The sequence below is a fragment of the Pinus tabuliformis genome, chromosome 5_2 (assembly GCF_031772625.1).
Source record: "Pinus tabuliformis cultivar Carrire ecotype Pingquan chromosome 5_2, CPIR1, whole genome shotgun sequence".
NCBI lineage: Eukaryota > Viridiplantae > Streptophyta > Pinopsida > Pinales > Pinaceae > Pinus > Pinus tabuliformis.
In genome coordinates, this window is record NC_142306.1 from 718,535,469 (window position 1) to 718,823,826 (window position 288,358).

The following is a 288,358-nucleotide window of genomic DNA, read 5'->3' on the forward strand; positions in this document are numbered from 1 at the left end:
GACTATTTAAAGGGGAAATTCTATCATCTTAGATCCATCTTAATTCTGGGTCTACCAAGTGCTCAGAGGGATAAATAGATTTCATCCCCCTAAGAGTGGTAGATGTGGAGTTAAGATGGATATAGGTTGGTTTTTATGAAAATGAAGATATTAAATAGACTTAGGAAATTATATTGTAAAAACATCATAAGGTGAATGGTTAAAGCATAGACATTTGACAAGTATATTTGTATACTTATGTTTTAAACTGAAACAAATCCAGGGCTAAAAGGAATGGATTGATTGCACTAGTCATCCTTCTATAACTTTCCAACATATGCTGGAGTAAACAGATAGCAATTTGGGTAATTTTCAAATCCAGGGCTAAAAGGAATGGATTGATTGCACTAGTCATCCTTCTATAACTTTCCAACATATGCTGGAGTAAACAGATAGTAATTTGGGTAATTTTTCTAATTGCAAATAGGAACATACTTGTGTATTGGCAGGGTGGTTACGAGGTCCCTAGAAGTGATGAATATGAATTTTTCTTGGTTTTATATATAGTATTAGGTTTTTTCTCATGCTTTCTGTGAATGGCACGGGTGAACTTTATCCTACACCCACTAGGTTATCGATATGTAATTTCGGTAATTTTGATTTCAAAAGATATTTTAAAGAAATGCAATGATTTCATTTGTGTATTCAATAAACACAAGATATTATAATTGAGTAAAATATTCGCCATGCCTGCTGAGAGATTCGCCAAAAAATTATATATACATATCATATTATTGGTAAAATCGGCTTCCATTTTTCCTATATACCATGGAGATTCACCCATTTATTATACATGTAAATTTAGAGGGGTTCTTAAAATTTTCCCTGCCTCAGACTCTGCCTCAAACTGCTACTACAACTTCTATTCAACCTACCACACCTGTTTCTGGAGTATCTATAGCTCCAATTTCTACTATCCCTACATTAGTACAAACTCCTCAAGTCTCTGTGCCACAGTCAGGACCTACAGTTTAGACTTCGATCCAGATGCTTGCAGGACAAGCTGGTCCAAGTACGATTGTCACAAATCAACCGCAATTCACTTATCAACCGTACCAGGGACAGTATCAATTCGGTCCTATTGTACAAAACCTAATTTATCAATATCAACCATATCCTGGCTATACTTATCAACAACCTCAACAACCCCAGTTTTGTCGTGTTAATCCTAGTTTCCCGGGAGGTTATAACATTCCTAATGAAAATCCAATTCCAGGTTATCTTGGATATCCTCCTCCTAGAGCAAATCGTGTTACTCAAGGTTTTCGCAACCCTAACTGTCAGTTACCATTTATTGAAACTTTCTATTTACTTGATTTGTCACGCGTTATGAACGATCCAATTTACTATCTTCTGTATTGGCCACCAATGCCTAGTAAGTTGCCCAGTGATATCCTAAAATTCAAGGGTAAGTTAGGAGAGGATCCGTCAAATCATGTTATGACTTATCACCTCTGGTGTGCAATTAATTCAATCATTGATGATTCAATTCGATTGTGTATTTTTCAATGAACTCTTATTGGTCTTGCCACCAAATGGTACATTGAATTACCACAAGCCTCTTTTTATAATTTCAATCAATTAGCCACTTCTTTCTTAACTCATTTTCAGTTGCTTGTAAGATACAACAATGGCATGGAACTGTTAACTTCACTAAAACAATCCACATCCACATATATTTCTGATCATATTCATGAATGGTGACGTAGAATGCGTTTAGTGAAAGTTTTCATTCTGGATCAAATTTTAGCGGAATGGTTCATTAAATCATTGTTACCCAAAATCACTGAAGATGTAGCTAAGGGAGGAGTTGTCACTGAAGAGCAAGTCATTGCTCAGGCTCAGTACCTTGACCTCATCTATACGCAGTCAGGTACTTTACATGAAAAAATCCCTGATCTTCTAAAACACGGTCAAATAACTGTAGCTCCTTCAGGGTCTCATGCCACTGATGGTATGATTGGTTCAGTTAGTACTAAAAGTAAGAATAAATCTTCAAAGAATTATTCTCCTATAATAACTTTACCTGATTCCCCGACAGGAGATTCTTCCCCTGAAATTTCTGCTGACATTCATGTCATAGACTCATCTACGATCAAATCAAAATCCGGTAGTAAAAAGAAGGGGAAGAAGAAAAACAAACAAAATTCAAAAGATAAAATAGATAAAAATGAATCTACTGATGAAAACGTAAACCTCTCTATCCTTGTTTCATTTGCGACGAGTTTCATTTTACCAAAGACTGCCCTCATCGAGTAGAGGTTTCGAAAATCATTAAAGGTTCTCAAATGCCTGTTATCTTGAAGGATCCTTTTCCTACTCAAGACAGTAAGATGATTGGTTCTTCCTCGAATGCCTCATAAGAACCCATTATGATGATGTCTCATGTCAGGATTGTGATGCGATCATAAGATTATGGTAGTAAAAATCCTATTGGTGGTAAAGAGGCAGAATATTCTAATTCAAACACATCAACTTCACCTCCTCCTGGTTCCGATCCACTACAGATTGAGAAACCCAACCTTGACTTAGTAATCAAACCGCCTGCTAAAGGTATACTTCAAAAATTAGCATTCAATCCACGTGAGAGAGCTTCTCAGAATTATAACATTGTTAAAGACTTAGCTATTTCCCCTTTAGCAATGTCGGCTTGGGAAGTGCTGCAATCGTACCCAGCATAGTGTAAATTACTATTGTCTGCTATAGGAGCTGTCGATATACAGGATTCAAACCTAATAATCTTCGATTTAGAGAATAGTACACCCCACCTTCCTCATCAAATGGCTTTCCAGATTCCAGTGTTAGTAAAAAACAGACCTTGCTTTCGGACTGTGATTGATGAAGGGGCTTCTACATGTATTATGTTGATCCAGTGTTCGAGATCGCTGGGTTCTCCCACACTCAATCAGTCTCCAACAATTCTAAAGGCTTTTGATGGTGGAGGGTTCCATCCTTTTGGTATTTTGCAAGATTTACCTATAGGGGTTGAAGGCAAAACCATAGATATAGATGTGGAAGTGACTGATGCCCCTCTAGATTACAACCTTCTCCTGGGTCACAGTTGGTCTTATGCTATGACTGCTATTGTTTCATTGGTTTTTCGACTTATCAAGTTTCCTCATAATGGAAATATCATTACAATAGACCAGCTGACTTATTTCTCATCCAACCCAGCCTCTACAGATAGTATTCACTGATTCAGCACATCGGTAAAACAACTATCCCTTACAAGGATGTTGGAGTAGGTTTGATTAAAGATTCTGGTTTACTAGGAACTTTTTCCTTCCCTCATCCTAACGTATTTCCTTCTATTGTAACTATTCATATGATTTCATCGAACACTATTGCTTTTGATGATCCTTGGATCGTGTCTTCCAGTTCTGAGCTAGATTGATTTAGTGGCGCGATGCCTTTGAGTCCCTTCGAAATTGCATATTAGGCTGTACAGTCATTTTCTGATTCTTGTTCAACCGAAACTAATCCAATGAATGTGGTCCATGGGGAATCACTTTCACTATCAACCTCATCTACAACAACACTTTATGATCTTATTCATACTGATGAGCAAGTTCGTGAACTTTCGTCTGTTGATGATTGACAATAGGAAGATCTTCATCACCGATCTTCGTTTTTACCTGAGCTTGATCATTTTGAAAATGTAAGGTGGACACTGAAACTGTAAAAACCATCGTCGAGAAATAGTGTCTTTTTTCTTCTTTTTATTAATATGCAATAATTTTATTTACATTTTATCAGTGGTCACCACCAGTGTGCAAGCCAAAACTTTCCAATCACGTGAACCACTACTCGCTTTAGCCAGAACTTGTATGAACTTTACAGGCTACCACTTATAGGAAACCACCACTCATTCAAATTTGTTGTGCAGCACCTACTAGAATCCACCCATCCCTATAAGTCTTGCCCAACCCCCATTGGACTATCCAACCACCACTGGATGGAACCAATCACTTCCAAGTTCTCATACAACTACCTAAAGGATGTCACTACACCCTGAATACACAAGCCACCACTCATCCACTGAAGGCCCCAACCTTCAAGCTCATCTCATGGACTTCATTTCAACTATTTTCAGATTATGGCCCATTCATACAATAAAATCATGAATAACTGAATTAAACACCTACAACACAACCAATATTTGCAATATGGATCTCTATTGTACAATCTCAACCAATACATCAGCCCAACACAATCAACAACATATATAAATTTGATAACAAATAAATATCCATGTCACAAAACGTAAACACAATGTTATATCCATAAATTCTCCAATGCAACTCCTACAACAAAAACGTATAAAAAATGTAAACTCTAATCCAAAGTTTCTTCATCAACAATTATAACAATGTGTCTAATCTCCATGAAAATAGCAACATAACACTAGAATATGTGCATAAGATCTGATCATCTAACCTTCACAGGCACTCTCCACGTGTTTGAAATATTTCTCCAATTTTGATCTCTAATTTGCACTCTGTCTACAATATTATAGCTCACACTCTTTCTCCATCTAACCCAATTTTCGTCACACAATGGAATTTTATGAATGATCAAGGAAGCAAAGTATGGACTAAAGTTAGGATAATATATATTGAAAGACCACATAAGATACCTTATGACTGCAAAAGAATGTATATTTTTCACAAATCATTCACATGGTAAGTTTGATGATTTCTATAACCTTGTACAATAAATATTGATACAATTTATCTCTATATTTGTGTATGGACTATTGACACCTAATCATCAGGATTGGGTGAATAAGTGAAATTGATGTAAATAAATAATAGAGAATATGCATAGTCACCGAGAGATGAAATGAACAACCTCTCCCTCATGTATATAATAAAGACCAACCTGAATGAAGATCAATGAATTTTTTTTGAGGAGTTACTACCTGGTCTAACATGGTATCAGAGCCATCCCCCAAAATTAGGTTTTCTGTAAATCTTGGTGTTAGATTCTTGCCTATTTTGTAGAACTCACACCTTTTCCATGCTCCTAAGGCTTGCACCCACATTCCTGAACCACTGTCATATGCGCTTTTATGTTCTAGTGACCGATGTTGTATATTGTAACTGTACTAAGCATTGTCCATACCTATTCGGTCTTGATCTTACTCTCAATTTTTATTGTGATGACTCCGCCCCATATTACACTTCATTTTACTGTGAGAACTCCACCCCATATTATGTTGCCTCTGTTGTTCATTTCACCCTCGAACAGTCACGGTTAATAGTTAATACTGTAGGTAATACTCTCTGGTATTCACAGTTAATACCTCTCCATTACTTCACCCCATTACTTGTGTGTTGTTCTTGAATATCTGGCTGCTTCCAAACAATACCCATTGGTAATACATCCATTACCTCTCATTCAGAACGAATTGACCCCATTGGGAATGCGAACTATTTCCCAACGCGGATATCCACACTTGAGTTTGTATATCCCTGCGTCTGGTTATAGGCGTGGGAAGCCATGCTAGTCCTGATTCAAATTTACTTAGTCATAGCTTCAAATGCATTGGATTAGCATATGTGCTTTCGGTTTGCAAGAGAAGGGTTTCTTCAATTGTTAGCACCATTTTTCGAAATTTCCAGCCTCTAATTTGTACAGCACCGTTGGTTTCAACCCCATATCCGACTACGTGGTCAAGCCACAATGCCATCTCTTCATCAAATTTTCTGTGCAAAACCTCTGAATGGTTATCTCCCAGTAGTTTTTATGCTAGACTTCGCAACACTTGTGGAGGAGTTGCTAAACAGAATCTCTGAGGAGGATTTGTGAGAGTTGCAGCAGTTGCGAGACATAGCAGCAGGTACGGAGCCTTTGCGCGGTAGAGCCTCACCTGTGGAGATGTTGGGACAGTGAGAAATTGTGCATTAAACATTTTTGAAGACTGTGTATGCATGTTCTGAATGCTTTTTATTTGGTGCATTGGATTTTTTTTGCATTGGCTCATAAATATGTATGGTATCCATGGTGCATGTATTGAGAAAAGACATCATTAAAAAAAAAAAATCAGTTGAAATATTTTATATGTTGAGCCATATGTGATCGATATATAATGGGCATATAATATATGAAGTGCACAACAGAAGTATTTTTTCTATCAGCAGAAGTATTTTTTTAGCAGCAAATTTTTTTTTCTCCACAAAAGCACATTTTTGCCAGTAGAAGTATTTTTACAGCACTTAGATTTACAATGCACTCAATCATATCCATTGTGGGAATAGTTCTCACTGGCAAGGAGAACTATCCTGAGTGGTCCAGGATGATAAAACACACCCTCATTTTCAATGAGTTGTGAAAAGGAGTATGTGTTGGAGATGGAGACAAAGAGCCAGAATAGCCTACCTCAGACAAAGAGCTTGCCATTTGGGAAAATAAGAACAAAAAATGCTATGCATTAATTTCAACATCTATAAGTGAAGAGGTGAGTCGCCATATTTCGCCATTTTCAACTGCTTTCAAAGCCTTACAAAAGCTGAAGAGAAACTTGCTGTCCTTAGTCCACATCTGCCAGCAAGGTCACTCCATTCATATGTTTGATGGCAAGCTTGAGGTGAGAAAAACATCTGACCACTCACTTGTCATGAGGGGAATAGAAGAAGAAAGGCTTCTCACGCTGCAAGGTACCTCTGCTCGTGCACAACATTTCTCATACAATTCTCATTATGAAGAAGGCACACTTCCATCAAGTTTATTATGGCATGATAGATTTGGACATTTGAACTATGACAGCCTCTGCCTGTTGAAGAAAAATGGTGTTGCTAGTTTTCCTACAATTCCTAGGAAACTTAAGCAATGTGATGCTTGCATTCTAGGAAAGCATAGCAAACAGTCTTTCCATGATTCACATTCAAGAGCACATAGAAAACTTGAACTCATTCATTCAGATTTATGTGGTCCAATGCCTATTCCTTCTGCAAATGGAAATAAATATATGATGACATTTATTGATGACTACACCAGAATGTGTTGGGTTTATTTATTGAAGAACAAATCTTTTCAAACATTCAAAAACTTTCATAAATGGATTGAAAATGATGCACAATCTCATATTGGCTCTATTCGCACTGATAATGGAAAAGAATACACTTCAAATGAATTTCAAAACTATCTTCGCTAACATGGGATCAAACATCAAACAATTGTGCCTTATAATCCCCAACAGAATGTTGTAGCTGAAAGAATGAATAGGACAATCTCAAATATGGTACGCTCCATGATGTTTTTCAAAAATGTAAAATTGATGATTTGGACTGATGCGGTTCTATGTTCTGTTTATATAAAGAATAGATTTCCATCTAATGCTATTAGAAACAAGACTCCGTATAAAATGTGGTATGGGCACGTTCCTTTGGTAAAGCATCTCAGGGTCTTTGGTTCCACCTGTTATGCCTTGATACCAAAGGTACATAGAAGCAAACATGGTGCAAGAAGTCGTAAGTGTATCTTCCTGGGGTATTCAAACACCTCCAAAGCATACCGTCTCTATGATGAAGTCAATAAAAAGTTTGTTGTATCTAGAGATGTAATATTTCTTGAATCATCCAAAACTAGCAATGTTGTTGAGCAGAAACTTGATCGCTTGGATAGATTCGCAAATGCAAAATCATTTCAAGAATTTGATAATTAGATTCCACATCTTGAAGGGGGGATTCCTATACTAGATCAATATGTGGAATCTTCTTCTGAAGAACTCTCTCCCCTATATGAAACTCCAACAATGGATGATGCTTTAAGTGATGTGATTGATAGAATTGGGAGACTCAATCTTGATTCAGTCCCAGCTCAATCAATAGAGCAGCCTAAACCATCTGAGAAAGGTCCCCAAAGTGGTTGATAAAGAAATTTGAAAGTGTTCATCCTGATGAGGTTGGAAAGACAGGAACTAGAAATTCAAAGCGGAAAAATGGAGGTGATGTAGATGACTTTGATTCACTTGTTGATTGGATGTTTCTTATGATTGTGAATTGAATTTGTCTACAGATTTCGAACCAACTTCCTTCAAAGAAGCTGCTTCTCATGATGAATGGATAGAAGTGATGCAAAAGGAGTATGATGCCCTGATAAAGAATGGCACTTGGAAGCTAGTTGATCCTCCATTAGGAGCCAAACCAATTGGCTGCAAGTGGGTCTACAAGGACAAGTATAAAGCAGATGGCTCACTTGACAAGCACAAAGCCATGCTTGTGGCAAAAGGTTTTGCACAGAAGGAAGGGATCGATTATGAGGAGACATTTTCCCCCATAGAAAAATGGGCTACCATCCGGACACTCTTTGCCCTAGCAGCTCAGAACGGTTGGAAAGTCCATCAAATGGATGTAAAAACTGCTTTCTCGAATGGAGATCTAAAAGAGAATGTTTTTGTGTCCCAACCGGAAGGATTTGTTGTGAAAGGACATGAATATAAAGTATGCAAACTTGTGAAATCCTTGTATGGCCTAAAACAAGCAGCGAAAGCCTGGTATGAAAAACTAACTGAGCATCTTCTGAAACTCAATTTCAAACATTATGATCCTGATGATGCAACTTTATTTGTCAAGAAAGTTGGCAAAACAATTGTATATCATGTGGTATATGCAGATGATCTTTTGATGACAAGGAAAAATGAAAGCTACATTGCATCCATAAAGAAGGAATTGAGGAAAAGTTTTGAAATGACTGATTTTGGCTATGTTCATTACTATCTTGGTATTGAAGAAACTCAACATCCGAAGTCCATATTTCTTTCTCAAAAGAAGTACATTGGAGATCTGTTGAACAGGTTTGGCATGACAGAATGCAATCCTCTTACTACTCCAATGGAACAAAACTTAAAGCTCACTTCCATTGAAGGAAAAGAATTTGAGGATGCAACAAAGTATAGACAGCTTGTAGGAAGTCTCAACTACCTAACTACTACCAGACTAGACATTTCATTCGTTGTTGGAATCCTCTCCAGGTTTATGCAAAAACCTTGTGAGGGACATTGGTTTGCTACAAAAAGAGTTCTAAGTTACTTGAAGGGAACTCAAGACTTTGATATCAAATATACACAGGTGGACGACTTCAGCTTGATTAGATACTATGATTCAGACTTCAATGGAGACAAAGAAACTGGGGTATCTACTTCAAGTTATGCTATGAGTCTTGGATTAGGAGCTGTCTCCTAGATATCACGCAAACAATTAGTTCCAGAAGATTCCACAACAGAAGTAGAATATGTGGCAACAACTGAGGCAACAAAAGAAATTGTGTGGCTCAGAAAAATTCTTGAAGATTTGCAGGTAAAACAAGTACAATCAACTCCACTCATGATCAACAATACCTCAACAATAAAATTGGCCAAGAATCGAATGTTCCATGATCGAACGAAGCACATCAATACTAAATATCATATGATTCGACATCATGTTAAGGCCAAAACAATCCATCTCCGCCATTTTTCCACTAATGAGCAAATTGAAGACATCTTCACCAAAGCACTTGGAAGAGAAAAGATTGAAATATTCAGAACGATGCTTGGACTTACCAGCATCCCTTCAGATTAAAGGGGGGAATGTTGATACCTAATCATCAGGATTGGGTGAATAAGTGAAATTGATGTAAATAAATAATAGAGAATATGAATAGTCACCGAGAGATGAAATGAATAGTCTCTCCCTCATGTATATAATAAAGACCAACCTGAATGAAGATCAACGAATTGTTTTTGAGGAGTTACTGGGTGGTCTGACATGGATAATGGGTAGGTCGAATAAAATCAAGCTAATCAACTAGTAATTATAGGTGACCTAAGTCCAATACCCTAGTTGGTGATGAAGAATACGCGTTCAAGCAACTCGATCATTGACAATGTCTCAAGAAATGAATGATGATCAATATGATTGAATGTGAGAAGTTTCATATTTTTGGAATTTTATTTGTAAAGATAGCGATTTGAATAATATGGATGAATTGTTTCATGTATATTGATAATGAGTTATCGATATTTATGACATTATTTTTGACATTTTGTTTATCATTTAAACCCATTCCATTAGACTATATCTTATTGTAAAATGCCATGTTTCTAATGAAAAATGTGGGTGATTTACATTATTACAATGAACATAATGGTAATCAATTGATATACTTGTTTAGATGATATAATATATATGTGCCACAATGATGTCCAAACTCATTAATTAAAATATACAATCAATATTATTATAAAAATTAATTCAAAATTTTATTAAACAAATAAGAAATAGAAAGATACATTATCATACATGCAAAAAGGATCAAATAAAAAAAGATGCAAATTATAGTGCTCAAACATGTTGGTGCATTTTCATCATTTGTATAAAGTAGTGCATTAATTTTTGTTACATATTGATGCATTTTAATTATTGATATATGTTCAATTTACGTGAGAGAGATCAAAATTCTCAAAATGCAAAACTCTTTTGAAGGCAAAACTCTGTAATTATATTAATAAAAAAAATTGTAATATATCAAATTGAATTTAACCTAACTTATTATTAGTATTTTTACTTTTTACTGAACATTTATTCTTTACATTTTGTTAAATTTTAGATTTAACACTTTATGATCTAATAAATACTATAATATCTCCTTCATATTGTATGTAATGTTAATTAAGCCAACATTTTTTTAAAATTTAATTTTATATTTAATGCTTCATTTATCTAACTCTCCATTACAACATGCCGATAATGGATTTTAGAACACCTCCTTAAATACAACCAACATTATTTTTTCATGTTATTTTATCATTCACTAATGTACCTTACATGTTTGCACATACTAATCTATGCTTAATTATGAATCATAAATTATCATGCCTATACTAAGAACATTGAACCCTTATTAAACTCTCAATACTTTTATCTTTAAAATACTATTATCATTACCATTACCATTATATTACCATTACCATTGTTGTCACTACTAAGAACATTGAACCCTTATTAAACCATCAATACTTCTATCTTTAAAAATACTATTATTTACCATGGTTGTCACTAAGATTTTAATGCATAGATATATACACACTAATGTTTAACAAAATATAATACACTATGCCTTATTATATAATATGTATTGATGCAATTTAAATATGTATACATTAATGCTTCATTATGGATGTCAAATATTGAATAAAAATATTTTTCTTGGTTATCCAAATATTTTAATTATAATAAATCTTTGCTAAAACATATGCAAAGACCTCAACTCTTTTGGAAGACCTTTTTTATAACTTTTTTTTACCCCATATTTAACATTGTAAACTTTTGCAAAATCATATTTACCTCGTAATGGATCCAAAAGATGTAGATAAAACCATATCAAGAAAGGAAGGGAAAGATGCCTAGGTTTAGGATAAATTAAAGATATAAAATCCAAACTCAAAGCACTTTAGGAAAAACGAATTTGTAAATTTTTTTATTCTAATAGGATATGAAATTAGAAATTGTTTATCTTCGAGTTCTCTAGTTACATAGATAATAGATCTCATTTCTTAAATTATTTTAATAGCATTGCTATTGAATGACTTAAATCATAAAAAAAAAATAAGCATGACGTTCTTATTTCCAAAATACTTTTGAGTTTAAGAACCAAATAATTAAATAAAATAATTAATTTATCTTGATTATTAATTTACTTTTTATCTCAATATGAAGTAATTTCATCATTATCATATAGTAAAGATGAGGAGGTTTTTACCACCTTAAAATAAAGTAATGACATTTATGATGGAACCACAAAACCTTTTACTATCAATTAAAACTTCTATATGATATTACATACTCATAACACGTCTAAATTTATGATGGAACCACAAAACCTCTTACTACCAATTATAATTTCTATATGATATTACATACTCATAACACGTCATAACACATCTAAATAATGAGAACAAGCTAAAAAATAAACCTAGAAGAAAAAAGAGGAAAGTAAGACAACTCAAAGAAACATGTTGCATTTCAAGATAAATAGGTAGAGACCTCTAAGTGTTGTATGTATTAAATCTAAAAATTTTCGATTTAAAGCTTTAATCATAATAAACTAATAGTCATGAGGCTACTAATTCTACCTAAATGACTTAAGGAATCTCTTGTGCCTATGTTCAATGCCATTTGAATGGTTTGAACTTATTAGTTTCTAATATTTAGACAATATTTCTCTTAGTCTTTAGCACTTAAACTATATAGAGATTGTCTTAATTACTTATGTAGATAGATCTTGTCACATTCCTATAAAGTTGATTCATCAAACGAGTCTTGTGATTTCCATATTTTTTAAGGTATCAATAATTGGACCACCTTGCATCAAACATTAGTGATACTTTTTCACTTTCAAGATTTTCAAACTTATATATATTTTTAAAAATCATACTTAATTCATCCATACATAAAATTCAAACATAAAATTATTAACCTAATTATTTGAAAAGAAATTTCTAAAAATGTGAATTTAAATGTTTTTATATATTTATCTCAAAATTTAATCTTAACTAATAAAGTAATCAATAATCGTTTTATCAGTATCAAATAAATTAAATAACTTATAGGAAAAATGATTCTTCGTCGTCGTTTTCTCCAATTTCAAAGATAAATCAATGGTTTTTGAAAGAGGGCAACATTTTTCAACAATGTAGGGCTCTTCATGCTATTTTGGAAAGAAAATTATAATGTGAAGAATGAATATTTCTTTACTGCCTCGGGTGTGGCTTAGTCCTTTTTCTCTTCCCAAGGAATATTGGGAGGATGACACCCTTGAATGCATCAACAACTTTGTCAAAGTATCTAAGGCTACTAAGAGAGGAAGGTACACATCATACGCTCAACTCTGTTCTGACATTAATATCTCCTAGTATTTTCCATCCTCCATAGATATTTATTATCAATATAGTGTTTAGAAGGAGTCCTGAGATTATGAACATGTCCCGTTTTGCCGCAGATACTATCATGAATACAAGAATCGTATTAGGGACTTTCTAATGAATACTAAGGAATCATCTCAAGAACACCCTTTCCACAAAGAGAAAGATTATTTGGGAAAAGTCCCCAAAAAAGAAGAAATTCGACTCTGAAAGGTACCTCAAATCTGACCAAATCCCCAAATTTGGTGATTTTGAATCTCTCTCCACTCTAAAAGAGTCTTTAGAGCAAGAAACCATTTAATCAAGCATGTAATAAGCATAAGGAAAATCTTTAAATCTAGAGACATTTCTACTCTTGAAATCTTTAATATTCAAGGAGTTTTCTATATAATCATGATTGTTGTCCCCAATTTTCAATTATCTATTATTTACAAAAACACTTGCTAGTCCAAAAATATCTTAAATTTATCCAACCTACATGTAACTTTTTCTCATTAATGTAATTTCTATTTACCAAAAAACAAAAAACTTATAAAGATACTTTGATAATATAACCATTCTCATTAATGTAATTTCTATTTACCAGGAAAACAAAAAACTTATAAAGATACTTTGATAATATAACCATTCTATTATTTATCAAATAAAGTCAATAACTTTTAAAGGTAGTTAATCCATATCCCTAAATTTAATTTAATAACTTATAAAAGTACTTTGATAATATAACCATTGTATCATTATTAAATGAATTTAATAATTTTTAAAGATACGCACATATCCCTACCTTCCTTTTTAGTTTTGTTTTGTTTCCTTTATCTTAAATTGATAAAACAATATTCCACGAACTGAATTTCATATCTTATAAAGATGCTTATGCTTAACCTATGAACGAATTTGCATATTATGATTTTGAGTTTTGTAAAGCATTTCATTATTTACAAAAATCAAAATTTCCCACTTTATGCCCTACTGAAATCAAAATTTCCCACTTTATGCCCTACTTAAAAGAAGATATCGACTAGTTGTGAGATATTGATTCTATCTGCCACTCTCTGCCACTATTGAAATGATATGATTCGCAGTGGTGAAATCGAAAAATCGCCCTCTTTTTGTTTGTGATTGATAAAAACATTAAAAGTCCACCGTGAAGGACGAAAAATAAAAAGTATGGTCTCTGCACATAACAAAAAGGAAGAAATTGTGAGAGTGAGTGTTTTGTGTGACAATTCAAAAACACCTTTTTGAATTCTCGTATTATGAAATAATTTTTCAGAAGAAAAGCGTCAATAGATTTATATTAAGATAATATAAAAACCTTGATAAGATACAAAATGGAGCAGTCCAAGAGGCTACAATAAAAAGATTATCCCAACAGCCATAAATATACAGGTGTGCAAAGAGAAACACCCAGCACATAAAACATATAGCAGAAAAAAGAGATAAAGACTGAGAGGAACAGTCACAGATTCAAAGCAATGTACACATGATAGCAGATGCCGAAAGAAACCTATGTAGCCTATATATGAGCCAAAAAAAGCAAAAACGATAGATATGCTGAGAACAAAAAAGACACAACGGCCATAAGATTAACCCATAACTTATTTGGGCGGCTCTCTTGGGACTGAACCATAGATTGCATAAATATTATGCAATATAGACTTGTAAGGGATCTTTGAGTCTTTGAAAATCTTGTAATTTCTCCATTTCCACGCACTCCATAACATAATGACTACCAGAATATGCATAGGCTCCTTTTGCCTGCACCACCACTCGAACGCTGCATGGATGGAAACAAAAACAATATGAGGAAAACCAAAAGAGGTGGCTAATTCATACCAGATTTGTTGGGAAGCCTTGCAGTAGAAGAACATATGAAGATTTGTCTCCTCGTCAGCTTCACACATCAAGCACCTACTTGGGCCATGCCAGCTCCTCTTCCTCAAGTTATCCCATGTCAGGTTGTTATTGTTATACACCAACCATGAGAAGAGAATCATCTTAAGAGGGCAGCCAAATTTCCGGAAAGCCATCGGGAATTTTGATCTTGAAGACGAGGCCTTTGCAGCAACAATATCAGAATAAATGTCTTTTACTTGCGCTGTCATATGAGTATTTGATAGTGACCATGTTAAGTGGTCTTTTAACCCTGCACGTAGAATCCCACTTGATACTAAAGCGGCTTTGACATTGTTCCAGGATGACCACAAATCGGCTGGCAAACTGATATCAGAGGCGTCCTTCCATAAGGGCGAAAGGCCGCTCCAATCAGAAATGAGCTTGTCCCATGTAAAATGACCAATCCTATGAAAGGTAAAGATGATATTTTCGGGAATGGATATGCTTCCCTGAGAGCATGCAATAGGATCCAAACCAATTAAGATATTTTTCCGAGAGAACATCCTCCATTCTAGATTCTTCAAAAAATATTTCTCGACCTTCCTGAAGCTGAGCCATATGGCAGATCCTTGTTTAGTTCCAATTGCACCTGTTCTGAACCAATATTCTATTCCTTTGCCTTTCATATATTTTTGCTTTACCGTAATACTCCATGGACCATCCCCAAATATTCCTCTCCAAAGCGATTTGCAAACGAGGGCTTTCCCAAAAAGCCTCAGATCCATTAGTCCCCAGCCCCCAAGATGCTTAGGCAATGAAATGCTGTCCATTTTGGAGAGATGGAATTTTCTCTGTTCAGATTTGGCTCCCCAAATAAAGTTAGCTGTGATCTTGGTCATGTTTTGAATAATGCTAGCTGGAAGGATAAATGAATGTGCTCAGAAAACCGCCAACTATAACAAAACAGATTGAGAAAGGATGGCTCTGCCTGCCAAGGATAGACATCTATGTTCCCATGCCAATATCTTCTTAAAAAATCTATCAATCAGCCATTTCCAGTCGTTCCTTGAGTAAGCTTTAGCTTTGAGATGAAAACCTAAATATATGAGGCCTTCCTTAAGCAATTTTGACTCTATACCAAAAAGCTGAGAAATCCAATTTACCATTTCAATATTGGTATCATTGTGGTATAGAAAAGATTTCGCTTTGTTTATAAAAAGCCCCGACGCTCTTTGGAATCTTTCGAGAATATCTTTTAAGCATATCCATGATGTTCTGCATAACATTGCAAATAAGAGGACATCATCAACAAAGAGGTTGTGCGAAATGAAGTTGTGCCTGCAGATCTTAATAGGTTTGCACTTGTTTTCAGCAACCGCTTTGTTGATGTGGGTGCTCAGGGAATTCATGGCCAGAATGAACAAAAGAGGCGAGAGGGGGCATCCCTGACGCAAGCCTCTCTCTGCTTGAAAAAAATGAGAGGGAATACCGTTGATGATAACCGCATAGTTTACATTAACTACACAAGCCATGATCCATCGAATGGAGTTGGATTTCAGGCCAATCTTTGCCAAAAGACTTTCAATAAACCCCCAATCTAAGCAATCGTAAGCTTTTTGCAAATCAATTTTCATAATGGCAGCTTCTATATTTTGAGAGGACATGGAGTGCAGGCACTCCTGAGTATTGGCCACGACATCCAAAATATTGCGTCCCTTCAGAAAAGCATGTTGATTCGATGATAAGCAGGAAGCCAGCGTTTCTTTGATTCTCTCAGCAATAACCTTTGTGATGATTTTGAAAGAGATATTGCATAGAGAAATTGGTCTAAAGTCATGAAAGGAGTCTGGCACACCCTTTTTTGGGATAAGGGCAATCAGAGTAGAAGTAGTAATATGGTGAATGCTACCAGACATCCTGGACGCTTCCACCATCCTCAGAAGATCCTGTTTGATGAGGTCAAAAAAGTGGATGAAGAACTCAATTGTCCAGCCATCTGGGTCGGGGCTCTTGTCTTTCTTGAAAGACTTCATAATTCCGAGAAGCTCATCTTCAGTGATTGGCTGGAACAGGGCCTCATTCTTCTCATCATCAAACATTTGAGGAATCAACTCAATACCCCATAGAGTGTCCCGGAAGGCAATGTCTTTCCCTCTGCTGTATTGTTTCTTGAAATAACTGACAGCCTGCTTTGTAATATCTTCTTGAGAAACAACAAAACCTCCATTTTCATCCCTTATCTTCCATATGGAGTTTTTAACCCGTCTGGCGTTTGCATAGTTATGAAAAAACTTAGTGTTTTTGTCGCCTTCCTGAAGCCATAAAGCCCTGCTTTTAAGCCTCCAAAAAGATTCCTCTTGCTTCAGCAATTTAAATTTTTCCTTTCCAGTTCTCTTATGCTACATTTCAGACTGAAAGAGCATGAGTTAGAATCTGATAATTTCAAAAGAGTGTCCAGCTCCTGTTGGACTGACTGAAGATCCCGCTTATCTTTCTGCCTTTTTTGAATTTGCCATTTCTTCACTAGTTTTCTCATCTCTGTCATCTTGTCTCTGAATGTTAAAAAAGGGGGAAGCTTATCCTTTGCTGTTAGCTCTTTCCATGCACTGGAAATATATTCATTAAATGCTGGATCCTGTAAGAGAGTTCTGTTGAACTTGAAGGGATATCCCTTTCTGAAATCCTTTTCCGGCCAAGATAAAAGGATAGGTCTGTGATCCGATACCAATACATTTTCCACTGCTGTAAAGGGCATGCCCATCTTATCTAGAATACTGATATGTACAAGGAAACGATCAATTCTTTTAGCAATATAGGCCTTATCAGTTCTGCCATTTGTCCATGTCGGCTTCATCTCCGGAGGGGCGATATCCACCATATTTTTGTTTAGCAGCTCAAGCTTTATGTAATCAGCAAGCGGGTCCTTTTTCTTCCCATAACCCCAGCACTCTTCCGAGCTCAGTGTTACATTTAAATCACCTGCAATTAGGAGATGTTCAATATCAAACATATCTGATGAGAAAATATTTTCCCAATAAGGAGCTCTATTTTTGTATGGCGCATAAATGTTTAAGATATTAATAGGAATATCTTTGCCCCTGATGGATGCCGATATGATGATCCGCACAAAACATTATATGCTTTAGCTCTTATTGGCGAAGGATCCCATAGAGTTTCTAGACCCCCTGATAAACCTCGAGCCTCTGTAGCTACCATATACCAAGATGGAAGCATTTTCCTGAAGTAAGAAATGGTGGCTTCTCGACTGTGCATAGTTTCCTGGATAAGAATTATTCCGGGCCTGGAAGAGAAGAAAAAATTCTTCAGCGTTATAAATTTGGGATCAACGCCAAGACCCCTGATATTCATAGAAATAATAGAAGTCATTTGGATGATTCACCAGCCATGCTTGCTCTAAGAGGCTGTGGATCTGGCATATCATAAATAGGAACCTCAACCAAAGAAAGATTTCTAACCCCTCTGTCTGTGACAGTAGTTCTTCCTCTAAAATGTCTGCTGCCACCTCGACTCTTTTTTCTTACAATTATATTTTTTGCAGATTCCGGGCTGATGAGAGGCGACGCCTGGTTCCTAGGTTTATGGATCGTTAAAGGCTCCAATTCAAGAGACCTTCAGTTGAGTAAAAAATCCAAATCACTATCATAAGGATTGATAGGGAATGATGCAGGGGAGTTTACAGGGGTAACCGACACACAAGGTTCTTTTCCTTTTATATGGGATAAGAGACTATGATCAGGGGGAGGTGATGAAGACGAAATAGGAATGGGGATAGAACCAACTGAGAAATCCTTTACCCGCATGGGACTCGGGGAAGGAATAGCTTGATCGTCTCTTGGTTCCGGGATAGGAGAGCATTGAAACTCTATAGGACTGTTGTTCAGGGGGCTATTGAAATTATCAGGGTAGCCAGGTCTAGTTCTAGGGGACAGAGGGGGATCTTGTGTTAATACGTGCGGGGATACTGTAGATTTAAGAAGGTGGCCTTCCAGCAACTCTCTGGAGGAAGGACTAGTCGGTAAAACCTATCTCCACGCCTTTTGTCTGAGAAGCCTTTTTTTATGAAACTTGTGATTGGGAGAATTTTTTATTAAATGGCTAGTTTTATGACAAGCTGCGCATCTGAACGGTGTGCCCCAGAAATCCAAACTTTACTTGATTATCTAATCTCTCCAAGCGATCTCAATATGATCTAGATATCCCCCCCTGTATGATTTTTCTATGAGGATCCAAGCTATTCTTTTATCCTTTTCTCCTAAACACCATGGATCAACATAGATAAATCTACCTATAGAATTACCAATCTCCTCGAGGGTTTCCTTTGACCATAGCTCTAAGGGAAGATTTGGACATTTCACCCATATGAGATTGTTTGAGGGTGTATTTTTCAGCGGGTCGAAGCCAATATACCACCTATACAGAGCAAGGAAACTCCTTTTGAAGACCCACGGACATTTTTGAATTGCATCAGCATCAGCAACATTTAGAAAGTGGAAGCAATACCACTCCTTCATAAGGCTTGATATAATAGGAATATATCCTATCACTGGTTTCCAATGGGTTGCTAGCCATTTCCTCATATCAGCATCAGTCATTTCGGGGAAGTGCCATCTACCTATAAGGGCAAGGTTCTATAAACTCTCGATCCTTTGAGTCAGATGCACACTATCAATCTTTATTGTCGAAGGTGGAGCAGTAATTTTAACAGGTTTTCGGGTCTTGTTATAGCAATTTTGGTGCTCATGAGGTCCTTGCCTCTTTTGTTCCACAGTCTCTTCCCTATGGGACTTTTGCATATCGGTACCTTGGATAGATGGTTTTACAACCACGTCATCCAAAGTCGTTTGCCAGTCTCCCAACAACGTGGCATTCTCCCATGCCCTCTTAGCTTCCATGGTGGCCCGGATCAGGTCCTCCGTGGCAGGGGCATCGGGCTCCCCGTCCATACGCCTCCAAAAGATCTTGCCTTGGATTTTGGTGATTTTTTGGTCAGTTACCAAATCCAGAAGAGTACTAAAACTTTAAAGGCCTCTGGCTTCCGTCAGCAGGAACACCTAGATGGAAAAAATACCTGGATAGACAAAGGTGATGGAAAATGTCGTCCTAACACCAAGGTAGGAATGTAGAATAATCGGGAAGTCAAAAAGGGCATATACACGACATTCCAGGATTAATGCCTGTACCATCTCAGGATCAATCTTCAGAACGGTTCAACATCTAAAACTTTATGAATGATGTCATCTGGCCGTCGATTTGACCACAAAAAGGATGTTCCTAGGATTTTGTAGATATACTCGGTAAATGACTGGATATTGAAGGACAGAGGATTCCAATCCCGATGCCAATTTGAAATTTTAGGTAAAAGTCAGGGAAAAAACCGATCATCGGAAAGAATTTCCGACATGGGGGGAGCTGTTGTGCCGCGCCAGGAGAATTGGGAGGATTCGATTGCGAGACTTCTGAGAGCTAAACTAAGATGAAGGAGACTCATTACATGCATAACAGCAGCAATAAACCTCAAAAATACACCACCAATCACCAATTCTGAACCTTATGTCTGTACACGGCTTTTATAAGACTATGAGCTTTCTAAATTTATGTAAAAGATCCTTTAACATCTTGAGGGTGGGTTCTAAAGACGAAGAAGGCTAGAAAAAACTCATGAAGATTACTGTATCGAACTCAGACATATAAAAGGATATTCCAATTCCAGCTGATAAATACTTATGGAACTTGAATCATGAAATTATGGTTTGAAGTCCTTTTACAAAGCATAACAACGTGATATGAACCAGCTTTATATATATTTTTTAAAAGAGAAATCCAAAAGGCACAGAATGGAACCCGGGTACTAACCTCAAACGCGAGTGACCACCACGAGCGTGAGGCCAGAGAACACATGCACCGAGCATCCATCCAACATTATGCGAGAGATACTTACTGAGGCGTAAAAAATTGCGAAAGGACATCGATTCAGACTAAGGCATGGGATAACAGACGTAAGGCTCCCCAGACCAGACGAACGGAGAAGAAGGGGCCAGGAGGGCAGAAAGCCGTGCGCGTCAAAGAATAAAAGGATATAAAACTTACGGACCCTTATGAAGTGAACACCTTAAACAAGTGCTTGTCCACCCTACAACGTGCATGCATGTATGAAGCATCTGCGGATGACATGTAGCAATGATCTTAGCGATGGAAAGCATAGGCTAGTATACCTTCACGCATGAAAAAAGGTGAGGCGTGGCGCAATATCTGAGTGGCAGGATCCAGAAGCTGAAAGATCATTGGTCCAGGATGTGTGCTATTAGTTGCTGGTTCTTCGTCCGTCAAATCACTCCATGCGCTGCTGGTTGGTTGCTCTGATAGGCTATCATCTCTAGCTGGAAGATGCTGGTAGGTCTCTGAAGGCGCTCCCCATTGGAACTCTTTCATATTATGAAATAATGAACATGTGCTAGCACAATAATGGAAATAGATGTAAGTTCTGGGAACTTTAATATGAAAAATTAAGTTAAGACATGTTAAGCTTTTTAAAATTGCTATTTAATATTAAAGTCATTGTTATATAACATTGTAGAAGAATTTATTAGTGTACCCATGTCATTGTTATATAATATTGTAGAAGAATTTATTAGTGTACCTATGGTGTAGTGATTAAGACTCTAATAGTGATTTTCAGCTTGAAAGTGATCATTTTGCATAAATATTATCACACTATCTTCACCCTTCCCCTAAAAATTATTGATGGAGAAACTTGTTATCACTATAGGAACATAATGAGCGTATAATAATTTTATAATTCTACAAAATCATTATTATTGTTATCACTATGATTTAATATTAAAGTAATTGTTATATAACATTGTAGAAGAATTTAATAGTGTACCATATAGTGATTAGAAATCTAATACTGATTTTCAGCTCAAAAACAATCATTATGCATAATATTTTCAGCCTTTCCCTAAAACTTACATAATGAGCGTATAATAATTTTATAATTCTACAAAATCATTATTATTGTTATCACTATTATTTTATAATGTAAAGATATTTACTACACATTAATGCTTAATGTACTCCATGATTTTTGTAAAACAAATCTTTACCATAATGAAATTATTGATGGAGAAACGTGTTAACACTATAGGAACATAATGAGTGTATAATAATTTTATAATTCTACAAAACCATTATCATGGTTATCGTTATGGTTTTATAATGTAAATATATCTGCCACACATTAATGCTTAATGTACTCCATGATTTTTGTAAAACAAAGGTCTACTATAATGTCACATCATCTAAATTTTTTGATTATCATTGTTTTCGCTATGGTTTTATAATGTAAAGATATCTACCCCACATTAATGCTTAATGTACTCCGTGATTTTTTAAAAACAAATGTCTACTATAATGTCAGATCATCTAAATTTTTTGTTGTGTTATAATAGTAAATTTTATATAAAAAAATTATTCTTTCTTAAAAGATATGTTTCCATAGTTTTTTCCAATTTATTAACATTAATAATTTATATAGAATTTTATCTTTCGGTGAATACATCTACCAAAGATGTAGATGAAACCAAATCAACAAAGGAAGGTAAAGACATCAAGTTTTGGAATTAATTAAAGACATGAAGCCCAAAACACCTTAAGAATTTTTTTTTGAAAATCTTTCAATTTTAATAAAATATAAAATTGAAAACATTTTCTTTCCAAATCCATAAGTTAGCCTTTCAATTTTAACTAGGTAGAAGATTGAAAACAATTTCTCAGTTTCTCCATATTAAAGATATCCACAACCAACTATTTGATGGATGTGGCACCACCATCATTAACAGATGGGGGTATGTAAATAGGATGGTTCATTATAGAGATTGACCCGTGGTGCTCCGGATGGAGAAGCATCAATTCTGCAAAGAATGTGAAAGATGGTCTGAAGTTGTTATGTAATGAGTTGAAGTCATGATTTATAGGTGTTGAAATTAGTATGCTAACTACTATATATTGTAACTGTTGAGATCAATAATAAAATAATGTGTGTGAAATTTGATTTGGATAATAAGCTATATTTAAATTTCTATCAAAATTCATAAATATGAAAATCATATCTCAAATTTTCAAACTAATTTTAATATCATTCATATTTATTATTAAAAACAATATAATAAAACAAAAAAATCAAATCAATAAAACACTATTAATCACAATATTTTTGTACCATTAAAAAATTATATATATAAAAAATCAAAATTAACTTATTAGGAATAATAAAACCACAAAACCTTTTATCGTTAACTATAATCGTCTCAAACACTTCACAACATTTCCCACTCATCAAAACAAAGAAACATAAAATAATGAAAGAAAATAAGACCCAAATAAACAGATTTCCTTCCTACATAAACAAGGGAAACTGCATAGCGGTAGTCCCTGTCGTATTGCCAATAAACACTAAACAATTATAAAATGAGTATTTAGGAGTTTGGACCAATTTTGTGCTTAGTTTCGCACAATGTCAATTAAGTTTTTATGAAATTGCAGTCACCGGAATTGCTTGACAAAACTTCAAGACAACCAACAACACTACCCAAGCCATACATAGTGCAAAAGCATGCAAAAGATGGAGGAAATGCCTCAAGCATAGAGTAAAAATGCTAAAAACATATGCAGAACACTTTACCGTTGAGAAAATAAAAAATATCCAAAAAATTCACAATAACAGTAGTTCCAAGCCTTCTAGGGGTTGCGTGCCCAACAGCTACAACCTAGTACAGAGAGGCTGCATGTTGTAAGGACAACAGAACTTTAGGACAACCAGCAACAAGCTAGGGCCATACATAATGCAAAAGCGTGGAAAAGCCGAAGGAAATGCCTCTGGTGTAGTGTAAAAATGTTGAGGTAAATAGCATGTTTTAGTATTTTCATAATAAATTTTAATAATAAAACTTCAATGATGATATAATAGAAATATTAAATAAATAAAAAGATATACACAACAAAAAAATTAAGAAATATAATTTAAAAAACAACCAATTCATGGAATAAAATAGAACACCCATAACCGCCATTGGGAGATCTAACTACCGTGGACCACCTGCATACATTACACGTGCTATTGCATAACCGTTTGGATAGTCTCCAAGAGAGCCACGAGCCATCCATACTCATCTTACTTGTAACAACTGCGTGGCCTGTAAGAAATGTTGTCACATGTAACAAATGCATCGCCCATAAGAAATGTTGTCACAGGTATGTTAAAAAAAAAATAAAAAATGGTTATTTAAAATAATCTTATTATTTTGGAGAATGATGAGAAAGAGAATTGTTTACTGCAAGCCGTTCAAAGTAAATATTTGGAGATTCAAGTCTTCTGTTCTTTCCGTGTTGTAAGTCGTGCACCCATTTTGCTTCGCAACTTCAAACCATCTCTTGAAATCCAAGTCTTTCATTATTTATGCGTTGTAATTTTTATGCCCATTTTTCTACGCAACTTCAAACCATGGGCTTTGGATATTCAGGGGTTTCATTATTCCCATGTTCTAAGTTGTGTGCCCATTTTTCCACGCAACTTCAAACCATATTTTTAGTATGTACACTTAAAAATTATCTAAATTTTTGGCATATGTATATGTAAAGATTCTATTCGTGGTGTATATGACAAATTTCTTCATGGATCTAAGGGAATGTTTGAAGTGGAAGGCCTTCGTATGGACTATACTCTGGTCAAAATGTAATCGCAGAGTTCATTAAAAAAAAATTGACACAAATCAAGTACGTGACATGGTTCATTCATATCCCATTATTGGTGTTATTGATGAAATCGTATCCGAAACACTGTCCAAGAAACCAGGTTGCAGGGCTCACATTGATTTGTTTTCATCATCAATGCCAATTTAAACCATCATCAATGCCAATTTAAACCATTTAGCCCTCTTAAGGAAGTAATTTAAGCACATACCCAAGCCATACATAGTGAAAAAACATGCAAAATATGGAGGAGTAAAAATGCTAAAAACATATGCAGAACACTTTACCATTGAGAAAATTTAAAATATCCAAAAAAATCACAATAACAGTAGTTCCAAGCCTTCTAGGGGTTGCATGCCCAACAGCTACAACCTAGTACAAAGAGGTTGCATGTTGTAAGAACAACAGAACTTTTGGAAAACTAGCAACAAGCTAGGGCCATACATAATGCAAAAGCATGGAAAAGCCGAAAGAAATGCCTATGGTGTAGTGTAAAAATGTTGAGGCAAATAGCATGTTTTAGTATTTTCATAATAAATTTTAATAATAAAACTTCAATGATGATATAATAGAAATATTAAATAAATGAAAAGATATACACAACAAAAAAATTAAGAAATATAATTTAAAAAACAACCAATTCATGGAATAGAATAGAACACCCGTGGCAGCCATTGGGAGATCCAACTACCGTGGACCACCTGCATGCATTACACGTGCTATTGCATAACCGTTTGGATAGTCTCCAAGAGAGCCACGAGCCATCCATACTCATCTTGCTTGTAACAACTGCGTGGCCTGTAAGAAATGTGTCCAAAGAAATGTTGTCACATGTAACAAATGCATCGCCTGTAACAAAGGACGAGATATAGCATCATCGCCTAACAAATGCATGCAAATTCATAAGAATAAATGACGAGATATAGCTTCATATGCCACCCTGTGAAGTAAAAGGGCTTTAATGTTGGGCTATTCACAGCATGGGTATGCCATTTGAATGGTCAGACTAAGGCTTTAATGCTGGGCAACAACTTTAATGTTGGGTAACAGATTTAATGCTAGGCTATTTGCAGCATGGGTATGCTATTTGAATGGTGGGACAAACGAGATAGGAAATCATAACTCACGACTCATATTGGAGGCAAAGGAGGTTGATCATGGTATGGATACCAGTAGCAGGTGTGTATGGATTTCAACATGTGAAAGATAGAATGGGTATGGGAATGTGAGAATGTGAAAATATAAGAATGCGGCACTGTGGAATCTAGGTAATGCCTCCGCGGCTCCTCAGTTTATAGATCAGAGAGGGTATTTTTAAGTAAGAGTAAAATCCATTTAAGAGGAGGATTCTTGGCCTCACAAGAGAAGCAAATTTATTGAACAAAAATAGAAAATGAGGACTCGTTCGGTGCTTACCCTTCGTACCTCAATTGAGGATGTTTTCTATAAATGGTATCCACCGCCATTAGATTCACCTGGAATTGTTTATTACGTTATTATTGCCCTTGGTCTTTTGCCAGTGAATTAGAATTGGAAAGAAATAACTATGAGTAATCTCAAGATCCGGGTTATCTTGCATTTTCACGAGTGCCAGCTCTATTGATCTCATAGTTGAGGTCCCTTAATCCATAGAAGACATTATGCAGTGTCGTTCTTTGCGGTTCTAATACGATTCATAGCAGGGTGATGAACCAACACATTTCCTGCTCCAACGTCCTTGGAAGAAAAAAGGCAAAGTGGCAAAAAATACCTGTGTAGCAATGGAGCGGAAGACACAAGTTGCAAACCAACCAAGGCAGGGGGAAGGTAAGTACTGAGGCTCAACCCTTTCTGATTCCTTCGCCCATCTCAGTTATACAAAATAAAATAAAAAAAGAGAAGCATCGCTTGCAAAATATTACACTCTTTCTTCTGAACAATGAAAAATGTTCCATTTTTAAATAAGCTACTGGTCTTATCTTCGATTCAGGTAGCACACCTGGGTCTTACGTCCTGCTCTTACTTGCTTGAGGAGAATAATCTTTCTCCCATTGGGAATTATATTGATTATTTAGCGGCTCGTTGACATCCTTTCACGCTCATATATAAAGATCTCATTCTTTCCTTACATCATTCCTTTGCAGGTAGTCTCCTGGGGCATCATGTCTGATTGAGGGAATAAAGAAAGGCTAGCCTGTATGAAGGCCTGCCTAGCTTGCCCAACCTGGTGGACGAAGGCCCTCCAACCAACTGCTGAGAAGAATCAACATACACCACTGGAGGAAACCATCCCACTGCCTCAAGAACCGATTGAAACTGTGGAACACTGTACAGAAGAGGCAGATTCTTCGTATGCTTCTGTCACAGTAGGGTAAGACTACTGTTCAGCTACGCCTCTTCTTCAGAGCTCGGGAGCCCGTCGTCTTCTCCAAAAGCATTTGAGGTTGTCCAACACTGTAAAGAAGCTCAAGACACTTACCACATTTGTAAGTGACACTTGTGGTCCATGCAAATGTGTTGGCATGTCACAATATCGGCCAGAAATAAAACGTGTTGACGTCTTGCAATATCGGGGAAAACATTGGTTAAATGGATCAGTACGGCGTATTAATATGAAATCAATCGATATCCCAGCAATAAGACCTCCAAAACAAAACTTTCGATAAAACAAAAAAACCACGAAATGTTTTTTTAAAACATTGGTTAAATGGGATGGTACACCTGAATTAATATGAAATGAATCGACGATCGATCGCTATAGTCCCTACTATGCTGAAGGCAGGGACTAATAAGTAGAGCTATTACTTTTATTAGCATCAATTATATCCATTTTCAAAGTTCTTTCAGTGATTTCTATTTTTTGGAAATATTTTTCCAGTCCTTCGCATTAAAATTAAGAAGGCTGGCTTGAATTTTCCATGTTGTAATTTTTTTATATTACATTTAAAAAATCAATATATTTATGTAAATATAAAATTGTTAGTTTAATAAATTATTAAAAAAAAAAATTATATAATAAGTTTAAAAAAATTATAGCAATATGTTTATTTATTTAAAAATGATGTTTTCAAATTTTTTATTTTATGAATTATTAGATATAAATTCTAAATATTTAAATTTTATAGAATATTTATTTTTAATAATAGAATATCTTAAAATTAAGTTATGTTATTTTCAATTTAATTAAAAAAATGTTATAAAATTAAATTAAAATAAGATCTATATAAAATATTTTGATTTTGAAATGAGTTATGGTTTTTTAGGCATATAGTATTGATAAGTCATTATTGGCACGTAATATTATAATAAATCTTATTATAAAGTGAGCATGAATCTCTATAATAAAGTGAGCATGAATATCTATGTAAAAATCTTCTCATATGTTTTTTAAATGCATATATTTATTATTTTTATAATAATGATAATAATAATTTGAAACAAAATTACAATTTATTTAACTTCTATAATTTTTTAATTTTAACAATATGAGATGTATCATGCACCAAATATTTTAATGTCCATTATAAATTAATGTATATCAGCACTTATTAACTATTTAATTTATACAATTATACTAATTATATATTAATCCTATCCTATTAATATTAGGACTCATTTTTTATTAATAACTAATAGAAAATTAATATAATAACGCTAACATCTTTATTAAATGAATTCAACAAAAAATGCTTTGATAAGATAATCATGATATCATTATCAAATGAGTTGTGCATGTGCTTTGATAAGATATTCATCCTATCATCATCAAATGAATTCAATAACTTATAAAGATACTTAATCTATAAAGGAATATGCGTATCTTATTTTGAGGTTTGTAAAAGCATTTCGTTATTCTCAACAAAAGCAGCTTTGCCACCTTTTATATGTATATATATTTTGAGAAAAGCATCTTTCCCACTTATATATATATAACCTTACAGATAAAGTTTATCCCATTTTATGCGCAGAAAAGAAGATTTCACAAGTTGAGAAATATTGATGGTACCTACCACCGTTGATATTTTATGTAATCAGGACCTGTGAGATCGACAAAAGCTTTAAAAGTCAAATGTATAGGCCAAAAATAGGACTTTGCACAAAACAAAGAAAGTAGGAAATTGTCTCTTGTCACGATACAAATAGTCTTTAATTAGGTATTGCATGATGAAATAATGAATATGTGCGACCACACTGTCCGAAAGTGACGGGAGCTCTCGAAACTTTAACATGAATATTTCAGCGACATAGAGATTGAAATACATGTAAGTATTAATTTTAAAATCTTCAAGTATTATAAATATAAGGGAATAATATTAAACTTAAGGAAATAATTAATTAATACTAAAAATTTAACACATTATAAAAGTAAGAGAATAATTAATCTAAATAATTAATAATAAAAATTCAAGACAGTATAAATGTAAAAGAATAATATTAAATTTAATAGATAAATATTATAAATCTAAAATATATAAATTTTAAGAAAAATATTTTAAATCCTAAAATAAACATGGTTAACCATAATTGACTATTAACCGTGAAAATATAAATTGCAAATAAAAGCTAATATTTATATTTTCCATAGTTGTTCGAATCAATTTGAACAGTAACCTTATGGAATTCACTATATATTTTGTTGGAGTGAGTGCTTTATAAAGGTTGACCTTGTGGAATCCACCCTAACTTTTGTGTAGTGTGTGCCTCATAAGAGAGCTGGCTTAGAGAAGGGTGATTCTTTTTTATAGCAGGGCAGAATCAATCTTTTTTCTACGCAAGGTTGTAGGTTCGAGTGTTGTGTCAGGTAGCTTTGATCAACCTGCACAATGTAAAAAAAATTGTATATAGATTTAAATGTTAAATACAATTATTTTTCATGTTTCTGTATAATATAAGTGAATGAAAAAATTATGTTAAATAAAATAATGAGAAGTAGTCCAGAGATCCGTCAGGGAGTATTGCATTATGACTCTATATGATTTGTAATAAAATAATATAATCGACATTGACATTATGCGACGACAAATTTATATAAGATAATATGATGTCGGCATTTATAAACATAATGCCCACGACAGATTTATAAACTTAATACGATGCTTGAGAAGTTATTTTAATGATATTTTCAAATATTAAATTTTAAATGATGTCATTTTAAAATAATATTATATGTTCAAATATTTTCCACAGTGAACTCTTGTGAAATAATAATGATAGGGAAATCGTGGATGAATAAGGAAAGAAAGGATGTTATTTTAAAATAATATTATATGTTCAAATATTTTCAAACACTGAGTTCTTATGAAATAATAATGATAGGGAAATCGTGGATGAATAAGGAAAGAAAGGCTAATTAATATTAGGTTTTTATAATAATAAGGGTTTTCATAGTTATAGGGAAAAAAACATAACCAAAAGGGTGACTATGGAAAATCTTTAATGACTTATAAATTTTCGAGTGAAAATTATTTTATAGTTTGAAATTGGTTTTTTGTTAAGGGTTGTTGACACGCAATTTAACATGAAGCAAATTATTGTGTGTCTGGTTAAAAAAGAAAAAAAATTAAATAGAAATAAAATGGCAAACACAAAATTAAATAGTAGGAGGGTTTTTTCTCTATGGGTGATGTAAGATGATTCTTGTGTTTTACGGTTGTGTAGATAATGCATCTACCTAGTTTTGTGTGACATGAAAATACATCAAGTCTCTAAATATTTTTGGTCAATGGTTGATTATAGTATTATTATGATGATGATTTATGGCTCTTTATAGTTTCGAAATCAGATTCATGGATATGAAGGATAAGTAAGCCTCTTTTATAAAGTTTAGGTTTGAATGAATTACTCATGGTTCATTTATTTTCTTAAGAACTTTTAAAGACACAAGAAACTATATAATATATAAAAAAAAATTGGGGGTAATAACATATCCAAGGCTCAAAAGCTATCAATTGGACCCAAGATCCTACCTTTTGATTACGAACTCAAGGTTATGTCATGGCCTATTTATTTGCATGGCTCAAAGTTGTTATAATAAATAAACACATCAGAAAGGAAATAACAGAGTAACATTGGTGCATTAGTCCATGGCTATCCATATATATTTCAACGGTTTGTTGTAGACGTTTATGTATATAACTTACACCAAACTTATATTCTCCATGTGGTATAAAGTTCGACCTCAATATAAATACAGTATGCTACCTAAGTTTTAAGCGACATTAATGGAAGCATATGTTGATGTCATCTGGCAAATTTGGAGGATATGAAAAATATTCCATGGATGATAGGAAACAAATGCATTTAAAAACAAATGCCTAGAAATTGATAGCACATTCCTTACGTAGGAAAGTGTGCGCCAATATGGCATAATGTTATGCCTTCTTTGATGTGTCGATACAACACATAAGCTACTACATGGTCAATGTTTCAGACTTCGGTGTATTATTAACACATTGTAGATGAGTATCACATACATTGACTTGGCACCTACTAGGATAAATGGTATTCCATTTTAATACTCAATCATTTTACGTAGTACATCAATGATGTGACACTGAAAGATAAGTCAACTTACTAGCTACCACATCCAGGAACTAACTCAGGAAAGTTCATTCAATTTGGTGGTGAAAGAGTGTAGTTGTGAGAAATACGAGATACCTGTAGAAACATAGGATAAGGCTTGCCAAGAAGGTTATCTCAATCATACAACCTCCTGAAACTGCACCATATCCAACATTTATGCGCATGCATTAGAATTTTTGACAGAGTTGGTCACAATCGAAACAAAAATAATAGAGGAAGAGGGTAAAACCCATGTAAAAGAGGGAATAAAAGTCTTAGGTATTCAACACACTAATTTGAGGTAGATTCTGAAGAGTTTAATCAATTGTTACACACAAGTTTCCTCAACTTTCATCGCTATCAAGCATACTACCTACCTCCTCCACCTTCTAATCTACCACCTAGTATTGCATTCTAGTTTCTCCACGTGCATTAAGTCACATTGTCATCCCAACCAATAATAGTTTCAAATATATTATTCATCCTCCTTAGCACCAAGCCCAAGGATGGCCAACCATCTCTTTATCACTTCCACCACCACCTCCATTTATACAACCAACTCGTCATTCTCTTTCTATGGCTTCACATGCCCATTATGCACTACGTGGAAAAGCAAAAACCCTTGAACCCAAGATAAGAAAAGGAACACAAGAGGTAATGGCCACTAATTATGGCTCATCTTAGGGATCTTCCCATTCTATCATCTCACATACTCATCATCATTAACAAAAATATGCTAAAGTAGACTCACATAATCGAAAGAAAGGACAACAGAAAGTAGTGGGAAAATAAAGGTTGCATCTAACACCAAATATGGATTTTGATTATTTTTAGGATGTTTGATAATTGTTGGTATTTACATGTTGATTTTTTTTTACAACTTTGAGTTTAGTTTCAAGACTTTTATTTTGGGATTTTTCCACACCTTTTCACAATATCTCTCAACATAATATTTTTTGGATTACAGTACTATGTTTTGATACCTTCTATGATGAATTACACATTATTTTGTGGGAATATATATTGACATATTAAGGTTGGTTTTTATTTATGTGTTGTTTTTTATGGGAATTTACATGCATTTTTTGATGGGAGACAAAAGGGTTTTTCTTGTGGTATAATGTTGTATAGTGGTGTTTTTTGAGACTATATAATATGGATGTTTTAATATCATGTGTATACTTTTTTATTGATGGCACGCATGATGGAATGAACAAGGATGATACTTTTCAAAACACATTTTTCAAATTATTTTTATATTATAGTGAACACATGAGATGTTGTGAGTCACGAGAAGGTCATTAGTATACAAGAGGAGGCACACCTAGGAAACTTTAAAAAAAAATGATTAAGTTTAAATAATTTCCACTAGAACTCTCCTTTCGTGAATGTTAACAAAAGTTATTAAAGTAAAAGAAAAATAATTTCTTAAATAATTAGAATCTATAATTGTTTTAAATTCATACAAAAATGAAAGGAACCTATGAAGGAAGGAGAAAATACTATGTGAAAAGAGGTATGTACAAATCATAAAGTTGTCATTTTCTCCCTTTGATTTTTGACTTTCTAAGTTAAAGGAAACTAACCTATTTGGTCATAACATACTTGTTAGAAAATTTGAGCAATACTAAGAGGGTGGGGGGGAGGAGGTTGAATCAATATTTTTCCGTATGATCAAGTTTTACCAATTTTTTCATTTTCTTACAAATCCTAATTCGTTCACTTATCAGAAGCATATCAAAAAGTAATCCATCAAAAACACATATAGAAACCAGATGTAAGGTGGAAACTGAAATGGTAAAAACCATCGTCAAAAAATAGTCTCTGGTTTCTTCTTCTTATTAATATGCAATAATTTTCTTTGTATATTATCATTGGTCACCTCCAGTATGCAAGCCAAAACTTTCCAATCACATAAACCACTACTTTCTCTAGCCACAACCTGTATGAACTTTGCTGGCCACCACTTGTAAGAAGTCACCACTCCTTCGAATTTGTTGGCCACCACCTACTGGACTCCATCCATCCCAATAAGTCTTTCCCAACCTCCATTGGACTATCCAACCACCACTGGATGGAACCCATCACTTCCAAGTTCTCATACCACTACCTGAAGAATGTCACTACACCTTGAATACACAAGCCACTCATCCGCTAAAGGCCTCAACCTTCAAGCTCATCTCATGGACCTCATTTCCTCTATTTTCAAATTATGGCCAGTAAAATCATCAATAACCGAATCAAACGCCTACAACACAACCAGTCTTTGCAATATGGATCTCTATAGTACAATCTCAACCAATACATCATCCCAACAAATCAACAACATAAATAAATTTGATAACAAAAAAATATCCATGTCAAAGAACATAAACACAATGTTATAGCCATAAATTCTCTTACGAAGCCCCTACAACAAAAACATATCAACAATGTAAACTCTAATCCAAAGTTTCTTCATCAACAATTATAACAGTGAGTCTAATCTCCATGAAAATAACAACATAACACTAGAATATGCATACAATATCTGATCATCTAGCCTCCACAGGCACTCTCCACATGTCTGCAATATTTCTCCAAATTTGATCTTTGATTTACACTCTATCTGCAATATTGTAGCTCACACTCTTTCTCCATCTAACCCATTTTTCATCACACTATGGAATTTTATCAATGATCAATGATGAAATCAATACAGAGCACTAATCCTCATTATATTTGAGTTTATCACCTTCTAGAATGTGGAGAAACTTGGGAAAATTCCATGGAACATTCTCATGGTAAATTATATGTGCGCATAAATCAAAATTTCCTCTGTAAAGCTATCGTTACTAGGACAGTATAGGCCACCCAAATATGATCATCACTTCGATAACATAAGCATCCCAGAGACTATGCTTCTATCTTTTCTTTGTGCACAATTGCTTCCCACGGAAGATACTCTAACTCAATGAAAATCAACTCCTCTTTACTTATAACTTTTTCATTGGTCTTCAATGATTCTATAACGCCTATAGATCCTCTGCAAACATCAAAAACACATCAATAACATGACATCAAGCCTTTGATCATCATTGTGGGGCCTCCAATTTGTCATAATTTTGTTGATGAAACCATCCATTTTCACATCATTCCATTCACCCATTGTCATCATTTTCAACCATATTTATTCATAACCATACCAAATTCCCGCATACATGTTTACATGGTTTATTATTATTATTTCCAATATTTTTAATGTATTAAGAAGAATTTTTCATGGTTTTACTAGTGACAGTTTAGCAAGTTCAAGTTGCTACAGTTTTGTCAAGTTTTCATAGCTATCTCCATGTTTGAGGTAGTAGCACCACTCTAGAAGGAAATCTAACACTTGGACTTGGTTTCTAGAGGCTCCAATATGGATTTGTATTGGTAAAATTCCACCCAGCTCGCACGTGTGGACCTCCAACATCAAATGAAGGGAAAAGTGCAATAGTTTTTACGAGTTAACTTCAAACGTGTTTTGTGAGCAAATGAAAGTGAATTTCAGAAGAAAGAAAAACATGGGTTTTGCTCAGCACGAGCCCAATTAGGATTCTAGTGAGCATTTTTCTCAAATTCGTTACCATTTGATAGATTTTTGAATATATTTAGAGCCTTATTTTTCATATTACATGGATATACAATTTTTCAATTTTTCATTTAATGCATAGTCAACAAAAAGGCCTGAACGATCTATTCTTTAGCAAATTCGTGGCCTAGAGATAAGTTTTATCAGATCTGGGTTGATGTATGATCCAAAAATCCATGAAATTTTATTTGATTTGATCTCATGACCAAAACCCAAGCAAGAAAATTCTTAGTTTGTTAATTATCTCAAAATTCTATAAATTGCAGTCTCTTTGATGAGAGGGGGGATGATTAGAGATGTCAAGGATGATCTTAATTTGTAATTGTTGCTTATTATTGAAGGAGAATAACTCTATTTTTTTCATTGAATATAAGTTTTTTAATATGGCACAGCTCTAAATGAAAATGGTGATTTAAATCTCTTCTCTTGATATGAGTTTTCAACATCTTACAGTACTCAAGAGGCCCCCCTAGAGATTTGTGAGAATAGTATATATGCTTTCCACGTATTTCATATTCTCATGAATGTTTTTCTTTACATAGATTAATTGTTTATTCTTATCATAGATTAAAAATTCAATATTTCTATAGATTAAATGTTTATGCTCTCTTAGATTAAAATGGCCATGATTCCATAGATTAAAATTTGTAAGTTTTATAGCAAAATCTCGATGCTTTTATAGGATAAAATATCATGTTTTCTTAGATCAATAATCTTTATGTTTTTTTTTCCAGTTTAACATTAATTTCCTTTCCAAAAACTTACTACTTTCATAGTTTATATTAAAGAATCTAATTTCCTTTTGAAGTTTCCAACTCATTTAAGTTATGCATAAATATTGAAAGCTAATATTCTAGCACATATGGTGTAGTGTACTTTGCAAGCTCACGTACTTGGATTGACATATAAATCCAAGTAATTTAACAATCAATTAAATTACCCAACATTTTTGTGTCGTTGTCAGGGAAGTATACATAGGTGTTAGCTTTCAATTGCATCTCATGCTTAGTTGCATCCATTCAGTTGCATAAGACTAATTTTCATTTTAGTACATCCTAGAAGTAGATTCATTAAAAAGAAAAAAAGAAAAAAAATTCATTACTTACCACCCCCACTATATCATGTGGTGCAGTAAGAGCCACATCATCTTTCAAATCATGAATTCTTATTTTTGCAGGTAGAAAAAGAGGTGAAAAAAAAGAGGTTGAAGAAATGGATAGAGCTGATGACAATGAGGAAGATCCTTTTGGATTTCCCATTCAAGAAACTAATTTCAATGTTCATATGAATAACATCCCTCCATTCGTACTTCCTAACTTCAAATGTATGATAATAGAAGAAACAGAAACCTTTCTTTTGGAATTCTAAGTAATTTGTAGATCTTATGGATACTCATTACACATTAAAAAATTGAATTTGTTTCCAGAAACATTGAAAGATAGAGATCTTAAATGGTTCATGAAAATAGGAACAAATTCTATAAGGACATGGGATGATACGAAATGAGTACTTTTGGAAAAATATAAAGATTATTTCATATATCATGACCTTAGAAATCAAGTAATTAAGATGAACCATAAAGAGGATGAAAACCTACAAGATTTAGTGGAGAGATTTACTTATAATGTCAAAAGATCTGAATTTCATAATTTAGGATCATACACATTAAAAACTCTCCTCCTAAATGCTATAAAGGATGAATGGATTGATCGTCTTAACCTAGTGGGAAAAGGAGATGTCTCTCAATTTTCATTTCAAGAGATTTGTGAACTATGCAAGAAAATATCAAGAGAAAAAGAAAAGTATGTAAGATCCCATCAAGATCCATTTAAGGCAAGAGTAAGTAAGTTGACATCAGGATTGGTAAGTCAAATTGAAGTTAAAAATTTTCTAGACATTCTTGATAATTTAAATGAACAAATTGATATGATAAAAGTGCAAAACAAGCAAAATGTTGAGAATGTTTCTTCATTTATATTTTTCACTAAATGTAGAAAGAAACATGCTTTGCATGAATGTCTACTTGATAACATTAAAATTTTTGAAATATATACACGATCACATACTACTAAAGATTTTCCATCATTAAAAGGGTTAAAGGCAGTCTACCAAGGAGCAAATCAAACACTAGAACAATCTTATTACGTAGCTCCAAGAAGACCATGAAAAACTCATCAATCTGGTATGATGCATTCACATTATGCACAAAAATCACAAAGTAATTGGAAAAACCCCCTAGCCTTGGCAACCTTGGCCATCTCAATCCCAACCTCAAAACCAATCTTGGAAACAAGGTTGGCAAACGCTTACAGAGGAAATCCACCATATCCTCAATCTTTTCCTCACTATCCTCAATACCAATATCAATGTTATCCATACCATTCACCTCCACCACAACACCAGTTTCACCATCAGTTGACCTCAATCTAACCTTTCTCATTACCAACCACACAAACACCCCAAAGATCCATTCCCACTTGACTACCTGCATAACCATGTCGAATCCCCAAAAATAAAACACCTCAATCCACTTACAATTTTGAGATATTTCAAAATGATTCTCCAAATATCATTGAAGAACAACAACAAAAAGAAGAATATTCAGATAAGGTCCAAGAATCATGGATGTCTGTTGATAAAGAGGAGTTGTTGGAACCTTAGATTGAAAAGTTTCTTGCATGCTTATCACCAGATTTTGTGAATGGAGATCACATCTCTGAAGACTTTCATGGCATGATAGCAGGAAGCCAAGGAAGACAAGATTACATTGAATATTGGTTCAAGATAGTCATTGGATCCCAGTACTCCATTCTTTAGTATCTTCTGACATCATCTCAATCAAGGTAGTTGGTCTCTCATATACTAGTACATATCAAAGAGTATATTTCAAACCTGCATATGGGTTTATTTGTCATCTTATTACACACATGGTTCCATTGGAAGTATTCATATTCTTGAAAAAGATTTATCTTTCAAGTAGAGTAGGACATACAAAAAATAAAAATTAAAAAATAGAAGAGAAAAATAAGTCCTATTGTGGAAATCAGCTTGCTAGCGCAATTGAACATGAGCTTTGCTTGAAAACCAGGCAACTAGCGAGAAAAGTTCACAATAATTTTTGCAATTTAATGATGATTTCAATCTTTTATTATGGTTCTTCAAATCATTTTTGGTTCTATTCTTGAGTTGGCTGATGTGGGATGTTGTAAGGCCCACCTTCCAACATATCTTGTCCCATCGACCTCAACACCTTATATGGGATGAATATCAGAGATTATTTGGAGTGCTTTGGAACTTGCATACATCAATGGCAAGCCTCTTTGTTGACAACAACGTCTCTTGATTGTCAGATCTTTTAGGTGACTCAACTTCAACACATTCATTCGTCTTTGTCAAGATGCACTAAGTTACCTTGACACTCATTTACATTATTAATGAGTTGTCTCACATTGGTTAACAATTTTAATCATAGATCAATAATCCAATAATTTATTTCCATGCTCGACTTCGGAACATTCATTCACATGGTAAGAATTGCAACATGAATTTTGGTTTTGATGAAGGCTATATGGTTTTATGGAATCAAAAACAACTTGCAACAATATATTTTATTGGTTTCTTGTAGTAGCATGTTCCTATTTTTGTCATTCAACATTGACATGATGGCACGATTATAATGTTTTTTCATTCATTTCATTTTCAAGCAAAACAATAAAATTGGGTCTATTTTAGTCAATGTGCATTATGTTTTGTAGTTTCAACTTCAGCATGCAGTACACAATCCAAATCAGCAGTTCAAACTTGGAGAAAACAACTTTCTACAAAAAATGACATTTTTGGCAATAGCTATGGAAAGTTGCAATTTCTGTAGCTATTGTTATAACAACCCTTTTTTTGTTGTAGCAGCTTGTTCCAAAGGTATTTTTTGCACAAATATTACGATCGATTGGAGAATAAATAAGAAATTTCGATCTTCTAGGTTTTCTCAGAATATGGTAAATTGAGTAAGATGCGGGAAAAATAAAAAAAAAAGTGCAATTATCCAAGACTTTTCAACAGGTTTTTAAGGCAAATTCTCAATTTTTATCAATGTGCAGAAATTAGGAGAGAATTTGGTACTTTTTCATATAATCTCCTTTTCATCATCAAAAGTGGATTCTGAAGGCACGAAGCAGTAAAAAAGGTAAAAATACATTGTTTCCCTTTTGAATAACTAAATTTGGCCTTAAAATGAATTTGTGGCATACATTTGTTTTGCAACGCTGGGCAACGTGAAGGGTGAAACAGAGCATAAATTGATTTGACCATATTCTGCAAATCGTGAATCAGTTGGTCCTAAAATTTTTATGGTAAACTCATTAAGTTAGGTTAAATAAATACAAAAAATTTCAAGAAATTCTAGTCTATATGTTTCAAGAAATTGACTGCTTAACTATAACCATTTCTCCATTTTCTCGAGATCCATGCACCCATTGTTCGAGATATTTTGTGGGAAGATGCATAATAGTAATGGTAACAATATTAAGAAATTTCAGGAGAATGTGATTTGGAATTTGAGAGAAATTGGAAAAACGAGTATGCGACATGAAAAAGATACATTTTGTGGAGCAAGGCCAAAGTGGTGGTCAACGCATCATGGAGCAGAGTACCTGAGCCAAGTCAACACCAAATCAGCCATCAGATAGTGTTCTCTTATCTAATTCCAAAAGGTAAACTTGAGGTAAAATTAGCCTTAAATTTTTTAATTTATTAAAAATTCTTGAAATTTTGATGAAAATCTATTGTAAACATGTAGTTCCAATCTATCTCCCATTATGTTTTGGCATACCCTTTGGTAACCAATCCCATAAGATATGATTGATTCTTTATAAAAAAATTCATTCCACCCATGCAATCATCTCATTATTTTCCATGGTCATAATGATGTTCTTCTATGCTTTCACCACTCTCTTGTTTAAATTTTCTCTTATTTTTAATCCATGCTTTCCTTAATGGTCCATCAACATGATGTTCTTAATAAAAAGAATTATTTTACAAATAGAAAAACTTGACTTCATGGTACATATTTGTAGCACATGATGAAAAGGTACATAGGGCACTTAAATTATGTGTCATATTGTTCATTTTCAAAGTTTTAATGGAAGCCAAGAAATGATGAGTACAAAGCCATAAGAAGAAGAAGGTTGCAACAAGGCTTTGTTCACACACTCTTGAAATCACTTGGAATAATGTTTTAGGCTTTGATAAGTTGTATAACCCTCACCAACAACTCTTATTTTGTGTTATGTGCAACTCATCTTCTCAAAGCTTCACGTTGGGAAGTCGTCTTCATTCATTAGTTTGTGAGCTTTTGAAGAAACTATTTGGTAACATTGTTGAAATAAGATTGGTTGCTATTCATGAATAATAAGAAGGCAATCATTATGGGCTAGAATCTATGATCATTTCCAACCATACTAATGGGATAAATTTCACAAGGATAGAAAGCACATTCTATGGATGTAGTAAGAGTCTTGATTTGTTCTTCACAATATGGCATTCTACCAAGGATTGAACAAATTGTGCATAATTAAATTGTGACAAGAACCTCATAAATAGTTTCCAAGTTATTGAAAGAGCTATATTTAAAAAAAAAAAAAAAAACATGGATTTGCAAAGGCTTTGACAACAATGAAAAATTACTTGGATTTTCTACTTTGTGGGAACCCTTTCCCTTCACACAGGTTGTATATGATAATGTGCAAGGGTCTAATAAGTAATGCAGGGATGTTTTTTTATTAGAGAAGAACAAATCATTAGGTATCACTTCTACCTTTATAGCATCCATGAGCAGCCTAGTATGTGAATACTTCAAGTTGTTTGACTGTCAAAGGAGGATGGGTAACTCTTATTTATTACTCTAATGACACAACAATCAAGTGTAGAAACAAAAAGTTATGCTACCAGATTAGTAATCATGAAAAAAAAGAGATAAAAGTGCATCTTATTGAGATAGAGGGTCAATATTGCTCTCTTAGAGCTTTGGTCAAGGATTTAGTTCAAATGGCTGAATAAAGGAACACAAGGAACTCGTTGGATTATGAAACTTTGCAATGCTTTATTTGACTGAGGACATGCAAAATAATTGGTGTGGGGGAATGTTGGGCCTCCAATTTGTCATAATTTTGTTGATGAAACCATCTATTTTTGCATCATTCCATTCACACATTGTCATCATTTTTAACCATATTTCTTCATAAACACACAAAATTTTGGCATACATGTTTACATGATTTATTATTATTATATACATTATTTTTAATTAATTAAGAATAATTTTTCATGGTTTTACTAATGACAGTTTAGCAAGTTCAAGTTGTTTCAATTTTGTCAAGTTTCCATAGCTATCTCCATGGTTGAGGTAGTAGCACCACTCTAGAATAAAATCTGACACTTGGACATGGTTTCTAGAAGCTTCAATATGGATATGTATTGGTATAATTCCACCCATCTTGCATGTGTGGACCTCCAGCATCAAATCAAAGGAAAATCACAAGAATTTTCACCATTCAACTTCAAACGCATTTTCTGAGCAAATGAAAGAGAATTTCGGAAGACAAAAACATGGGTTTTTTTTTAGCACAAGTCCAATTAGGTTTTCATTGAGAATTTTTCCCAAATTCGTTACCATTTGATAGCTTTTCCATGTTCTCTGGAGCCTTATTTTTCATATTAAGTGGTTATAGATTTTTTCAATTTTCATTTAATGCACAATCTACAAAAAGGCCTAAACGAGCTTTTCTTTAGCAAATTCGCGGCCTAGAGATAAGTTTGATAAGATCTAGGCTCATCTTTGATCCAAAAATCCATGAAATTTGATTTTATTTGATCTCATGACCAATACTGAAGCAAGAAAAATATGAGTTTATTAATTGTCTCAAAATTCTATAAATTGCAGTCTCTTTAATGAGAGTGGGGATGATCATAGATGTCAAGGATGATCTTAATTTGTAATTTTTGCTTCTTATTGAAGGAGAACTCTATCTTTTCATTGAATGTATTTTTTTTAATATGGCACAACTTTGAATGAAATTGGTGATTTAAATCTCTTCTCTTGATCTGGGTTTTCAACACTGTGTAGTCCTCAGGAGGCCCCCCTAGAGATCTCTGAGAATAATATAGATGCTTTCCATTTATTTCATATTCTCATGAATGGTTTGTTTTACATAGATTAATTGTTTATTCTTATCATAGATTAAAAACGCACGCTTTCTATAGATTAGATGTTTATGATTTCTTAGATTAAGATGTTCATGATTCCATAGATTAAAGTTTGTAGGTTTTAGAACAAAATATCCATGCTTTCATAGGATAAAATCTCATTTTTTCTTAGATCGATAATCTTTATGCCTTTTTTTTTAGTTTAGCATTAATTTGTTTTTCCAAAAACTTAGTAATTTCATAGTTTATATTAAAGAAGCTAATTTCCTTTTGAAGTTTCCAATTCATTCTAGTTATGCATAAATATTGAAAGCTAATCTCCTAGCACATACAGTGTAGTGTACTTTGCAAGCTCACCTACCCGGATTAGCATATAAATGAAATTAATTTAACAATCAATTAAATTACCCAACAATCATAAAAAAATATCCAAAATAGTTGACATCAATGGCAATACAATCAACTCCATGGTTGATGCCATGGGTAGAAATCCTAGCTTGACATCCTATGTTGACATACTAAGTTAACAACAATGGAAACACCATGAGATGGCATGCCCAACATGCTCCCCATTTAGCATTGATGTCAACCTACATCCACAACAACAAATTGATCTCATTCTCCTCTTGTGGTCGTCACTCTCCCCCTTTGACATCAATGGCAAACAGTGGATAAGTATGGTTGAACAATGTTGATAAAACTTATATGAGGATGAACTCTGATTAGCTCCTCATGCCAATACCATTCCAACGATGATAAAACACTATGCCTCTAATCCAACACCATATTCTTCCTTCTGCTACTAGGTTGAACATGCTCCCCTAATCATGTAATGGGGTGGTAAACAACTCTCAATGCTACTTTACACTCTATCCACTACCTCCAATTCCTATTTTTTCACATACAAGAGGCTACTCCACATGAAAAAAAATATATAAAATGAAGGTAAAGGGCTTTATAGGCCTAATACATGGAAATATGAATGGTTTATCATGGTTTTACAGTGCCTCCAAACGACAAAAACATGGATGGAACATGACTCCTGTTGGGTTGTGTTGTATTATTTCCACGACTAGCACACGTAGTTAACCGGGGGGTTAGGAGGGGAGTGGAGCCCCCCCTTTGTTATGCCGATTGTGTAGCGGGGGGAGTCACATGGAATTTGAGGGGTGCAGGTAACCCCATTCTATGGGTTCTGGGGCAGCACCCTGGAAAATTTTGGTTTTGGGCCCTATCTTAGGTTGGGTGGACCTACCTATGGTTTTGTGCATGTTTTTCCCACATGGTTTTGGACGCGATGGTTTTTGGTCCATGGTTTTGGACGTGATGGTTTTCGGTCCATGGTATTGGATGCTTCAGCATGTATAAATATGTATTGTAACATTGAAAGGAACATAATGAAAAATCAAGTTGGTAATCCCGGTTTTGGGATCCAGGGGAAAATCTTTGTATATGTGTTTTATGTGTTATGCTCTTGCATTGTTTATTTTCTGTGTTTTAGAATTCATATGCAGGTAATTTCTGTATGGGGTTAAAACCTATATTTTGTATCATAGCTGTTTTCGCTTCAAGGGATTCCTTTGTTGCTGAGGTTTTTCGCTCGGGCCTATAGTAGACCCTGTTCAGTGAGAGATCTGCGAGATCGATTCTGGTGGTGAAAGAAGATCGCGAGTAGTGGGAAGATAGAGATTGAGAAATTTAATGGTCACAGTTTTGAGTTGTGGAAACTCAAGATGGAGGATCTGTTGGTGGATAAAGATTAGTGGATCGCGATAGATCCGGGTACTAAACCAACAGGAATGTCCAATGAAGAATGGAAGAAGTTGGATTGGAAGGCAAAGAGCACAATATGATTGTGTGTCTCAGATTTAGTATTTCTGAATGTATCAAGGGAAGCTACGGTGAAGGATTTGTGGGACAAGTTAGGGACTTTGTATCGATCTAAGTCTCTTGTGAATAAATTGTTCCTGCGGAAAAAGCTATATAACCTGAGGATGAAAGATGGAGACTCGGTGACAGAGAATCTGAATGCATTTAATACTGTGGTAAGTCAGTTAGCATTTGTTGACATTAAAATTTCAGATGAAGATAATTGCATCAGTTTTTTATGTTCTCTACCAGATTCATGGGATAGTCTGGTTATTGTAATAGGTAGCAATGCAACTTCCTTGCAGTTTGATGAAATAGTCTCATCCTTGCTGACGGAGGAGATGAGATGGAAAAAGATGGAGAGCCAAAATGGTGATGCCTTTTCTATACGAGGACGGTCCCAGAACAGAAACAAAAATAAGTCATCGAGTGGGAGACCTAAATCTAGAGGGAGATCTAAATCTCCAGGAAAACCTGTAAATGTGGTGTGCTGGAAATGCGGAAAGGAAGGGCACTACAAAAGGGACTGTAAATCTAAAGCTCCTAGTAAAGGAAAGGGATATGATGATGCTCCTTCTATAGAGGTGAAAACCACCTCAGATGAAGGTGGGGATGTGTACTTGGATTCTTCAAGTACACATGTAGATCATGAGGCATGGTTGATTGACTCAGGTGCATTCTTTCACTTCACTCCCCATATAGACTGGTTCTGCAAGTATGAGAAATAAAATGGTGGTGATGTCTTCTTAGGGGATGATAGGAAGGCAAGAATCATTGGTCACAGAAAAGTAAAGTTGAAGTTGCAAGGTGAAAGGGTTAGAACACTTTCGAGTGTTCTGCATATTCCTGCATTGGCCAAAAATCTGATTTATGAAAGCAAGTTGGATGATGCAGGTGTAAAAATAGTGTTCAAGAAGGATACCTACAAATTGGTTCAGGGGGCACTGGTATTGATGCGGGGAGTTCGAATTGGAACTCTGTACAAGCTGCAAGGTAGCACTATTGTTTATGGGTGCAACAATTTTGTGGTTCCTAAAAGTGGAGCAGAAAATTTTGTGGTCTCTCGAGAGAAGACCATGTTGTTGTATCAAAGGCTTGGACATATTGGAGAGAAGGGCCTCCGAGTACTTCATGGTAAAGGTATGGTACAAGGTATGAGTAATAGCTCTCTGGATTTTGATTTCTATGAAAATTGTGTATATGGGAAGCAGAATTGGGTGAGTTTCTTAGCTGGTGGTAAGAGGGTGAAACATATATTAGAGCTTGTGCATAGTGATATGTTTGGACCTGGGAAGGTTCCATCACTGGGTAAGTCTGTGTACTATGTATCATTTATAGATGACTTCTCAAGAATACATGGATATATTTCCCTAAGAAGAAATTTGAAGTCTTTGACTGGTTTAAAGAATTCAAGGCTCTGGTGGAAAACCAGATAGAGAAGAAGATAAATGTGTTGAGGACAGATAATGGTGGAGAGTTTTGTAGTAAGGAATTTGAAGAATTCTGTAAGAAGTGTGGTATAGCACGGCAGAAGACTACTCCATATACACCTTAACAAAATGGAGTTGCAAAAAAAATGAACAAGGCGTTGATGGAAAGGGAAAGAAGCATGCTTAGTGGTGTCAGGTTAGGATAGGAATTCTGGGCAGAGGCGGTGGAGACAACATGTTACCTGGTCAATAGATCACCTTCATTAGCATTGGAGGATAAAACTCCACAAGAGATATGGACCGGTAAGAAACCCTCTCTTTCACATCTAAGGGTATTTGGATGTGATGAATATGTACATGTTCCAAAGGAGAAATGAACCATGTTGGATAGTAAATCTGAAAAGTGCATCTTTATTGGGTATAAGGATGGTTTAAATGGTTATAAGCTTTGGAACCCAGTAATAAGGAAGGTTCTGTATAATTGAGATGTGGTGTTCAGAGAGGTAAAATATGTTATTAAACATGAAATCCAACCAAAGGAACCTGAGAAGATAGAGTTTGAGCTAAAGGAGGAAGAATCAGACTCTACAATAGAGGAGGAATCAGAAGATGAAGAACCACAAACTTCGAGTGTGAGAAGATCAGTTCGAGAAAGAAGGTAGCCAGAAAGGTATAGTGCATCTTCTTTCTGTAAAAGTTTGTTTTATCTATTACTGATGATGATCCCTGAACTGTGAAGGAAGCAGTAGATTCAGAGGATGGAAAACTCTGGAAAGAGGCCATAGTTGATGAAATGGCATCTTTGTAAAAAAATGAGGTTTGGGATCTGGTGGAGTTGCCGGCTGGAAGGAAACCCATTGGCAGTAAATGGGTGTTCAAGATGAAGACAAATGCAGAAGGAAAGGTGGAGAAATACAAAGCTCGATTGGTAGCAAAAGGTTATTCCTAGGTGTCAGGAATTGATTTTGGTGATATTTTTTTCTCCTGTAGCAAAGTTAACTTCTATTAGATTACTTTTATCTATTGTTGTTGCTTTTGATTTTGAGGTAGAACAGATGGATGCGAAGACAACGTTTCTTTTGTTATTAAACGAACTCACAAAAAGATATAAAAGGTAGATCAACGCCTTAGAATTCAGCCTCTTTGAGGGGGAAACCTCATTTACATTACACAAATGAACAATTCTTGGATGATACAAATGAAAATACCTCCTTTCTATATATAGGAGTCTAAGGGGTTATAATCAGAGCTGACATAAAAATAATAATGTAATGGCACAATAATAACAATAGTGGCCTTCTATGGGGCACAAGTAATAATATGGGGACTACATGGGTACGAAAATATAATAAGGGGGTTCTACTAATAACAATAAGGGGTTACACTAGTAGTATAGGGGCCTAACATGCCCCTCTCCTTCAAAAATTGTTGTCCTCAATGCTTGAGTAGTTCTTGATGCTTCTGTATAAAATTCTTGTCCTCCCATGTGGAATCTTCAGCAGGTAAGTTCTTCCACTTGATGAGATACTCTGAAATTGATCGATTTCGTAGCTATCGAGTTCTTGTTTCTGTGACTGCTCCAGGTTCCAATATGATTTTTCCTTCCTCTTCAAGTTCTGGCAATATTGTTTGAATTGGGATCTTTTGCAACTTTTGAATGAGTGGCCATACTTCTCATCATTCTTCCATTCCTCCCTTGCTTCATTTATCCAATCTGGTTGGATAATAGAAATAGCACAAAAAAATGCTTCCACATCATTCATCTTAGATTTTACAAATTTCTTTAAACCATCCATCTTAGATTCTATTACTTTTTGTGTGAGGGACATTTGTTGCACTTGGTCTCGTAATTTTGATATATCATGTTGCATTTCTTCCTCTTATTTATAAGTCATGCTAGAGCTTTCAGGTTGCTTACTAGGTATTTTCCTTTTCTTTCCTCGGGGCATTAGTTACCAATAGTAATGCTCTACTATGCCCTTTGAATACCTTCAAAATAATTTTTCAAAACAAGCTTAAGCAAAAATTTAAAAAAATTTACACACCTTTTTTCACTTTGTAGGAGCTTGATATTGCCTCTGATGTATCTCTGTAATTTCGGATCATCCAGTTCTGAAATTTCGACCTGTAGTAGCCCTATGTGTCCTCTTTCCAATGCCACTAGTCTGATAAAATTTAGATTATCCGAGAAATATTTATGCACAATCTCCCAAGATGACCTGATTATATACCTTTTCAGAAGAGCGAACTTGTATGAAGTGCCACATGTCACTATTTGGAGCAGCGAAACCCTAGAATCCAAAGCTCTGATACCAAATTCTATGAAACCAGCTCACAAAAAGATAGAAAAGATAGATCAATGCCTTAGAATTCAGCCTCTTTGAGGGGGCAACCTCCTTTACATTACACAAATGAACAATTCTTGGATGATACAAATGAAAAGACCTCCTTTCTATATATAGGAGTCTAAGGGGTCATAACATAATTAGAGCCAACATAACAATAATAATGTAAGGGCACAATAATAACAATAGTGGGCTTCTATGTGGCACAATAGTAACAATATGGGCACTACATACCAATAATACCTCACAATATGTCACAAAGCCCTTTTACTCTTTCCAATCATTGTGGTGTTGCTCTAAAGAAGGTGTTGCTCTTTGTATCCTCATAATGTGCTATCATTTCCTCCGTGAGAATTGACCATGTACCAAGTTTTTTACGAGAACAAAGCCCTTTATACCATAAAAATTGATCTGGTTCTGAATATGAAGATGCAATACATACCTTTTGTAACAGTGGTACACCATGTAGATCAAAATATTGCTCCATCTGAAGTATCCAATTTACCGGATCCTTGCCATCAAACTTCCTCATCTTGCTTTTTCTTGATTTTAGGACCTCTAACTTGAAACGACTGTAACTCTGTACTTGCGGATATTTAAGTTCTGAAATTGCTACCTGTAGTAGCCCCCTGTGTCCTCTTTCCAATTCCATGAGTCTGATCCAAATTGGATTCCCCAAAAAAGAGTTATGCACAATCTCCCAAGATGACGTGATTATAGACCTTTCCAGAAGAGCGAACTTGTATGAAGTGCCACGTGTCAATTTTTGACCTATGGATCTGAAAAATGCATATAAGAAACTACATTCCGTCCTCTTTCTATACCTTTTTACGAAATTTCAATCCAATTCTCAGAGAGAAAGTTATGACTATTTTCCCCAGGTCACCTGTTTTGAATGTAATTCAGGAGTCTGCAAAAAGACCAACTTCCTCAGATCATATCTCCGTAAATATCGTGCAAAAATATTTGAAATTCGGACCCAAGGTTCAACACGATTTCTTCTCAAATGGGTTTTTTTTTGCGACTTTTGAAACGTCACAAAAAAAACGTTATAGCAAAAATGCCACGATGACTTGTTTGGAGCAGCAAAAGCCTAGAATCCAAAGCTCTGATACCAAATGTTATGAAACTAGCTCAAGAAAAGATAGAAAAGATAGATCAACGCCTTAGAATTCAGCCTCTTCAAGGGGGAAACCTCCTTTACATTAAATAAATGAACAATTCTTTGATGATACAAATGAAAATACCTCCTTTCTATATATAGGAGTCTAAGGGGTCATAACATAACCAGAGCCGACATAACAATAATAATGTAAGGGCACAATAATAACAATAGTGGGCTTCTATGGGGAACATTAGTAACAATATGGGCACTCCATGGGTACATCAATATAATAAGTGGGTTGTACTAATAACAATAAGGGGTTACACTAGTAGTATAGGGGCCTAACATTTTGTGCATGTTTTTTGCACATGGTTTTGGATGCGATGGTTTTTGATCCATGGTATTGGATGCTTCGGCATGTATAAATATGTATTGTAACGTTGAAAGGAACATAATGAAAAATCAAGCTGGTAATCCTAGTTTTGGGATCCAGGGGAAAATCTCTGTATATGTGTTTTATGTGTTATGCTCTCGTATTGTTTATTTTCTATGTTTTAGAATTCGTATGTAGGTAATTTCTGTACGGGGTTAAAACCTACAACTCCTCTCTCATACATGATCATCACTCACATGACTCAAATAATGACCCATAAGAAGAACATGATAGTACATCGCTATAATGACACCAAAGGCTTATACATGGATGAAACACATGACATACCTAAGCCCAAACATGTTTGTAATAACTCTCATCTCTCAAAAAAAACTCACATCAGCACAAGCTTGACATGACCAATGATTGTCTCTCTTCGCTCTAGCACCAATCCGCCAATAATCAAATGATAAACAACATATTACATGGCCCTATATGAGACTACAAAGTTTTCTTTCTCCCTTTATTCCCTCAAACAAAGATTTTCTTCCCCAATATCATTTGCAAGGTATTTGTTTACTCAAAGAGAGTGAGAGTGTTTTTCCGTTTTGACCTTGTCCACATAGTATGCTTACACAATGAACGTGTTAATGATTGATGATGCTTTTAGTAATCTAGATTTTAATTTCTTGAAGGATTTTGTTACACAGAGGTGAACTAGACAGAGTTAGTACAAATTAAAGTCTTGCTTTCCATAGAGAATGTTGTGAATTGATCTTGAATTTCTTTCAGCATTTACAGTCTTCCTTTTTAATGTTGTTCATGAATTGATTGGTTTCCAATTAAACAGTAGTTAGGATTTACCTTCCGTCTCCCAATAATTAGGATTTACTTTCACAATTGCTAATAGCACAGGTTTGTCTTTCATTTTCCAAATTTTATATTTAAGTTTTCTTGCAACTGTCGAAATTGGTGTTTATGCTTTCTGAAGTTTCATTTGAAGTGTAGGATTGAATTTAATTTGTTGAGATTGATGCGTAAGTTAGACTAGAATTTGATTTTTAGGTTGTTGGGGGATCTCTCTATCATTTCCAGTGTTGCACCTCAAAGTTCACCAACTCCTAGATTGAAAATTAAATGTTGGTCAATTAATATGCCTTATACTACACCCAACATTTTGGCGTCACTACCAGGGAGGCATTTAGGGAATAGGCCTTGGTAAACTGCTACAGTTTGGTTTTATTTTCACCTAGTTTCTCTTGCAAGTTTTGTTTTTTGAATTTATTTCTTTCCTACATAACTTGGTTATTTGAAGGCTTTTCATTTCTCAGGTGCTATAAGAACCCAACCTATATATACATTACCATTTTGCTGACAGAATACACCAGTTGTCTTGTTAAGAACAAGAAAATGGTATTTTGAGGAATCATTCAATGAGGAGTTTTGATGGTGCTACAAAGTCATACAAACCATCCAATGAATAACTAACAAGTACGCAATTTAATATTTTTCTTGAACATAGAAATAATATATTAAACCTTTGATTTCAACACTGGATTATTTGCAGGAAGAGTAGGAAAAGGATGACGAACCACTGTTGATCTTTTGCGCCAACTGTAGAAAGAAACACTTCCTTGGAAAGTCTCTACTTAGTAGCCTGAAAATTTGCATAATTTGTGAAGTTGCTCATGCAAGAAACATTTCCCATCATTGCAAGGATTACTAAAGGTACTTAGGAAATCAAGTAAGGAATCAAATGAACTTCCAGGTATAATTCAAAAGTCATCACCATTTAATACTTGCATTAATTCTTATTCTTCTGAGTAGGTTCCTCTACATGTTTATAATCTTGCAGTGTTGGGACAGGGTACCCTAGGGTTAATTTTGGGGCTAAAAGTCCATGTTTTGGGGAAGAAATCCCAAGTTTTTCTATGTAAAGTGTAAAGTCTCTGTAAATTATGGTCATAGAGAGTGTAGACGTAAAGTGTCATAAAGGGTTTCTACCCTTCTTGTATGTCGACTTTAGAAGATCTACCCATGGTCCGCAGACCATGGGATTGTATAAAAAGGAGAGCCTTAGAAGAAGTCTAAGGTAGAAGAAGTAGTCGTAATGATGATAAATGTAATGGGTCATTAGCAAAAAGAGTGAAGAGTTTTAGAGTAGAAGAGAGCCTCTGTAGCTGTGTGCACAGAGGCCTAAGGTAGAAGTCTGCAACTGAGTGTGCAGACCCCTGCAGTTGAGTGAGCAGGGTAGTTAGAGTTTGTAAGAAGATCCAAAGTACTAATAAAGAAGATTACTTTGGAGATATTTGTGTTTAGTCCATTTACTTCTGTTATGAAGAAATGAGGTTACGTTATGTTGAATACTGGGTTCATGATTTAATGCTATATTGATGTGCGAATATATATGTTTTACATTGTTATCTGAACGCAAGTAATAATGTCTGTTTATGCGAAGAAAATATTTATGCATATTGAAGTTATCAGATACTTAAGCCGATATGGGTAAATACGGAAGTAAGAGTAATTACAAAAGCACATAAGTGGTTGATTTGCTTGGTTAGGGTCCACAAACGATAGTCATACACATTCATAAAGTTCTAGAGGCTGATTAAGAGAAGTATATTGACAAGCCCTAAAAGGCTTAGCGATCTGCGTGAGGGCAGAATTAAGACATAAAAAACACTACTAGCATCTTTGGTTGTGGAAACTTGGTTCCAGTATCCCCCATACTGCTTCGGGTGAGACTTCAGTCCTTTCTCCGTGGATTGATGCCGAAAGGGCCAGTAGTGTAGGGATTTGTTTGGCTAAATTAACGTTGAACTTGGGTCAGGCCCCCCTAAGCCAACACATTTTGATGAGCGATCGCGGTACACATTTCCTTAATGAAATTATCAGTGCACCGATAGAGGAATTCCAAGTTTATCATCACAAGAGTACACCATATCACCCGTAGGCTAATGTGACAGTTGAAGCATTTAATAAGATATTGGAGAATGCGCTGACGGAGGTTTAAAATGCACAAAGGAATGATTGGGATGTGCACGTACGCGCGGTGCTGTGGGCCTATAGAACTACTTGTAAGGAACTGAATCAACAGACACCTTTCAGGTTGGTCTATGGCATAGAAGCTATGATGCCAATGGAGTATATTGTACCTAGTCTACGCATAGTGGCGTTCACAGGAATGGCGGATCGCGAAGCCCTGGAAGAGAGTCTCGCACAAATGACAGAGCTTGAAGAAGATATATTTTTGGTTGGATTCCATCAACAAGTTTGGAAGGAGCGCAAAAAGGCATGACATGATTGACACATCAAACTGCTCACCTTCAAGGTAAATGATTTGGTTTTATTACACGACAGCAAGTTTGATAAATTTCTAGGAAAATTTCAGATGCACTGGCTTGGGCCATATGTCATCAAAGAGATTACCAATGGTGGAGCAGTTCAAATGGTGAAAATGAATGGAGATCCATTTCCCGGAAAGGTAAATCGTAGCCAATTGAAGCCATACACCGGGGATCCGACCAGATGACTATATGATGGAAGCATGGTCTTAGCACTCTAGGAAGTTGAAAGGAGGCGCAGGACTATAAACTACATTGCTTGGCTTGTAGAGATGCGCGATTGGGGGACTGCGTGGGATGGAAGAATGTCACAGCATCAGTAGAAGTGTTATGAGAGCTGTGCTATAGAAGGAGAGACTACACAGGGCAGCCAGAAAGTGGTTGTTACTATCACTGTTCATGATTTAACAATGATAAAATGGATAAGAGGAGCGGGGTTTAGCATTTAAGGCTGAAATTAAGAGTGAGATATTTGAAAATTTTCCACCAATTTAGCATTTGTGAGCGGATTTTTGGGGGAACGGCCGGATTTGAATTCAAATTTGCCTATAAATTACAGATGACTGCCCAATGAAAAACACTTTGCATTTGGAAAGTTTATGTGTCATGTTATCGGTTGTGCATGAATCTTGCGTTTTTAAGGATCTTGTGGCCAATTTAGTGTTTGACAAGTTACCTAAGGAAACCCAGGAGCTCCTTAATAGGCTCATGTCGGAACTCATGGAAACTACAAGTGTTGGAGGATCTATGGCCTCTGAGGGAGCTTCCCCTGAGGTTGTAAGTGTGGAGGTGCCCGTAGCGGTGCCAAAATCACCGAGGTCGCCTAGGCCGAAGTGCATGCCAGAAGGAGAGGCTTCCAAGACGAAGAAGGATAAACAAAAGGCTATACAACCGACATGTGAGTCACCAATGAAGCATCATAAAAAAGAGAAGCTCACCACGCAGGAGAAAGTCAAGGTGGTAAACCTAGCGGCCAATGAGGGCATAGAGGAAACTTATATGGGTGTAGAGGACATTGAAATTGAGGGAGTAGACCCTATCTCAAAGCTGTCAGAATACATCCCTCTGTGCCAAGGCAAGTTAAAGGTCCCGAAGGACCCTGATGAAGCAAAGTTTCTCCTTAACACACCCTTGCTGCCAGAAAACATAACATTGAAGGTTTGTGCTTTGTGCACGTCCCACATATGAAATTAGAGGATTGGGACTTGGGGGATACTTGGCGGTTACCCCACCTGGCTACTCATAATTTGATGCAGAGAGTATTCTACAAGGACTCGGGTGTCACCACACTCAAGCCGGTGAAGTGGATTCGTGGGGTGGAAAAGATAGGATTGTTGAATTTGCTATGGGTGATACATTACCACCATGCCCCCATAAATTTGATAGTTATTAAACAGTTGCTACGCCTGGTGCACAACGGGTGCCTGTGGTTGGGAGATTTGATCCCTATAACTAACATGTTGATCTATAGGATCACCCTACTACCCCATTCAGAGTTGAATCTGAACAAGCCATTTGGCAGAAAGACGGGTGAGCGCGACCTCGCCAAAAGAATGAAGGAAAAGTTTAAGCTTGTCAAGAAGTCATGAGGATATTCAATTTCTTGTATTACAGACCCTGTGGTAAAGGTGGCCACCTAGATCTTGGCTGGAAAGGTGATGAGGAAGTGTCATGCAGATGAGGTACCGACACCAGTTGTTTCTTTAGCGACCCAATGCGCGAAGGGAGTACAATTAAACTGGGTGCAATAGTTGTGTAGTGAGTTCCTCGTGAACTGCAAGGAGGCACAGGACCACAACAAAGAATTCCACTACTCATAGTTGTTTTTGTCCATTGTGTTGGTTGTGTGGGAATTGACGGAGGATATCCAGTTTCCTCCGATCACGAAATATCTGCCAGAAGCAACGAAGTTTGTTTTTCTATGGGCCACGAAGGACATTGGGTGTGTCTGGGAGAATAAAATATTTTGGGTTCTTATGGAGTCAATCATCTGCGCAACCATTAGTCACAAGCCACGGATGTCACTAACTATCTTTGAGAAGTTGTCGGGATACATGGAGTTCAAAGTGGACTTCTACTGTATCTCCATCCGGGCGCACAAGGACCCAAAACAGACATGGTATGATCTACCATACCTCACGATGGATGATACCATAGCAGTGGTCCTTGATCATTGGCTAGCCAAGTGTCGGATAACATCATATTTATCTGTCAGGTCTAGTAAGTCTCCGGGAAAGCAGAAGAAGGAAGACGCCTGGTTGAAGATTCAAGAGTTGGCTGAAAAGTGGAAGAAGGAGGTTGATGAAATAGCTAGAGAAAAAGCAGAGTGCGCTGCGAAGGAACAGGCGGAAGAGCATGATTCTAACAGAAGTCATAAATCCCCTTCACCACAGATAGAAGAGAGAGAGCGATCTGAGCAGGGTGGTGCACATCTAGAAATAACTCCCTTCCGGGTGAAGTGGAATCGGGAGCAGGAGAAGCAAGGGCAAGACCAAGGCCACCAAGTCATCCCTAGACCCGATCACCTTGACAGAGGGTGACTTAGATGACATTGGGGATAAGCTAAGGGATGCAATAGCAGAACTGATGCAATAGTTTGAGTAGCAAGAGAAGCAAGCTTTGGTTTCCATTTAGATAGGTCTACACGAGTTTCAAATCCAAACTACTCAACTACATGTAGGGGTAGTGCAGAACATCACGATGTTGACTAGTTTAGCGTTGGGAATGACTGAAATCATGGAGATGGTTCGCTCTTTGGATCCTCGAGTCGCCACATTACCTGATGGAGCCCTAAGCACGAAGACAGATGCTAACAAGGCTACTTTAAGGAACATTGGTCTCAACATGGCCTCACTCCCAAGTGAATTCCTTCACACGCTGCAAGTAGGTGTGATCGCAGAACTTAGGGCTCGAGAGCAGCATGCGCTCAGCATGATCACCGAGAAGAAGGTTAACAATGAAAAGATGTTTGTTGAGAAAACAACAATGATATACACATAGAAGAAGGTCCAGGAGAAGAACGAGCGAACCGCAACAGTGGTAGTAGAAGCCTGCAGAACCATTTCGGAACTACACATCCCAGAAGAGGTGCCATTGGAGGCCAAGATTCATAAGTTTGTTGTGGGTGTGCGTGATTCTTGGACCGATATGGCCAAGGTTTAGTTTGAGCTAAACCTCAATATTATAGAGCTCAAGTTGAGGGAATAGCCTTCAACTCCGTAAGAGGTTATAGAATAGCATGAGGCAGCAGTGAAGAATGCAGTAGCTGCAGTAGATGTTTCGGTGCTAGAATGAACTGCGCTCTTCGAGCAATCGATGGAGGTCCTCACAATTATGTAGGAATATCCCAACCTACAGTGGTTGAATATTGAGGGAATGGAATTACAGCAGAAGTATGCTGAAGCTAGAGCAACGACTCGCACCGTTGCCATCACACAGATATTGGCCAAGCTACAGAACGCAAAGGAACTAAAAGAACAAGGAGAAGTAGCACAACGAAAAGAGGTAGTCTTCATGGCTAGATTGGGGCCTTGGTTGGATGAGGCCTATGTGCTTTTGCCACCATTGGGGAGAATTTTGCTAGCCTAGAAGAAGCACAGCAGAAGATCTAGTCAGATAGCGCAGGACCAGCAATGGAGCAACTGGTGGAGAAGGCCAAGCAGGTAGCTACATAGTGTACAACTGAAGTTGCAGTGGTGCAAGTGGAGATGGGAGGTCTTCGTAGTAATATCTCTGTGCCAGCAGAGTGACTCGTGGGCAAGTCACCATATTTGTGTTGGGGGCCTATTAGGAAAAGGTCCCCTCGGGTTAATTTTGGGGCTAAAAGCCCAAGTTTTGGGGCAGAAAGCCCAAGTTTTTGTATGTAAAGTGTAAAGTGTCCGCAATTTATGGTCATAAAGGGCGTAGATGTAAAGCATCATAAATGGTTTTTGCACTTCTTGTATGTTGGCTTTAGAAGATCTACCCATGGTCTGTGGACCATGGGATTGTATAGAAAGGAGAGTCTTAAAAGAAGTCTAAGGCAAAAGAAGTAGTTGTAATGATGATAAATGTAATGGGTAATTAGTGAAAAGAGTGAAGATTTTTAGAGTAGAAGAGAGGCTCTGCAGCTGTGTATGGAGAGGCCTAAGTTAGAAGTCCATATCTGAGTGCGCGGACCCCTACAACTGAGTACGAAGGGTAGTTAGAGTCTATAAGAAGATCTGAAGTACTAATAAATAAGATTACTCTATAAATATCTGTGTTTGATCTATTTACTTCTGTTATGAATAAATGTGGTTATGTTATGCTGAATAATGGGTTCATGATTTAATGTTATATTGATGCGCGAATCTATATGTTTTACATTGTTTTCTGAACGTAAGTAATAATATTTGTTTATGCGAAGAACATATTAATGCATATTGAAGATATTAGATACTTAAGCCAATTTGGGTAAATACAGAAGTAAGAGTAATTACAGAAGCACGTAAGTGGTTGATTCACCTGGTTAGGGTCTACGAATGACATCGTACACCTTCACGAAGGTCTAGAGGCCGATTAAGAGAAGTATATTGACAAACCCTAAAAGCTTATCAATCTGCACGAGGGAAGAATCAAGGTATAAAACAACACCACTAGCATCTATAGGTGCAGCAACTTGGTTCTAGCATCCCACCATTCTGCTTCAGGTGAGACTTCAGTTCACGCTCCATGGATTCATGCTGAAAGGGCCAATAGTGTAGGGATTTGTTTGGCTAAATTAATGTTGAACCTGGGTCAGGGCCCCCTAAGCCAACATGCAGTTTCATGGAAAAATTTTATTCCTCCTCCTATCGAATACCCTACTTCATGGTCACACTAGCCCACTCCCTGGACCTCTTCTTCAATTAATATATCCCCATGACCTCAAGAATGGTTTGAAGCCTCTTCCCTAGGGAATTATTAAATGAAAATTTAACAACATCAACCACATTTTCCACTTAATGAACCATCAAGTTATCCTCCTCCATGGTCACAACTACCTGTGAAACCTTACCCTAATCCTTACCCCAACCCATACTCTGACCCAAACCCTAGACCTAACCCTAGTCCATACCTAAATCCAAACCTTAGACCTAGCCCTAATCCAAACCCTAGACCTAACTGTAGTCCAAATCCAAACCCAAATGCTAGTCCTATTCCAAAGCATAGTCCAAGCCTTAAACCAAACCTTCGCCCAAACCATAACACTTCTAATCTAAACCAACATGTTGCACAACAATTTGAAACACCTATTCTACCCATTGACTCCCCTACTAAGTGTAATGATATATCTTCAATGTTGGGGGAAGGGGTGAGTTTGGAAGCATCTCCTATCACTATAGAGCATTCACCCCGAGAAGATCTAATTCAAATACTATTGGAGGAGCAATGTTCAATTGGAACATGTTTTCAAACTTTTGTTGAAACTCAAAACCCTAAAATCTCCCTCAACCATTCTTGTCAATATGAAAAGTAGATATTTGAGCCCGAATTTGAGGGACTTTTCTTTTGTCTTTCACTTGATTCATTATTCCTCGAAGAGATCTATCCTAAACTTGTGGAAGATTTGTATAAGTTGGAGAATTATAAATATGTGGATCCAATTGAATCTTTGTTTCAAGTAGTCGTCAACACACCTTATTGCCTCATCATTCGACAACTCTTGGTACCATATCAATCAAAGAATATGGTTTCTCATACTCTGGTATGTGTTGAAGTTTATTCTTTAAAACTGAGTGTGAGTATATTTAGCATTATTTTATGCACATGGATACATTTGAAGTACTCCTACACTTGCATGAGATCTTCCTCTCTCTAAATTAGGGTAGGGTATTATAAGAGTAATGAATAAAAATTTCATTTGAAATAAAATTGTTACAATGGAACTCTTGAAACCGCAATTCTTAAGGCATAACTATTGAAATTTTTGTCATTAAGCACTCTTGTGGTACGACTTGTCAATAGAAATTCACTCTTAATGCCTCATATGTTATAAAGTGACTTTAATTATTGGCTAATATTATTCATTGGGTTAGCTAAGGGTATTGTTATAGTCATGTTTAATACTTCCATTCATAATATTAAAAACCTACTTCTGTCATATTAATTCTAAAAAACTATCATTCAAGAAAGCTTTTCAAGTTTCTCTTCAAAGGCATTCATGGAAATCTTCCTATGGTGGACCACTCCTATAAAACCCTAACGAGCTCCCATGAAAACCCTGGCATGATCAACTTGAGGAATGTTTGTCATTATCTGAGATATTTTCTTTAAAATGAGTCTTTAGGGTAGTAGGACCAACCAGTAAATATTAGTAATTAAAAACTTTTCATGCCATCCTGTGCTCTTAAGAAGCAGATTTTCCTCCTCGCATATTAAGTAACCTATCTAAGGTTAATCATAGTCAAAGCTTTTTCATAAACAAAATAATTGAGGGATAAGAGGTCTCGTTACGAGCCGACCTACCATGATCATGGGTCCTAACGGGAATGACATTACCTCTACTGGTCACTACGCTAGGGTAATGGATTTCAGTTGAAAAGCGAGAAGAAAAGAGGTCTCATCACGAGCCGACTTTCTCATTCTTGTTAGTTATTGTGAATGGCACTACTGTTAGCTAGGTACCAAGCCTGGACAATGGACTTCAATTAATTTCTAAAAAAATGTAAATGATTTCAATTGAATCTGAATCAATATCTAATAAATGGGACACAATAATTTTGTGGGTTTAAAAGGAATCCATGTCGAGGACATAGATGCCTACTAGCATCAGGGCCATGCCTATGGTATTAAAGTTGATTTTACATTATGATTTACTTGGTCATTTTTTTCTTTCCCTAAAATCATTATCATATCTCTCTGAGAATGGCTTTAAGATGCTTCCAACATTTTTCTTTGGAGTTATCTTTTGGAATAACTTGTTTTTATGGGAGTGGGATCCTTAGTGAAAGTGATTCACTTTTCCCGGACAAGAGGAGCTTCAACTATATGTTGGAGAATGGTAAGATGGTCACTGTGGGAAGGTATTATTCTATTTATTATTAACACCATGGATTTCAAATAACATCACTTATATTTACAATGAGGATGTTAAAGTAAAAATTATGATCAAGGCTACCCAAGAGATACTTGTGGAAATTTTAGTAGCTGGATATTTTATTCAATAATAATAGCATCCTTGCAATTTAGTATTCCTATGGTAGCCCTTATGTTAGAATATCTTGAAATCAGCCTTGATAAATAAAGAGCCCAACACACACTTTGTTTGTGAGAACAATCTCTATCTAGAAAGGAAATTTTGATTACAGAGAGTTGAGGGAACACTATTATGAGTGTAAAGGTCATCCATATATGTTTTAATCTTGTTTTTTTGCAAGCGAACGACAATACAACAATTTATTTTCTTGCATGAGGACATGCAAGATGATCAAAATGGGGGAATGTGAGGCCTCTATTTTGTATTTCTTTATATCACCTTTCACTCAGAAATCGCTCTTCCTTTTGTTTAGTTGGAATGGTTATTGTCGTGGTTTTGCGCATTCTTGGAGACAATAAAGTAATTAGTTACTATCTGCTATGATTCCCTTGCTTTAACGATATTTAAACATTAAAAGCATCATTAATAATAATTTGTGTGTTTGCAGGTGTACACTTAGTTGATTACATTTTTACGCATTTTCCAATAGGCTTTGATCCTGTAGTCACCTCCTTATACTTTGCATCAAATTCGTGTACCAATCGGGATTCCTACACTCATGAGGATTCCTACACTAGTTTTCCTGGCTTCTGCACCACACATCATATTCTTGCACTAATGAGGATTCCTGCACCAATTTATGATAATATTGTCTGGTTCCTGCACCATGTATCAAGATCCTACACCAGAGTCAAAGAATGTGTATACTACTTCAATTAGTCGAATTTGGAAGACATTAGTTACCTGGCAGTTTGAATATCAGTTCGAGGATATTTTGGGTAATTCTTCTTTGTAAACATCACACTTATTTTACACCACTAGTCGTAGACCAAGAAAAGAGGAGCCATTTACCAAAACAATCCCTCATACACTGGATTCAACTCCTCTATTCAACATTCAATTGCACCAGAACTAGATCTGACTTGTATCCATGGAAAACTGTTACAATTTGTAATTTATTCCTTCTGTATTCTATTGGCTTGTTAATAGCCCGATTTGTAATGTAAATATATATTTAAACTAGAAGATGGGTTGGAGACAAAGGGGAGGAGAGAGGAGTATTACATGATTATAGTCAACCTGTGGACCACTCCCTCCGTTTGTTGGAGTCTGATCTTTTCCTGCACCATGTAAAGACTGAGATTTCAAATATTAATCAAAGCACTTCACGCTAGGTTCTGTTTTATACATTTTATGATTATAATATATGTGTGAACTAAATCATTGAGAGAGGGTGTGAGCTCGCTGGGTTGGCTTCCAGACCAACTCGACACCACTTTGATTTGATGAAATTAGGATATGTTATGATTTATTGACTGATTATACGAATTTTTTCATTTACTGTGTGAACGGTGTGCGTACAACTAGATCGGTAGATTTTCTTTTCAAAACTTTTTTCTTATTAGTCTTTCTTGATCGATGTCATGCTTTAAATGTAGCACTGAGAAGATTTATTTTGTGCACTTGATGAGATTTTATAGCAAATTTTTATTGATTACATGTCATTTCTTTCAAGTTGGTGCACCTTTCCTTCTATGGATTGTGTTGATTATGTTGGTCGACATTTTCAAATTTTGTTACTCGATCTTAATTTCACGACTTGATGTCATGAACCTTTTGCTAAATATCGATCTGTATATTTCCTAATTGCATGTTAGTTCACATGGTATGTGATTTTTATCGAAGTTGCTAGAATTCCAAATGCCTTGTTATATGAGATTTTTCTTCTACTAGTTTTGATTGCATAATATTAATCTCTTGGCATAACCTGAGACCTCGTATTCGAGAAATACAAGAATTGTTCCTATCTTTTGATTTTTATTTAATTGGAATGGTTGTGATCTAGAGTAAATATATATGGATTGAGAATCGATGCATTGAATTCTAAATAACTCTGAAGTTTCATATATATTTGCTCAACGCATTGGGGACAAAGGTCTCATATTTTTGTCACTGATCATTTATAATCATGGTTGAGAGAATTTATGAATGGATAAAATTTATATCATACTTAAGGTTATAATTTCATGGTTCTAACAATCATTTTCTTTCTCCCTTTATTCCCACAAGCAAAGATTTTCTTCCCCAATATCATTTTCTAGGCAGTTGTTTGTTCAAAGAGAGCGAGAGTGTTTTTCTGTTTTGACCTTGTCCACACTATATGATTACACAGTGAACGTCTTAACGATTGATGATGCTTTTAGTAAACCATATCTTAATTTCTTGAAGGATTTTGTTACACAGAGGTAAACAATACAAAATGAGTACAAATTAAAATCTTTCTTTCCATAGAGAATGGTGTGAATTGATCTTGAATTTCTTTCATCACTTACAATATTCCTTTTTAATGTTGTTCAGGCATTTCTTGGTTTCCAGTTAAATAGTAGTTAGGATTTAACTTTTTTCTGCCAATAATTAGGATTTACTTTTGCAATTGGTAATAGTACAGGTTTGTCTTTTATTTCCAAATGTTAGATTGAGGTTTGTTTCCAACTATTCGAATTCATGTTTATGCTTTCTAAAGTTTCCATTGAAGTGCAAGATTGATTTTAACTTTTTGATACTGATGTGAAAATTAGACTAGAATTTGATTTGCATGTTGTTGTGGTCTCTCTCTAGAATTTCTTGTGTTGTGCCTCGAATTTCACAAACTCCCAGATTGACAATTAAATTTTGATCCATTAATATGCCCTATAATACACCCAATAGTCCTGAAGGTCAAAATTTAGCAAAGATTTCATATGGTGAGTCCCTAACTCTTTCCTTTTCTCCATGGAAAACCAAGACAAATTCCATAAAATTTTCTTTCAATGAAACAACCTTTGAAGCCTAGTACAATAAAATGATCAACGCTAAAATGACCATTAGGATTCCTCGATCAATTTTAGATAATAATTTGTATCATATTTGGTTTTGAATATGTTAGCACTTCATAATTTTCCCTAGGTTGAGGAGAGAAAACTCATAGGTAACCACAAACCTCTTTTAGGATAGGATCCAACCCTACTAGCCTTGGAGAGGGCTCTCTCACTGTGTTTTCTTTCAGTCAACCTAGTGACTGAAAAATCTTGATCTTAGGCTGGATATAAGGATAAAAAAGGTGAATTTATGTTGTGTTTTGAAGGTAAGTGGAAGAAAGTATACCTACCTCAAATCATAACACAATTTTTAGGTTCAAGTGAATAAGGGATATGATGGGATTTTGAGCAGGGGTAAGAGAGGCATGCCTATTGATATCTAACCAATTATCATTGTACTGAGTGGATGAGAGTGTTAGGATCCTATAATTTATAGGATCAATCGATTATTATCTGTTTGTTTTTTCTACCATGATATGTTTTAAATGATTGTTTCATTCTGCAAATTATTTTCAAAACTTCAAAAAGAAAAAATAAAAAATAAAATAAAATAGGGGATATTAAAACAATTATATATATGTGACAAAAACAAAAAAATGAATAAAAAATAGAAAAATAAAGAAAAGGTGGACTCTTATAGCGAGCTACTTAAAATTGTTCTTTATATTTCAAAACTGATAATTTTATAAGGTTTTAAACCTTAGTTATTATTCTTTATTTGATGTAATGCAATACGAAAAAGGTTATTTTGTCATTTTCTAAATAAATCGTGCACTGGAATCAATGATCGTGATCAAACTAGCCCAAATCTACAGTGGAGGAGTGTTTTCAGCCCCCTCGCACTCTCGACAGTTAACACGAGGGGGATGATCCCAAAAGTAGTTTCTGTCGAAACCTTCTGGGCCAATGTGGTAGCACCTGGGATATTTCCCGGGTCCCCTCCCGATACCTCTTACTTCCTGCACCCCCCTCCCCGAAATACCGCCTCCATCTTCCACAAACGGCTCATCCTTTCACCACTTCTCCCCCACCATGTGTCTCCCCTTTCACAACTCATATCCTTCCACATAACCATTACCCCTGCCACTCCGCTTATGCCATTTTCCCTACCACATTACTCCGCTCCATGTCATATGTCTATTGAACATTCAAATCTATCGTGAAATCCCAAATGAACATTATTTCATTTAATTCTCACGGTCTATCCATTTTATGAATAAATTCCCCCCACTCCATAAACGGTAATTGTGTTGTTATACAACCAATTCCACAGTTACAAAAAATCCTTTGATGCCATTAGTTCATTTATTTTAGCTCACCATTAATCCTGCAGGATGAAGAAAAAAAATGTTATTAACTACAAGGCTTCGATAATAACTTCCCTTCGCAGAGTCGACAATTTCCTTTGGTAACTTTGTTGTTCAGATTTTTCCTATCAAGCTTTTCTCTACTATTGTTCTTCTGCTAGCATTATTTATTTTCATGATGTCAAACTAAAAATGGAAGCGAAAGATTACAAAGACAAATCCCCTCATCCCCCCAATCCTATATTTTGACAAATCTCCCCTGATAGACACCCACTATAATATTGTTGAGACCCAATCTGAATTTGGCTTGTACGAGCTCCACAACTTGGCAAGGAAAAAGCTCATGGAAAAAGGTGATGACTTGAGTGTTTGGGAATCCTTTCTCCCTTATTTTGTTTTCTCCCAAACCCAATTTTTCCCTAAATTCTCTTTCTGGTGCCATCTTAAATATTTTCCAAGTCCAAGGGTTGTCATTTCTCATAACAATGAAGTCATTTTATCCATTTCTTCTGAAAGCATCTTCCAAGCCATGAAAATTGAATATAAGGCCTCCCATCATCCCTTTTCTATCGATGTCTTAATGGAATTATATAAAAAACTAACATTCCCTCAGAGAACCCAAATTTTTTAGTGTTTCCTTTGAGAAAATTTTGAGTTACCCTAGAAAATCCCCCCATATCCAGTCTCAATTTTCCCTGAAATGTTCAAACAAGTAATTTATATGGTAACCAGACTACTTGGGTACCATAATGATCAATGGGTAGATGAGATAGTATTAGGGTTTTTATCTATTTTTTTATATGGAAAGCAACCATCAATTCTTTTCAATTACAGCCAATTTCTTTTCAGCTCAATCCATGACCAGTTTGTAAATTTCAAAGTAGAAGGTGTCTTTAAGTATCAGTCAGTGTTATTTTACCTCATGCTACTTTATCAATTAGATAAATTCAAGTTCCTTTTACAGAAGACAAATAATGAAGGAAACCCTTGGTTGATGATTCACTAGACTTCTCTAGTTAGAAATAAATCAAAGGAGTATTCTTATACTGATTTTGTTGACAAATGTTTACATACCTCACTATGTTTGCTTAATAGTGATCTGATCCCAAGGATTTCACCAAAAATAAAGAAATTTTTACACTTGTCAGAGCAATCCAAAGTTGGAGACTGGTATTTATACCAGAACTATACTGAGATTAGAGTTTATGGATGAGAATTACCTCCTTACAGGTTGCAAGTGTTTTTACCAGTTAGGATATCTACGTTAGAATACACTAGGAAAATGCTAAACATGGATGAATTGAATTTTGTCTCCTACAAGGAGAAACCATAGTTCAAGCTGAAGGCTCATATAGGGCCTTATATTATCAACACTAGAGCTGCAACAAAGGAAGTGTATGTTATTTTGAATCAAATTCAATTAAAGCTTAGTTTCTCATGGTCCTATGATCCCCTAGGCATCATTTCTAAGCTCATATTGGAATATAAGATTACCTCCTATGCACACTCACCAAGGCCTGAAATTGAACAATATGCTAACGAAGAGGAATGGATAGAGGGTGATTTAAAGAAGATGAAGAACAACTAGTTAGTCAATCATCCATGCAGGCACCTCTTCCCAAGGAAAAGGATGGAAAAAGGGAAAGGGAATCCATGTCCGCTACTAATTTTGACAATCAAGATGCAGAGTTTATTTTTTTTAAAAGGAAAAAGAAGGACCCAAACACTACTCAAAAATCTGATCTGTGATTCAATCCTCAATTTAAGCCTCAGGTAATTACTATCCAAGATGAACCTCCAGGGGAAAGGGACACACAACAAACAACCATAGTGATTTTGTCAAGAACTCCTATTATTCCTTATACTCAAATAGAAGAAAAAATACAGTCACCTACTATAGAAATAACAATCCAGTCTCTAGTATCATCTAGTTCTGAAATTTCAACTCATCATAGTATATTTTCAAGATAGTGGGAGATAAAACTGAATAATGAAGCTTTGAAGGCTTCCACTTACTCTGAATTCTAGAAACAAACAACTAAAAAATGGCATAGATTACTCTCTGCATTCTATTTAGAGAAATGACCATTCCAAATGGCCTTTATGGAACCCTTAGTAGCAGCTCCCAGCAGTGTTGAAGACTACAACGCCTCCATTTTCACAATTGATACCAAGAAGATACATGAAATCGATCAAATTTATTTACACAATCAAATAAGGGACCTGATTTTCTCAACACTTACTAGTTCAGCCATGACTGCTTCATAATTACATTCATCTTTGAATAACATGAATTCTCAATTAAAGATTGAGAAGATGTCATCATTTGATAAGGAAAATAGGATCAAATATCTAGAATATTTTGTGATAAAGCTATGACATGACCCTAAGGATATAAAAGCAGCAGAGGAGCTCATAAAGAGAAAGGAGACAAACATTCAAGCATTGAGGAAGAAACTGAAGCTACCCTCCACAGAACATCCTCAAGCTAAAGAGTTTTCTAATATAGAAATGGAGAAAGAAAAATTATTTACTATAGTGGTTGACCAGAATGCACAAATACAAAAGATGGAGCAAGGCATGGAAGCACTATTGAAAGAAAAATAACAGTGGGAAGCAACAGGAGCATCTACATCAAGCACATGTATAGTAGCAGAAACTTTAGAAAAGACCACAGCGTCAGAGTCTATAGGAAAGGTTACCAGAGATCTAGATGAATTGTCATCAGTTTAGGCCAATAAAGATAAAGTGTCAACAACATTAACTCGGATGGAGGAGAATAAGATTAAAATTGATAATGCATATTTGTCAGAAATGCAGAAAAAATACAATCTCATCCAATAGATACAAAAATATGAGGACCAATCCTTTGTCATTCAAATGTTGGCAGAGGCTAAGAACAATATTTAGCAGAATATAAATGCCAACATAACATATATGTGGCCTTCAATTCATATTACTTTTGAGTAGGAAGAACTTGTGCAATGAGTCAAAACAACAATACATGACGCAAAAGAATATTTGTAGCATAGACCAGAAGAGGCACAGAAGATTATCAAGATGTTCAATTCCAAGACCAAGGAGGAACTAGGTTACCTGAACATTCTCGACACGACAACAACTGTCATGGATGTTAAGAGGGTCTTAAGAAAAATGAATTTGATGATAAATCTGGAGAATAAATATAAAGGCCTTGAGTTGCGGGTTAGGAGGTTCAACAGAAAATTCTCATTGTTGCAGGAAAAAGGTGTACCTACTCTCAGGAATTATAATGGAAAATTGACTCCATTAGAAAACTACCAAGAACATATGTGTAACATAGGTTCTGATGCATCCAAGTTTGTAAAGAACAAAAGAGTTATTAGTGGAGAGAATTCATATAGGGAATAAAATTTGTTTTGAATATTCAGCATGAAATCCACCACCTTTTTGTCAATAATCCAACATTTGAAACTTACACCGAAGTGGATGAAAGATTCATAAATATGTTTAACTTTTATATCTCAAGTGAAGAAAGGTGGGACATGTTGCTAGAGTTTATCAAGTGAAGTGTAACTAAAGCACACAATTTTCAGCATCAGAGGAACAACATTTGCAGTGAAATAGCTACAACTATCACTAGATTCCTACCTAGCCTGAAGATCACAACAAATTTCAACATATTTTCCCTATTTTTATTCTTCTATATCTAAAATATTTGTCTTTAACAAATATTATTTTGTAAATATATTTCATTTTGAAATCCTTTCTGAGATGTAATAGTTTTACATAAATATTCAGAAATAAGACTTAGGAAAGGTTGGAACCTATATGAAGAAAGCATAAAATTTGATGTAAGTTGTGCATGTACTGAAGTGATCAATTTCACTAATACAGAAAGTTTGTGCCGGGATTTATGTGACACGAAATTGGTGATGTCTCCTCTCATGTGAAATTTTTATTTTCTTAGTTTTCCATATGTTTTTCTACCTCTATTGTTTAAATAAGATTAAGGGATAAATTTGTTTAAATACACTTTGAATTGTCTTATAAACAATATCTATGTTTTCACTCTGATATTAAGTATAGAACTCATCCTAGCATGCTCTATATTTAATTGAATCTAAATCTTTTCATCCCATTCACTCCACAAATTCTCTAAAGATCCAAAATCTTGCCTACCTTACCTTGTTACATTTGTTCTGTCATTTTTGTATTTGATCACCCCAAGACTCATGAATCCACATGCAATGGACTTTCCCTGCAGTTTTCAACCAAATCTTTCAAAAAACCAAACATAGAACTCAATAACTAGCATAATATCTCAAAACATAAATCTAAAATCAAATAGACAAATCCCTCTTTGAAGTTGGAAGGGCTATATCCCATATTTTCAAGTGGTTTTGTTCTTACCTCTGGGTTTCTCTCCACAACCAAGGGAAATTATGGAGCAATAACGTTATGGTGACCATACTGGTGACCAGTCAAACCAATCTGATATAAATTGTGTTTTTCCCTGATATTTTTTTTTTCAAAGCTCAAATCTATTTTTAGTGTGTGGCTGTGAAATAGATGTTATTAAGGTTATTTTTCCACCCAAATTGTGTATATATTTCTATCTGTAAATAATCTATTGAAGATATGGCTCCTAGAAATATCTACACTAGAGCCCATCCAGATCCTAAACCACCTGAAATTGTAGATAATCCTAAGAAACTTATCAGGAAAAAGAGTTTTACTGAGAGTCAAGCAAGCAATAATCCACTACCTAGAGTTAATTCTCTCCCTGAAAGTTTCATTACTGTAGAGGATATTGAATTTGACTTACCTTTTGAGCATAGCCTTTTTTGTACCAAATCAGAAAGCTTTGTTCCTGAGACAGTTTTTGATGAAAATATTTTGAAACCTTATATCCCAAAACATCAACCTGTCAATCCAGATTCTGATGAAGATGTTATAAAACAGTTTAACAAGCTTGAAGTTTTGGTACCAAAATTAAATTTGGATGTGCAGAAAACATTTACTGATCAATCAACTAAATCTTCTTCTTCTTTTGCCTCATCACCAACCCCTCCAGTGGTTTCTTCCATTATTACAACCCCTCCAGTAGTTTCTCTCAATACCACTACCCCTATTTCATCTATCATCCCTACTACTACTACACCAACTCAACAAAATATAGTCCCACCTTCTTTGATACCATCAATATCAACACCTATTGTAGTATCATCTTCTTCCCATTCCCATTTACCAATCATGGCAGCTCGTTATTCCCACTTCATCTTACTTGGACAACTTCATTCCATTCCACAAGATTATTAGGGCTGAATACCTCTATTTGATGGCACAGGTCCAGTCAAAGCACAAGAACATATATAAATATTGAATGAATATTTCAATTTGCAAGAAGACGATGAAGATTATGTGAAGGTGAGACTCTTTGCCCAAAGTCTAACAGGGGAAGTTAGGAAATGGTTTAAAACATTACAAGCAACCTCTATCCCAGATCTCACAGAATTGATCCAAACTTTCCTCACACGATGGGAAGTAAAGAAGAATCATCTCCAAATCTTGGCTGAATATGAGAGTATAAAGAGAGCCCCTAGTGAAACTATCCAATACTACTCCACTAGATTCAATAAAATTTATAATTGTATTTCAGCTACAATATAACCCCCACCAGGACTAGCTCTAATAAAATTTCCAGATGGTTTTGATGCAGATATGTCTTACCAACTGAGGGAAAGAAATCCTACTACCCTAGAGAAAATGCAAAGGAATGCAGTCAGTGTGGAAGCCAATTTGTTGGAAAAGAGATCTAGGTTAAAAGCTGAGAGAAGAGTCACTATTCAAGAATAACCTTCTTCTTCTTCATCAGATGCTAAGTTGGATACCTTAGTTAAAAGCATGGAAAGAATGATGGATAGGATAAGTTTAGCTAACGAGGCTCCTCTAAGGAAAAATCAATGGGGTCCTCAAATTAGAAATTCTGATTTTAGGAGAAACCTACCCCAAATCAAACAAAGAGAACCAGTTGATCAACAAAAAATTAGACCTCCATTCCAAGATAATTATGTAGATGAAAAAGCTGAGTTACAAGAGGATCTCGAAGAAAATCAAATAAAATTATCTGGGGAAGGAAAAATTGACAATATTTTCTTAACTAAGGAAGAGAAAGATCTATTTTTGTTATCACAGCTAGTAGTCATCCCTACAGAGACAAATGATTATAGAAAGGGATACCAAAATGTTTTCATGGAGGTGCACAAGCAGTACAATTTGAGAAGTAAAAAGACTGTAGGAAATCCTCCCAAGAAGATTCAGAGTGACACCCCTTCTACCAACCAGGCAAAGGATGATTCTCAAAATGAAACTTCTCCAAAACATGATGTAAATGTCAAAGAAATAGACAAACCTCAAATATATTTTAATATTGGAAATGAATTTGCCAAGGTAAAAATTTATATTCCTCTCACAAAATCGATTAGCAATAATTCATATAGATCTCAAGTCATGAAGGCTTTGAAGATAGGAGAATGAACAAACACAGTCAACCTAATTGATGACCAACCTAAATTATTGTTTGGGCCTGATGTTGAAGGGAAGCCTCAGAATGGTAGTGTGCCACCCTTCTATACCAGTTTAAACATTCGTGACAATATTCTTCACAATGTTATGCTTGATTATGGTGCTTCGCACAATCTTATGCCTAGAGCCATCATGGAAAAGCTAGGATTAGACATAACAAGACCCTATAAGCATTTATATTATTTTGATTCTACCAAAGTAAGATGTTTAGGTCTCATCAAAGATTTATATGTTACTTTGGCCCAAATCCTAGCAAAGAGTATGGTAATGGATATTGTAGTGGCAGACATAAATCCCAAGTATGGAATGTTTCTATCAAGATCATGGGGAGAAAAGTCACAAGTTACTTTGCAGATGGACATGACATATGATACCATTCCTATTTTTGGTCAGCAGAGAAGGTTATATAGGGAAAAATTAATGAAATATATGATTAGTCACCAGAGAAAACCAAATAATTATCCCCTGTATTCTATTCATTCAAATATGGACTCCTTTATTTTGTATAATGACCAATGTGTAGAGGAGGATGTGTCAGACCTAGAAATTGAATTGAGAAAGACAAAGGAGATGAAATTAGATGTTGGGAAACAAGATGAAGAGGGTGAAGCCCTTTGAAACATGAATTTTGATGGGGAAATGAGAAAGGAAGGAGTAGGGGAAGGTGTTTGGATATCAAACCCACAAATAGGTATAGAAAAGGGACATTCTTACAAGCTAAATTTCCAATGTACAAACAATGTAGCTTAATATGAAGCACTGATTTTAGGACTGAACATTTTGAAAAGGTTGGGAGATAAAATGAATTTTGTACATGGTGATTATGAACTCATCGTTAACCAAATTAAAGGTGAGTACTCAACTAAACACCCTAGACTGAGGGCCTACATAAATGTAGTCTTATATTTTTTGTAGTGTTTCCTAGAATACCAATTGTATTTGATTCCTAGAGGTAAAAACATCTTAGCTGATGCATTGCCTACTTTAGCCAGTGCCTGTAAGATGAATTTTCATCCCAATAGAAAATATGAGTTTGAAGTGAAACACTGGTCAGTTGTCCTAGATAATGTTAGATATTGGCAGGTTTTTGGTAGTGATGAGTAGATAGAAAGCTTTTTGCAGTTAAAAGAAGAGTTTGAGATTGTACATATTGATGCAGATAAAAATGTAGATGATGATATAAATGAAATAGTGTTAAACAAGACTGGTGACATCCCAGAAGAACTTGAGGTTTTACAATTGAAAGACAATGTGTTACTAAGAGGGTTGGTGCCATTAGAAGAGTTGCTTGATTTTGATGATGTCACCAAAAATATAAATATAGAACATGTAGGAGCTCAGTTTGAACACTGTAATATAGGTACTGAGGAAAATCCTAAGATTGTAAAGTTCTCCAAGTCCTTTCCTCCCAAAGAAAAATATAAGTACATTGATCTATTAAAATAAATTTTTGATGTGTTTTCTTGGAGTTATGAAGATCTAAAAGCATATGATACAAGAATAATACAACATACCATCCCCATCAAAGAGGACCAGAAACCCTTCAATCAGAATTGAGGGTAAATCCAGTTTTGCCGCCTTCGATATAAAAGGAAGTTAAAAAAAAAAAAAATGATGCCAAAATCATTGTGACTTTAAGATTTTCAAAATGGGTGTCAAATCTAGTGCCAACCAAAAAGAAGATATGATAAATAAGTCTGTGTAGATTTAAGGAATCTGAGAAAAGTTTCTCTCAAGGATAACTACCCTCTACCTAAAACGGATCATATCTTACAGAAAGTAGTTGGGTCTAGTAGAATTTATTTGTTGGATGCTTTCTCGGGATATAACCAAATTCTGGTACATCCTAATGATCAACATAAAACATCTTTCACAACACCTTGGGGGCCCTTTATGTATGTCGAGATGCCCTTTGGCCTTATGAACGTGGAGGCCACTTTCTAGAGAGAAATGGATATTTCTTTCACTGATGAGAAGGATAGATTTATTGTAATTTATTTGGATGGCATTACTTTATTTTCCAAAACAACTAAATATCACCTACTACACTTAAGGAAGGCTTTTGAAAAATGCAGGAAATATGGTATTTCCTTGAAGCCCAAAAAATGTCTTTTTGTTTTAGAAGAAGTAAAGTTGTTGGTCACATTATTTAAAAATATGGTCTCAGAATAAACCCTAACAGATTTGAAGCCATAATGAAGATTGATCCTCCCAAGAACAAAAAATAAATTTAGTCTTTCATTGGCAGGATCAATTTCCTGAGAAGATTCATTCCAAACCTGGCCAAGATCTTGAGAGAAATCACAAACATGTTGAAGAAAGATACTGAGATAAAATGGAATAGTGAGGCTAAAAAATCTTTTAGTGAAGTAAAGGTAGCTTTGACATGTGCTCCTATTTTAATTAGCCCTGATTTTACTAAAGATTTCATGATTTTCTCTTTTGCATCAGAACACACTATTGCAATAGTTTTGTTGCAGAAAAACAAGGAGGGACATGAACAACCTATAGCATTCTTTAGCAGAGCTTTAAGAGATGCCTCCTTAAAGTACAATATCATGGAAAAGCAAGCCTTTTCTTTAGTAAAGGCACTAAAAGACTTCAGAGTGTACATTCTACATTCCCACATAATTGCATTTGTTCTAAGTGCCATAGTGAAATATATCCTCACTCAGATTCATCCAGATGGGAAAAGAGGCAAATGGATTGCAATAATTTTATAATATGACATTGAAACAAGGCCTAATAAACTCATCAAAGGTCAAGGATTGGCTAGGCTAATGGCTGAGTCAAATTTACATGCATTGGACATAAATTTTATAGCTGCACTTGATGAACAGGAAGAGATGGCGACTCCAAAAGTATGAGAAGCATTTGCTACCTCTCCTTGGTATGTAGAGATTTTCTATATTTTACAAAATTTTCAAGCTCCTCCTAGTTTGAAAAATACCAAAGCTAGATTCCTCAAGTTAAAGGTTAAATTATGCATTTTAGATCAAGCTGTGTATTGGAAGGATACTGGAGGTAGTTTGATAAATTGTTTATTAAAGGATGAAGCTGATAAAGTCATGAAAGACTTTCATGAAGGGGACAATGGAGGACATTTATACTGGAAAAGCACATCCAACATAATCCTCAGGGCTTGTTTTTACTAGCCTACCTTGCTTGCAAATGTTCATAAGAGAGTGTGAACATGCCATCAGTGCCAAATTTTTGAAGGAAAGAGAAAAATTTCGCCATTACCTTTAAAGCCCATTATAGTGAAGGTTCATTTTCAACAATGGGGTTTAAATTTTATTGGAGAAATACATCCAAGATCTTCAGCTCAACATAAATGGATCCTTGTTAGGCTTCCAATTTGTCATAATTTTGTTGATGAAACCATCCATTTTCACATCATTACATTCACCCATTGTCATCATTTAAACCATATTCTTCATAATGCACCAAATTCCTGCATACATGCTTACATGGTTTATTATTATTATTTCCATTATTTTTAATTAATTAAGAAGAATTTTGCATGGTTTTACTAATGACAGATTAACAGGTTTAAGTTGATGCAATTTTGTTAAGTTTCCATAGCTATCTCCATGGTTGAGGTAGTAGCACCACTGTAGAAGGAATTATGACACTTGGACTTGGTCTCTAGAAGGTCCAATATGGATTTGTAAATTGGTCAAATTCCACCCAAGTCACACATGTGGACCTTCATAAAAAATCAAAGGAAAAATGCAGCAGTTTTGACTAGTCAAATTCAAATGCGTTTTCTAATTTGGAAAACAAAAACATGGGTTTTGTTTAAAACGGTCCCAATCACGTTCACTATGTGAAGTTTTCTCAAATTCATTACCATTTGAGATATTTTCAAAGTTTTTTGGAGCCTTGTTTTGTAGATTACGTGGATATATGGTTTTTCAATTTTTCATTTAATGCACGGTCAACAAAAAGGCCTAAATGAGCTGTTCTTTAGAAAATTTGTGGCATATAGATAAGTTTGGCTAGATCTAGTTTGATATCTAATCCAAAAATCCATGAAAATTTATTTGATTTGAACTCATGACCAAAACTCAAGCAAGAAAATTATGAGTTTGTTAATTGTCTCAAAATTCTATGAATTGCAGTCTCTTTAATGAGATGGATGATCAGAGATGTCAAGGATGATCATAATTTGTAATTGTTGCTACTGATTGAAGGAGAAAAACTCTATTTTTTTTTCCATTGAATGTAATTTGTTAATATGGTGTATCTCTGAATGAAATTGGTGATTTAAGTCTCTTCTCTTGATTTGAATTTTCAACACCTTGCAGTCCTCAAGTGGTCCCCTTGGAGATCTACGAGAATAGTATAGATGTTTTCCATTTCTTTCATATTCTCATGAATTGTTTATTTTACATAGATTAATTGTTGATTCTTATCATAGATTAAAAACTCATGCTTTCCATAGATTAAATGTTTATGCTTTCTTAGGTTAAAAATGTTTATGATTCCATAGACTAAAGTTTCTAAGTTTTAGAACAAAATCACCATGCTTTCATAGGATAAAATCTCATGTTTTATTAGATCAATAATCTTTATGTTTTTTTTCTAGTTCAACATTAATTTCCTTTCCAAAAAATTATTAGTTTCATAGTTTATATTAAAGAATATAATGAATCTAATTTCCTTTTGAAGTTTCCAATTCATTTCATTTTTTCATAAATATTGAAAGTTAATCTCCTAGAACATACGATGTAGTGTACTTTGCAAGCTCACATACCCGAATTGGCATATAAATGCAAGTAATTTAACAATCAATTAAATTACCCAACAATCCTCATAGCTACTGACTACTTCACCAAATGGATTGAAGCCATTCCAACTAGATAAGCTACAAATTCTATAATCATTCAGTTATTAGAAGGTAATATTCTTTCCAGATTTGGATGTCCAGATAAAACCATTAGTAACAGTACTTTTTGTTTCAAATCAAATAAAATGATTGATTTCTACCACAAGTATCACATAAAGTTAGGAAACTCTACTGCTTACTATCTTCAAGGGAATGGGTCAGACGAATCTTCTAATAAGAGTTTAGTCAACATTATAAAGAAACAATTATAGGAAAATAAGAAATATTGGCATAATAAGTTGATTAATTCTCTATGGGTTGACAAAATTGGCACTAAGAAATCTATTGGAATGTCTCCTTTCCAATTAGTATATGGAGTGGATGAAATTTTTCCCACTTCCTTGGGAATTTGAGTGCTAAAATTATTCCAAGAATCACAAGTGGAGCCAAATGATGTGCAAAGAAGGATAAATAAAATGATTCAGTTGGAGCAAACCAGGGAGGATGTCTACAACAAAACTCAGATAATTCAAGACAAAATCAAGAAGATTCATGACAGAAGGACCAAAGCAAATGACATCAAATTAGATCTTGTTCTAAGATTGGACTCTAGAAATGAAGAGAAAGGTAAGCATGGGAAATTTGAAAATCTATGGAAAGGACCCTATAAAATTGAAGCTTTTCGAGGTAACAATGCATTCTTGCTGAAATATTTGACTGGAGAAGGACTGTCAGGAGGACTTGTCAATGGCAGACTACTCAAGCACTATTTCACTCAAGGATAGATAAGTTTTTAATACATTTCATTGTAAATATCATTTTATCATTCTACTCCAAGTGAGGGTGGTTGACATAAGGAATTGAAGCCCGTAGAGAAGGCCCTAAGCTTCTAATGAGTTGCTTCCAATATTTATAATAACAACAACTAGTTAATGAGAAAAAGTTTTTCAGCGTAAATCACATGATATTTCATTTGTCAACGCGTTTTGAACCAACTAGTGTGGATCACTGTTAGGACAAGATGAATAAACAGATCATGGATGCAAATTAAATAGGGAGAGAATATTATTAAACCGCTAGGTTTGACTAAAAAAATGGTTATACTGAAAAATAGCTATATTAGATCGTACTGGAAAAACAGCTAAGATTGATCTAATATAGTCGTTTTTCAGTATAACCATTTTTCAGCCAAACCTAGCCATTTGATGATCTGCTCTCCCTATTTAATTTGCAGCCATGATCTAATTCTTCAACTTTCCCTGCTGGTAATCCACACTAGTTGGTTCGAAACACATCGACAAATGAAATATCATGTGATTTACGCCGAAAAACGTTTTCTCATAAACTTGATATGGATCGCAGAAGCCTCAATTCAACAAAAACTAGTTAACTCAGTTACAGAATAAGAACACGGTACCCAATGGACAAAGGCTACTGATCTACAATGTTCTTGACACCTCACATGGAAGATGTCATCCCCATTGGAGCCATTGTTAGGTTCCTATAATTTATAGGATCAATTAATGATTATCTATTGATTTTTTATATCATGATATGTCGTAAATGATTGTTTCATTCTACAAATTATTTTCAAAACTTCAAAAGAAAAAAGAGAAAAGAAAAGAAAAAAAAAGAGACAAAAGAAAAGAAAAAAATTAAATAAGGGATTTTAAAAAAAATGATATATATGTGAAAAAAACAAAAGAAATGAATAAAAAATTAGAAAAATAAAGAAAAAGTGGGCCCCTATAGTGAGCTAGTTAAAATGTCGCTTTATATTCCAAAAATGTCAATTTTATAAGGTTTTAAACCTTAGTCATTATGCTTTATTTGATGTATTTGATGTCATCCAATACGACAAAGGTTATTTTGTCATTTTTCAAATAAATCGTGCACTGGAATTAATTATTGTTGGCTTATTGGGGCTCGACCTAGGTTCAAAGTTAAGTTAGTGTTATGGGCAAATTTAGTGTTTCTTCAAATGACTAACCCCCTAGACCTAGTAGCAAGTCTAGAACAATAACTAAATTAATTCCATTGCTTTTCCTATAGCTAACAGATAAAAGAAAGAGGAACAAAAGAACCAACCTCTCTCTCTCGCTCGATCCCTCTTCCCTTTGACCGCTTTCGCCACTTCCTTCCATACTTAACTCGCTTGGAAAGTACCTGCACACAAGCCGAGACAGAAAACCATCAAAGAATACATATCGATATGTTTACTAAACATATTATAGAATCAAAAGTACAATATACATCATATAAACACATGAATGGGAAAAAGCATAGAACTCTTTATTAATAGAAGGAAAGATTACAACCCATGTAGATGCATGTCCAATTCATTGTCATCCTTCCAACTTCAAATCCTTCACTCCTCATGAAACAACAATTAGACATGATAACATTACTCTCTCTACTAATCTCATCGAAATAGCATTTCCTTAGCTCAAGAAGTTCCAACCTAGACTAGCCTTTGAATGCTTGGTCAATTTATAGCTAAATGGAGGAGGTTAAGCCATTAATGGCCCTCATGAATGCTTTGCCAAAATTAGAAAGTGGTTCCATGGAGGAAGGGATAATGGATTAAGGTTCATTCATCTCCTTCCTCATCCAAAAGCGAGCTCTATCCTTCTAGAAACCTCCAGAAGCATCCATTGGATGAGGAATCCAATGGATTCATTTCAAAAATTTGATGGATCTCGCTCAGTGCAGGTAGAACAAAGGCTAGGTGTGATGCATAGCACCTAGACAGTGCAGTTACTGCAATGCATTGCAGCTAGATAGAAGGCCACCTGCGTTGATCTCCTTAGGGGCATTTTTTGGATGAATGGTGTCATGAAACTCTTGGGAGGAAAGCATGATGTAGGTTAACTTCATTAGGGAATGAAAACAACTGAATTAGGGGTTGATGGACCCTAATAATACATATCTGGAAGCCGGGGTTGATGTGCCAAAATTTTCCTATACCAGTTGCCCCCTAAAGCATGAATTTGAAAATAAACATGTCAAGTGAGATGCTTTACCACTTGGAGAGAAGGTTTCGAAATGGAAGGTGACATGCATCAGTTACAATACAAATATCATGATACTTTGATTTTTTCTCATAATTAGCTGAGGGAAGGCATACCCATGCTCAGCTTTATAAACTTTCATTACATGTACAAATATAGTCATCTACAGATGTAGACCCATGAATGGATGACCATGAATGTAAGACCATTGTACATTTGATATAGTACTCCTAAAAAATATATCGCAGCTCAGATGGATGAAACTAGATCTGGGGTCTTCAATATCGTCCCGGATGGATGAAACTAGATCTGGGGTCTTCAATATCCTCCAATCTTTCACTCAATGTACAAGTCTAACCATGTGAATAGATGATCTGAGGTCGAACATGGAGAGACATCATTTGATTACCAGCCAATGATGTAAGCCATTAACAGACGCGAGAGGAATCACCAATAATGATAATGACCGTCGAGGTACTGCAGTACATTCTGCATGGTGTGAATAAATAATTTGATGTCAAACACCATACGAAGTCTTTCGGTCAAAGACCAGTGATGTCAACCTATTTCCAGAAGAGAGAAACCTGCCATTGAGGTATGCAAGCTTCAAGGTACTGGAGGAGTGTTTCGAAGTCAACTTCTTAGATGATGTGTTGATGTCGACAAGAAGTGACTTATCATAGGAGGTCGATGTATCCCACATCAACGACATGAAACGAGGTAAATGATTTTGGAGATGAAACATAGACTGATGACACAAGGTTCAGGAATGGTGGGCATAAAAATGAAGGTTTACTATATTATAAAGGATGAAGTTTTGAACTAAATGACTTCTCTTGAACATATTGGCGACACTGAAGTGAATTGGTAGCATTGACCCAAAACAAAGTGATGGATGGTATGATAGACCAATGGTGTGATAACCATCAAACTGAATGACCCAACCCACATAGTCATAGTGATGAGGTGAAAGTGTCATGTTCAAGACCGACCTGCTACCATAAAGTGTTCCTAGCTTTTTCCCATTTTCCCCAGTCATTTCTGACCAGTAGCTCTTTATTTTTAATCAAGCTTGAGGAGGATAACATATGCTTGTTGTATAATTCCACCCTTTGGGTGAATCCATTGCTATTTGATGTTTTAATGAGTCTAGCGAAGGTGAAACTCAGTCTTGTCTAGATGGACAAGTTTGTCACTATTTAATGTTTTAACGAGTTTAACGACAAAGATAACTCGATCCTTTTCATATTTAGAGAGTCTGAAAATGAACTAAAAGGAGACTTCACATCTTCTTTTTCGTACATTTGTCTCTCAAGTCCGAAAAAGTATAAAACAATACAAGAGAAAACCTATTGATCATGTTTGATCAACGAGTACCTTTTCCATAGTTAATCTAACTCATCCCGAAGAAGAGGTAAAACTATACTGAGTAGATATCGATTCTAATCCGTTAACGAGCTAGAAACGACAAGCGCTCGACAATCTTTTCATATTTAGAGAGTTTGAAAAGAGCTTAAAGAGGACTCCATTTTGAGGAATGAGTGGTGTCTAGGGTAGCAACTGGTTCCGGTGATGTTGGAACTTCTCAAAACATGTTGATTTATGTGAAGAGGCTGGCTAATAAGACCACTCATTGCAATTGTTCCTCAAAAAAGGGTAAAACAACCAAGTGAAAGTGTATGATCGGCCAAAGAGATGGTGGCGATGGGATGAAAACAACCAAGGCTCATCTGATGAAAAGGTTGATAGAATGGCAATCACAAGGGTTAAACTAGAAATGGGTTCATTTTTAGACAAGCTTGAACCATAGGGAACTGTGCTTGGATTCAGTTTCATGTTTACACAAGCTTGAAACGACAAACTATACTTGGATTCAGTTTCATTTTTACACAAGCTTAAAACAAAAAACTATGCTTGAATTGGTTTACATGCCCCCAGCATGATGAAAAGGAGAGTCTCCTATAACCAGATGGAAGTCGCTGCGGTGAAGTAGGACAGTTATCCAACACCTTTTTGGCTTCATCCAGATAGACAAAGGTGAATGGGGTGATTCCCTTCACATAACCTACAGGGAAACTTAACTTTACCATTAGGTGCATGCCCCTAAAGCTTCATTACATTCACTGAAGTAGACTACTCACGGCTATCAGGTGGATGGAATAAAGGTTCTTTTACGAGATCAAGTGAAAGACTCGACTGGGATTTTACGAGATCTATTCAAAGACTCGACTTGGAAATTTGTTTCACGGGTCCTTGTTTAATTTCTTAATGAGCTTGACACAAGAAAAGGAATCCTGCTCAGATTCCTTGTTTCATTTTTTAACGAGGTTGACACAAGACCAGGAACTATCCTCATGGACCTGTTTTATTTTTTAACAAGGTTAACATAGTAAAAGAATTACCCTCGTATTCCTTGGTTTCATTTTTTAACGAGGTTTACGCAAGGCCAAGAACTATCCTTGTTGATCCTTGTTTCATTTTTTAACGAGGTTGACACAAGACAAGGAACTCCTCAAACCCCTTGCTTCATTTTCTAACGAGGTTGACACAAGACAATGAACTTTCCCCGGAGACCTGTTTCATTTTTTAACGAGGTTGACACAGTAAAAGAACTATCCTCATAGACCCTTGTTTCATTTTTTTAACAAGGTTGACACAAGACAACAAACTATTCTTGGACCCTTGTTTAATTTTTTAACAAGGTCGACACAAGACAACGAACTATCCTCGGAGACCCTTGTTTCACTTTTTTAACGAGGTTGACACAATACAATGAACTATCCTCGAAGACCTTCAATCAAAACTCATAAGTGGCCATGAAAGAGAGATCTAGTTCCAATGCCCCCAGTACATGATGTACAACATCACTGAATTGATCGTCAGTTGATGTAGGTATTGAACAGGTTGCCACATAATTAACCTATGGCGGGGCTTATACCATTGGTACAAAAGGACCACTTAGGGAAGATGGTTGACTGGAAGACATATTTGGACCGGGAAATGAGATCTGGTCAACGGTGACAATTCTTCCTTCATGCGGGAAACAAATCACTCGAAAGAGTGTTGAAACAATAGCTCCCATGCCATAAACATAGTTGCGCCCAAGTAGTAAGTTATAATCTAAAGGGCTTGGGACTACCATCACATTTATATAAATGGTTTTTCCTCCCAAAGTAATGGGTAACCGAGGGAGGATCCCTAATGATCGACTAGTTCTTTTGTTAAAAGCCAACACATTCTGGGTAACTAGCACAAGTGGCGGTGAACCGAGCGCTTGCCAAGCAGTTGACGAAAGGATACTCACTGATGCACCTTCATCTATAATAGTGCCTGATACAATCATATTACAAACTTGTACTATGATCTGGAAGGGCACATAAGAAGGAAGGCAGAATCCTGCTAGTCGATTCCATTCAAAGGAAGTGACTAGACTAATTGGAAGGGGCACCATAGAAATGGGAGAATTAACCCCTTGAGTTACGAGAATGGGAGGATTTTCCTCCTATCTTGAAGGAACAGGCGGATTGCCCCCAAGCTCCCCAGTGGAGTCACCATTTTGTTATGGGAAAATTTAGTGTTTCGTCAAAAAAGTAACCCCTAGACCTAGTAGCAAGTCTAGAACAATAGCTAAAGTAATTCCATTGCTTTTCCTATAGTTAACAGAGAAAAGAAAGAGGAACAAAAGAACCAACCTGTATCTCTCACTCGATCCCTCTTCCCTTTGACCACTTTCGCCACTCCCTTCCGTACTTAACTCGATTGGAAGGTACCTTCACACAAGTCGAGACAGAAAACCATCAAAGAATACATTTCGATATGTTAACTAAACATATTATAGAATCAAAAGTACAATATACATAATATAAACACAAGAATGGGAAAAAGCATAGAACTCTTTATTAATATAAGGAAATATTACAACTCATGTAGATGCATGTCCAATTCAGTGTCATCCTTCCATCTTCAAACCCTTCTCTCCTCATGAAACAACAATTTTACATGATAACATTACTCTCTCTATTAATCTCATCCAAATAGCGTTTCCTTAGCTCAAGAAGTTCCAACCTATACTAGCCTTTGAATGCTTGGTCAATTTATAGCTGAATGGAGGAGTTTAAGCCATTAATGGCCCTCATGTATGCTTTTCGAAAATTGGAAAGTGGTTCCATGGAGGAAGGGATAATGGATTAAGGTTCATTCATCTCCTTCCTCATCCAAAAGCGAGCTCTATCCTTCTAGAAATCTCCAGAAGCATCCATTGGATGAGGAATCCAATAGATTAATTTCAAAAATTCGATGGATCTCGCTCAGTGCAGGTAGAACAAAGGCTATGTGCGATGGATAGCACCCAAACAGTGCAGTTACTGCAATGCATTGCAGCCAGATATAAGGCCACCTGCGCTGATCTCCTTAGGGGAATTTTTTGGAATGGTGTCAAGAAACTCTTGGGAGGAAAGCATGATGTATTTTAACTTCATTAGGGAATGAAAACAACTGAATTAGGGGTTGATGGACCCTAATAATACAAATCTGGAAGTCGGGGTTGATGTGTCCAAATTTTCCTGTAACAATTAGCCAAACAAATCGTGGTACTACTGGCCCTTTTTGCAACAATCTACAGAGTCAGACTAAGGTCTCCCCTGGAGTAGTGTGGGAGGGTGCTAGAACCAAGTTTCCAGACCTTGGAGATGTCTGATGAGTTCAAGTGGTTCGCAGGTTGACCCTACGTGCAAGTTGCTTTGAACACTTTCCCGTACCTTGCAACCTGATATATTGCCTTCGTGAAGCCCTACTAGGTGGCTGAATGTTGCACTTCTGCGTTATTACCCAAGTCCTTACTAGTATTCCAATTTTATTTGATTATTTTATCCTACTTTCATTCTTTAAGTTACACTTAACAACATAAACCATTCATACAGGTGCGCGTAGTAAATAAACAACATATTTGCAAATTATATCGAACATGCATTAACCCAAGAACATATACACAAAATTATAACAAACTTCTCTTTATTAATTCCTTCTCTGGTTACAGTCCGGACTCTTCCCTACACACTCCACTGCAGGGGTCCACACACTCAACTGCGAACTACTAGGCCTCTGCACACTCAGCTGCAGAGCCTTCCTACTCTATGACCCTAAGACACACTTCACTTCGTTACTTAGACTCCCCCTTCTATCTCTCTACGTCTTCTTATTTTACACCTAGAGCTTTACTCTATTTATACAACCCCATGTTTCGCAGACCATGGGTAGGTCTATCAAGCTGACATTACACTACAAAACTAGGGCAGAAAACCCTGTGACTCTATCATACTTTTCGCGCTCCGCGCCCGCAATTCGCGGAGCTTTACAACAAGATTGGGAAAAAACTTGGGCCTTGAGCCCCAAAACATTCCTTGGGGGAGATTCCATGCCCAACAGGCCCCCAACACAAACATCGTGACTCACCCTCGAGTCACTCTATCAGTGCGATGATCTTTGTGTGGAGTCCCTCCAACTGTTATCGAACTACATGGAGGTCAGTAGTGCACTAAGCTACTGCTTGTTGGATCTGCTACATGTTCTATTCTGAGACCTCTATGTCTAGGGTGCTTCTCTGCATCAATTTGTGCATCCCTTGAATGTGCGCAAGCTTGCCTTCGATGTCTGCCATGATTGTGAAGGCCTCATCGATCCAAGGCTGGACACGCGTTTTTAGAACTTCCTCCTTATGTCGTGCCACATCCACCTACTCCTTTAGTGCTTTAGCCTGCTGCATCCTCACAAGCCACGGGGTGAGGATCAATGTCTACACAGTTCCTTGGACACTGTCATACTGTTGTTGGAGTTCTCATGCCTCTGTCTCTAAGTGTTGGAAGTTGGGGTCCTCCTGTAGAGTGGTGAGGACCTCAAGTGATTCTTCGAACATGCTAGTGCATTCTCACACTGCACCTGTGATTTCCTCCAATCTTGCTGTGATAGCGTTAGCGCACTATTATCTGACTTCCGGGGGAGTGGATGGCTGCACCTTTAACCGCAGTTTTGTGATCTGAAGATTTAGCTCCAGCTGAACCTTTATCGTTTCTTCCCTAGCCTCGCGGACTCCTGCTACTAACCTGAGGATCCACACCTCCACTGGTAGATCTGCTGTTATAGCTAGCTCCGGGACGCTTCGGAAAGCATCGTCTATCACCTGCACCAGTTGTTGATTTCGCGACACCAATTCGTCATGCTACAAGCTGAGTTGTTCCATATTTATGTTCTTCTCACTGAGGACTTGGAGCGTGCGGCTCTCCCTAGCACGTAGCTCTGCCGTTATCCCATCCTGCAATAGATATAGTGTCTCGCGCAGAAGGGCAGCTAGATTAACACCGAGACCTTTCATCGTGCTAACTGAAAACCTGTCGTCCTCCCTTGATGTCGTTAGAGCCCCTTCCAGCAACATTATTGTGTTTTTCATCTGCACGAGCAACATCTGATTTGCTATCATGGATTCGACCGTGAGGTTGGTTGAAAGGGTACCAACCTGAGGGCCGCACACCTATAATTCCCGCAATTACGCTCTAAGGGCCCCAAACACAATCTGGTTCTCCTGCATGAAATCTTGGAGAGCATCATTTGTGACATCGTGCACCATCTTTCCGATGTCATGCAGATCACCCTCGGTTAGGGTGTTTAGGTCAATGAACAATTTTGAGGCCTTGACCTTCTTCCTCAATCCTACTCGCTCTATCGGGTGTTGGCAGTTCAAGTGTGTGGACGGGGTTCATGGGTTCGTGCCTCCTTCTTCTGTTTCTACTTCCTCTGCTACCTACCCTTGCGAAGGCATTTTTTGGCCCTCGTCTGTCTCCACGGATGCTTCCTGTGCTGTTGTTGCCTTTTCCTGCTCGGCTGCTTTCTGAGCCACTTCCTACACTACCCACACTTCTACTACTTCTGTTTCCTTCCATCATTTTTTAGCTATCTATGCAATGCGCAACTTGGCATCATCTTTCTTCTTTTGCACTGCCTATCTTTCGAGTTCTGCAATGTATGGGGCATGCAATTCCAGAGGGCATGCCTCCAAGACATTGAAAATGGCATCGCCAGTGGCTACAAAGGGTAGCTTTGTCCACTTTGTTAGATCCTTGCGCGCCCTGATATATGTGTTGTGCATGGCTGCCTTAAATTCTACAAAACTTTGTAGACTGTTGTAAACCATGGGTGACAATCGCAGCTTACGGTTGATCCACATTCGGATGTTCATCTCCATGAGCACCCAAAATATCTTTCTGTCGTGTATTCTTGTAACATCCTTTGTGGCACAGAGCGAAGCATACTTCGCGGCCTCCGATAAATCTCTGTCAATGATGGGGAATTGACTGACCTCCGTCAATTCCCCTGCTACGAGCACCATGGACAGTAACAGCCATGCATAGTGGAAGGTTTTACCCTACTCCTGGGCTTCGCTACAATTTTCTAAGAATTCTGTGCAAAGGAATTTGGACTAGTTAAATTGGACCCCCTCCACAGATTGCTCAGCCAGTGCAACCACCGACGCAGGTACCTCATCAGTGCAACACTTGCGTATAACTTTGCTTTGAGAGGATTTGGGTTGCTACGCATACTGCTTTGTCCTTGATGTTGGAGATGATGTAACTCCCCTTCTTCTTTTCCAGCTTGTACTTCATCTTCATGGCCTCCACGAGGGCCAAATGCCCTTCCCTTCTGATATGGTCGTGGGGTCCCTTCCTTTGTGTGGAAGCCAGGAAACGTGGTGAATCAGGTCTGTCGTGATGGGGATGGGCTCCTCCAGCCATAAATACCCATCATGCACCAGACAGAGCAGCTACGTGATGATGAAAATGGTTATTGTGGTGCAATGGAAATGCGGCACCCATAGTAGGTTCAGTAGCCTGACCTTTTCCACACCGCGCAACCACTTCCACGGCTCTAATGTTGTCACCATCCCCACAATGTTCTGCTTCATGAGGTTTCCAGTCTCAAGGTGAGGGAACTTGTTGCGGTCAGCGAGGTCCCAATCTTCAAATTTCATGGTCGGTACGTGGCCCAGGTGCATGCCTTTAAACATAATGCCATCTGGGAGGAGTGGGGTTTGGAGCGAACTTTTGGTCTCGTCCAGGTCCTTGGGCACTTTGGCCTTCCCTTTCCATGGGGGGACATAGGCGGGTAGCTTTGTCGCTGAGTGCATGGGCTGAGTATCTACATCCATGGATTCATCTTCTTCTTCTGTGATGAGAAGCTCTTGCAAATCTTCTTCTTCTTCGTCTGTTTCTATAGTGACAACTTTCCCCTCCTCTTCCATCGATAGTTTGTTGTGCAGCGAGTTCCGCGGGGACATGCGTACAGGAGCCATTGCTTGTTTATCCTCCTTAGGTCTCGGCGTGTGCAGTGATTTTAGGATCTCTACCACAATTGAAGTGACTTCTGGAACATCCTCCATAGTTAGGGCCTGCGGAGCCTCGCCTATGGTCACCTCTTCTATCCCCACGCCATCCTTAGTTCATGTCATTGTAGTTGTGCAACAATCTATCGCTCACAAATTCAGGGGCTCAATCAACGCTTGGTTCACAACACTTAGGGTTCTACTCAATTGTTCAATTCGCAATTGACCAAGTGTTTTTGTTGGGCAGCCCTTTGTATTTTATATTTCTTTCTAAATTCGAATTTAACCATTCCCCCTAATTCCGATTCATTAATGCTTTCTTGGTGATAGATTTTCCCAAATCTTGCCCATAAATCATGTCTTAAATGCCTGCCGCCCACTCCATTTGGCCTCAAGTCGAGCATCCCATCACAAACAGTGACTTCAATGGTCACTTTCTGGCCAACCTGCATGGTAGCACAACCTCCCGTGCATGTTCGTGGACCTTGTGACTCTCTACTTCTGCGTGCATCTCCAATATCATGCAGCTCTTGCGCAGAATAGTTTATAGTCCCACACTCCCTTCCAACTACCTGGAGTTCTAAGACTGTCCTTCCCTTGGCTAGTCAGGTGGTTGCACCACTCATGTAGAGTTCCATCCTATCCTCCATCATGGTTCCTGGGGAATCCGCACCTTGTATTGTTATAGTCGGCATCGCGCACTTCACCATTTGCAATGCACTACCTTGTTCACTATTCTTAGCAATATGCAATCCAAGCCAAGGCATTAGACTGATCAATTCACAGCAATAGGCCTTAACCCTATCATCGTGATCGCATGCCTCCTGTCTTACCATTCTGGTCTTTTTGCTGAGAAAATATTTCTTTATTTCATCCTCCATGTTACAGATCCATTTGGGCACATCAACCCCAACTTACAGATCAGTACTATTAGAGCCCATCAAACCTTAATTCAGTTGTTACATGCCCTAATGAAGTCAACCATGAGAATGCCTCCTTCCCAAGAGATTCCATGATTGAAATCATCCAAAAATTGCCTCTAAGAATATTAGCGCAGGCAAGCCTTTATCATGGTGCACTGTAGTGCAACCCAATACACTGCTAGGGTGCATTGCAGCATACTTGAGCCCTCTTTGGCCTACGCTAGGCAAATTTGAGTGAAATATGCATTGGGGTTTGGAATATTCTTATCCATAGGATGCTTTTAGAAGTTTCCCAAGGCTATCCACTCCTTTGGGCTTGAAATTGGATGAGGAAGGAAGTTAAGGAACATCAATCCCTTTATCCCTTCCTCCATGGAACTAAATCCTATGTTTGGGAGGGCATTCATTGTCACCATTTATGGCATAACTTGCTTCATTCACCCATAAAAATACAACTCATGTAAGTGATCAGATGCTGGAAATATTTGAATTATAGGGAGATGTTAGTATGAGACTTGAGTTGGTTTCAAGTATTGTAATGATGTCAAAATTTCTTGCTTGTTATGAGGAGAGGATGGGATTGAACTGGAGGAGTGGCACTGAATTAAGAAAATTGGGTTGTAACTCTTCCTTTTACTAATAAAGTTTTCAAAGATTTTTCCATATGTTTGTATTGTCTATTGATGCTTTCATATGTGTATTATGCACTTGATTTCATTTTATGTTTAATCAATAGATCATTATCATATGCTTTGATTGGTTTTTGTCTTTTGTCATTGTGCAGGTACTTTTCAAGCAGATTAAGTATGGAAAGGAGTGAGAAAATTGGTCAATGGAGATAAGGAGTACGCAAAAGCTTCAGGTAGGCTTATTTACTTCCTTATTTAATCTGTTGGTTATACAAAAAGTAGAGAATGCTTTGCACTGTTGCTCTAGACTTAGCTACTAGTCTAGGGTTTTAGGCATTTATCCATAGACCCTAAAACTTCCCAAAAAAATTTGGCGACTCCACTGGGGATCGATTATCCATATTAGTATCTTATCAGCCTCTTAAGACATTTTTACATACTGTATTTGTGGTCTTTGATTGAATTTCAGTCTTATTTCACTCAAATTTGAGTCAAAACTGTGTCAAAATTGCCTTCAAAATGGCTTACCGTCTCCAGCGTAGCCCAGTGAAGGACATAGTCCGCTGAAATGCGCTTCCCACATAGAGCCAGTGCACTGAAGTGCATTGTCTCTCACTGTAGCCTACGTTGATCCCTTGAGGGTCAGTTTCCCATATAGGAGCTGAAGGTTTTTTCCAATTTTCTCCTGTTTGAATGATTTGTTGAATGTCAATGAAGTCTTGTCTCTAAAAATAGTTTTTCATCTCCTTCGCTGGCCTTACTTAGACTAGGATTGATAAATGTTTCTTATGTATTTACTTTGTCATTTTCAATCTATAGTCGAAATTTAGCTTTTTGGTCGATTGATCTTTGTCAAAAGAAAGTGTCATAAAATCGTCTTTTCCTTCAAAACTTGAATTGTTGTAAAGTCTTCATTCATGAAAGATCGATTGATGGATGTGTGCATACGATTAGTCTTTTCGTTGAAAGTGTCATAGTTCCTCATTTCCTTGAAAACGAAAGCGCTGATCTTCTTGACTTCTGCATCCCTCAAAGTGCTTTTCTTCCTTAACTGTACCCTTTCTTTTTCAAGTTCGTGGAGTCTAAGGTTTCCTTATTGGATTTCTTCCTCAAGTCCCATGGATTCTATTCCTTGTGGTTATGTGATCCCTCCTTTCTGGGCTTCACGAACCATCGTATCTATGGGTGCTACTGTGCATGGACTAGGCTTTACATGCTCCATAGGGATTATAGCATCTACTTCATATTTCAGCTTCGGAGGTGCTTGCACGGTCAAGGTTTTTCACATCGTCCTATAAGCCCATAGAACATCGGGTACATGCTTGTCCCAGTTAGTGCATTTCACATGGTGGACCGCGTTTAGTACTTCACATACTTTGTCAAAGGCTTCCACGTAGATAATATTTAGCGTGCTTAGTCTTATCATACTTCCTGGTCATCATTCGTGCCATTGTCTTGCTTGCTTCTACTTGTTGGTCATGTTTCCTATCACGAGGATGGTGTGTGTTCGTGAAGGTTGCGCACCATACGCTTGTACCCATCTGAAAAGGTGGGCGCGTGGGTTGTTTCGTCTGCCATACCTGGCTTTCATCGACATCAGAGGCTTTCTAAACTGCATGAGCATCATCCTTCTGCATTCACGCCAGTCCTCAAAACTTCTTTGATGCGTACCCCACCATCTTGCAGGCCTAGCACGCAGTACCCATTTCAGAGCATCAAACTGTTGTTGTTCCTGTACTTCTCTTTCAAATTGGTTTAGGAAATCATCTAACTCGGTCAGTTTATCATACATAGGCAGATCTCTTGTCTCTGTTGTCACCCAACGCAACGACCTTGTCATCATGTTGCATTTGAGCGTGGTTACCTCGTGTAACTGGTTCTGGCACCGTTCTATCTCCTCATCTGAATCTGAGGTGTAGGAGCTTTTGCACTCCAATGAAATTCTGCCATCCGCTGTTAGATTCACCCAGTCCTACTCCCGCGTGTTTATCTTGTAGATACAGTCGAGATCGTCATCACTCTTGTAGTCGTGCACTGGCTCTGTATAGCGCGATCCTTCTGCAGGGTCTAAAGGTACCACTATGCGTAGTGAATTTTTCTCAAAAATAATCTTATGCTTCATTAGATTTATCACTCCATTCATGTTAGTGGCCCAATCTATTCCTATTAGCATAGGATAGGGATTGTTTTCATCAACAATCTCTATCACTTCAAAATCTGCAAGCGTGCTCACACCTTCAATATCCAGCGTTATTCCCTGCAATCTTCCCATGGGTAGGATCTTTTTCTGGTTCACCATTCTCAATTGAATAGGAGATCATTATAACGCGGGCTTGCCCATACGATCCCATGTATGCTTTGGCAGGACATTCGCGTCCGATCCTAAATCCAAAATCACTTTATCCATTTCATATTCCCCTATCTGCGCACTCAATATCATCTCCCTTCCTGCTCGTGTTGTGTGCTTCCCAAGCTTCCAGACTACGCACGGTTCTCTTGGTGCGGTCCCATCACATCTAATGATGAGTTCTTGTAGTCCCATTCACCGCTTTGTTGTCGCATAGCAGCTTCATGCATGTCTCCAAAAATGTAGTGATCATTGACGGGTCCATTTCTAGTTCCAATTTGTCTTTACTTCCTAAACTAGAGGCATCTGCGAATCTCTTCTTAGCCTCCATGAATGTCTCCTTAGCGCGCTCTAAATAAAATTGTGGTTCCTTTGTTGGAGCCTTGCGAACCTAGGCACTTTCTTTGGGCTGCTTGCCTTTGTCATCTCCTGTTGTGATACCACTTCGAAGCACGATATTTACATTGGGGTCTTCCTCGCACATCTCAGACCTCATCATTTGTAGGTTCTGAGTCGGGGGAGGTTGGAGTGCTCGTTTATCGCACAACCTCGCTATCAGCATGGCACAATCCTCCGTCTCATATCAAATTGGGTACAATATAAGCATGATGGTCTCATTGGATTTGTACAATCGTGGGCATAATTCCCTGGCCCTCCGCAATTGTAACAGATCAGCTATCTGCGACCTCTTCTTGGTCCCATTCCACCTCGACCTCGTCCGCGTCCACGAAATATAGTGTGTGCCATCCCTGCATTTTGATCGAGGGCCCGTGTTTCAGTCTGAACTCTTTAGGTAGGAGTCTGATCCATCATCAATTCATAACTTCTACAGGTACGCTCATCGTGGCCTACTGACCTGTAGAAATTACAGAGCAACTACTAAGAACTCTGCATATACTTTTGTAATAGATGGTAGTTATCTGTAGCATGCTTCCCTTCTATTTGACAAATCACACACCATAATGAAGGCACTGTGCTCGGTCCTACTTGTGCCTATGGTCTCAATGGCATTAGTCCTCCTACTTCCAGGTAGCTCGCGAATATTGGACAATGGTCGTTTTCATGTCCCTGGCCTTTGCACTTTACGCACCATACCTCCTCGCGTGCTTCTGGGCGAGCCATTGTGTCTTGTTTCAAAATTTTCATATCAAGGCACAAGTTTTTCAATTGCGCATGGATCTATTGGACTCCCTGGTTAGGATCTTGTATCGGGGTCTCATGGAGTCTCATTGCAATCTCCAAGGCCTCCGCCTGAGTGGATAGCTTTTGTTGTGACAGTGCATTCCTTAGATGTGGTGTTAGCGATGCTAAAAACCATGTGCGGTGTTGCCCATCCATAAAGGTCATGTTGGCTTCACGAATCATACACTTCAGTCTCTGATCTAGCTCCTAGGGGGTCTCGCCTGGAAGAATCGAGATTTCCTTAAATCCAATAATCGACTGTGTCTCTGATTTTGGCATGCTAAATTCCCTATTTAGTGCAGCTTGGATATTTGCGATCCCTGCATTTGGATTGTCATTGAATTCTTAATGTACCACGTCAGTGCGCGATCCTGCAGGGCGCTGACCAGCATTGCTTTCTTTATATTGTCATCCATGACTCCCTGTGCTTCCCATACAGCCTTTACCATGAACCAAAACAGGTCCAGATCTTCGTTCCCTACTCCTTTGAACACCGATAACTTTATCGTGCTCGCCATATTGAACTGTGGTGGTGGAGGAGGTGGTGTGGGTGAAGACGAGGGTGAAGATGGTGAAACTGGTGGTGGTGTAGGTGGAGGTTGTATGTGCGGAATTCACTGCTTTATTAGACTGATGGCACTTCTTAGTGAAACTTTTGCGAGCTCTTCCTCGCTTTCCCGTAGAGGTGAAATAAAGGGGCTAGACTCTAATTCTGTGCTACCTTCGTTTCTGTAGATCCTCCCACTCTGCATAGCCCCAAACATCAATTTATTCAAATAACCCGCTTTTCAAAAAGTAGCATTTTAATCCAAGTGTTCAAATATTTAACGTATTTACCTCATGGTCATTTGAGGAAGCGTCATTCCACCTTGCTATAGCTGATTGAAGTATCTACCATGAACTTGGTGATAAACCCTCCTATAATTCGATCGAGCCAATGGTCCACAACACACGCAATCTTATCTTCTAATGCTTCCAGTCTGCGCACCAACTTTGGATTCCACATAATGGGTTTGTCAAGCCTACACCTTCCTTGGTTTTCTGCTAGCTTCGTGATCCACTCCTACAACTCAGAGGGGAAGGATTCAAAGAAAATTTTATGGATTTCCATATATAAGTAGCAATATAACCACTCTTCCTTCGATAACCACGGATTCCTGTTTTCCTGCGCTGCAAACTTGTGAATCTCTATGTCCAACCACTCTTAATTTCCTTTCTTTGTCGGATTCCAGTGATATGACATCTGACATCTCTTATGCAGATCTCGGTCCTTCCAACGGAACCATTTTTTGGATTATTAGGGCCTAACCCAGGTTCCGAGTTAATTTAGCCAAACAAATCCTTGTACTATTGGCCCTTTCAGCAATAGTCCATGGAGCGTGGACTGAGTTCTCACCTGAAGTAGTATGGGAGGGTGCTAGAACTAGGTTTTCACACCCTGGAGATGTATAATGAGTTCAAGTGGTTCGTGGTTCGACCCTGTGTGCAAGTTGATTTTCGCACTTTCCCGTACCTTGCAGCCTGATATATTGCCTTCACACAACCCTACTCAGGGGCCGAACGCTATGCTTCTGCATTATTACCCAAGTCCTTACTAGTATTCCAATGTTAGTTGATTATTTTAGCCTACTTGTGTGCTTTAAGTTACACTTAACAACATAAACCATTCATACAGGTGTGCGTAGTAAATAAATAGTATATTTGCAAATTATATCAAACATGCATTAACCCAAGAACAGATACACAAAATGATAACAAACTTCTCTTTATTAATTCCTTCTCTGGTTACAGACTCGACTCCGCCCTGTGCACTCAGCTGCAGGGGTCTGCACACTCAGCTGTAGACTACTAGGCCTCTACACACTCAACTGCAGAGCCTTCTCCTACCCTACGACCCTAAGACACACTTCACTTCATTACTTAGACTCTCCCAACAATTATTGCTCTCAAATCCCACCTGGATCTATGACATAAGAGTTTTTTCGCCCCCCCCACCTTGCACTCGCTCTTAACAGTTAATACAAGGGAGGGGAGGGGGAGCAGTTTCTGTCAAAACCCCTGAGGCCAACGTGGCAGCACCTGGGGCATTTCGGGGGGTCCCCTCTCAATACCGCTTACTACCTACCCCCCAAGAAATATCACTTTTGTCTCCTGCCAATGGCTCATCCTTCCACCACTTCTCCCCTACCATGTGTATCCCCCTTCAACAATCATATCCCGCCACATAACCATTACCCCCGCCACTTCTCTTCTACCATCTGTCCGACCACGTTACTCTCCTCCACATGATATGTCTGTTCAACATTCAAATCTATCGTGAAATCCCAAATGAACTTTCTTTCATTTAATTCCCACAGTCTATCCATTTTATGAATAAATTCCTCTCGCTCCATAAATGATAATTGGGTTGTTATACAACTAATTCAACTGTTATAAAAAATCCTTTGATACCAATAGTTCATTTCTTTTAGCTCGTCATTTATCCCAAAGGAAAGAGAACAAACTATTACCAACTACCAGCCTTTGATAACAACTTCCCTACACATAATCAATAATTTACTCGGGTAACCTTATTCTTCAGACCTTTCCTATCAAGCTTTTATCTATTATTGTTCTTTTGCTAGCCTTCTTTATTTTCATGATGTCAAACCAAAAAAGGAAGGGAAACTTATAGAGTCAAATCCCCTCATTCCCCCAGTCCCATATTTTGACAAATCTTCCCTGATAGACACCCACTATAAGATTTCTGAGACCCAGTCATAACTTGACCTGTACGAGCTCCACAACTGGGCAAAGTAAAAGTTCACGAAAAAAAGTGATGACTTCAGTGTTTGGGAATCCTTTCTCCCTCAGTTTTTTTGCCCCAAGACTCACCTTTTCCCTAAATTCTCTGTTTGGTGCCATCTTCGATATTTTTCAAGTCAAAGGGTTGTCATTCTCATAACAATGAAGTCATTTTCTCCATTTCCCATAAAGGTATTTGACAGGCCCTGCAAATTGAATATTAGGCCTCTCATCATCCCTTTTTTGCCGATGTCATAATGGAATTATATAGAAAACTGACATTCCCTCAAAGCGCCCAAATTTTTTAATGTTTCCTTCCAGCAAATGTTGAATTGCCCCAAACAAATCCCCCATATCCAGTCACAATTTTCCCTGAAATTTCATAACAGGTAATTTCTATGGTAACCCGACGGGTACCATAATGATTAGTGGGTAGATGAGATAGTGTTAGGATTTTTTTTTATATATTTTTGTAGCTGGAAAGAAACCATCAATTCTTTTAAATTATAGCCAGTTTCTTGCCAACTTAATCCATGACTATTTTGTAAATTTCAAAGTAGAAGGTGTCTTTAAGTATCAGTGAGTGCTAGTTTATCTCATGTTATTTTATCAATCAGACAGGTTCAAGTTCCCTTTACAGAAGACAAATAGTGAAGAAAACCCTTGGTCAGTGATTCACTGGACTTCTCTGGTTAGAAATAACTTAGAGGAGTATTCTTATACTGATTTTGTTGACAAATTTTTACATACCTCACTATACTTTCTTAGCAGTAATCTTATCGCAAGGATTTCACCGGAAATAAAGAAGTTTTTACACTTGTCAGTGAAATTCAAAGTTGGACGCTGGTATTTATACTAGAACTACACTGAGATTATAGTCTATGGATCAAAATTACCTCCTTACAAGTTCCAAGTGTTTGTACCAGTCAGGATATTTGCATTAGAATACACCAGGAAAATGGTAAACATGGATGAGATGCATTTTTTCTCCTACAAGAAGAAAGAACAGTTCAAGTTAACGGCTCATATAGGGCCCTATATTATCAACACTAGAGAAATAGCAAAGGAAGTGGATGTTGTTTTGAATCAAATGAAATTCAAGCTTAGTTTCTCTTTGTCCTATGATCCCCTAGACATCATTTCTAAGCTCAGATTGAAACAAAGAAGTACCTCCTATACACACACACCAAGGCCTAAAATTGAACAATATGCTAACTAGGAGGAATGGACAGAGGGTACTTTACAGGAAGCTGAAGAATAATTAGTTAGTCAATTTGTTGGAAATAATACTGAGAGGGGGGTGAATCAATATTATCAGATCAATAATTTAATTTCCCAAATAGATTTATATACACTACTTTAGCTAAGTGAACTAGCGTGTACACACGAATGTACTTAAAGAAACCAATGTATATGCATAGAACTTTTGATTTAGACAGTTTATCATGTATTGAACTTTAACCAGTATATCAGAGATTTATTAGATAGTGCAGTAAAAGTAGAATAAAGCATCACACATAAGCAACACACATGAACACCAAGATATAAGGTGGAAACCCAATGTGGGTAAAAGCCACATATTGCTATTGTCTATGTCTTCTTTTAATAATAAGAAAATATGTTTACAATCTTATACTGGTGCAGACTCATACCAGTACGCAGGCACCCACCTGTAGAAGGCTACAACCTTCTCTCATTCTCTAGCTACTACTGGAAGGGAGCTACAACCCCCTAGCTCTTGTACTAGCCAATATGTTTACTAGTACATAGGTGCCAGCCTACAAAAAACTCCACTCTTCTACCAGGGACCACATTTCATGAATTTTCAGACTGGATACTCCTGGAACACAACACCACAATCTGAAGGCCACGTTTCATTCAATTTTCATACTGGACCCATCAACAACATCATATCAAGTACATCTGCATCAACCAATCACTAAAACTCAATCATCATAACCTGAATCTGATCATTCAGAACATAGTCACCAGAACCCAAAGCAGAACCCAGAACTCTGCAACAGCAAACAGAAACAACTGAAACATACTTCATAAGGTATACGCTACTTCCATGTGTCGAACCAGTGTGTATATGTGTTTTTATCAAAGCCAACCAGCGTACACATCTGTAAATATTAATTCATAATTTTGCAGCTATTCCAGACTTCAGTTATACCCAGATCATAACATTTACAGAATAACACATGCGTCAGTATTCAGATCTAGATTATACATGATCAAACCATATAATGATAATTCATTTCAAGCCTTAAGATCATGATCCATCATTAGATCTTATCCCTCATCAACCGATAAGGTTCATCCTTGGTTCAAATCAAGCAAAGCACCATAAGCCAATAACCTGCATACTATATATCACACTTCATCAGATATTCGACACTGGCATGCCTTGGCCTAATGATCTTCTCCTCCTTATTTAGTTTTAGGCCTTTCTCAATACCATGGATCAAAACCACTTAGGACCAATACCTTGTACCAAATACCTAGTGTCAATACCTTGGACCAAATACCTTGGACCAATACCATGGATCAAAATGCCTTGGACCAAATACCTCAGACCAAAAACTTAGTTTTCGACATATATGCGCTTTTCCTTCTGTGAAAGTGTGTGTGTACATATATGCTACTTGTGTTCAGTGAACCTGCGTGTATACACAACTTGGTCAAGGTGAATCTGTGTATACCTCTCTTTCTTCATTCTTTGTAGTATGATCTGTAATTATTTGTTGTTGACATGTTGCACGATGATATTTCATCTGAGCGAGTTTCCATCCAGGACAAAACCTGTATCATAATGCCAACAATATTCCCCTTTGGACTTGATGGCAACAACAACACCAAGTTACTCTCCCCCTTTTACATCAAGGGCAAAGGGTGGACCAAGATAATTTCTCCCTTTGACATACATTATGCTGGTCATGCTCCCCTTGAGTACATGTTGAATTCTCTGATTGAACTTCCCTTTTTTTACATGCTGAGATGCACTGAAACCTTCCATGCTCTTCCTGAGCAGAGTCTGCAAAAAAAAAATAAAAAATTCTAAAAGAATAACATGACTCTATAACTCAACTATGTGAGAATGACCTTCCTATCACCAATGACTCATACATACATCCATCTCCCAACGAAGTGGGGATATACCAAATTTGACTCATCCACCCAACCAAGTGGGGATATACCAATTGTTTATACATGACAGAAACAAGAAATATTACATCATCCATCCCATGTAAAGTGGGGATACAAATTACATAATTTTTCCAAGAGGACTCATTCAAATGTATGAGAAGACATATCAATTCCTAGATTTTTACATGACTTGAGTAACAAATGATATAAATATCTAAAGCCATAGCTGGACTCAACAACCATAATGCCAAAAATTTTGAGTGTACGTGAAGGTTAATGCTCCCCCTGAACCTATGCTACCTGTGCATTGTTAATAGGTCAATGATCAAGGCATCTTTGTCAGTCAAAGAAAATTAATGAACATAGCATATAGACATTAATCATCAATATCAGTTAGAGCACCCATATCAGATCCTGCCCCACTTTTTTTCTTGTCTGAAACACATAAACACACCTTTACCCATAGAAACCCCCGTGTGTACGCGAGTATACTTTATGAAACACGCGTATAATAGCCTTTCTCTTAAAAAGTTGTATTTAACAGTAGGATGATGTAGCAACTACTCCCAACTTTTGTCTGAGATATTCAAATGTCTCTTTGGGTAGTGGTTTAGTGAATATATCAGCAACCTATTCTTTGAAGGGAACATACTCCAATTTGACCTTTTGTTCAAGCACTTATTCACGTAGAAAATGGTATTTGATGGGTATGTGCATGGTCTTGGAGTGCATGACTGGATTCTTTGAAATACTGATGGAAATTGTATTATCACATAGAATGGAGATGGGTGGAGTACATGTGATTTGAATTTCTTGCAAGGTTTGCATCATCCAAAGTAGTTGTGTGCAGCAAGATGCAGCAGCAACATATTCTACTTCAGCTGTAGATAGCACAATTGAACTTTGTTTCTTGTTGAACCAAGACACTAAATTGGAACCCATATAGAATGCACCACCACTAGTGCTTTTCCTGTCATCAACACTTCCTGCCCAATCTGCATCTGTATATGCATGAAGAGTGAGATTTGTATCTCTAGGATACCATAAACCAAAGTTCTGTATTCCTTGAAGATATTTTAAAATTATTTTCACTGCCTTAAGGTGTGATTCCTTTGGATTTGCTTGGAATCTTCCAACTATTCCTACTGCATGCATGATGTTAGGTCGGGTACCTGTTAGATAAAGCAGACTGCCAATCATGGATCTGTAAGTTGGTTGATGTACTACTGCTGATTCATCATTTGAGCTGAGACTGCATCCTGTTACCATTGGGGTACATACAAGTTTAGAATCTTCCATGTCGTACCTTTTCAAGATCTGTTTGAGATATTTGGTTTGTGACAGAAAAATACCATATTTATTTTGTTGAACTTGTAGACCAAGAAAATAGGTAAGTTCACCAAGCAAGGACATTTCAAATTCTTGCTGCATTACTGAAGCAAAATTCTGACTCGTGGATTCTTCATTGCTACCAAAAATTATATCATGAACATAAACAATAATAATTAGCAATTTATCAGTGTCAATATTTATATATAGATTGCTATCAGCTGAACCTTTAGAAAAACCTTGTTGGTGTAGATATTTGTCAAGACGGTAATACCAGGCCCTTGGATACTGTTTCAAACCATAGAGAGCCTTTTTGAGTCTGCATATAAGTTTTGCATCATTTCCAAGAATGAATCCTTTTGGCTGTTGAATATAAACTTCTTCTTCTAAATCTCCATTAAGGAAAGCAGATTTTACATCCATTTTGTATACTTTGAATTTCTGAAAGCTAGAAAGAGCAAGAAACATCCTTATGGCTTCAAGTCTAGCAACAGGTGCAAAAGTTTCTTCAAAATCTATACCTTCTTGTTGAGCATACCCTTTACAAACAAGTCTAGCATTGTTTCTAATGACTTCTCCATTTTCATTCAGCTTGTTCTTGAATATCCATTTAGTTCCTATAATATTTTTATCGTGAGGTCTAGGAACTAATTCCCAAGTATTATTCTTTTCAATTTGCTCAATTTCTTCATTCATGGCCTTCACCCAACATTCATCTTCGCATGATTCATTTACATTTTGAGTTTTGGTGGAGGATATTAATGCTAGATAGCTTGAGGTTTCTATAATAGTTCTTCTTATCTATACACCTGCCTCTTTTTCTCGTAAAATTTGAGTTTATGGATGATTTTTCTGAACATACCTGGACGGAGTCTTTTCTTCTACCGTTATCTATTCTTCTGGTGCTTCATTGGTTTCTTCTTCAATATCATCGTGATTTGATGTGGGAAAATACTCCCCATCTTCTTCATTGTCATAATCTTTTGTTTTTGTTTGTTTCGGATTTTTGCATGCTTCATCAACTACGACATCAGTACTTTAAAAAAATTTCCCAAGTCTTTTATTATAACATTTATATCCTTTACTTCGGGAAGAGTAACCAAGAATAATACCTTCATCTGCTTTAGGCTCAAACTTACCAAGTTTTTCATCAGTCCTTTTGATATAACATTTGCTTCCAAAAAATATAAAGTATTTTATAATAGGAGTCTTTCCATACCAAAGTTCATGTGGAGTTTGAGTTCTATTTACCTGAACATTTGCTTGGTTGATAATAGTTACGGTGGCGAATGCAGCTTCACCCCAGAAGGTTGCAAGAGTTCCAGATTCATCTAGAATATTTCGAGCCATTTGTTGAACAGTTCTATTCATTCTTTCTACCACTCCATTTTTTTGAGGAGTCCTTGCAGTGGAGAATTGCCTTTTTATTCCATGTTGTTCACAAAAGTCAAAGAATTCATCCGAGGTAAATTCCCCTCCTCGATCTGATCTGAGGCATTTGATTTTTCGATCTGATTCATTTTCAGCCAAAGCTTTGAAGGCTTGGAACTTTTCAAATGCTTCATCTTTATGCTTTAGCAAACCTATCCAACATATTCTGGAAAAATCATCAATGAACAAAATAAAGTATTATTCTACATGAGGTGATGTTTTCCTTGATGGTCCACATAAATCAGTATGAACAAGTTCAAGAGGCTTACTAGTTGACCCTTCATTTTCAATGAAGTGAGCTCTATTTTGCATATTGTATTTTCAGGGATGCTGATATCTGGAAGATCATGAACAACCTTCAATTTGTATGATTTTCTTATTTGATAAAAGCTTAGATGTCCCAATCTTTTATGCCACAACCAGTTTTCATCATTTTTGCTTAGATAACATTGTTTTTGTCCTCCCTTGAGTATGTATAAGTTGTTTGGAGTTCTTGTACCTTTGATCATTGTCTCCCCTATATCAAGTTCACGAACACATCCATTTGATTGAAACACCATTTCATTTCCTTGATCACACATTTGACTGACACTCAATAGTTTATGCTTTAAACTGTCTACATACATAACACTTCCATCTTTAACTTTTTCTTTCAAGAAAACGGATCCTTTACCTTTTATGATAGTAGGAGTGTCATTTCCAAATGAAACATTCTTTTCCTTTTCTAAGTTATTATATGAGTGAAGTTTTTCTTTGTCACATGTCGTGTTTTGAGCATCCGCTATTGATGTACCATTGATTTTCTTGTCCTTCTGCATACAAGGCTATACCACATCTTTTTGCTTGAGATTCTTTCCTTCTCCATATCTTTGGATTTAATGGAGTTTTCTCCTTTTGAGATGATTGCCAAAATTTGCTCCTGCATTCAGATTCTTCATGACCAAAGTTGTTACAGATTGAGCATTATATTTAATTTTCAAGAAGAGAAAAGTTATTATAGGAACTTTTCTTGACCCCTGTTACATTCCTTTGATTTCATGCTTTTCTAGTCATGATGGTTTTGTAAGCAACACATGGAGCAACTTTGTGTCCAAAATTATGACATGAAAAACATTTCCCATTAAATAAGTTCCTGTGACTATCAAATCTATTGTCTTGGTGATTGTATTTTTTGTTGATATTCATCTTTGGAGCAAATTGAGTATGATTTTCCTAAGATTGGTTGTGGCTTCTATTCATCCTTGGAATAAATTGAGTCTGATTTACTTAGTGATCTGATTTATGCCTTCACTGACAATTGTCATACTATTCACTGGTGTTTGCTACATCAAGATAGATTTTAGTGGAGGTTGACGGCTTCTGTGATTGGGATGCTTCTTCAGTATATCCAAGACCTGTATTTATCAGAGGAGAACACTACACTTTGATAATATCATCTAAGGTTTCTGATCCTTTAGCGAATCTAATATTGAGAGATTTCGTTTTCTCAACATCCTTTCTTATACCGATAAATTCACATTCTAGTTTTTCATTGTGTTTTTATTTTTTAGTAAGTTGGTATGTCAAGGTATCTATAATCATATTCTTTTCTTCTAAATAGATTTTGAGTTTAGGAATTTCTTCATGAAGGTCGTCTTCTTCTAAAGCATCCCAAAAATTATCATCGTCATAAGCCATTAGAAGTCTATAGTCATTACTATTTTCATCTTCATCACTATTTGATAAACCATTGCTATCTTCATGAGTATAGTAACTTCTTTTATTTACAACTTGTTTTCTATTCCATTTTTCATATTCCTTCCCTTTTTCATGTTTATCTTTATGAGGACATTTGGTAGCATAATGACCGACTCTGCCACAGGCAAAGCATTTGAAGGGTAGCTTACCTCTAAATCTTCCAAAACCCCATTGAAGCTTCTTGACAAAGTTTACCTCATCTTCTTCTTCTGAAATATGTCCTAATTCATTGTGTTCTTCCTTTCCTTTTGCTGAAGCTTTAAATGTGGCTTCTATCATATCTGATCGACCTCCTTTTCTCATCTCAAAGGCAGTTAAGATTCCGTGAAGCTGTGTCATAGTGATAGTCTGCAGATCCTGTTTTTCCTCTATGGCAGACACTTTTGATTCAAATTTAGCAGACAAGGATCTCAAAACCTTCTCAACTAAGGTAACTTCCTTTATATCTTCACCCAGATTCTTCATACAATTAACAACCTCATCTATATGTAAGAAGTAACTAGTTATACTTTCATCACTGTGCATCTTAATAGTTTCGTATATCAGAGATTTATTAGACAGTGCAGTAAAATCAGAATAAAGCATCACACATAAGCAACACACATGAACACCAAGATATAAGGTGGAAACCCAGTGTGGGTAAAAACCACCTACTGCTATTGCCTATGTCTTCTTTTCATAATAAGAAAATATGTTTACAATCTTGTACTGGTGCAGATTCATACCAGTCCACAGGCACCCACCTACAGAAGGCTACAACCTTCTCTCATTCTCCAGCTACTACTGGAAGGGAGCTACAACCCCCTAGCTCTTGTGCTAGCCAATATGTTTACTAGTACGTAGGTGCCAACCTATAGAAAACTCCACTCTTATACCAGGGACCACGTTTCCTGAATTTTTAGACTGGATACTCCTAGAACACAACACCACAATCTGAAGGCCACGTTTCATTCAATTTTCATACTGGACCCATCAACAACATTATATCAAGTACATCTGCATCAACCAATTCTTGAAACTCAATCATCATATCCTAAATCTGATCATTCAGAACACTGTCACTAGAATACAGTCACCAAAACCCAAAGTAGAACCCAGAACTCTGCAACAGGAAACATAAACAACTGAAACATACTTCATAAGGTATACTCTATTTCCATGTGTTGAAGAAGTGTGTATACATGCTTTTATCAAAGCCAACCATCATACACATCTGTAAATATTAATTCATAATTTTGCAGCTATTCCAGACTTCAGTTATACCCAAATCATAACATTTACAGAATAACACATGCGTCAATATTCAGATCTAGATTATACATGATCATCCCATATAATTATAATTCATTTCAAGCCTTAAGATCCTGATCCATCATTAGATCTTATCTCTCATCAACTGCTAAGGTTCATCCTTGGTTGAGATCAAGCAAAGCACCATAAGCCAATAACCTGCATACTACATCTCACACTTCATCAGATATTCAATACTTGCACACCTAGGCCTTTCTCAATACCATGGATCAAAACCACTTAGGACCAATACCTTGGACCAAATACCTAGGGTCAATACCTCGGACCAAATGCCTTAGACCAATACCATGGATCAAAATACCTTGGACCAAATACCTCATACCAAAAACTTATTTTTCCAACATATATGCGCTTTTACTTCTGTGAAAGTGCATGTGTACGTATACGCTACTTGTGTTCAGTGAACCTGCGTGCATACGCAACTTGGTCTAGGTGAACCTGCGTATACTTCTTTTTCTTCATTCTTTGTAGTCTAATTTGTAATTCTTTGTTGTTGATATGTTGCATCGTGATCTTTCATCTGAGTGAGTTGCCATCAAGGACAACACCTGTATCATAATGCCAACACAATCATCCATGAAAACACGTCTTCCTAAGGAAAAGGAGGGAAAATCGAAATGGAAGCCATGTCCCATACTAATTCTAACAATCAAGATGCAAAGTTTGTTGTTTTTAAAAGGAAAAAAAAGGACCCAAACACTGATAAAAAATCAGATCCTCAACTCAATCCTCAGTTTAAGCCTCAGTTAATTACTATCGAAGATGAAACTCCAAGGGAAAGGGACACACAACAAACAACCATAGTGATTTTTTCAAGAACTCCTATTATTCCTTATACTCAAATAGAATAAAAATACCATCACCTACTATAGAAACAACAGTCTAGTCTCTAGCATCATCTAGTTCCTAAATTTCAACTCAACATAGTATATTTTCAAGATACTGGGAGATAAAATTGAAGAATGAAGCTTTGAAGGCTTCCACTTACTTTGAATTTTGGAAACAGACAACTAAAACACAACACATATTACTCTGCATTCGATTTAGAGAAAGGACAATTTCAAATGGCCTTTATGGAACCTTTAGTACCACTCCTAGGAGTTCTGAAGACTACAAAGCCTCCATTTTGTCAATTGATACCAAGAATATGCATGAAATCGATCAAATCTATTTACACAAGAAAATAGGGGAGATGATTTTCTCAACACTTACCAGTTCATCCATGACTGCTTCAAAATTCCAGTCATATTTGAATAACATGAATTCTTAGTTAAAAATTGAGAATATGTCATTATTTGCTAAGGAAAACAGGATAAAATCTATAGAAGGTTTGATCATAAAGCTAGGATATGACCCTAAATATAGCAAAGCAGCAAAAGATCTCATAAAGAGAAAGGAGGCAGACATTCAAGAATTAAGGAAGCAACTGAAGCTAACCTCCATAGAACATCCTCAAGCTAAAGAGGTTGTAATATAGAAGTGGAGAAATAAAAACTATTTGCTATAGTGGTTGACCAGAATGCAAAGATACAGAAGATGGAGCAGGGCATGGAAGCACAGTTGAAAGAAAAAGAATAGTGAGAAGCAACATGAGCATCTACATTAGGCTTAGGTACAATAGCAAAAAATTTAGCAAAGACCACAACTTCAAAGTCTACAGAAGAACTTACCAGAGCTTTGGATGAATTTTCATCAATTCAGGCCAAGAAAGAGAAATTGTCAGCAACATTAACTCAGATGGAGGAGAATAACATTAGAAATGACAATGCATATTTGTCAGAAATGCAGAAAAACTACAATCTCATCTAGCAGATATAAAAATATGAGGAGCAATCCTTTGTCATTCAAATGTTGGCAGAGGTTAAGAACAGTATTTGGAAGAATAAAAATTCCAACATAACAGATATGTTGCCTTCAATTCATATTACTTTTGAATAGGAAGAACTTGTTCAAAGAGTCAAAACAACAATATAGAACACAAAGGCAGATTTGGAGCATAGACCGGAAGAGGCACAAAATATTATCAAGCTGTTGAATTCCAAGACCAAGGAGGAACTATAAGACCTGAACATTCCAGATAGGAAAACAACAATCATGGAGGTTAAGAGGGTCTTAACAAAAAATAATTTTATGATACAACTCGAGAATAAATGTAGAGACCTTGAGTTTCATGTCAGGAGGTTCAAAATAAAATTCACATTGCTGCAAGAAAAGGGTTTACTTACTCTCAGGAATTATAATGGAAAATTGACTCCATTAGAAAACTACCAAGAACATTTGTGTAACATAGGTGCTTATGCTTCCAAGTTTGTAAAGACCAAAGGAGTTATTAGTGGAGAAGAATTCATTCAGGGAATACAATTTGATTTGAATATTCATGATGAAAACCATCACCTTTTTGTCAATAAGACAACTTTTGACACTTACATCGAAGTGGATGAAAGATTCATAAATATGGTTTACTTTCCTATCCCAATTGAAGAAAGGTGGGACTAGTTTCTAGAGTTGATAGAGTGAAGTGTAACTGAAGGACAAAATTTTTAGCATCATAGGAACAACATTTGTATTGAAATAACTATAGTCATCACCAGATTCCTACATAGCCTCAACAATGCAGCAAAGTTCAACATATTTTCCCTATTTTCTTCTTCTATATCTAAAATGTTTGTCTTTAACAAATATTGTTTTGTAAATATATTTCATTTTCAAATCCGATCTGAGATGTAATAATTTTCTATAAATATTTAGAAATAAGACTTAGAAAAGGTTGGAACTTTTATGAAGAAAGAATACCTTTTAATGTAAGTTGTGCATGTACTGAAGTGATCAATTTCATTAATATAGAAAGTTTGCTCCAGGATTACTGTGTCAGGCAATTGGTGATGTCTCCTATCATGTGAAATTGTTATTTTCCTAGTTTTCCATATGTTTTTCTATCTGTATTGTTTAAAGAAGATTAAGGGATAAATTTGTTTAAATACATTCTGCTCTGCCTTATAAACAAAATTTATGTTTTCACTCTAATATTAAGTATACAATTCATCCTAGCATGCTCTATATTTAATTGAATCTAAATCTTTTCATCCCATTCACTCCACAAATGTTCTAAAGATCCAAAATCTTGCCCACCTTTCGTTGTTACATTTGTTCTATCATTTTTGTATTTGATCACCCCAATACTCGTGACTGCATTCCCAATGGACTTTCCATGCAGTTTTCAACCAAATATTTGAAAAAATAAAACTTAGAACTAAATAACTAGCATAATATCTCAAAACAAAAATCTAAAATCAAATAGATAGATCCCTCTCAAAATGTGGAAGGGCTAGCTCGCAGCATTGCAAGTGGTTTTTTGGTGACCTCTGGGTTTATCTCCACAACCTAGGGAAATTATGGAGTTATAACAGAGTGCAACATCAGAAAGGATGACACTTAAAGTATCAAAATACTGATGAATTCATATTTCGATATAACAAAAGAAAACACATATGAGCAACTCATCTAAAACAAAGAACTAAGTGAATTATGAGATATTATTTCAAGATGAGAATGAAGAATTATTACATCATGGAAATATATATTCTAAATAGAACATAAAGGAACACATATACCAATAAGCACTGACACAAGAATCTCTGCAATAACTACATTTGCCTTCTTCTTTTCACTTGCGAGAATGATACAAAATTGCAAAAAATGTAGACTAGCTTACTTCCAATACCTAACCAGAGACATTATCTGTGTTTATATACAAATAGGAATTCTAATTACCACTCTAGGTGTTCAAATTCACTTCATAAAATTCAAATGGTCTAGATGCAATGCGTCTTCACTTGTTATGCAGAAAAATAGGAAAAGACTAATACAATTTAGAAACCTCAACTTAAACAATGCATCTTTATTTAACAACTCAAACTACATGATTATAACTTATCAACACTGATCCAACAACTAAAATGACTTCTAGAAGCTCCAAATTTTGAAATTTTTGAAAATAGAGTTGACTGATATGTTTCTGCAGCAGTTGCGCAACAAAGGGCACCAAGTTTATGGAGATAGAGGGTTCATAGGAGAGCTGATATATCCTAAATCCGGACAGATATTGAAAAACAGAGGGAGGTTTTTGTATTTGAGAGTGTCCTTTAGAGAAACCTCTATCCGTTTCCAAAAATTCTTCTCCAGATTCTCACAATCTGCACCCAAGAATCATAACTAAAATAGGAAATGCCAAAACCTCAACAATAGATTGTAATGATTCATTTTACTCTTCCAATATATGAGACATGTGCATAAAATTAAGGAGGTTTCTGTTCTTTGGCTCATTCTTAGAAACATCCATTTTCAGTTTTCCAAAACCCAGATCCATTTGGTCAGAAACATACTTTGAAAATGATGACAAAAACAATCAATTTCGCAGCCAATTCATAACAAAGTGTGGCAAGCCTCCATGGTTGATATGGTTGCCGAAATTTCCAAGGAAAATGGAGCAAATGGGTGCGTTTGGAATGGAAGTGTAATGGTGTAGAACTCCTGAGGTAGGCTTTTCAATATCCACAAACCTTCAAGATAGCTGACTCCAAGTTGCACAGTAGATGCACGTCACCCTCTTTCACCCGAGCTTCAAACACCTCCTTTTGACCTCTGCAACCTCTTTGAAACCTTAAAATTTGGATGAAAGAGAAAAGAGGGATGACTTGAAGAATTTGAGTTTATGGCTTTTACATGTCCCTTTCATGCATTTACGGTGAATTTGGAGTGGAGGAAGTGAGGTGACATGGGTAAAATCTTTTAATTATGAGAGGCATAACAAACTTTAACTAACTAAACCTAACTGACATGACCCCCACATGTGAATTATGATAAAACCTCATGAAATGACCCCCTTTTCCCTCTATGAGTGAAACTTTGAAAAACTGACCCAATCATGAAATTTAGACTTTTACAAACTCGAATTTTTCCTCAAAGACCCCTTCGTGACCCATATATTTACAAGCATTTGACTATTTTGGCCTATTTACACAAGGGAATCTTTAGACTATGACACATAGCAAATCATAGGCTAAAATTGACAAACATACCCCCAAGATGAATAGTAAGAGGTAAACACATTTTTATTCCTAGACTATAGGACCGTAATAGAATCAACCAAAAAAAATCATATGTTTTTACAAAGGTTTTCAACAAGGAAACATTCAATATGAGGCCATTGCATTATTATATGAGTGAAGAAGCATTTCATAGAGATATAATGTCCTGGCCTGGTATATGGTGCATGGAGACCCCTGCACATACCTATTATTCTATAGAAGGTCTAATGCCACACATTTTTTCTTTTGATGTTTCATCATCATCTCACAAGCATTCAATTGCACCTAAGCCCAAATTTTAGCCTCTAGTTAAGCGGTTTCATGCATGTTTTTCATTTTCCCACACCAATTTATCCAACGTTGAATCCCTAGTAAGTACTCTTGTTGCCACCACTTCTATTCCAGATGTTATTCCTTACTTGGGTAGAAACTTCAAGCCCATAGCTCTCTCGTTGGATTTTGTGGCACCACCATCCTCTACTCAAACCACTACTTCTACTATTGATCTTGTCCTCCCTTCATCTGATGATGTCTCAACTGGTGATCTTGCATGTGTCCTTGCATTAGAGGTGTTAGCCATTTTAATGTCTAATCATCTTAGTATTCTTGTAGTGTTGGAAATAATACTGAGAGGGGGGTGAATCAGTATCAAATTCTTTTCAATATACCTTCCAGATTTATACTTTAATTTATTCTTCAGATATTGATCATTAATTTGTATGTCAGTACCATATAATAATGAACAAGAACAAGAAAAATAGATAGGCACACCAAGGAACACCAGATATAAGGTGGAAACCCAGTGTGGGTGAAAACCACCTGCTGCAATATGTCTCTATCTTCTTTCAATTAGAAACTTATTTTACAAGGATTTTGTACTGGTGTAGTCCTTTACCAGTACGCAGGCTACAACCTGCAGAGAGATACAACTCTCACTCGTTTTCCAGTCTCTCCTGGAAGGGAGCTACAACCCCCTTTGCTCTTTTACTTCTTGAAGGACCACATTTCATTAATTTTTAGACTGGACCCAAGAAGATCAAATAATCATCAAGTACATGCAAATCACCCAATCTCCTTATACAATCAACCAATGAATCACCCAAATTCTCAGAATGCTGTAAACAGAAAAGTAATACCAGAAATCTAAACCCAGAACTCTGCAGCAATAGACAAAAGACATCCAACAAATGTTTCAAGATAGGTCCGCAACTTCACCAATAGAGCCCTACAAATACCCGCAGTTCTTTTGTGTCTAAACTGTGCAGATCCGCACCTGGTCGGTCTTCTGCTCTGTGTATCTCCGCACCACTCGTTCTATTGTCCTGCATACCTCTGCTCATATCCACACCTGCGATGTCCGTCTGACAGTGTACCTCTGCAACTGGTTCTTCTGTTTCGATGCATACCTCCGCACTGTGCCTTCTTCTATGCTGCGTACCTCGCACTATGACTTCTGTTGTGCTTCGTACCCCCGCACTACGCCTTCTTCTACGCTGCGTACCCCTGCACTCACACCGTGGATCGCCTGCGAACCTCTGATTAGGGCTAAATTAACAGTCCTCCAATGTGCCACAGACAGTCAGATCCACAGATCTGATCATGCGCCCGAGAGATCACGACTTATCTATAGATTCGCATTAAGTTTTCTCCTTGATATAGATCTAGCTTTTAAAACCAATCACCCAAAAATTCAGATCTTAAGATATTCAAATTTCACAAGTGTCTAGCCAAGTGATCTCTTTTCCTTTTTATAGGCAAGCCCTTATTCAAGCCATGGGAAAAAACCATCGAAAACCAATACAAGGGATCCAAACAAGGGTTCAAATAATTTGGATCCTAAACCACAGGCCAAAACCATAGGATCATGAACGACGGGCTAAATACCAAGGGCCAAACATAAGAAACCCCACGTGAGTGCGCTTCTCTGCATTGGAGTGAGTGAACTGGGGGACCACACCTTATGAACGGATAACCTGCGGGTATGTCCACACTTCCTGGACGGTGAACCTGCGGGTCCGCACCTTCTGAACGATGCACCTACGAACCTCTTATTTTCCATCATTTTGAGAGCCTGAACAGAATTTTTCCACTTGAGTGAGTTGCCATCAAGTACAACACCTGTACCATAGAGCTAAACCAAAATCATAATGCCAACAATCTCCCCCTTTGGACTTGATGGCAACCTCAAGATCCTCAACGTCATTCTCCCTCTTTGACATCAAGGGCAAAGGGTTATGCTCCCCCTAAGAACATGCTCCCCCTGACTATAAACCAGATCTGCAAAAGGAAAGAAATTTCTTCAAGAAGAACCATAATCCACCAAACACCATAATTGACCATGAAAGAGATAGAGACATATTGCAGCACTATTCAAATCAACATCCATGATCTCCTTCTGTACTTCCTCCAAGATCTTGTACCATAATGCCAACAATGCATTATATGCTCCCCTTGAACCTGTGCCATTCGATCTTCGACCAATCCGCAACCCAGCAAATGTACATGTATACCCCATATGAAACTTGCGTACAACCAACAATCTATGAAACAGATGAGATTCAACAACAGGATGATGCATCAACAACCCCCAGCTTTTGCCTGAGGTATTCAAAATTCTCCCTGGGCAATGGTTTGGTGAGTATATCAGCAACTTGTTCCTTAGAAGGAACATATTCCAACTTGACCTTTTGTTCAAGCACTTGTTCCCTGAGAACGTGATACTTGATCGGTATGTGCTTGGTCTTTGAATGCATGACTGGGTTCTTTGAAATGTTGATTGCACTTGTATTATCACATAAGATGGAGATAGGTGGTGTACAAGTGATTTGAAAATCCTGCAAGTTCTGCATCATCCAAAGGAGTTGAGTGCAACAAGATGCAGCAGCCACATATTCCGCTTCAGCTGTAGATAAAGAAATCGAACTATGTTTCTTGCTGAACCAAGATACTAATCTGGAACCCATAAAGAATGCACCACCACTTGTGCTCTTCCTGTCATCCACGCTTCCGGTCCAATCTGCATCTTTATAAGCATGAAGTGTGAGATCTGTATCTCTAGGATACCATAAGCCATAGTTTTGAGTTCCTTGAAGGTACTTGAAAATTCTCTTCACTGCTTGAAGATGAGTTTCCTTTGGATTTGCCTGAAATCTTCCAACTATTCCCACTGCATGCATGATGTCTGGTTGGGTACCTGTCAAATAAAGTAGACTTGCAATCATAGATCTGTAGGTTGGTTGATGCACTGTTGGTGATTCATCATTTGCACTGAGACTACATCCTGTGACCATGGGGGTACATATTGGTTTTGCATCTTCCATGCCACATTTCTTCAAAATATGCCTGAGATACTTGGTTTGAGACAAGAAGATCCCGCCTTCATTTTGTTGGATTTGCAATCCAAGAAAATATGTCAGTTCTCCAAGCAAAGACATTTCGAATTCCTTCTGCATCACAAAGGCAAAGCTTTGACTCATATCTTCTTCATTGCTGCCAAATATAATATCATCTACATACACAAAAAGTATTAGCAATTTGTCATTTTCAATTTTTATATAAAGATTGCTATCTACTGATCCCTTTGAAAAACCTTGTTGATGAAGATATTTGTCCAAACGGTAGTACCAAGCCCTTGGAGCCTGTTTAAGACCATAGAGAGCCTTTTTTAATCTGCATACTATATTTGGATCATTCCCAAGGATGAACCCATCTGGTTGCTCAATGTACACTTCTTCTTCTAAGTCTCCATTCAGAAAGGCTGATTTTACGTCCATTTGAAATACTTTGAACTTATGAAAGCTTGAGAGAGCAAGGAACATTCAGATGGCCTCAAGTCTAGCAACGGGAGCAAAAGTTTCTTCAAAGTCTATTCCTTCTTGTTGAGAATACCCTTTACAAACAAGTCTGGCCTTGTTTCTAATTACTTCCCCATTTTCATTCAACTTATTTTTGAAGATCCATTTTGTCCCTATGACATTCTTGTCTTTTGGTCTAGGAACCAACTCCCAAGTGTTGTTCTTTTCGATCTGCTCAAGTTATTCATCCATTGCCTTGACCCAGCATTCATCTTTGCATGCCTCTCTTACATTTTGTGGTTCAGTGGAGGAGAGCAATGCCAAATAGCTTGAGGCTTCTGCAATTGTTCTTCTTGTTTGTACACCTGCTTCTTTCTGCCCCAAAATTTGAGATTCTGGATGATTCTTCTGAACGTACCTGAATGGAGTCTTCTCTTCTATCCTTATCTGTTCCTCTGGTGCCTCTTGAGGTTCTTCTTCATCATCTGTCTAATTTGGAGAGTAGTCTACATTCTCTTCGATATTTTCATGATTTACTTGCCTAGGGATGTATCCGTTTTCATCAACCACTACATCAATGCTGTCAACAATTCTTCCAAGCCTTTTATTGTAACATTTATATGCTTTGCTGTGGGGAGAATAGCCAAGGAGAATGCCTTCATCTACTCTAGGTTCAAGTTTTCCAAGCTGTTCATCAGTATTCCTAATATAGCATTTGCTCCCAAAATTTTTGAAATGCTTTACCGAAGGAGTCTCACCATACCAGAGCTCATGCAGAGTTTGAGTGCTGTTCACTTCGACATTTGTTTTCTTGAGAATAACAACCGCAGCAAATGCAGCTTCACCCCAGAAGGTTGTGGGAGTTCCAGACTCATCAAGCATAGCACGAGCCATTTGTTGAACTGTTCTGTTCATCCTTTCCACCACTCCATTTTGCTGAGGAGTCCTAGTTGTAGAGAATTCCCTTCTTATTCCATGTTCTTCACAGAAATCGAAAAATTCATTTGAGGTAAACTACCCTCCTCTGTCGGACCTGAGGCATTTAATTTTCTGATCTGATTCGTTTTCGGGCAAGGCTTTGAAGGATTTGAAGTTTTTGAATGCTTCGTCGTTGTGCTTCATAAGTCCTAACCAAGCCATCCTGGAGAAGTCATCAATGAATAATATAAAGTATTCTTCTCCTCGAGGTGAACTTGTCCTAAATGGACCACATACATCTGTATGGACTAGCTCAAGAGGCCTGCTAGCTGATCCTTCCTTATCAAGGAAGTTAGTTCTGGTTTGCTTACCAAACTGACATGATTTGCATATTGTGTTGTCTGTAATTTTGATATTTGGAAGACCACGAACTGCCTGGTATTTGCAAGCTTTCCTTATTTATGAAAAGCTTAGATGCCCTAACCTCCGGTGCCATAACCAGTGTTCATCATCCTTGCTCAAATAGCATTGTTGCTCCTTCTTCAAATATGTATAAATTATTTGGAGTTCTTCTACCTTTGATCATTGTTTTTCCTGTATCAAGATCACGAACACTACATCCATTTGATTGAAATATTACCTCGGTTCCTTGATCGCACATCTGACTGACACTCAGTAGATTATGCTTCAAGCCATCAACATACAAAACATTTCCAGCTTTGACCTTTTCTTTCAACTGAGCAGTGCCTTTTCCTTTTATGGCTGCAGGGGTATCATTTCCAAAAGAAACTTTCTTTCCCTTTTCTAAAGCAGTATATAATTCAAGTTTTTCTTTATCACCTGTCATATGCTTCAAACATCCACTGTCGATGAACCATAGATTTTCCTGTCCTTCTACATAAAAGGCTATCCCACATCTTTCTGGTTGTGGTTCCTTTATTCTCCATGTTCTGGTGCTTGAGGCTTGTTCCTTTGTCTGCCGAAACCTGCTCCTATATTCAGAATCTTCATGACCGAAGTTATTACAAATAGAACATTCAATTTCATTTTCAAGTGCCGAGAAGTTGTTATAGGTCCTTTTCGTAATCCCAGTCATACTTCTTTGTCTTTGAGCTTCTCTAGTCATGATTGTCTTATAGGCAACACATTGGGCTGCTTTGTGACCAAAGTTATAGCAAGAGAAACATTGGCCATTGAAGAAACTTCTGTGATTATCAAATCTACCAGCCAAGTGATTGTAATTTCTATTGTAATCCATTCTTGAAGCAAATTGAGAAGTTTTTACCTGTGGCTGGTTGTAGCTTTTGTTCACCCTTAAGATGGATTGCCCCTGGTTTACCTGGTAGTCTTTGTTTTTTCTTGATGTAATTCATCCCTGCTTTACCTGGTGATCTCCATTGGGCTTTTTCTCATTCCTCCTTGCTGCATCAAGATAACTCTTTGAGGTGGATGCTTGAGATGTTTCTCCATTATAACCCAGACCTGTCTTGATTAGTGGAGAACGTTGTACATTGATAATCTCATCCAGAGTTTCAGATCCTTTAACAAATTTAAGATTAAGAGCCTTTGTTTTCTCAATTTCTTTTCTAAGGCCAACAATCTCACATTCTAACTTCTCAAGAAATTTTTCTTTTTCATCAAGTTGAAATTGCAGAGTATCAATGATCACATTATTTTCTTCTAAACATGTCTTGAGTCTAGAAATCTCTTCATAAAAGCTATCCACATCTATAGCATCCATGTAATCATCATATTCAAAAGCCATTAAAATTTTATAGTCATTACCTCGTTCATCTTCATCACTATTTGATAGTCCATCACTGTCTTCATGAGTGTAATAGCTTTTCTTATTTGCATTCTATTTCTAGTTCCATCTAACAGGTTCCTTTCCCTTGTTGATCTTATCCTTATGAGGACATTTGGTAGCACAGTGACCTACTCTTCCACAAGAAAAGAATTTGAAAGGTAACTTACCTCTAAATCTTCCAGTACCCCATTGAAGATTTCTGACAAAATTTGATTCTTCTTCTTCTTCAGACACGTGTCCTGATTCATAGTACTCTCCTTTTCCTGAAGCCTTGAAGGCAGCTTCTCTCCTGTCTGATGGACCTCCTTTCCTCATTTCATAAGCAGTTAGGATTCCGTGCAGCTGTGACATTTTAAGATTTTGTAGATTCTCCTTTTCTTCTATAGCAGAAACTTTAGATTCAAACCTAGGTGACAAAGATCTTAGAACTTTTTCAACCACAACAGCCTCTTTTATTTCTTCACCCAAATTTTTCATACAATTAACAATCTCATCTACATGAAGAAAATAGTTAGCCACACTTTCATCATTATACATCTTGAGATTTTCATACTGAATCCTGAGGGTTTGAAGTTTTGCTCATTTTACCTGATCATCTCCTTCATAGCTCAGAAAAATCTCGTCCCATATTTCGTTTGCGGATTTATACTGCATAAATTTACGAATTCTGATTGAGATAGACATCCTAGAAGAGTATTGACCACCTTTGAATTTGTTTCATATTTCTTCTTCTCAGCTGGATCTGTAGGAGTAGCTGATGGAAAAGTATACCCTATTTCTATGATGTCCCAGACTTCTTTACCCAGAGATTGAAGATAGGTAGTAACTCTTACCTTCCAATATACAAAGTTTGTCCCATCAAAAATCGGTGGCCTGATTGATGCTTCCCTCTCGTAGTTTCTCATGATGATAGATCTTCCTTCAAGCGATCAAGCTTCTTCAGAAGGACTTGCTCTGATTCCAATTGTTGGAAGTAATACTGAGAGGGGGGGTGAATCAGTATTATCAAATTCTTTTCAATATACCTTCCAGATTTATAATTTAATTTATTCTTCAGATATTGATCATTAATTTGTATGTCAGTACCATATAATAATGAATAAGAACTAGAAAAATAGATAGGCACACCAAAGAACACCAGATATAAGGTGGAAACCCAGTGTGGGTGAAAACCACCTGCTGCAATATGTCTCTATCTTCTTTCAATTAGAAACTTCTTTTACAAGGATCTTGTGCTGGTGCAGTCCTTTACCAATACGCAGGCTACAACCTACAGAGAGATACAACTCTCTCTCATTTTCCAGTCTCTCCTATAAGGGAGCTACAACCCCCTTTGCTCTTTTACTTCTTGAAGGACCACATTTCATTAATTTTCGGACTGGATCCAAGAAGATCAAATAATCATCAACTACATGCAAATCACCCAATCTCCTTATACAATCAACCAATGAATCACCCAAATTCTCAGAATGCTGTAAACAGAAAAGTAATACCAGAAATCTAAACCCAGAACTCTGCAGCAATAGACAAAAGACATCCAACAAATGTTTCAAGATAGGTCTGCAACTTCACCAATAGAGCCCTGCGAATACCCGCAGTTCTTCTGTGTCTAAACTGCACAGATCCGCACCTAGTCGGTCTTCTGCTCTGCGTATCTCCGCACCACTCGTTCTGCTACCCTGCGTACCTCTGCTCAGATCCACACTTGTGCTATCTATCTAACAGTGTACCTCTGTAACTGGTTCTTCTGTTTCCCTGTGTACCTCCGCACTGTGCCTTCTTCTGCGCTGCGTACCTCGCACTGTGACTTCTGCTACACTGCGTACCCCTGCACTGCGCCTTCTTCTACACTGCGTACCCCCACACTCACACCGTGGATCACCTACGAACCTCTAATTAGGGCCAAATTAACAGTCCTCCAATGTGCCACAGACAGTCAGATCCACAGATTTTATCATGCACCCGAGAGATCATGACTTATCTATAGATTCACCTTAAGTTTTCTCCTTGATATAGATCTAGCTTTTAAAACCAATCACCCAAAATTTCATATCTTAAGATATTCAAATTTCACAAGTGCCTAGCCAAGTGATCTGTTTTCCTTTTTATAGGCAAGCCCTTACTCAAACCATGGGACAAAACCATCGAAAACCAATACAAGGGATCCAAACAGGAGTTCAAATAATTTAGATCCTAAACCACGGGCCAAAACCATAGGATCATGAACGACGGGCTAAATACCAAGGGCCAAACATAAGAAACCCCACGTGAGTGCGCTTCTCTGCATTGGAGTGAGTGAACTGGGGGACTGCACCTTATGAACGGATAACCTGCGGGTATGTCTGCACTTCCTGGACGGTGAACCTGCGGGCCCGCACCTTTTGAACGATGCACCTGCAAACCTCTTATTTTCCATCATTTTGAGAGCTTGAACAGAATTTTTCCACTTGAGTGAGTTGCCATCAAGTACAACACCTGTACCATAGAGCCAAACCAGAATCATAATGCCAACATGTAGACTATCTACCATAGTGGACATACCTAACGATGGACCTGTAGATCATATTCGACCTACCACTATTATTGAAGAACACCCTACTTCCCCACCTTCTACATCTACTCCACATAGTCTTATTTCATTACAATAATATCCTCCAGCCTACAACATATTGAATGTTCCTTCACAACATTTTGGTGTGGAAGACACCACTAAGATTGTGGTTGATATGGATATAACCTCTATGCTTGAGAATAAGAGATAAACTGAGAAAATTCCATAAATATTATCCTTACCACCTGTGCAACCTCTTTTCATGTTGCAACCAAAAATAGGTAGAACTATTAAGTCTGTGAACATTTTCATCAAGAACAAGAAGATGTATAAAACACCTCTCTGCAAAATCATTTTGAGAAATCTATTGCTAGTGGGAACAAATTGTAGTCTATACTTCCACCTGTTGATAGTCTCCTTACCACAAATCTCAAACATTGGTCCTCATAGCAACTTTTCTATTTCATTAGGGCATTGTCCGAGCAACTTGAGGATCATTTGGCCATTATTGATTACAAGTATATCAACTTGTTGACTATGTTAGATGCTGCCAGAATATAGGGAAGCGCCATGATATAAGGTCCCAATGAGACCTCACATTGTTTGGTGTAGGAGTCCCATTCGGAATACGGACCAGTTTCCATTTACTTAAAGATATTCCTTGGCTTTAGCTGTTAGCACGAGAATATATTCCTTGGCTATTAGCTGTTATTCCTTTTGAATTTGCAAGCTAGTATGCCTTGTTAATGTTAAATTACTGATGTATCAAGTTTCTCTTACAGTGGAGGGGAAAATAAAGTGAGCCTCTAAGAGATAAGTAATAGCACTACCCTAATGGAGACACACATCAATGTGAGAGGCTCATCTAACATCAAGTGAAATAGTTCACAAGTATGTGACGATCATTATAGAATAACAACAGATTTCCAACAAGGAGCACCACAGTAATTGAAATAATCAATTAATCTAGCACTTTATGAAATAAAACGTGAACCATAAACATTCAAAGAATAGTTTTAGAAACATTCACAATCCATGTGCGAAAACGTACATGCCTGGAAGGCTTCAATATCAAGAAAAAGTACCAAGGTACATAAATACAATGAACACCACTACCTCCAATAGTGGAGCATTAAAGTTACTACTTGCTCCCCAAAAGTACTAACTTTGTCTCTTTAATGCCTTGTGGGAGAAGCCAAGGTTAAAAGTACTTTACATGAGAAATGAGGATCTATTGATAACTTGAGGAATGACCTTTCACATCCTCGTGACTCTTGACTTTCCAATTTATAGTGACCTTTGGACTTCTAGAACCTTTGTAATTCCAAATGACTTTTGGAATTACATATGAATATTGGTATTACATATCTTTTGGAATTCCACGACTCTTTAGTTCATACATGACTCTTGTTCTTCCACTTGTTAGTCTTTAGAAAATTTACAATAATTCATCATGACTTCGACGTCATCATGTGATGAGACTTCACATGTCACTATCTTTGATGACTGGGACTAATAGTGACTGATGACATGGACTTCTCTAGTGGTGACATGTATTCCAACTATATCTTCATTCTTCATGCAACTTTAATCGTTGACGTTCTCCGCCCTCCAAATGGTCTTTGATTATATGGATTATTTAGGGTACTTTGATCGTCAATATTCAAGTGTGTTATTTGTTCTTTCTTTGCTTCCTTTTTTTTTTCTCCTCACTCGATCTTCCTCATGTGTGCTTGCCATGATGTTTCTGAAATACATGTGTCTGCAATCCCGCATGCTGAGAAAACATCAGCCTAAACATCTCCTATTCTACTATGTTTCATGCTTATTTTTTGTTCATGTCTTTTTAACATGCTCAAAGGGAAAAAGGATATTTTGGGCACATGGGAGAACTTTGAAAGGTTGAAGGGCTAAAAAGGGAAGGCTTCGGGGCTCCGACATGTGTTCATGTCCTCAAAAGAAGGGGGCAGTTAAGGTAGGTTGCATGGTACAAGTTCGAAGGATGAACGCGAAATTTTCGGGCTTCCCAAGTGTGTTGTGTGCTCAAGGGAGAGATAGAGGGCATAGGGCACATTTATGAAGGGTGAAGGCTTCAGGCCTTGGTAGTGTGCTCATGTGCTTAAGAGGCTCAGTAAGGAACATGGCACAAGTATGAAGGTTAAAGGGTAGGGCTTTGTTCCTTTGAAGTGCATTCATGCACTCAAAGATTCAAGAGGGTGCATGGAAAATTGGGTAAGGCTGAAGGGTGAAGCTTAAGTACTTTAGGGTGTGCTTATGTGCTCAAGGAGGGCACACTCCTTCAAGTCGAAGGAGTGCACTTAAGGAAGACTTGGTTTTTTGAAAGGCACAATTCATAATAAGGAGGGGGAAAGAGGGTTGAGGAGTGTGCCTAGAGATCATAGAGGTTGCATGGTGCAGTTCCGAACAACAAAGGATTCCCCATCAAGGCTTCATAGTGCTCTCATGTGCTCTTAGCCTTAATGAGTTCACATTGAATCGAAAATTTGTCTAAGTCTGAAATATGGATCGAGAGGTGAACATGATGAGTTTAGACATAGAACTAAGTGTGACACACACCAAATCATCAAGAAAATTAGACAAAATTTAACAATTGTAAATATATGTTGAAACGCCACTTTATACAACATCCCCAAGTGCAACGAGTGTAGTGTGTGCGATTGTGACCACAAGTGTTGTTTTATGACAACAAATATGTTACAACCATGAAATACACCAAGAGATGTTCTAATAAATGCGAAGAAAATTCATACCATTCAAATCCACTTGAAACACATAGCATAGCATGAACCAACATTTGATGATCAAAGTGACTCAACATGTAACAATAATAATAGGCTCCAAAATTCAAATGTAGCAAAATTTTAGAGGGTGTTGTAGCAACGAAAACACTTAGCGACACAATAGGTGGAATTTAAATTCTTTGTCTGGGAATAGCTTTTAGCTGAGGATTAGACCTTCAAGAAGTATTGATTACCTCAATTTCCCCCTTTTTGATCCGGTTTTATACATAGCATTTTCACTTTTTTCTACTTGGTTGAACACATACAAAAGATACACGATATCACAATTGTTTCAATATAGGAAAGTTAATGTGCACAATGATTTTAATGATATACAAAGTATGAGTTTTCATCTTTGGTGTTGCTCTACTACCACTAGGCCTAGACAGTACCCCGGTGGAGTCACTTCAGTAGCACAGACATTTCTTTGTTGCTGGTGAGCCTGGACAGTACCCAAACGAAGTCGCTTGCTTCACCTCCCTGCATAGGAAGACTTTCTCCTCTTTCACCCTTTATTTATTTATTTTAATAGAAATGTGCATTGGCACTTATTATTTTCAACAGGCGGAAGAGGGATCCTGACATATTGAGAGCAGAAGAGTTCACCCCTTCAAATAAGTTTTTTTAGACATCTGATATTGTTTTTCTCGCTTTAGATTTTCCCCTTATCCCTTCTCTACTAGATTGGACAAGCGTTAACACGCCAATATATTTAAACCAAGTTTAGTAGTTTAAATACCATCATAAGTACAAATCTAATAGGTTCTCTCAAAGTTCTCTTATTGGATGAATCATATTTCCATCTGGCCTTAGATCAACCTATGGAAATTTCTCAAACAAAGAAGGAGAACAACAAAAATCCAAGTGTTGTGGTTCCCTTACTTCTCTTTGATTGCACCACAAAGTCTTTTGGGCCATGCACTTTAGACAAGGGTCTTATTTATGTACAATGACCAACAACAAGACACGACAAGCCATGACTACATAACAGACAAACAACTAATGCAAACAAAAATAAATAAACAAAGCAAATGTATAGGAAGTGTAGATTATAGTTGCTATCGAAAATAATGCTTTAAATCTCAATCGTTTATGGGAAGTGGGTAAATCCTCCCATCTAATAACTTCATCATGGAATTATTGTGGCCAAGTTTTTCATCAATGGAAAATGGTCCAATCTAGAAAGTCTAGAACTTTATGTAGTTCCTCTTTTCTTTGTGGGGTTTATCCCACTTTAGTACTAGGTCACCCACAACAAATCTCTTTGCCCCTGTAGACTTCTTGTCAAACCAATTCTTTGCATGGTTCTAATGTACAACAAATCAATATTTTTACTTGAGCCTTTCTTCCTCGAGTTTATGTAATGTATCTATCCTGCTTTAAACCAGAAGGGAGGGTATACCTTATGACTCTTTAGAGAGTTGCAAGGCCAAAAGATACATGTTTAGAGGCAAGATAACTTCTATAATGTAAACTAGGAAGTATGGTGAGGTTCTTAGGGAAGGATTTGGAGTTAAACGGTCAGCCCAAAGTGTATTGGTTAAATATTTATGCCAGATCCTCTGTTAAGAGAAGATTTTTTTCTTGATGATACATCTAAGGTTCATATTTCTTGATTCAGACAAACCATTTCCCCGCGAATAGTAATTTTATGCGTGTTTAAATACAATTCCATTTTACAATGTGAATTCATATATATATATATATATATATATATATATATATATATATATATATATATTAGGATCAGCGGCCATAACCTCCGCTGAACCCTCCACAACTATCACACCCATATATATGACAGAACTCTGTATTAAGGGCGGGCGCGGGCCATCGGCGGTGGACCAGGCCCACACCTCGAAGCCATATATCATATATCGTCGAAATCCCTAGAATCGCGCCAATAAATGCGATTAATGATGAAAAATAAGTTATCAAAGATAAGTGATGTAGGAATGCCAAACCTAGTTATGATATTCTGTTGTAAAATTTGAATGACTTCCTCATCATTTACTTGTCTGAGAGGACATGCTTCTAACTGCTAAGTGAAGTAATTGGCTTTTGCGAGAATAAAATGGTGTTGTTTTAATGAATGAGGAAAAATATCTCCAATAACATAAGGGCCCCACTATTGAAATGGTTCTTCGGATCGACTGCTACTAGCTATAGTGGAGCGGTTGGCCTCTGATCACTAGCAAAGCATCTTTCAAAAGCTCGGCACTTGAAGACATAAGAATGAGAACCTTAAATAGAGTGGTCCATTAATAACCAGCCTACATAACCTTATGTGTTGTAGTGTCGCCTGCATAGTTTCCACCTACCAGTCCATCGTGTAAATATTTTAAAACCTGTTTTGTATCTTGAGCTCCAAGTATCTTAGAAGGACACCATTCTGGTGCTTCCGAAAAAAAATCCATGCACTAATTGGTAATATAAACATTTTAAAAAAAATTCCCTCTTTTTTTATTTGATAACTATGAGGGAAAGGTGTTGTGCTCTAAAAATTATCATAAATTTGCATACTAGGGCGTTATAGACATGGACTTAGGAACATGTTCAATATTAGACATTTCGATCTCCTATGCCCATCCTGACGGATCTTGTTCAGGAACATACCTTGCTTTGGAATATAACTTATATAAGCCATGACACTTTATGGTATGAACTGGCTTGAAATCTAGATCATACTCTTGAAGACAGGGCATACAATTATCCCTCTTCTCACCCAACTCTTGCTAGATGAAAAATGTTCTTACTATTGGATGAGGTACAAATATAATGGTGTGAGATTTTATCAAATAAGGCATAAAATACTTAACTTCCATGTATACAACATATTCTTTCTTATCAATGGCGGGATAATTTAATTTTGGCCCTTTTATACTAGCACTCATAAAAGAGATTGGCCACCCATTTCCTTCCATATCCTTTTGAGTTAACAAGGCCACAATCGACGAATCTGAAGTAAATGTATAAAGCAGGAAATATTTCCCTAGACTAAAAAGTGTGGTTTCATTGGTAATCTCTCTTTTGTCCCATTTGTATATTGTGTCTTTCTTGATCATCTATTGTATGGCTTTGACTATCTGACCATAATCAGAGATGAATTCTCTTAGGAAGTTGATTTTTCCTAAGAAAAACTCCATGACTTTCTTATTCACTAGGAATGGGATCTATGTGATAGCTTTGACCCTCTCAGGATCAATCTAATTCCATTCTTCTCAATGATGTTCCCTAGTAGAATCCCTTTGGACACACCGAAGACACTCTTCTTGGGATTCAGATAGATCCCATACTTTTGACATTGCTTGAAACTCTATTTTAGATGACGTACATGATCTGATGTTTTATTTCATAGCATAGTAACATCATCGAATTAAACAAAAATGCTCTGACCTATAAGGCCACAAAAGGAAATGTCCATTTCTCTTTGGAAAGTTGTAGCTGCATTTATGAGCCCAAATGGATTTCTCTTGAAGGAAAATGTTCCCCATTTATTCCAAAAGGTAGTTTTCAACCTCTCTGGTTCCACTAATACAACCTTATTATAACCTAAGAAACCATCTAGTAGTGAAATCATTTCAGATCCAGATATTTTATGAAGGATCAACTCCATGGATGACACTAGGTAATTGTCTTTGTCAGAAGCCTGGTTGAGATTTTTGAAATCAATGCATAGACGTGTTTCACCAGACTTCTTTCTGACTGGGACCATATTGGAGATACAAGTGGAATGTCTAACTTTGAAGATGATATATGTAGTTTTTAACCCTGTACAGAAATTACGTGCATAAAAATTCTATAAAACAGAAAATAAACAATGGCAAGAGCATAACACATAAAGAAAATATACACAGAGATTTTCCTCTGGATCCCAAAACTGGGACTACCAGATTTATTTTTCATTATGTTCCTTTCAATGTTACAATACATATATATACATGCCAAAGCATCCATAAACCCCATTAGCTTAACCCTGGATTAGAACACAACCGTAGTTCCCTTGACCGGATCTACAAAATACCATGGAACGAAAACCATCGCACCCAAAACCATGTCCCGAAACCATGCACAAAACCATAGGTAGGTTTGCCCACCTAATATAGGGTCCAATTTTTTTTTCTCGAGGCACTTCCCTAGACCCCGTAGATGCGGGTTACTGCTACGCATCGGTGCAACAAAGGGGGGGCTCTACCCCCTTTCTAATCCCCCAGTTTAACTACTGGGGCTAGTCATAGAAAGAATATAACACAACCCAACAATATGATCATCCAAAAAATTTCTCAATTTGTTTTGAATGAGGGGTTCCAGTGTTGGATGAACTTTTCATAACTTTTGCTGGAAAGGAATTACCTCCCTTTTTATAGGAATCATGTGCTGAATCGCAGGGAAAATTTTAAGGATGGAAGTTTATCTTAAAGTTTAGAAACCTTGGCGAATCCCACTAGTCCATAATATGAAATCTATAAAATGTTTGGAGATAATTTTGTAAAAATATTCAAATTTATAATATTTGTATATATCCTATATATAATTATTTGGCGATTTTTAGGGTAAAATAATTACATTCTATAAATTTCGGTGAATCATTTTTACAAAAAAATGGAAATTAGCGGATATTTATTTTGGGAAAAAGTATAGAAAATTAGCCATGGGCGAATATTAGCCCCTAAAATTTTCCCTTGCTAAATGATATGAGTTTCATATGTCTTTAAATATTTGAATGTAAATGTGAATACATCACAGTATTGTTTAAATAAATGGATAAATATATGTCACTCCAATGGATAACAACACGTACCAAGGTTCACATACTTCGGATCTTCTTGGGTCCCAAGATTGACTTGCTCAAATGACAACTTTGAGCTCTAAGTCTTTGTATTAGTTGGTTCTCTAAATTGGTCCTGCACATCATATAACTTCTCTAGGGACATCACACCCTTAGGCATAGTGTTTCCTTTCTTTGCATTAAATACATCCGGCAAAGCCCGATCGTGCTTATCCTCATCTATGGTAGTGTCTTTGAATACATATGTATTAGCCATAAAGTGGAATATCTATTGGTCATAATTGAAAATGCATAATTTGGTGACATTTTTTGGTATAGATGGTTTATATCTAATTTCAATAGAAATATCATTTTTCAATGGGAAATTCCTAGCATCTACATTTGATAATGCATATGTTCCGACATTTCTAAGTCTAGGAACAAAAATAATATTAAAATATTTAAAATGACTAATTAAGCACCACACCTCCTGCTAGTATTTTTTAAGATGTGGTGAGACACAAAATATAGTATGATATTCCCATCATGTAACTACCTATGAATCACGAATTACCTTGAGAACTTGTACCTTCAAGTCGATGGAATTTTTTAACCCAAGAATGAGTTCTTCGTATTCGGTAGTATTATTAGTACAATCAAACTCTAGATTCCATGAAAGTATATGCTTCTTATTGCGTGGGTATGTAAGAACACAATATGCTCCAGAGTCATCATGCGTCTTTGAACCATCAAAATATAAAGTCCAAATATCATGAGCTACTAATATAATTCCTATAATTTTATTACTATTAATACTACTAATATGTATATCTATATTACATGTTTCATTTTCTCCAACTAGAGAAAATGGAAGGAGTTCCAGTTGTTTATCTGGTGGAAAGGGTGATGGCTATGCCTGATAGTACCCGCGATCAATTTCAAGAGAGAAATACCCAAAAATTATATTAGAAAAAGCAAGAGGTTGGTTGTGGCCTTCAAGTGGTGTCATGGTGTGTTTCATGTATGACTCACTATTCACTTGAATATGATTATTCCTACCCTTTATGGAAGCCAAAAATGTTACTAATCTGTTGCAAAATATACCTGTAATTTGCTAGACCCGTGTCTACTAGGTAGTACACCATAGACTTCTGGTATGTCCACAATTACAATATTTATACATTAGTGAACTCAATCATCTTTTGATAATATTATAAGCACATTCCTAACCTCACCAATAGCCTCGACCAGAGACCTATCCAATGAATAATTTGTGCATTAGTTTTCTCCCATTTTTCATTTATTTTCTTTGTTACAGATAACGGAATTACATTTACATATGCACCAGAGTCGACTAAACAATTATGGACAGTATAATTCAAAAATTCAAATGTTGATAAAAAAGGGGGGTAGAGAGTCTTAGCTTCTAATGTTAAAGCATTCACTACAGATTCAAGGGGACCAGAAGAGTTCCCTGACACCTTTTGAGAGGTGGAATATTTATCAACTGTAGAAGGTTGCAAAAGGTCTGGAGAATAAGTTCATGCTAGCCCATAATATTTTCGAGATCATAGATAGCAACGTTGGCTCACATCTCCTTCATATATTCCACAACATTATAATCAATTGTTTCACCTATAGCGGGCAATGTTGGAGTGTCTATAATTCTTATTGGACTTAGTTGCATCCCCAAACTTACTCTATCTATTTTAAGCAAGATTTAAACGTGGTGAGATTCTCCTTAGCAACTTCTCTTTTAATTTATGTCTTTCCAATTCATGTTCAAATATGGGCCCTTTACTTCTTAAATTGTATCAACAAATTTTCTTGTAAGGAGGGGTCTCATTCTATGGTGGTTCTTCAGAATTATTCTTATCATTGTTGTAGATACACTTATATGCATTCCCTACATGTCCAATACTTTTTCTTTCTTCAATCGCTGAAGGTTATCCTGTTTCCTCATTTGTTCTTCCTCCTCACCTACTAAAAGAGAGTCCACAATGTGCATAGCTAGAGCGTTCATGTTGTGGTTCCACCGGGGGAATGTATTTTCTGAGTGATATTCCTGGTCGAACAAACATTAATTATCCATGTCAATGTTTTCTATATTCATCACAACATTCGAGATTTGCGCAGGATTGGTAGTTAGTTGTTGTTATTACTATTTTTCCTTCAAAAGGGAAGGACTTGGGAGGCTTCCTATTAGTAGAAGTCTCAATTTACCTTTTTTCAGTTCTAAAATTTCATTGGTGAGTCTCTTCACCATCGTATTCAAGATTTCAATATTTGATGATTCCTTTTCTTTAGCCTTATTAGAAGAATGTTGTGACTTCCTACTAGTTTCTTTGGTGTCCTTAGATTCATCATCGTCCATGATGATTCCAATCACATGCAAGTCCTTCTCAATGGAAATCATTTCTGGAAGGTTTAATGCCAGTGTGGCCTTTGTAGATCTCTTTACGATTTGGGAAATACTAGTAGGCAATGCAGTTGTGTAATAATAAATAGTGATCGAATCATGTGGTTGCATATCTTGAAGAAATTTATTCAATATATGATTTAATTTCTGACTATCGAATCATGTGGTTGCATATCTTGAAGAATGATTTAATTTCTGACTAAAATCTTTAACATTCTCTTTTTCCTCCATATTCATGCTTCTAAGCTCCTTAAGTAACATGGCAGGAGTCTTCTCATATGCAAAGTTATCGAGAAATAACTTTTTAACTCCCTCCAGGCACGGATTGAATTGATGGGTAGACTATGGTACCATGTTGTTGCTTTACCTTCTAATGCATAAGGAAATAGTCTGCAAGCAACATCAGCATACCTTACCTCCAACATTCATAGATGCATGTAAAATTCATTGAGGTGGTCTTCTCCCTTTGTCTTCTTATCTAGATCATACTTTAAAAGTAACTTTTCTAGATGTCTTGGCATCTTATGTAACTTTTCCAAAAGAGTAAGAGGTCCTTAGGCCATCCAATCTGTTGTAACTTGTATCTTTTTTGTTTCATTCAAAAAATCACTTGAAAAATATTTTGAAAAAATATAAGGAAAGAGGGAGATGTAATAAATTGTATATCGAAATCAGAAACATAAAGGAAACAAAGTAATATATCGCAATCGCAAATATGCAGCAGTCAATTATAAAGTTACCACGGGAATCATCGATTGCGATAAAGGCGTATCTTGAAAACTGTGCAAAGACTTTGGAAAATGTGGAAAAAGCTTTATATGTATTTGTTATGAAACCAGCTCAAGAAAAGATAGAAAAGATAGATCAACGCCTTAGAATTTAGCCTCTTCGAGGGGGCAACCTCCTTTACATTACATAAATGAACAATTCTTGAATGATACAAATGAAAATACCTCCTTTCTATATATAGGAGTCTAAGTGGTCCCAATACAATCAAAGCCTACATAACAATAATATTGTAGGGCACAACAGTAACAATAGTGGGCTTCTATGTGGCACAATAGTAACAATATGGGCACTACATGGGTACATCAACATAATAAGTGGGTTGTACTAATAACAATAAGGGGTTACACTAGTAGTATAGGGGCCTAACATGCCCCTCTCCTTCAAAAAGTGTTGTCCTCAACGCTTGAGTAGTTCTTGATGCTTTTGTATAAGATTCTTGTCCTTCCATGTGGAATCTTCAGTGGTTAAGTTCTTCCACTTGATGAGATACTTTGAAATTGATCGATTTCGTAGCTGTTGGGTTCTTGTTTCTATGACTGCTCCAAGTTCCAATATGATTTTTCCTTCTTCTTCAATTTCTGGCAATATTGTTTGAATTGGGATCTTTTGCAACTTTTGAATAAATGGCCATACTTCTTCGTCCTTCTTCCATTCATCCCTTGCTTTGTTTATCCAATCTAGATGGATAATAGAAATAGCACAAAACAATGCTTCCACATCCTTATCCTTGAAGAGTCTTCCCATTCGGTAAGGTCGCCATTTTTTAAGTGCATGTAGTATTGCCAACATTTCCTTCTCATAAATAGCTTGCTTTAGATGTAGCCATAAAAATACCCAATCGCCTACATCAAAACATTTTCCACTATGATGTTGATCTACCTGTTGTTTCATTTGATTTTGCGCCGAAGTGGCTTTATCCTTTAAAAGTTGGAGAACTTGTTGTTGATGCTCGATGTGATCTTTCACTGCTTGAACCTTTTTCTTCTTGATATGTCCTTCTATCTTTAGAGTTTGAGGAGTGGTAATTTCTTCCAATCCTTTGCAAGATATGGTCGGATTCATTTCTTGACGCTCGATATGATCTTTCACTTCTTGAACATTTTTCTTCTTGATATGTCCTTCTATCTTGAGAGTTTGAGGAGTGGTCATTCTTGAAAATGCTTTACAAGATATGGTCTGATTCATTTCTTCTTTCTCTGGGGTGGGTTCCTGGCGTATATCTTCTTCTTTTGATGTTTCTTGATCCTTTTCTTCCTCCTCTTCATATTCTATGTAAAATAATTTCTTCTCAGCACACTTATGACCTTTAGTGCATTTGCTATCACAATTGTAACAAAGCCCTTTTTCTCTTTTTTCTTCCAATTGTTGTGGTGTAACCCTTGTAGGTTGTGGAAGGCTAGGAGAAACAACACTTCCATCTTTATAGTTATGAGGGGTACGCTTCCTGGTTTCCATAATTTTGCTTTCCACTATGTCACAAATCCCTTTTACTCTTTCCAATTGTTGTGGTGTTGCTCTAAAGAAGGTGTTGGTCTTTGTATCCTCATAATGTGCTATCATTTCCTCCGTGAAAATTGACCACGTAACAAGTTGTTTACGAGAACAAAGCCCTTTGTACCATAAAAATTGATCTGGTTCTAAATATGAGGATGCAATACATACCTTTTGTAACAGTTGTACACCATGTAGATCAAAATATTGCTCCATCTGAAGTATCCAATTTACCGGATCCTTGCCATCAAACTTCCTCATCTTGCTTTTTCTTGATTTTAGGAGCTCGACCTTGAAATGGCTGTAACTCTGTTCTTTCGGATCTTTAAGTTCTGAAATTGCTACCTGTAGTAGCCTTCTGCGTCCTCTTTCCAATGCCACAAGTCTGACCCAAATTGGATTCTCCAAGGAAGAGTTATGCGAAATCTCCCACAGTGACTTGATTATAGACTAGTTCAGTAGAGCGAACTTGTACGGCGTGCCACGAGTCACTGTTTCGACCTTTGGATCTGAAAAACACCCACAAGAAACTACAGTCTGTCCTCTTCCTGTACCTTCTTATGAAACTTCAATCCGATCCCCAGAGAGAACGTTATGACGATTTTCCCCAGGTCACCTGTTTTGAATGTAATTCAGGAGTCTGCAAAAAGACCAACTTCCTCAGATCATATCTCTGCAAATATCGCGCAAAAAGCTCTGAAATTTGGACCCAAGGTTCAGCGCGATTGCTTCTCAAATGGGTTTTTTTTTACGACTTCTGAAACGTTACAGAAAAAACGTTATAGCGAAAATGCCACGATGACCTGTTTGGAGCAGCGAAACCCTAGAATCCAAAGCTCTGATACCAAATGTTATGAAACCAGCTCAAGAAAAGATAGAAAAGATAGATCAATGCCTTAGAATTCAGCCTCTTCGAGGGGGCAACCTCCTTTACATTACATAAATGAACAATTCTTGAATGATACAAATGAAAATACCTCCTTTCTATATATAGGAGTCTAAGTGGTCCCAATACAATCAAAGCCTACATAACAATAATATTGTAGGGCACAACAGTAACAATAGTAGGCTTCTATGTGGCACAATAGTAACAATATGGGCACTACATGGGTACATCAACATAATAAGTGGGTTGTACTAATAACAATAAGGGGTTACACTAGTAGTATAGGGGCCTAACATAAAGGAAACAAAGTAATATATCGCAATCGCAAATATGCAGCAGTCAATTATAAAGTTACCACGGGAATCATCGATTGCGATAAAGGCGTATCTTGAAAACTGTGCAAAGACTTTGGAAAATGTGGAAAAAGCTTTATATGTATTTCTATTATAAAGGATTATAATAGAAAGGCCAGAATTGAAGCACATCATATTATGATTTAGAAGCCCGGCGGGTCCACAAGGCATACAAAGAAGCATATTTCAAGTTATAAGGCAGGCTTTCGGGAGAAGCAAAAACGGTAAATGGTTTTATTGGAGCTCACCAGATCCCACTCAACATTCAACACGTAGTAGTCGGGTGGAGAGAGGAAACCACCCATTTCGGGTGGGTATTCTCCGAGCTTATGTCCCACCCAAAACCTTTATAGACCGGCTGAATTGAAAAACATAGATCTACGGTGGGGATGAATTGGTGGGAAAGCATACCTAGAAAATTGTGTGGAGCCCATATTGAAAGTAGAAAAAACATGTTTTATAATATATTTTCATTATAAAAGGTTTACAATAGAAAAACATAGGTATAAAGGATTTATGCATAAGTCCAACACTTCCATAGTTATGCGACCTAAGGGTGCATAAGTTAAGTTTTACAGTGATTATCAGGTCGATTGAGATTTGTGATGGAAGTCAATGGAGCGTTGAACGAGCTTTACAGGTTTATAAAGAAGAATTAACACTTTTGAGTTCCGTATTAATCAGATGTTCGTGTTAATTTCACTGTGTAAAGTGGAAAATCAGGGTTAGAGCCGAAATTGAAGAGGAAGAAAATCTGGTATGTTTCTTTGCATTTTGGCCAATCAGAATGCCCATGTAAGCCCAGGATTATACAAAATAAATGCATTTCATTATGGCTAAAATGAATTAAGCATCATTATGGTATTTACAGAGGAATTCGACAGCAGATCAACATAGCAAGCCAACAATTATCATCCCCTTTTGAATCCAATTATGTTCTTGTTATTTCATGTTCTTTGAGGTGTGTTTTACCCTCTATAAAATTCTGTAATAGTTTTTACTTCATATAGTTAGAAAAGCAGTTAGATAGTTTGGGCAGTTTCAGAAATCAACAACTATTCCACAATGTATAAAAAGAGGAAAATTTACTAAGAAAGGGTTGGAATTTTGGAGAACCCGGAGACTAGTTCATTGTATTCCTAATATCATCGTTGATTAATGAAAGAATTAGAAGTTTTCATGAGTTGTTGCATATAATTTTGTAAGCTTCCATGTCATGTGTCATGCTATGTTTTCTTTCAAGTATAGTAATGAAGATGCAGGTCTTTATTTGCTTATGTAGATAAAGTTAAAATTCCTTAAAAGAGCATTCCTATACTTGAAGTCCTCGCTTCCTTTATAAGTTATAGATAATAGTTTCTGTGAAAGACCAACATATTGTCTATGATTCAGTTCTCATTATCATAGTTCCTCTAAGTTACAGATAGTAGTTTCTGTGAAAGATCAACATATTATCTTTAACTCCTCCTTCAAATTTTCTTTATTCATCATTTATATCTAGCAACAAATGGCATTTTGAGATGTTTTGGTCATACATGTATTAAGAGTTAAAGATCAAGTTTTCTAGGTTTGTCATTTGATAACACAAAAAACAATAAGTGACAGTAAATAATATTTATTAATGTCTTAAGCACAATTTCCCCACAGCCAGGAAATTGGTTTCTTAAGGAATAACATTAATTGGAGCCATTGCCGGGGAGAGAAGATAAGAAGATTTTTCCCTGGGTTTCAATATTTTCCTCTGGTTGTTTAGTGAGGAGGAAATATTTGGCTGTTTTGAATCAAAGCAATAAATTTGGCTTCAAGAAGGCCCCATACAAGATCAGACACTTCACAAAAGAAATTTCAAGCTCTTTCAGATCCTGAAAGGCTCATCTCAAGGAGGGTTAGGAAGTCTAAGATCTCAACTAGACCAATTCCTACATTGTTTGCATCAAGTAGTAACTTATCTGAACATTCATCTGATAGAGAATCATCCTTTTCATTATCTTCATTTTAGAAACCTAGTTGTCAAGACCAATCTTTTGAGTCTGTTACTTTTCATTTACCTGCTATAATTATTCAACCTCAACCAATAACTGCATTACCTCCTGTGCACATTCTATTTACCTCTCAATCAAGTTCCACATCTGCTGGTAATCAAAGTTCAGTAAACATGGTGGCACCTGCATTCTTAGTGAATAGGTATGCACCTCTTCAACTACCAAAACCTTTCAATCAAATGCCACAGGATTACCTTAAAACTCTTCCACATTTTTCAGGAGAAGATGAATAGACAATGGAGAATCATGTAGTAGTATTTTGTAATTTTGCAGAAAGCCTAAATTTTGAACATTTAGATGTTGTTCTAAGACTTTTTGCTCAACCCCTGGATGGAGAACCAAGGAAATGGTTCAAAGGACTTCCCAATAATACCATTCCTTCTTGGGAAGAGATGGAACGTGTGTTTATTCAGAGATGGGGAGAAAAAGAGACCATGGATATTCATTAACAGAGTTTAATGCCATAAAGAAGAAGTCTGATGAAACTGTGGCCAAATTTGTCAGAAGATTTAACAAATTGTACAATAGTCTCCCAGCAGAGATTAAGCCTCCTCCTGCTGGTGCAAAAATAACTTTTATAGGGTATTTTGAATCAAATTTTTGATTCACATTAAGGGAAAGAAGAGCTCCAACCCTTGATCAAATCCAAACAGATGCTTTAGAGATAGAAGTGAATCTGGTGGCTGCAGGAAAAGCACCAAAAACATAGCCTACCCAAAACAAGGGAAAGGCAAAGATAGAATCCTCTCAAAGTCAATCATTGGAGGATGTGTGTAATGTAATTAAAACTATGTTAGATAAGTTAAATAGGTTAGAGTTAGAAAATAAGAACTCTCAGAGGCAAACACAGTTTAATAAGAACTTTAATCCCTAATACAGAAGAAAACCTTTGCAAATCTTGCAAAAGGAAAGGAAAGATAAAAATTAAATTCAAGCACCACTATATATAGAAGCAGATCCTAGTGAAGAACAACCTGAAGATCAAATTTATACATTATATGCAGTAGATGAAGATGAACTTGGCATTGAAGGGGAAGAGTATGTGTATGATGAAGCAGATGCTATTTATGATGAAAATGTAATTGATGAATATTGGAAACAATTCTCTATTTTTATGCAGGCTAAACTACATAAAAAATATGACCTGAGATCTAGGAGGAGATCAAGAAATCAAGAAAATGAAAGTGAGCAGCAAGTTTCAACTTCCTCACCAAAGGTGACTCCACAAGAATCTCAGCATGTAAAACAAGTAAATAAAGGAAAGCAGCAACAAATGCAAATGGCAAGACACAGGTACTTCGAAGTGAGTCTTCTCGAAATCAAATTAGAAAAACTCCTTTGGAGAAACTTGTCTCAATTCCTCAAGTAATTCTAGTCATGAAGAAAGGTGAAGATGAGAATGAAAAGACTGCTAAACAGGGTCACTTGTTTAGTCTTACCAAGGAGTTGGAAAAGGTAAGAATACAAGTTTCCCTTACAGAATTGGCAAAAACATGTTAGAAAATTATATATTATGGAGCAATGGAACACATAAAATATTGCAAAAATATAAACACAGAAAATGCACAAAACAAGAGAGACACAGATATACGTGGTTCACCCAGTTTGGGCTACGTCTAGGGAAAATTTTAAGAACTCCCCCTAAATTTATAAATATAATAAATGGGCGAATCTCCATGGTATATAGGAAAAATGGAAGGCGATTTAATCAATAATATAATATGTATATATAATTTTTTGGCGAATCTCTCACCAGGCATGGCAAATATTTTACTTAATTATAAAATCTTGTAAGATCTTGGCGAGTCTTTCACTAAATAATAAAACTTTGTAAAGTCCTAGTGAATCTTAGCATAGGCTACATGCTGGTTTAATTCCCCCATTTAAATAGGCTACATTCCGGGTGAATACCATGGGTCAATACCATGTGCCATTTTTATTTTTATTAATTCTAATATTAGGGTTAATAATGGTTTTTTGCATGGTATTAATAACAATCTAGTCCATGGTATTTGTCCCATAGTATTTTGGCCATAGGTTTCACCTAAATATAACCCATTTTTTGAGTGTTCGTAAATATAAGGTGACTTATGGAGTAAATATAAAAAAATGTTTTATTTGTTTACCATACCTCTCGTTTATTTATATTTTTATTAATTTACCATACCTCTTTTACAAATATGGTATTTGGCCCATAGGATTCATTTAAATAAAACCTCTTTCTTGAGCCTTCATAAATAGAACGAGGGTTATGGACTAAATATAAAAAGAGGTTTTATTTATTTACGATACGTATAGTTTATTTATATTTTTATTTATTTACCATACCTTTTGAGTAAGTATAAAAAGACGTTTTATTTATTTACCATACCTCCACTTTACTTATATTTTTATTTGTTTACACCCTTACATGTATATAAGGTGACTTATGGAGTAAATATAAAAAATGTTTTATTTATTTACCATACCTCTCATTTATTTATATTTTTATTAATTTACCATACCTCTTTTATAAATATGGTATTTGGCCCATAGGATTCACTTAAATAAAACCTATTCTTGAAAATGGGCGAATGGATTCACTTAAATAAAACCTATTCTTGAAAATGGGTGAATGGAAGGTTGTAAGTCCTAATTTCAAGGGCTAAATTTACCTTTTTTACCCTCTCCCTTAAAATAAGGTGGGCTATTTGAGGTGATTTCTAAAAATGTACTATGATACAAATATTCGCCCACTAAAAATTTAAAACCCCTTAATTTCGCCAAAGGACGAACATTTGCCCCTAAAATTATCCTTGGCTACGTCCACCCCGAACAGCCAGTCCTTCCTTTCTATTATCCAGCAAAATGAAGAGACACGACCTACAGAAAATCCGCTGTAATATTCTCTTTTTTCTCTCACAGTCTCACCTCTCTTTTTCTTGCTCACACCGAATACACATCTATCATACAGCCTCAAATACAATACCCTCATACAAAGAGAGGGGTTGCCTTCTAGGGCAAAAAACCCTAAACTAAACATAAGTTCTACCGTCAGATCATCCGCCTAATGAACGGCCCAGATTGACTAGAAATTACTATACTTTTACAAGGCAATTTTACAGTTAACCCTCCGCCAGGGGGGGGCTCCCAAAGGTCGCAGCCGCCCCCCCCCTAGACCCCCCCTGCAACAAATATTTTACGGGCATCGTTGCCGCCCCCATTTCGAACTGGGGTCCTATGTGGTGATACCTTTGAATATAGAAGATAATCAGGCTCCACACCCAACAAAACACCTACTTATCAAAAGGAGATTGCTAAATTTATTAATTTAAAAGAAAATGAGAGTGACACTGTAAATCTGCAGGAAGATAAACCAATAGTGGTTTTTGGTCCACATGTAGAGGAAGTAGATTCTTCAATACCTCCTTTTTATATTTCCCTATTGGTTCATGATTTCCTCCTACATAATTGTATGTTTGATTCGGGAGCTTCACATAATCTTATGCCTCTATCAGTGATGAAGAAAATAAATCTACAAGTGACCAAACCTTACAGGGATTTGTATTCTTTTGATTCAAACAAGGTAAAGTTTCTGGGGGTTATTAAGGATCTGGTAGTGTCACTAGCCCAAATTCCATCTAGAAGCTTGGTCATGGATGTTGTAGTAGTAGATATTCCTACTAGATTTAGAATGCTTCTATCTAGGTCCTGTGGGGCTAAATTGGGAAGTGTTTTGAAACTAGATTTACATATGCTGTTATACCAGTTTTTGGTCAGGAGGAGAGGAGATTGTACAGAGAAACTAGGTTTGTAAAGACAATTACAAAAAACAGAGCAATAAATTCACCTCTATATAGTCAGGAAAAGGATGACTTTGCTTGTTTCACACTGCATGATAATGCAGAGCTAGCTGAAGATAATCAGAAGCAGCTTGCTCCAGCCAATGTAATTACAGAGCTGAAAACAGAAGAAGTGTGGAAATGTTTCTTTGACAGAGCTTATTCCAAGGAAGGAACAAGTGTTGGTTTTCTTCTAATTTCACCTGGAGGTAATATGTTCCCTTTTTCTTTCAAATTAGAGTTCGAGGCAACTAACAATGTGGGAGAATATGAGTCCTTGATTATTGCTCTACAAATAGCCAAATCGATGGGAGTCAAGTCAATTTTTGCTTTTGGAGGTTCAGAGCTAATTATTAAGCAGATAAAAGATCATTGCAAAACAAAGCATCCTAGGCTCCAGGCATACAGAAATGAGGTATGGGATTTGATTGAAAACTTATTTGAAGCTTTTAACATTCAATTCATTCCAAGAGACGAGAATAGATTAGCAGATTCATTTGTTGTGGCTGCTAGCACTTTCAAGCCTCTTATTAATCCAAGACTAAGATATGAGGTAGAAATGAGACATAGACCTTCTGTTCCTGATAATGTTAAGAACTGGCAAGTTTTTGAAGATGACCAACAGATTAAGGAGTTTTTGACTATGGTTGAAGAGTTCCAGGGCACAGAAATTGATCAGGATGAAGAAGAGACAATAGAAATTGCAGTAGCCAATGGTTTAAAAGATTCAATAACAAATCAGAAGATCTTTGAATTGAAAGATAATGTTCTACCAAAGGGACTTGTTCCTCTTGAAAGGCTTTTTAATTCCAATGATGTGGCTATGGACTCAGGGAAAATCTCACAGGATGAACATATTCAAGATCACAACATTAGAACTTAAGAGAATCCCAAGTTAGTCAAATTATATGTTGGAGTTTCACCTAATTTTCAAGAAAGATATATTAAACTTTTCAAGAATTATGTTGATGTCTTTGCATGGTCCTATGAAGATCTCAAAACCTATGATGTAAATATTATTCAGCATAAGATTCCTTTGAAGGAGGGGGTTAAACCCTACAAACAGAAGCTTAGACAGATAAATTCTCTACTTCTACCATCAATTGAAAAGGAGGTCAAGAAGCTGCTTGATGCCAAAATCATAGTCCCAATCAGGTATTCTGATTGGGTGGCTAATCTAGTACTTGTGAGAAATAAAAATGGAGAAATAAGACTGTGTGTGGACTTTAGAAATCTCAACAGGTCTTCTTTGAAAGATAACTATCCATTGCCTAAGATGGATCATGTGCTACAAAAGGTAACGGGATCTTTTAGAATGTCAATGCTAGATGGATTTTCTGGTTATAACCAGGTGGCTGTGGATAAGGAGGATCAAAAGAAAATAGTGTTCACAACCCCCTGGGGAACATATATGTATGCCAGAATTCCTTTCGGATTGATGAATGTAGGTGCTACATTTCAAAGGGCTATGGACATTTCTTTTGTTGGAGATAAGTTTTTAGTAATATATTGGATGATATTACTGTTTTCTCAAAGTTTGATGAAGAACATTTGGATCATTTGAAGAGGACTTTTGATAAATGTAGAAGATTTGGACTTTCCTTAAATCCCAAGAAATCCATTTTTGCTCTGGAAGAAGGAAAACTATTGGGACAGATTGTTTCTAGAGAAGGAGTGAAGATAGATCCAGCCAGAGTACAAGCTGTGTAGAAAATTGCCCAGGAGTAAAAAGGATATTCAAAAGTTTCTGGGAAAGATAAACTTCTTGAGAATATTTGTATCCAACTATGCAGAAATTTTAAAAGAAATTACTAATATGCTAAAAAAAGAGAATGAAGTGGGTTCGACCAAAGAAGCTAGAGAATCATTTTCTAGGATTAAAGAGGCATTGCAAGTAGCTCTAGTCTTAATCAATTATGATTACCAAAAGCCTTTCCAAATCTTTTCATTTACATAATCAGGTTCAATAGCTGTTGTCTTACTACAGAAGAATGATGAAGAGAGAGAGCAGCCAGTTGCATTCTTTAGTAAGGTTCTTAGAGATCCTGTGCTGAAATATAATATTCTTGAGAAACAGGTGCACGCTTGGGTAAAAGCCCTGAATGCTTTTAGAACTTATGTGTTGCAGTCCCAAATCATCGCTTATGTGCTAAATGCTGCAGTGAATGATATATTACTATAGGGAGATGTAGAAGGCAGAAGAGGAAAGTGGATTGCCAAGATCCAAGAATATGATTTAGACATAAAACCCACAAAGTTGGTGAAAGGACAAGGATTGGCAAAAATGTTGATAGAATCAAACTTTCAGGCATTGCGAATTAACTTGTTGGCACCTGTGGATGAAAACTTCGCTGAAGAAATTGTAGGAGAGCAAGATCTAGGTATGAAGATCAGGTATAAATTTTTGTGTTCAGAATGGTATAAGCATACAATTCATTCTTTGTGCTTTATTTCTTGTCCCCAATCCTTAGATAGAACAAAGTATAGGGCACTAAAGATCAAGGCACAACCATATGTGATTGTGGAAGGCAAATTGTACTGGAAGGATCCTGCTGGAGTTCTATTGCTATGTTTAACAGAGGATGAATTTATGGAAACAGTCAAAGATTATCATGAGGGGTTTTGTGGAGGACATTACAGTTGGAAATTAACTGCACATAAGATCCTTCAGGCAGGATTTTATTGGCCTACTTTATTTGGTGATACATATAAGTTTGTTATAAGTTTCCAGAAGTGTCAGCTTTTTGTTGAGAAAAAAATATTAGCTCCTTTACCTTTGATTCCAGTTTTCATAGAGGAGCCATTTAGGCAATGGGGATTGAACTTTGTTGGAGAAATCAATCCACCTTCAAGCAGAAAAAATAGGTGGGTTCTCACAGCAACTGATTACTTCACCAAATGGGTAGAGGCAATTCCTACTAAGAGAGAAAATGATCAGATAGTATTGAAGCTCCTGGAAGAAAATATTTTCAGCAGATTTGGATGCCCCATCAAAATTATAACAGACAATGCTCAAGTCTTCAACTCAAGTAAGTTCATTGCTTTTTGTCACAAGTATAATGTTATTTTGTCCCATTCAACAACTTACCATCCTCATGGAAATGGATTAGCTGAATATACTAACAAAACTTTGATGAAGATCCTTAAGAAAACCATTGTAGAGAATCAAAGAGATTGAGATTCTAAGTTAAAGTTTGATCTGTGGGCTATTAGAGTAACTACAAGAAGATATATAGGGAAATAACCTTTTGAATTAGTATATGGAACTCAGGCTCTATTTCCAAGTCAACTTGTAAAGCCAGTGATTGCAATGATTCAAGAGGCGAAAGAAGAACCAAATGCTTTGATAAGAAGAATGAACAAAGTGGTGGAGCTAAGAAAGAATAGGGACAAGGTAAGAGACAACTTGATTATGTATCAATCTAAGATGAAAAATATTTTTGACTGGAGAGCCAAGGAAATTGATTTCAAAGTTGCAGATTTAGTATTGAGATGGGATACCAGAAGAGAGGATAGGGTAAACATGGGAAGTTTGATACTCTCTGGTATGGTCCTTCTAGAATTTCTGAAGTGATATCCAATAATACCTTCATCCTTGAGAATATTGATGGTGAAAATCTAAAGCTACATGTTAATGGGAAATACTTAAAACACTACTTCCAGTTCTAAAGAATAAGCATCATGTCATTGTGAATACTAAAGTGAAATCATTGTACAAATGCCATAGTATTTTAGTTTATGCAAAGCAGTATATGACTCCATACCCGAATTGAAGGCACTAATCTGCGGTTCTTAGTGCTTCTGTGGCAAAAGCATTATCCCTAGGTGGAGCGAGATGTTGTAACTTGTATATCTTTTGTTTCATTCAAAAAATCACTTGAAAAATATTTTGAAAAAAGATAAGGCAAGAGGGAGACGTAATAAATTATATATCAGAACCAGGAAAAAAAAAGGAAACAAAGTAATATATTGCAATCGCAAAGAGAATTATAAAGTTACCGCGAGAATCATCGATTGTCGATTGCGATAAAGGCATATCTTGAAAACTATGCAAAGACTTTGGAAAAGGCAGAAAAATATTTATATGTATTTCTATTAAAAAGAATTATAATAGAAAGGCCGGACCTGAAGCGCATACATATTATGATTTATAAGCCTAGCGGGTCCACAAGGCATACGAAGAAGAAAATTTCAAGTTATAAGGCAGGTTTTTGGGCGGAGCAAAAACAGTAAATGGTTTTATTGGAGCTCACCCGATCCCACTCAGCGTTCAACACGTAGCAGTCAGGTGGAGAGAGGAAACCACCCATTTTGGGCGGGTATTCTCTGGGCTTATGTCCCACCCGAAACCTTTATAGACCGCCTGATCTGAAAATCATAGATCTACAGTGGGGATGAATCGGCAGGAAATCATACTTTGAAAATTGTGCAGATCCCGTATTGAAAATAGAAAAATAATGTTTTATAATATATTTTCATTATAAAAGGTTGACAATAGAAAAGCGCAGGTATAAAGGATTTACGCATAAGTCCAACACTTCCATAGTTATGCGACCTAAGGGTGCATACGTTAAGTTTTATAGTGATTATTGGGCCAATTGCGATTTGCGATGGAATTCAATGAAGCGTTGAATGGGCTTGACAGGTTTATAAAGCAGAATTAACTCTTTTGAGTTCCCTATCAATCAAAGGTTCACGTTAATTTCGTTTTGTAAAGTGGAAAATCAAGGTTAGAGCTGAAGTTGAAGAGGAAGACAATTCGGTATGTTTCTTTGCATTTTGGCCAATCAGAATGCCCATGTAAGCCCAAGATTATACAAAATAAACATTTTTCATTACGGCTAAAATGAATTAAGCATCATTAGGGCATTTATAGAGGAATTCAATAGCGTGATCAACAAAGCAAGCCAACAGTTATCATCCCCTTATGAATATAGTTACGTTCTTGTTATTTCATGTTCTTTGAGGTTTCTTTTACCCTCTGTAAAATTCTATAATAGTTTTTACTTCATATAGTTAGAAAAGCAGTTAGATAGTTTAGGCAGTTTCAGAAATCAACAACTATTCCACAATGTACAAAAAGAGGAAAATTTACTAAGAAAGGGTTGGAATTTTGGAGAACCCGGAGACTAGGCCACTGTATTCCTGATATCATCGTTGATTAATGAAAGAATCATAAGTTTCCATGAGTTGTTGCATACAATTTTGTAAGCTTCTCTGTCATGTGTCGTGCTATGTTTTCTTCTTTTCAAGTATAGTAATGAAGCTGAATGTCTTTATTTGCTTATGTAGATAAAGTTAAAATTCCTTAAAAGAGCACTCCTATACTTGAAGTCTTCATTTCCTTTATAAGTTATAGATAATAGTTTCTGTGAAAGACCAGCATATTTTCTATGATTCAGTTCTCATTATCATAGTTCCTCTAAGTTACAGATAATAGTTTCTGTGAAAGATCAACATATTATGTTTAGCTTCTCCTTCAAATTTTATTCATTCATCATTTATATCTAGCAACAAATGGCATTCTAAGATGCTCTGTTCATACATGTATTAAGAGTTAAAGACCAGGTTTTCCAGGTTCTTCATTTGAGAACACAAAAAACAATAAGTTACAGTAAATAATATTTATTAATGTCTTAAGCACAATTTTCCCATAGCTACGAAATTGTTTTCTTAAGGAATAACACAATCTAAATCATGATTGTCCATGTTATCATCTCTATGTTATTCCTCTTTATCAGAGTCTGAGGAATCTTCACTGTCTAACCCATCAAATAGGTCATTAGAAAAAAAAAGTGTGTCATCCTCGTACCCTTTGTTAAGAGGTGGAAGATGCTCTTGATGTACTGTATCGTTTTCGTATTCTACCAACTCTTCAAGGGTGGAAAAGACCAAATATTCCACTGTAGAAATTAATATACCGATACTTGTTGTTTCTTTCTGCTTCGCAAAATATGGAAGATTCTGCACTCCAGGATTTAATCCAATAGCCTTTGTGTACTGACAAGTTATAGGTTGAATTGCCCATATATGTTTATAAGTAACTTCGCAAGTAGATTTCGGCCAAGGTAGAGAAGATCCTCCTAATTTGGGAATCGTGGTCAGAATAATGCTCAAAATGTTGCCACCTTGTCCAAAAGAAGAATGATTTTGGTGTGCGGAGTTATCAGCCATAAAAAATTGGTTTCCCTCCTTATAGCATCAAAATGTGGATGATGTTGGATACTACCAACATACATGGGAGCTCCTCGATATAAGTTCGCAAATAGACCTCACACTATTCGGTGTAGGAGTCCCATCTAGAATACGACCCTGCTATTGTTTACCTAAACATATGCCTTGGCTTCGACTATCAACATGAGAGAGAATTGCAATGTTCCTTTTGAATGAGCAAGCTAGTATGATTTTGGAATGTTCAATTTTTAATGTATCAAGGTTCTCTTACTATGGAGGGGAAAATAAATTGATCCTTGGTGAGAACCATTATTGCAGCAATAATGTTGCAACTCCTGGGCTGCCTACTTTACTCTTATCAACCCGGTAGTTCGTAACAAACTTCGAAGCGTCGGTGTTGTATGCACAAGTACTAGTTCTTACTACAGGTTGTCACTTGTTCAGTCGGCGTAAGATCAATAGGAGCTCAATCCAACTTCTATGGATTCCAGAAGAAGCTCTATATGTGATGAAAGGAGAGAAAGATTACTCTACAGATGCTACTCTAACTGCAAAAAGGAGAAAGACTGAAATGTAAAACAAACCTAGTAAACCCTAATTAACCAAATAATCATATTTTTGTAGAAAGCACTATGAAACCATGAAATGAATGCCATTACCTACTCAAGGAAATAAACAACATCTACCTAAGCTATTTCTGGAAGTAAATAATCAAAAAACATATTTTTGGATTTTTATGTGAAATTGACATGCACGTAATTTATTGTGTGTGAATGTGGCAGCGAATAGGTGGCGTTGGAGGGTGACTTTGGGACTTGAGAGGATGTAGGATGGTGTGGATGGTTCCTAGGAGGTCTCAGGTGGCCTTCTGGAGGATTTTCCCACACTTGGCCTTTAAAAAAAATCCTACAGGGAAATCTACGGGAGGACACAGGAAATCTACAGGAGGAAAATAAGGCCACTATGGGAGGCCTACAGGAGGAGGCTGAGAGCAATTTTCACTATTTTTAGGGTGTGAGAGTGGGTGAAAAAGGTGGATGAACATTGGAATGAGGTGTCAGGGAACCTAAGGTCTATCATGAATCACCAGGAGAGAGGAAGATGATTGGGTTTTCTTAAGGAGAGAGGAAGAAGTTCTATGGAAAATGCAGGAAACTAAGGTAGAATTGAGGTGAGGTTTGGGCGACTTGTAGGGCATGGATCAGATGGAGGATGTGATGTCTGATAAGCTAGCCTACTGCAAGAAGAGATCTACTACAAAGGAACTGACAGTCAACCAATAAGATCAAGCAAGCAATGAAATGGGTGCATCTAGAAAAATAGAGTTTTGCATCAAACTAGTCTAAGCTATGATCTATAAAAGGAAATGATGAGAAATGCTGCAAGAAAGGAAAGCATGAAAGAATACTATTAAAAATAAAGATGTGAGCATGATAAAGAAGATCTAAAGCAAAGAAAATCTGGACTATTCAGCTACTGAAAAGTTGCAACCACTAGAAGTCCTATGAATGAGGAAAATCTATGTTTTTGGGGCAGCAGGAGGGTCTTTTCCAGAAATCATGGTCCCAAAGGGAGGAAGAGAGGCCAAGGCACTATTTATAGCCTTTTGAATCTTCTTTTTATCACTGCTTAACCTACTATAGAAAGCACAAATGGAAGCAAACTATTGAATCATCAAAAGCAACCTATTCTTAACCATAAAAGAAATACATCTAACAGCAACCTAATCTACAAACTGAAATAAACATACAAATACAAGTAAAGAGGAGCTTGGCTGCTTGGATTGGACCCTAACCCAAGAGCTTCAGCCCTCTGAGGTAACTCAGTGCTAACTCAAAAAGGATTCCATCTTTATTTCCAAAACAATAGCAAGATTACATGAAATTGTCACAAAATAATAAGCTTGAAGTTGAGCAAAGTTTACATAAGAAAAAATCCAACAAAAATCCGACCCTAGTGAGGCCCTAGGCCTGTCTACTTATACCAATGAAGCTACCAATAGCTTCCTTAAAATTAGGGAGGCTTGGCTCCCAAAACTCGAGATAATCATCAGTCATCCTGCACTTGCTCGGCTGCCTTCTAGTGCATGATTCGATTGCTTGTACTCCGAGCTGAATGAAGGGGAATTCGAAGTGAGGAGTAATAAATGAGGGGGATTCCATCCTATAAGTCCTCTCCTTTTTCCACTTCAAGTTATTGCTTCCATTTTTCCACTGGATCCTTGACTTTGACCTCGAAATTCATCAATAATCTGCATTAAACACATGTTAGACCACATGGCATCATAACTAACTCAACTCACTCCATAAGCATAAATATATTCAGAAAATCATACAATAGGCTAAGAGAATGGTTGGTTTGAGTAGGTTAGGAGGTAAAATTAGCCCACATAATTATGAATTTATGAGGCTCATCATCACCCCCCTATTGAAGGTGTTGCTCATCCTCTGAGCAACTTAGTCCATCTCCTCATATTTTATGGCTCAGGTGGCCTCCCTAGCATCCGAGGCTTATGATGTGGTTTGCTCTTCTTTGTCATAGAATCCTACCTTCCTTTCTATCTCTTCCCACTGCTCCTCCTCTTCATCTTCTCTTCTGCCTTCCAACATGCCTAACAGCAGTGGGGGACTCAGTTTGAGGTCAATCCAGTTGACGTTTAGCCTCTACATGGAGCGCTTGTACATTGGAAATATTCTTAATGCCTCCTCCACCCTCATGGGGGAATGATATTCCCTGATCTACAGACTATATGTTAAGGTGTTCCATCTCCTCATGCATGCATGCACACAGTCATCCCCAAGTAGCCTTTGCATATCCTAAAAGTGTGCAATGGCTTGTGCCTGATCACTTACATATCCAGGGGAAATCTGAGGATTGTTGGCAAGCAGGTTGTGTGTGCTGATGAGTGCCATGGGATCTGATGGCTTAGGTCTTATCATTAATGGCTCATTCTGCTCTTTTACCATCAATCTTCTTATTTATGTTGCCCTCAACTCTTCATGGTTCATCCATGAGGCCATGGCCATTAGTTGTAGGTCCCCTAGCCTGGCATTGGGGTCCCACACATTCATGTCTGTGAGGGCCATGTTATGTAGGTAGAATTCTGCCATCTTTGCCTTATCCTCTGATGTGCTTTGGTCACACAGATCCATAAACTTCCTGTAATCTTGGAAAGGCATTGTGCCTCTTTGTGCCAAAGTCTTTATCTGAAATTGTAACCATTGGTCCTTGAGATATAGGCCATAGGATTTTGTTGGTGTTCTACATTGCAATGCCTCCATGGATAAGCTGGCCATGCATGCCAGCTGGGTCTCTTTCTCTTGCAGCTACCTCCTTAGCAATTCATTTTTAGTTTCAAGGTGGCTTCTTGTAATTGCTTCCTTGTGTCTGATAGCACTCAACTCTCTGCCCATTTCTCTGAGTTTGTTTTCCATATGGCCAATATCCTCAACTCCTTTGGATTTGGCTATTTGCATCCACCTATGTGTTCTTATTCTTTCTTTCTCTAATTCAAAGAATAGTGGAATTGCAATCTTTTGTGGAACTATCCTTCCTCCCTCAAGTAGATTATAGTAGGAGGCAAGACTAGGCTGGGGATCAGGTTCTTGTAGCTCTGTTTCTTCCTCCTTTACTTGTGGCTGTCCTTCCATTCTTTCCTCAAGCTTTTGAGTCTCTTGTAGTTTTGACAGTGTCTCCTTTAGTGTTGTTTGAGCCTCTTGTAGGACTGTTTTTGGGTCCTTTAGTTCTACCTTTTCTTTCCATGTGGGAGATCTAGGAGTCCCCCTTTCATATGTGATAGGTGCCTTGGAAGGGTTTTCTTTTCCTTGGGCAGAGGGTGAATCTTCAATTGTAATTGGCACTTTTGAAGAGCATTGAGGTTTGCCTGTTTTGATTCGTGTGCTCTTCCTAGCCCTGAAATACATGGAGTCCTGCCTTTTCCTCTTTTGCGTTGGCTTGATTGGTGTACTAAGGGTAGTAAGGGTAGCTGCTGCCTCCCTTTCTAGAGTCTCAAGGGACCCTTCTCCTTGTTCTGCCTTTTCTGCCTCTTTTTCTCCTCCTTCTGTCTCTTTTTTTATCTCTGTTTGCTTTCTTTCTTCAGCTTTCTCCTCCTCTATCTTAGTTTCTTCCTCCTTCCTTCCTTGTTCTGCTATGTCACCAGTTGCTTCAACTTCTCCCCCTTGCTACTCTTCCTCCTCATTGCCAGGAGGACTGATATCATAGGTTTGGGCCTTTATGTCATCCTCAGTTGTCATGTTTTGGAAGACTTCCCATGCTATAGGGAGTGTAAATGTATGGGGGGCTTCTTCCACTAGGATTTTGATTAACCCATGGTGATCTAGCTGCTCTGAATTCCCTGCTTGAACTTTAGTGCTGGAGTCAATGAGGGATTGCAGGAGGAAGTAGGGGATGCTGAGCTTCTGAGGGGCTGGAGTGTCCATGCCATACCTTAATTCATGAAGGATTCTAAAGTGATAACCATAGACAATGTTGTACCTCCCCTCATAGGAAATGTATTTGATTATTTGGTAGCTAACCTCATCCCAAGGATATGGTATGCTAGCCCTTCTAATGGCATTTTTATCCTCTACAGGGGTTTCATTGTTTTGGAAAAAGTTTTTCTTCGCAACCTGGCAAATTGGTTTCTCATCCTTACTCCAAGGTAGCCCAAGAGGAAGGGTAGTGACCCTACTGATAAATTCAGGGATTATCTCCATAGAAAGACCTCTAAAGGTGATAGTGGCATGAGTTCTTGTGTGGGGTACCAAAAACAGAGCAAACTCTTGGGCAATCTCCTCATCAAACCCTCAAAATTTCTCAAAGAAATTCATCCAATTTGCCCTTGTGAAGATGTCCACCACTTGTGGATGTGCATGGAGTCTGGTGGAGTTGGTGGGCTCGTTTCTCATAAATCCTCCTGTCATTTTTTTTATACTCTTTTGGGAAACCAAATGTGGAGATGGAGACAACAATTTTTTAGAAAAACAGAGAAATAGAGGAGACTTTGTTTTAAAAAATAATAATAATAAGCAGAATTTTTTTATGTATTTCCTCCTCCTAAAGGATTTATTTCCTCCTCAAATTGAAGCCACTGCTTGCATATATTGATATTCAATGGGAGCATGCATGGAACCTACCTCTTCAAACCGAAAATCGTGCTAAAACCCATGTTTTCTCCCTTCAAAACAACTCACTACCCCTCCTGTAGAAGCCTTTTGTCCCTCCTGTAGAATTCCTGTAGGTGCTCCTGTAGAAAACACTGAGAGCAAGAATATGGGAGAGATCGATGGAGGATTGTAGGTTTTAACCCTGTACATAAATTACCTACATACGAATTCTTAAACAAAGAAAATAAACAATGCGAGAGCATAACCCATAAAACACATGCACAGATATTTTTCCCTGGATCCCAAAACCGGGACTACCAGCTTGATTTTTCATTATGTTCCTTTCAATGTTACAATACATATTTATACATGCCGAAACATCCAATACCATGGACCGAAAACCATCGCGTCCAATACCATGGACCGAAAACCATCGCGTCCAAAAAACATGTGCAAAAATCATGCACAAAACCATAGGTGGGTCCGCCCAACCTAACATATGGTCGAAAACCAAAATTTTCTGGGGCGCTGCCCCGGACCCCATAAAGTGGGGTTACGGGTGCCCTTCAGACCCCCCTATTTACTATGTGGAAAGAATATAACACAACCAAACAATCTCCCACTTGTTGTTTTCTTTCCACAGGGGGCCACAGGAGAGCTTAGTCATTTTTTCAGCCCTGAGATTCCCATTGCTTCTCTACACCAAGAGAACTTCTCAGAGCTCACAGATTTTGTCAATGCATCTGCAGTATTCTTCAAAGTGTCCACCTTTACCAGCAACACCTTTCTGTCTTCTATCATATCCCTCACAAAGTGATACTAAACATCAATGTGCTTTGTCTTTGAATGATAAGCAAGGTTCTTTGCCAAGAAAATTGCACTTTGGCTGTCACAGTCTATTCTTATAGCTCCCTGTACTAACCCCATACTTGAACACAATCTCTGCAACCAAACTGCTTCCTTGCTTGCATGAGTGGCTGCCATGTATTCTGCCTCTGTAGTTGATAGTGCCACTACAGATTGTTTCTTACTCATCCAACTGACTGCACCTCCAAATAGGTTAAACACATACCCACTTGTAGATCTTCTCTGATCCAGATCTTCAGCCCAGTCTGCATCAACAAAGCCATGAATATCCAACACTTTGTCCAATCCTGGTCTTCCTTGGTAGCACAAACCATAATCACTAGTGCCACGCAAATACCTGAAAACCCACTTCACTGCTGTCCAGTGCTCCTTCCCAGGTTTTGACATAAACCTGCTCAATACTCCCACTGCATGTGCAATGTCTGGTCTAGTACAGACCATTGCATACATCAGGCTACCCACTGCACTTGCATATGGAACACGGGACATGTCCTCTTCCTCTTCTTGTGTCTTGGGACACTGTTCAACAGATAACCTCACACCTACAGGAATAGGAACCTTCACCGGTTTACTATCCTGCATATTAAACCTCTGGAGTATTGTCTCAACATACTTCCTCTGGTTTAACCAGAGCTTCCTCTTCGACCGATCTCTTTTAATTTCCATGCCCAAAATATAGTTTGCAGCACCAAGATCTTTCATGTCGAATTTGGACGACAATTGGGTCTTCAAATCCTGGATAATTTCTTTGTCATTTCCAACCAGCAACATATCATCCACATACAAGACCAGATAAATAATACGGTCACCAATTAATTTAAAATACACACAATGATCTTCTTTGCTTCTGGTGAAGCCAAGTCCTCGTATAAATGTATCAAATTTCTGATACCACATCCTTGGTGACTGTTTTAACCCATACAGAGACTTCTTTAACTTGCATACCAGTTCTTTCTTACCCTTCACCGCGAAGCCTTCAGGTTGCTTCATGTAGATTTCCTCTTCCAAATCCCCGTGAAGAAATGTTGTCTTCACATCCATCTGTTCTACCTCAAAATCAAAAGCAGCAACAACAGATAAAAGTAATCTAATAGAAGTTACCTTGGCAACAGGAGAAAAAATATCACCAAAATCAATTCTCGGCACCTGGGAATAACCTTTTGCTACCAACCGAGCTTTGTATTTCTCCACCTTTCCTTCTACATTTGTCTTCTTCTTGAACACCCATTTGCTGCCAATGAGTTTCCTTCCAGCCGGAAAATCCACCAGATCCCAAGCCTCATTTTTGTGCAAAGATGCCATTTCATCGACCATGGCCTCTTTCCAGAGCTTTCCATCCTCTGAATCCACTGCTTCCTTCACAGTTCTTGGATCATTATCAGTAACAGACAAAGAAAAATTTGAACTGAAAGCAGATGGACTCTACCTTTCTGTCTGCCTTCTTTCTCGAACTGATCTTCTCACAGCCAGAGTTTGTGGCTCTTCATCTTCTGATTCCTCCTCTACTGCAGAGTCTGATTCTTCCTCCTTTGGCTCAAACTCTATCTTCTCAAGTTCCTTTGGTTGGACTTCATGTTGAATAACATCTTTTACCTCTCCGAACAACACATCTCGGCTGTAAACAACCTTCCGTGTGATTGGGTTCCAAAGCTTATAACCTTTTAAACCATCCTTATACCCAATAAAGATGCACTTTTCAGATTTACTATCCAACTTGGTTCATTTCTCCTTTGGAACATGTACATATGCATCACATCCAAATACCCTTAGATGTGAAAGAGAGGGTTTCTTACCAGTCCATACTTCTTGTGGAGTCTTATCCTCCAACGCTGATGAAGGTGATCTGTTGATCAGGTAACATGCAGTATCCACCGCCTCTACCCAGAATTCTTGTCCTAACCGGCACCACTGAGTATGCTTCTTGCCATTTCCATCAACGTCTTGTTCATTCTTTCTGCGGCTCCTTTTGCTGAGGTGTATATGGAGTAGTCTTCTATCATGCTATACCACACTTCTTACAAAATTCTTCAAATTCCTTGCTACAAAATTCTCCACCATTATCTGTCCTCAGCACCTTTATCTTCTTCTCTGTCTGATTTTCCACCAGAGCCTTAAATTCTTTAAACCTGTCAAAGACTTCAGATTTCTTCTTAAGAAAATATATCCATGTATTCCTTGAGAAGTCATCTATGAATGATACATAGTACACAGACTTACCCAGTGATGGAACCTTCACACGTCCAAACACATCACTGTGCACAAGCTCTAATATCTGTTTCGTCCTCTTACCACCAGAGGGGAAACTCACCCGATTCTGCTTCCCATATACACAATTTTCACAGAAATCAAAATCCAGAGAGCTATTATTCATACCTTCTACCATACCTTTACCATGAAGTATTCAAAGGACCTTCTCTCCAATATGTCGAAGCCTTTGATGCCACAACATGGTCTTCTCTCCAGAGACCACTAGATTCTCTACTCCATTTTCAGGAACCATAGAACTATTGCACCCATCAACAACAGTGCTACCTTGTAGCTTGTACAGAGTTCCAATCCGAACTCCCCGCATTAATATCAGTGCTCCTTGAACCATCTTGCAGGTATCTTTTTCGAACACCGTCTTTACACCTGCATCATCCAACTTGCTTACAGAAATCAGATTTCTGGCCAATGCAGGAATATGTAGAACACCTGGAAGTGTTTTAACCCTTCCACCTTGCAACTTCAACTTTACTTTTCCCCGACCAATGATTCTAGCCTTCCTATCATCTCCTAAGAAGACATCACCACCATCGTATTTCTCATACTCGCAGAACCACTCTCTATGGGGAGTGAAGTGAAAGGATGCACCTAAGTCAATCAACCATGCCTCATGATCTACATGTGTACTTGAAGAAGCCAAGTACACATCCCCACCTTCATCTGAGGTGGTTTTCGCCTCTGCAGAAGGAGCATCATCAGATCCCTTTCCTTTATCAGGAGCTTTAGATTTACAATCCCTTCTGAAGTGCCCTTCCTTTCCGTATTTCCAGCACACCACCTTTGTAGGTTTTCCTAGAGATTTAGATCTCCCACTCGATGACTTTTTTTTTTTTTTGTTCTAGGACCGTCCTCGTACAGACAAGGCATCACCATTCTGGTTGTCCATATTTTTCCGTCTCATCTCCTCCGTCATCAAGGTTGAGACTATTTCATCAAACTGCAAAGCAGTTGCATTGCTACCTATTGCAATAACCAGACTATCCCACGAATCTGGTAGAGAACACAACAGACTGATGCATTTATCTTCATCTGAAATTTTAATATCAACAAATAATAACTGACTTACCACAGTATTAAACGCATTCAGATGCTCTGTCACCGAGTCTCCATCTTTCATCCTCAGGTTATACAACTTTTTCCGCAGGAAGAGTTTATTCACCAGATACTTAGATTGGTACAAAGTCCCTAAGTTGACCCACAAAGCCTTTGCCGTAGCTTCCCTTGATACATTCAGCAATACTGAATCCGAGACACACAATCGTATTGTGCTCTTTGCCTTCCGATCCAACTTCTTCCATTCTTCATCGGTCACTCTCGATGGTTTAGTACCTGGATCTACCGTGATCCACTGATCTTTATCCACCAACAGATCCTCCATCTTGAGTTTCCACAACTCAAAATTCTGACCATTGAACTTCCCAATCTCTATCTTTCCACTGCTTGCCATCTTCTTTCACCACCAGAATCGATCTCGCAGATCTCCCACTGAACAGGGTCTACCACAGGCCCGAGCGAAACCCCTCAGCAACAAAGGCATCCCCTTGAAGCCAAAAAAGCTCCGATACCACATGTAGGTTTTAACCCTGTACAGAAATTACCTGCATACGAATTCTTAAAAAAGAAAATAAACAATGCGAGAGCATAACCCATAAAACACATATGCACAGAGATTTTTCCCTGGATCCCAAAACCGGGACTACCAGCTTGATTTTTCATTATGTTCCTTTCAATGTTACAATACATATTTATACATGCTGAAACATCCAATACCATGGACCGAAAACCATCGCGTCCAATACCATGGACCGAAAACCATCGCGTCCAAAAAACATGTGTGAAAATCATGCACAAAACCATAGGTGGGTCCGCCCAACCTAACATATGGTCGAAAACCAAAATTTTCTGGGGCGCTGCCCCGAACCCCATAAAGTGGGGTTACGGGTGCCCTTCAGACCCCCCTATTTACTACGTGGAAAGAATATAACACAACCCAACAAGGATGATGTTTACGAGGCTGTGGGGGCACAAGGAGACTGCTGTAGCTGAGTCACGAGGAGAGAATGAAGGAAAAGGTGGTGAGAGTGCTCGGGGAGGAGTACTTATTACCCTTTATGGATATTTCCTATGATGGGGTATGAGCTGGCAAAGTATACGTTGGTTATTTTCGGACCATTGGTCCCCACCTACCTTTTCATCATGGCCCCTCCTCGTAATCATCCCTCATGATTTCATCAGAGTTCACACTTCCTCCACTACTGGTCCTTGACATCTTTCTAGAGTTGACTGTGTGCACGTGTGGGTGACATCTCGGATGAGTGGAGTCAACTAGATGAAGGTGGCCAAGTTAATTGGCCACCTTTCCCTATTTTAACCTCTGTTAGGATATTCCGACACATAGGAAATAGTTAAGTGTAACTTGATCTAGTATAGAGTTAGGTAAAGTGTGTTTCTTTACTATGTACATTTTGTAACATACAATCTGATGGTCACGATATGTAGTGATCTGACAGTTCATTCTCTCCTCGGTATTACCGACACTTGATCCATGGCTTAACACCCGATTGGTCCATTATTTAAAGAGCATGGAGGGTCATTTGTAGGTTAACTGTTCATGAGAGAAGCTTATGTAAAATTTCATTCTTTTATTAATAAATTGCCTGAAGTGGCCGCGTTGGCTCAAGCCGTGGACTGTTTCCCTCTTTCAGGGTTTTAACCACGTCAAAATACTGGTGTATTTATCTGTGATCTGTTTGTGAGCAGTGTCCTTTGGTGTTCTGTCTGAGGAACTTACCCTGTAAATTCCTACATGGTACCAAAGCTATTTGAGGGCTTCGTCTGTTGGTGATCCAAATCTGAAGCCAGTAGAACTGCATCCGACTGTCGTTTCCTAGATCTACTGTTTTTGACTACTTTTAGGCCGAGAGGACTACTCTATTGTGTTGGGGGCATCTGTTCCAGTGTGGAACCCCTTTCTTTCACGCGAAAAGGTTTCTGGTAGCCCTAGCTACGTCATTTTTAAGATTTGGAGGTATACAATGTTTATTTGTAGTTTATAGTTATTTTCTCTCTGTTTATTTCGGTTTCGGTTTATTTAGCCTTTTTTATTACCACATCTATACCTTTCATTTCTTTGTATGCTCTTTGCCCCGCGACTCTGTGCAATCTGGGCAAATCAGAAATAGAAAGGAAGGATTTTTCTCATGCGGATGCTCTTTTCCGCTGCGCCTTAGTGTGATCTCAGAAAATCAGAAACATTGAGGAAAATATTTAGTTTCCAGCTAAAGATAACTTCGAGCCACAAGGTTCATTTTTTTGGTATGTCCGTGTTGGGTTTTTTGTTTTTTGTTTTGTAGGGAAAAAGAGCTTTCTCAAAGCAAGCACGCAACCCAAAGCTTCTCTCTCTCTCTCTCTCTCTCTCTCTCTCTCTCAAACTTTTTGTATAGATCACTTGGTCCAAAGCTAATTTATGAGAGTAGAGGTCTTGAGTTCAAGTCTCCATTTTGTGGGGGCGGATTTTTCATTTCCACACATTCCCACACTTCGTCGGCATCTTCATCAAATTTTCTTCAAAAAGCCATAACTTCTTCATCAGGAAGTCGTTTTCAGAACCGTTTTTTTTTAAACAACCTAATTTTTCGAGATCTTTCCATTGGAACACTTAGTTTCAACATCTATAGCTTCAGTTTCTGTTAAAATGGAAAGTCCATGCCAAGTTATTCTTGACAGCACCAACTACTTCCAATGGTGGTCCTACATTGTGTATTTGCTTAGAAGTAAAGGTCTCTACAGAATAGCCTCAGGCCAAGAAACCAAACCGAAAGATGAAGATAAGCCAGCTAAATGGGAAAATAGGCAAGATCAAGCACCTGGGTTGATAGGGATGTCTATTTCTCCAGATCTTAGATTCCATATTGCAAAACTTGATACTCCTGATGAAGCATTGAAACAGATTACTAAAGTTTTTGGAATAAAAAATGAAATTAGATCCCATCAACTTGAAAATGAGTTGCTTACATTGGACCCCAATATTTTTTCTTGCATTGAAGATTTTTTGTCCAAGTTCAAGACCCTTAGACTTCTCTTGGAAGGTGTTAAGGTTAAGAAAGAAGATAGTAACCTTATCTATTCCATTCTTACTAAGTTGGGACCAACCTACTCTGTGTTTGTTTCCACCTTCCATTCTACAAGAGAAGCCTTTATTTCTCAAGCACAAGACTACAAGTCCCCTTCCTTTGATTCTTTTTGTGATTCTTTAATAAGAGAACAAGAAAAACTCTTACACCTTGGTCTTCTTAATCTTGGAAACTCTTCCAAGAAAGCGTTAGCCGCCCAGCAGCAACCAAATCCAAAAGAATCCTAAGAAGTTGTATCCTAAAAGGAATGGTCCTAAACCAAACAGGGGTCCTAAGCAATCTCAGCCTCAAAATGAAAAATCATTTCAACAAAATGATAAGACAAATAAAAACAAAGGGAAGAAGACTGATAGACATTGCAACTTTTGTAATCGAGATGGCCACTTAGAATCCAAATGCTTTAAGAAGATGGAAGCCTTGGAAGTAGCAATGAAGAAGCATAACATCCATTTGGAGCACTCTTCAACTTCAACTTCATCTTCAGGAATGGAACTTTCTGCATGTGGTTGTCAAGCATCTTAGTCTGGCTATGCACTAAATGTATCTTCTTCTTCTCATTCTCATGAGTGGCTCATTGATTCTGGAGCTTCTTATCACATGGCCAAAAACAAAGCCATGTTTTCTTCTTTAAATGATTATAACACCAAAAATATATATGTTGGTGATGATAGATCTCTTAGTGTTGTAGGGACTGGAACTGTTCATATAGACAATGGTCAGTTTAATGATGTATTATGTGTTCCAACCTTATCCTGCAACCTTCTATCTGTATATCAGATAACTCATTCAGGTGAAGGTAAAATCGTTGAATTTTCACCTCACGATGTTGTAATTAAGGACCTAAGAGATCCTAGACAGATTTTAGCTACTAGCATTACTGATGATTCTAAGAGGTTGTATAAGTTTCACAACTTTGGGTCATCAAATCTTCCCTCAGTATTTGTTGCTCATAACGATGAAGTGAGAAAACTTTGGCATGAGTGATTTGGTCACTTAAACTATCGCTCCCTTCAGAATCTATGTAAAGAAAATATGGTGACTGGTCTTCCAATGGTATCTTGCAGAGATGGTGTTTGTTCTGGATGTGTACTTGGAAAACATCATCGGGATAGTTTTGAAAAACGTGCCTCTTGGCACGCCTCATCCCCTTCACCGCTCGTGCATAGTGATTTATGTGGTCCACTTCCAGTTGTTTCATTCTCTAGCTACAAGTATTTCTTAACTTTCATTGATGATTTCTCCAGACGCACTTGGGTATACTTCTTAAAACTCAAGAGTGAAGTATTTAACATGTTCTTAGCCTTTAAGGCCTTTGTTGAACAACAATCTGGACATCAAATTCTTAAGCTAAGATTTGATACTGGCGGAGAATATGTTAAAAAAAAATTCATCAACTTTTGCACTGAGAATGGAATTCAAATGCAACATACTGTTCCATATACTCCACAACAAAATGGTGTAGATGAAAGGAAGAATCGCACCTTAAAGGAAATGGCTAATTGTATACTTCAATCTAAAGGACTTAGTCTTAATTGTTGGGCAGAAGCAATTAACTGTGCAAATTACATAATAAATCGCACTCCTACTAAGGTTTTAAAGAATATCACTCCAGAAGAAGCATGGATCTCAATTAAACGAGATGTAAGTCACTTTCGTGTTTTTGGAAGTGAAGCATGGGCCCATATTCCAGATGAGAAACATAAAGTTTTAGAACCTAAGAGTGAAAAATGTATTTTTGTTGGATATTTTGAAGATGTCAAAGGATATAGACTTATTCCCCTTAAGTCCAAAAATGTTATCATTAGAAGAGATGTAAAGATTGCTGAAAATATATTGGCCTACGAGCCTAGTTCGGCAGATGTGCCACCTCTCCCTATCTCTTCTACTTTTGAAAATATTTCTTCTTCAGATGATGAAAGCGAGGATGAAAATCCTCCCCCACCTTCTCAGGATCCTTCTTCAGCTCCTCAGCTTCCAAAATGGGTCTGTGCTACTCGGGATGCAGCAGGTGATCTTGCCAGTGATCCTACAGATCAACGACGTACACTGTTATGAAACCAGCTCAAGAAAAGATAGAAAAGAAAGATCAACGCCTTAGAATTCAGCCTCTTCGAGGGGGCAACCTCCTTTACATTACATAAATGAACAATTCTTGGATGATACAAATGACAAAACCTCCTTTCTATATATAGGAGTCTAAGGAGTCACAATATAATCCAGCCGACCTAACAATAATAATATAAAGCCACGAAAATAATAATAGAGGGATTCTATGGGGCACAAAAATAACAATATGTGGGTAATAGGGGCACAAAAATATAAATAAGGGGTATAACTACAATAGTAATGGGGTAATCACTAGTATTATAGGGACCCAACATGCCCCTCTCCTTCAAAAAAGTGTTGTCCTCAACGCTTGAGAAGTTCTGGATACTTCTGCATAAAATTCTCATCCTCCCATGTGGAATCTTCAGCGGATAAGTTCTTCCACTTGATAAGATACTCTGAAATTTATCGATTTCGTAGCTCTCGAGTTCTTGTTTCTGTGACTGCTTCCGGTTCCAATATAATTTTTCCTTCCTCGTCAAGTTCTGGCAATATTGTTTGAACTGGGAGCTTGTCGCCTATAACCTTCTTTAAACATGAAACATGGAAAACTGGGTGAAATCGAGAAGCTGCAGGAAACTCCAATTTGTATGCCATAGCACCAATCTTTTCCAACACCTTGTACGGACCATAATACTTTGGTGATAATTTATTATCCTTCTTAGCTTGCTTTAGGGACATTTGCTTATATGGTTGTAGCCGCAGGAATACCCAATCACCTACATCAAAAATTCTTTCACTGCGATGTTGATCTGCCTGTTGTTTCATTCTATTTTGTGCCAACACGAGGTTATCCTTTAAGAGTTGGAGGACTTGTTGTTGATGTTCGATGTGATGTTCCACTACCTGAACCTTAGAATTTTCTCTTAAATATGATGTGATTGATGGTGGTTGGTACCCATAAAGTGCCATAAATGGGGTCATTTTTGTTGCTGTATGGAAGGAAGTGTTATACCACCATTCAGCCAGAGGCAACCATTTGACCCATTGTGTCTGTTTATCAGATACAAAGCAACGAAGATATCCTTCCAAACATTTGTTTACTATCTCAGTTTGCCCATCAGATTGAGGATGATAAGATGAGCTATGAGCTAACTGAGTACCAAGACAAGAAAATAATTCTGTCCAAAAATTTCCAGTGAAAATGGGATCTCTGTCACTTACAATAATCTTTGGGTTTCCATGTAGCTTTTGAACTGTTTCCATAAATGCAGTAGAAACTGTACTGGCTTTAAATGGATGTGATAATGAACAAAAGTGTGCATACTTGGTAAGTCTGTCAACTACCACCATGATGACACTCTTTTGTTGGCATTATGATTCAAGTGTTGTCCTTGATGGAAACTCACTCAGAGGTTGGTACAGGTGCTCAGAGGTTGGTACAGGTGATGGCAACTTAATCAGAGGACAGATCTTAGTACAGCATGCCAAGAAAGTTCATACACGCAGGTTCGTTAAGTCCAAGTTGCGTATACAAGCAGGTTCACTATATACCAAGTCGCGTATACGCAGGTTCTCTATATATCAAGTCGCGTGTACACGTCGGTTGGCTTCAGTAAAAGCGTGTGTATGTGGAAAACTTATCTTTGGTCCACGGCGGTTATTCCTTGGAAGTTGTGCCTATGGTTTTGGACCTTGATGTCTCGACGAACGTGTTGATCCCTAGTTTTGAAGCTGATGGTATTGGGTTACTATGGTTTTGGACCGTGGTATTGTAAAGGGCCTAAGGCTATATAAGGAGAAGATCATTAGGCAAGTGTGAGCAAGCATTGGGTGTCTGACGAAGTGAGAATATCTGGTATCACTGTTTATCTATTCGGGACGCTTGGCAAGGGTCGGATCTGATAGCGAAGGCATAAGTAATTATTTCTAGATCTGCACGCGGGTTGCCTTTGGAGAAAGCGCGTATACACGCGGTTTTGGTACAGTGAAGTAGCGTATGCATAATAAGATTTGATATTTCAGGTTGCTGTTGATTCTGGTGGTTGTTGCAGAGTTCTGGGCTCTGGTTTGGGTTCTGTGTTCTTGATGACAGGGTTTCAGTGATTCAGTATTGGGTTGTTTAATGAATTATGATGCAAGTATAAGTTGATGATTGTATTGCAGTAATTTTTGTTTTGTACTCTTGGATCCAGTCTGAAAATTGATGAAACATGGTCCCTGAAGGAAAGAAGGTTGTAGGGTCAGCACCTACATACTAGTGAATGGATCGGCTAGTACAAGAGCTGAGGGGGTTGTAGCTCCCTTCCAGAAGTAGTTGGAAAACGAGAGAGGGTTGTAGCCCTTTGCAGGTTGTAGCCTGCATACTGGTAAAGGACTGCACCAGTACATTGTAAAAGAAGTTTCTTATTAAAGAAGAAAGAGACGAATTGCAGCAGGTGGTTTTCACCCACATTGGGTTTCCACCTTATATCATGGTGTTCATGTGTGTGGCTCTTGTGTGATGTTCTGTTCTGTTATACTGCACCTGTTTACTGTTAATATGCTTAATAATGTTCTGATGCATTTATTGAAGATTAAGCTAACTGAATTATAAGATCTCTAGATATACGCGAGTTGCATTAGACACAGTAGCGTGTACACGCGGGTTCACTTAATTGAAGTAGCATATATGTTTCTGAGTATGAAATTGGAAAGGTTTTACTGATCTGATAATACTGATTCACTCCCCCCCCTCTCAGTATTATTTCCAACAATTGGTATCAGAGCCAGGTGCTTCAGAGGAAGCTTGATCGCTTGAAGGAAAAGATCCATCAGAATGGCTAATCCAAAAAGAGAGGCACACATCAGGCCACCAGTCTTTGACGGGAACAATTTTACTCACTGGAAGATAAGAACCACTGCATATCTACAATCACTTGGAGCAGAAATTTGGGGAATCGTAGAAAGAGGATACAAATTCCCATCAACAACTCCTACAGATCCAACAGATAAAAAGCAATATGAGCTCAATGCCAAAGCTGACACTGTCCTATTGAGTAGTTTGACACAATCAGAATTTATGAAGATCATGCATTTCAAATCAGCTAAGGAAATATGGGACAAAATCGTCACAAGCTATGAAGGAGATGATCAGGTAAAAAGAGCAAAGCTTCAAACTCTAAGAATCCGGTATGAAACTCTTAAGATGCATAGTAATGAAAGCATAGCTAATTATTTCCTACGTATGGATGAGATTGTGAATTGTATGAGGGATCTTGGTGAAGAATTTGAGGAAGTTGTCTTAGTTGAAAAGGTCTTGAGATCTCTGTCTGCTAAATTTGATTCTAAAGTATCTGCCATAGAAGAAAAGGAGAATGTGCAGAAAATCACCATGTCACAGCTTCATGGGATCTTAACTGCTTTTGAAATGTGACAAGAGGTACCACCAGAAGCCACATTCGAAGTGTCAGAGGAAGAAGATGAGGTAAATTTTGTCAAGAATCTTGAACGAGGAACTGGACGGTTCAAAGGTAAGCTACCTTTCAAATGTTTTCTATGTGGTAGAGTTAGTCACTATGCTGCTAGATGCCCTCATAACAAAGGAAAGATATTTGAAGAAGATGGTAGAAGCTATTATACCCATATTACAAGTTCATTCAATGATAGTGAAGATATTAGAAGTCTCATGGCACATGAAAAGAAGAATGCTTCATCCAATAATAACAAAGATATTAAAAGTCTCATGGCACATGAAAAGAAGAATGCAGAAACTGAAGAAGTTACCAAATTAAATGAACAATTGGAGACAGTAACCAGGGTAAGGGAGCAATTGCAGGATGTAGTAAAGGATCAGAGCATAACTATTCAAAGGCTTGAATCAAAGATCCTCTCTCTAAAAGAAGATCTTAAAAAATCAAGAGAACAGAACAGAGAAGCTCTTGAAGATCAAGAACATGAAGTGATCAAACTAAAGCGACAAGTGGAAGAAGGAAGAAAAGCTGAAGAAGACCTAAGGAATCAGTATCTGAAAAAGGAAGAACAACATCAAGTTGAGGTAAATATCTTGAAAGGTAAAATAGAAGAAAAGGATAAGCTTTTACGATTTCAAGATAGTACTAAAGTCTTGGATGATATTCTTAATAGTCAAAGGTCTCCTGCTATCAAGACTGGTCTTGGTTTTCATGAATATGTTGAAGGTGAATCTAGTTCACAAGGTGAGGCAAGAAACTCTAATGAGAAATCTGAAATGCTCAACAAGGAACAACCAAGGAAATAAATTCCTCAATGAAGATCATTTACTCCTAACTATGGACGTGATAGACAATCATTTTCTCCATTGAATAATGTTGAATGTTATGTATGTCATAATCTTGGACATGTTGCAGCCAGATGTAGAAGTAGAATGGTTCAAGACCATCGCAAAAGATCATCGCATCCCAGGTATTTCAGAGGGTATTGCTTTGCCTGCAATGCATATGGACACAAAGCAACTGATTGTGATAAAAGGAACATGAAAAATGTAAGGTGTTATACATGCAACAACTATGGGCATAAAGCAAGGGAATGCAGGAGTAGATTTCAAAATTCAAAACAAGAGGACCATACATCATCACAGTTCCAGGAACTGAAGAAGACAGAGACAGAAAGGTGTGGCATAATTCAGACAGCTGACATAACAGACACAGGGGAATCTGAAAGTGATGAAATTCAGTATTCCATCTTGCATACGCTGATATAATGAAGACAAGTCGCGTATATACGCAAGTTACAGGCTGCAAAGTCGCGTATATGAAGAAAGGGCAGCAGAACAGACCCAGGTTCAGTCATGGTTGGCTTAGGCTCAGGGGGAGCAGAACAGACTCAGGAAATGGTTCAGTCATGGTTGGCTCACACTCAGGGGGAGCATATACTTCAAATCATTCATTTTTTGCATTATGGTTAGAAGTTGCTGATGAAACTAAATGATACATCTTGTTGTTTGATCAAAGGAATAGTATTGCAGGCTGATGCTTATGGTACAGATCTGAATGGCTGGTTTTAGAACCTGCATCTGCTCAAGGGGAGCATGGATGGATTGATACAACTTGGCATATACAAAGGGGGAGTCAAATCAAAAACTTCAGCATGTACTCAGCGGGAGTATGGACAGCAGTATGGACAGTAAAAGGTATACCAAAGAAGAGAATATCTTGGTCCGCCCTTTGCCCTTGATGTCAAAGGGGGAGAGTGACTTGGTGTGGTGGTTGCCATCAAGTCCAAAGGGGGAGATTGTTGGCATTATGATTCAAGTGTTGTCCTTGATGGAAACCCACTCAGAGGTTGGTACAGGTGATGGCAACTTAATCAGAGGACAGATCTTAGTACAGCATGCCAAGAAAGTTCATACACGCAGGTTCGTTAAGTCCAATTCGCGTATACAAGCAGGTTCACTATATACCAAGTCGCGTATACACAGGTTCTCTATATATCAAGTCGCGTGTACGCGCCGGTTGGCTTCAGTAAAAGCGCGTGTATGTGGAAAACTTATCTTTGCTCCACGGCGGTTATTCCTTGGAAGTTGTGCCTATGGTTTTGGACCTTGATGTCTCGACGAACGTGTTGATCCCTAGTTTTGAAGCTGATGGTATTGGGTTACTATGGTTTTGGACAGTGGTATTGTAAAGGGCCTAAGGCTATATAAGGAGAAGATCATTAGGCAAGTGTGAGCAAGCATTGGGTGTCTGACGAAGTGAGAATATCTGGTATCACTGTTTATCTATTCGGGACGCTTGGCAAGGGTCGGATCTGATAGCGAAGGCATAAGTAATTATTTCTAGATCTGCACGCGGGTTGCCTTTGGAGAAAGCGCGTATACACGCGGTTTTGGTACAGTGAAGTAGCGTATGCATAATAAGATTTGATATTTCAGGTTGCTGTTGATTCTGGTGGTTGTTGCAGAGTTCTGGGCTCTGGTTTGGGTTCTGTGTTCTTGATGACAGGGTTTCAGTGATTTAGTATTGGGTTGTTTAATGAATTATGATGCAAGTATAAGTTGATGATTGTATTGCAGTAATGTTTGTTTTGTACTCTTGGATCCAGTCTGAAAATTGATGAAACGTGGTCCCTGAAGGAAAGAAGGTTGTAGGGTCAGCACCTACGTACTAGTGAATGGATCGACTAGTACAAGAGCTGAGGGGGTTGTAGCTCCCTTCCAGAAGTAGTTGGAAAACGAGAGAGGGTTGTAGCCCTCTGCAGGTTGTAGCCTGCCTACTGGTAAAGGACTGCACCAGTACATTATAAAAGAAGTTTCTTATTAAAGAAGAAAGAGACGAATTGCAGCAGGTGGTTTTCACCCACATTAGGTTTCCACCTTATATCATGGTGTTCATGTGTGTGGCCCTTGTGTGATGTTCTGTTCCGTTATACTGCACCTGTTTACTGTTAATATGCTTAATAATGTTCTGATGCATTTACTAAAGATTAAGCTAATTGAATTATAAGATCTCTAGATATACGCGAGTTGCATTAGACACAGTAGCGTGTACACGCGGGTTAACTTAATTGAAGTAGCGTATATGTTTCTGAGTATGAAATTGGAAAGGTTTTACTGATCTGATAATACTGATTCACCCCCCCCCCCCCCCTCTCAGTATTATTTCCAACAATTGGTATCAGAGCCAGGTGCTTCAGAGGAAGCTTGATCGCTTGAAGGAAAAGATCCATCAGAATGGCTAATCCAAAAAGAGAGGCACACATCAGGCCACCAATCTTTGACGGGAACAATTTTACTCACTGGAAGATAAGAACCACTGCATATCTACAATCACTTGGAGCAGAAATTTGGGGAATCGTAGAAGGAGGATACAAATTCCCATCAGCAACTCCTACAGATCCAGCAGATAAAAAGCAATATGAGCTCAATGCCAAAGCTGTTACTGTCCTATTGAGTAGTTTGACACAATCAGAATTTATGAAGATCATGCATTTCAAATCAGCTAAGGAAATATGGGACAAAATCGTCACAAGCTATGAAGGAGATGATCAGGTAAAAAGAGCAAAGCTTCAAACTCTAAGAATCCAGTATGAAACTCTTAAGATGCATAGTAATGAAAGCATAGCTAATTATTTCCTGCGTATGAATGAGATTGTGAATTGTATGAGGGATCTTGGTGAAGAATTTGAGGAAGTTGTCTTAGTTGAAAAGGTCTTGAGATCTCTGTCTGCTAAATTTGATTCTAAAGTATCTGCCATAGAAGAAAAGGAGAATGTGCAGAAAATCACCATGTCACAGCTTCATGGGATCTTAACTGCTTTTGAAATGCGACAAGAGGTACCACCAGAAGCCGCATTCGAAGTGTCAGAGGAAGAAGATGAGGTAAATTTTGTCAAGAATCTTGAACGAGGAACTGAACGGTTCAAAGGTAAGCTACCTTTCAAATGTTTTCTATGTGGTAGAGTTAGTCACTATGCTGCTAGATGCCCTCATAACAAAGGAAAGATATTTGAAGAAGATGGTAGAAGCTATTATACCCATATTACAAGTTCATTCAATGATAGTGAAGATATTAGAAGTCTCATGGCACATGAAAAGAAGAATGCTTCATCCAATAATAACAAAGATATTAAAAGTCTCATGGCACATGAAAAGAAGAATGCAGAAACTGAAGAAGTTACCAAATTAAATGAACAATTGGAGACAGTAACCAGGGTAAGGGAGCAATTGCAGGATGTAGTAAAGGATCAGAGCATAACTATTCAAAGGCTTGAATCAAAGATCCTCTCTCTAAAAGAAGATCTTAAAAAATCAAGAGAACAGAACAGAGAAGCTCTTGAAGATCAAGAACATGAAGTGATCAAACTAAAGCGACAAGTGGAAGAAGGAAGAAAAGCTGAAGAAGACCTAAGGAATCAGTATCTGAAAAAGGAAGAACAACATCAAGTTGAGGTAAATATCTTGAAAGGTAAAATAGAAGAAAAGGATAAGCTTTTACGATTTCAAGATAGTACTAAAGTCTTGGATGATATTCTTAATAGTCAAAGGTCTCCTGCTATCAAGACTGGTCTTGGTTTTCATGAATATGTTGAAGGTGAATCTAGTTCACAAGGTGAGGCAAGAAACTCTAATGAGAAATCTGAAATGCTCAACAAGGAACAACCAAGGAAATAAATTCCTCAAGGAAGATCCTTTACTCCTAACTATGGACGTGATAGACGATCATTTTCTCCACTGAATAATGTTGAATGTTATGTATGTCATAATCTTGGACATGTTGCAGCCAGATGTAGAAGTAGAATGGTTCAAGACCATCGCAAAAGATCATCGCATCCCAGGTATTTCAGAGGGTATTGCTTTGCCTGCAATGCATATGGACACAAAGCAACTGATTGTGATAAAAGGAACATGAAAAATGTAAGGTGTTATACATGCAACAACTATGGGCATAAAGCAAGGGAATGCAGGAGTAGATTTCAAAATTCAAAACAAGAGGACCATACATCATCACAGTTCCAGGAACTGAAGAAGACAGAGACAGAAAGGTGTGGCATAATTCAGACAGCTGACATAACAGACACAGGGGAATCTGAAAGTGATGAAATTCAGTATTCCATCTTGCATACGCTGATATAATGAAGACAAGTCGCGTATATACGCAAGTTACAGGCTGCAAAGTCGCGTATATGAAGAAAGGGCAGCAAAACAGACCCAGGTTCAGTCATGGTTGGCTCAGGCTCAGGGGGAGCAGAACAGACTCAGGAAATGGTTCAGTCATGGTTGGCTCACACTCAGGGGGAGCATATACTTCAAATCATTCATTTTTTGCATTATGGTTAGAAGTTGCTGATGAAACTAAATGATACATCTTGTTGTTTGATCAAAGGAATAGTATTGCAGGCTTATGCTTATGGTACAGATCTGAATGGATGGTTTTAGAACCTACATCTGCTCAAGGGGAGCATGGATGGATTGATACAACTTGGCATATACAAAGGGGGAGCCAAATCAGAAACTTCAGCATGTACTCAGCGGGAGTATGGACAGCAGTATGGACAGTAAAAGGTATACCAAAGAAGAGAATATCTTGGTCCGCCCTTTGCCCTTGATGTCAAAGGGGGAGAGTGACTTGGTGTGGTGGTTTCCATCAAGTCCAAAGGGGGAGATTGTTGGCATTATGATTCAAGTGTTGTCCTTGATGGAAACCCACTCAGAGGTTGGTACAAGTGATGGCAACTTAATCAGAGGACAGATCTTAGTACAGCATGACAAGAAAGTTCATACACGCAGGTTCGTTAAGTCCAATTCGCGTATACAAGCAGGTTCACTATATACCAAGTCGTGTATACGCAGGTTCTCTATATATGAAGTCGCGTGTACATGCCGGTTGGCTTCAGTAAAAGCGCGTGTATGTGGAAAACTTATCTTTGGTCCACGGCGGTTATTCCTGGGAAGTTGTGCCTATGGTTTTGGACCTTGATGTCTCGACGAACGTGTTGATCCCTAGTTTTGAAGCTGATGGTATTGGGTTACTATGGTTTTGGACCGTGGTATTGTAAAGGGCCTAAGGCTATATAAGGAGAAGATCATTAGGCAAGTGTGAGCAAGCATTGGGTGTCTGACGAAGTGAGAATATCTGGTATCACTGTTTATCTGTTCGGGACGCTTGGCAAGGGTCGGATCTGACAGCGAAGGCATAAGTAATTATTTCTAGATCTGCACGAGGGTTGCCTTTGGAGAAAGCGCGTATACACGCGGTTTTGGTACAGTGAAGTAGCGTATGCATAATAAGATTTGATATTTCAGGTTGCTGTTGATTCTGGTGGTTGTTGCAGAGTTCTGGGCTCTGGTCTGGGTTCTGTGTTCTTGATGATAGGGTTTCAGTGATTTAGTATTGGGTTGTTTAATGAATTATGATGCAAGTATAAGTTGATGATTGTATTGCAGTAATGTTTGTTTTGTACTCTTGGATCCAGTCTGAAAATTGATGAAACGTGGTCCCTGAAGGAAAGAAGGTTGTAGGGTCAGCACCTACGTACTAGTGAATGGATCGGCTAGTACAAGAGCTGAGGGGGTTGTAGCTCCCTTCCAGAAGTAGTTGGAAAACGAGAGAGGGTTGTAGCCCTCTGCAGGTTGTAGCCTGCCTACTGGTAAAGGACTGCACCAGTACATTGTAAAATAAGTTTCTTATTAAAGAAGAAAGAGACGAATTGCAGCAGGTGGTTTTCACCCACATTAGGTTTCCACCTTATATCATGGTGTTCATGTGTGTGGCTCTTGTGTGATGTTCTGTTCTGTTATACTGCACCTGTTTACTGTTAATATGCTTAATAATGTTCTGATGCATTTACTAAAGATTAAGCTAATTGAATTATAAGATCTCTAGATATACGCGAGTTGCATTAGACACAGTAGCGTGTACACGCGGGTTAACTTAATTGAAGTAGCGTATATGTTTCTGAGTATGAAATTGGAAAGGTTTTACTGATCTGATAATACTGATTCACCACCCCCTTTCAGTATTATTTCCAACATCTTTCCCTCAGACTTGGGTAACCCTGTGATAAAATCCATTGAAACCTCCTCCCAACGTTGGCTTGGAATGGATAAAGGTTGTAATAGACCCGGTGTCTTAATTGTTTCAACTTTATTTTGTTGGCAAACCAAACATTCCGCTACAAACTTTTGAATATCTGATTTAAGGCCATCCCAAAAAAATTCCTTCTTAACCTTGTGGTAAGTTTTTAAAAATCCTGAGTGCCCTCCTAAGGGAGAAGTGTGCAATTCCATAAGAATCTTTTGTTTTAGCTGGGAATTCTTACAGAGGTATAAGCGATCTTTGTACCATAACGAATCATTTTGCCAGCTAAATGTATCAGAAGTACTGGAATCTTGTTGTAGCTTTCGAATAAGTGCCCACACTTCTTCGTCATTCTTCCATTCCTCCTTTGCTTCGTTTATCCAATCTGGTTGGATAATAGAAATGGCACACAACAATGCTTCCACATCCTCATCCTTTCTTGAGAGTGCATCTGCCACCACATTTTGCTTCCCTTTTTTGTAGATGATTTCAAAGTCATAACCCAACATCTTTGTGACCCACTTTTGTTGCTCTTCAGAGGATAATCTTTGTTCTAAAAAGTATTTAAGGCTATCATGATCCGTTTTTACCTTGAAGTGTCTTCCCATTAGGTAGGGTCGCCATTTCTTAAGTGCATGGAGTATTGCCAACATTTCCTTCTCATAAATAGCTTTGCTTAAAAACTTTCCCTTGATTGGACGACTTTCAAAAGCAATGGGTCTTTCATCTTGCATTAGAACAGCACCAATTCCATTTCCTGAAGCATCACATTCCACAATAAAGGTTTTTGTGAAGTCCGGTGTAGCTAAGACCGGTGCTTGGCACATTGCCTCTTTAAGATGTTCAAAGGCCTTTGTTGCTTCCGGAGTCCATGAAAATGAATCTTTCTTCAATAATGTTGTTAGAGGTGCTGCTATTCTCCCATAATTCTTAACAAACTTGCGATAATACCCTGTCAACCCAAGAAATCCTCGCAGATGCTTTATGGATGTGGGGATTTTCCATTCCTTAATGGCTTTAATTTTGCTAGGGTCTACCTTAACTCCTTCATGAGATACAATATGACCCAAATATTCCACCTCCTGGACTCCAAAGAAACATTTGGATCTTTTTGCATATAATTGTTTCTCCTCCAATAGTTGTAGCACCCTGTCAACATGTTCAACATGATCCTTCCAAGACTTGCTGTAGATTAGTATATCATCAAAAAATACTAACACAAATTTTCTAAGGAATGGTTTGAAAATTGAATTCATCAAACCTTGAAATGTTGAAGGTGCATTGGTAAGGCCAAAAGGCATGACCAAAAATTCATAATGACCCTCATGAGTTCTAAATGCTGTTTTCGGAATGTCTTCAATCTTCATTCTGATTTGATGATATCCCGAACGAAGATCCAACTTGGTGAAGTAAATTGATCCATGCAATTCATCCAGTAATTCATCAATGACAGGAATGGGGAACTTATCTTTAATAGTGAGCTTGTTGAGCTCCCTATAATCTGGACACATGCGCCATGATCCATCCTTCTTGTGCACCAATACTACTGGAGCTGAGAAAGAACTTTGACTCGGTTGAATTATACCAGCCTCTAGCATTTCTGCAACCATACGTTCAATTTCACTTTTTTGGACATAGGGATATCTGTACGGCCTGATGTTTGGAGGAACACTTCCTGGAATCAGATGAATAGCATGATCATGATCACGCATAGGTGGGAGACCTTTGGGAGTCTCAAATACCTTGGAATGATTGTCCAGGACTTTTTGGAGATCTGGAGAAATAGATGATTCCAATGTGGAAACATCTAGCGAACATAATTGTGCAATTACACCTCTTTGCTCCTTTTTTAGAAGCTTTGTCATACCATTAGAGCTGATTATCTTTCCTGGTTTCCCTGCAATACCCCTTAATTCAACTTCCTTTCCTTCCACAGAAAATTTCATGAAAAGTTCTTGAAAATTAAAAGCTATTGTACCCAAGGATTGTAGCCATTGGACTCCTAGTACAACATCAGCACCTCCCATTGGAATGGAAAGCATTGGGCTAGTCAATACATATTCTCCCATGGATAGCTTGATATTATGGCACTTTCCAGAACAATTTATTGTTCCTCCATTTGCAATCATCACTTGACACTCTGGTGCTGGATATAGGAAGCAATTCAATTCTTTTGCTACCCTACAATGAATAAAATTGTGGGTGCTTCCTGAATCAATCAACACTATTACCTTTTTCTTCTTGATTTGTCCTTCTATCTTGATGGTTTGAGGAGTGGTAATTCCCGCCAATGCATTACAAGATATGGTCGGATTTATTTGTTCTTCATCTAGGCTTTGTTCCTGGAATATATCCTCTTCTTTTGACCTTTCTTGCTCCTTTTCTTCTTCCTCTTCACAATCTATGTAGAATAATTTCTTCTCAGCACACTTATGACCTTTTGTGTATTTGCTATCACAATTGTAACAAAGCCCTTTTGCTCTTTTTTCTTCCAATTGTTGTGGTGTCAACCTTGTAGGTTGTGGAAGACTATGGGCAACAACACTTCCGTCTTTATAGTTGTGAGTGGTATGCTTCCTAGTTGCCATAATTTTGCTTTCCATTTTTCTTGCTAACCTGAATGCCTTCTCTAATGAATCAGGTTCCCAAAGGCGAACATCATGTTGGATATTATCCTTTAAAGACCCTATGAACACATCAATCCTATGCTCCTCTGGAATATCTTTTACCCTTATGTTCAATTTTTGGAACTCCTCAATGTGCTCCATTATTGAACCCTTTTGTTTGAGACTTATCAATTGGCTAAAAAAAGTGTTGCTTTTTGTATCCTCATAATGTGCTATCAATTCTTCCGTAAAAATTGCCCAAGTGATAAATTGTTTACGAGAACAAAGCCATTGATACCATACAAACTGATTTGGTTCCAAATATAAAGTTGCCATACGTACCTTTTGTGTGTTTTGCACATTATTGAGATCGAAGAATTGCTCCATCTGTAATATCCATGTGGCGGGATCCTTGCCATCAAACTTCCTCATATCGATTTTTGGAATATGGTGAGTCTTCGATCCAACATTAGAGTCTATGGAATCATGATTAACATTTCTTTTGTTCTCATCATGAGTTTCCTTTACTACTCTTTCACCATTAGTGACTATTTCTTGTAGCAACTTATCCATCTTATCATCCATGCCATCAATTTTAGCATCCATGCCATTCACCTTAGCTTCCATGCCATCCATCTTAGCTTCTACACCTTTCTTTAAACCATCCATCTTAGCTTCTACATCTTTCCTTAAAGCATCCATTTTAGATTCTGTTGCTTTTTGTGCAAGTGACATTTGTTGCACTTGTTCTTGTAATTTTGATATATCATGTAGCATTTCTTCCTCTTCTTCATGAGTCATGCTAGAGCTTTCAGGTTCCTTACTAGGTGTTTGCATTTTCTTTCCTCGGGGCATCAGTTACCGATAATAATGCTCTACTATGCCCTTTGAATTCCTTCAAAATAAATTTTCAAACCAAGCTTAAGCAAAAATTAAAAAAATCTACACACCTTTTTTCACTTTGTAGGAGCTCGATATTGCCTCTGATGTATCTCTGTACTTTCTGATCATCTAGTTCTGAATTTGTGACCTGTAGTAGCCCTCTGTGTCCTCTTTCCAATGCCACAAGTCTGACCCAAATTGGATTCTCCAAGGAAGAGTTATGTGAAATCTCCCACAGTGACTTGATTATAGACTAGTTCAGTAGAGCGAACTTGTACGACGTGCCACGAGTCACTGTTTCAACCTTTGACTCTGAAAAAAAAATAAAAGAAAACTACAGTCCGTCCTCTTTCTGTACCTTCTTACGAAATTTCAATCCGATGCTCAGAGAGAAAGTTATGACGATTTTCCCCAGGTCACCTGTTTTGAATGTAATTCAGGAGTCTGCAAAAAGACCAACTTCCTCAGATCATATCTCCGAAAATATCGCGCGAAAAACTCTGAAATTCGGACCCAAGGTTCAGCGCGATTTCTTCTCAAATGGGTTTTTTTGTGACTTCTGAAACGTCACAGAAAAAAAGTTATAGCGAAAATGCCACGATGACCTGTTTGGAGCAGCGAAACCCTAGAATCCAAAGCTCTGATACCAAATGTTATGAAACCAGCTCAAGAAAAGATAGAAAAGATAGATCAACGCCTTAGAATTCAGCCTCTTCGAGGGGGCAACCTCCTTTACATTACATAAATGAACAATTCTTGGATGATACAAATGACAAAACCTCCTTTCTATATATAGGAGTCTAAGGAGTCACAATATAATCCAGCCGACCTAACAATAATAATATAAAGCCACAAAAATAACAATAGAGGGATTCTATGGGGCACAAAAATAACAATATGGGGTAATAGGGGCACAACAATATAAATAAGGGGTATAACTACAATAGTAATGGGGTAATCACTAGTATTATAGGGACCCAACATACACGTTCTCAGTTTGATAGAACCTCTTCTTTACTGGCTCAAGCTTCAGTGAATTATGATCCTGACACCTTTACAGAAGCTTCAGGCCATCCAGATTGGGAAGAAGCTATGAATGAAGAATATAATTCATTATTGGCAAATGATACATGGGATCTTGTTCCTCTACCAAAGGGATGAAAACTTGTTAGATGCAAATGGGTTTACAGAACCAAGTATGGACCAGATGGGAAAGTTGATAAACATAAAGCTCGTCTTGTTGCTAAGGGTTTTTCATAAGTTGAAGGCATTGACTACACTGAAACCTTCTCCCCTATTGCCAAAATGAACTCTATCCACCTTGTTCTTTCCCTTGCTGCCTCTTTCAAATGGGAAGTCCATCAGATGGATGTTAAATCTGCCTTCTTGCATGGGGACTTGCATGAAGAAATCTATATGGAACAACCTATTGGCTTTATACAAACAGACTCCAGCCTTGTATGTCGGCTTAAGAAATCCCTTCATGGTCTCAAGCAAGCTCCTCGAGCTTGGTATGCCAAAATGGATAACTTTCTTCTAGAAAATGGCTTTTCTAGGTGTCATTCTGACAATACTGTCTACACCAAGAAAGTGGGCAAGTCTCTTATCATTCTTGTTCTTTATGTTGATGATCTTATCCTCACTGGTAGTGATCCCAACCTTATCAACCATGTGAAGTCTAGCCTTAAAAAGAAGTTTGAAATGACAGACTTAGGACACTTACATTATTTTCTTATTCTTCAAGTCTTGCAATCCAAGGAAGGTATTTCCCTTTCCTAGTCCAAGTATGCCTATGATATTCTACGCCATTTTCACATGGAAGACTCTAAGCCAGCCCCTTCTCCCTTTCAGTCTAGAGTCAAACTTTCAGTCACTTGTACTTCTCCTGAAGTTGATGCTACCTTATACTGTCAACTTATAGGAAAACGTTTGTATCTAACCCATACTCGTCCTAACCTTTCCTTTGATGTTGGCCTTGTTGCTCGGTTTATGCAAAACCCACGTGAAAGTCATTGGAAAGCAGCGAAAAGAATACTTTGTTATGTTCAAGGTACAGTTCAGTTTGGGATTCATTACAATGCCGAAGCATCTCCTCTATTGGTTGGTTTCATTGATTCCGATTGGGCTAGTGACCCTGATGATCGGAAGTCTACTGCAGGTTATGTGTTCACTCTTAGTTCAGGACCTATTACATGGGCTTGCAAGAAACAAGGTGCCATTTCTCTTTCTTCAGCAAAAGCAGAGTATCGTGGTGCCGTAGAAGCTAGTAAGGAAGCCTTGTGGCATCGTCAGATCCTGTCAGAGTTTGGCTTTCAGCAGCAACATTCGACTAAACTTTGGTGTGATAATCAAAGAGCCATTCAACTATGCAAAGATCCAGTCCAACATCAGTGCATCAAACACATTGAACTACACATGCACTTCATCAGAAAGCTCATCCACGACCATATTCTTGAAGTTCAATATTGTTCAACAAATGATCAAGTTGCAAACATATTTACATAGGCCCTCATAGAGGCGAAGTTCACTAAACTTCGATTTATGGTTGGAGTTCAGGAAGTTGTCACTAAGGGGGGATAGGCTCTAGTGCCTCCTTCCTTCTCCTATTGTGCCATATTTGTAAATCCTTCAATCCTATCCCAAGTTGTTCTTAAGGGGGGATGTTAGGATATTCCGACACATAGGAAATAGTTAAGTATAACTTGGTCTAGTATAGAATTAGGTAAAGTGTGTTTCTTTACTATGTACATTTTGTAACTTACAATCCGACGGTCATGATATGTAGTGATCCAACGGTTCATTCTCTCCTCGGTATTACCGACACTTGATCCGTGGCTTAACACTCGATTGGTCCATGATCTCTATTTAAAGAGCATGGAGGGTCATTTGTAGGTTAACTGTTCATAAGAGAAGCTTATGTAAAATTTCATTCTTTTATTAATAAATTGCCTGAAGTGGCCATGTTGGCTAAGGCCGTGGACTGTTTCCCTCTTTGAGGGTTTTAACCACGTCAAAATACTGGTGTATTGATCTGTGATCTGTTTGTGAGCGGTGTCCTTTGGTGTTCTGTCTGAGGAACTTACCCTGTAAATTCCTACAACCTCAACCATCTTGTTGCTTTTGCATGACCTTTAATTACACAAATGCAAATAGAGGAGTGGGTTAGTTACTTACCTATGATCTGAATGTATTTGTTGTGAGGTGTTGTGGCTCTCTCTCTGTTGCATGCCTTGATTTCTTTTGATGCATGCTATCTGCTCACTGATGTGTGGTTGTGTCTTGTGCAGGTTCTTCTCTGGCTAGGTCTGAACTTTAGGTGCCTTATCAACCTTCATGTGTGCATTCTCCTGTTGTTGGTGCTGGGTTTTGATGGGATCAGCTGCTACAGGAATTCATACCGGAGCTCCTGTAGCTGTTTCTCCCCTTGAAACTTTAGCTTCTTTCTATGCTTGGATCTTCGAGGAGGATGCCATAGATGTATATTGAGATGGAGAGGTAATAGGTAGGCTTCAGGTGAGGTGGATGGCGTTGCTTCCTCTCTTATTTTTTTGTTTTTCTTTTCTTTTCCTGAAAAACTATTTTTTCTGTGTTTTTCTTGGACAGGAAGAAAAATGATGCTTGGGGTGTGATGCAGGCTTGCAAATGATGGCAAGGAGGTTTGAAGACTATAGGAGGGTTTGTAAGTTCTTTATGAAGCTTCCCTATCCCTCAAACTGCCTTTTATATCCATTTATGGCTCTTTGTAATTCCTACAGGAGCCTCTTGTAGAAAACATAAAGCCTCCTGTAGAAAACATAGTTTTTTTGAAAAAGAAGCACAGTGGGTTGAAAGAAATGCCAAAAATGATGGAGAAAAGTGTGGGAAGGTAGGATAGGTGTTGGTGTGGATTTCAAGGTTCCCTTGGCACCTTCTTCTGCTTCCTGTAGTCCTCCTGTAACCTGCAATGCAAATGAAAATTCACTTTCTTTTTCTCTTTTTTTTTTTTGAAAACAGCTAGGGCACCTCAAGGAGGTTTTCACCCTAATTTCTTGCCCTGGGTGCCTCCAAGGGAGGTTTTCACCCAGGGATCTTATTTTTCTCTCTTTTTTTTTTACATCAATGGGCTTCCCTAGAAGAGGTTTTCAACCCAATGATGGGACTCAAGCACTCCATGGAGGTTTTCACTTGAGTCCTTAATTTTTATTTCTCTTTTTCTTTTTCTTCAGTGAGTGAGTGAAGTGGAGGATAAGAAATGCTCCACTACCATCACTGTCTTATTTATATCTTCAATGAACTCTTGCTTGGAGAGGGGTTTCTTGTAGACTTTCAACTGGTGTCCATTGACAAGCATGGGGATGGTTTCATCATCAATGGTTCTGATCAGAACTAAACCATTGTCATTGTATTTCTCCACAGTGTAGGGTCCCAGCCATCTTGTCCTTAGCTTGCCTTTGACATCTTTGTATCTTGAATCATAGAGTAGTGCCCAGTATCCCTCTTGGAATTGCTTCTCCTTGATATTTTTGTCATGCCATATTTTCCTCTGAAGCTGAACTACCTCTATATGGATAAGAGCCTGCAATTTGTGTTCGTCCAGTACATTGAGCTGAAGTAATCTTTCTTTATGTGCATGGCTGAGGTCTAGGTCTAGCCAAGCTGCCATCCTTAGGGTATTGAATTCAAATTCTGTTGACAGCAAAGCCTTCTTCCCATAGACTATCCCATAGGGTGTGAACCCTGTGGTGGTCTTCCATGTTGTGTTGTAGGCCCAAGTGGCCTCAACTATTCTGTCCGCCCAGTCTTTTCTGCTGCTGCTCACTACCTTGGTCAGGATCCCTTCCAATGCTCTATTAGTGACCTCCACTTGTCGATTGGCTTGTGGATGGTAAGGGGTTGAAGTCTTGTGCTTGATTCTATGATGTGTGAGTAGGTCTTCAATCAAATTAGAAGTGAACTGACTGCCTTGATCTGTGACCAACTCTCTTGGATACCCAAACTTGTAGAATTTGTTTTCTCTAAAAAACTCAACTGCTCTTTCCTCTGTCGCTACTTTCATTGCTTTTGTCTCTGCCCACTTCGTCAAGTAATCGGTGCACACAATGACGTATTGTTTCTGCGTTGAAGGAGGGTTGATAGGACCCACAAAGTCCATGCCCCACTTCTCAAATGGCTCAAAATTCACTTGAGGTTGCATGGGAATCTCATCCTTTGGAATAGGTTTCCCCATCCTCTGACACCGATCACACTGGCCGGTATATCTCCTCACATCTTGATGAAGGGTGGGCCAGAAGTAGCCTGCTTGCAATATCTTGAAGGCAGTTCTTTTTGCTACAAAATGACCTCCACAAGGCCTGTCATGACAGGTCAGGAGGATGTCAAAGACTTCCTCCTCCCTGACACATCTTCTCAAGATCTGATCTGGGCCAAGTTTGAAGAGATTTCCCCCAATCCAGACGAAAGGGGCACTTTTCCTTACTATCTTTCTCTTCTCTTTTGAGTACAGGTGTGGTGGGAACTATACCAAAACCAAGTAGTTTGTTATATCAGCAAACCATGGGGAGAGTACTGAGATAGCAAACAAGTGTTCATCTGGCATTTGGTTGTCCACCATTACTTCTTCACCTGCAGACAAATTTACTCTAGACAAAATGTTAGCAACAACATTTTCTTTACCAAGCATATCAATAATGGTCAAATCAAACTGCTATAGTAAAAGCAACCATCTAATAATGCAAGCATTTACATCTAGTTTGTTCATTAAATATCTAATTGCAACATGATCAGTGTTCACAAAAGTTTGATAGCCTGTGATATAATGTCTGAATTTGTTTAAGGAATGCACGATAGCTAGGAGTTCCTTCTCAGTCACTATATAGTTTAACTCTGCCTTTGACAAGTTTTTGGTTATAAAGTATATGGAATAAGGTAACTTTCCATCAATTTGTCCTAAGGCTGCTTCTATTTCTTTGTTTGAGGAATCTGTGTGAATGTGGAAAGGTAGGGCCCAGTTTTTCTGACCATATGAACTCGACATCTTTGCCTAAGAGGCCAAACAAAGGAGAGGCTAGCTTGTTGAAATCTTTAATGAATCTCCTGTAATACCCAGCTAAGCCTAGAAAACTTCTGACACCTCTCACCTTTTGAGGAGGTGGGACCCTTTGGATGATGGCAATTTTGTTGGGGTCCACCTACAGTCCTTACTGAGATATTGCATGACCTAACATGGCCCCTTTAGTCATAAAAAATTCACATTTCTCTGGACTGAGGGATAGGTTCATCTCAATACACTTGTCTAGAACTTTTCCTAGGTTAGATAAAGCTTCTTGAAAGTCAGAACCATAAGGAGTAAAATCATCCATGTATATTTCTACTACATCATGAACCAGTTCGGAAAATATACTCAATACCGCTCTTTGGAAAATTGTTGGAGCATTGCACAAGCCAAAAGGAAGGACCTAGTATGCAAAGGTACCCCAAGGACAATTGAAAGTTGTCTTATCTTGGTCTTCCGGGATGATTTGAATCTAATTGTACCCACTAAACCCATCTAGGAAAGGGAAAAACTTTTTCCCTGCCAGACCGTCTAACACTTGATCTATGAAAGGTAAAGGAAAATGGTCCTTTTTAGTGGATTTGTTCAATTCTCGATAGTCGACACAGATTCTCCACTTACTATTTTTCTTTGTCACTAGCACCAAAGGAGAGACCCATTCACTGTCAGAGATGGGATAGATGAATCATGCATCAAGCAATTTCTACAGTTCTTCCTTAACAATATCTTTAAGTGCTGGATTCATCCTCCTTTGAGGCTGCCTGACTGGCTTGCAATCCTCCTTGACGTATATATGATGAATGCATACTGAAGGGTGCACTCCCTTCATCTCCTTATAACTCCAGGCGAAGGCATCTAGGTGTTTTCTTAGCAGGCTACACAGTTCCTTCTCCTGGGAAGTAGATAGGGATGGATTGATTTTCAAGGTTCTTTCTGGGCCGAACTATATATTCTTAACATGGAGAGGAGTGGAGTTGGCTGCACAGAAATCAGTTGATGGGTTGTTTTTGGTTACTCTTACTATGTCCTCTAATGGTGATACACTGGGAGGTGGATTCTGAATCAGATTTTCAATCATATCATCCTCATGTTGCGGTTTTCCCCCCATGGTGATTTCTAATGCACAAAGCAGTGTAGAATAGAATTCATCCTAATCTTCCTCCTCCAACTAGAGAGGTAGATCATGTTCTAGACGGGGTTGGGCAGGAGGACATAGGATTAACTGTTTGGACATGTGCCCATTCTTTATGGTCATGTTCCCAGCTCGACAGCTGATGTAGGCATCCGTGGTAGCCAACTAGGGTCTTCCCAGAATGAGAGGATACATAGTGAGCTTTGCCTTTGGCTGGAGAACTAAGAAATCAGCAGGGTACTCCCAAGAATCAATGGAGACCATCACATCTTCCACAATCCCCTTAGGGGTCATGGTGGAGTGGTCTGCTAGCTATAGCACAGTCATGGTCCTCCTCAAGGAGCCCTGGAGGTTAAGTTTGAGCATTGTATCCTTTGTCATCACATTAATGGCAGCTCCCAGATCAATAAAGGTATGTGGGATCATGGTGCCATTGATGTTGACATCAACTACTAGGCTTCCAAGGTCCAGATATTTTGGACAGATTACCTTCCCTAACATCATGTCGGATAGTTTCCCTATGACATTGATGGTTGGGGCATCTCTCTTGCGCCTTCCTGGATGCCTAAAGCACTTCTCTTTGGTCAACCTATTGTAGATAGTCAAATCTTTTATGGCTTGGAGAAGTGGTATCTTCACACATAAGTGTTTCAATTCTCCTAGGAGTTCATTTTCTTCTGGGGTAGGTTGGACTGTCGCGGATAGTCTCTCAGGAAAGGGTGGATTTTCTTTAGGTTTTCTTTCCTCTTTATCTTCCTCAACCTCCCTAGGTGGAGGCTGGCTATCTGGGAGAGCTTTTGTAGATCGCAAGTTAATTTCCTGAATATCCATAGCATAGGTCGGGCATGATGGTTCCCCACTATACACTTGTTGATCCTGTCTGTTGTTCGGGTTTGGATTTGGCTGGGTAGGCATTTCGGGTTGCTTTAGTGGAGCAGGAGGTAATGGTTGTGGTTGTGCAAGTGGTGGAGGCAAAAGAGCGGGAGGAGAGTTTGTTATGAAACCAGCTCACAAAAGATAGAAAAGATATATCAACGCCTTAGAATTTAGCCTCTTCAAGAGGGCAACCTCCTTTACATTACATAAATGAAAAATCTTGGATGATACAAATGAAAAGACCTCCTTTCTATATATAGGAGTCTAAGGGGTCATAACATAATCAGAGCTGACATAACAATAATAATGTAAGGGTACAATAATAACAATAGTGGGCTTCTATGGGGCACAATACTAACAATATGGGCACTACATGGGTACATCAATATAATAAGTGGGTTGTACTAATAACAATAAGGGGTTACACTAGTAGTATAGGGGCCTAACATGCCCCTCTTCTTCAAAAAGCATTGTCCTCAACGCTTGAGTAGTTCTTGATGCTTCTGTATAAAATTCTTGTCCTCCCATGTGGAATATTTAGCAGGTAATTTCTTCCACTTGATGAGATAGTCTGAAATTGATCGATTTCGTAGCTGTCGGGTTCTTGTTTCTGTGACTGCTCCAGCTTCCAATATGATTTTTCCTTCCTTTTCAATTTCTAGCAATATTGTTTGAATTTGGATCTTTTGCAACTTTTCAATAAGTGGCCATACTTCTTCATCCTTCTTCCATTCATCCCTTGCTTTGTTTATCAAATCTGGTTGGATAATAGAAATAGCACAAAACAATGCTTCCACATCCTCATCCTTGAAGAGTCTTCCCATTTGGTAAGGTCACCATTTTTTAAGTGCATGTAGTATTGCCAACATTTCCTTCTCATAAATAGCTTGCTTGAGATGTAGCAGTAAAAATACCCAATCACCTACATCAAAACATTTTTCGCTATGATTTTGATCTACCAGTTGTTTCGTTTGATTTTGCACTGAAGTGGCATTATCCTTTAAAAGTTGGAGAACTTGTTGTTGATGCTTGATGTGATGTTTCACTGCTTGAACCTTTTTCTTCTCGATATGTCCTTCTATCTCTAGAGTTTGAGGAGTGGTAATTTCTTCCAATCATTTACAAGATATGGTCAGATTCATTTCTTGATGCTCGATGTGATCTTTCACTTCTCGAACATTTTTCTTCTTGATATGTCCTTCTATCTTGATAGTTTGAGGAGTGGTAATTTCGACCAATGAATTACAAGATATGGTTGGATTCATTTCTTCTTTTTCGATGTGATATTTTACTTCTTGCACCTTTTTCTTCTTGATATGTCCTTCTATCTTGATAGTTTGAGGAGTGGTAATTCTTGCCAATGCTTTACAAGATATGGTATGATTCATTTCTTCTTTCTCTGGGGTGGGGTCCTGGTGTATATCTTCTTCTTTTGATGTTTCTTGATCCTTTTCTTCCTCCTCTTCATATTCTATGTAAAATAATTTCTTCTCAGCACACTTATGTCCTTTAGTGCATTTTCTACCACAATTGTAACAAAGCCCTTTTTCTCTTTTTTCTTCCAATTGTTGTGGTGTAACCCTTGTAGGTTGTAGAAGGCTAGGAGAAACAACACTTCCATCTTTATAGTTGTGAGGGGTATGCTTCCTAGGTTCCATAATTTTTCTTTCCAATATGTCACAAAGCCCTTTTACTCTTTCCAATTGTTGTGGTGTTTCTCTAAATAAGGTGTTGCTCTTTGTATCCTCATTTCCTCCGTGAAAATTGACCACGTAACAAGTTGTTTACGAGAACAAAGCCCTTCATACCATAAAAATTGATCTGGTTCTAAATATGAAGATGCATTACATACCTTTTGTAATAGTGGTACACCATGTTGATCAAAATATTGCTCCATCTGAAGTATCCAATTTACCGGATCCTTGCCATCAAACTTCCTCATCTTTCTTTTTCTTGATTTTAGGAGCTCGATCTTGAAACGACTGTAACTCTATACTTTCAGATATTTAAGTTCTGAAATTCCGTCCTGTAGTAGCCATCTGTGTCCTCTTTCCAATGCCACCAGTCTGATCCAAATTGGATTCTCCAAATAAGATTTATGCGAAATCTCCCACAGTGACTTGATTATAGACTATTTCAGTAGAGCGAAATTGTACAACGTTCTGCGAGTCACTATTTTGACCTTTGGATCTGAAAAATGCACAAGAGAAACTACAGTTCGTCCTCCTTCTTTACCTTTTTACGAAATTTCAATCTGATGCTCAGAGAGAAAGTTATGAGGATTTTTCCCAGGTCACCTGTTTGGAATGTAATTCAGGAATCTGCAAAAGACTAACTTCCTCAGATCATATCTCCACAATTATAGTGTGAAAAGCTCTGAAATTTCGACCCAAGGTCCAGCGCAATTTCTTCTCAAATGGTTTTTTTTTTGCAACTTATGAAACAGTGCAAAAAAAAAGTTATAGTCAAAATGCCATGATGACCTATTTGGAGCAGCGAAACCCTAGAATCCAAAGCTCTGATACCAAATGTTATGAAACCAGATCACAAAAGATAGAAAAGATATATCAACGCCTTAAAATTCAGCCTCTTCGAGGGGGAAACCTCCTTTACATTAAATAAATGAACAATTCTTGGATGATACAAATGAAAAGACCTCCTTTCTATATATAGGAGTCTAAGGGGTCATAACATAATCAGAGCCGACATAACAATAATAATGTAAGGGCACAATAATAACAATAGTGGGCTTCTATGGGGCACAATACTAACAATATGGGCACTAAATGGGTACATCAATATAATAAGTGGGTTGTACTAATAACAATAAGGGGTTACACTAGTAGTATAGGGGCCTAACAGAGTTGTATTGGGGCCTCCACCCCTGATGAGATGCATTCCACTAAGGTTGTGGCTGAGCATAGGATTGAAATGAATGGGTGGCTGGTTGGGAATCATATTGAGATGTGAAGGACCAAGGAGGAGATGTGGACCAGGAAGGATGAGCAGGGGGGCCCCAAGAAGGTATGGAAGTGACTTGGTTAGGGTTGCAGTATGCCTTCGATGTCCCTTGCATCCCCTGTTGGTATGGTCTAGGTCCATGCAGTCTCCTTTGGTTTATGTAATAGGGTTGTTCAGTGACTCCCTCAGCCCCTTGATATACAGCTTTAAGTCCAGGCAAGGAAGGGCACTTATCTGTAGAATGATTCTCTTCACAGACTGAACAAACCTCTATAGAGTTCAATGGGCATTCATTCCTAGGATGCCTCCTTGTGCATCTAGAGAAAAATATGGCCAAAGCCCTCTTTGCTTCCTTTTGTTTCCTTTTGATATGTAAGGTATCCATTTCCATGGCAAGAGTTTGCAACATCTCACTCTTGAAGTCTTCCAGCATGTTTCCAATTTCTCCTTTAATGGATGAGTTAGAGGAAGAGGTACTGGCTACGGGTTGACTCCCCCTACCTTTTCTTCTGGTTGCTCTAGAATGGTTTCTAAAAATAGTCTTTATGTCCTCATAGGACTGTTGGTAGAAGTCTCTCCTGGCTAGTAGATGGAGGGTGTCTAAAAGATCTTCCTGAATTCCTCTGAGCATGACCAACTTTAGAGACTCAGGGTCAAGTGTACACCCGACCCTTTTGTAACTGAGCTGGAACCTCTCTTCATAGACTTCCGAGGACTCATCACTTCCTATAGTCATTCAAAAAAATTCTTCTTTAGTATCTTTTGACCTGCAATAGTCTCGATACTTGTTGTTAAAGGCTTGTTGCATCTGAGCCCAAGTTGTGATCCTATTGCCAGGTAATCCCATGAACCAGCGTAGTGCTGCATCCTTGAGAGTAGAAGGGAACAGTTTCAACTTTTGTTCATCTTCTGCATAGTCATAGGTTCGACAGATAACAACAAACTCGAACAAAAAGGTGTCAGGATATTTTGTAGTCAGACCATGGAAATGAGGTAGGGTGGAAGGTCTTATACGCTTCATTTTAGTGTCGCCATTGGTCTCCCGAATGAGAAAGGTACCATATATTCTCTCTCCATTCCCCCTAGCATTTCTGTGTTCAGCTATTGGCTCTAAAGGAATGTTTTCTTCTTCTTCTTCCCCTATAGGTTCTTCAAATATGTCTTTCTATTCACCTAAGGGTTCTTCTTGATCACAGCCGCCGAAGAAGAGAGAAGGCTGGCTTTGTGAAGCAATGGGGGTGTTGGAAAAAATTTTCCTAAGTTATCTCTATTCCTATTAGGCATGAAAGGAAATCTTTTTTGGTTGGTTTTTGTTTCATTTTTCCCCACACTGATAGTGCCTACGAAACTGAAATTGATTAAATAAAACAAATTGCAACTAACTGAAATGAATTTGCTGAAATGAAATTTGCAGCATTTCTCAGCATTACGGTGTGCAGGATTCTAGATAGCTAATGTTGGCATTGGTTCATGATGGAAACTAGCTCATGTAGGCATTGATTCCAACCCTATGTAGTCTAGTTGATGTTTGGATGCATTTCTTGTAGTATTGTTGCAACTTGGTGAGTTGACATTGAGCTAATTGTGTTGCAATTGATGTCAACTGTATGATGTCATGCTCATGATGGTCAGATGATGGAATTTGTGTGGTTGATGTTTTTTCATGTACTAGTGATGTTTATGTTCAATTTATGACCTAGTGCAATATTGGACTAATGTAGGAACTAGAGGTTGATTAGACATGGTTTCATAATATGTTATGATGGTTTGTTGATGCTACTATAGGTAGATGTTTCTGCTACAGGTGTTGGAGATGGTTTCTTAGGTGATCTATGTTGTTGAGTTGGCACACTTGATGAGTACTAGGTCTTCATCTAGGTTTTCATGCTTATGCTCATAGAGATGACTTGTTCCAGTGATGGTTTGGCCTCATGATGATGATGGTGGTGGTGTTGAGATGCTACAGTGGTGTTTAGAGGTGTTGCAGCTTGTGCAAGCTTTAAAGGAGAAAAAAGGACTTGTTAGTAGACAAGTCAACCTTTGTTTATTGGGATTTTAGGTCAAGTTGATAGTCACACTTGGGAGACATGTTTGGCCTTTTTATAGAGGCTCCATAGGACTTGGAAGAGGTTTGGAGGTGAGTCCAGATGATAGAGAATGTGATCCAAAATGTGGAAAAGGTTATGATAAGATGATTTATGTTTTTCATTATCCTCTGCCCCAACCACACCCATGGAGGCTTGTGCATGCAGTTGAAAGGCTCCAACCACATGGATTCAAGCTTGTTCATGTGGCTTCAACCGATATCATCTAGTTTTATGCATTCAATTGAGGTTCTTCATGAAAAAATCTTCAGATTCCTTATGCACATTGGATGCATTTCGACTTAGAAATTCCCAGAAGCCTCTATATTGATTCAATAAGGTCGAAATAGGTTGAGTAAGTCCTCCAGTGGGTGTGAACATATTTAGTGCATAAGTAGTGGTAATAATGGCTTGATTTCATCAACTTTGTGCACTCTTGATCCTATGCCAAAAGTGGAATTCACTCCTAATGTTTTATATTCTTCATTATAGAGTTAGGTGATGGTTGATTGTGTGTGTATGTAAGAGAAGGTTGTTGTTATGAAACCAGCTCAAGAAAAGATAGAAAAGATAGATAAATGCCTTATAATTCAGCCTCTTCAAGGGGGCAACCTCCTTTACATTACATAAATGAACAATTCTTGGATGATAAAAATGAAAAGACCTCCTTTCTATATATAGGAGTCTAAGGGGTCATAACATAATCAGAGCCGACATAAAAATAATAATGTAAGGGCACAATAATAACAATAGTGGGCTTCTATGTGGCACAATAGTAACAATATGGGCACTACATGGGTACATCAATATAATAAGTTGGTTGTACTAATAACAATAAGGGGTTACACTAGTAGTATAGGGGTCTAACATGCCCCTCTCCTTCAAAACGCGTTGTCCTCCTCGCTTGAGTAGTTCTTGATGCTTCTGTATAAAATTCTTGTCCTCCCATGTGGAATCTTCAGCGGGTAAGTTCTTCCACTTGATGAGATACTTTGAAATTGATCGATTTCATAGCTGTCGGGTTCTTGTTTCTATGACTGCTCCAGGTTCCAATATGATTTTTCCTTCCTCTTCAATTTCTGGAAATATTGTTTGAATTGGGATCTTTTGCAACTTTTGAATAAGTGGCCATACTTCTTCATCCTTCTTCCATTCATCCCTTGCTTCATTTATCCAATCTGGTTGGATAATAGAAATGTCACACAACAATGCTTCCACATCCTCATCCTTTCTTGAGAGTGCATCTGCCACCACATTTTGCTTCCCTTTTTTGTAGATGATTTCAAAGTCATAACCCAACATCTTTGTGACCCACTTTTTTTGCTCTTCAGAGGATAATCTTTGTTCTAAAAAGTATTTAAGGCTATCATGATCCATTTTTACCTAGAAGTGTCTTCCCATTAGGTAGGGTCGCCATTTCTTAAGTGCATGGAGTATTGCCAACATTTCCTTCTCATAAATAGCTTTGTGTTAAAACTTTCCCTTGATTGGACGACTTTAGAAAGCAATGGGTCTTTCATCTTGCATTAAAACAGCACCAATTCCATTTCCTGAAGCATCACATTCCACAATAAAGGTTTTTGTGAAGTCCGGTGTAGCTAAGACCGGTGCTTGGCACATTGCCTCTTTAAGATGTTCGAATGCCTTTATTGCTTCTAGAGTCCATCAAAATGCATCTTTCTTCAATAATGTTGTTAGAGGTGCTACTATTCTCCCATAATTCTTAACAAACTTGCGATAATACCCTATCAACCCGAGAAATCCTCGCAGATGCTATATGGATGTGGGAACTTTCCATTCCTTAATGGCTTTAATTTTGCTAGGCTCTACCTTAACTCCTTCATGAGATACAATATGACCCAGATATTCCACCTCTTGTACTCCAAAGAAACATTTGGATCTTTTTTCATATAATTGTTTCCCCTCCAATAGTTGTAGCACCTTGTCAACATGTTCAACATGATCCTTCCAAGACTTGTTATAGATTAGTATAGCATCAAAAAATACTAACACAAATTTTCTAAGGAACGGTTTGAAAATTGAATTCATCAAACCTTGAAATGTTGAAGGTGCATTGGTAAGGCCGAAAGGCATGACCAAAAATTCATAATGACCCTCATGAGTTCTAAATGCTATTTTCGGAATGTCTTCAATCTTCATTCTGATTTGATGATATCCTGAACGAAGATCCAACTTGGTGAAGTAAATTGATCCATGCAATTCATCCAGTAATTCATCAATGACAGGATGGGAAACTTATCTTTAATAGTGAGCTTGTTGAGCTCCCTATAATCCGCACACATGCGCCATGATCCATCCTTCTTGTGCACTAATACGACTAGAGCAGAGAAATAACTTTGACTTGGTTGAATTATACCAGCCTCTAGCATTTCTGCAACCATACGTTCAATTTCACTCTTTTGGGCATAGGGATATCTGTACGACCTGATGTTTGGAGGAACACTTCCTGGAATCAGATGAATAGCATGATCATGATCACCAATAGGTGGGAGATCTTTGGGAGTCTCAAATACCTTGGAATGATTGTCCAAGACTTTTTGGAGATCTGGAGAAATAGATGATTCCACTGTGGACACATCTAGCGAACATAATTGTGCAATTACACCTCTTTGTTCCTTTTTTAGAAGCTTTTTCATACCGTTAGAGATGATTATCTTTCCCGGTTTCCCTGCAATACCCCTTAATTCAACTTCCTTTCCTTCCACAGAACATTTCATGAAAAGTTCTTGAAAATTAAAAGCTATTGTACCCAAGGATTGTAGCCATTGGATTCCTAGTACAACATCAGCACCTCCCATTGGAATGGAAAGCGTTGGGCTAGTCAATACATATTCTGCCATGGATAGCTTGATATTATGGCACTTTCCCGAGAAATTTATTGTTCCTCCATTTGCAACCATCACTTAACACTCTAGTGCTGGATATAAGAAGCAATTCAATTCTCTTGCTACCTTACAATGAATAAAATTGTGGGTACTTCCCGAATCAATCAACACTATTACCTTTTTCTTCTTGATTTGTCCCTCTATCTTGATGGTTTGAGGAGTGGTAATTCCCGCCAATGCATTACAAGATATGGTCGGATTCATTTCTTCTTTATCTAGGCTTTGTTCCTGGAGTATATCCTCTTCTTTTGACCTTTCCTGCTTCTTTTCTTCTTCCCCTTCACAATCTATGTAGAATAATTTCTTCTCAGCACACTTATGACCTTTAGTGTATTTGCTATCACAACTGTAACAAAGACCTTTTTCTCTTTTTTCTTCCAATTGTTGTGGTGTAACCCTTGTAGGTTGTGGAAGGCTAGGAGAAACAACACTTCCGTCTTTATAGTTGTAAGGGGTATGTTTCCTGGTTTCCATAATTTTTCTTTCCACTATGTCACAAAGCCCTTTTACTATTTCCAATTGTTGTGGTGTTGCTCTAAAGAAGGTGTTGCTCTTTGTATCTTCATAATGTGCTACCATTTCCTCCGTGAAAATTGACCACGTAACAAGTTGTTTACGAGAACAAAGCCCTTCATACCATAAAAATTGATTCGGTTCTAAATATGAAGATGCAATACATACCTTTTGTAACAGTGGTACACCATGTAGATCAAAATATTGCTCCATCTGAAGTATCCAATTTACCGGATCCTTGCCATCAAACTTCCTCTTCTTGCTTTTTCTTGATTTTAGGAGCTCGATCTTGAAATGATTGTAAGTTTGTAATTTCGGATCTTTCAATTATACAATTGTGACCTGTAGTAGCCCTCTACGTCCTCTTTCCAATGCCACTAGTTTGATCCAATTTGGATTCTCCAAGAAAGAGTTATGCACAATCTCCCAAGATGACCTGATTATATACCTTTTTAGAAGAGCAAACTTGTATGAAGTGCCACGAGTCACTGTTTCGACCTTTGGATCTGAAAAATTCATACAAGAAACTACAGTCTGTCCTCTTTTTGTACCTTCTTACGAAATTGCAATCTAATCCCCAGAGAGAAAGTTATGACGATTTTCCCCAGGTCACCTGTTTGTAATGTAATTCAGTAGTCTGCAAAAAGACCAACTTCCTTAGATCATATCTCCGCAAATATAGCGCGAAAAGCCCTGAAATTCAGACCCAAGGTTCACCATAATTTTTTCTCAAATGGTTTTTTTTTTTGCAACTTCTGAAACGTCGCAAAAAAAAAAGTTATAGAGAAAATGCCACGATGACCTGTTTGGAGCAGCGAAACCCTAGAATCCAAAGCTCTGATACCAAATGTTATGAAACCAGCTCAAAAAAAGATAGAAAAGATAGATCAACGCCTTAGAATTCAGCCTCTTCGAGGGGGCAACCTCCTTTACATTACATAAATGAAAAATTCTTGGATGATACAAATGAAAAGACCTCCTTTCTATATATAGGAGTCTAAGGGGTCATAACATAATCAGAGCCGACATAACAATAATAATGTAAGGGCACAATAATAACAATAGTGGGCTTCTATGTGGCACAATAGTAACAATATGGGCACTACATGGGTACATCAATATAATAAGTTGGTTGTACTAATAACAATAAGGGGTTACACTAGTAGTATAGGGGCCTAACAGTTGCATTGTGTGAGTATGATTCAGACCTATTTGTGAGTAGGATTGCTTCATTATATGAGTTCTAATGATAGCAAAATGAGTAGATATATTTGTTGAAGTAGTGTATTCATTCAAAACACCAGGTTATAGGTCAGAGATGCATAGAGTTGTAGTAGAGTGTATTGGCATAGATGGAGATCTTGGTATAGCTCCATGTTTATGACTCTCACATTTTTTTGCATGTGATGCTAGTGCATTTGATAGGTAGCCATTGTGTTTTATGTTGTTGATTGTATTATGTAGTAATTATATTTTGGAGTGAGGCTTTGATTTTATGGTAGAGTGTGAGTTTGTTTTAGCTGGTGGTGATTATATTGTTCAGTTTTCATTGGATATATTGTGGCCACAATTTTCATGCGTAGACAACATCTTGATGTGATATTTTTTTACATGATTTACAAAGAGTATTGTTGTTGATATTTTATTATAGAGATGAATTAGAGTTGATAATAGAGTCTTGGGATCCAGTAGGAAAATATGTGAAACGAGGTTTTCATGGAGAAGAGGAGTATTGACTTCATGAGATTGGAGCAATGATTTAGAAGCTTCAGCCAAAGGAATAGTTTAGCCATCCAATCAGAATTGGGTGATGGTAATTGATTGTGGTGGCCTTCAACGAACGGTAGTCTATAGATACATGTGAGAACATAATCTTTCGAGATGATCAGTAGAATCGAGTCTCCTAGGTGATGGGAGTCAGCTGATTTTAGATGAGGTTGAGTCTCCTAGTTGATGGGACTCAACAAATCTATCTAAAAGACCATTTTTTGACATAATAGAGATTCAGAGAAACCCAACAAAAACAAGGGTGATTTTTTGCCCCGTGAAGGGTTTTTCACCAGATATCTTATGTCTCTTGTGTTTGATGGTTTTGTTGTGTATTGTTGCTCTCATGGTTAGTTGATTTAGTTTCTTACATAATTTATATTCATGTGATAATATAATGTATTGCTGGATAATATGTGTGATTCAATAGAGAAGTTCAAAATTGATGAAAAATGTTAATAAGACACACTACTGATACACCCCCCCCTCAGTAGTGCTCAAAGGTTTCCAACAATTGGTATCAAAGTGGGGATCTTAGTTGCAACTTGATCACTAGAGAGTAGATATGGGGGCTTTTGGTGAAATTTTTTATTTTTGATTTTTGATTTTTGATTTTGGTTTTGATTTATTTATTTATTTTTATTTTTATTTTTTATTTATTTATTTATTTATTTATTTTGAATGACTTCTTAAGGGGTGGTTGTCCTCATTGCAAACAATTTCAAGGTGTGGAGAAAAAATGTTAAATCTCAGTTTTTGTCTTATGGATCTAACATTTGGATATTGATATGTGAAGGATGTGTCAAGGATCCAATCACACCTAAAGTTTTGTAGCTAGATGCTCAAGCTAGATGCATAATCTACAAGAATATTCATGATGATGATTTGAAGAATCTAGTAGGTTTGAAATACGCTAAAGAAATGTGGCATAAGCTAGAATCCATATTTGGAAATGGTACCAACAATGATATGGAGAATGAGAAAAGGAGAAAAAAAAAGAAGAATAAGAAGAAGGGCCTTCAAATTCAAGAATGTTAGCCACAAAAGTCTCATATTCCTAATGCAAGTGGTTCAGCCAATAATGTGAAAAAAATAGATGATCATGAACCAAAGGTACTGCAACAAAATGAATCCAAAGGTATAAATGCTAATGATTTTCTCTTGAGTTACCATTTTGAGGATTCATATTTTGATCATGTTGAAGTTACTAGTGAAGATGAGAATGATATTAGGGTTCTTAGAGTTGATATTCCTAGAATAATAGTTTCATGGAAGGATCAGGAAAAACTATTGCAGATCTGTGATGATAAGGAGGCCAAGCACAAAGAAGATATTGTCTGCTTAAATATTAAATTGGAAAAATTGGAAAAAGTTGAGGAAGGTAAGAGGAAGTAGTACCAAGAAAAGGAAAATGAGTGTGATATATTAGAAGTTGAAGTGGTGTCCTTGAGAAAGAAGTGGAAGATGGAGAAGAGCATTATAGTTGTTGTCACCTATTACACCTTTTTTCAATGGTGTCAAATGATTTCAAATGGTGGCCAAACTAGGAAGAGACTAAGTGAAAAAAGGTTAAAGAGGAGAGAAAATACTGGAGGCCTTAATCGCAGGGACGGGGCCAAAATCAAAAGCCTAAGTATCAAATCCAAAAGGAAAGTTGAAATCTAAAGAGGAATGCTGAAATTCGGGACCCAATCTATTATAGATCTGAGCTGCAAATATATTAAAATTTCAAATATGCCAAATAAATACAAATAATCCCAAGAGAAATATACGAACAAAGTATAAAAACTTCAGACCTTTATTAGTATCAAAACCCTTGAGGTGGAGTAACACCATACAACTACTCCTTAATGAAGGAGATCACTCCACAAGCCATATGCTTGTCAATACAATAATCCTTGACATCCTAAATGGGGAGTTTCTAGCCTCTATATAAGCTTCATACATACAATACCATGGGTCATTACCATACATCCAATACCATGGGGTTATCACATTATTACCTTGGGTACGTTCCTTTGTACGCCATATTATCCCCCTAGGTATACTACATTCCACCCCCCTTAAACATGTTTCGTCCTCGAAATATGAGAAGACGAATAATAAGATATATTCAAAATAGTAGTCCACTCGTACCATGCATGTGTATCTAGCCATCCCAGAGAAAGGTGAACACTCAATCTAGTTTGGGCCTCACCCGCTTGCGATGGGAATTGGTTTTATTGGTTCCTTTGTGTCGATGTGTTGTTGGTGGTTTATCACATCTCTCTATGTGTCATCCATGGGTTGTTTTACATTTTGCTAATTCTTTTCCCCCTTGCTAGTTTTTGTCTGGTTGGGTGGTGCAGGTGGTGATATGTTGAATTTTTAACTAACGGTGTATATTTCTTCAATTCTCCACCTGATGGAGCTTGAGTGGTATCTAGTACCTATTATGGTGCCTATGGTTGTTTTTTATCTTCCATTATTACTTCCACCATGGACCCCTTATTTGATGTGTTAGTACCTACAATGTTTTCTTCATGGGCCTCCTTGGGCTCTACTTATTTATTGATGGAAATATCTTGTAATGTAATTTTCTTCTTTTTATACCAGAGCTTCTATAATTTCTCTCGCACATTAATATTGATAATACCAACAGATTCCATCCAAGGGTATCCCAAAACAACATCGACATCAAGCATATTTGAAGCATAAAAACAGAATGAACCACATACTTATCCTTAGAAATATTCAAATCTTTATAAATTTGAACATATTCATTATCAACGTGTGTGTTTTCAATATGTTTTGCTGGGACTTGCAATTTTTTTGCGAAATCAACATTGATAAAATTATGCTTGCAACTAGGAATGATAGACATAATGATGTTCTCTTTCTGAACACTTCCATGAGCCTGTAATATGGAAATATTAGTATAAAATAAGCCTTTATGTCTCTTAGTGTCCTTCTTTCCAGCTTGAGACCACTTGTCCAAAAGGACTTTTTCAAGTTCTTCCTTGGGAAGTCTCCACACTAAACTGTCAAGTGAGTTCCACTAGTTATCTGCCTCATCTTTCATATGAAGCCCTAGTAAGCATGTCCAAACATATGGGGATTTATACTTGCGATCCTATATAAATTCTTCAATAGTAAGGAAATCATCTTTTCTTGTAAACTTCATCTTGCTAGAACCCCTAAAACAAAGTAAGAGTTTTGAAGAAAATCACTTACTTTGTGTGGAAAATTTAAATGGCCACAACTTGGTCAATATGGCTCAAAATCCTTATTATAACATGTTTTCAGAAATGGAACGACCATTTTTCATCTTCCCATGTGACTGGAATCCTGATCTAGGCACTCTGTAAACCATAATTCACATTGCAACTATCATGTCGTTACAATAAATTCTGGAAAAAAAAATATGGTTTTAAATCAGCGATATCTCCCTCATCTGTACTTTGATTCAACCAATTGCTTTTTTTAATTTAGTTGAGTTTTTAAGAGGACCTTAGATATGCAATTACATTTCCAAAATTCTCCACAAAACTACAAAAATGCACTACAGAGTTGTCATCCACGAATTGTCGTCAGAAACATTTCTACAAAACAACTCATTTTAAATCAGCGATATATCCCTCATTCAGACTCCTATTTGAATTTTATTTATTATTAAATTGGTATTGTTTTGCAAGGAATCATATTTTCTATTTTTTTTACAAATTTTGCACCAAAATTTTCAGATCTGATCTGCAAATTCTCCACCCAAACAATTCCTGCAAAAAATGAAAAAACAAAATTTCCCCTCTTTGCCTAAGAAAGTTCTCTCATATCACTTGTTGTAGATATGACCCGAAATATATTAAAATTGCAAATATTTCAAATGCCTACAAATAATACCAAGATAAATACGAGAAAAAAGCATAAAAGATTCAGATCTTTATTAGTATCAAAACCCTTGAGGTACGATAATGCCATACAACTACTCCTTAAGGAAGGAGATCACTCCACAAGCCATATTCTTGTCAATACAATAATCCTTGACATCCTCAAAGGGGAGTATCTAGCCTCTATATAGGATTCATACATACAATACCATGGTTCATTTCCATGGGTTTCTAAATACCATACATCCAAAACCATATTCTTATCACGTTATTCCCTGACTACTTGTGGTCCTTTAAATAATGTGGGTTAACCACCTTATTATTTAAATCTGGCCCATCGCATTACTACATTATTCCCGTGGGTACCTCCCTCTATACTCCATGTTATCCCCCTAGGTATACTACAATATGCTTGTCAATACAATAATCCTTGACGTCCTTAATGGGGAGTCTCTAGCCTCTATATAGGATTCATACATACAATACCATGGGTCATTACCATTTGTCTTTAAATACCATACATCCAATACCATGAGCTTATCACATTATTCTCTAACTACTTGTGGTCCTTAAAATAATTTGGGTTAACCACTTTATTTATTAAGTTTGACCCATCACATTATTACATTATTCCCTTGGGTACCTCCCTCTGTACCCAATATTATACCCCCTAGATATACTACAGAGGCTTTCCCAACCTTCATTCACTCCCTCCTACCTTCATCCATCTTATCATGCCCTAAAAAGACCATATCCACCCTCAAAAGGCTCTCGAAACCCCTCCCATAGAAATACATGGCCTCCTGTATCAATATAGGGCCTCCTGTAGCAATATAGGACCTCCCGCACAAGCATCTGTAGCAGGCATGTAGCACCATTTTCCTCCACCTATTTTGATTCCCACTTCAACCTTAGCTTGGTTAAGATGAATAATTACCCCCAACTTGTGGTTTGGTGATCTAGAGAAGTTCTTAGACCACTCCAACCTCCTTTTTTTCCTTACTACAAAACAAATTAGAATTAGTGTTTCTAATTCACAATCATTTTACAAGTTAGATTTATGATTTTTAAGAAAATGTAAAATATATCAATGATACATGCAAGTAGGTTATTGATTTGATGAAATGTGAAACATAGAGAAGCTTCACATCTACAAGTATACTATCATTTTTCTCATTAATGTTAATTAGAATATACAAGTTGAATGAATGGAAATTTCACTTTCATAGTTAAAATCAATTACATCGGGAGTTTTCACTATATCTAAGTTGGAGGAATGGTCTTTGAAAACTTCGATATAATGTCATGGCTAAGGGTGGCATGAGTATAATTAAACCTACATGCATACATCATTGGCACCTCTAAGTTGTATGAACCTTGGGTTAATAATTTAAGTTGAGGAGCCGTTGGGAGTTGCAACACTCTTGGTGCAAACTAGGGCTCACTAGTTGCTGCTACAACACCCTCCAAAATTTCACTACATTTGAATTTTGGAGTCTACCTCATTGTCCTATCTAATGTCACCTTGGTCATCAAGTGTCGTTTTGATTTCATTCATATGTTTTGAGTGTTCTTAAGGATCATTGAATCGATTTGAATTTCCTTATATGCATTTCATGGTCACAACACCTTTCTTGTTGTAAAACGACACTTTTGGGTCACAGTCGCACACACTTCACCATTTGTACTTGGGGAAACTGCATAAAGTGGTGCTTTGAAGTATATTCATTGTTTTTTAAGTTTTTCTAAGTTATCCCGATGAGTTAGTAAGTGTCGCATGTGGTTTTATGTATAGAACTAATCTTGTCCACCCCTTGACCAATCACCCAGACTTAGACAAATTTTGGTTTAAAAGTGACCCCATTAAGGCTAAGATCACATGAGCGCAATCTGATGTCTTGACGAGTGACCCTTCATTGTTTAGAAGTGCACCCTGCACCGTCACACAAATTTGGGCACACTTTAAAAGCACGAAACCCCTTCCCTGTTTCAAACTACGCCCTCAAAAAATGACTACATATTCCTTGATTACACTTCTTCGACTCAAAGAAGTGCACCCTCCTTAAGCACATTGGCATATTATGGAGACCCAAATATCAACCCTTCAACCTTCCTTTATGTGCCCTATGCCCTCTTGAACTGACTTGAGTGCACTGTCACACCTTAAAGGCATGAAGCCTCAACCTTCAACTTTTAAGTATGTGCCCATAGCCCTTTGTAAGGCCTCTTAGGTGTATGAGTGCACCCTAAAGCCATGAAGCCTCAGCCTTCAGCCCTATGGAGTGTGCCCTACACCCTCCCACCTTCCCTTCGGTGCATAACGCACTGGGGAAGCCCGAAGCTTTCCCCTTCATCTTTCGGACTTGTGACATCCATCCTGCCTTGATTGCTTTACTCCTTAGGGTGCATGAATGCGTGTCAAAGACCCGAAGCTCCTCCTCCTCCATCCTTCAGACTTTCAGAGTGCTCCCTTACCTTGAAGCTTCGTTAACCATTTTAAGCGTGTCGAAAGGACATGAACAAGAAAATATGATTAAAACATGGTAGAGTACTATATTTTTAGACTAATGGTTTCTCATCATGATTGATTGTAGAAATAAGTATTCGAGGGTGCTCATAGAAAGCACACACAAAGAAGATCGGGTAAAGAGGATAAAGAAATGAAACATGGGAAGAACCAAGAACACACCCAAAACTTGATGATAAAAGAACCATGAAGACTCCAATATTGAAGACCCTTCGGAGGGTGGAAGCACCATCAGTAGGTGATGATAAAGAATAGACATAGTGGCATCCATGTCACTACTAAAGAAAGTCCATGTCATCAGGAACTATTAGTCCTAGACATCCAAGATAGTGACATATCAAGTTTCATCATATGATAATGTGGAAGACCAAATGTGTCATTGTAATCATTGTATAAGACAAAAAAGTAGAATTCCAAGTGTCATATGTGAACTCAAGAGTCACAAAAGTCCAAAGGACATGTAATACCAAAAGTCATATGTAATTCCAAAAGTCATTTGGAACTTCAAAGGTTGTAGAAGTCCAAAGTTCACTAGAAGTTAGAAAGTATGAAATGTCACTCCTCATGTATACTATGAACCATTTCTAGGAATATTAAAATCTCCATGTATTGTGAAAAAATAAATAATGGGTTGATTTCCTAGAAAATCATACCACATATAAAGGAGAAGGAAAATTAAAAATTAATGATGAGAATCTTTGATACACAATCGCTTGAATGATTGTATTATGGGAAGAATCAAGTGGAAAAGGGAGATGAAAATTTATAGATGGGTGAAATAAATGATGGGAAATCACTTGAAAACCCTTATATACCACCATTGTACTCCCATCCCCCACCCCTTGCATTCGTCACAACACTTGACATAAGTTTACATCATGTATGATTTTAGAATGAAGCTCAGATTCCAATTCGGATGCAAGAATTTTCCCCTAACTCACTTAGCCGTCTTTGTGTCTATTTTATAAAAAAAATCACGATTTTATTTATCATCATCCTATATTAGTTGTAGTCTCGATGTTCTCTATCCTTTTGCTCAAAACTCAGCCTCACATCTCTTGTGATAATTTTGGTAGTATGGTTCTTTCCATATTGGCCTCTACTCCAGAGCTCATCCTCTATTGCATGTGGAAATTCACATGGGTTCATGTTCCCTTCTTTAATTAGAAAGGCTCAAGCCTAGATGTTCTTCTAGTATATATGTATTATTATTATAATAAATATAAGAAGTATATTTCTCACATCCATGCAAAATAAATAGTTCACTTGCATCATGAAATAAATAAACTTTGGCTTTACGAAATTTGATTGGATGGAAAATGGGTCCACTTCAATGGACATCCTCATTAGTCATAGGCAGAAAATATAAATTATGGGAGATGAAATTGATGCTCTCAGGAATCAAATGGAAGATTTTAGATATTCAAGGAAACATGACCTCTAGTCTTCAAAACCATTACCTTTCTCAATAAATTATTCTTCACCTTGTCTACCTGATAAATGTAGATCCATGGTTCAACCCCTTCCCCAAATTGGGTTGGTGGCCCCTCAATCAAGTTCTCATACGCAAGTAAAAACATGTCAATTTTTGGTCACTTTCTAACCGGTATACACAATCATGAATAAGAATTACAATGTTTTTGGATTCATTTTTTTTATAAAATATTTACCTTTTCCCATGCTTTAAGAACATAGCCAAACGGAAATTTTAATGTAGCTCTAGTTCATTTTTGTGCCCTAGATGAAAAGTTATATTAGTATAATTTTTTTGGTTATGGTCAAAAGAAACAATCATTTAGGGAATGAAAAGTTGAATAAAGAAAATAGGGTGAAGTGGAAGATTCGAGGAGAACGGATCTTGCGCTGAGTTTTAGGATTTGTTCTTGCTACGATTATTACTTTCTTCATTGTGGGTCATGTGATCACGTTTTGTTTCGAGGATGCACCATTTCTTGGAGTTGCAAACCCCAATGCTCAGGCATTAATTATTGGATGCACAAGTTTTTGTATGCGGAGAATCGACCACCTTATTGTTGTTACTGGCTTATATTAGTCGTGGAACTTAGAGGACCAAGATTTGCAGTACCCTCACATGACTCGGTCTGTTATGCTCCTAATGTCAAGCTTCAATGTCAAACAGGAATCCCAACACTATTTCCATTAGTTATTTTTTTGTTTCTTTTTAGACGGACATGGTAGGCGAGGCTAATAGGGTTGTTTTACATTTTCTTTCCCTCCTTTCTTATAGTATCACCCGTTTTGTATGCATTGAAGGTGTTGACGCCAATGATGGATTTGTTTCTTGAGCACAAATGGGAGTCTTTTTCTCAAAGTGTGCTCAATTTTTTAGCCGGTATATGTGATATGAACCAAGCCGGTATATGTGATATGAACCATAGGAAGGGATGGGACAAAAAATTCTTTCAGATTTTCATCAAGAATGTAAGTGGGAATTCCTTCAATTTTTTGGACAACAAGCTCATACCGTATCAATATTCTAAAGCATGGCATAGAGAATAGGTGGAGCATCATTTCAAAAAATCAAAGCTTACTATATGAAGGGAGGTTTCTTCAGAACTTCCCAGATTAAAAACTACTATATCATAAGTAACTCAACCATAATCTTGAATTTGAGACTATGTGGAGGAGCTCCAGGATCCCGGACATCTAATGGATCAATTTATTACAAGGATGTGTCTCAAGGAAAGGTTATTCCCTACAAAATAGCCTCAAAACAACTCAGGACCCTATATTGTTGAACAAATGAATAAAGTGCCTTCTATGGAGGAAAATCTTCCTAAGGTAACCCATTTTTGTATGTTCTTAAATCCAAGGCTGTAATATGTCGATTCAATGGATTTTTGCCTAAATATGATGCTTTACATTAGTAGGTCTTTTCTTCTTGGACCAAAAATGGTGACATCCATTTATGCTGAAAGGGTTATTTTATTGTCCAATTTCAAGCTCAGGATGATTTGTTGAAAGTTTTGCATGAGGGGCCCTAGTTTTGTGGAAGGGTTGGGCTCTTTATCACCCCTTGGTTTCTAAATTTTGATGCCACTAAAATGGTGGTCTCAACTATTCCATTTTGGGTAAGGCTTCCAAACCTTCCCCTCCCTTTCTGGAATCATAAGGTTCTAGAAGAAATCAAGAAAAATCTTGGAAAACTCATAAAGATTGACCTTGAGAGAATAGAGAAAGCCCTATTTATATTTACTAGAATTTGTGTATAAATAGATCGTAGTAAAGGTCTATAATATCATATTCAATTGAAACATGAAAAATTTCAATGGAATCAAGAATTAGATTATGAGAACATGGAATTTTGATGTCGCATTTTCTATCAAACGGGTCATCTATATAATACATGTCCACAAGAAAAAAAAAAGTCCCCTAAAAATGAAAAAGGCCAGGCCCAAAATCAAAAGGCTGACAACCCTCACATCCCCATTTCTATAAGGATGAAGCAAAAGAAACCATGGAGAATCCTCCAACCCAAGTAGAATAGGATGCATAGAACCAAAAATAAAATATATCTCACTTGTAGAATGACACTAATGTTCTTGAGCCGCATACATCAAAACCCGTAGAATGAGGAGGCACATATAGAATGTGGGATGGGGGACACAACAAGAGCACATGTTATGTGAGATGAAACTCAGAAAAATATATCCCACCAAAGGAAACAGATAAAAAACTGGAAATGGTCCTCGTTGAACCAAATTCAGATGGATGAAAGAAAGTGCAGAAAAAGAAAGGATAAAAAAAAGAGAAGTTAAGTGATTATTATCACACTTAACTTCGTGTCTTTTGTAATATTTTATAGTTTATTTCTCTTTAGCTCTTTGTCGTGTGGTGTATCTTACTGGAATTCTTTCAACATATGAAAAATGCAATTTTGTTCTTCCTTCTTGATGAATACAATTATAGGTGTTTTTCTTTGTGAAAGGAGAAGAACAAGAATTTTGCGTTAAACTTATTTCTCCCATTTCTATCATTTAAGCATTTTCGCTATTATAATATAGTATTCTAATTATGATATTATGATGATGATTAACATCAACTAAAACCAACTATGGTATATGGCCTAAAAAACATAAGACAATATTGGGAATTATTTAAAATTTTATTTCTATGCTTGAAAAACATTAAGAAAAGTGCTACAAGATCTCCATAGTTTTTTGAATAAAAGACTAAGAAAGTTAGTAGTGTGACAAATATTTTGAAATCTAGCTATAATCTTAGTATAAGCTCGACAATATAAGAGAAAGTTATTTCTACCTTCAACCCTCTTAGTGTCACAAAAGTGACAGACTCTTTCATTACATGGTGTTTTGGAAATTAACCAACTCCCAATTTTGCCATAGAACTTATGAGAATTTTTTCTTATTTTAGCAATGCTTATTATCTTCTTTAAGCTAGTCAAGACACATATATACTTTTGAATTTTCGGGTTTGGGTTAATCATTCCTTATAATATCTTTGTGTCTTATTTCCCTCTAACTCTTTATCATCCTACAATTTCTCAAATTTTGATGTAATAATATTTTAATATTATCCTTATACTGCAAAAAATCTCCTCCTTTATCTCCCAACGGTCTAGCCAATATTGATTAAGCTCAAGGAGTAGGCATCCCAGAGAGTTTCCACTCCATTCTTACTTGGTCATTAAATCTTTCTTTTTTTAAATATTAATTTTTTTCTATTAATTATTTCATTCTTAATCTATTTTGTAAACTCATTATACATTATTATTTTGAATACTTAATTTTTTAATTATTAAAAAATAATAATTATATTATTTTAAATTAATAAAATTTAATATTAAATATTTCTATATTAAATAATAAAATTACTATCAACTAATTTTAAATATAGTATAAGCACATGAAACTTTGGATAGATAGTGAATGTGTGTATAGTTAAGCAACGGTTTATAATAGATCACCAATTCAAACCTCTCATACATTTAACCTAGAAATATTCTAAATATAATATGAATAATATTTATAAAAAAATAAAAATAAAAAATTCTAGGTTAAAATTTGAAAGTACATATGTTTTATCGTTTAGTGCTCAGTGATTTTATTTACACTGGCTTACATATTGTATGAAAATGAATTTAATGTTATTTATTTAGATGAGATTTAGAGAAATTTCTAGGTTTAATAAAATAAAAAATTAATCTTTAATATTAATACTAAAATATCATAAGATAACGGTTTTAATATTTGTATTAAAAAGATTATTGATATTTAATTTTGTGAAAAGATTTTTAAAAAAATTATATATATCTGCTCAGTATCACATGATTTCAAAATTTTAGAAACTAAAATTAATTTTAAAATATTTTGTTTGACACTGAAAATAGCCACATGTGTTGTGTACTAAAGACAATGTTGAAGTAACACCGGGCATGTTCTAATGTTTGTCTCATTAATATGAGACAATTCTAACGCAACTTGATAATTTGTTTCTATATACCATTTAAAAATGAGTACATAAATTTATAAATAAATTTTGTCCCTATATATCGTTTTAAATAAAATATAAAAAATATTAAAAAACAAAATATATAAAATAATAAATAAAACAAATTTGAAGTCAAACTTTGTAAGACAAATATGTATAAAACCATCCAAAGGAAAAGTAAAAACAAAAACTTTATAAGCACGCCAATTTGTATCACTCATAACCACTCCATCTTGTCTCATTGTTATTTGATAAGCACTCCAACTTGTCTCATTGTTATTTGATTTGTAATTTGATAACAACTCATTATAGTTATGATAAAATTGCATGACTCTAATTTATTTAGATTAGGAAAGACATTTAACTTTTATAATTTTATTGGGATTGTTGGTTTAGGTTTATTCACGCGTGGGTTTATAACTTTTCAAATAAGGAGATGTTTACATGGTTGAAAAGTGGGTCGAGGAACTTTATTTCTTAGTGAGTTTATTACTATGATAATGATGGAGGTAAGGTGAAGATAGGAGAGGGAGTTCATGAGGGTTTGAGAGGGAGTGGTAAATGGCCCAGGCTTAATCTCTATGCTTAATCTTTATGGTAGTTTATTATTGTTTATTTTCAAGTGTAATTAAGTGAGTAAGAGAATGAGAGAATTGAGAATGAGCTTCTAAAAATAATATAGTTATATAGTTATATTGGATTAAGTAAGAGATGGAGAGAATTGAGAATGAGTTTCTAAAAATGATATAGTTAAAATTTATATTGGATTAAGTAAAAGATTGAGAGAATTGAGAATGAATTTTTAAAAATGATATAGTTAAATTGATATATTATATTGAATTTAGAAAAAGATTTTAAAGTAAAAGTGAATGAATTGAGAATTAGTTTTTAAAAATGATATAGTTATATTGATTTATTATGATTTTTATAGTTAAGGAAATAGAAAAAATATCAAGAAATTCTAAATGAATAAGAGAAGTTAGACGAAAGTAAAAAGTTCCCACAAATTTAATATAAACTTGATAATCTGTGAATAAAAAATCATTAAAAAGTTAAGTAAATAACTGAACTAAAAAACTCCCACCAAAATAAAAATAAACAAAAATATAACTTCTCCACTTTACATCCATATGATTTCATATTTTATATGGAAAATCACATTTAACATTTCAATTCTAACATTTTATATCTAAATTTTTTATGATATCATAAAATATCTAATTAATAAAAAAATATACCACTTACATTTTAATGCGGGATAAAAACACCATTTATTATTATAAAACTTTATACACCAACTAACTATCATCTAAACCATTATACAACTTTTCATTTCTATATATATAATCATCAAATACATATATATTATATATCATTTGAGAAAAATTATATAAATAAAACAAAACACTTTCACTTTCATTATCGTTGTATATCCTTTGATCATCGTTTAAAATAACACGCCTTACATGATTTGAATTATTCAAATCAAGAAAGAGAACCGATTCTCATTGAATGGGTCCTATGAATAAAACAAATTTAAAGTCAAGCTTTGTGCTGAAAGATATATAAAAAAGTTATTCAACTCTCAAATAAAAACATTTTTAATTTCATAATATCACAACAAAGCTGCAACCACTTAAAATATCACAATATACATTTTCAATTTCACAATTATTTAAAACTTTATCGTTATCAATTGATAAAAGTTACATGAGTGGGATGATGTGGCTATGAAATATCACTTCATGCACTGGGTTAAGGAAACATTGATGATAACAACTCGAATACGTCCATAGTGATTATTGAAGATAATATAATGTGTTTATTTTATATAGTATATAAACGATAAAAATAATTTATTAGGTTAAGAGGAGTAAGGTGTTTTATAATTGAATGTGAAATATGTTGTAATATAGATAATAATTATTTTGGTTGTGAAAAAAATATTTGAGCAGATTTATTTGAGGGGAGGAAAGTCTGATCTCAAAAGTGTAGAGGAAAATTAACCAAATTAAGGTATTTTAATAAGAATTTGAGTAATTAAGCTAACTTTTAAGCTTTATAAATAATAAATACTTATATAAATTTAAAAATATATTAAATAAATTTTATAATAGATTTAGATTTATATTTTTAAGTTTATATATATTACGATGTTTTTTTATTAAAGTTGATTATAGGAAAAAATATTTACTTAATTTAAAATAAGAATTATATATATATATATATATATATATATATATATATATATATATTTTAAGGTGTAAGTAAGTTATTATTTAATATGAAAGAATAATACATCACATGCAATTAAATAATAAAAAAATTACACTTTAAGAAATTGATTCATTTTTTATTACATTATTACATGTTTCCATATATTTATTACAAGAATTAGTGATATTAAAAAGTTAAGCAGGTGGTCATAGTTGAAGACTAACCACATATATAGTTGTATTTCTAGATATTGATAAATATTGTCCAAGGTTCGGATGGACACTCAGCCCATCCTCATGGACCAATGAAGTAATGTGATTAGAAAAGAGAGAATATAAAGGTGAGGTCTTATTATAGGTTGTTTAGTAACTTCCATACCTGTGTTATTATACCTGTCATAGAGATGGTATTACACATTCAGTTTTTCTTTGACTGTACATTAGTTTGTCTTTGATGAAAAATTTATGACATTTATCCATAGTTTAACATTGGGAATTCAATTTTTGTTATTTTAAAATCTATTTATTTGTAAGGTGTTGTTTAGTAATTTCCATTTCTATTAGTTACTAATTTTTTGTTCCTAGTTTTATTTACTTTTTATTTACTAATTTTTTATTCTTAATTTTATTTCCTTTTTATTTAACTTTTTGTTTTTTTTCTTTTTCTTCTTTTTCTACTATTCCATTTTCATAACTTTTACTTTTTTCTCCATATATGACTTATTATTGTATTAAAAACATATTTTAATAAACTTAATTATAAAAAATTATGTTCATCAATAAAAACTAAAACACACACACACACATATATATAGATAGATATATACACATATATATTAAAGTGTATATATGTCAATATAAACAATATTAGTTAATAGAATTTCTCAATTTTTGGTGATGGTATTCAACAATACAGTGTTTAATTAGTTGTTTTATTTTTGTTATGAAATTTGTATCTCTACTGTTTTTAGTTTAATTAAGTTATATTTAAACTAAGCAGAAAGTTAATTTTTCATTTTCATTTTATTTAACTTTTTTATTTTTATTATTTGTTTTTATTTTTCCATTTTCATTTATAATTTTTTCTCCATATTTTCAATTTAAAGTGGCATATTATTATATTAAAAACATATTTTAATAAATTTAATTATAAAAAAATTATATATTAATAAAAAATAAAACACACATGTAGTAAACATATATTAATGTGTATATGTGTTAATACAAACAATATTAGTTAATCATATTTCTTATTTTTTTATGATGATATTTAACAATATAATATTTTATTAATTGTTTTATTTTTGTGTTTCTTGCTTTTTAGTTTAATTAAGCTATATTTAAATTAAATAATAGCTACTATATAAGCCTTGTTTAATTTAAAAATAAGTAATCAAAATTTAAATATAAAAAAGCTAATAAAAAATTAAAATAAAATTTATTAAAATTAAAAATATTTTAAATTAAAAAAATTAATAAAATTCTAAAACTATATTTATTAAAATTAAAAATAATTTAAATTATTATTAAAATGAGAAAAAAATAATAATCATATCATTAAAAAAGACGATATATTAAAAGATGAAAAATAAAATTTATTAAAATAATTAATCAAAAGAAATACTCAGTCATACTTTTCTGTGTAGCCAATAATCATACTTGGGATTAGGAGAATCACCTATTGACTCTAATAACAATCCCGACCACTATCAATTATACCTATTAAATCTATTATTAAATCTAATAATAGCTAGAATGACTATCAATTAACAATATCGACAACCCTCACTTTCATTTACTTTGGTCCGTTAAATATTGACCATATATTATTGCTAGAGGTTCATTATAAGAACTAGTCAGAGAGGTTATGAATATAATCATATTCATGACTAATGACATAATCATACTTTTCTTCTTATGTATTCATAGTGATACTTGAATATTTATTGCATAAAATATTTAATTTAATTTTAATTTCAAAATTCGTTATCTATTTAATAATAACTATCATTCCATTTATCAATTCTCATATTATTTACAATAAATTATTAATAGGATTTTTATAATTTTACTATAATAATTAATATAATTATATAAAATAAATAATTTGTAAAAAAAATATGAGTTTATAATAAGTATCAAAACATTTATTATATTAGTTTGGAGTTAAAATAGATCTAGACTTTTAATTTACTTATTTAAATACTCTGGGTTCTCATAGATCTAAAACGCAAAAACCATTTGTAATGTGAGCAACTCAAATTTACCTTAACTACTCAACAAAAATTAATCAAAAAATAATAATATAGAATTTTTATTTTAATATAAGATTATTTTTATTTGTATTTCAAGCTTATTTTAAATACCCATAAAAAATTGATAAAAGATAATAATAACTTAAAATTTTTATATCCAAATAAATAAGATCATCATTGTATTTATATTTTTTTAACTATCTTAATCATTTTTTATTTGTTAATATACCTCTTCTGGTTTTTGTTTCATTTTATTATTTAATCTCTTCCTTATTTTGTTGATTTTAACTTTTCCTTTAGGATAATTTATAATTTTTTCTTTTTTGCTAAAATAAGCGTCGGACCTTCTATTCAAAAAGATAATACAAACAAATTACAAGATGTACAAAAGAGATGCGGGCCACAAATAGCCTAGGAAACCGAGCCATAGGCCCGCTGACCGGGCTCAGGGCCCACGAAACAAAACTTCGAAACCAAGACCGTTCGATCTGTCATCGGGGATTTGACGGTCAAGAACCATATCGGAACACTAACCAACTCACTCTTTATCTCTTGAATCAGACCTGATAAGCTTTTAAAAGTCACTCTATAAACATTTTGGGTCCAATTTGGTTAATATCCTTCTTGCATGTAGTTTGCCCGAAATCCACCAGATGTAAGCGACTCGCACCGATCAAAGTAACCTGCTCGATATTTAACACTACTTCTGGACCCAAAATCTAATGAGGCTACTGTTAAACTAGATTTCGGGTCTATTTGGCTTGATAACCACCTTGCAACTTGCCAACCAGACTTGATAAAATTGTCGCTATTTCTCCTACCTGCTCACTCCTTATCCATGCTCCCTGCAGAGCCAAAGAAAAGGTGAACTGTAGTATAATTCAAGATTATGTAAATCCTTGTGCTGTCAGTTGACACCCACCCAAGAACCTTGGGTTTGTAGAGTTCTGGGTGCATATTCCGGCAAAAAGCCCGGGCATTATTTTCCTCTGTATCACTGAACTGCTGCTTCATGTGGATTGTAAATCGATTGTTTCCAGAGTTTTGCAGCCTACTAGTATCCCCTGCTCTGATAGAGCTCACGATCTACATCTGCCTGTCTTAGACATTCATCCCTCAATCTACCCTGGGGGATCTCTATCCATTTATAAATATTGTTGTTTTTAGTACAGAGCACTCCTTCATTAGCTAAGATATCCACTAATTTGTTGGTTGTTTGGCGCACATGAGTGAAACTCAGGGTTCTCATATTCTGTAGGTGGGTTTGAATTCTTTGATAGATTTGCAGAAGCCTCCAATGTCTCGAAACTTTTTCTGGAGCTGAGCCATAGCAAATTTTCTTGACCGAATTGATAATCAACTCAGAGTCCGCTTCAATTATAACGTTATGAAGATTAGAGTCCCTCAGAATTTCTAAGCATTGTTCTAGGTCCATGAGCTCTGCCATATTGTTTGTGGCCTTCCCCAAATTACTATGAAAAATTATTTCTATATAACCCTTTTCATTTCTTGTCACTCCTACATAACTAGCCATGCCTAGGTTTCCTTTTGAGGCCCCATCTATGTTGCATTTCATAAAACCTTGAGGGGGATGTTTCCAGAAGTCCTTATCAGCATTGATACAATTTATTTTATTGTTTTTTCCTTATGGGATAAACCCCTGCAGACCCAAATGTAGTAGTATCTGCACATCAGTAACTGAAGGGCGATTCTCAAGGGGTTTATTAATGAGGGTTCCAACCATTTCCTTGAGCTATCTTAAAATTTGTGCAATGATGCTCTAGGAAGAACCTTTTTTATTTTTGAATAATCTGTTGTTGCATTCTTTCCATACATCCCAGATTAGAAAGCTTGGAGCTAAGGCCCAAGCTTTTTTGACAGTTTCATAATCAGAGAAATTTTTCCTCCACTTCTTTAAGGTGTTGGTGATGCTACCCATGTCCCTGTCTGAATGTCTAAATACTGAGGCAATCCAATTCCACAATGTGGAAGTAAAGGGGCAGAGGTTAAGAAGGTGATCCATAGTTTCTTCTTGTGATTCACAAAGCTGGCATTTGGAAGGACCATAAACACCTCTTTTCCTGAGGTTTTCCTAGGTAAGAATTTTCTTATGATGCACTAGCCACATGAACAATTTGATTTTCATCCAGCTTTGGTTCTGCCATAGGTCCTTCCAAACCCAATCAGGGTTTGTAAAGTCAAGCCCAAGGGCAATGTGCTTGGCCTATTTGAGGTTAAAGGTGCCTTCATTGTTATTGCCCCATCTCAGCTGGTCTGAATCTGCTGATATCATAATTTTCCTCTGTTCTAGAATGGCTGTCAGAGCTTCTGCCTATGCCTTCAAGGGGGAGTTATCCCTATAAACTAGTTTCTTCCATCTCCTCCATTTTCCTTCGTCATTTTCCTAATCCTGGAATTCATTTACTCTGAGTAACCTTTTGTTGTCAATATCTGTCTTAAGATTTGCAAATTCTTCTCTTAGCAATTTAGGTTCCTGTTGCCACTTATCCTCCCAAAACCATGCAAGGTTTCCATCCCTAATTTCCCAGAAACTGTGTTTCTGAACGATGGTTCTATTCTCCCAAGCTTGTTCCAAATGTGGGAGCTTTTGATGATTCTAGGCATTCTAATATGATCTTTGTCTTGCCAATTGTTAACATATTTTTGTTTCCAAATTTGAGACCAAGGGGACGCTGAGTCTTTTAGCCATCTCCACCAAAGTTTTGCCCCCAAAACTTTGTTTAGCACCTCAGGATCTTCCAGTCCTAAACCTCTGTTATCACAAAACCTGACCCTGATAGGCTGCTGATCAAGTAGACTCTGAGTAACTCTTTCAAACAATATTTTGGCTGAGGCTTAGCCTCCTCAGCCTGAGAGGGCTCTCTCAATAGGTTTAAGATTTTTTTATTAATGATTAGGTGACTAACTCTAGTGGTAAAATCGAAAAAAATATATAACTTGGTTGAATCAAGGATTAGCAAACATTCATTGGGCTATGGAGTCAAGGTAGTCTTCAACTAAACATCATGATCAGCAAACATGGAAGTCAAGGCACTTGGAGTTCAGGTTTACAAGTGAAATAGTAACACAGTAAATCAACACGGTTTACAAGTATGTGAATGAAGTTAGAGCATTTTCCAATGAATTCTAAGTATCACAAGCTCATACCACTCCAAATAAGTAATTGAGAAAGGCCATAAAAACATAAAACACATAAAACTCCTTGTGAATATTGAGTAGTTAAACTGATCTCTATATTAGGTATGAAAACCATACTTTATTACAATAACACAACTTTTCTTTTGCTAATAAAATTCCCAACCCTAAGGAATTTGATTCTCAAGCTTTATATATATTTTTACATTCTTGGATACCATGATCCACCTTTAGAGGAATTTGAGTTCCTAACTTAGACACCTATCTATTCACAAAACAAACTATTTAATTACAATTTGACAGCTAGCTGTCTTTAAGAGTCCTAATCCAAATAGGAGTAAAACTCCTAAAACATGCTGTCAACAACCTTATCTGAGTCTTCAATACATTCTTTAATCAGCTTCCAACCATGTCTTCAAGTTTGATGATGTCCATAGTGCTGTTGCAAAACCTACTGAGTCATGACCTAACTTTCCTGAAAACTAGGAGACAGAGTTCCTACTTTTAAGGCCCTTAATCCTTAATGCCTATCTTCAAACAATTTTGCTGGTGTACATGTGGCATGCATTAATAATCCGTAGAAACTTCATTTGTCCACCTGTGCAAGAAAGGGAATTTCTAATAGATGAACAAGAGAATAAAACATGACTGTGCTACGTAAATAACCTGTTTTTGTAGCACATCTTTTATATTACTTATGGAATACTTCTTTGAACCATTCTGCATCACTGCCATCTGAAACTTCATCAATGATCCTCATATGTCTACCAAAAATCATCAAACTTGGAATTTATTAAACCTTACCTTTGAAATACATCCATAAGGTGCTAAATGGTCACCTTCAGTAGTTTCGTAGCCCACTACGAAACTGTTGTGTATGGTCCTTTTCAACATGGCCTTCAAAAATCTGTAGTTTGGTAATTTTTTCAGAATTTCATAAAGATTGATATGATCACCAAGAATTAAAACAACTTACCCTTATGAGATGTTCTTCTTCACAGATGTTCTTCTCTTTTATGCCAAAATTGTCTTATAAATTTATCATTTTCTGCACTGTTTTTTATCTAAAAAATAGCTGTTGAGACAGAGCCTATATATTTTGATCCCTGATATCTGTTACAAAAATGGAGGAGGTTTTTGTAGATAAGAATGTTTATAATAAAAACCTTTCTTAGTTTTTTGAAAACTAGCTTCAGTTGTCCGGAATCTGCATTATAAAATCATGTATAAAACAGGAAAATTTAGAATCCTGCAAATAGGTCTCAAAGGAAACTTCGAATCTCCAAATTAGTAGCACCTGGGAGAAATTTTAAAGAGGTTTTTGTTCCTCGTTATGTTCCCAGAAAAAACCTCCTTCATATTTTTGAAACTCATCTTCATTTGCCTAAAAATTTCTTTTGAAACCAACAATTGAAAACAGTCCAAGAAACACACAAATCCTCTTGCAACTCCTGGTAGAAATACATGTAACCTATCTGGATGAAAGCTTGTGTGAAGCTAAGGTCCTCCATGACAGTATTACTTTTATCCTTTCATCTTCATGGCAATTTCCCTTTATAACCCAAACTACCCTCTTAAAAATATGACAACTATAAAGAACTTTTTGGACAACAAGTTGTTTGTCACAAAGTTAACTTTTCAAAGGTGACAGCTAACTGATACATGCAAAGGTTGAAAGTAAATGACAGGGAGGAGCTTGGGTAACTTTTTTAAGGAATGATATTTGAATATGGAGAGAAAGGTGACAAAATGAGGGAGTGGAAAGCAACAACCACTTCATCAACCAATAAAAATAACTTTGTTTTTCCTGAAAAAAAGGCTGCACTCTTGAGCTCCTATCTCTTGATCCTTGATAGCTGTTACAAAAATGGAGGTTTTTGTAGGTAAGAATTTTTATAAGAAAAACATCTTTCATTTTTTAAAAATGAGTTTTCAATTGCTCAGGAACCCCCTTGGAAGATGACTACTAAAACCAAAATAACATGGTTTTTGTCTCATAGTGTGCTACGAAATTACTTGTTTTCATAGCGCAAATCACCTTTTAGATAGAGGAGGAATGACCTGTTGTGGAGTTTTGTGAACCCAACGTTTCGGACTACCAAGTGAGTCCATCATCAGGGGACGCAACAATAGATGATCTTCAAACTTTAATGATGTATCCATGAGCTGGGTTTAGGGTATATATATCTGGGTTACTAAAGAATGATGTGAGAAATTAGGTTGGCTAATGTATTTATATAATTAAATTAAAAATTAAAAATTAAAAAAATAAAATAAAAAATATTAGAATAAAGAAATTAAAACAAATAAAAAAGTAATAATAATTTAACAATTATAATAAAAAATAATTAAACATAACAAATAATTAATTAATTAAAATAAAATATAGATATAACAAAATTTTTTACATATAGTTAAATTAAAAAATTAGAAGTTAATAAAAAAAAAAAAAAATAGAATAAAGAAATTTAAAATAAATAAAAAATTAATAATAATTTAATAATCATAATAAAAAGATAATTAAAAATAACAAATAAACAAATAATTAACTAATTAATTAATTAAATTAAATTACGAGAATATATATATATATATATATATATATATATATATATATAATAATAATAACAACATTATACATATATAAATACATATTTCATCAAAAAAAAAATTAATTAAAATATATAATTAAATTAAAAATTAAAAATTAAGAAAATTAAAATAGAATAAAGAAATTATAATAAATAAATAAAATTAATAATAATCTAGTAATCAGAATAAACAAATAATTAAATATAATAAATAATTAATTAATTAATTAATTTAAACTTAGTAATAAAGTAAGTAAATTATTTTTCAAAAAACAATTAATTCTTTTTTTAATTAAAAAAAAAAAAAATTTAAAAAAAAATTAAAAAAAAAAAAAATAAATTTAATAAATAAATAAATACATTAGTCGACCTAATTTCTCACATCATTCTTTAGTAACCGAGATATATATACCCTAAACCCAGCTCATGGATACATCATTAAAGCTTGAAGATCATCTATTGTTGCGTCCCCTGATGATGGACTCACTTGGTAGTCCGAAACGTTGGGTTCACAAAACTCCACAACAGGTCATTCCTCCTCTATCTAAAACCATGCTCACCTGTATGGATTCCCTATTTAGCAAATCACCTTTTTTGAACTAGCTGCACTACGAAATTGTGGATTCTTGTGTATGCTCTTTTTCAACAAAGTTTTCAAAATGGTTAAAAATATGGGTTCTAAACAGCATGTGAGACTTTCAGGACATGGAATAAGGCTGATTTAACTTTATTTAGATATGAAAATGAGACTCTTAACCTATCACCTACCCATTATCAAGACTAAAATGACCTTTAGAACTCCTTGAAATCATGACCAAAAGCAGAGTTGAGACAATGATGTTTTGAGAATTTTTGGTTGATAACAACCTCCATGAGTCTTAGGTTTACATATCTTTTCTCAGGATACTAAGGCCCATTGTTTTTTCTCTTCCCCTTTACCCCAAAGAAAATCTCTTTAGATATTTCTAAAAAGTTGCATGACTCCTTTAGGAACTAGAAGTGCAAAAAACATATAAATGGGGACAGTTTGAAGGACATCTTTCATGATCACTAGCCTTCCTACTAAGTTTAAAGATCTACTAGTCCATTTCTATATTTTGTCCTGTTGCTTATTGATCACCGGCTCCCAAACTGTCTTGCTTAGAGGTTTATCTGTTAGCGGTACTCCCAAATATTTGGAAGGTAGCATGTCTCTTTGAAAGCCAAGAATTTTGGCTATATTTCTTTGAATAGCAATGTTAGTGTTAAAAAAGAAAATCTTTGATTTGGAGAGGCTTACCTCTATGCACGCAACCATTGTAAAGTCTTTCAGGATTTGTTTGTAGGCTAGAGCTTCCCTAACCGAAGGTATGCCCTGAAGCATAGTATCATCCACAAATTGTTGATGTGTCAAAGAATTTCCATTCATGGTGATTTTAAGACCCTAGATTTTTCCTTCTGCTTTGGCATTCTTGATAGCTCGGCCTAGCCCTTCCATCATTAGAATAAAGAGGAAGAGCGAGATAATCTCCTTGTCTAAGACCTCTTGTAGGTTTAGAGGGCTTGGATGGTGAACCATTTAATAGGATAGAAAAACTGGAGGTAGTTACTAGTGCCATTACCCATCTTATCCAGTTATGGTCAAAACCATAAGCTATAAGAAATTTCCTTATGTAGGCCCAACTTAGCTTATCATAAGCCTTTTCTAGGTCAAGTTGCATAATCATTCCTGCTTGCCCATTGCTAATAAGAGAATGAACCACCTCGTGAGCTTGAATGATATTGTTGAGATTTTTTCTACCTTCCACATACCCAGTTTTCTCCTTAGATACAAGAGTTGGTAGAAGGGGTTTAAGTCTGTTTGAAATTATTTTGGAAATTATTTTATACACCACGTTGCAAAGTGCTATTGGTCTGAATCTATCCTGTGTCATAGCATTATCCTATTTTGGAATTAAGGATATGAATGAAGTGTTGAGCGCCTTCAAAACATTTCTATTTTTCCTAGAGTCCTCTAGCACCTCGAGGATATCTTTCTTGGCTGTTCTCCAGCATGCTTTAAAGAAATTAACATTAAAACCATCTGGACTTGGCACCTTCCCATTTTTCATTTCTTTGATGACTATGCTAACCTCCTCTTCATTCACAGTCCTATTTAGATTATAATTGTCTTCTCTTGTCACCAGTTTAGGAATGTGCTTTGTGAATTCATTGATGAATTGTGATCTATCTAAGAGAGGTTCCTCTGCTATGCCTTGGAAATGTTGAACCAGTGCCGCTTCTATATCTTTGTGGGTATTGAGTTGTTTTCCTTGAGAATCCTTGATTTTTGAGATCCTGTTATGAGACTTGTGATCCATGGTAGATTTGTGAAAAAACCTTGTGTTCCTTTCTCCTTCTTTTAACCATTGAACTCTTGATTTCTGTCTCCAAAATATTTCCTCTTGTTTGCATAATTCTTCCCATTCCTGTTGATGGTTGTTAGCTTGTTCCTTTCTTTCTTCGTTGAAGCCCTTTGTGATGAGGATTTTTATTTTTATTTTATTTTATTTATTTATTTATTTTTTACAGTGGAATCGGCAAAAAGGGCAACCTCATGACTCGTGTTACATAGGGTTGATTCTGATCGCTACCTCTATAACCACTGGGAGCTGCACCCACCCCTCTATATAGCTCCAGGGTAAGTCCAGGGGATTTGAACTCGTGACCTTCAGTACAGAGCTCGCCTTTCTAACAAACTTCACTGCATTGTGATTACCAACTCGCCTACCACCGTGGGGCTGAGGATTTGATTAATTTCATTTAGCTTCCTCTCAAAATATTTTTTTTCTTCAAAAATGTTGCCAAATTCATTCTTATTCCAATTTTTAAGCCTGCTTTTGATATGTTTCAATCTTTTATGCAGGAGGAACATTTTAGTGCCCTGAACTTGCATATCTTCTTTCCACCATTCTTCAATATTGCTGATAAAGTCCGGATGTGTGAGCTAGATGTTTTCAAACTTGAAAGGTCTATTTCTTGGAGTTCCTATAAAGGATGCTTCAAGTTGAATAGGCCAATGATCCAAGCCACCAAAAGGGAGAATCATTGCTGACATATCAAGGCCTGTAAAGATAAGGTCCTCCGAGATGATGAATCTATCAAGTTTTGAGGCCACCTGAGACTCTCCTCCCCTTTTGTTATTCCAGGTAAAGTTGCCATTACTTGTCTCTATGTCTATTAGCCTCATATCGTTTATAAAATCCTGAAATTCTATGGAGTCTCTACCAAGTGCTCTAGTTCCACCTTTTTTTTCCGATAGGGACCTGATCATGTTAAAGTCCCCTCCCAAAATCCAGGGGATGCCTGAATATCTATCCCTTAGATCCTACAGTGAAGTAAGTAGCTTGAGTTTATCTTCAGGCTTCTATCGACCTGTTGATGCCTCGAAAATCGCTACATCAACATCGAGGATAACCACCCGGTCCGGACCTTAAAGGCAGCTCCTTTTTAGTTTTGTGTGGTGGCTTCGACTGGATATAATGGGACCAGTTTCCCAATGATTGGTAAATAGGATGGATAAATGATTGATTCTCTAATATCTAACGATAATGGATGAATGATCTAATCTAAAAGTAAAATTATAAACAACTATCCTATTGTTGGAAATAATACTGAGAGGGGGGGTGAATCAGTATTATCAAGTTCTTTTAACAAATCTTCCTTATTTACACTTTGAATTATTTTTGCATGTCAGTACCATAAAATAATGAGCACGAACGAGAAAAACAGATAGTCACACCAAAGAACACCAGATATAAGGTGGAAACCCAATGTGGGTGAAAACCACCTGCTGCAATATGTCTCTATCTTCTTTCAAATTAGAAACTCCTTTTACAATGATTTTGTACTGGTGCAGTCCTTTACTAGTACGCAGGCTACAACCTGCAGAGAGCTACAACTCTCTCTCGTTTTCCAGTCTCTCCTGGAAGGGAGCTACAACCCCCTACTTATTTTCTTACAAGGACCACTCTTCATAAATTTTCAAACTGGATCCATCAAATGATCATCAAGTACATGTAAATTACACAGTCAATTGCAGTAACCAAATCAACAATAATAGAACTAAACCCAGAACACCTTTATCAACAGAAAAATTCAGTCAAAAGAAGATCTTAAGACAGATACACAATTTTTCTTTCTCTGTCTTGCGTCGCTACACACTTTACCTTTTGCTTCCCTGTGTATACCCGCAGAGAGCCTTCTGCTGCACCGCGTACCCACGCACTTATTCTTCAATCGTGCTGCGTACTGTTACTGTAGGTACGCACCCAGAGACACTATCGCACCGCGTACGGCTACTGAAGCCACGCACTCATAGATACTATCGCGCTGCGTACTTTTACTGTGTATACGCACCTGAACCTTTGTCGCGCTGCGTACCCACGCAGTTCTACTTCTTCTGCTCTGCGTACCCACGCAGCTCTCCTGTTTCTCCTCTGCGTACCCACGCACTTGCACCGTTAATCACCTGCGTACTTCTGATTAGGGCCGAATTGGCAGTTCACCAGTGTGCCACAGTTAGTCGTATGCCCAGATCTGATCATGCGCTCGAGAGATCACCCTTCACAGATTCGCTTTCAACTTCACTTTCATATAGATCAAGCTTTTAAGACAATAACCCAATATTTCAGATCTTAAGATATTCAATTTGCAAAAGATACATAGCCAAGTGATCTCCTTTGCTTTATATAGGCAAGCTCCTCCTAAAATCATGGATCAATACCATAGATAACCAATACAAGGGGCCCAAAAACATAGGGCTCAATAATAATAATAATATAAAACAATACCACGGGCCAAAACCATAGAATCAAGAGCGGCGGGCTAAATACCACGGGCCAAACATAGGAAACCCCACATGAACGCGCTTCTCTGCCTTGAAGTAAGTGAAACTGGGGGTACGCACCCTCTGAACGGGTGACCTACGTGGGTGGCCGCAGTTCCTTCATGGTGTACCTGCGTGTACGCAACTTCTGAACTATTCTCCTGCGAACTTCTTAATTTTCAACATTTTGAGAGCCTGATCAGAGCATTGCCACTTGAGGGTGTTGCCATCAAGTACAACATCTGTAACATAGAGCCATACCAGAATCATAATGCCAACAATCTCCCCCTTTGGACTTGATGGCAACCTCAAAATTTTCAGCTTCATTCTCCCCCTTTGACATCAAGGGCAAAGGGTTATGCTCCCCCTAAGAACATGCTCCCATAATCCACCAAACACCATAAATGACCATGAAAGAGATAGAGACATATTGCAACTATAATCAGATAATGCCAACAATGCATTATATGCTCCCCCTGAACCTGTGCCATTCAATCTCCAACCAATCTGCAACCCAGCATATGTACGCATATACCCCAGATGAACCATGCGTACAACCATCAATCAGAAGAGTTTCAACAATAAGATGATGCATCAACAACCCCCAGCTTTTGCCTGAGGTATTCAAAAGTCTCCCTGGGCAATGGTTTGGTGAGTATATCAGCAACTTGTTCCTTAGAAGGAACATACTCCAACTTGACCTTCTGTTCAAGCACTTGTTCTCGGAGAAAATGATACTTGATTGGTATGTGCTTGGTTTTTGAATGCATGACCAGATTCTTTGAGATGCTGATTGCACTTGTGTTATCACATAAGATGGGGATAGGTGGTGTACAAGTGATTTGAAAATCATGCAAAGTCTGCATCATCCAAAGGAGTTGAGTGCAGCAAGATGCAGCAGCAAAATATTCTGCTTCAGCTGTAGACAAGGCAATCGAACTCTGTTTCTTGCTGAACCAAGATACTAGTCTGGAACCCATAAAGAACGCACCACCACTTGTGCTCTTTCTGTCATCCACGCTTCTGGCCCAATCTGCATCTGTATAAGCATGAAGTGTGAGATCTGTATCTCTAGGATACCATAAGCCATGATTTTGAGTCCCTTGAAGATATTTGAAAATTCTCTTTACTGCCTGAAGATGAGTCTCCTTCGGATTTGCCTGAAAACTTCCAACTATTCTAACTGCATGCATGATGTCCGGTCGGGTACCTGTCAAATAAAGTAAACTTCCAATCATAGATCGGTAGGTTGGTTGATGCACTACTACAGATTCATCATTTGCACTGAGGCTACATCCTGTGACCATGGGTGTACATACTGGTTTTGCATCTTCCATGCCATATTTCTTCAAAATCTGTTTGAGATACTTGGTTTGAGACAAAAATATCCCTCCTTCTTTTTGTTGGATTTGCAAACCAAGAAAATATGTCAGTTCTCCCAGCAAGGACATTTCGAATTCTTTCTGCATCACCAAGGCAAAGCTTTGACTCATAGCTTCTTCATTGCTGCCAAAGATAATGTCATCTACATACACAACAAGTATTAGCAATTTGTCATTTTCAACTTTTATATAAAGATTGCTATCTGCTGATCCTTTTGAAAAACCTTGCTGATGAAGATATTTGTCCAAACGATAGTACCAAGCCCTTGGAGCTTGTTTGAGACCATAGAGAGCCTTTTTCAATCTGCATACAAGATTTGGATCATTTCCAAGAATGAACCCATCTGGCTGCTCAATGTATACTTCTTCTTCTAAGTCTCCATTCAGAAAGGCTGATTTCACGTCCATTTGAAATACTTTGAAGTTTTGAAAGCTTGAGAGAGCAAAGAACATTCAGATGGCCTCAAGTCTTGCAACAGGAGCAAAGGTTTCTTCAAAATCTATTCCTTCTTGCTGCGCATACCCTTTACAAACAAGTCTGGCCTTGTTTCTAATTACTTCTCCATTTTCATTCAATTTATTTTTGAAGACCCATTTTGTTCCGATAACATTCTTATCCTTTGGTCTAGGAACTAGCTCCCAAGTGTTGTTCTTTTCGATCTGCTCAAGTTCTTCATCCATTGCTTTCACCCAACATTCATCTTTGCATGCCTCTTTCACATTTTGTCGTTCAGTGGAGGAGAGTAATGCCAAATAGCTTGAAGCTTCTGCAACTGTTCTTCTTGTTTGTACACCTGCTTCTTTTTGCCCCACAATCTGAGATTCTGGATGATTCTTCTGAAAATATCTGGATGGAGTCTTCTCTTCTATTCTTGTCTGCTCCTATGGTTCTTCTTGAGGTTCTTCTTCTTCATCATTCTGTCTTTGAGGGTAGCCTTCATCTTCTTCGATGTCTTCATGATGTACTTGCCTAGGAATGTATCCCTTCCCATCAACCACTACATCAATGCTGTCAACAATTCTGCCAAGTCTTTTATTGTAGCACTTGTATGCTTTACTATGTGGAGAATAACCAAGAAGAATGCCTTCATCTACTCTAGGTTCAAGTTTGCCAAGTTGCTCATCAGTATTCTTAATATAACATTTGCTCCCAAAGATTTTGAAGTGCTTTACCGAAGGAGTCTCACCACACCAGAGCTCATGAGGGGTTTGAGTGTTGTTCACCCGTACATTTATTTTGTTGAGAATAACAACCGCAGCATGTGCAGCTTCACCCCAGAAAGTTGCGGGAGTTCCCGACTCATCAAGCATAGCACGAGCCATTTGTTGGACTGTTATGTTCATTCTTTCCACAACTCCATTTTGCTGAGGAGTTCTAACTATAGAGAATTCTCTTCTTATCCCATGTTCTTCACAGAAATCGAAAAATTCATTTGAGGTAAACTCCCCACCTTTGTCGGATCTGAGGCACTTAATTTTGTATCCTGATTCATTTTCAACCAAGGCTTTAAAGGATTTGAATTTTTCGAATGCTTCATCTTTGTGCTTCATAAGTCCTAACCAGACAAACCTGGAGAAATTGTCAATGAATAATATCAAGTATTCTTCTCCTCGAGGTGTCCTTTTCCTGAATGGACCACATGTATCTGTATGAGCTAGCTCAAGAGGCATGCTAGCTGATCCTTCCTTCTCTAGAAAGTTAGTTCTGGTTTGCTTTCCAAACTGACATGATTTGCATATGGTGTTGTCTGGAATTTTGATATCTGGAAGATCGCGAACTGCCTGATATCTGCATGCTTTCCTTATTTTTGAAAAGCTTAGATGCCCCAACCTCCGATGCCATAACCAGTGTTCATCATCCTTGCTTAGATAGCATTGTTGTTGTCCTTCTTCAAATATGTATAGATTATTTGGAGTTCTTTTACCTTTGATCACCATTTTACCTGTATCAAGATCACGAACAAGACATCCATTTGTTCTAAATATCACCTCAGTTCCTTGATCACACATATGGCTGACACTTAGAAGATTATGTTTCAATCCATCAACATACAAAACATTTCCAGCCTTGACCTTTTCTTTTAACTGAGCAATGCCTTTTCCTTTTATAGTTGCAGGAGTATCATTTCCAAAAGAAACCTTTTTTCCCTTTTCTAGAGCAGAGTATGACTCAAGCTTTTCTTTATCACTTGTCATATGCTTCGAACATCCACTGTCAATGTACCATAGATTTTCCTGTCCCTCTGCATAAAAAGCTATCCCACATCTTTCTGTTTGTGGTTCCTTAATTCGCCATGTTTTGGTGCTTGAGGCTCGTTCCTTTGTCTGTTGAAACCTGCTCCTGCATTCAGAATCTTCATGACCAAAGTTATTGCAAATAGAACATTCAACTTCATTTTCAAGAGCCGAAAAGTTGTTATAGGTCCTTTTTGTAATCCTGGTCATACTTCTTTGTTTTTGAGCTTCTCTAGTCATGATTGTTTTATATGCAACACATTGAACTGCTTTGTGACCAAAGTTATGGCAAGAGAAACATTGTCCATTGAAGAAACTTCTGCGGTTATCAAATCTATCGGCCAAGTGATTGTAATTTCTATTGTCATCCATTCTTGAACCAAATTGAGAAGATTTTACCTGTGGCTGGTTGTAGCTTTTGTTCACCCTTAAGATGGATTGCCCCTGATAGTCTCTGTTTGCAATTGGTCCCTGCTTTACCTGATGGTCTCCATTGTGCTTTTGCTCATTCCTTTTTGTTGCATCAAGATAACTTTTTGAGGTGGATGCTTGAGAAGTTTCTCCATTATAGCCCAGACCTGTCTTGTTTAGTGGAGAACGTTGTACATTGATAATCTCATCCAGAGTTTCAGATCCTTTGACAAACTTAAGATTAATAGCTTTTGTTTTCTCAATCTCTTTTCTAAGAGCAACAATTTCACCTTCTAATTTTTCAAGATGTTTTTCCTTTTCATCAATTTGAAATTGTAGAGTATCAATGATCATATTCTTTTCTTCTATACATCTCTTGAGTCTAGTAATTTCTTCATAAAGGCTATCCACATCTATAGCATCCATATAATCATCATCTTCAAATGCCATTAACAGTTTATAGTTATTACCTCGTTCATCTTCATCACTATTTGATAGACCATCACTATCTTCATGAGTGTAGTAGCTTTTCTTATTTGCACTCTATTTCTTGTTCCATCTAGCAGGTTCCTTTCCTTTATCCTTATAAGGAAATTTTGCAGCATAATGACTACTCTTCCACAAGCAAAGCATTTAAAAGGTAACTTACCTCTGAACCTTCCAGAACCCCTTTGAAGATTTCTGACAAAATTTGATTCTTCTTCTTCTTCTTCTGGCACGTGACTTGCTTCATAATACTCTCCTTTGCCTGAAGCCTTGAAAGTAGCTTCTCTTCTGTCTAATGGACCTCCCTTTCTCATTTCATAAGCAGTTAGAATTCCGTGTAGCTGAGACATAGTAAGAATTCGTAGATTTTCCTTTTCTTCTATTGCAGACACTTTAGATTCAAACTTGGGGGATAATGATCTTAGAACTTTTTCAACCACAATAGCCTCTTTTATTTCTTCACCCAAGTTTTTCATGCAATTAACAATCTCATCTACCCGAAGAAAATAGGTAGCCACACTTTCATCATTATACATCCTGAGATTCTCATACTGAATCCTGAGGGTTTGAAGTTTAGCACGCTTTACCTGTTCATCTCCTTCGTAGCTCAAGACAATCTTGTCCCATATTTCTTTTGCGGATTTATATTGCATAACCTTTACGAATTCTGTTTGAGATAAGCATCCCAGCAAAGTATTGACTGCTTTAGCATTTGTTTCATATTACGCTTTTCGGCCGTATCTGTAGGAGACGCTGAAGGAAAAGTGTAGCCTATATCTATGATATCCCAAACTTTTGTACCAAGAGATTGAAGATAGATAGTAACTCTTACCTTCCAATAATTGAAGTTTTTCCCATCAAATATTGGTGGCCTGATTGATTCTTCCCTCTCGTAGTTTCTCATGATGAATGATCTTCCTTCAAGCGATCAAGCTTCTCCGAAGGACCTGCTATGATACCAATTGTTGGAAAGAATACTGAGAGGGGGGGGGGGGGGGTGAATCAGTATTATCAAGTTCTTTTAACAAATCTTCCTTATTTACACTTTGAATTATTTTTGCATATCAGTACCATAAAATAATGAGCACGAACAAGAAAAACAGATAGTCACACCAAAGAACACCAGATATAAGGTGGAAACCCAATGTGGGTGAAAACCACCTGCTGCAATATGTCTCTATATTCTTTCAAATTAGAAACTCCTTTTATAATGATTTTGTACTGGTGCAGTCCTTTACCAGTACGCAGGCTGCAACCTGCAGGGAGCTACAACTCTCTCTCGTTTTCCAGTCTCTCCTGGAAGGGAGCTACAACCCCCTACTTATTCTCTTACAAGGACCACTTTTCATAAATTTTCAAACTGGATCCATCAAATGATCATAAAGTACATGTAAATTACACAGTCAACTGCAGTAACCAGATCAACAATAACAGAACTAAACTCAGAACACCTTTATCAACAGAAAAATTCAGTCAACAGAAGATCTTAAGACAGATACGCAGTTTTTCTTTCTCTGTCCTGCGTCGCTACACACTTCACCTTCTGCTTCCCTGCGTATACCTGCAGAGAGCCTTCTGCCGCACCGCGTACCCATGCACTGCTTCTTCAATCGTGCTGCGTACTGTTACTGTAGGTACGCACCCAGAGACACTATCGCGCCGCGTACTGCTACTGAAGCCACGCACTCATAGATACTATCGCGTCGCGTACTTTTACTGTGCGTACGCACCTGAACCTCTGTCGCGCTGCGTACCCACGCAGTTCTGCTTCTTCTGCTCTGCGTACCCACGTAGCTCTCCTGTTTCTCCTCTGCGTACCCACGCACTTGCACCGTTAATCACCTGAGTACTTCTGATTAGGGCCGAATTGGCAGTTCACCAGTGTGCCACAGTTAGTCGTATGCGCAGATCTGATCATGCGATTGAGAGATCACCCTTCACAGATTCGCTTTCAACTTCACTTTCATATAGATCAAGCTTTTAAGACAATAACCCAATATTTCAGATCTTAAGATATTCAATTTGCAAAAGATACATAGCCAAGTGATCTCCTTTGCTTTATATAGGCAAGCTCCTCCTAAAATCATGGATCAATACCATAGATAACCAATACAATGGGCCCAAAAACATAGGGCTCAATAATAATAATAATATAAAACAATACCACGGGCCAAAACCATAGAATCAAGAGCGGCGAGCTAAATACCATGGGCCAAACATAGGAAACCCCACGTGAACGCGCTTCTCTGCCTTGAAGTAAGTGAAACTGGGGGTACGCACCCTCTGAATGGGTGACCTGCGTGGGTGGCCGCAGTTCCTTCACGGTGTACCTGCGTGTACACAACTTCTGAACTATTCTCCTTCGTACTTCTTAATTTTCAACATTTTGAGAGCCTGATCAGAGCATTGCCACTTGAGGGTGTTGCCATCAAGTACAACATCTGTAACATAGAGCCATACCAGAATCATAATGCCAACACCTATCCCGGGAAATTGCTGCTTTTAGTGTAATTTTGTATGGTCTTCATTCACAAACAGGCATATAGATGACTCTTGTTGGTAAGCAAAGATGTTTATTCATATAATAATTACTAAGCCCAAATAGTTGAACAAAGCAATCAAGCAAACATTATTACACTATTCCTCATATATATCATAGACATAGATATGATTGAAAGAATAACAGTCCTTAGACATTCAATAGTGAAAAGTACAAGGATTGTTGTTAAAACACATACATATATTCAATGATAGAAAAATTTAAACGAATGCCGATTCACATAAAAATGATGCAAGAGCATAGATAATAGTACCATATGTTATTTGAGTCACTCCCGATATCAATCACATTCAAATTCATTTTTCCAACTTAGAAACACTTCCACAAAAGGCAATAGTGCACATATCATTAAATCTTTCTTCGTCAAAATTCAGAATACTGGCCCAGTCTTTATAAAAAATAGATCAGAAGCACAATAGTGTGACTTCCTGATTTGAGTTTATACAAAAACTGAGGACCCTTTCTAAATGCATGAAAGGGCCTATAAATACTAATTAAGCTAACTAATTACAAAATAAAAGTGCTATTTAATTGGTACAACTATGATATGAATATCTCCTCAAAATCAGCTTGTCCTCAGTCGGCAGCATGATTCATTGTTTCAAATGATCGCCCTTCAGCTTGAGCTAGCAGATATCTAGCATCGGTTGTAACTCTGGAGGGCGACTTAGGTGAGAATTCAGTTGAGCTGAATATGTGGCATCTTGGATCTCTGGGATCATGCAATTGATGGCATCAGTTAAACATTTGAGTGCGGCTCTCTAACTGTATGGCTTGATTAAGAAAAACCAAAAGGTATCCCAAGTTAAACTTTGGATGCCAGCGATTAGTCTTCCCTTCTTTTTCAATTCCTGATTGCATGTTTGTTCCAAGGCTTTGGCCGATGTCAATTTTCCTAGATTACACTATGAAATCATATTAGACAGATAAAGAGTGTAATTGACAAATTCAATTAAATTTCTAGTAGATAACCGACATCTTGAGGTTTCTCTTTCTGCCTTCATTAGTTGCGTCTGCCATTCTAGGAACAAGATTTCTTTGTGTGACTCTAGAATTTTGGGCAGATCCAAAGCTTGGCCTTCAAGGGAGTCTTTCCAAGCAAGAAAATTGATTAAGGTCTCATCGGCCTATTCTAAATCCTGTCTAGCTTCAACTGATTTATCAACTATTGATGTAGTAATCTCACAAAGAGGTTCAGCCAGAGAAATGTTATGACATAGCATTTTTAGCTGTGTAATCAATTCCTTATTGATTTGTAGAGCTTCTGTTATGAACTCTGCTACTTGAGGAAGGCTCCTGAACTTTTCTACTTCTTGTGACAGTTGAGCGATTTGCTCATCCTTAGTCTTTCTCATTTGTTCATTCATCGCCTTTAATCTGGCCACTGCTTCGGACAATTCCTTCTGTTTCTGCACTGCACTCGAATCTATCCTCTGTTTCTCTTTGAGAAATTGCTCATTTAATTGGTTGTTTGTCTGCCGCTGTGTTGATAGTTGTTGTTCCAATTGTTCTATTTTCCGCTGTGCTTCAGACACCTGCGACTGCAATGAATCAATCATTTGATCTTTTTCCTTAAGGAGACTGCTCACTTCCGAGGCTTTATCCATGGTGGCTGCCGAATATGCTCCAGCATACTGGGAGAGTTTCGTAAGGTCATCGGAAGGGTTCAATTCCTCCTTCCACACCACATTAGCCATCTCTGTTTGATCTGGCAAAAGGGAAGATTGATCAAGTCTCCTCCTTTTCCTCTGTCTTTTCACCACAGCCCTGTGTTTAGGACTGTAAAAGACATCTAATGGTGGTATGTCTTCTATCTGTAAAACAATCTGATCGGATGGGTCTGTGGGAATTATTTCCGCATTTCTGCTACTGGGTAGGCCGCTAGTTCCTTCACTTGAAACCGTAGTTGTGGTTGTTTCTTGACTGACTGTCACTTTGGGTGTGCCGAATCCTTGAGAGTTCTCAGGATTGTTTATAATAGAGTCAAATTGTTGCCACTCTTGGAGGATTTTGGGATCAATTTGAGTCTCTAAATCAATAACTTCACTATCCTACTTCTTTTCTTTCTCCTGCTCTGTTTCCTTCTCTTTACCTTTTTCTGACTCTTTTCCCTTTTCGAGAATTTTCTCTGTAGTAGGAGGCTCGTCAATACTCTTCTGCTCAGGCATGCTTGACTTAGTTGTTGGTGTAGTAGCCAATAAATCCAGAGGTAGAGTTTGCAACCTCTGTTCTCTGAGCCTATTGAATTCTACCAGTCCTTCATCATTATATTTCATCCTGGCCAATGTTTTAACCCAAGATAATGATTCTGCTGAAGAAAATAAATCATCAAATTCATCTTTTTCATGGTAAAACTTAGTAAGCTTGGCCTGTTCAAGCACATTATAGGCAACCTTCCAGGGATCGAATTGCCTGTTAGGGATGGTCGCAAGATTAAGCATATTTATTTTTCCTGCCTCCTTCTCAGCATGTTTCCAATCAAGTATGGTATAAACACCACATCTCAAAGGGAATATGGGCCATAGTTGTTTTTTGGAAGTCCTAAGAGTTTTGGACGTTCCAGCGATTGTGATTTGGTAAGCTAATTCTCGTGCCAACAATTTATCCGGTACATACAATGGGAGGACATGGGGTCTTGTGGTGCTACCAAACACCCTTATATATGTGAATTTATCTTCCCTGAAGCAATTTCCCATAGCAGTCAAGTCAATTTTTGCCTCCTCGGAAATCCTTGGGGCAGGCTTATCAAAAATAGCATAATAGATAGGCAACATGAAACCATTACAGATTTGATACAAGTGGTCTTTATAATGTGCCTTCCATAACATCTGATGATAGATGTGGATTGGCTTAGGGTCTTGTGGCATCCACCTCCACCCAAGTATCGGGTATTCAGAATTAAAGCAAAGCATATCCATAACATAAGCACTGTAATAGAAGGGGGGAATAGTCCTGGTGGTTTTGCGTGAATTGAATCTAAAATCAAGAATTGCAGAGGCTAACTTATCAAACAATATATTCACCCAATCCATGACATAACTACTGGTTGTCACTTCCATTAAGGGAACCATTTCGATATCAAATTTTGCTAAATCATGCATTCCCCATATCCTACACATCATGGCCCCAGCGTAACAGTAAGGAGATGCTAAGGAATCCATAGAGTACTTACCCGATGATTCATGTTTGTGCTTTACGGGATTCTTTCTCCACTGTCTAATTGGGGTTGATTCCGTCTCATTCTCCCCTGCGAATTTCTCCAGAAAAGCTTTGTTGTATTTCTTTTCAGGTTCGGGAAAATGGTACATTTTCCTCAAGTCGTCAGGCTGAAATGAACTGAAAACTCTTCCATCAACTGTGCAAAAGGTCCTATTAGAAACAGGAAATTTTTCAACCACCCATCTGACCACATCAGTGTAAGGAAGAATTTTCTCCCGAGACGCTATCCTGTGTAAAAATGAGTCAGCCAAATATTTCAACGAGGCTTCTGATTTGTTAGTTGAGCCTGCCCTAGCTTCTTCTGACACTTCCTCTGGTTCTTCTGTCTCAATCAAATTATAGATGCTTTGCCAGCTTGTATTTCCAAGGCCGAGACATGTAATGTCCGAAATTAGGCCCTTTTTGCTTGGTCTTGGGTCACTGGTGGGCTGGATTGTTACTGCAAGGGCCGCTGCTGCAGCGGATCTCTTGGATTTCTTACCCATTTGCTTAAAACTTGATACTTCAATGGAATTCTGCAGAAGGAACGAAACCAGCGTGATACAGAGAAATGGATAACAAGAGCCAATATGAAAGATTTATATCTTTTAACAAATAATCAAAGATCATAGTGAAATTGCCGCAGATAGAATCTAAGTGGGAAATCTCGGCATAACTGCTTCATTAATTGGCCGCTTCACCTGTCAATCATGATAAGGGAGCTTTTAAATATCCATCATAACGTCTATATGGTGAATAATTGATTCAAGCGTGGCTTACATTTTTGGGAGCTAATCGCAATTGATGATTGGCGACGTGAAAGCGAGGGTTTACATAACAGTCCAAAATATCATTCAATCACCAAAGGTGATATAATGCATGCCAATCTTTAATATGCTTAGAAACACGCGCCCTGATTTAATGCATCGCAATTGGGACAGGGCTCGGGTAACTTTACTTACGCCATTGCGAAATTGCCAATCGCCGATAGCGATACACCTTATCACATCGGAGGATTTGAAGGTGTCATAGTTAATGCGTTGATTACCACAGCCGATTGTCGATATCGATACCTTTCATCGCATCGGAGGAATGGGGGATTCCTTATAAATGATGCGCTTTGCCTTTCCCTGATATCTGATAGTGATTTCCCTTTTCGGATTGGAGTAATTCAATGGGCCTTTATTTATGTTTCTCTTATTATTGCGATATGCGATCTTGCGATCGCTTTATCGTAATAATAATAAGCTTTATGATTTGTTTAAAAGACCTATTTTATCATTGTTTAAAAGGGATATCATATTTCAGTCAGACCTATTGATGAAGGTTTTTTCTAATAATAAGTTAATACCAATTTATTCACACATCTATGTTTAAAAGGGACCCATTTCATATTATGATTTTTAAAGAAAAATTTTATGAAATGGGGGGTTGTTGTACAGCACAACAATTGGCGATTTACTGGGAGAAACAGTTATCTCTGGGAAAAGTTAAGATATTTAAACTTTTTAATCTGAAAATCTTATCCGAGCAAAAAATCTAATATAACTAGGCAAACATAAATTCTGAATGTAATGATAACTATTTCTGCTATTCTCTTCTCATGTTACAATTAAATACATTCTATGTTTCAAATTAGCCTTAATTGGTTGTTAATGATAAAAAAAAAAACTTTTCCAACTTAGCTTTATAATGACTCCTTTTCCATAGGTAGAGCCTCTGCTGCTAGCAAACATCTATATTCTCGATAGGGATGCCTCTTAACCATTTGATCGTTCATTATCCCATCCATTTTAGAGTATAATTAAAAGGAATGAATCCAGAAATATGTTTTCATATTTTTGTATCATTTTTTATTTTTCTTTATTTTGTAAGATAAAAAGCCATTGTCCTGGTTTGGTAGCTAGCTATTCGACAATGCCATTCACTGGTGATAATTTAACTGAACAAGCTGGCTCATCATGAGACCCCTTGTCTTATAATTATAAGTCATCACCTTGTTTTGATATGCAGTATTGGTAATGTCAGTTGAACTATTTCCCTATGATCATGGTAAGCAGGCTTGTGATAAGACCTCTTATCTTTTACCTCAAATATATTTTAGAATTACACTCTGAGTAATTATAACCCTTGATGAATGGGATGAGCAATTTTCTCCTTAAGAGAAGATGGATGACATGATAAGAGCTGAAGATGCTAAGATTGAATCAATATCTATTTTGTATCGATAACCGTTTTCAGGCTGCTTAAAAACATTAAAATGGTTTACAGTATTTCTAATCCTTGAGAAGAGTTTACAAAAATAAAACGGGGTTTCAGAATCTAAATATACCTAATTTCCTAGAATTCTTTCCTTCGTTTAATGCTTCCATTTTAAAAGCAAATATCATAACTGTTTCTTTGAGAAACTTTTCAATATAGTAAAGACCAATGGAAGGCTAACTTTATTTTTCCAAAATCCTAAAAATCTAAGCTATGTACTAAAATTTAGCTGAAAATTGAATATTTACAAAGGGAGAAGGGGTTACCTCCTCAATTGAAGAATTTTTTCAAGATAAGGCCGTTAACAGGAAGAGAGTCTCTCTTTCCTGATAGATCTTGCAGAATGAAAGTAGAAGGGCCTATCTTCTCATTGATTTGAAATGGTCTGAGCCACATTTTCTGGAACTTTGTGTGTTTTCCTTTATCCTCATGGGCTTTGTCCCATTTCAAAACTAGATCACCAACTTGTAATTGTTTTGAACTGGTTGAAGTTGTATCAAAAGATGACTTGATAATTTGCTGATGTTTTGCATGTATAATTCTGGCTTTTTCCCTTTCTTCTTCTAGTTTCAAAATTTGATCGTGTCTTAGTTGAATAGAAGATGAGGGACTTTCTTCAATAAACTGCACTAAAGCTAAGGATGGAAGCACTAAGTTAGCTGGTATGACAGCTTCCTTTCCATACACTAGATTGAATGGAGAAGTGCTTATAGAAGCTTTTTGAGTTATTATATCAGCCCATAGTGCAAATATCAAAGATTTATGCCAGTTTTTATGATTCTGTTCAATAGTTCGCTTAATAATTCTAATAAGGTTTTTATTGGTGGATTCTGCCAAACCATTGCCCTGAGGGTAGTAATTTGCAGAATACCTCAATTTAAATCCCCTTTTGATAGCAAACTCAAACATAGAATTTCTAGAGAAATAAGATGCATTATCAAAAGCAAGAGCGTTCAGGACACTAAACCTGGTAATAATGAATTGATCTATGAATTCCATAATTGCCTCAGAGTTTGTTGTCTTCAAAGGAATTGCTTCAACCCACTTAGTAAAGTAATCAGTGGCAGTAAGGATATACTTATGCTATTTGTATGAATGTGGATTGATTTCTCCAATTATGTTCAATCCCCATTGCTCAAAAGGTTGCTCAATGTTGACTGGTTGCAAAGGGAAAGCTGGCTTTCTTTGTCTTCCACTAGATGTTTGACAGCTTTGGCATTTCCTTACATATTCATGAGTATCTCTGAACAAGGTGGGCCAATAATACCCAGCATGAATGATTTTGTGAGCTGTGGTGTCAGCTCCAAAATGTCCTCCTGCTGGTCCATCATGAAGTTCCTGCAAAACTTTTTGAGCTACAGGTTTTCCTAAGCATCTTAATAAAATTGAATCATAATTTCACCTAAGCAATACATCATCTATAATTGTGAAGTTTTTTTGCTTTCAATATAATGGCACGTTTGTTTTTATAGGAGAGATTGGAAGGAGCGTACCCATTTTTTACAAAGAAAATCAGATATGTATATTGTGATTCAGAACCTGTGGTACTTATCTGATTTATTTCTTCAGTATCCTCTGTAATTTCAGGTTTTTGAATGTTGGATGCTCCTGCTAACAACCTACAAAAACCTTGGCCTTTGACAATCTTTGCTGGCTTGATTTCCAAGTCATATTCTTGTAATGTTGTGACCCAATTTGCTCTCTTTTCCCATAATTCCCTTTGAACTAGTAATTGTCTTACTACTGAAAAAGGAACTATAACTTTTGTGTGAGCTTTTAAGAGGAAAGGCCTGTAGTGTTTTATGGTTTTGTACACAAAAAAGGCTTTTTTTTCAACTTCCGAATAATTTAGTTCAGCACCTTAAAGATTTGAGTTGTAAAAGGAAATTGGTGCTTCCGAGTTTTGATCATTAATTTGAGTCAACACTGCTGCATATGACGAAGCAGATGCCAGGGTATACAGTATGAAATTATTAGAAAAATTGGGAGTGCTTAAAGCATGGGCATTAATTATTGATTGTTTAATGGAATCAAATGCCTCATTTTCTGTAGATCCCCATTTAAACACCAAATTTTTCTTAATCATCATTTGCAATGGTAAAATAATCTGGGAAAAATCTTGAACAAAACGTTTAACAAAGTTAATTTGACCCAAAAATGACTGCATGGATTTTTTATTATGAGGGAATGGAATTTCACAAATCTCTTTAATTCTGTCTGGATCAATATAGATACCATCTTTTGAAACAATGAAGCCTAAAAGTTTTCCTTGATCAAGAGAAAAAAAGGACTTCTTTGGATTAAGAGAGATACCATAATTTCTACAACGTTCAAAGATTTGTTTTAAATCATGTAAATGATTAGACATTTTCTTGGAAAATACAGTAATATCATCTAAATAGACAACTACTGATTTATTAAGCAATCCTTTGAATGCTATGTCCATGGCTCTCTGAAATGTATCTCCTGCATTGATGAGTCCAAAAGGCATCTTTTGGTAGGCATAAGTTCCCCACATAGTTCTGAAGGTAGTTTTAGGCCTGTCATGAGGATAAACAAGAATTTGGTTATATCCTAAAAAATCGTCTAAAAAGGACATTAGTTTTGAACCAGCTACCGAATGTAATGTCTGCTTCATAGTAGGTAAAGGGAAGTTATCCTTTTGGCTTGCCTTATTAAGATTTCTGAAATCGATGCAAATCCTGATATCGCCATTTTTCTTTCTAACAGGCACCATATTGGAAACCCAGTTTGAATGTCTCACAGGAGATCTGCGGCAGTCAGCGAGACCTGTGGCAGTCAGCGAGACCTGCGGCAAGTCAGTGAGACCTGCGGCAGAGGAGAGACTTAATATTGAATTTGATTAGATCTTACTTGCCGCAAGATCTGATCCAACGCACAGGCCACTCCCTGATGCTTTGCAGGTCTCGTTGTATTTTTTAAGGTAATTCCATTTTCTTTCACAGTTAGGTTTGAGATCTAATTTTTTTGCGTCTAGATCTAGATCTAGGTGGCTAGGTTCTAGATCTAATATTCTGCGGCCAGATCTAGATCTAATCTTATCTTCTGCCTTATTTTCTGCGGCTGGGTTCTACGGGCAAATAAAATATGGCTCCGAGTTTCGTGAAAATAACTGGTGGCTCATCCGCCTCTGGAGGGCAAGCTCCTACCCATATCGTCAGTCAAGCCCCAGCACCCACTATCCAAGTGGTCTAGGCCTCGCTCGATGAGGCTTTGAAGTTTTCCGAAAGTGCCCTAATCTGCCGGTTCAATGGTTTTTGGCCACGGCTGACAGTGCTCCACAATTGGATCTCGGAAGTATGGAAGCCTGTCATTTCTGATGAAATTAATATCTACCCCTGTGCTAGGGGTTTCTTTATAGTAGATTTTGAAAATCGTAAAAGCAGACAATGTATTCTAGATTCCGGCCCTTGGTTTTGGGAAAAATCAGGCCTATTCATGAAACCATGGAACCCATCATTTGATCCCTCTACAGCAGTGATAACCTCAGCACCAGTTTGGGTGAGATTGCCAAGCCTACCCTTGCATCTCTGGAATCTCTCCTCGCTAAAAGCTATCGGAAATGCAATTGGGAAACTTTACTGCAGGTGCCCAGAAACAAAGGAATATGCGAGAACCACCTATGCACACATCTGTGTGGAAATGGACTTCAGCGCTGGATTCCCAGCTGAAATAAACCTAACAAGTAAAGACTATGCGTGGAACTAGAAACTTGATTATGAAAGTGTATTATTCAGATGTCGGTCCTGCTTTGAGATAGGGCATCTAGCCAAAAATTGCCCAAAAGCCTCTGAGAAAAATTTTGCTAGAAAAAACCACCACAGGTCTACATGGTGGGAAGGAACACAAAAAGAACACTACACTGTCATCAAAGAAGAATATTCTAGAGAAGACTCTGAATCACAAGAAATCAGGGAAGAAAGAAACAGCTCTCAAGACAAGCAAGGAGAAAGCCCTGCCCAACAAACCAACAGTTATGAGGATTCGAATACCGCACAAAATAAATCTTCATTTAACAGCAAAGCAGATCTCCTAGACCAAACTTCTTCTCCGACTATCTTCAATAGAATGAACACAATAGATCACAAAGCTAAGACACCAATGTCCCAAGAACCAGAAGAGATGAAGGAGATGCAAGATAAAGGAAGTTGGAAGACAGTAGAGAAAAAAAAGAAAGCTACAACACCAATCTCGCCAAGAAAGACGAGGAGCCAGGTAATTAAAAATTAAGAAAGTTGTAGGTCTGATAGACCAATTTGGTCTCAGTGGACGTTAACCACCACCATCACCATCATCACCATCAGGAAAAATTATCTTAGCCTTCAAGAGTTTATTTAATTCATCCTTTATTTGACTCTCTAGGTTAGGATGAATCTTTCTTAACTTCTGTTGCACTGGTTTTTGTTCAGAAAGCATTGGAATAGTATGTTGAATGATTGATGCATCGTATTTTTTCAAATCATCATATTTCCAAGCGAAGACATATTTTTTTTGTTAACAGCCTAATGAATGTTGTTCTTTCTTCTAAAGAAAGTCCTAGTCCCAAATTGATGCTTTGAGGGTTTTCCTCAGTACCTAGGTTTATCAATTCAAATCTTAAAGTGGAAATCTGGAGCTTTGAATTGGTCACCCGTTTAAACCTGTCTTTAATATCATAAAGTTCTTAATGCTTGACCACTGGTTTTGGTATTGAGTTTTCCTCTTGCTTTTCTTTCATCTTAAGGTCATGATCACTTTCATCAATAATTTGGTCATCGTAGGACTTGTCAGAAGTCAAGAAGTTTAAAATGTCTTCATCATGATTGAACACTCTCCAATTGGTGAAATTATCGGGGATTGATGGTCTAAAAATTAACTCTACTGAAAATCTATCTGAGCTGTAATCTTCGGATGGTAGGAGTCTGGAAGAAACATTAGCTAGCAGGTCTGCTGCTGCATTCTGGGACCTAGGGATAGGAGAAATATTGAATGCTAAAAATTGTGACATGAGTTCCTGTACCAGAGACTGATAGTGTTTGAGATGACCAGAAAGGCAATGAATTGAATTTCTAACCTGTTTAATAACAATTTCTGAATCACCAAACACTTTCAGATATTGAACCTTGAGGCCAATTTCTTTGTAGAGTCCTTGAACTAGGGCCTCATATTCAGCTGTATTGTTTGTGCATTCCAATTCGAGTATGCATGATAACATAGTTTTTTCTCCCTGAGGACTAACTAAAATACATCCTGCTCCTGAACCTTCACTAGATTTAGACCCGTCAAAATATAGTGACCAAAATAGAGAATTATCAACAATTTTATTTACAGTTTCCTTAGTAACATTAACACACCTTGAGCTATCTTTTTGTGAAACATTTTCGATCTGAGATGTGAGATTATTAACTGGGAAATGGGATGGTTGGGCAGTGAAATTGCCAAAGAATGATTCAGATGAATAATTCCCCAAAATATTGTTATTGAATGCTATTGGTTGGTTTTCTTGTTCAAACTCGGTAACTGTATGGGTCATGTGTTTCTCCCGATCAAACTTGTTCTGATTTGGTTTTCCTTTATAAGGTAACCACATATGAGACCAATCGGTGGAAATATAACCATGGGGTTTTTCAGACTAGTCTCTACTTAAAATCAACCCATAGAATTCAGGTATATCAGTGATCAAAATATCAATTCTTTGAACCACTCTAGGATCAACTAATAACCTAATAGTTACTGAGTTGATTTCCCCTAAAACCTGGACCTTAGTTCTATCCAACTATACAATATGAATTGTAGACTTTTGGGGTTCAATGTTCAGTTTCGAACAAACTAAAGTTGGCATTATATTAGAGGAAGCCCCTGAGTCAATTAAACAGTTGTGTAGGTTTCTATTATAGATCTCATAGGTTAAGAGGAAAGGAGGAGTATGAGAATTTGATCTATCCCCAATTAAGACCGCATCAGGAGCTTCCACTCTACCAGAAGGTGGTTGGCCTGAATCATTAGCAGCTTTTGACAATACAGCATTAGGAAGAGGTGAAGAAGGAAGGGCATTTAACTCTTTAAGAAGTAATTTCTGCTGATGTTTGAGTTTGCTAAGTTCAAACATAGTAATATTAACCTTAGTTTTCTTCATATCTTCGATAATATTGTAGTCCATAGAATATAATACTATCAATGTCTTAGATGTTGAAGGTAGATTTGAAGATGATGGTTGATTTTGGGATGATATGGGTGAAGCTTTCTTTGTAGGAATCTTTTCTTTGGTAGTAGTGGAACCTGCATTCCTTTTCTTCGAAGTTGTTTGGACAGGTTCAGGAGTACCTTTACTTCTGGTAGTCACAGGGAAAGCTTCTTGTTCATTTTCTGTATCGGAGGTGGGTAAAATAAAATCCCACATCCCATGACATTCAACAGTCTCTTCTTCTTCAGGTTCCTCAGATGGCAAGACTATCTCATCTTCTTCTTCTTCTTCAAGATCTGAATAAGCATTAGATATAACATTTGGTGGTTTTGATTCAGGTTTCTTAAAATTTCTAAATGACCTTTTTGTTGAGGTTTCAGCTACTTGCTTCTTGATTTCGACCATTTCATTTGACATAGTCTTGAGGACTTTTTGTAAACCTTCCATATCATATGGATCTTTAGGGGTTTTCTTCTTTGAATCATCCTTGAAAGAAACGTTTTTGGATTTTCTATCTTCAAGAGCAGCTTTCTTTTCTAAAGCATTAATATGTTTCTCTACGGCAAGCGCCTCTTTCATGTTTTCAGCTAAAGTTTGTTTTGCAGCCCTGTCTGCAAAAATAGCTATATTTGAGGGTACGGCAGTTATATACCATTCACTTCTGATTTGCTCACTTGGTTTGGAGGCGGTTGGAATCTTATTTAAGAGTTTATTAAATCGTGAGTTGAATTCCTTAATAGGTTCTTTGGGCTCTATCCTAAGATCGGAGAGATCATTGATTAATGTGGCTAAAGATCTATTATCGTTGTACTTAGTAAGAAATTGTTCTTGAAAAATGTTCCAACTGGTAATGGATCCAGAGGGCAGGGAAAAATACCAAGACCCAGTTGATCCTTGCAAAGTATAAGGGAACAGTCTAACAACAACATCCTCCTCTATCACTCCTTTCAAATTAACTGATAACATGAAGTTATTAATATGTTCTTCGGCTTGTGTTCTAGCATCTGGATTAAACTTGGGTAACCATTTTTCAGGAAAATCAGGAAATGGGTGTAATGGTGCAGGCATGTTGACTGCACCGGAACTATTCCATGGATTCACCATTGAAACACCAGTAGTGGATGATATTGCTGATGAAATTCCAGATGTTTGGGAAGGAGTTGATATTGAGGATTGATTAGGTTGGGATGTTGAAGTTCATGATCCCTGTTGAACAACAATATGTAATGGAGGAGTGGATGGCTGACTTCGCACTGGAAAAGATGAGATGGAAGATGATGATGAGAATGTTTCACTGTCAGATCCTTCAGTATTATTTTTTTCCCTTTTCCTTTTAGGTAAAGGCAGCTCAGTAGGTTCGATATCGAGCTTTCCGCTCTGGAGTCTGGTGAGAGGGTGAGGTAGATTGAATTGTGAAGTCTCACTTCCTTGAGATACCTCATATTTTTGTGGTGATATCGAAAAGACCTGAAGTTTATGGATGAGAGACTAAACTTCAGGGGACTCAGGACTTAATCGTTCTGAAGTATGGTGGGTTTGAGCCGTCGTATTTGATTCCTCTTCTTCTCGCTTGAATACTGGAGTTCCAACATGAAAACGAGAGGTACGAGGAGAGGTGGAGGGAGATTTACTCTCAAAATGGGTTATAGGTCTGGGTTTGCTCGCCATTCACAGTTCATGCCCTCCTTCTAGCGCCAAAAATTTTGATGCCTTGAAAATCGATGCATCAACATCGGGGATAACCACTCAGTCTAGACCTTAAAGGCAACTCCTTTTCCGTTTGGTGTGGTGGCTCCGACTGGATATAATGGGACCAGTTTCCCAATGATTGGTAAATAGGATGGATAAATGATTGATTCTCTAATATCTAATGATAATGGATGAATGATCTAATCTAAAAGTAAAATTATAAACAACTATCCTATCCCGGGAAATTGTTGCTTTTAGTGTAATTTTGGATGGTCTTCATTCACAAACAGGCATATAGATGACTCTTGTTGGTAAGCAAAGATGTTTATTCATATGATAATTACTAAGCCCAAATAGTTGAACAAAGCAATCAAGCAAACATTATTACACTATTCCTCATATATATCATAGACATAGATATGATTGAAAGAATAACAGTCCTTAGACATTCAATAGTGAAAAGTACAAGGATTATTGTTAAAACACATACATATATTCAATGATAGCAAAATTTAAACGAATGCTGATTCACATAAAAATGACGCAAGAGCATAGATAATAGTACCATATGTTATTTGAGTCACTCCCTATATCAATCGCATTCAAATTCATTTTTCCAACTTAGAAACACTTCCACAAAAGGCAATAGTGCACATATCATTAAAGCTTTCTTCATCAAAATTCAGAATACTGGCCCAATCTTTATAAAAAAAAGATCAGAAGCACAATAGTGTGACTTCCTGATTTAAGTTTATTCAAAAACTGAGGACCCTTTCCAAATGCATGAACGGGCCTATAAATACTAATTAAGCTAACTAATTACAAAATAAAAGTGCTATTTAATTGGTACAACTATGCTATGAATATCTCCTCAAAATCAGCTTGTCCTCAGTCGGCAGCATGATTCATTGTTTCAGATGATCTCCCTTCGGCTTGAGCTGGCAGATATCTAGCATCGGTTGCAACTCTGGAGGGTGACTTAGGTGAGAATTCAGTTGAGCTGAATATGTGGCATCTTGGATCTCGAGGATCATGCAACTGATGGCATCAGTTAAACATTTGAGTGAGGCTCTCTGACTGTATGACTTGATTAAGAAAAACCAAAAGGTATCCCAAGTTAAACTTTGGATGCCAGCGATTAGTCTTCCTTTCTTTTCCAATTCCTGATTGCATTTTTGTTCCAAGGCTTTGGCCGATGTCAATTTTCCTGGATTACACTGTGAAATCATATTAGACAGATAAAGAGTGTAATTGACAAATTCAACTAAATTTCTAGTAGATAACCGACATCTTGAGGTTTCTCTTTTTGCCTTCATTAGTTGCGTCTGCCATTCTAGGAACAGGATGTATTTGTGTGACTCTAGAATTTTGGGCAGATCTGAAGCCTGTCCTTCAAGGGAGTCTTGCCAAGCAAGAAAACTGGTTAAGCTCTCATCTGCCTGTTCTAAATCCTATCTAGCTTCAACTGATTTATCAACTATTAATGTAGTAATCTCACAAAGAGGTTCAGCCAGAGAAATGTTATGACATGGCAGTTTTAGCTGTGTAATAAATACCTTATTGATTTGTAGAGCTTCTGTTCTGAACTCTGCTAATTGAGTAAGGCTCGTGAACTTTTCTACTTCTTGTGACAGTTGAGCGATTTGCTCGTCCTTAGTCTTGCTCATTTTTTCATTCATCGCCTTTAATCTGCCCACTGCTTCGGACAATTCCTTCTGTTTCTGCACTGCACTTGAATCTATCCTCTGTTTCTCTTTGAGCAATTGCTCATTTAATTGGTTGTTTGTATGCTGGTGTGTTGATAGTTGTTGTTCCATTTGTTCTATTTTCCGTTGTGCTTCAGACACCTACTACTGCAATGAATCAATCATTTGATCTTTTTCCTTAAGGAGACTGCGCACTTCCGAGGCTTTATCCATGGTGACTGCCGAATATGCTCTGGCATACTGGGAGAGTTTCGTAAGGTCATCAGAAGGGTTCAATTCCTCCTTCCACACCACATTAGCCATCTCTGTTTGATCTGGCAAAAGGGAAGATTGATCAAGTCTCCTCCTTTTCCTCTGTCTTTTCACCACAGCCCTGTGTTTAGGATTGTAAAAGACATCTAATGGTGGTATGTCTTCTATCTGTAAAACGATCTGATCGGATGGGTCTGTGGGAATTATTTCCGCATCTCTGCTACTGGGTAGGCCGCTGGTTCCTTCACTTGGAACCATATTTGTGGTTGTTTCTTGACTGACTGTCACTTGGGGTGTGCCGAATCCTTGAGAAGTCTCAAGATTGTTTATAATAGAGTCAAATTGTTGCCACTCTTGGAGGAGTTTGGGATCAATTTGAGTCTCTAAATCAATAACTTCACTATCCTACTTCTTTTCTTTCTCCTGCTCTGTTTCCTCCTCTTTAAATTTTTCGGACTCTTTTCCCTTTTCGGGAATTTTCTCTGCAGCAGGAGGCTCATCAATACTCTTCTGCCTAGGCTCTCTTGACTTAGTTTTTGGTGTAGTAGCCAATAAATCCAGAGGCAGAGTTTGGAACCTCTGTTCTCTGAGCCTATTGAATTCTACCAGTCCTTCATCATTATATTTCATCTTGGCCAATGTTTTAACCTGAGACAATGATTCTGCTGAAGAAAATAAATCATCAAATTCATCTTTTTCATGGTCAAACTTAGTAAGTTTGGCCTGTTCAAGCACATTATAGGCAACCTTCTGGGGATCGAATTGCCTGTTAGGGATGGTCACAAGATTGAGCATATTTATATTTCCTGCCTCCTTCTCAGCATGTTTCCAATCAAGTATGGTATAAACACCGCGTCTTAAAGGGAATATGGGCCATAGCTGCTTTTTGGAAGTCCTAAGAGTTTTGGACGTTCCAGCGGTTGTGATTTGGTAAGCTAATTCTCTGCCAACAATTTATCTGGTACATACAATGGGAGGACATGAAGTCTTGTGGCGCTACCAAACACCCTTATATATGTGAATTTATCTTCCCCGAACCAATTTCCCACAGCACTCAAGTCAATTTCTGCCTCCTCGGAAATCCTTGGGGCAAGCTTATCAAAAATAGCATAATAGATAGGCAACATGAAACCATTACAGATTTGATACAAGTGGTCTTTATAATGTGCCTTCCATAACATCTGATGATAGATGTGGATTGGCTTAGGGTCCTGTGGCGTCCACCTCCACCCAAGTATCAGGTATTTGGAATTAAAGCAAAGCATATCCATAACATAAGCACTGTCATAGAAGGGGGGAATAGTCCTGGTGGTTTTGCGTGAACTGAATCTAAAATCAAGAATTGCAGAGGTTAACTTATCAGATAATATATTCACCCAATCCATGACATAACTACTAGTTTTTGCTTCCATTAAAGGAACCATTTCGATATCAAACTTTCCTGAATAATGCATTCCCCATATCCTACACATTATTGCCCTAGTGTAACAGTAAGGAGATGCTAAGGAATCCACAGAGTACTTACCCGATGATTCATGTTTGTGCTTTGTGGGATTCTGTCTCCACTGTCTAATCCGGGCTAATTCCGTCTCATTCTCCTCTGCGAATTTCTCAAGAAAATATTTGTTGTATTTCTTTTTAGGTTCGGGCAAATGGTACATTTTCCTCAAGTCGTCAGGCTGAAATGAACCGAAAACTCTTCCATCAACTTTGCAAAAGGTCCTATTAGAAACAAGAATTCGTTCGACCATCCATCTGACCACATCAATGTAAGGAAGAAATTTCTCCCGAGCCCCTATCCTGTGTAAAAATGGGTCGGCCAAATCTTTCAGCGAGGGTTCTGATTTGTTAGTTGAGCCTACCATAGCTTCTTCCGACACTTCCTCTAGTTCTTCTGCCTCAATCAAATTATAGATGCTTTACCAGCTTGTATTTCCAAGGCCGAGACATGTAGTGTCTGAAATTAGGCCCTTTTTGCTTGGTCTTGGGTAACTGGTGGGTTGAATTGTTACTGCAGGGGTCGCTGCTACAGCGGATCTCTTGGATTTCTTACCAATTTGCTTGAAACTTGATACTTCGACGGAATTCTACACAAGGAAGGAAACCAGTGTGATACAAAGAAATGGATAACAAGAGCCAATATGAAAGAGTTATATCTTTTAACGAATAATCAAAGATCATAGTGAAATTGCCGCAGATAGAATCTAAGTGGGAAATCTCGGCATAACTTCTTCATTAATTGGCCGCTTCACCTGTTAATCATGACAAGGGAGCTTTTAAATATCCATCATAATGTCTATATGGTGAATAATTGATTCAAGCATGGCTTAGATTTTTGGTGGCTAATCGCATTTGATGATTAGCGATGTGAAAGGGAGGGTTTACATAATAGTCCAAAATATCATTCAATCACCAAAGGTGATATAATGCATGCCAATCTTTAATATGCTTAGAAACGTGCACCCTGATTTAATGCATCGCAATCAGGACAGGGTTCGGGTTACTTTACTTACACCATTGCGAAATCGCCGATCACCGATAGCGATACGCCTTATTGCATCGGAGGATTTGAAGCTGTCATAGTTAATGCGTTGATTACCACAGTCGATTGCCAATAGCGATACCTTTTATCGCATCGGAGGAATGGGGGATGCCTTATAAATGATTCGCTTTGCCTTTCCCTGATATCTGATAGCGATTTCCCTTTTTGGATCAGAGTAATTCAATGGGCCTTTATTTATGTTTCTCTTATTATTGCGATATGCAATCTTGTGATCGCTTTATCATAATAATAATAAGCTTTATGATTTGTTTAAAAGACCTATTTTATCATTGTTTAAAAGGGATATCATATTTCAGTCGGACCTTTTGATGAGGGTTTTTTCTAATAATAAGTTAATACCAATTTATTCACACATCTATGTTTAAAAGGGACCCATTTCATATTATGATTTTTAAAGAAACATTTTATGAAATGGGGGGTCGTTGTACAACACAACAGGACCATAATTTTTTTTTATTAAATATATTTTCTTGTCCCCCAAAGGTTGAATGACCACTGATAAGTAGTTCCTAGATGCTTCCACATCAATGATTCCTAGTTTCTGAGGATTCCAAAATGTGAGAATACCCCCTGCTTTATTGTCTGCTTTGACTTCTAGATATTCATATTTAGTCAGCCATTTGCTATGTATTTCTCTTATTTTACTAGCTGAACATTTTGTTTCCTGGATGAAAATCATATCTAGTTTTTCTTCTTTCATTCTGTTGCTAAGATTTCTTTGTTTCCCTTTGCTCCTTGAACCCCTAATATTCCATGTTGTGAGCTTCATTAAGAAAGATTTGTAAATGAGTAACTATTTAGGTCTTTCATCTTACCTGAATCAATCATCAGTTTACCACACTCTATCAGCATCTCATTCTATTTTTTTCTGCCTCTTTTCCTGCGTGGGTTCCTGTGAGCTAGTCTCGAAGTTTCCTTCACGGCTTTCACCCCTTCATTGTCCTGACTATCATGATTTATTTTGACTCCCGAACCTTTTGCTTGAATTCTCCATAGAAACAGACGTTGCATTCTATTGAACTCCTCTTGTGGTAGCGAATCCATACCTTTGGTGGCTCCTTGCTCCAGGAACTTTTCCAGATCTAGATGCTCCCTATCAAGAATATCCTGCAGCTTGTGGTCCTCTATTTCCACCTTACTTGGGGTCATCTCTTGGTCCCTATCAACTTCCATCATGTTCAGCAGATCCTCCTTTTGTTGGTTGTTATCATGTGTGTCCTCCATACTCCCTTCCTTTTCTTTTTCCCCAGGGCTGTCCTCCCGAGTTTGATCTGCTTTATCTGGCTCCTCTTCTTCTTCTAGTACCTTGTACCTATTCTGACTTATCTGCTTTTCCTCGTTGCTTTTCTTCTGGTACCTTCTCCCTCCTTTACCTCTATTTCCCATTTTGCTAAAGCCATCAGTTTCTTTCCCTGAGGTAGCTTTAGTTCTGCTTTCTATTTTGTTTAAGGGGCAATCCATGAAGAGATGTCCATGTTCATGGCATTTACGGCATCTGAAAGGAACGTGCTCATAGTCCACCACTTGTACCCGATCTTCATCAAAAACTTCGAGAATAACTTCCTCTGGTAGAGCTCCAGAGAGGTCCATCTCTATGCATATACGGGCAGAGGAAGTATACTTTCCCCGCCTAGTGGCCTCTAATATTTTGAAAAAATTCCCTAGCTTATTTCCTATTTATTTTTAAAGATTCTAGCTGCCAATAATCCAATGGTAAAGAGTAGAGCCTTACCCAAACCGAGACCGAAGTGAATGTCTCGCGCTCTAGGAAAAAATTCATCACCCAAGGCCACATATAGAGGCCTACAGCAGCATAGAAGTAGGGCCCTCCTTCAAACACTTTGTATTTATCCTCAATGTTAGTGAAGACTACAGTGAAGAAACCCTTTGAACTAAGGTGTAGTTCTATATCCCCTTTAGGTTTCCAATGATTCTTCATCCATGCCTGTAAAGCCTTCTCCGTTGGCCATAACCCCATGAGTTTACAAATGATTGCATAAGTCACCATGTACTCCATGTGTGCCTGTAGCGCCGGGATAACTTAACACCACTCTGGGTGTGATAGTTGTCCTAGGTTTACACAGTCCAGTTTGGATTCTGGCGTCCATCCTCTGCTTTTGTCCTTCTATTCCTTTTTCTCTTCTAAATTCTTCCTGTGTATTTTCCCACTTCTGTGTGCCACTATTGTCTTGTTTCCCTCCTCCTACAATTCTTTTTTCCACCTCCAGAGGTTTCTTGAATCGGTTGGAGACTGCCTGACTATAGGAGGGAGTGGAACTCCCCCCCTCACGCCTCTCCATGGTGTCCAACGCTTAGCTTCTGTTGTAGACGCTGACCAGTGTATCAATCTATCATGTTTGTCTTGATTCTTACTTTCAAAATGGTATAATTAGTACCATTAAATGGATAGTTATTTCAGGATAATTTATAATTTAATATGTTCTGATATTTTAATTTAGTTTGCCTCATTAATTTGATCAATTGTTTTAGATTATTTTCGTTAATTTTTTTTTAACCATATTTTTGTTTAACCTTTAAAATTTCAAATAGGTTGGTCCTTATTTTATATATATATATATATTATTAATGAATAATATGTTTTTATTCAAAGTTAATTGTTAGATTCAATTGTCTTTACATCACTTTCTTTATTTAATCTGATATTTAAAATATAAAGAGGTTTACGAACACTCAAAAAAGAGATATGGTAAATAAATAAACATTTTTTTTTATATTTACTCTAGAAGTCTAGTAAATAAATAATTTTTTTTTTTATATTTACTCCATAAACCTCTTTATATTTAAGGAAACTAAAAAAAGAGGTTCTATTTAGGAGAAGCATATGGGCGAAATACTATAGGACAAACAACTATTAATACCATGGGCCAAATACCATATTTATAAAAGAGGTATGGTAAATAAATAAAAACGTATCAAATAGGATTAGAAATCAACATCTAATTATATACCAAGCCTATGGGCCAAATACCATGGTAAATAAAAGAGATATGGTAAATAAATAAAAATGTAAATAAACAAGAGGCATGGTAAATAAATAAAACATATTTTTATATTTACTCCATAATCCTCTTTATACTTACTAACACTCAAAAAAAAGGTTTTATTTAGGTGAAGGTTATGGGCCAAATTATTATTAATACCATGCAAAAAACACATTATTGACCCTAAAATTAATATTAAAAGATTATTATTATTATCATCAAATCTAATATTCATATTAATATATTATAATATTAATGTTATTAAATTTAATAACTTTTCATTAATACAATATTAAATTTTTTATATTATAATATATCATGATATATATTAACTCTAGAAATATAAGGGAGCGAATAACAAAGACATAGAGTGATAGAGGTGGAGACATAGGGGGAGTGACAAGGGAGAGATGGAGATAAAGAATGAAAGGGGAGAGGAGGAATGAAGAGAGAGGGGGATATGAGTGAGAGAGGTAGAGAAGGGTAAGAGAAGGAGAGGGAGACACAATGATGGAGGGGGGATAGAGAGAAGGAGAGAGGGAGTGAGATAGTGAGAGGATTGGAGGGAGAGAGAGAGAGAAAAAAAGAGAGATAGAGAGAGAAAACAAGTGAGAGAGAGAGATGGGGGAAGAGAGAGGAAGGGAGGAGAGAAAGGGAGAGAGAGGAGGGGAGAGAGATGGATAGAAACATGGAGTTGGAGTTGGAGAAAGGGAGGGAAGAAGAAATAATATAGAGTGAGAAGTGGAGGGAGAGAGGGAGTGACAAGGGAGAGCTAAAAAGAGAGAGTGTATGTTTAGGGGTGAGATAAAGAGACAAAGAAGGAGAGATAGAGAGAAGGGGGAGAGGATGAGAAAGAAGGAGAGGGGGAGGGATATAGTAACATAGTTGGAGAGAGAGAGGTAGAGTGAGTGATAGGGGAAGATAGAGGATTGGATGGAAAAGAGAGAGAGAGAGAGAGAGAGAGAGAGAGAGAGGTACAAGAGAAAGGGAGAGAGAGGAAGAACGAGAGACAAGACTTGAGAGAGAGAATGAGAGTGATGGGGAAGAGAGAGGATTAGAGGGCAAAGAGAGAGAGATAGAGAGGGAGTGAGTGATTGGGGAAGACATAGGGAGGTAGGATAGAAAGGGAGAGAGAGGAAGTACAACATAGAGGACTTGAGAGAGACGAGGAGAGAGGCAGGGAGAGAGGAGGAGAGAGAGAAGGAAGAAGAAATACATAGAGAGTGAGATGCGAAGAGAGAGAGGGAGAGAAGAAGAAATACATAGAGAGTGAGAAGTGAAGAGAGAGAGGGAGTGACAAGGGAGAGACGAAGAGAGAGTGTGTATGTTTGGGGGTGAGATAAAGAGACAAAGGAGGAGATATGGAGATAATGGGGGAGAGAAAGAGAAAGGAGAGAGGGAGGGATATAGTACGAGAGTTGGAGGGTGAAGAGAGAGAGAGAGAGAGAGAGAGAGAGAGAGGAAGGAAGATAGAGAGGATGTGAGAGGGTGGAGAGAGGGAGAGAAAGAGAGATGGAGTTGGAGTGTGAGAGAGAGGGAGATAAGAAGAAAGAAATAGAGAGAGAAAGGTGGAAATAGAGATAGAGACAGGGATTGATAATGAAGATAGAGAGAGAGGGATAGAGTACAACATGAGGGAAGAGAGATAGAAGTGGGGCAGAGGGAGAGAAGAGGAAAAGAGAGAGAGAGAGACAGAGAGAGAGAGAGAGGGAAAGGAGGAGGGATGTATAGATAGATATATTGGAGAAAGAGAGTTTATGTATTGGGGGTGGTATAGAGAGACAAAGGGAGATAGAGATATAGATGGAAGGTTAAGAGAGAGAGGAAGAGAGAGATGGAGAGAGGGAGGAATGGATAGAGAGATTGCTATATATGGAGTGAGAGAGCATGTGTTTTTGGGGGGTTGATATAGAGAGACAAAGAAGGAGAGATGGAGGGAGATATAGATATATATGAAGGGGGCATAGAGGAAAGAACATTTCTTGGACTAGATGCCTTGATTTCAGTGTAGATGGTGATTTCTAATCTTATTTTCTTTCTTGCACTATATGCATTGATTTTAGTGTAGACGTTGATTTCTAATGATATTTTATTTCTTGCACTAGATGCCTTGATTTCATTATGGATGATTTCTAATCCTATTTAATTTCTTTCACTAAATGCAACATTGATTTTAGTGTAGATGGTGATTTATAATCCTATTTGATTTCTTTCACTAGATGCATTTATTTCAATGTAGATGTTGATTTCTAATAATATTTGATTGCTTGCACTCGATGCATAAATTTAAATGTAGATGATTTCTAACCCTATTTGATTGCTTTCACTAGATGCATTAATTTTAGTGTATATGGTGATTTCTAATCCTATTTGATTGGTTGCATTGGATGTATTGATTTTAGTGTAGATGTTGGTTTATAGTATTATTTTCTTACTTGCACTAGATGAATTTATTTGAGTGTAAACGTTGTTTTCTAATCTTATTTGATTTCTTTCATTAGATGCATTGATTTCTTTTTTTTTTTGCTAAAGCAAGTGTGAATCATTCTATTTCAATGAGCAAAAACTAGAGTACACTTTTTTACAAACTTCTACTCAACGCCATGGACGGAGAAAAGAAAGAAAGCCCCAGACATCAAGGGCAAAACCTTCAACCTTACAACAAAAAACTCAAACGCAAGTAAAAACCCGCAAACTTCCCGCTACCCCATACTCGGAAAGGTTCGGGCAATCTGGGCCATCCAAAAGAAGAAGGAAGATCTACGGCTGAGGGGAGATCACATAACTCAAAGAACCCCGGAGATAGGCGACACTACCCCACCAAGATGCACAAACAAAACCAACCGTTGATCACTGTTGGCTAAAATCTACGGGTGAGAGTGATATCGCGTTGACCAACTTGAACAGGCGTTAATGTGTGATAAGAGGCGATATTTGGTACACCCCCCTACCACGTGTTGATGCTTGACTGGAATCACCGCGAAATCTTTGAAACCGCTCTCCACAGAAAAGCGGTGCGATCAACATAAAACCACCTATGAGGTGGTTTCCTGTACTGGCCCTCAAGTTCATAACAAACTGACTGGCCAATAAACCAGGGTTCTTCTTGCTTCTGATAATCTCCCTCTCCCTCTCCTGAAACCTCAAAAAGTTTAGAGGCGTTCCCTCGAACCTGAGACTGATCCCGAAATTAAAAAGGAAATAAATCCGCCAGGGGGCCACCAAAAACCAAGGAGATCTGGTCGAGAAGCTCCATGAGGAGATGAGATCAAACATGACTATCTGCTTCTTAGGTTCTACCTGCTGGATTGAGAAGGAATCCCCCATTGTCATCCAATCGTAGGATTCCACCCGGCACGATATCCGGCGACCTCCCTATCCTCCTTAGCTTGTTCTTCCCATATAGCTTTTGCACGGCTTAGAGGAATTTCTTGCCACTTCTTGGCCATTCCACCATCATCACTGTTCACACCTTGATTGGCCAGTAAATCAGCCAATTTTTTGGCCTCACGTAAAACGTGGTTGAAACTGATGGTTTGAAGGCCCCTTAGATGCATCTGTATTCTTTGATAAACCTGGATAAGTTTCCAATGTTTCGAGACTCTCTCCGGCTTGGAACCACTACTGATTCTTTTTGCTGCATTGATGGTAATCTTAGAGTCTACTTCCACAATTACATTCGAGAGATGTTTCTGAGAAAGAGACTCTAGACTCTGTTCCAGTGCCATCACTTCCGCCATGTTATTAGTAGCTCTACCTAAATGGTAGTGGAAGATAAATATAATATTGCCCTCGTCATTCCTTAAAACTCCTCCATATCCCGCATTTCCCGGATTTCCTTTAGAGGCACCATCAATGTTGAATTTTAGAAAGCCTTTCGGAGGGGGTTGCCAGTAGTCCTTCTCCGTAACCCTGGTTTTATCCTTTTTTTTTCTATCTTGAGGAGTTATCTCTAGCATTCCTAGTTGCCTGAGAATTTTTTGCTCTTCTTCCGTGGGGGGTTCGAGGGGATATTGCTTACTGTAGATCTGACTATTTCTCTGATTTGTTTCAAGATAAGGTCAAGAAGGAGTTGTGCTGAGGACTTACCATGCTTGAAAATTCTCTTATTTCTTTCTTTCCAAACGTTCCAGATGATAAAGCCGGGTGTGAAGGCCCAGGCCAAATTGAGGGCTTTGTTTTCCTTGAAATTTTTTCTCCAGTGATTTAGGGTATTTGTGATACTTCCTCTGTCTCTATCAGACTGCTGGAAAATTGAAGAGAACGACTCCCACAACCAAGAAGTATAAGAGCAACTGTTGAGAATATGTTCCATTGTCTCCTCCTGTTCCTCACAGAGCTGACATCTGGAGGGTCCCATAATTCCCCTTTTTCTAATATTTTCCCAAGTCAATATTTTCTTGTGATGAACCAACCACATGAAAACCTTGATCTTCATCCATCCTTGCTGCTTCCAAAGATGCTTCCAGGCCTTGTCTGGAACACTGTAATTCAGCCCAAGAAGAAAACCCTTAGCTTCCTTGAGATTAAAGGTTCCTCGCTTGTTGTTACCCCATCTTAATTGATCCTACCCTTCTGTTTTTAAGATCATCCTTTGCTTGAGCAAATCCCCAAGAGCAGCTGCTTTTATCTTTAGGGGGTTATCCTCTCCACAATCAATGTTTCTCCAGTTTCTCCATTTTTCAGAGGTATGCGTGAGATCCCAAAAGTCCTGAACTCTTATTAATCCTTGGGCATCTGTTTCCTGCTTGAGGCAAACAAAATTCTCAGTTAACAATGTTGGTTCCTGTTGCCATTTGTCCTCCAAAAAAAGAGCAAGATCTCCTGCTCTAATTTCCCAGAAACTATTATTTTGAACAAGACTTCTGTTCTCCCAGGCTCTATTCCATATGTAGGAACCTTCTATAATTCTAGACATCCTTATGAGGTCATTTTTGTGCCACAAGCTAGAATATTTCTCTTTCCATATCTTGGCCCACTGTGCTTTTGGCTTCTGCACCCATTTCCACCAGATTTTGGCTCTATAGCTTTACAAAGAATCTCTTGATCATCCAGGCCAAGGCCCCCTAACTTTTGGGCTTGCAAACCTTATCCCAGGAAACCAGGGCCCATTTCTTTCTAGTTTCCTCCTTTCCCCACAGGAAGTCTCTCTGAGTGTCTCTGATTTTCTCTAAGACACCTTTTGGGGCTAGGAGAGCTAATAACATATAAATAGGGATGGATTGGAGAACAGCCTTAGTCAGAACTAATCTTCCGACCAGGTTCAAGGCCCAGAAGGTCCAATTTTTTACTTTATCCTGCATCTTATTAAGGACTGGTTCCCAAATACTCTTATGCATGGGTCTGGCAGTAAGAGGAATTCCTAAATATTTAGAGGGGAGGGAGTCACATTGGAATCCAAGAATTCTTGAGATATTTCTTTGAATGGCAATGTTAGTGCTAAAGAAGAAGATTTTTGATTTAGAGAGGTTGACTTCCATACCTGACGCTAGGGAAAAATCTTTCAGAATTTGTTTGTAGGCCAAAGCTTCTTTGACAGTAGGAACACCTTGCAGTAAGGTGTCATCCACAAATTGTTGATGAGTCAGCACAGAACTGTTCTCGGAAATTTGAATACCCCTAATATTACCCATATCTTTGGCTTGCTTAATGGATCGCCCGAGCCCTTCCATCATAAGAATAAAGAGGAAGGGAGAAAGAGGGTCTCCTTGCCTGAGGCCTCTGGAGGGACTGAAGATATCTGAGGGGGATCCATTGCCCAGAATGGAAAAGCTGGAGGAGGACACCAGTGCCATGACCCATCTGACCCAGTTATGGTCGAACCCAAAGGCATGGAGAACCCTCTTGATATAATTCCAATTCACTTTGTCATATGCTTTAGCAATGTCCAGTTGCATTAACATCCCTTCCTATTTTTTGCTGGTAAGCGTATGCACCACCTCATGTGCTTGAATAATGTTATCTAGAATCTGTCTTCCCTCCACATAACCTGACTGTTCCTTAGACACTAGCGAGGGTAGGAGAGGTTTGAGTCTATTAGCCACTACTTTGGATATTATTTTGTAGACCACATTACATAAGGCGATAGGTCTGTACTTGTCTGCGGTTTGAGCACTGTCCTGTTTGGGAATGAGGGAAAGAAAGGAGGTGTTGAGAGCTTTCAGGATAGTCTTACTTCTCCTGGAATCCTCGACAACATTCACAATGTCCTATTTAACAATGTGCCAACATGCTTTAAAAAAATCAACATTAAAACCATCGGGACCTGGTGCTTTTCCATTCTGCATTTCTTTGATAACCTTGCTGACCTCCTCCTCAACTAGTTTATTGAGGTTAAAATTGTCCTCTCTAGACACCAGTTTTGGGATATGCCTTGTTATTCCCCTTATGGGTTGATCCCTATCTGGAGTGTTTTCCCTAGTGATGTTCCTGAAATGTTTGACCAGCACAGCTTCAATATCTTTGTGAGTGCTTTGAATTTCCCCTCTCTCATTTTTAATCATGGAGATTCTGTTGTGAGCTCTATTGGCCATGGTGGATCTATGAAAAAAGCTGGTGTTCTGTTCTCCTTCCTTGAGCCATTGAATTCTAGATTTCTGTCTCCAAAATACTTCCTCTTGTTTGCATAAATTTTCCCAAACTAGATGGTATTTATCAACCTACTCACTTTTGGCTTTGTCCAAACCATCATTAATCAGAGCCTTGTTGAGTTCTTGGATTTTAATTTCCACTAATTGCTTTTCCTCAAAAATGTTTCCAAAATCCTTCCAGTTCCATTCCTTTAGTCTATACTTAATGTGTCTTAATCTTTTATGGAGAATGTACATCCTAGATCCTTGTGTTTGCAAGTCTTCTGCCCACCATTTTTCAATGTTATTGATGAAATCCGGGTGGGAGAGCCAGATGTTTTCAAATCTGAAGGGTCTGTTCCTGGGAGCATCAATACCCTTGATTTCTAGCTGAATTGGCCAATGGTCTGAACCTCCAAAAGGAAGCACTCTGGCTATGAGTTCATTATTTAGAACCATTAAATCCTCCGATATCATGAACCTGTCTAACTTAGACACTACCAGCGCCTCTCCCCCTCTTTTATTGTTCCATGTAAAAAGGCCTTTGCTTGAATCTGACTCTACCAAATTCATATTGTCTGAAAATGATTGAAATGCTAAGGAGTCTTTATTAAGCACTCTGGTACCTCCTTTTTTTTCTGAGAGAGATTTGATCATGTTAAAATCTCCACCCAAGATCCAAGGCATTCCATTCTGTCTGCTTCTAAGATCACTAAGGGCTTCCAATAATTTGAGTTTATCCTCTAGTTTTTGAGGACCATAAACATTTGTGGCCAGAAAGGTTTCCGAAACCCCGACAGGTTGAATGACCACTGATAGATAATTTCTTGATGCCTCTGCATCCATGATGCTAATCCTTTGGGGATTCCAAAGAGTAAGAATACCCCCTGCTGTGTTTTCCGCTTTCACCTCTAGAAACTCATATTTAATGAGCCATTTATTGTTGATGAGTCTTATTTTCTGAATGGAACATTTCATTTCCTGTATGAAAATCATGTTTGGCATATCTTGTTTCATTCTATGACTAAGCAATCTTTGTTTTCTTCTACTACCTAGACCCCTGATATTCGAAGATATAAATTTCATTATTAAAGACTTGTAAAGGAGTAACTGGTTAGGTATTTCATCTTACCCGAATCTATCATTAGCTTTCCGCACTCCATCAGCAGTTCCTTCTGCTTTTTCCGACCTCTCTTCTTACCCATATTTCTGGGAGGTATTCCTAGGGATGGTTTCATTGTTTTCACTCCTTTTTTTTCCAGTTTGTCAGTGATTGTTCCTATTTCTAACTCTCCTTCTTGAGTCTTCCATAAAAACAACTATTGTATTCTGTTGTAGTCCTCTTGGGGTAGTGAATCCAACCCTCCCGTGGTTCCCTGCATCAAGAACCCTTCCAGATCTAGATGTTCCTTTTCTAGAATTTCTTGTAATTCATGCTCTTCCAGATCTATTTCACTTTGGGTCATTTCCATGTCCATTTCTGCTTCAGCCTCACTATTCATGGTTTCTTTCCTGTTACTTGTCTCTTGTGTTATATTGTAGTTTTCCTCCATCTCTTTTTCCTTAGGTCCGTTCTCCATTGCTTGGTCTTCACTTGTTGTTTCTTCCTTTTCTTCCAGTATTTGAAACCTATTCGTGCTGTTCTTCTGCCCATCGCTGCACTGTTTCCTTGATCCTTTTTTTCCCCCTTTTCCATTTCTAACCACTTTTTGAAAGGTTTTAGTATCCTTCACAGTTCTAGGTTCTCCTTTATTGTCTTCTTTACTGAGAGGGAAATCTCTAATCAGGTGCCCATGTTCGTGGCATCTACGACATTTGAATGGGATGTGCTCATAATCCACCATTTGGACCCATTCCTCATCATAAACTTCTAGGATTAATTCATCCGGGAGAGCGCCTAATAGATCCATTTCTACATAAATCCTAGCATAGGAAGTATATTTTCCCCTTCTAGTGGCTTCTGAAGCTTTCACAAAGCGCCCTAGCTTATTGCCAATGGTAGCCAGTGACCCATGTTGCCAATAATCGAGAGGTAGGGAATAGAGCCTTACCCATACAGGAACCGAGGTGAATGTCTCCCTTTCTGGAACGAAGTTCATTTTCCATGGCCTCATATACAGGCCTGCTGCTGCAAATAAGTAGGGTCCTCCTTCGAATATTCTGTCTTTATCTTCAATGTTAGTAAATACCACACTAAAAAACCCCTTCGATCCCAGATGGAGTTCAATACTACCTTTGGGTTTCTAGTGGTATTTGATCCATGTCTGTAATGCCTTTTCATAGGGCCAAATTACCATGAACTTGCAGATTATGGCATAAGTCCCCATGTGGTACTTGTGCTCCTGCAGAGCAGGGACATTCAACACAACTCTCAGAATAGTCTTTGTTTTAGGTCTGCACTGTCCCTTTTGGTTTTTGTCCCTTGTTCCCTGGCTTTTATCTTCTTCCTCTTTGTCCTTTGTGCTACTATTTTCCTTAGACCTGGCCCCATCTGACTCCTTCTCATTATTCTTTTCCCCTTCTTTTTCAGAGCCTCTGAATTTACCCACTGATGCCTTGCCTCTACCGATAGTTGCTTCCTTGTAGGAGGGAGTGGAGCTCCCTCCTCTGCTGCGCTCCATCTGGAGCGACCTTCGCGTTCCTCTGTATCCCTGTTTCGTCATTAGATGCATTGATTTCAGTGTAGATGTTGATTTCTAATTTGATGTAATTGGATGTACGATGGTACATTAATTTTAAAGTGATTGGATTAACATGATGCATTGATTTCAGTGTAAGAAAAAAAGTGTATTGACAATGTACATTGATTTTTGTGTTATAGTAATTCATCCTATTAATATTGGAGAGAAAGAGAGACAAGGTATGATTTTTACTACAATAGCTCGAGCCAAAGATTTAAATGGTTTATAATTTAACCTATCCTTTTCATATAATTGATATGAAAAGATGAAAAAAGTAATAAGGGTGGCAATAAGAATAGTAGAAGAAAATAGTTTGAGATTAATCACAATGAAGACTATTTAATTGACTATATTCTTATTATTCACATTTTCTATCATTCAACACTATTACATTCTCACGTTACATTCAAAATTTGTATTTCATCGTTTTTCATCATTAAAGTTATTAACAATATTTACCAGCTCAACAAACTTAAGTAACTAAGAAAATTTAAAATTAAAATTACCAGATTAATCTGAAACATATTTAGCATATTGAAAATGATTATAATATTAGATGAATACACATATTATTGATCAAATTAATCATATGTTCATTAGATTTTCTTTGGCCGCACACAACTGAAACCAGCCTAGATGCATCTTAACTCCAGATCTATCAAGTTCTGAGAGGAATGGAATCTCTCAAGGTGTACACCTTTCCTGAAGTTTTTCACTCAAAAAAGAGTCTTGCACCTCAAGAGATTTGATCCCTTTCAACGCTTGATAGATCCAGAGTTAAGATTGATCTAGGCTGGTTTTTATGTAGGTTTACCAAGTCCAAATACTTATAAGACATGACCGGGCATTACAACATCTCTTGCATGGTGGGTTGGAGAGTTTCTCTCAACTCAATGAGACATATCATGTTCCTATCATAAAAATTAACAAAATTATAACTTTATTTTAAATTATTATTAATATTAATTATAAAAAGAAGTAATATATAAGCTACACATATATATATTAAAAAATATATAGAACAACATTCTTAACAATGGATATTCACCTCCATTTTACCATAGAGATTCTTAATCTATAAATAGTATTTGTTGCAATATCATAGGCCAATAACAAGACTTAGCAATACCACATGCCCAAAAAACCATAACTCTTTTCATATAACTTTTTTTCTAATTAATCAGTTTAATTAAAAGGGAAAAATGGGAACAACAACTTTGGATATAAATGTCAAACTTTGATTTGTGTATACTACTACTAGTGAAACCATATAAATTAAATCATTAGTAGATTTGGATAAGCATCAATCCATTATAAACATGAAAACACTTTCTAATACATCCCACATAGTTAAAACTAAAAAAATCATAAAAATCAACAAAATTATAACTTTATTTTAAATTATTAATAATTATAAAAATAATTAATATATAAGTTTTTTTCCCCATGGAAAAATCGTAATTTTCATTAGATAAGGAAAATTACATATTGTATATGCGATACGCATATGCTATATGAAGGTTGAGTGCCTATCAGAAAGAGGAAAAGAAAAATAGCACAGTGCACTCCACGTAGGGAGGCGCTATCTTCAGTATTGTTCATGATAAAAGTAATCAAAAATCTCTTCGCAGAGAGTAAGTATGTCTTTCATCTATATACATCTGATAATTTAAAAGCATAATACTATTAACATAAGAAAAAAATAAAGTAGGCTCCTGCTGAGCCAGCTTAATCTGTGTAGTCCATGTATGGACGGTGATAATACTAATCGTGTGCATCGTCCCTCTGCTCCTAGATCAAACATGTGCCACGAGGTTGGATCATTGCTTCCTTGGATAACAGGATTACAGCTGAGTTGTGTTCCCTATAGATATGACGACAAACAAATAGATCAAAATGTGTGATGAGTCTATGGACCTCATCCATAATAGGTCTCATAGTGTAAGCAAAATAGATTGATGATTTGTTAATCCAGTTGTAGACTAGTTTTGAGTCCCCAAAAATTTGGAGATTCCTGCAATGTTTTTCCAAACAAAATTGAATGAGATATTTGACAATGATCAACTCAGAAAAGCTTTTGGTCCCCCTACCCATGGCCATTTGAATTTGGAACAATGTGTCTAGGGGGAGGGTTGTCATCATCTTCGGGAATGGAGTGATAGTCTGCCAGAAGGAGGGCAATGATGGAGGGCCAATGTGGAACTATGTCCTGAAAGATGCAATGATTCTGAGAACTCCAGATTAACCAGCAAATGAGGAGAGGAAGATTTCTAGCCTTGGTCAAGGTTGCGGAGGTCCACCAAGTGTTCTAGGATTGAATTATAGTCGATCCCTGCCATATGCAATGGGTAGAAATTGTCGAAAGGATAGAATTTCAGAAGTCCATAGTGACCGGGCAGGTGAGGAAAAGATGGTATGTAGATTCGGAGTTGTTTTTACATAAGCAGCACCAAAAGGGTCCATGTTGTGCTCGTTTGATTAGATTATCCCCTATGGGATCCTTTTTTTTCAAAATTGTCCACATGAATAATCTCGATCTAGGAGGCACTTTTAACTTCCACAAGTTTTTCGACCAGTGTTCGATAGTCTGTGGTCTATGAAAATATGCCAAATAGACATATCCCTCCTTAGGGGAGTATATCCTGTTTTTAGGATGTGCCCAGATAATTTCAACAACCCCTTCAACAATTCTTATTTTTGAGTCTATTAATGTTGTTATATAATCTGCCCAATGTTGTTGCTAGTTTCGAGGGATATGCATGCTGCGTGCAGTTTTCTAGCCCTGATATAAAAAGGTGGAGTGCTCCATGTCTGCAAGTGGCAGAGATGTGTAATACCAGAATTAGAAAGGTGGAGCATAAGATTTTCAGGCAGCCTATGGGCGTTACTGCACCTGATCCATGGATCTAATCTGATGTGCACTAAATTGCCCAATTGGATTCTCCAAGTGAGCCCTCCTCGTATAATAGTCATGGAGTTTAGCACAACTTTCAATATGACTAAGATCCCTGTTCTTCTCAAGTTTGGTTGTCAGAGCTAGTCCATCAGTTTTAGGGGGGATATATATTTTGAATAGGCCTGTTGGAAATAATACTTAGAGGGGGGTGAATCAGTATTTACAATCTACAACTCTTTATTTCCATAATTAGATTTATATATGCTGCTTCAGTGAAGGAAACTCATGTGTGCACACAACTGTTCTTAAGGTATCCAACGTATATCCACTGAACTTATGATTCAATTAATTCATCATATGTTGATCTTTAATCAGTGCATCAGTACTTTATTAAACATTAAACAGTAACCATGTGCTGTAATAACAGAATAAACCATCACACTTAAGCAACACACATGAACACCAAGATTTAAGGTGGAAACCCAATGTGGGTGAAAACCACCTGCTGAAACCACTTATTGTTGTTGTCTCTATCTTCTTTTAATAATAAGAAAATATGTTTACAATCTTGTACTGGTGCAGACTCATACCAGTACACAGGCTTCTACTTGCAGAAGGTTACAACCTTCTCTCATTCTCCAGCTTCTACTGGAAGGGAGCTACAATCCCCTAGCTCTTGTACTACCCGATATGTTTACCAGTACGTAGGCGCCAACCTACAGAATGCTACGACCTTCTTTCTTCCTCCAGGGAGCACGTTTCATAAATTTTCAGACTGGATGCTCCTGGTACACAACAATACACATGAAGGCCTCGTTTCATCCAATTTTCATACTGGACCCATCAACAACAATGAAGGTTAGAATCAATCATCATTGCAATACAACCATCAAATACATATGCATCAACTAATCACTGAAACTCAATAATAACTCTCTGAATCAACCAAACTCAATCAATCACTGACATCATCTGAACCTTTGACACAACTTAATCAACCATTCATTCATACTTAATCAACTTCAACCAATCAACTGGAACATATAGATCACTGTAACCAGTGCACAGATCTAAACTCAAAACACCGCATCATCATTCAGAACCAGCTGTAACCTCAAACTCATGCATTAGAGTGTATACACTACTTGGAAGAGCCGAACCAACGTGTATACGTTTCTTTGCCAAAGCAAACTAGAGTATAGGTATGCAAATACTTACTTATAACTTCATTGCACTTCTCGACTTCGTACATACCCAGATCATCACATATAAATGATAAAACATGTGTTAGCAATCATATCTAGCCCATCCATTATCATATCACATAATGATAAGTCATTATGATCCTGATCCATCATTTATATCTCATCCATAATCAATCTGAACATTCAGAATACTGTCACCGGAATGCAGTCACCAGAACATAAAGCATAACCCAGAACTCTGCATCAACAACCAAAACCAAATACAACTACAAACATCACAGTTCATAAGATATACACTACTTCGATGTGTCGAACCAGCATGTATACGCACTTTTACCAAAGCGAAACAGCATACACATCTGCAAATACTAACTTAAAACTTCACAGACATTCCAGACTTTAGTCATACCGAGATCATAATAAAACATCTGTCAGTATTCAGATCTAGACTATCCATGATCAAACCACATAATGATAATTCATTTCAGTATTTATGACCCCGATCCATCAACCATCATCCACCACATAGGTGCATTGTTAGATCAGATCAAGCAAAGCATCAGAAGCTCATAACCTGCATATATGATCTAACACTTCATACGATATTCAATACTTGCACACCCTGACCTAATGATCTTCTCCTCCTTATATAGTTTTAGGCATTCCACAATACCTTGGACCAAAACCACTTAGGACCAAATACCTAGGGTCAATACCTCAGACCAAATACCTCGGACCAAATACCCTGGACCAATACCTTGGATTAAAATACCTTGGGTCAAATACTTGGTTCTCCAACATGTATGCGATTTTCCTCCTGTGAAAGTGCATGTATACATTATACGATTCTTTTGTTCTATTAACCCACGTGTATATGCTTCTTTTCTACAGTGAACCTGCGTATACAACTTAAGATACCTAAAAATTTCCTTTTTATTCAACTTCATTCTGATCCATAGTCCTTTGTTCCTTCATCCTATTCTTTTGTACCATTATTTTGTTCCCTCTGAATAGACCTATTATAATGTGATTTTCCATTGTACATTACTTCTGAACTTATTCCTTTGAACTGCCCTGCATTTTGTCACATCTGTAAATACATTTTCCATGCATTCTATCATATCTGTAAATACAAGTGAGTTGTTTTTCTATAAGTGGGTTGCCATCAAGTACAACACATGCATCATAATGCCAACAATCTCTCCCCTTGGACTTGATGGCAACCATGTTGGTGTTGATTGCTACGAGCTATAGAAATTGTTAGAGATAACAAGCAACACCAAAATATTCTCCCCCTTTGACATCAAGGGCAAAGGGTGGACCAAGATATTCTCCCTCTTTGATATCAAGGGTAAAGGGTTGACCAAACTGAAGACTTCCATATCTAAATAGCTGAATATGAACATTGATCATGCTCCCCCTAGGCACATGTTGAATTTTCTGATTAAACCCCCCCTTTGTACATGCTAAGATGCACTATACCATCCATGCTCCCCCCGAGCACATGCAGAGTCTTCAAAAATATTTTTTAAAAGAATAACATGACTCTATAATGTTGAGTATGACCTTCCTATTACCAATGATTCATGCATACATCAATCTCCCAACCGAGTGGGGATATACCAAATTTGACTCATCTACCCAACCAAGTGGGTATATACCAATTGTTTATACATGACTGAAATATAGTAATTACTACATCATCCTTCCCATGCATAGTGGGGGTACAAATTACATCATATGACCAAGAGGGAATCATTAAAAGACTATAACAGACAAAGACATATTAGTACATCATGGGCCTTTATATGACCTTTTCATCAAGTGATATACATGAAATTTATAACAAAGACCAAAGATCTAAACAAGACCATGATAGTCATCAGAAACTATCATACACCATATATGATCTGCACCATAAGCATCTATCAGCAACCTCTAGACCTGCAACCTGTATATGCCCATCATCAGTTCCGAAGATATGACAAAGTAAATATGCCGTATATAGATATCAACTCATCCTCTTGATCTAGATCAACTTGCTTCATTTCCCTAGTAGAATGAGCCTTATCATAACCTTCCATGAATCAAATAAGCATATGTCATATCTCCAAGCAGTAACAGAAAATCATTCACATCATATCATATGTGAAAACACCATAGTCATCATATTTTATCATAACATGATCATCAAGAACTGCATGATCTTTCCACAAGAACCCTCAATATATCAACCATGTATCATCACTAGGGGGCATCCCACATCTGATAAGCATCAACCATGATAATCAACATATGTGAATATCAAACCTATTGTCATAAAGTAAGAAGTCATAATCATTATGTGAATAAGTAAGCCATGTCTTTGAATATCCATGTCTTCAAATGACTATGCCTGCAATAACACCATTCTCTTGGCCAACCAACACTATGCAAGTAATCATCCATGTATCCAACATACTATATAACATCAAAGAGATAGCAATATGTATCTAACAAACAATGAGCTCATAGTCATGTGCCAATATTTATTGATACCATCGACAACAAAAATCCTCAACCATGTGAGAGCCAAGAACTATAGGAATCCTACATCATAACTGCACCATATGAACTTTATGCATCTTTGGAGGCATGATGACAGAAACAAGTGGCTCATCATGAAGTTGTGTACTCAAGCTTTGTACTTCTCCTTTTCCTTATGAAGATCACTATGTAAGCAACATATATGTATTGTATGCATCATCAAAAAGTCATCCACAATCATCCATAAATTTGATATGAATAACAACTATGTAACCCCAAGAAATACAAGTATTGTCATCATAGGCAACTTATAACTGCAACGTAGCATGATGTATCAAAACACTTTAGCCACATAAGAGTCATCACCATTGATAAGAATAATTCGGTACCAAAGACTTCTAAACATAATGACAACAATGCAATATTAGAAGCTTAGCATATTCTCGCCCTGAACCTGTGGCATCTGTTCACTATCAAATTTGATCATTGCATATATCAGTAAGAAATATCAAGGCATCATCATCAATCAGATATACACCAACTTATGAGGATCAAGAGCACTTCAAAATAACATCCACAGACTATGGTCATTTATCATCAGGATAGAAAAGATAATTGATAATTGTCTGAATCATATCATATCATTTTTCTAAGTCTATCCCACTGCTTCTTCATTAAACCAACATATACACGATTGTGCAGCTTCGAACTCACGTATATACGCGACTTGTCTTCATAAAACTTGCATCTGAGATTTATAACACTGAAGTTTCACACTTTCATCTTCCCCTGAGTCTGTTATGTTTGTACACTGTTCCATGCCACATTTTTCTAACTGTACTTCCTTCTTCTTCCATATCTTTCAGTGTGATGATGTTTTCTCCTTTTGGTATGGTGCCTGAAATTTTCTCCTGAATTCCTTTGCTATATGTCCAAACTTGTTACATGCATAATATATTATATGTTTCATATTCCTTCTATAGCAGTCAATGGCTTTGTGACCAAACATATTGCAAGGAAAAAAATATCCTTTGAAGTACTTGGTAGCTGATGATGTTTCTGTGTGACGGTTATTAGCTTGAACCATTCTACTTCTACATCTTGCTGCAACATGTCCAAAATGATGACATATAAAACATTCAACATTATTCATTAGAGGAAAGAACCGATTATCAGTTCCATAGTTAGGAGTAAATGATTTTCTTTGAAGACTTTCTTTCCTTGGTTGTTGATGGGGTTGACCTCTTATCTCCTTGTTAAGCATTTCAGATTTTGCACTAGATTTCTTTGCTTCAGTTTGTGAGCTAGATTCTCTTTGAACAGATTCATGAAAACCAAGACCATATTTGATGGTAGGAGGCCTTTGACTACTAAGAATATCATCCAAAATCTTAGTACTATCTTGAAATCGTAAAAGCCTATCCTTTTCTTCTAATTTACCTTTTAGTATATTTACCTCAACCTTATATTGTTCTTCCTTTTCAAGATACTACTTCTTCATGATTTCTTCATCTTTTCTTCCTTCTTCCACTTGTTTCCTTAATTTGAGAACTTTGTTTTCTTGTTCTCCAAGAGCTTGGAGTAGTTCTTCATTCTACTTATTTGATTTTTCAAGATATTCTTTTAGAGAGAGGATCTTAGCTTCAAGACTTTCATAGTAACCGGATCTATATTTAAGTTTCTTGATTGTTGTGCTCCTTTTATTTACTTCATTTCTTAATGATGTCACTTCATCCTACATCTTTTGACATTGATCTTCCTTTTCCTTGTACTTCTTCCTTACTTTGTTTCCTTCCTCCAGTTGAGTTTTTAGTCTGGTAGCTTCTTCTTTGAAGGCACACTCCCTTTTTTCCAATAGATCTTGTTTATCTCTAATTTTTTCTGTGAGTTTTTTAAATTTTGCTTCTATTTGATATCTTTCTCTTTCACCCATAAGAGAAAATTTAGTTGTTTCGCTGTCACTTTCATCATCTTCAAATGAACAGAGAAATGTGTCACCAGAGGATAACAAATTCATACCTAATAGTTATTTTGCTTATTCATATTCATTCTGAGGTGATTTTGAATCTAAAGAGCTGCCTCCACATAATCCCCAATCGTCTCTCCTACTATCACAGTTCCTTTTAGATGCCTTCATCTTTTGAGGTGCTTTCTTATTTCCCATTGTTTCTACGGATCTCCTTCAAGCGATCAAGCTTTTGCCAAAGGACCTACTCTGATACCTATTGTTGGAAATAATATTGGGGGGGGGGGGTGAATTAGTATTTACAATCTACAACTTTTATTTCCATAATCAGATTTATATATGCTACTTCAGTGAAGGAAATTCACACGTGGACACAACTGTTCTTAAGGCATCCAATGTATATCTAGTGAACTTATGATTCATTTAATTCATCATATGTTGATCTTTAATCAGTGCGTCAGTGCTTTATTAAACATTAAACAGTAACCATGTGCAGTAATAACAAAATAAACCATCACTCATAAGAAACACACATGAACACCAAGATTTAAGGTGGAAACCCAATGTGGGTGAAAACCACTTACCGCTGTCATCGTTGTCTTCTTTCAATAATAATAAAATCTATTTGCAATCTTGTATTGATGCAGACTCATACCAGTACGTAGGCTTCTACCTACAGAAGGTTACAACCTTCTCTCATTCTCCAGCTTATACTAGAAGGGAGCTACAACCCCCTAGCTCTTGTACTAGCCGATATGTTTACTAGTACATAGGTGCCAACCTACAGAAGGCTACGACCTTCTTTCTTCCTCTAGGGAACATGTTGGCTTGTATGGGCCTAATCTAGGTTCAGAGGTGATTTAGCCAAGAAAATCCCGGTACTACTGGCCCTTTCGACAATAGTCCACAGAGCGCAGACTGAGGTCTCACCCGAAGTAGTATGGGAGGGTGCTAGAACTAGGTTTCTGAACCCTTGGGATGTCTGATGGTCTTCTAGAGGTCCGCAGTCTGACCTGTCACTATGCGCACTTGTGATCCCTTCGCAACCTACGGTGTAGCTTTCGCGCAACCTTACTCGGGGAGAGACCCATATAATACACAAGATCCTTGCTAATTAACTAATTACATAACTTTTGTGTGTGAGATTTATGGTTATTACTGTTATCACTCAGGTTGTCCCTTTTGACTCCTAAAGGGATACGGCCGAGGTAACCACAAACCAACATTGGACTGCAGGCCCTAGCCTACCTGCAGTCAGAGAGGGCTCTCTCTTTATGATTAAGCTTTGTTGAAAGGGGTGATTTTAGGCTAGATATGATGCACAGGGGTTTTGATTGAGTTTTGGTGGGAAAACTGACACTTTCAGGTAGAGAGGCAGAGTATAGTCTGAATCTTTCAAGCCATTGGGCGTGGAGTCGAGGAGGGGAACTGCCGATGTACTTCCTTAATAACAGTGAGGGAACATGGAGCAAGATAGCTGAGGTTGAAGCAATTTTCAGGTTTAAGGGATGAAATGGATGCTAAAGAAAGAGAGGCAGTTAAGAATCTCTCCAACAAATTAGCAAAGAAGGTAACAGGGCGCTACCTAGGGGCAGTTAAGAATCCCTAGATAATTGGCCAACACAGGTGAATTGGGGTAAACATGAGCCGGGAGGAATTCAATGTTCATAACCAATTCTTTTATAGGAAAACATCAAGAAACAACAGAAATTGAGCATAGAGAGTATTTAAACTAATTCTAGGTTATTCCTTTTTTCTGCTATTTAGATAATGGCAAACACATAAACAGAGATAGGAGGCACTTATTGCTTCAGGCCATAGCACAGGGATTCCATCTTCAACTCTTCAAAACATTCATCAACAACAGACAGTTCACTATCCAAGCTTTAAGCAATCTTTGATTACAGAAAAGTTCAGGTATACACAGCGAGTCTTTAGTGAAAATTCTCAATTAACCAACCCTTAAAACTATACAGAGGGTGGTATATATAGGGAAAAAACTCTCTGCAGAGTTCCTTTATTACATCTTTGCCTAATTAGGTCATAAAAATGACTACTTGACCTAATCCTATCCTGAAATAAATATAAAAAATATCTCGGGCCGTGCTCAGGGCCGATGTATCAAAACTGAATAAATGATGTTGTCCTTGGTGGCTTGCTGCAGTGTTTTCTGCAATAAATGAGTATGGGTTTCTGCTTTCTTGCTGTCCTGGTGCTTTGAATGCCTTGATGGTGATTTGAAGGCAGGGATGGGCTGATGCTTATTGATTTGACTTTCTGGGGGCTTCATCAATGTTCAGGTGCCTCGAGCCCCTAAAAAATCTTGACTGATACTCTCTGGCGTATTTTCTTCCACTGATACTCTCTGACAAAATCTGGACTGTTGATCTGATGTGTTGCAGGTCTAATCCCTAATAAATGGCCGTTGTTCGACCTCTGTATCTTCTAGAATGATCTTCTGCTCCTTTTGGTATGCTCTGTGAAGAAAACGGATCATTTTTGCACCTTTTCGGGCTTCCTGGGGCCGCATGGTGAGAAGATTCCTTAAAGATTCCTTGAAGATTCTCCATTTCGGCCTAAAAAATCCGGCGCAAATCGCTCATCAAAAACTGCCTCAGAATTGGATTCCGAGGCTCCGAAGTGCGACTTTTGCGCCTCTGCGCCCAAAAAAAGTGTTGATGACGTCAGCATTGTACGGCGGGTGACGTCAGCAGGGCCACGTGGTGGGATGACGTCAGCGTGATGTCATCAAGTATGGACGATGACGTGGCAAGTACGGTGGCGGGGACACATGGTAGTGACGTGGCAGGAGGCCACGCAGGCAGGTGACTCATCGGGTGACTGGACAAGGGGTGACGTAAGCAGGGACTGTGCAGGGGGTGATGTGGGGTATGACGTCACAAGGTGGTAAGCAGTTTTTGGTGCACCGCTTATGGGCAAAGGTGGTTTTGGGGGAGGGGGCTCCACCACGCCCCAGAGCCTGACGCGTGGCGGGAGTACGGCGGCAAAACCGCCAAACTCCGGGACGCTAAAGCCCGGGCGTGTCGGGGATGGGGATGCCCACCAGTCGTTGATCTGTGGGGCGGGTGATCCAACGGTTGGCGGCGATCGCGAGGTAACGGCGGGTTAGTGGGTGGGAATATTCGCAGGAATATTCCAAATTTGATACGCGCGGCGGATGGGTTTTAGACTTATGTTTAGTGGGTTATGGGGTTTAATAAAGGGCGTATTAATGTATTTACAGTCGGACTTAGGGATATGAGTGAAATATGGGTTTTTGACATGCGGGGTTAATATATTATGCACAGAATGAGGGGAAAAAGGCGCAAAAAATGGGTTTTTGAAGGTTTTTAGGGGTTTTTGGTTTAGGGAAGAGGTTATTATTCTGACCAGATGTTAGAGTAATCCCTGGACACGGATGAGCTAAAAACAGTCCCAGATGAACTGTGATTTCCCTGACTTAGTGAATAATATGGCTATATTTCCAGGGAGGGGTATTTACATAGGGGAGTTTTATATACATGATTAAAATAGGGGAAGGGGGAAAATTGTTAGGGAGTTATATAATAAAGTTAATAGTTAATATGGAGATGAAGAGAGGATGCTAAGGTGTGAGACCTTATGCCATTTTGGGGAAAAGAAGGCTCACAGATGATGAGCGAGCAGTCCTTGAGTGAAGGAGATTCTCACCAAGGCAAATGTCATGGAGATGATGAAACTGAGAGGCTCAAGAAGATCTTGACCCCTTGGGGGATGTTAGTAAGTGACTTTGGGGCGATGAGAAGAAGGGAGAGGTTAGTGAATTCCAGCCTGAGTACCTCCAACTGAAAAACTGCCTCAAACCGAAAAATGGATTGCTTATCAAAATTGGAACACAACAGTGTCACTTAGACTAGCACAATCTTATGGACACTTCTTTGGCCACTTGTAGCAAATGTGGAGCATTGCAGCATGCATAGTACGACATATTTGGCATGTAAAAATGTCGATCATGAAAGATGATTAACCTGTTGCAGCAGGAGGCTAACAGTGGCTCCACTTGGGGATGGCTTTTCCTTGTGAAAAGCCAAGAACAGCAGGTCAGACTGCCTTGTATTCAATTGTTGTTGTGTTTTGCAAATTTCCCTTGGCTGGCTGCCTTATTGATCCTACCTACCTACCTACCATAACCAGTACTTACTTTGCTATCAGGTGAAGTGAAATAGCCAGTGCAGCCACTTAAGCAATAATAACATGAGTGGGCTTTCTGCTTATGCTTACTAGTGAGACCAACTGAGATTTTGCAATTTGTTATGGCTTTGTCAATCTTTGAGAAGATCAGGAAGCTACTGACCTCCTTTGCGGTGTTTAAATACTGTACAAAACTGTCCTGCAACATATATATACAATTTCTAGGCTGAATTAAAGAACTGTACAAAGGTTGAGGATCGCTACCATGCCTTGGAGTCGGGAGATCATCGACAACTCGATACTGAGTTGTGCAGCCTGTTAATGGCGAAGAGCACTGATCTCTTTCATCATTCTGCCTTCCAGCGGATAGGTCATTCAGAACTTGCAGAGGTGCTTGTAATTTATTACAATCTGGCTCAAATAGGACTTGACTGATCTGTGCAGGCTGCTGGTCTTCTTCTTCTTTGAACAACTCAGATGGCTGAAAACAAAGAGGCAGGGGATCCACTTGGATCATTTGATCATATGCTGCTGCTTCTGGGTCCTCCTCAATCTGATATTCAATGGCTCTTTGGGGCTGCAAAACTAGAGGCAATACCTCTGGAACAATATCTTGATTAACATCCAGAAGGTCAATAGCAACATGCGGTGACACTTGATCATATACAGCATGATAGTTATCCTTGATAAATTAAAAAGATTCAAAACAAAAGGGTAAAGTGCCTTCACTGAAATCAACACACTCTGCGTTTTCTTCCTTTTCTTCATAACTGAGATGGGCATGCTGATCCTTGGGTTCAGGTTGCTGAACCTGAACACTGCTTCCTGCCAAAATAGGATCTGATTCCTCTGCAAGGATGATTTGGTCGTTAGGCTCATAATCATCATCATACAGATCATATTTGGGCAGACAGTTGAAAGAAGAGAAGCTATTATATTCACACAGTATATCAGGAGACTGCTCCATCATGTATGACTAGATGAATATGTCATCTGTTTTGTGGCAGGTTTGTTCGTGAATGTCACTACTTTCCTGTTGCGAAACAGATCTGTTCTGGTGCTTTGAACATTCCACTTTCATTGTGATCAGCTGCATCATTTCCTCTATCTTTTGTAACATACTATGAAATCTTTCTTCTTGCTATGCTTTACGTTGTTCTTCCCTCCTTCTTAGATTTGCCTCCACGTCCACAGCTATGTCCTGCATCTGTTTCAAAGTGGACGGGCATCTTTCTCTCAAACAGAATTCCATCTCTGTGTCAAATGCTCTAGGATATTGCAATAGAGCTAGATCAAGGGGAGGTCTTATATTTAAAGGCATGGACTGATAAACTTGATTGAATCTGTCTGAAAACTGCTGAACAGATTCATCGAGATGCCTTTTTAAATGATTGTATTCTTCGATGAGCACGAAGAGATTACCTCTGATCATCCATCTATCAAGGAAAATCTTGGCACAATGCTGAAACTTAGAGATGCTCACCTCAGGCAACGCTTTAAACCAAGTCCTAGCTTCGCTTTGCAAAGAAAGGGCAAATAGTCTAAGACTGACATCTTCATCTTCCACTTCAAATATATTAAGATAATCTTCAAAAGCCTGGATATGTTTCTGGGCAGTAATACCATTCTCTCCATCAAATCTAGGGAGATATTTAGGATGATTTGCCGGTAGAGGACCAAGCACAGGAGGCAAAATGAGCGGCTTATATCTTTCAGGAACTTTACGAGGCACGGGAGTATGTACAAGAACTAGAAGACTGGGCTCTATTTTTGGTTCCTCCTTGGCTGTATGATGATCTTCAACATCATTTGAAAGTTTCTACTTTGATGTGCAAGGAGGCTTTTCAACAACCTTTTCCAAAGGAAAAACATAAAAATCTGACATGAAATTGTTTTTAAAGTACAATATGCACAGCAAAATCTGGTGCAAGAGAAAGAACATGATCTCTTGGATGATAGTCCAAGTCAAGAGCCTAATCTGCTTATATAATTCCTTCGGGTTCATTTCTCCAGCGAAGTCTTTATTATGAGGATGATGTGGAGTCGCCAGGTGGATGAATCAACCTTGAAGTGCCTGATCTCTGTCCACCGTCACAGATCAGAGCCGAACATGAAAAGCCCTAAAGAATAGGAACACTTTCTCCAGAAAATGAGGCGAACTGATAAAAATTGAGGATTTACACTAATAAACACATGATTCACTTCCCCAGTGGAGTCGCCATTATGTTATCACTCAGGCTGTCCCTTTTGACTCCTAAAGGGATACGGCCGAGGTAACCACAAACCAACTTTGGACTGCAGGCCCTAGCCTACCTGCAGTCAGAGAGGGCTCTCTCTTTATGATTTAGCTTTGTTGAAAGGGGTGATTTTAGGCTAGATATGATGCACAGGGGTTTTGATTGAGTTTTGGTGGGAAAACTGACACTTTCAGGTAGAGAGGCAGAGTATAGTCTGAATCTTTCAAGCCATTGGGCGTAGAGTCGAGGAGGGGAACTGCCGGTGTACTTCCTTAATAACAGTGAGGGAACATGGAGCAAGATAGTTGAGGTTGAAGCAATTTTCAGTTTTAAGGGATGAAATGAATGCTAAATAAAGAGAGGCAGTTAAGAATCTCTCCAACAGATTAGCAAAGAAGGTAACAGGGCGCTACCTAGGGCAGTTAAGAATCCCTAGATAATTGGCCAACACAGGTGAATTGGGGTAAACATGAGCCGGGAGGAATTCAATGTTCATAACCAATTATTTTATAGGAAAACATCAAGAAACAGCAGAAATTGAGCATAGAGAGTATTTAAACTAATTCTAGGCTATTCCTTTTTTCTGCTATTTAGATAATGGCAAACACATAAACAGAGATAGGAGGCACTTATTGCTTCAGGCCGCAATGCAGGAATTCCATATTCAACTCTTCAAAACATTCATCAACAACAAACAGTTCACTATCCAAGCTTTAAGCAATCTTTGATTACAGAAAAGTTCAGGTATACACAGCGAGTCTCTAGTGAAAATTCTCAATTAACCAACCCTTAAAACTATACAGAGGGTGGTATATATAGGGAAAAAACTCTCTGCAGAGTTCCTTTATTACATCTTGACCTAATTAGGTCATAAAAATGACTACTTGACCTAATCATATCCTGAAATAAATACAAAAAATATCTCGGGCCGTGCTCAGGGCCGATGTATCAAAACTGAATAAATGATGTTGTCCTTGGTGGCTTGCTGCAGTGTTTTCTACAATAAATGAGTATGGGTTTCTGCTTTCTTGCTATCCTAGTGCTTTGAATGCCTTGATGGTGATTTGAAGGCAGGGATGGGCTAATGCTTATTGATTTGACTTTCTGGGGGCTTCATCAATGTTCAGGTGCCTCGAGCCCCTAAAAAATCTTGACTGATACTCTCTGGCGTCTTTTCTTCCACTGATACTCTCTGACAAAATCTGGACTGCTGATCTGATGTGCTGTGGGTCTAATCCCTAATAAATGGCCGTTGTTCGGCCTCTGTATCTTCTGGAATGATCTTCTGATCCTTTTGGTATGCTCTGTGAAGAAAACGGATCATTTTTGCGACTTTTCGGACTTCCTGGGGCCGCATCAGATTCCCTGAAGATTCTCCATTTCGGCCTAAAAAATCCTGCGATGAGGCGCAAATCGCTCATCAAAAACTGCCTCAGAATTGGATTCCGGGGCTCCGAAGTGCGACTTTTGCGCCTCTGCGCCCAAAAAAAGTGTTGATGACGTCAGCATTGTACGAAGGGTAACGTCAGCAGGGCCACGTGGCGGGATGACGTCAGCGTGACGTCATCACGTACGGAAGATGATGTGGCAGGTACGGTGGCGGGTACACGTGGCAGTGACGTGGCAGAAGGCCACACAGGCAGGTGACTCATCGAGTGACTAGACAAGGGGTGACGTAAGCAGGGACTGTGCAGGAGGTGACGTGGGGTATGACGTCATAAGGTGGTAAGCGGTTTCTGGCACACCGCTTATGGGCAAATGTGGTTTCGGGGGAGGGCGCTCCGCCACGCCCCAGAGCCTGACGCGTGGCGGGAGTACGGCGGCAAAACCGCCAAACTCCCGGATGCTAAAGCCCGGGCGTGTCGGGGATGGGGATGCCCGCCAGCCGTTGATCCGTGAGGCGGGCGATCCAACGGTTGGCGGCGATTGCGAGGTAACGATGGGTTAGCGGGTGGGAATATTCACAGGAATATTCCAAATTTGATACGCGCGGCAGATGGGTTTTAGACTTAGGTTTAGTGGGTTATGGGGTTTAATAAAGGGCATATTAATGTATTTACAGTCGAACATAGGGATATGAGTGAAATATGGGTTTTTAACATGCGGGGTTAATATATTATGCACAGAATGAGGGGAAAAAGGCGCAAAAAATGGGTTTTTGAAGGTTTTTAGGGGTTTTTGGTTTAGGGAAGAGGTTATTATTTTGACCAGATGTCAGAGTAATCCCTGGACACGGATGGGCTAAAAACAGTCCCAGATGGACTATGATTTCCCTGACTTAGTGAATAATATGGCTATATTGCCAGGGAGGGGTATTTACATAGGGGAGTTTTATATACATGATTAAAATAGGGGAAGGGGGAAAATTGTTAGGGAGTTATATAATAAAGTTAATAGTTAATTAATATGGAGATGAAGAGAGGGCGCTAAGGTGTGAGACCTTTTGCCATTTTGGGGAAAAGAAGGCTCACAGATGATGAGCTAGCAGTCCTTGAGTGAAGGAGATCCTCACCAAGGCAAATGTCATGGAGATGATGAAACTGAGAGGCTCAAGCAGATCTTGACCCCTTGGGGGATGTTAGTAAGTGACTTTGGGGTGATGAGAAGAAGGGAGAGGTTAGTGAATTCCAGCTTGAGTACCTCCAACTGAAAAACTGCCTCAAACTGAAAAATGGATTGCTTATCAAAATTGGAACACAGCAGTGTCACTTAGACTAGCACACTCTTATGGACACTTCTTTGGCCACCTGTAGCAAATGTGGAGCATTGCAGCATGCATAGTACGACATATTTGGCATGTAAAAATGTCGATCATGAAAGATGATTAACCTGCTACAGCAGGAGGCTAACAATTAGAGTATATTCAGCAATCATATCAGTGCCTGCAATACATAAATTAATACAAACATAAATAAGATAATACACAACAAATACACAGGAATATGAATCAACTTCTCTTTTATTAATCTTCAATCTTGCTTACAAACTCAACAACTCCCTGCGCACTCAGCTGTAGGGGTCTGCACACTCAGCTGCGGACTCTACTAGGCCTCTACACACTCAGCTGCAGAGCCTCTTCCTACTACTACAACCCAAGACACTTATAATTCTACTCTAAGCTTGAACCATTCCTTCGCTACTTGTTCTTATCAACTACCATCTTTACAACTTAGAACCCCACCCTATTTATACAATCCCATGGTCCGCGGACCATGGGAAGGCTGACATGACTTTACATTACATACATTACTTGAGGGCGAACAACCTTATGACTTGACCTCTACTTCGCGCTCCGCGCCCACAATTCACGGAGTATTATAAAACCTTTGACTAAAACTTGGGCTTTGAGCCCCAAAACATGTTGTGGGGGGATTCCATGCCCAACAGGCCCCCAGCACAATCATCGTGACTCATCCCAAGTCACTCTGCTGTTGCAGCGATCTTGGCAAAGAGCCCTTCCAACCAATCTTGTGCTCCGTGTAGGTCCGTAATGAACTATTCTCCAGTCCGTTGGATCTACTCCACTCTTTCGGTGGAATTCTCGCTGTCATGGGAAAATCCCTGTCTTAAGGCATGCATCGCCTTCATTTTTGTGAGCTTTCCTTCGATGTCTACAGTGATGAGGAAGGCCTCATCAATCCAAGGTTGTACGCACGCTTTAATGACTACCTCTTTCTGTCGCGTGGCATCCACTTGTTCCTTCAATGCCTTTGCCTGTTATAGCTTTGCAAGCCGTTGGGTCAGGACAATTGTTTGTGTCATTCCACGCACATTGTCATACTGCACTTGAAGCTCCTGCACCTCTATTCCAGGTGCTTTATGTTGGGGTCCTCCTGTAATGATGTCATTAATGCATTCTCAGCAGCAAATCGTCCCAAATCTAGCTCTTAATTCATGTCTTAATTTCCTGCAGCCTGCTCCCTTTTGACTTAAATTGGACATCTCGTCACAAACAATGATGCCAATAGTTACTTCCCAGTTGACCTGTGCGGTAGCATATCCCCCATTCACGAGCATGAACCTTGCACCATGATGATTCTGCGGGGACCTCCTTCACCGTGCAGTTCTCAAACAGACTCTTTTAGAGTCCCGCGCTCTCTTTCAAGTGTCTGGAGCACTAAGACTATGCTCCCTATAGCTAGTCAGGTGGTTTCACCATCTGTGAGAGACTCCAATTCACCTTCCAGTATAGTCTATGGACACTCCTCAATTGCCCTCGCGACAGCTGGCACCGCGTGTTTTATCTTATGTAGTGTGCTCCCCTTGTTACTGCATTTGGTAAGGTGAGATCTTAGCCATGGTAGAAGAATCATAAATTCTCGATGACAATCTTCTAATGAAATGGTATGGTTGTCCATATATTGCCTTGTCATCCTTGATTTATCGACGAGACATGCTTGTGTGATCTCGTTTTTTAGTTTTTTGATCTCAGTGTCCATAAACATGATTTTATTCCTCAATCGTACCCGATATTCTTCGAGTTCACGAAGTCTAGGGTTCCCTCGCTGAATGGCCTCCTGAATCCTTATATGTTCATCCTCGCGTAGCCATGTGATTCCTTCGTCCTGATCTTTGCGTGCTGTCATAACTACAGGAGCTATTACGTGTGGATTCCTTTTGGTATTCCTTTAAGAAATTTCGGTTTCTACTCTATTTCGCACCATTGGAATCATCTCTGCACTCAGGTTTTTGCACATGGTCCTATAGGCCCATTGAACTATTGGCACGCACAGGTCCCAATCAGTTCATTTCAGTTGGTGAACCTTGTTCAGTACTCTGTGCACCTTATCGAATGCCTCATTATGGAGAATCGCGTCACCCTTTCTACTGCTGTGGTTTGTTCCAATTCTCTAAGCTGGGGGTGGTGTGCACTTGTGTGAACTGTACAACATATGTTTGTACCCATCGGGAAAGGTCAGCACGCAAGTTGTTCTGCCCCATCTGATTGGCTTTCATTCGAAGCTGGGGTTTTCCAAAACGTAGGTGTATCATCCTTCTGCATCTGTGCCAGTGTTCAAAAGTTCCTTGATGCGTACCCCACCATCGTGTAGGTGTTGCGCGCAGAGCCCACTTCAGCACATCGAACCACTGCTACTCTGGTACTGCACTTTCGAATTTGCTCATAAATTCATCCACCGCTGACAATCCATCATATGTCGGTAGCTCCCTTTTCCTTGTTGTTACGCAACGCAATGACCTGATCATCATGTTGCAGTTTACTGTTGTTACTTAGTGTAGCCGATTCTGCCATCGCTCTATCTCTTCATTTGAATCGTTGTTGCAAGAGCTTTCGCTCTTCCACGAAATCCTTCCATCTACAGTTGGATTCACCCAGTCTTCTCCTTGAACAATTATCTTGTAGATACAATCGATATCATCATCACTCTCATCCCTGCGCACCAGTTTAGTGTATCGCATTCCTTCGGCTAGGATTAGCGGTACTACTATGCGTAGTGACTTTTTTTCAAAGGTAATTTTGCACTTCTTCAGATTTATGACTCTGTTCATATCGGTAGCCTAGTCTATTCCTAGTATCGTGGGATAGGGATTGCTGTCATCAGCAATCTCTATCACTTCAAAATCTGCCTGCACACTTGTGCCTTCAATATCGACTATAACCCCTTGTAATCTTCCCATGGGCAAAATCTTTTGTTGGTTTACCATTCGTAACTGAATAGGGGACCACTGTAACGCGGGTCTGCCCATGCGCTCCCATGTTTTCTTTCGTAGTACATTCACATCCGAACCTAGATCCAGGATTACCTGATCCATTTCGTACTCGCCTATTTGCGCAGTCAACCTCATCTCCCTTCTTATACGCAATGCATGATTTCCAATTTTTCAGACCATGCGTGGTTCTCCTAACCTCGCACACCTAGTGATAAGTTCCTATAGCCCTTTGACTGCCTTATTGTCGCACAGTAGTTTCATACATGTCTCCACAAAGGTAGTGAGCATTGAAGGATACATCCTTGTTTCTAGTTGATCCTTACTACTGGAAGTGGAGGCCTCCGTGAAGCTCTTCTTAGCTTCTATGAATGTCTCCTTTGCACGTTCTAAGTCAAAATCGGGTTCCTTTATAAGAGCCTTGCAAACCCATGCGCTATCTTCTAGCTGCTTCTCTTTATCATCTCCCATGGCCGCACCGCTCCTGAGCATCACATTTAGTTTGGGTCTTCGTCACATGGTTCAGACCTCATCATTTGTAAATTCTGGGTCGGAGGGGGCTGGAGTACCCCCTTTTCGCGCATCTTTGCTATCAGCGAAGGGTAGACTTTTGCCTCATGATCAAACTGATTACAGTACCAACATGATATCCTAGTCAGATTCATACAATCGCAGGCACAACGCAGGAGTCCGATCCATCATTAGTTCATAGCTTCCGCAGGTAAGTTCTTCATGACCTACCGACCTGCAGAAATTACAAAAAAATTGTTGGGACGTCTGCGTATACTTCTGCAACAGATGACAATTATTCGTGGTATGTTTTCCTCCTATCTGGCAGATCGTGCACCATAATGTAGATGTCGCGGTCGGCCCTGCCTGTGCCTCCAGTCTTAATGGCATTGGCCCTCCCCCTGCCAAGTAGTTCATGAACATTGGACAGTGGTCCTTGTCGTGCCCTTTTCCTTTCCATGTTATGCACCATACTCCCTCGCGCACCTCTGGCCAAGTTGTTATGTCTTGTTTCAAACTCTGCATCTGCAGACACAAATTTTGTAGTTGCATGTGGATTTGTTGGACTCCCAACCCAGGGTCTTGTATAGGGGTCTCATGCAACCTCATATCTCCAATGCTTTGGCCTGGGTGAAACTTTTTTGCTGTGACAGCATCATCCTTAAGTGTGGCATAAGTGTGGCCACAAACCATGTGTGATGTTGTGCATTTTTCAATGTCACATTGGCTTCGCGGATCGTACTCTTCAGCCTTTGGTCCAGATCCTAGGGGGTCTCACCTGGGAGCATTGCGATCTCCTTAAACCCGACGATTGATTGTGTCTCTGATTTTGGCCTACTAAATTCCCTATTCAACGCAGTATGGATCTCTGCAATTCCTACATTCGGGCGGTCATTAGAATTTCTTGATATACTGTTAGGGCCTAAATATACCTCAGGTTGAGAAAGGTAGGATCTAGCGTAACATCAAACCATGCTTAACCTGGTAGCTAGCCCTACCACGTCGGGAGAGGGATCTCTCCTTGTCAATCTCAGAAAAGATGGCCAATGAAACTTGAGATGACTGATGTAATGACTGATTTTAGGCTAGGTATGTGTATAGAGGTTTTTGATTGAATTTAAAATGGGTTTTTTGGCTCAGTTGTGAGAAGCAGATTTGGGTTCGGGGAATGGACACAGCCTTGCTGAGATCTCTATGGGGCGAGGTAGACAAATGGTTTAGCACTTCAAATTGAGTGAGATGGAGAGCTTTTAGACTGGTGAGGAGTTGGAGAGGGCATGAAAGTCTTAGGGATCCTCTTCAAACAACTAAAAACATAGATAACTAAACAAACCCTAGGTAGAGCACTGCAATTTCAATGTATTCTACCTTTATCCTTGTTTGATTTAGTTAAGATGAAGCAAAGAGAGATAATGGCATACATAAATCACATGTAAAACTTGAAATTATAGAAGAAAACACAATACCAAATCAAGATGCCACAATAATCCCATAAAGTGTTGCAAACCCTAGTCAATTCCTTTGCCAAAGTGCTGAAAATGAATGTACAATAATGCTCAAAGAATTCACAAGAGTCCAACCTTTCTCAATGACTGAGAAACTACTAGATATAGGCATCAAACAACTCATGCTAGGCTTTAGGGGTCGAGTTCATGATTTTAGGAGCTGTTTCAATAAGATCTAAACTAAGAACTGAAAAGTAGGCAGTGGAACAACAAGCCTCTAAAACCTAGGAAATTGATTCATTCAGTTGCAAACTACTTTTTCATGATGAATCTACCTCTATGAGTGATAATTTAGCATAATTACATCAAAATCCATCAAGTCACATTAAATTACATCATGATTTTGACTATTAGAAAGAGAAAAGTCAAACTTGTGAAGAAACTAGGCGAAAAACAAAGTTTTTTTGGCCAAAATGAGCAAATTTCACTCTATGTGTCACGTTGATTTCCCTATGCGTAGTGCCCTTTTGTAACTAATTTTGGAGGCCTTACCGTGCACAAAATTTTCTCCAAATGGGCTTGTTGGAAAGATCTACCTGTCTACTTTCCAAAACAAGTGTAGTTTCTAAATTTGGCCTCCATTTTCTCCTCCAAAATTGAGTTCTCCAACACTGCTTCTTGTGTGCCCAAAAAGGGGCAAAAAGGTCATTTTTGAGGTGTTTTTGACCTTTTTGGAAGCTCCAAACCTGTCAAAATTTCTTGGCCATGTTAGGGCATTCATATTTTTCCATGAAAAATCCAAAAATGCTGAGTTTTCCTCAAAAGTAGGTCTCTAGAAAAAGCGCGCACCAAGTGGTGCGGCGCATCGGGCAGAAAAACCTGTTTTTTAGGCCAAAAATTTCAAAATTGCAAAAAGTTTCCAAAATTTCTTGAAATTTTGGCTGAGTGTTCCTCATCATGTGCTATGTTGGGCTAAGGAAGCCTTAGCCAAGATCTAGAGTCTATTTTGCTCTTTTCTCTTCCTCATGGCTTTCTTCAATTTGGCCTTCAAATTCCTGATTCTTTCTTTGCACACCATATTTCTTGACAAGTAGTGGTATGCCATGTTCCTCAACATGTTTTTCTCATTGATGGCCTTCTCTAGCATCCTTTCTAGGTGCACGTTTGTCCTTTCAAGCCAAGATTCACGATCAACTTGAATTTCTTGCTCAAGTGTGGTCAATTTGATTTTCCTCCTCTTGGCAACTTACCGGTTTGCCCTTATGTTTTGGAGCTCCATGATGGTTTTCTAATCTTCTAGTTGTTTGTTCCTCTATTCCAAATAATTAATGATCTACTTGGCTCTTTCCAGGTTGAGAGACAAATGTTGAACGTCATCTTGCTGCTCCTGAATGATCTCTTTAAGTTTTGAGCTTTGTGAGCCCAAATCAGTGTCCTCATCCTGAATGAGGATAAAATTTGTCTCATGATGTCCTGAAAGTCCCTCATCATGCAAGGGATTCTTGCCCTTGTCCTGTACCTGCTTTGTTGATGGAGAAAATGAGACCCCTTCCACCCCGGGTGGAGACAGTACTCATTTTGCTACTGTAAACAACCTTCTAGTTCCCTTTGGGTATGTGACAAACATTGGCACACTAGTGGTTTGTGTCTCATGAATCTCCTACTGATGTGAAGGCCCTCCTGCTTCATGAAAAACTATTGGGGTACTTGAGGACCTGTAAAGACCTCATGTGCAATGAAATCCTCCCATGAGATGTTCAGTAAACCAAGCTGATGAAAGACCACAATTTTGATTAGTGAAAAATGATATATGTTGTTATACTACTGCTGAGGAGGCTTCTTTTGCACTAAGGTGGTCATCTTCTCAATGTTCTAGCAAATGAAATAAGGGAGATTCATCATCCTCACCCTAGTAAAGTGCATCAACAATATGATATGATAGGCATACGGACGAGAAAATCTGCCCTCATAGCTGAAATATTTAATTATGAGTTTCATTAAGGGAGCATATGTGTCCTGTAGATACTTGAAAGGAAAAACTCTACTGATATGTCTTTGAAAACTAGCCTTGATGTAAGGCTCATAATGATCTATGTCTATTATCTGCCACTTATTCCATTGCTCACCTACATTTGGAATGCCGGTTGCATGAGAAATAGTATCAAGTGTCAAGGTGAATGTCACACCTGCCAAAGTAACTTGGCCATTATGAAGATGGAGCACAAACAATCTAGCCAGCTCATGGTGATACTTGACTCTCTCCACCATCTCACAAAACTAATAACAAGATTGGTGTTGAAACCATGTGACAGTAAGAGGACAGGCCAACAACTCAACAAGTGAAGTAGGCTCCTCCCAATTATGTTTTCCACCCTTGTGAGGCCTCCTTGGTGCATGCATTTCTCTAGAAGAATCACTAACTCTCTCCTCATCTCTGTCATAGGAAGAATCTGACTCCATGTTTGCCAATGTTTGAGTTTTCTTAGATGAGTATGAAGAGATTTTATGGTTTCTTTAGTTTTTTTGCTGCCAAGGATATGAATGTATAAGGGACTATGGAGGGAGTGTGTATGAGGGATTTAGGAATGTTGCTGACATGTTTTTGGGGAATAGAAGGGTTTAGGGGATGATGTTTAGAGTTTAGGAATATCAATTAGGGTTTGGGGATATTTGACTAGGGTTTGGGATAGTGGGATTAGGGATTTAGGATTAGTAATTTTAGGGATATGGGAAATATGGAATGACTAGATGAGAATGTAAAGAGAGGGAGAAAATGAAGTGAGGGAATGAGGGAATGAAGGAGTGAGGGAGTGAGAAATGCTTTAGGAGTGGAATTAGCAGCAAGAAATACAATTTATAAACCCTATGCAATTGTTTTTGACAAGAAATGCAAGGAGGTAGGGTTTCAATTTTTTCCCATTAAATCACCATAAGCACCAAGATAAACTCATTCATTGGTCATGGAGGAATGTTAACTTACTTGGACAAGTGAGGATTTAGCAATTTTGCAATTTTGGAAGAGGCTGTGAGTGAAATCAGCCTTATATCCCTGTGTGCCACTCCACCTCACAGGTGTGCCACACCCTCTCAATACATCGCGCCCGTTATGAGTTTGCACTGTCCACTATTGCCCAATGCACCGCGCTCCAAACCTAGTGTGTCGTGCCTGCATTTTTTACCCTCCAAACACAAAATTTCTCCTTTGGCTCTTGAAAACACAAATGACTTGCTCTCTTTCTCTTTGGGCATGGAAATGAACCTTCTAAACATGAAAAATAGTTTATATACATGTAGTTTTGATTTTTCATTTACAAAAACCCACTCTTCTAATGTTTGCTTTTAACTTGCTTTTAAAACTTTGTTTTTGGGCAGTTTGCTTTATTTTTGCCTTTGATGGACTGAATGCTTTGAATTTTTGTTTGCTTTGCAGGTGGTGAAGCTGCAGAGGCTTGGAAAGGTGACCAGGGCTGCCTCTAAAGTTATTACATATGGAAAAAAATGAAATTACATCAAATTTTTACATGAAAACATAAAAAAACTCTGTTTTTCCTCAAAACGGGGTTTTGAGGAAAAATCAATCACTAAGCATGTGATTATGGAAATTATTGTTACTGAGACTTTATTTGACCTCCTCATGCACTTGCTAACCATTATTGAGCATTTTGAAGACCTTATTGACGAAACCTTAGACCTAATGAGACCTAAAACCCTAACAATGACTTTTGAAAATTTAAAGACAAAAATTGACTGTAGATGATCTAGATGTATGAAAATGGGCCAGCAGGTAAAAGAAATGAGGGAAAATGTATAATATACCACTACCATTAGATGATCCATGACCCTAATGGAATGCAGCTGATCAGGTGAGACACCTAACATGCAATGCAACAAGAGAATTTGATCACTGATGGAGGGATGAAGATACCGACACTAACATATACCACGTTAACGTGCAATCCTGCAATGCACTCACCAGTGTAGCCTTTTTAATATTATCATCCATGATGCCCTGTGCTTCCCATACTGCTCTTACCACAAACTAGAATTTGTCTGAATCTTCATTTCCTATTCCTCTAAACACCGGCAGTTTGATCGCACTCACCATACAAAACTGCGATGCTGGCAGAGGTGGAGTGGGTAGGGATGGAGGTGAGGGGGATGAAACAAGTGGCGGTGTGGGTGGAGGTGGTAAATGTGGAATTCTCTGTCTTATCAAACTAAATGTGCTTCTTGGAGAAACTTTTGCTAGCTCCTCCTCGCTTTCCCGCAAGGGTGAAATTACGGGACTGTTTTCCTACTCCTCACTACTTCCGCTTCTATAGATATTTCCGCTTCGCGTAGTCCCAAACATTAATTTATTTTCATAACCTTCTTTTCACATAATAGCATCTTAATCTAATTGTTCAAAGATTTAATATACCTACCTAGTGGTCCCTTGAGAAAACGTCGCTCTGCCTCATTATAGCTGACGGTCGTGTCTACCACGAACTCAGTGATAAATCCTCCTATTATTCGGTCGAGCCATTGGTCCATAGCTTGTGCTACCTTCTCTTTCGAGGCTTCTAGTCCGCGCACTAGTTCTGGAGTACACACTATTGGTTTTTCTATCCTACACCTTCACCAGCTATCTGCTAACTTTGCAATCCACTCATAAAAATCAGATGGAAAATATGAAAAGAAAATTCTATGGATCTCAGTGTACAAGTAGCGATCCAACCACTGTTCCTTAGATACTCGCAGATTTATATTTTCCTACACCGCAAACTCATGAATCTTCTTGTCCAACCACTCTTCAATTTATTTCTTTGTAGGATTCCAATGGCATGACATCAAACATCCTTTATGCAAATCTTGGTCCCGACAACGGAACCATTTGTTGGCTTGTATGGGCCTAACCCAGGTTCGGAGGTGATTTAGCCAAGCAAATCCTTGTACTACTGGCCCTTTTGGCAATAGTCCATGGAGCACTGAATGAGGTCTCACCCGAAGTAGTATGGGAGGCTGCTAGAACCAGGTTTCCACACCCTTGGGATGTTTGATGGGCTTTTGGAGGTCTGCGGTCTGACCTGTCACTACATGCACTTGCAATCCCTTCACGACCTACGATGTGGCTTTTGCGCAGCCCTACTTGGGGTGCGACCCATATAATACCCAATATCCTTGCTAATTAATCGATTACTTAACTCATGTCTGTGATATTTATGGTTATTACAACATATTCAACAATCATATCAGTGTTCGCAATACATAAACAAATACAAACATAAAGAAGATAATACATAGCAAATACACAGGAATATGAATCAACTTCTCTTTTATTAATCTTCAATCTTGCTTACAAACTCGACACTGCCTTGCGCACTCAGCTACAGGGGTCTGCGTACTCAGCTGCAGACTATACTAGGCCTTTGCCCACTTAACTGTAGGGCCTCTTCCTACTGCTACAACCTAAGACACTTAGAATTCTACTCTAAGCTTGAACCATTCCTTCACTACTTGTTGTTATCAACTACCATCTTTACAACTTAGAGCCTCGCTTTATTTATATGATCCCATGGCTCGCGGACCATGGGTAGGTTGACATGACTTTACATTACATACATTACTTTAGGGCGGACAACCCTATGACTTGACCTCCACTTTGCGCTCCGCGCCCACAATTCGCGGAGTCTTACAAAACCTTTGACCAAAACTTGGGCTTTGAGCCACAAAACCTGCTATGGGGGGATTTCATGCCCAACATACCACGTCTCATAAATTTTCAAACTAGATGCTCCTAGTACACAAAAATACAAATGAAGGCCTCATTTCATCCAATTTTCATACTAGACCCATCAACAACATTGAAACTTAGAATCAATCATCATTGAAATACAACCATCAAATACATCTTCATCAACTAATCACTGAAACTCAATCATCACTCTCCGAATCAACCAAACTCAATCAATCACTGACATCCTCTGAACCTCTAACACAACTGAATCAACCATTCATTCATACTTAATCAACTTCAACCAATCAACTGGAACATATATATCACTGTAACCAGTACACAGATCTGAACTCAGAACACTGCATCATCATTCAGAACCAGCTGTAACCTCAAACTCATGCATTAGAGTGTATACGCTACTTGGAAGAGCCAAACCAATGTGTATACGCGACTTCGCCAAAGTGAACCAATGTATAGGTCTGCAAATACTTACTTATAACTTCGCTGCACTTCCCGACTTCAGACATACCCAGATCATCACATATAAAGGATAAAACATGTGTTAGCAATCAGATCTAGCCCATCCATTATCAGATCACATAATGATAAGTCATTATGATCCTGATCCATCATTTAGATCTCATCCATAATCAATCTGAACATTCAGAATGCAGTCACCAGAACATAAAGCATAACCCAGAACTCTGCATCAACAACCATAACCAACTACAACTTCAAACATCATAGTTCATAAGATATGCACTACTTCGATGTGTCGAACCAACGTGTATACGTGCTTTTACCAAAGTGAAACAACGTACACATCTGCAAATACTAACTTAAAACTTCACAGACATTCTATAGTTTAGTCATACCCAGATCATAATAAAATATGCGTCAGTATTCAGATCTAGACTGTCCATGATCAAACCACATAATGATAATTCATTTCAGGATTTATGATCCCGATCCATCAACCATCATCCACCACATAGGTGCAGCGTTAGATCAGATCAAGCAAAGTATCAAAAGCTCATAACCTGCATATATGATCTAACACTTCATAAGATATTCAATACTTGCACACCCTGGCCTAATGATCTTCTTCTCCTTATATAGTTTTAGGCCTTTCACAATACCTTGGACCAAAACCACTTAGGACCAATACCTTAGACTAAATACCTAGGGTCAATACCTCAAACCAAATACCTTGGATCAAATACTTGGTTTTCCAACATGTACTTTCCTCCTGTGAAAGTGCGTGTATACATTATACGCTTCTTTTGTTCTATTAACCCGCATGTATATGCTTCTCTTCTACAGTGAACCTACGTATACAACTTAACATACCTAAAAATGTCTTTTTTATTCAGCTTCTTGATTCTGATCTATAGTCCTTTGTTCCTTCATCCTATTATTTTGTACCATTACTTTTTTCCCTCTGAATAGACCTGTTATAATGTGATTTTCCATTGTACATTACTTCTGAACTGATTCCTTTGAACTGCCCTGCATTTTGTCACATTTGTAAATACATTTGCCATGCATTCTGTCATATCTGATATATGTCTTGTAGATTCATCTAGTTACCATGTACAAGTGAGGTGTTCCACTATAAGTGGGTTGCCATCAAGTACAACACATGCATCATAATGCCAACAATCTCCCCCTTTGGACTTGATGGCAACCATGTTGGTGTTGATTACTGCAAGCTGTAGAAACTATTAGAGATAACAAGAAACACCAAAATATTCTCCCCCTTTGACATCAAGGGCAAATGGTGGACCAAGATATTCTCCCTCTTTGATATCAAGGATAAAGGGCTGACCAAAATCAAGACTTTCATATCTGAATAGTTGAATATGAACATTGATCATGCTCCCCCTAGGCACATGCTGAATTTTCTAATTAAACTTCCCCTTTGTACATGCTGAGATGCACTATACCATCCATGCTCCCCTGAGCACATGCAGAGTCTGCAAAATATTTTCCAAAAGAATAACATGACTCTATAACTCAACTATGTGAGTATTACCTTCCTATCACCAATGACTCATACATACATCAATCTCCCAACCAAGTGGGGATATACCAAATTTGACTCATCTACCCAACCAAGTGGGTCTATAACAATTGTTTATACATGAGTAAAATATAGTAATTATTACATAATCCTTCCCATGCATATTGGGCGTACAAATTACATCACATGACCAAGAGGGACTGATTAAAAGACTATGACAGACAGAGACATATTAGTACATCATGGGCCTTTATATGACCTTTTCATCGAGTGATATACATGACATTTATAACAAAGAACAGAGATCTAAACAAGGCCATGATAGTCATCAGCAAGTATCATACACCATATATGATCTACACCATAAGCATCTGTTAGAAACATCTAGACTTGCAACCTGTATATGTCCATCATCAGTTCTGAAGATATGAAAAAGTAAATATCATCAACCTCTGACTAAGTATGCCGTATATAGATATCAACTCATCCTCTTGATCTCATCAAGATCAAGTTGCTTCATTTCCTTCGTAGAAAGAGCCTTATCATAACGTTCCGTGAATCAACTAAGCATATGTCATATCTCCTTGCAGTAACACAAAATCATTCACATCATATCATATGTGAAAACACCATAGTCATCATCTATGACCGTAACATCATCATCAAGAACTGCATGGTATTTCCACAAGAACCCTCAATATATCAACCATGTATCATCACTAGGGGACATCCCACATCTGATAAGCATCAACCATGATAATAAAAATATGTTAATATCAAACCTATCATCATAAGGTAAGAAGTCATCATCAGTATGTGAATAAGTAAGCCATGTCTCCAAATATCCATGTCTTCAAATGACTATGCCTGCAATAACACCATTCTCTTGGCCAACCAACAATATGCAAGTAATCATTCATATATCCAACATATTGTATATCCATCAAAGAGATAGCAATATGTATCTAGCAAACCATGAGCTCATAGTCATGTGTCAAGCTTTCTTGATACCATCAACAACAACAATCCTCAACCATGTGAGAACCAAGAACTATAGGAATCCTGCATCATAACTGCACCATATGAACTTTATGCATCTTTGAAGGCATGATGACAGAAACAAGTGGCTCATCATGAAGTTGTGTACTCAAGCTTTGTACTTCTCCTTTTCCTTATGAAGATCACTATGTAAGCAACATATATGTAGTGTATTCATCATCAAAAATTCATCCACAATCATCCATAAATCTTATTTGAATAACAACTATGTGACCCCAAGCAATACAAGTATTGTCATCATAGGCAACTTATAACCGCAACATAGCATGATGTATCAAAACACTTTAGTCACATAAGCATCATCACCATTGATAAGAATCCTTTGGTACCAAAGACTTCTAAACATAATGCCAACAATGCAATATTAGAAGCTTAGCATATTCTCCCCCTGAACCTGTGGCACCTGTTCACTGTCAGATCCGATCATTGCATATATCAGTAAGAAATATCAAGGCATCATCATCAATTAGATATACCCCAACTTATGAGGATCAAGAGAACTTCTAAATAACATCCACGGACTGTATTCATCTATCATCAAGATATAAAAGATGATTGATAATTGTCTGAATCATATCAGATCATTTTTCTGAGTCTGTCTCACTGCTTCTTCATTAAACCAACATATACAATTAATTTCTACTCAAATTTGGTTGTCAAAGCCAGTCCAACAGTTTTAGGGGGGATATATATTTTGAATAGGCCACCATAGCCCATAGGCTATTTGTAGTGATCAATTTCTAGCCTAGCTTGGCTGCCAGTACAGAAGGGAAATCTTCCAGCTTTTTATTCCCCAGCTTCCCCATTTCATCAGGAGAGTGAGTGACTCCCACTTGGCCCAAGAAAATATTCTCCTTGACTATTTCCTCTTCCAGAGGAACCTGTAATAGAGGTTTTTAATTTTGGAGAGGATACCTCTGGGTATCCATGCCAGTGACACCAAATATACCGAGGTGGCTTCAAGAACTGCTTTGATGAGTACAAGTCTCCCTGCTCTAGAGAGGTACTTATGATACCAGATGTTAAGCCTTTTTTCCATCTTGGAGATTAACCATGTCCAATCTTCTATCTTGTAACCATGTGGTTTCAGCCTGTATCTAAGGTATTTATGCCCTTCCTCCAAATGAAGAAGGGTGAAGGGGAACCTATGGAGTGCATAATGAGTCTCATGAGGGGTGCATCTAGTGGCTGTAATGGTGGATTTATTGTTGTTGATGACCATTCCTGTAGCTGTTTGAAACAAAACAATGGTGTGTTTTAAAATAGTCAAATCCCAAACACTACCGTTAAGGAAGATCAACACATCATCCATGAATAGTAAGTGAGTCAGAGTGCATATGTTTGTGATCCTAATTCCCTTGAGACGTCCCATACTATGATATTCTTTAATCGGTCTATTGAGCCCTTCCATGATAAGCAAAAATAATAAAGGGGATAGAGCACGACCCTGTCTAAGGCCTCTTTCAGAGTGAAAGAAGGGCGATGCCGCTCCATTGACGAGGACACTGAAAGATATATTTTTTATACAACACATGATCCATTTTATATATTCATAAGGGAAACCTAGATGACTTAGGAGCATCCTGATGTATAACCAACTGATGCAATAAAATGATTTTGAGTAATCTACCTTAAAGATCATATCTTTCAACTTATTTGTCTAAATAGACTGCATCAATTCTTGTGTAGTTCCAACAGCTTCATGGATTTTTCTATCTTGAAGAAAGGAAAATTGTTCAGAAGATGTGTGTGGATAGGATGGGACGGAGGTGGTTGGCTATGATTTTGGCAATAATTTTGTAGATACAGTTACATAGGGAAATGGGGGCGGAAGTCATCAAAGGAGACGTGGTTGTCTGTTTTGGGTATGAAGGCGATGATGGCGGTATTGAATGCATCATACATTTTCCCAGTGATCCAGAAATATTTTATGAACTTAAGTAGATCTTATCCAAGAATGTCAAAAAAAGCAATGTAGAACTCCACCGCCTAGCCATCAGATCTTGGGCTCTTGTCTCGCTTGAACCATTTCAGGGTAGCCTCAAGCTCCCCCATTATGACCTCCCTATTCAGTTCCATGGCGATCTCCTAGTCCACAAACCGAGGGAATAATTGTGCCACTCGGATCACTTCAGCAAGAGTGACATTGGGAGGTTCCTTGTAAATATGTTTGAAGTGGGATGTTACCAGGGAAGCTAATTGCTAGAAAGTGTTCACAGAATTCCCCTTCACATTTGTCAGTTTCCAAATGGAGTTGATTTATTTTCAAGCATTTGCTTATTTGTGAAAGAATTTTGTGTTATCATCTCCCTCAAGTAGCCATATTTATCTACTCCTCAGCCTCCAAGTTTCTTTTTGGTCCTTTAGGATTTTACTTCTCTTAGCAATTAAGGCAGTGAGTTTTTCCTTTTGTTCATGAGAGGTGAAGACCCCCCCTACTCAATTTCCAATGCAACAATCTCTGCTTCAGTGTCCCTTAGGGTTTGATCATCCTGTTCTCTCTTGTTGTGTGCCCAAATTTTAAATAATCTCTTCAGCTCCTTTAGATTGTGTGCAAAGCATTCATCTATATTCCCAATAGTAGCAGTAGGGTGAGCCTTCCAATATTCATTTACCATTCAAATATAGGTTGCATCCTTCAACCAAGTAGAGTTGAATTTGAAAGGGGCTTTAGGTTTTTTTAGTCTTCCTCTTATTTCAACATATATCGGCAAATGGTCTGACATGCCTCCTGATCCAACCCACTACATGTAGTTATGGCCCATGCCCAGCATTCGTTTCTTTATGAGAAAGCGGTCAAGCCTTCTAACGATGTTGTCCTCTCCAATTCTTCTATTCCTCCAAGTAGGTTGAAGTTTGGGTGATGGGATATCAATAAGACTATGTTTCTCCAGTATATTCTCAAAGTAAATAGATAGGTGGTCAACTTGGGCATGATGTCCCCATGACTCCAAGAATCCAATGGAGAACTTTAAGTCTCTTCCAAGGATTATGTTTTCCTTTTGTAGAAGATTGGAGTTAAATAATTGTTCCCAGAATTCTCCATGGTGTGACATGGACCATATATATTGATTAGTCGAAAGTCCA